The 288,358-nt window shown below is 31.1% G+C and overlaps 15 protein-coding genes and 9 long non-coding RNA genes across 40 annotated transcripts; 8 read left to right on the forward strand and 16 right to left on the reverse strand.

The window, feature by feature from the left end:
- Nucleotides 1-24,888: 24,888 nt before the first annotated feature.
- nAChRbeta1 (nicotinic acetylcholine receptor beta1) lies at nucleotides 24,889-84,753 on the forward strand. The gene is made up of 6 exons (XM_040710162.2): nucleotides 24,889-26,141; nucleotides 41,385-41,521; nucleotides 44,620-44,774; nucleotides 63,050-63,140; nucleotides 80,118-81,428; nucleotides 84,143-84,753. The coding sequence occupies exons 1-6, from the start codon at nucleotides 26,081-26,083 to the stop codon at nucleotides 84,305-84,307; spliced, it is 1,920 nt and encodes a 639-aa protein (XP_040566096.1). The 5' UTR covers nucleotides 24,889-26,080; the 3' UTR covers nucleotides 84,308-84,753.
- Nucleotides 84,754-103,769: 19,016 nt separating this feature from the next.
- On the reverse strand, nucleotides 103,770-105,970 carry LOC121116469 (uncharacterized). Its single transcript, XR_005863870.2, has 3 exons — nucleotides 105,775-105,970; nucleotides 105,146-105,210; nucleotides 103,770-105,078 (listed from the first exon to the last, which is right to left on the reverse strand). It is a non-coding gene; the product is annotated as an uncharacterized lncRNA (long non-coding RNA).
- Nucleotides 105,971-107,423: 1,453 nt separating this feature from the next.
- LOC121115979 (uncharacterized) lies at nucleotides 107,424-135,826 on the forward strand. 4 transcript variants are annotated; one of them, XM_040710166.2, is made up of 10 exons: nucleotides 107,424-107,812; nucleotides 122,491-122,646; nucleotides 122,709-123,090; nucleotides 123,153-123,225; nucleotides 123,409-123,604; nucleotides 124,098-124,202; nucleotides 124,282-124,506; nucleotides 129,324-129,398; nucleotides 134,063-134,183; nucleotides 134,252-135,826. In XM_040710166.2, exons 1-10 carry the CDS (start codon nucleotides 107,669-107,671, stop codon nucleotides 134,440-134,442), a joined length of 1,668 nt encoding a protein of 555 aa, XP_040566100.1. In that variant the 5' UTR covers nucleotides 107,424-107,668; the 3' UTR covers nucleotides 134,443-135,826. The 4 variants fall into 4 exon arrangements, with proteins under 4 accessions (XP_040566100.1, XP_040566101.1, XP_040566102.1 ...); XM_040710168.2 differs by lacking the exon at nucleotides 107,424-107,812 and adding an exon at nucleotides 120,184-122,417; XM_040710167.2 differs by lacking the exon at nucleotides 129,324-129,398 and having other exon boundaries at nucleotides 107,511-107,812.
- Nucleotides 135,827-136,758: 932 nt separating this feature from the next.
- LOC121115985 (uncharacterized) lies at nucleotides 136,759-140,264 on the forward strand. Its single transcript, XR_005863740.2, has 2 exons — nucleotides 136,759-137,241; nucleotides 137,452-140,264. It is a non-coding gene; the product is annotated as an uncharacterized lncRNA (long non-coding RNA).
- Nucleotides 140,164-141,783, reverse strand: LOC121115983 (uncharacterized). The gene is made up of 3 exons (XR_011779850.1): nucleotides 141,594-141,783; nucleotides 140,480-141,400; nucleotides 140,164-140,427 (listed from the first exon to the last, which is right to left on the reverse strand). It is a non-coding gene; the product is annotated as an uncharacterized lncRNA (long non-coding RNA).
- Nucleotides 141,784-142,552: 769 nt separating this feature from the next.
- LOC121115984 (uncharacterized) lies at nucleotides 142,553-144,541 on the reverse strand. The gene is made up of 2 exons (XR_005863739.2): nucleotides 143,170-144,541; nucleotides 142,553-143,113 (listed from the first exon to the last, which is right to left on the reverse strand). It is a non-coding gene; the product is annotated as an uncharacterized lncRNA (long non-coding RNA).
- Nucleotides 144,542-144,740: 199 nt separating this feature from the next.
- Nucleotides 144,741-146,349, forward strand: TfIIS (RNA polymerase II elongation factor). Its single transcript, XM_040710169.2, has 2 exons — nucleotides 144,741-144,910; nucleotides 145,167-146,349. The coding sequence occupies exons 1-2, from the start codon at nucleotides 144,741-144,743 to the stop codon at nucleotides 145,870-145,872; spliced, it is 876 nt and encodes a 291-aa protein (XP_040566103.1). The 3' UTR covers nucleotides 145,873-146,349.
- LOC121115978 (unconventional myosin-Ie) lies at nucleotides 146,049-165,150 on the reverse strand. 2 transcript variants are annotated; one of them, XM_040710163.2, is made up of 15 exons: nucleotides 164,656-165,150; nucleotides 153,912-154,127; nucleotides 153,569-153,841; nucleotides 152,354-152,762; nucleotides 152,070-152,266; nucleotides 151,805-151,981; nucleotides 148,508-148,757; nucleotides 148,271-148,443; nucleotides 147,861-148,205; nucleotides 147,666-147,786; nucleotides 147,442-147,605; nucleotides 146,920-147,382; nucleotides 146,553-146,855; nucleotides 146,308-146,481; nucleotides 146,049-146,253 (listed from the first exon to the last, which is right to left on the reverse strand). In XM_040710163.2, the coding sequence occupies exons 1-15, from the start codon at nucleotides 164,656-164,658 to the stop codon at nucleotides 146,171-146,173; spliced, it is 3,351 nt and encodes a 1,116-aa protein (XP_040566097.1). In that variant the 5' UTR covers nucleotides 164,659-165,150; the 3' UTR covers nucleotides 146,049-146,170. The 2 variants fall into 2 exon arrangements, with proteins under 2 accessions (XP_040566097.1, XP_040566099.1); XM_040710165.2 differs by lacking the exon at nucleotides 164,656-165,150 and adding an exon at nucleotides 154,184-154,373.
- Nucleotides 165,151-204,118: 38,968 nt separating this feature from the next.
- Nucleotides 204,119-206,793, forward strand: LOC121115988 (uncharacterized). Its single transcript, XM_040710174.2, has 3 exons — nucleotides 204,119-204,420; nucleotides 204,484-204,970; nucleotides 205,051-206,793. The coding sequence occupies exons 2-3, from the start codon at nucleotides 204,666-204,668 to the stop codon at nucleotides 206,546-206,548; spliced, it is 1,803 nt and encodes a 600-aa protein (XP_040566108.1). The 5' UTR covers nucleotides 204,119-204,420; nucleotides 204,484-204,665; the 3' UTR covers nucleotides 206,549-206,793.
- A 37-nt stretch (nucleotides 206,794-206,830) lies between these two features.
- Nucleotides 206,831-208,185, forward strand: LOC121116611 (uncharacterized). The gene is made up of 2 exons (XM_040710875.2): nucleotides 206,831-207,071; nucleotides 207,131-208,185. The coding sequence occupies exons 1-2, from the start codon at nucleotides 206,831-206,833 to the stop codon at nucleotides 208,069-208,071; spliced, it is 1,182 nt and encodes a 393-aa protein (XP_040566809.1). The 3' UTR covers nucleotides 208,072-208,185.
- On the reverse strand, nucleotides 208,156-211,125 carry LOC121115987 (uncharacterized). 3 transcript variants are annotated; one of them, XM_071887938.1, is made up of 6 exons: nucleotides 211,074-211,125; nucleotides 210,283-210,749; nucleotides 209,968-210,219; nucleotides 208,889-209,900; nucleotides 208,561-208,836; nucleotides 208,156-208,509 (listed from the first exon to the last, which is right to left on the reverse strand). In XM_071887938.1, exons 2-6 carry the CDS (start codon nucleotides 210,545-210,547, stop codon nucleotides 208,200-208,202), a joined length of 2,115 nt encoding a protein of 704 aa, XP_071744039.1. In that variant the 5' UTR covers nucleotides 210,548-210,749; nucleotides 211,074-211,125; the 3' UTR covers nucleotides 208,156-208,199. The 3 variants fall into 3 exon arrangements, with proteins under 3 accessions (XP_071744039.1, XP_040566107.1, XP_040566106.1); XM_040710173.2 differs by lacking the exon at nucleotides 211,074-211,125 and having other exon boundaries at nucleotides 210,307-210,985; XM_040710172.2 differs by lacking the exon at nucleotides 211,074-211,125 and having other exon boundaries at nucleotides 210,283-210,875.
- A 525-nt stretch (nucleotides 211,126-211,650) lies between these two features.
- On the forward strand, nucleotides 211,651-212,652 carry LOC121115989 (calcium load-activated calcium channel). The gene is made up of 2 exons (XM_040710175.2): nucleotides 211,651-212,150; nucleotides 212,333-212,652. The coding sequence occupies exons 1-2, from the start codon at nucleotides 211,762-211,764 to the stop codon at nucleotides 212,505-212,507; spliced, it is 564 nt and encodes a 187-aa protein (XP_040566109.1). The 5' UTR covers nucleotides 211,651-211,761; the 3' UTR covers nucleotides 212,508-212,652.
- Nucleotides 212,653-220,703: 8,051 nt separating this feature from the next.
- LOC121115990 (uncharacterized) lies at nucleotides 220,704-221,966 on the reverse strand. Its single transcript, XM_040710176.2, has 3 exons — nucleotides 221,789-221,966; nucleotides 221,339-221,696; nucleotides 220,704-221,048 (listed from the first exon to the last, which is right to left on the reverse strand). The coding sequence occupies exons 1-3, from the start codon at nucleotides 221,922-221,924 to the stop codon at nucleotides 220,766-220,768; spliced, it is 777 nt and encodes a 258-aa protein (XP_040566110.1). The 5' UTR covers nucleotides 221,925-221,966; the 3' UTR covers nucleotides 220,704-220,765.
- Nucleotides 221,967-225,448: 3,482 nt separating this feature from the next.
- On the reverse strand, nucleotides 225,449-228,360 carry LOC139905227 (uncharacterized). The gene is made up of 2 exons (XR_011779853.1): nucleotides 228,190-228,360; nucleotides 225,449-228,000 (listed from the first exon to the last, which is right to left on the reverse strand). It is a non-coding gene; the product is annotated as an uncharacterized lncRNA (long non-coding RNA).
- Nucleotides 228,361-229,721: 1,361 nt separating this feature from the next.
- On the reverse strand, nucleotides 229,722-240,661 carry LOC121115991 (insulin receptor). Of its 6 annotated transcripts, none has more exons than XM_071887936.1 (11): nucleotides 240,150-240,661; nucleotides 240,035-240,082; nucleotides 236,419-237,266; nucleotides 235,113-235,372; nucleotides 234,877-235,050; nucleotides 234,700-234,808; nucleotides 232,101-234,634; nucleotides 231,817-232,025; nucleotides 231,539-231,701; nucleotides 231,305-231,479; nucleotides 229,722-231,227 (listed from the first exon to the last, which is right to left on the reverse strand). In XM_071887936.1, the coding sequence occupies exons 3-11, from the start codon at nucleotides 237,122-237,124 to the stop codon at nucleotides 230,461-230,463; spliced, it is 5,097 nt and encodes a 1,698-aa protein (XP_071744037.1). In that variant the 5' UTR covers nucleotides 237,125-237,266; nucleotides 240,035-240,082; nucleotides 240,150-240,661; the 3' UTR covers nucleotides 229,722-230,460. The 6 variants fall into 6 exon arrangements, with proteins under 6 accessions (XP_071744037.1, XP_040566112.1, XP_040566115.1 ...); XM_040710178.2 differs by having other exon boundaries at nucleotides 229,722-231,230; XM_040710181.2 differs by lacking the exons at nucleotides 240,035-240,082; nucleotides 240,150-240,661 and adding an exon at nucleotides 237,342-239,320 and having other exon boundaries at nucleotides 229,722-231,230.
- Nucleotides 240,662-246,620: 5,959 nt separating this feature from the next.
- LOC121115992 (chitin-binding domain protein cbd-1) lies at nucleotides 246,621-248,112 on the reverse strand. Of its 4 annotated transcripts, XM_071887941.1 has the most exons (4): nucleotides 247,419-248,084; nucleotides 247,099-247,362; nucleotides 246,720-247,025; nucleotides 246,621-246,665 (listed from the first exon to the last, which is right to left on the reverse strand). In XM_071887941.1, exons 1-3 carry the CDS (start codon nucleotides 247,449-247,451, stop codon nucleotides 246,744-246,746), a joined length of 579 nt encoding a protein of 192 aa, XP_071744042.1. In that variant the 5' UTR covers nucleotides 247,452-248,084; the 3' UTR covers nucleotides 246,621-246,665; nucleotides 246,720-246,743. The 4 variants fall into 4 exon arrangements, with proteins under 4 accessions (XP_071744042.1, XP_040566118.1, XP_040566119.1 ...); XM_040710184.2 differs by having other exon boundaries at nucleotides 247,099-248,112; XM_040710185.2 differs by having other exon boundaries at nucleotides 246,621-247,025.
- A 759-nt stretch (nucleotides 248,113-248,871) lies between these two features.
- On the reverse strand, nucleotides 248,872-250,268 carry LOC139905228 (uncharacterized). The gene is made up of 2 exons (XR_011779854.1): nucleotides 250,171-250,268; nucleotides 248,872-249,047 (listed from the first exon to the last, which is right to left on the reverse strand). It is a non-coding gene; the product is annotated as an uncharacterized lncRNA (long non-coding RNA).
- Nucleotides 250,269-257,916: 7,648 nt separating this feature from the next.
- Nucleotides 257,917-260,119, forward strand: LOC121115996 (maternal protein exuperantia). 2 transcript variants are annotated; one of them, XM_040710188.2, is made up of 3 exons: nucleotides 257,917-258,090; nucleotides 258,159-258,774; nucleotides 258,896-260,119. In XM_040710188.2, exons 2-3 carry the CDS (start codon nucleotides 258,363-258,365, stop codon nucleotides 259,606-259,608), a joined length of 1,125 nt encoding a protein of 374 aa, XP_040566122.1. In that variant the 5' UTR covers nucleotides 257,917-258,090; nucleotides 258,159-258,362; the 3' UTR covers nucleotides 259,609-260,119. The 2 variants fall into 2 exon arrangements, with proteins under 2 accessions (XP_040566122.1, XP_071744040.1); XM_071887939.1 differs by having other exon boundaries at nucleotides 257,982-258,774.
- ECSIT (evolutionarily conserved signaling intermediate in Toll pathway, mitochondrial) lies at nucleotides 260,004-261,258 on the reverse strand. Its single transcript, XM_040710187.2, has one exon. It carries the CDS (start codon nucleotides 261,256-261,258, stop codon nucleotides 260,122-260,124), a length of 1,137 nt encoding a protein of 378 aa, XP_040566121.1. The 3' UTR covers nucleotides 260,004-260,121.
- LOC121115998 (uncharacterized protein C15orf61) lies at nucleotides 260,004-261,845 on the reverse strand. Of its 2 annotated transcripts, none has more exons than XM_040710191.2 (3): nucleotides 261,712-261,845; nucleotides 261,456-261,649; nucleotides 260,004-261,396 (listed from the first exon to the last, which is right to left on the reverse strand). In XM_040710191.2, exons 1-3 carry the CDS (start codon nucleotides 261,843-261,845, stop codon nucleotides 261,266-261,268), a joined length of 459 nt encoding a protein of 152 aa, XP_040566125.1. In that variant the 3' UTR covers nucleotides 260,004-261,265. The 2 variants fall into 2 exon arrangements, with proteins under 2 accessions (XP_040566125.1, XP_071744043.1); XM_071887942.1 differs by having other exon boundaries at nucleotides 261,703-261,845.
- A 20-nt stretch (nucleotides 261,846-261,865) lies between these two features.
- Nucleotides 261,866-263,601, reverse strand: Samtor (S-adenosylmethionine sensor upstream of TORC1). Its single transcript, XM_040710189.2, has 2 exons — nucleotides 262,859-263,601; nucleotides 261,866-262,585 (listed from the first exon to the last, which is right to left on the reverse strand). Exons 1-2 carry the CDS (start codon nucleotides 263,228-263,230, stop codon nucleotides 261,980-261,982), a joined length of 978 nt encoding a protein of 325 aa, XP_040566123.1. The 5' UTR covers nucleotides 263,231-263,601; the 3' UTR covers nucleotides 261,866-261,979.
- An 8,585-nt stretch (nucleotides 263,602-272,186) lies between these two features.
- Nucleotides 272,187-275,861, reverse strand: LOC139905226 (uncharacterized). Its single transcript, XR_011779852.1, has 3 exons — nucleotides 275,734-275,861; nucleotides 272,672-275,663; nucleotides 272,187-272,612 (listed from the first exon to the last, which is right to left on the reverse strand). It is a non-coding gene; the product is annotated as an uncharacterized lncRNA (long non-coding RNA).
- Nucleotides 275,862-277,192: 1,331 nt separating this feature from the next.
- On the reverse strand, nucleotides 277,193-279,545 carry LOC139905225 (uncharacterized). The gene is made up of 3 exons (XR_011779851.1): nucleotides 278,776-279,545; nucleotides 278,358-278,710; nucleotides 277,193-278,223 (listed from the first exon to the last, which is right to left on the reverse strand). It is a non-coding gene; the product is annotated as an uncharacterized lncRNA (long non-coding RNA).
- A 2,036-nt stretch (nucleotides 279,546-281,581) lies between these two features.
- Nucleotides 281,582-283,725, reverse strand: LOC121116001 (uncharacterized). Its single transcript, XR_005863746.2, has 2 exons — nucleotides 283,244-283,725; nucleotides 281,582-283,069 (listed from the first exon to the last, which is right to left on the reverse strand). It is a non-coding gene; the product is annotated as an uncharacterized lncRNA (long non-coding RNA).
- Nucleotides 283,726-288,358: the final 4,633 nt, after the last annotated feature.

The following is a 288,358-nucleotide window of genomic DNA, read 5'->3' on the forward strand; positions in this document are numbered from 1 at the left end:
TATTAATATGGCTAGGACATTGAATGGAAAGACGAACGGCGTTCACGCTTTCCGTTCATTTTTTGAACAAATGGACGACAAACGTTAAAAAAAATATGAACGGCGTTCATTTTCTTATTTTCTATAAGGGGTCGCTTTTTTTTCGCTATATCTTTTTTCTTGATTATGCGTATAATTATTTTCTTTGATGGTGGCTAAAATATATTTTTTATAGTACATTGAAAAATTATTGATCTGATTTTGTGTGTACAACTTTCAATTGCTTTGTACACTGATTACTTTCTATGTAATGTCTAACTACGCAACTTGTAGTTTATTAACCAGTCGTTATAGTGGCATCATCATTATTGTCCAAATTGGACTGAGAGGCTTGCATTTGGCTGAAGAGATCTTTTGCAGTTATCGCAAGATGAATAAGGAAAATAATTGAAGTAATAAAAATTGGCTGAAGTTATTGGTAGTTCAATGGAAAGGGACATGCTTGCATCACGATTGGAAGATGTTTATATTTAGGTATTCACTAAAATGGCTACAAAAATAAGGGATTAGCAGATCTTATGGTATCTAGTTAAGGATTACCCGTCGTTATTCGGGCTAAGGACGGAGAGGGAAATTACATTGTAAATGGTCAAATTAATTGAGGAAATAAAAAAATATTCAGAAAATACTTCTATATACTAATAATTGTAATATGGATGTTTCGTTGTTGTCGAAAAAAATCCTGATAATTCTAATTCTCTAGGATTCTTCCCTGGACGTCTCGAGCACCTATACAATAGACTAGAAAATTGCACTCTAAGGGATGGCTTAAAAGAAGTTCACGAATATGTTATTTTTTTAATATAAATATATTAATACGGTTTTTCAATACAGATTGTATGAGTTAAAATCAGTAACTTTTTATTCATAATAGGACAATTAATAAAAATTAAACACTAAATGATTAATATATCCCCAATATAATTTACTTTAATTTAAAAAAAAAAAAAAAGATGTACACCAGATAAATCAATGCTCATAACTGAAACATTATCAGATTGAAGTTTGGCAACCTTTCTAGATTCGAGCTTGTTTTCAGATGATCTTTTTCTGCCTTCCTGTGGGATGTTGTCATTGAATTGAGAAACCAAATTTTTGAGCATTATTTGAGGATAATATGTGAAATTTTGCCAAGAATGCTTGCCCATTTGTGACTGATCACAGACAGTATCAAGTATTACTTCGATTGTAGTTTCTGAGCTCTTTCTTGACTATCTATGGTGGATTTCTTTGATATGAGTAAAGTTAGGGTGTAATTATGATTTAACTCCAGACGGTTCAGGGGAATGCCGAAGTATTCTTACTTTTGGAAGCAGTTATAGATCATTTTAAGATTTTTTAAAACAACGATAAATCACATTTGATAAAAGGTTTTCATAATTAGAGTATATTTGCTGTAGAGGAATTCACCGTTTAATTTGGCACTCGGTATAAGTACTACCACATCCATTTAGTTTCATCCAACAGATTTGATCATATATATAAGGACCGTTTTAGTTGTTTGGTTCTTCTCGCAGAAAGAGTAAAGTCATTTGTTCCATGTCTGCGGATACAAGTAGTTTTTTCAATAAACCCAAGATGATTTCATACGTCTCTTCATTTTCTAATAACTTTTTTTTATCCTAAATACGCAGCAATGTTCATTACTTCAGTTACTGATTCGATGGCATTAGCCTTTCTTGTGAGACAGTGGGAGACTGAACTATTGCTCAGTTTATGATGCATTTGTGTATAAAGAATCGTCTTGTGGCATTTTTTCTTAAAAAACTGAAAATTGACGTTTGCGGTTTGATAAAAAATGGAAAGAAAAGAGAGAAAAAATGAAAAAAATTGAAAAATTATTCAGAAAATGACAGATATTTCAGTTAAACATCAGTTTTTATTAAGTAAATTTATATGCAAACAAATGTCCAGACAAATGTCTACAAACTTTATTCCATTTACTAATCCCATATTCTATTGGAAGTTAATTTTTTTTTGCACCTGAAATAAACGAAATTGCAATTTTCACCGATTTCTTTTTTAGCCCATAACTTTTTTGATTTTGAATAAATTTAGAAAACGTAGTTATTTATATAGTTCTTTTTTGAAATACCAATCACTTATTGATAAATAACTCAGCACCCTATCTAGTCTCCTTGAGCTGCAAAAAACGGTTCTTTGGTTTTGGGTATAGCATTAGCCCCCTTATTTGACCTCCCTAAAATCAAACAGTCTTAGCCTTTCTAAGCTCAAAAGAGGGACCCACGCAAAATTTCAGTCTCCTAGGTTCAATGGTGTGGGAACGTATAAAGAATATCTACAGACACACACAATCTCTCTTTTATTTATAATTAGTTACAGATAATCCCTCTAAACTTAGTTGTATTTCAAAAAATCTTGCTATTTAAACTAAGCTTGGCGCCATCATACCCTCTTGCAACCTCCCATTCACTTTGCAAGAATAGAATAATGTTAAATGTATCACGATATACCTAGGTACTGTCTCGACTTTATGTCTCTTTTCATTTCTGACCACACAATTTGTAGTTTTGTAGGAATGTACAATGGTGCCCTGTATTAGTAAATAATTATTTAATAAACTCAGAGATATACATATATTTTTAAGGCCTGGCAGCATACACAGCTTGACGAATGTGCCTAGCAAGCTGTGGAGGATTTATTATTACAATATCAAATTCAAATCATTAGGTATAAACTATAATTTGCATTTGCGAGTCTTTGAAAACATAATTAAAGTCAATTTTTATTTTCGAGTTAGTTAGATTCTTTCAGGCAAATAATTTCCATAAACAAGAAACACTTGCTATAACAATACATGATACGTTTACATAACTCCTCACTGTGTGCATAATTGAGTCAGTTGTTGTATAAGGATTGAATTCAATTCCTTTAAAAATAGATCTATTCTTTTTCACTTAATGTGCAGAAAGAGTCAAATATATTTTAAACATTCAACACTAGTTATCAGCATTTTTGTCCCTGTCCAGTGCCCAATACTTTTGCCTTAACCTATTTTTCATCAGGACATTTTGCCTCAATGATATTTTACCTTAAGATATAAATAAATGAGGTTTATACGTCGCTATTGTTTATTTTTGGTAAATTTATATTCTCTTTGGTTTAAAAAAAATCAAAATATGTAATGAATATTACTAAAAAACGCCTGAAATGGTTGCTTTCTTTTGGACTAATGAAGGAATTATGTTCTTTCCTCGTTTTAGGCTTGTTCGTCAATCCATGATGAATTTCTCCTTTGTGGGCCTTAGGCAAAGTCAGTTAAAAAGTAAAAAAAAAAGAAAAAGAAAAAGAAGGGAGTGGATGACATTTGACGTTTCTACTTACACTGTTTCTTCTATTTAAATTTCATTTGTGCGTTATTGTGATTATTTATGTAATCCGAATTAATTTGGCGCCCTATGTAAGATATTTGCCAATAATATGTATATTCAGTATTATACTATCACACAAAGCTAAATATATTATTTATTTTAGACATTTATTATATTCTGTGAAACAATAAAAACCTATAAAAATAACCAATGCAAAATATAAATTTTAACTATGACAAAACAAAAACTGTAGACAAGTGTTACAAAATAAATTATAAATATTACAACTGTATGAATATATGAATATTAATTTGCCAGTAGCGTCTACAGGGTAGTGGGTGCTGGAGGGGCTGGCATCCCTCCCCCCCAATAATTTTTTTGAAAAATGAATGATGTGGAGGAAAATATTGGTATAATTTTTTTAGGGATTCTTTTCTCAAAAAAGCTTTATTTTTGGAAATTAACCAATAATATAAATGCATAATCCTGCGGACACCCCTGTATGCACTTATTATTTCCAAACTAAGAAATGCAGCTTTTAACTAGTCGGGGCAGTGCATTCAGATCGGGTTGTAGCAGAAAATACAGACATGTGAATAAGGACTAATTTTATCTGTCTGGAGAGGTTTACATTGTAGATAAACTAAAACCACTCTGGGTATATGGGAGATGACCTCATAGGAGGAATTTACAGCTTTAAAAAAATTAGCAAGCCATTAAAAACTAATCAGAGGCCTCTCCAAAAAAACAAAAAAATACACCAGAAAAAAAAAAATGAAACGTGATTGGTTCTGATACTTAAAAATTGAATTTCGACTAGGCCGGAGTGTTATTGGCCCAAATTGGCGTAACTATCGTGTTGGAAAAATTGAGCTTGACCCAAAAGTTGGGTTAAGTCACCTTTTTTTTCTTTGCACCCAGTATGGTACCCCTGAATGAACGGCACCCTTAGAATTTGCCTATATTGTCTATGAAACGGGTCGGCCTTGCTAGTAAATAAGTCTACTTAGAAAAAATAGTTTTGTTCAGGTGTTTTTTGAAGGAGGAAAGACTGTTGAAAATAAATTGGAGGTTGCTTTGAATAAAAGTACTGCCTCTAGACACTTTTCCCCTAAAAAAACTACCTGGAGGCTATTTTGAGGCTGTTCAAAATATTTTTTTGAATAAATTGGACACCATTTTATAAAAATTGAGAGCATAATTTTTACTAGTATATCGGAGCCCTGTACATATCAGGACCCTGGAGATTCCCTGTTTTGCTTTTGGTAAATTACGCCTTTGATGTTAATTTTTATGGATTGAGAAACACAAAAAGGGCTTTATATATTAATGAGTGTTGTGTAGGTGTAACTTTTTAGACTAGATAAATATTAAATTAATGAATAAATTATTCAAAAATGAACGATTGACCGGTGAAGAAAATGAACTGCGAACGGAAAGTTTCTACAAAATGAACGATTGAAAGGGAAAAAAGTGAACGGGTACAAGCTTGGTATTAATGCGAACTAAAGAACTGGAGGGAAAAAGTGGACACTCGGTAGAAGAAGAGCATGTTTTTTCCTTCTCTTTGCTGATTAACTTAAAATTGTCAGCTGTCATAAGGTATATTTTAAATGTATTGAAGTCAATTTATCCACTACTTTGTGGCCTTAATTTAATTATTAATCATACTTATACTTATTAATTGTAATATATTTTTCATAATGGTAACGTGTGGTGCAGTGTATTGTAATAATAGATCAACTTCGAGTAATAAGTCTCCAGGCTTATTGCCCATCAAAAAGTTTAATTTTCCAAAAGACATCAGTTGAAGGAAGTTGTGGATCAATGCCATCAAAAGTGCGAATTGGACTCCTGCCAAAGACTCAAGAGTTTGCCAAGTAATATAATCAACTATTTTTACTATGTGAGGGATCTGAAAATTAAATTATTGGGTTGTTTTATAAGGATATCACTGCCCTCTATCTTTTAATTATTCATACTTAAGATTAAATTATTCGCTATAGGCAGTGCCGTATATCAGGAAGATTTTCCGGCCCGCTTTACAGGGGTGAACGGTTGACTTTCAGTGGTGAACGTGGGATATTTAAACAGGACAAATGCCACAGCACAAATTAGATCTCGCAAGAATATCGTCCAATGGACTGTCTGACCATAATTTTCTGCAGGCAAACATTGGGAAAAATCAAATCAAAAGGAAAAACTCTAGATGGAAAGTCAATGCCAATCTATTCAGAAAGGAAGGAAAATAGAATGCACGGGGCCAGAATGAGAGCAAAAGTTTTGAAATATAAAATTAAGTCAAACAATTTAAACCGCCTTAAGTATTTAGAAAAGAATGACGGATGAAGTTAATGAATGAGATTATAATGGACTATATAACAATTACATCGACAGAAAAGATAGCAGATTATATTCACAAGTCTTAATGTTCTTAACTCACATTTAAAATAAATAAATGAAGAAAAATTGCATGTGTTCATTATCATGACTTAGAAGAAGAAGTTTCTCCTCTTTTTGCTTGACGCAAAGGTGTCAATCAAACTGTCCATGTCTTCACGGAGAACCTTGTCCACCATCATCCTGTCCATGTTCAAGAGGGTGAGAGGGGAAAGCCTCTCCTGGCCGATGGTGGTCCTTATGTGGTTCTTGAGCCTTCTATGAAAAGAGAATGACCGCTCCACCTCACCGAGGTATTCTTTCTCTTTGATGTGAGGAAATTGATTCACTTTCCCATCGACAGTTTGTGTTTTTGTTGTTTATATGAATTTTCAACAAGGAACTCTATTACCATGTTTTGAACTCAAATTTCCCATGGTTGGAAATGGAAAATTTGGAACAGGCGAAACACTTGGCTGACTTTTCTACCTCGTCAAATTCTAGCCACGAGAACTTAAGGAACCAGTCATATTGAAAGTCTAAGGAGTATTTTTCATCTATCTGAGGACTGTATGTTTGTAACTTGAGATGCAGAGGATGATCTCTCTCAACTTAAGGCACAGTTTCCCACTCATTCTCCACTCTTATTCTGGTCTGGATGTCCTTCCGCTGTGGCTCCTGTCCGGTAAGTATCGGGTCATCTAGCTGGCTCATGAAGACGTCAGGGTACTCCTGGCCGCCGTCCACAAACTCCGTCTCCTCAGTCTTGCTCCTTTCGACTCCCTGGTCATTGTCGGTAGTCTCAGAAACCTCTACAGAGGTAATATTGTTGTTGTTGTCTACAGAGAGCTGCTCAGGAGAGAAAATGTACCCAATATCGTGATTAGGAAGTCTTATTCCAGGAGAAATCCGCCCGCTCGGGTAATTTGATGAGTCGCTATTGTTTTCTGTGTCCGGAGCAACTTTGGACAGGCAGTGACTGGGGATAAGGATGTAGCAGAGGAAGTTTTCTTTACAGCAAAGCTCAATGTTTTCTGCTTCTCATGATTAATTTTCACTTGATACTTGCAACTGGGGTCATTCTTGTGGAGCTTAACTTTGTGATCATTAAAGTTGTCCTTCTAAATTTCCTTCTGGCTGATAGAACAAATCACCAACTCTCTGTTAAAATGCGTTTTCCGCCTCTGTGATACATTTTTGATAATAAATAACTTTTTAAACTCATATTTGCTGCAACAGTTCAATCTAAAAAGTACATAACTATTATCATGTCCCTTTAAAGCAGTAATAACTAATAATTTAATTTATCTTGTATTCAATTAAAAACATTCTCACTCTCTTAGTTATTTCAAAAGTACTTAACAGCCAAAAATATTTTTATAAAAAGACACACTAGATTTTTCATATAGATTTAAAGTACTTCATATTGATTGGATATTTGAGTTCGATATTATGTTTAATATTACTGGCTGCAATCAGTGATAAGAGTATTTCTATTAATCTTGGCTGCAATATATTTTTTCAATGTCGGGGTTTAGCTAAAAAACTATTTATTTTTATGAAAAATACACGAATCATATATCAAAAGGTTCAATCCATTATATTTATAAAATGACAGGCAATATTTCAAAGCGATATTACGGTCAATTATAGGGTTTGAATTCAAATTTCTGGGATGAATTGAGATACCCGAGAGTGTTAACTTTAGTTTAAAATCTCCGTTTTATCTATTTTACTTAATTTGCCCCAATATTGTCTTAGACATATAATTTATTAATTTCCTAATTCTATAAATGTGGCAATGAATTTTAGCTACTTTAAGTACAATTTGCCGTGCCTCCAAAGGGGTTAAGCAAAATCATTTGTTGATTGAAATGAACTATAATTTATTGGAAAATGTATTCCATGTTCAATTTTGAGAAAAAATATTCTAGCTTCCTTTTGGGTTGAAGCGGACAAAGCGCAATACTGACATAACGCTATGGTTATAGGCTCACCTTGAAGAATCAATGCTTCTGCAAAAGTTTCCTGAAGAACAGTGGCGTTTTTTACATAATGTAATTCCTACTTTATTTAAATATTCTATGATAAAAAACAAACCAAAGTTCCCGTTTAACCGAAACAAAAAAAAAAAAAAATCAAGTATGCATGAAATTGTGCAACATATGTCTTGATTATTGGCCTCATTTAATGTATTTAATTATTTATATCTATTATTTAAGTTTATAGTGTAAATATTTAATATTTAAAAAGTAAATTTGGTTCTTTTTGAACTTAATATATATTCTAAAAATATATTTTTAATTGAATTATTTAATAAAGATAATGAAATAAAATATTACCAACTATTTTGTAAAAAATAACCATTTTAAACCATGACTCATGAGAGAATAACAACTAAATATCAGTCGGTTCAATTAAAGGACTCTAGGGAAAGAGCGGTCAACAAAAAATAAACAATTCAATCTAACTAAAACAAGGAATACTACATATGTTCCCAAGACCGTCCTTTAATATCATGTTATTCTTCTCTTTTCACTAGGGGGCGACGGCCTGTTCAAACTTGCTGCGTGTCTGAAGGAACATGTAGCAGCTTCTCATGATAAGCCAATCAGAATTGAGAACTACTAAATCCTACCTTCCTTGCCTTGAGTGTCCATTCTTTGCCTCGAGTGCTTTAGGTGCAATAGCTCTAAAGACTATTGACTTTCTATAGTCCCAGAATGCTGTAGATGAATATCTTATTTATTTACCTTATATTACTTCAACTAGAAAAATAGTAAGAATTCAAAAATAAAAATCATATAAAACTGCATAGTAAATATAATTATTCACTTTATGTTGAAGAGAAGATAACCCTTACTAGTGCTGTTGTGTGGGTGAGGTCTGGAGCTCACAACAACAAAGGACCTTAGTGTGGAAATTCGTGTTAGCTGGGTGGGGTTTCAACCGATACGGCAACATCAATTAACTTGATTTGATCAAGAGACTTCATGATGGGAGTGTATTGATTATATATAAATTTGGCATTCATTTTGCAACTGGGACGAGTGCATCACCATCCATAAACTTTCCTCCTCTTACATTACCAGTTGCAAATAAACGGGCCAGCTAAAAAACACACCAGACTTACATCTGTATAGTCACAACACTCAGAAAACTGTCAAGGGGATGCAAATGACGGTTGCATTTGATGAATAGGTTTTAAATTATATTTAATGAAATTAACTAGAGTTTCAATTTGCCTCTCTCCTCCCTCATAAACTAATGCTAATTGAGTATTTACTCTATTATTATACCTTAATTATTGAGTAGTTAACAACTAACATCTAAGTATAAAGTAACTACTACATGTCATTTTTTGAGGATTTGAACCGGGCTCGAAAAAATTGAAAAAAATTCTTAATTTTTTTCAACAATCCTCAGTTGTTCACAAAAAATAAACATTTTTGAAAAAAATTTCAAGAAATTTCAAATTTCCAAGAAATCAATAAAAACTACGTTTATATTGAAAGTTTATTGGAAGTCAAAATTTAAGCGTAAAAACTAAATCTATTAAAATTTTGTAAAAGTATGCCATTTGAAAAAAATAAAGAGATAAAAAATATGTATATTTAGTAGTGTAGTATATGAACTGTACGTATTTATTATATACTCGCTAATATATATATATATAGATAATATACACTATAAATGTCGGAATATTTATCATAGGAGATTCTATTTAACCTCTTCATCTCAATAATACACTAAATGCTAAATACATAACAAGTAAGAAGGGGGCATTCATTCCAATTTCGTTTGAGGAGACATTCCCAGTCAAAATACCAGTAACCCCACCAGTACATACCCGTTGAAGTTGGGCATTTTCCTATTTACTTAAGATATACTAATCATGACATAATTCTTTTCTCTAATATTATCATATGAAAGTTTGCTTGTCTACAAATATATAATTATATAATAGTCACCAGTGGTGTCACTAGACCCTTTGTTACAAAAAAAAAAAAAAAAAAAAAGAAGAAGATTATCATCTGTATCTATGATATGGTAGGAGATTTGACCCCGGTTTCACTGTCAAAAGTGTAAAAAAATATTTAGGGTAGAATATAAGGATTGAGAATTGTTTAAGGGTAAAAAGGTCTGTAGATTATGATTTTTAAGTATCAATCCTGTATTTTATGTCGTTTAGCCGAGAAATTTGAATTTGTGACCAATTTTGCCCAAAAATTGCCTGACAAAAATTTTGAAATCCCATTTTTGTAGGATTATATGTAGAATCTAGAATGTACATTTAAAAGACAAAAGTTATGTTAAAATCATAGATAGTAGTCAGGACTTTAAAATAAAACTGTCTGTTTAATTGTTTCTTTCATAAAGTTTGTGCAATGGCCGTTTATTAAATATGTCTCAAGTGAGAAACAGGAATAAAAAATTCAAACTTTTCGATAAATGACTGGCTTTAGTAGATGTATATAGTAATGGGAAAGACCTACAGGCTTGATTTACCCATCGTTTTATAGGTAATTTGATAAGCTTTGAATTGATATCTAATTTATACTTATTCTTCTACATGAAATTTAAAAATAAATAAATATATTCCCCCCTACTCCATAATTTTATTGACTTGTGAAAAAATACCGTCCGTCATTAAAATGGATGGTACATAAAAACGTAAGGAGCTATATACCGGCTGTAGAAAAAGTACTGAGACCTCCTTTAAATGCTGTAGATTCATGAACCGCTCATTCAATTTGGACTAAAGCCTACTTTGATTCCTTTACGAACGTACAACTCTTGTAAAAGGGGCACAGGAGTCTTGCCGGGTACATTCACCTTGCGGGCTTCTTGTCCTGAATCTTCGGCACTCTCAATCATTTTTAATCACTCTATTCTCATACCATTCTTTTATATATTCGCACACGGATAATTTCTTCCTTAGAATTGTGTAGAAAAAATAAATTGAATATCAGGAAATTCACTGCAGATGAACTCTCGTAAATTTACAGCATTTCAATTTTATTTATGATATTTTTTTTTTCTGTAGCAATGCACATCAATTACTAATTTGGTCACCATCAGCCTCAATGACAGTCTCCCAACACCACCTCCGAAACCCCTTGCAAACATTGGCAACGTAGTTCTTTGTCATGAACCTCCACTGCTGGTTAACAGAGGTATTCAGTGCATCAAAATTTGTGTGGCGTACTATGCAGGCCTTCTTCTCAATTTGCCACCAAATGGAGTAATTTAGTGGATTCAGATCTGGGCTCTGAGGGGGCCAAAGGTTCTTTCACCAGAAGTTCATGTTGCTACCCCACCACTCTTATACAATATTAGTAGTATAGCTCGGATCCCGTCCTGCTGAAATACGTGCACGGCCTAGTTGGACTTTTTCATGGTCTTGGTGATTTATGGGAACACATTTTCCTTCACTACCCTCAAGTAGTCGGCTGCAGATAACCAGTATCTAAGAGCAAGCCAAATTGGAGGCATTTTTTCTCCAGTTGATATTACAACCCCCAAGTAATCACAGAGGGCGAATGTTTGGTCTTGGTCACTGTCTTGATGCAGCTTTCAGCCTTGCCAAGGCATACCACCTGATCATTTTGCTTGTTGTAGACGGGTGTCAACGGTAAAGGTCTTTTCATAAGAGAAAAAAATTACCAAGTTGCTGTTGTGCTTCAGATAATTCAAGAGTTGTTGACATCGCTGAAGACGGAGTGGACAGGAGTGGCCTCTCAATTCTTCTAAGCAACCTTCCTCCGGCATTTTGGATGGCCATGCCCGCTGTAGACCGATGCATCATCATCGTTAGGTTGACCTGAAATGCATCCATGATGTCTGAGGTGGTCCTCCTGGCGCGGATTAAATTGTCTCTTCTTCTTTCCATCGCTACATATAGATAATTTATGTTTACAACATGTACATCAACCAAAAGCTTAGAATCTAAGATATTCAAAAATAATCGGAATTTTAAGATTTAATCAACAACATCTATTCAAAACTGTATTTTTAGAAATTTTCATTACTTTTTCTACAACTGATACTTGAAATTTTAATTGTTTTTACCTGAAATAGCCTCCTTTAGGCTGATCTTTTTTCTCTGAGCAGGTGTAACATTTCCAAAAATTATTATACGATTTGTGCATTTAAAATTTTATGCAAAACTTTGCATTATGCGAGGTTTGCGACAAAATACGGAATGAGCAATATTCCTGAAAAGTTAATCGATTATGCCCAGGATATACTTCTTTATGAAAATGATAGCCAATTTCAGTCAAAATACTTATTATTTTTTTTTTTTTACGATGCAATAGAAACTCGATTTTTGAGCAAAATATCCATGCTTAGGGACGGGTGATATTGCGCAATCACATGACCAGCAGCTACTTGATATTGAGTTAATCAAAGTCCAAATTTATTAGAGGAACAACTGCAGGTTCTCAAAACCACAGATTTGATTCATTTAGAACTTGAAAATGCTAAAGAGATATTTTTATTTCTGTCAGATTATATATACCTTTAAAAAAATGAGTATCTAAAAAAAACGTTTTATATTTCTGACTTCAGATTGGAATTCTACATAAAATTTTGGTTTAGAAGACATAAGAGTTCGAAACTTGATATTTTTCCAATTTGGGCAGTGAAATCGGGGTCGAATCTAAAACCATGTCATATATACATAAAATAGAGTTTGTGTCTGTGTGTGTGTCCTTCATAGGTGCCCACACACTTAGACCTAGGGAGCTGAAATTTTTGCATGAGTGCCTCTTTTGAACCTAGTCAGGCTAAGAAGGGATGCCGATTTTAATATAAGGAGGGTTTATTCTATACCCAAAGGACGAAAGTTGTTTTTTGGGAGCTCAAGGAAACTAGATAGGGGATTGACTTATAAATCAAAAAGTGACTAGCGTTTTAAAAAGTAACTGTACAAAAACGACGTTTTCTAAATGTATTCAAAGTCAAGAAAGTTGTAGGAAGAAAAAGAAATCGTTGAAAATTGCTGTTTTTTTTATCAGGTGTAAAAAAATTGACTACCAACGGACTTTTGGATTCGTAGATTAAATAAAGTTTGTAAAAATTTGTCTGCAGATTCGTTTGCATATAAATAAGACACATAAAAAATTGATGATTAACTGAAATATATATCATTTTCTGAATACATTTTTCTCCTTTTTTTCATCAAACAACAAATTTCATTTTTTAAGAAGAAACCTCTCAAAACAGTGTGTTTTGTACGAAAAAATTAGACTCCAACATTAAATAGATATTTTGAGATATTATTCATCAAAATCAAGACAGAAAAAATGTTTTTACTAAAATCAAGACAGATTTCCTTTGCAAATTTCGATTTGGTAATTTTTTGACAAAAATAAAAATTGTACTTCTCCACATGACAAATTTTTTCATGCATATAAGTTTGGTTTGTTATTTGAAGTTTATAACACAATTATTTAAAAAAAAATCATAACAATAAATTGTATATATATATATAAAATACACAATTGCTCTATTTTAATGCCTGCCCGCACTTAAGGGATCTAAATATGAAAAAGAAATGGAATAAAATAATTTGTGATCAAATTTAATCAATGTAGCCACCATTTGACTCAATGACACTGGTCAGGCGACGTCTGAAGTTGCCACAGACTTGCTGGATGTAATCGGCGTCCATGGAGGCCCAGCCCTTGTTGACAGCAGCCTTTAAGGCATTTATGTTCTTGTGTCGTTTTTTGCAGGCCTTGGTGCACGTGTTCCTAGATAGGAAAGTCTAGTGGGTTCAGATCTGGGCTCTGAGGGGGCCAGTAGTCCTTGGCCAAAAGTTCATGTTGTCCTTGAGCCACTCCTGAGCTTTCTTGGAAGCGTGGGCGGGTGCTCCATCTTGTTGAAAAACCCAAGGAGAGTTGCCGACTATGGATTTGATCCACGGAAGGACCTTGGACGCCAGAATCTTCACATAATCCTCTGCTGATAATCTGAGCCAGTGGGGAACCATACCGGCTTCATGGCCTTCCCGTTGGATCTCCAAACATCTCCAAATCTCACAACACGGTCATTTTGCCTGTTGAAAACAGGATCGACCGTAAAAGTTTTCTCATCTGAAAAAATGATGATGCGTCCAGATGAGCTCTTGATATCATTCAAGATTTTCTTGTCACGCTCAAGTCTGACTTCTCGCTGACGTTCAATTAGTAGAGGGCGTTCAGTACGCCTCAGGGACTTTCCTCCAGCCCTTTTCAATGCCCTTGAAACAGTTGATGTTGACGTTCCCATCCATCTTTTCTGGTCATGTCGCCAATGGACCTGTTGGGAGTCCTCTTGAACACTACCTTAACTTGCTTTGTTGAGACAGTGGGCTTCCTGCCATCCCCAGGGGAATGCTTGAGATCACCCCCAGCCTCCAAGCGCTTGGAAACGTTGTAAATTGTCTTCAACGAGGCCCCAACCTGTTCCTTAATGTTGTTATGAGGCAGTCCCGCCCGGAGGAGGGCTGCAATTTCGATCTTCTTTGTTTCCTAATTGGACATGGTCTCACGTGTGGAAGTTGTTACGCTCTCACAGGAAGGATTTTTGTTTATTTTAACAGTAAAAATACGAAACAATCAGATTGGTTGCCACAAAACCTCTTAAAAAGTATATTTACATCATCGGTAAATAATTTTGCACGCCCCGGTATTGTATAATTATAGTTTAAAGTAGATTGTTTTAATTTAGAATTTTGATAAAAAACTAAATATAAATAATCTTTTAGATACTGTGTTTGTGATTGATTAAAATATTTAATATATCAAGAAGCAAGAAATGAATATATTATATATATTTTAAATTTTAAAAAAAAAACCATTGATTTTTCAAAAAGGAAATATTCAATTCATCAAGAACTCCTATGTTTTTTCAATGAAAAGAGATTACAATGATGCTGGTGTTTTTGCAGGTGGAGGGCTGGATGGGCTGTAACTCCTCCTCAAATGAAGGAATTTTTGTTTCTACTCCTTTTTGTTGGTCAGAATTAAAAAAACTTATTTGAAAATAGGGGTAATTTTGTGTTGTTTTTTTCGAAAAATTTAATATTTGAAATTTTTGTGAACAAGTGTGGATTTTTGAATTTTTCTGTGACTTTTTATGGATTTTTGAAAATACCATTTTCAAAAAATTTAATATTGAATTTAATTTTTGAAATTATCCTTTCCAAAAAAAATAATTTTATTTTTTTTGTAAATAGCTATAGATTTTTGAATTTTCTTTTCAAAAAATTTAAATATAAAAAAAAATATATTCCAAAAGTTTTAATTTTTGTATTTAAAAAAAATCACCCCTCCCCCTAAAAATATATATATATATCTAATTCTGCGGACGCTCCTGTGATGATAATTATAGTTATGAAATGACATTGTCTAAAATAAGTACAATCAAATATGATCTAACGGACAAATTTTTTAAGCGTGTCACAGTGTCCCTGTCCAGTTGTCAAATTTATAATACTTAAAAAATAGGAAACGTGGTTTAGGAAGTAACCTGTACTAGTGTTGCTTTTTCAGTTTTCTTGCCTGACCAGTTAATACAGGTTTGATTGCATTATTAGTTAACTAAATAAGTAACGTGCATAGAACAATATCACCAAACCCCTGTTAGTAAACTGGGATATTTTACAGGGGAGTTCAATTGGTGGCTTTTGTGAAAACTGTTGATTTTTGATATTTTTTTTAACAATTTTAGCATTCATTATTAGTAAATAAACAGAATGTCCCTTGATTATATTTCAATCAAAAAATACAAGAATAAATGGGATTCAAGGACACTTTGCCGAATGGACACTTTTCTGAATGACAACTTTCCCGAAAAAAAAAAAAAATTCATGATGATTAATGCTGTAATACGATGTTATTATAGTCTCAGGAACAATCTCATTCAGCAAGAGTCTATTTGGCAAAGTGGTTTTCGGAAATAAGATTTTCGGCAAAGTGCTTGCGCACGAATAAATAGGTAGTCTGTTCTATAAAAAAAATATGTTACAGGGATCCAGAGGTGAGAAAAAGACCTTATACTGCAAGTTCAATGTCTTTTAACATTTTCATTGATTCATGTTAGAATCCTCAGAAAGTAAAAGATCATTTAAATAGTACTTCATACCCAGTAAAAAATTAATACATGTCGTGTTCCAAGTCATTTGATTGTGTTATTAAGTTCAATTCGCAAGTCTTTAAAATATAGACGCGATTCCAAATCGGGTTACAAGTCTGAGTCCCAGTTAACACCTCTGCAGGTAATCAAGAGATAAGCTTTTGGAGAAATCGACACTTAACAAGAGTGCCTCTTTTTCGACAACTCTACATAGTTATGATGCCAAAGAAGGAGTTAAAATGTGGGTAGCGTAATAATATATATATATATATTTTGAAAAGTTTGGCCATAAGATTTTTTAGAGTGTAAATGTGTACAAAAAACCTATTTATAAATAAAATTTGTAGAAAGTTTTTCTTGTTCTGATTGATCCTCTTGTTTGTTAATGTAATAATCATTGCAGATGTATGAATAAATCTTATTTTCATTTTGGTTTACTATGCCAAAAATATAAATGAAAAAAAACAAACGCAGTGATTACAATAAAAAACATGTTGATGTATAAAAACAAAAATTGAGTAATAATTCATCATTTGACAGATTATTTACATATATTTATAATATAAATTAATACAATTCTGTACATACATATATTTAGATGGATTGCCGAACTAGGAGTATATTTCTAGGATCAACAGATCTCAATTTAATATTTGTAGAACTCAGGTACCTCTTTGCTAATTTGAAATTTTTTTTTATTTTTTATGCTTGGGTGATATGATCAGACTCATCTCAATTGTGAAGGACTCTAAAAGTATTTTCAATGAGATATTTAACAATTAACTTTGAGTCCCTGTGACATGCACAAGTAGTACGTTTTTTGTTATTTTGAGGCTAGCCAGAAGTGTTTGATGTCAGTTATAAAAAAGGGATGGATCAACGAAACTTGGAAAAGGTATTATATTTATTCTACCCCCCCCCAGACGAGGCAATGTTGAGATTGCTAAATTCTTAAACCTCGACATTTCCTTTGTTTGGAGAGTCTAAAGGATTGCTTAATTAAGCTCATGATCTACGAAGGATCTATGAAGCATAATTTCTGATATGAAGATCTGGAATACTTTTGGTTACAATTAAAACCCATTTGGCATGGAAAGATACTCTTATTATATTAATTAATTATAATAGTTGAAGAATATTTAGTAACAAATACTCAAAACTTTTTTTCGACGGAAAACAGAAAAATTAAAAGAAAAGAAAAAGTTTATAAAAGAGAGGAGCAAGATAATACACCATTTTTTATACAATAAATATAATTTCTTCTAATTCGGAAGACAGCGACAAGTGTAAGGAGGGAGAAGAGCTAGATTCTGCTCAATCAAATTTTAAAATAGGAAGAAAAAATTTAACTACTCCGGAAGTTGCATCAGCTCTTGATCGTACAAAAGTGTGTAATCGAAAAGCTGTTTTTATTTTGACAGAATCATTCAAAAGTATGGGCGAAAAAATTAATGAGTTTGGTATAAACCAAAGTACTATTCGTAGTAAGAGCATTGAATATAGTTAAAAAAATCAAAAAATATTTAAAAAATTCTGATGTAACATGCACCTGGTAGTCCATTGGGATGGTAAAAGGATGTCCGATCTAATTGGAAAAGATATGGTGGATCGTCTCCCCATAATATTTTCTAGAAGAGGAATTTCCAAATTATTTTGCGTTCCCAAGCTTACATCTGTTACAGGTGAAGCACAAGCCACTGCAATTTTTTGATAACATTCAAGATTGGCGAATAGGAGACAATATTAAAGCTTTTTGTTTAGATAAAACTAGCTCAAACCAGCTAGAAAAGCTGAAACTTGTATTAAAATTGTAGAACATGATTCATGAAAATATATAATAGTTTGCATGAAGAATTTTTATGCATGCATGGAAGATACCAGTTCTCCCGAGGTCATACTCTTCAAAATATTCCAAAAAAATTGGCAAATTATAGACAAAACAAATTACTCTGGCTAGAACTGTAAATAATGAAAAAACATATCACACAATTTTGCAAACGATCATCTTCAATAGAGTCCTCCAAGAGATAATTATAAATAATTTTTATTATTTCTTTGGTGATACTCCAAAACGTGGAATAAAATTTATGTCTTCCGTTCCAATACACCGCACTTGTTGGTTCTCTAAAGTATCGTGTAGTTTAAAAATTTGGTTATTTAAATAACAATTTAAATTTACTTCTAAATGGGAACAAGGATTGTGGAATATTTGTATCTTTATTGTATGAAGATATTTGAAAGCATGAAACTCTGCTCCTAGATGCCTCAGATGCTCCATTTAATGATTTGAATTTGATGAAAAACCTATATAATTATTCCGGAAATAATGTTTTAGTTTCAAAATTTTTAATGAATTTATGGCATTTATCTGAAAAGCTTGTTAGTTTGGCTCTATTTGATCATCGAGTGAATTTGGCAAAAAAAAAAAAGAATAAAATATTATTTGAAACTAAAAACCAGAGCAAACCTCAACAGAAAAAATGATCAATAAAAATTTAGTAGATTTTGTTACATAAAAGATTAAAAAATCAATGAGATGCTGAAACTCCCAGAAGAGTTTTTAAAAGTAGATGCAAAATTATGGCCAAGTAATGATGATTATACCTTGAAACAATTGATGATGTTCAAGTTGTCAATGACCAATCAGAACGTGGAATTGCACTTATTAAAGAATACACTGGTTCGTTAACAACTGAAGAATTGCAGCTTCAATTCTTATTGCAAGTTGTTGAAGAGCATCGAAAGATGTATCCGAACTAATCTTTACATAGGATACCTTTTTATTTGAGACATAATAATCAGAAAAGTAGGATAACCATTTATTAATATACATAAGATATAATATTGTTTTATCTGTAAAACCTATTATTTTTATCATATAAATTATCTTAATGTTAATAAAGTTATAAGTTAATAAAATATATAGCACACAAAGCAAAATAAATAATTGGTTATCATTTTTTAAAAATTATCAATAAAAAAACCGCTCTAAACATACACTTTACCAATGGTATTCTTTTTCATCTAAAAAACTAATTGTCAATATAAAGCACTAACAATTCAATCAAATGAAAATATGTCATGAAATTCGGATGTTTTCTAGAAAAAAAATATAAAAAAATGGCGCAGAATACGTTCTATATGTATTATTTTTCTCTTCAACTATGTTTCATTATAGTTCAAATTAAAAGTATTTTCCGTAATTAAAACATAAATATATCTTAAGGTAAACTTAGTAATCTTTAAAAAATTATAAAATATAAAAAGCTGTATCTCAAAGTTTTTTTACGATAATCGAGGAAGAAGTCACTTCTTTTGAAAAAATTGACACTTTTCAAAACTTTGAAGCCGTTGAGCTACCTCTAAATATCTTTCAATTTGGCTGAAACTTTGCCAATTATATTTTTTTAACGATAAGAGCGGGGTTTGACCCAACGACTTAGACATTTCAAAAAAAATAAAAAATGAGAAACACCTTATTACGGACTTGTTCTACAGAGATAAAAGACGGTAATTGTTTTAAAAGGTCCTTGACAATAGAAGGAACTACATTCACTTTGCATTTAACAGAATACACTCCCCTACATTCAATGAGTTCTCCCTTAACTTTTATCCTGGTTACAGGATCTAGAATATCTCCAAATTCGTAATCGATAACAAAACCATAAAAACTCAGGAAATCCATACCTAGTAGAGGTGAAGATACTGAAGCAACTATAAAAGTCCAAAGAAATCGCCATCTCAATTTTCGAATTAATAAAGAAGGTAACTGGTATTAGGAGTTTAAGGAGAGTGACGAGGGACGAGGAACAGGTTTATAATATTTCGTATTACTTCAAAAAAAAAAAAAAAACATGAGACCTGCATATTTTTTGTCTCTGATCACTTTGAAAGGGTACAGTTGCCATTATTAAGAAAAAATCCACTGATATCGATGAAATCCAGAGATATAATTGGAAAATAACGCTGCCAATAATACAGGATTGCTTAATTATGCTAATAATATTCGAAGGTGTATTCAGGTTCTATAATTGATGGATCAATTGATGTTCCAATTATTGTAAGAAGGAAGGCAACGTTTTAGTAAACGTCTAACTTATTATATGGTTTCTCTTTCGCTATTCTTGAAAGACTGAACAGGTAAATATTAAATAACAATTAATATATACCATACATATATGGAATTAAGTCCTCCAGAAGTCAGAAAGGAAGTGGAAGAGTCTGGAGGTGGGGATGATCTGTTCTATGCCACATTGCAAAGAAAACACTCAACTGGTTGTCATTTTTTTTTTTTACTTTCTTGGACACAATGTTTGACATCCAAGCTCACAAGACCTAAACCCCATGGACTTCTTTGTGTGAAGTGCAGTTTAGTGACACACCAACATATCTTCCTTCAACACAAAATCTGAGCTGATATACAACATCTGGGAAGAATCCCGATATCTGCCAAAGGAGACTCTCATCTTGACCTGCTCTCTCGTTTAGAATAGTATTTTTTTAATACTATTTTGCTTTCATTTAGCATTGTTATTTTTTTAAATCGGATGACTAGTTTCGGAGAAAATCCATTTAAAAAAAATAGTGTTGGTTGTTAAATAGAGATCTTATTCTGTAGTTCTACAGCTCAGAAATGTCAAAAATAGGATTTCTGCGCAGTGGCGTGTGTCAAAATCTGAGATTGTTCGAAAGATTAACGAGAAAAATGAATCCGTAATTATTTAAAAGTTCGAGGACTCTTAATTGCACTTCCTGTTGGTTCTATCCCTTACACCAGTAGAGGGGAACAGGGGGAAATTAGCCCAAAGTGGGTAACTTAATTTTTTTGGGAGTAATGTTTCCTAGAGTTAAATGAAAAAAAAATATGTATTTTTTGATTTTTGCTAGAATTTTTTGTTAAGAATGATTTTTTTAAATTTTTTAGTGAATAGCTATAGATTTTTGAAATTAAAAAAATTAATAATTGAAATTTAATTTTTAAACATTTTTTCCAAACATTTTAATTTTAATTTTTTGTGTATAGCTTTGGATTTTTGAATTTTTATTCCAAAAAATTTCATATTTCAATTTTTTTTTCAAAAAATATAACATATGAACTTTTAATTTTTGAAACTTTTCACAAAAAATGTAATGAACAGCTGTGGATATTTGGAATTTTTTGTGAGTAGCTATGGATTTTTGAAATTAAAAAAGTTACCCAACCTCTGCCTTATACCATTAGCTGCAAGTCTGATCTAGGATTTCAATCGGAGGGAGAAACGGGGAAGATAAATTCAATATTTAAAAAAATACTATATATTAAATTAATATTTATGAATAAGGTTGAAATCTTAAGAAAATAAAAAAAAAAACACATAATTTTCTTTAATAGTCAAATACTTAAAATCTATCTATGTACAATTCACATACTGCACTTTCACTCATAATTAATCTGGATGCCATCTAGGAAATGAATTTTATACACAGTTATCAACATTAAGAATTCAATTAATTCCTTTACGTTTGAAAAAATAAGTTATTCTAGAATTCGAACACTGGGACAATCCACGTTAATGTTTCCCCCTCAGTCCTTACTTGGAGCATTATAAGAAATAAGGCCAGCCGAGATTTGAAAATGAGCAGTACATTTTTTGTTGGCATAAATATAAAGTAGGGATTTCTCTATTTTTTTTATCGCAGATTGAAAGATGTAATAATTTTCTAAAATTTTCACACATCTCAGTAACATTATTCCTAAAGTCCCTGGAATATAAAATTTTCAAATGCCATGATGTCGGAGGAACATGGTTCTTAGCATTCATTTTCAGCGGAAAACAAAATTTACCCTTTACAAATACCGACAGTCAAAATATAATTACGCATAGCCAGACTTTGTACGCAGTTCGTACTCTCAGCATAGCTGAAGAAATGTTTCTTTGCTACGTTTTGATGAATTACATCTATGGAAGTGATCGACTAATACCTTGGTGTTCCATAACATAAAACACGACGAGCAGAACCCCATGAAAATGAAATTATCTCGGCTGATTAGTTTGTTACAATAGTACCCATAACCAGAAGCATGTAAAGGGAAGTACCCCACACAGGACGCAGTAACTGAAGGATATTTTTCGTTATGTTAATCAAAATCTTTTGGTATAACTAGGGGATAGCCTCCTATATATTTCCCCCCTTTTTTAAGGAAAGGGAGTACTTTGAATGAAAAAGGGTATTTAGTCACGAATTAATAATCAGCAAAAAGAGGGTGATAGTGTGCCTTATGTCAAAACAGCGGGAACTATTTCAGTAGAATACAGTTCGACTCTTGATAGGAAATTGAACTTCCTCAATGATTGTACTTTTTTATAAACCAGATTACACAGTCTCGTCCAATTTGTGTAAGTTTCACCGTGTCCTTGCAATTCAATACCTAAAATGTATACTTTATTTATGACATTACAATATATAAGTTTAGTTGAAGAATTTGGCTTCCAAATCCCTGCTGTTAGAACAGCAGTTTTAGTTTTATTAATTATAAAGCTGGACCAGTGGGAATATTTTTCATAAGACTTAACGTCATTTGACTTAAATTCTTCTAACTGACTTTCAGTGTTGGCATCGACAAAAATTGTGACATCATCCGCATACATATAAAGGAAAGAGAAGAATTTTTGTGTTGACATACGTCCTTCTCTTGGCACTGACAGTTATTTCTATTAAGGGGGTGGGGGGATATCTGGGGAGGACAGTCGTGCTTGTGATTTTAGATTTGTAAAATTGTGTACTGTATTTGAATTATTTTGGTATTTCAATAACGTTCATTTTTTGTGGAAGGAATCTTGGAGAAGTTGTTCCTGTGCATTATTTAAGAGATCTCTTCCAGTATTCTTCTTCCTTTTTTCTTTTTTAATTTTTCATCGTGTTTCGTTCTTCACGAGAAGTATGTTTTACTTTTAAGCTTTTAATTTATTCCGAATTTTTGAGAAATAATAATGAACGAATCTTCAAGTGGGTCTTATACTGAATGAAATTATTTGAATGACTTTTAAAAAATCTTGCTTCAAAAGCCTTGAAGAGTAGATCTAAACTTGATCGTGTCTCAACGGCACACTTATTTAGGAGTAGAAGATATGTTCTTTGGAACACTGAAACTGAACTATTCATTTCTTCAAAGCATTCGTTTGTTCAACTCCAAAAATATTATTGTTAAAGTCCTTCATAAGGAGCAAGATATTGGTGTTTTTTTCTCTTACGTAGAGGATGAATTTTTATTAGAGAAAATAATAGGAGGATTGTTTTGATATCACCAGAATTGTAAGGAGCCTCAAAGCTCAACGTAGATACGTTTCTAGAAATCCGGTTTTTTATTAGAAAAATGTAACCATTCATTTACCTCATGAAGATTGAATATATGAGAAATTAATTCTATTTTTAAGAAATATGGAATAATTGAGAACCGAGCAAAAACAAATGTTTTCTCTAATGGAGGGTTAAAGTGTCTAAGGAATGGGAACTTTGTTGTTTTTAGTTTAGCCCCTAAGTGGGAAATGTTGGGTTTTTTTCTTCCATAAAGGGTCTCATAACCGGAATCAGTTAGACGGGTCAGCCTAACACATGGGCAAAAGATTACCTTTTTGGAAAAATTTGTCCAAATAGCCATGTAAAATGTTCAGAATTTGTCAAAGTATCAAGATTACAACTGTGAACTTTAAAACCTAAACGAATCGAAACAGGATATGTACCAATTGATGGGTAAAGTAAATAAGGAAGTCACTTAGCAGGAAAATATAACAAAGTAATTATAGACACAATATGTTTATCTTAATATTTAGTGTCCAAAGTAGTTTGCAGGCCTACATTTTGGGGGCTTGTTTTTTGGAAAAAAATTGGAAAAATTAAATTTCAAATACTAATTTTTTTCCAAACAAACAATACAAAAGTATTTTCAGCTAAAGACAAAAAATTTTATTTTTTATAAAAAAATTTCAAAAATCGACAGCTATTTACAAAAAATTATTTTTTTAGAAAAGCATTTCAAATATGTAATGTTTTGGAAAAAAATTTCAAAAATGTAAATTTCAAATATTAAATTTTTTTTGGAAGCAAATTCCCCAAATCCACACCTCTTCACTGAAAATTAATTTTTTTGGAAGCAAATTCAAAAAAATTAAAATATTTCACATATAAATTTTTTTGAAAATAAATGAAATATTAAATTTTCTAGTAAAAAGCAAACATTCCTTAATTTGGGGGCTAGAGCCCCTCTAACCCCATCATCCCCTTGCGGACGCCCTTGAATACGATGTACTTTTATACACATCTCTATTTTAATAAATAAATATATATAATATGTCAAATTATTTATTATTAAAAAGTAATTACATTGTGATGTAATCTGATACAGCGAATAAAACAATTTAATTTATAAATAAGAATAATATAAGTTGCTTTTGTCAGAAATTAAACTGCGGAATTCATTAGCAATTCTATGGAAATAATCAGTTTTCTTTCGTTTAAATTGTTAGCCTTCATTTGATTGATTTGTATGTTATAGATTGGATTAACAATAAATTGTTCAATCTCTTAAATTTATATCCGCTTTTCTCATTTTTCATTTTTTCTTTATTTATTTTAAACTTTTAGTCTATTTACTGCATAAATATTCTTGCTTTCTACTAAAAAAAGCAAAGGCAAAAAAACAAACAAAAAAAACATAACCGTTCTAAAGCCCAATTACATATATATACATAGTGTGTGTGAGCAACAAGCCTTATGAGTAAATCAAAATCCTCTTCCCAATCTTGACTTTTTTATGTTGCTGTTTTAAAAAAAAGTCTTTCAAAAATTCGGGGACTCAACAACCTTATTTACCAACGTGCATTTAACCAAAAACTAAAAAAAGAGGAAGGGAGAAAAGAAAGAAAGAAAACAGGCGAGCCTTTCTTCTTCTCTTATCTGGGCACTGCCTAGAGAATAATTTGCTCTTCTTTTTGTAGAATAAAAAGTATTTTGTTGAAGAATGAACATAATAATTGAGTATTTGAGGGAAGGAGAATTCCATGGTTGGTTTAGCTATAAAAAAAAAATAAGAGGAGAAAGGGCAAATAATGGATGAGTAGCTTCTGCCTTCCCATTTCTCTTTTTTTTCCTTGATGAAGAGAAAGAAAGATGAAGGAAAGGACCGTCTTGAAGATTTTCTCCAGAGCCTCCTATATATCGCGCTCATCATAGACAGCCTTGTATTAGGCCGATAAAGCCAAGTTTCTTTGGCTTTAAAACACGGCCTTTTTTGGTTTCGCCTATTTTTTTTATGACAACATATTACTTAGTCTTCGTCGTTTACTCAAGAAAATAAATATCAAAATAATATTAAAAAAAAGACTAACTATGATGTGGATCTCTTCAGAACTCAATTAAATCCTAATTCTCTTTGTGTGTGCTAATGCAAAGACTCTGGAGAGAGGAGTAAGAATGATTCTTCAAGATGGGATGGGACTAGTAAGGAGAAGATCAAATTAATTGCCTTGATCAACCCTGTCTTGTTCAACTCTTACCAACTCTTATATGTGATGGATGATGACTATATAGTATTTCAAGGGAGTGACTGAGGGATTTTGTGAACAACATATGTATAAGGATGCCACCTTGCTTCCATAAGCAGGCACGCATTTAAAAAACATCCTTTTAAAAGTCTTATATATACTATACAGACTGATATATAATTAGTGAGAGGCTTTGTTTGTTACATGCAAGGAATACGAGTACGTGTACGAGAGGAGAGAAAGAGTTTCATCCACTTACGTTTTTGAAAGGAGGACATGGAAGATGAGAGTGAAGGATCTTCCTCCACCTCTACTAATACTACTATTCACTCCAATACAGTTCCAAAGACAGTTTTACTAATACTACGACTAAGGAATAGCTCAGTTCGTTTTTCAGAAGAGAGAAATTAGTTGTTTTTATATTTTATTTTGTTTGTTTGTTTTTTAAAGTTTAGTTTAGTTCTATTCATTGATGATTGTAACATAACAATCATACTTTTACTCAAAGTTGAATTCTTTTCATACTGAGGTGCTTTATTAAACTACAACAGATCAATAAAAGATACAAAACACACACAGATATACAACAACATCCATCTATTTCAATGTGTTTCCTTAGATTTTCAAAATTAATAGACTTTTTAAAACGAAATATTTAAATTCAGTTTGTCAACATCATCAAGAATGGATTGGAATATTATGTTGATCATACTACTAACATTCCTCCTCAGATTATTTTCACCAGGTAAGAAAGAGTTGCTATTTATTTTTCTTTCTGTTTAATATAATTTAAGTTTTTGTTGTACTAACATTTATAATAGGATTTTCTTCAAACGCACTAATGCTATCAAAATACTCGATACATCTCGAGCATTGTAAGGCTTTATTTGATTTGTTTGTGTTCTACGTATTATGATGCCTTTGTTCACGCTATTCACTTCGTTTTCAAACGAATAATTATTCTCCTAGTATCAATAAATTATGTACTAATTTTTTTTTTTGATGGTGCTTTTAGTTCAAATGTTCATGTTCCAAACAAACTACAGAGATATCTCCACATAGGCTCTGGTCTTTTCTCCCTCCTTCCCTCTCTCTCTCTCTCTCTTTCTACATATCTCTCTCCCTATTCCAAACTTTTCATTTTATCTTTCTACAAGTGTGTAGAGAAAAGAAACGGAGAAAGAGAGAAAAGAGACCAATAATTGGGGAATAGGAATATTATAAGACAAGACAAAAAGTTATATTATTATTTTCCAAATGATAAATTAGCTCTTTTTTTTACTACTATTTCTTTTTTGTCGTTATTGAGTATGTCTGTGTCTTAATTAGAAAAAGTTCATTTTTGTGTTATGAGTATACAAATCCATGTCAAACACTTTTCAAAAGAACCATATATATATATTTGAAAATAACTTTTTCTTTAAACAAAATAAATAAAATCTTCCCTCGCTTCTATTTTTCACATACAATTTAATGTAGGTATATATAAGGGCACTTAAAACAAAAGCAAGCTAGTATATTTTTTTCTCAAAATTGAGTGCGAAATTCTTTCACAAATTATCCTCAATATCCATCACTAAATATTCTTATTGACCCTTTGGGTGCGCCGCCAATAGCATTTAAATTACAAAAAAATGCTTCGTCACAATAAAGGAAAGATACATTTGTAGATTTTATTTGAAAGGCCATATCGGGACTAATATAAGACATTGAAATCAAATGAAGGTTATACACTATAGCTAAACTTTTTGGGTATCTTAAATAATAACATATTCTGAATACAATGCATATGGTTGGCTCTAATAGGTTTATGGAATATTGGGCTGTATATATACATATATGAAGATAATTTTTTTTTTCGTATTTTATAATTTTCTTGATTTTTGCTCAATATTTTTATATGTTGACGCATCACATATATTATTTTTTCTTGATGATGTAATCAATTCTTATTAATTATAAAAAGGGGTTTTTTTACCACCGTACCAATAATATGTGAAGGACTATAGATATATATAATAATAATAAATGCTCTCTTTTAATTAACCCATCAAAAAAGTTCATGTTTTCTTTCCTTTTTGTTATTAACTTTCTAATGTAAGAACTATTTAAAAATAGGTCTTAACTACTCGATAAATAAAATAATATTATATCCTTCATACAATGCTAAACAGATAAATAGAAGTTATTTCAAAACCTTTGAATTCAGTTTTAGAATAGCCAATGGTCTATAAATTGGAGAGTCTGAGATTTTAAGTAATGTCCAATGTTTCGTGTATTTGTGCTAAATCTTCCATTTAGGTTGTTGTAGGTATATATGTAACAAAACTTCAGTGAACAACAACTCAAATTATAAATATTAAATTGCAGTTCTATATATTTGCAAAATTACATATAAAATTTCATTGATATTTTTTATTATATCTACCTATATTTTAATAAGGTGTATCTTCTCTTGGCTTTTTCCCCTATAAAATGCAATGAAGCCGAATGGTGTTTTTTTTTTCATTGCACAACATTTTTTTCAAATATAGATTTTGTTATCCCTCACAAATGGCTTAACTTATTATTCAACTAATATACGTTAACTGTTTTCAGCTCGCACGGATTTAAAGGTTATTTTCATGTAACACTACAATTTTTGAATTAGAGTAAACTAAAATATAAAAAGATATTACTGATCCAATATCAATATATTGGTACCCCTGGTGAGATTTTGAAGCCTATTTTTTTTATAAGTACTTATAAAAATCTTGATGGGGTTTTTCTTATTTCTTAATTTTATAGTTTAATTTGTTTTGAAGAGAGCTCATAAGTCTGAGTAATTAATTCTATAAGAAATATCTAAAAAAATCAATCTGTTTGAGTCTTTCACTGGAGTTTGTATATAAAATAACCTTGTACATTGGTGTACTCGTACCTAAATGTAACAAGTTGTATTATGAAGATTTGTATGTAGAAATATGGTGCGTCAACATAAAAACAATTTTGAACATAAAGCATACAAAGTAGAAAATCCCAATGAATTTTTTTACTTGATATATATCGTACAGGCTAATATATTTTATAGAAATACTTGAATCAATTATAGGCTTTCTATTCAAATTTGTAGGATGAGCTAAGGTACCCAAGGATTTTACCTATATTTCAAAAACTTTACTTAATTCAAGTGACGTATATTAGCCCCAATATGGCCTGTCAAATAAAGAATGTCCATGGCTCATTCTTTTATTGTGAGGATGCATTTAAGTGGAGTTTGTAGTTTTGCCTCCAAAGGGCTAATAAGAGTAATTTGTCGATAAAAATTTGATTATAATTACTCAAAGAATACAGATGTTATCCATACTCAATAGTAAGAAAAATTATTATAGCTTGCTTTTTGTGGACGGGCCACACCTGTTCGTGTTTTTCGTACATATGAACATACATAGTAATGTGCAATTCTTCAATACAATTTGATGGGATTATTTCATAAATGAATTTGTCTCAGCTTCAAATGATTATACATAAGTCTCTTTTTCTTCTTCTTTTTCAAGGTAACAAGGCTTTCTCATTTCTCTTACTCTGCCATAGAATACGTATATATGTATATATATATTAGGAAAAAAAATTCTGTATAATTTTTGAAAGCATTTTACTTTAATAAATTTTTATTATTGTTATTTTAAAAAGAAAGTTTGTTTTTTTTTGCTTTTTTTAATCATCATTGAAGGATTGATTCCATTGATATATATATATATATATACATATAATACCAAATGAACCTGCCGGCTTCGCTCGTCAAATGATTGATGAATAAATTCAATCTTCAAAGCCATCAAATAAAATAAAAAAAAAGTCTATGTATAGTCAGTCTAATAAAGTTCTTTTTCTTCCACTTTGGTGCTACGGGATAACTCTCAATTAAGTTTTTGTAAAACTTTTTCCTATACCAATTGGCCTTTCTATAAAAAATGTGTGTATGAACAAAGTCTTTATCATATGTACTTTCTAGCACTCATATCAGTATGAGACTGTATATAACATGGCCAAGCTCTATATCTTATTATAGGATTCTTTATGTAGTTCCTGACTAAAAAACTTACATAGCTACACATTATTTACATGAATTTAATAATTAATCATTATGGTTTCACTTTTTAAGCTAGGTACCTCAAAGTTCAGGCAAGAGTATAATGCTACATTTATGACTTATACTGTTGTATAGAATATGTAATTACAGAAACGCTTAGAGTATAGTTCAAAGTGAAAAAAAGGTAGAATTACAGCTGTTAGAGGAGAAAAAAGTTGTTTATTTGATGTGTACATAGTATTTGAAGGGATTCTCAACCTTTTTTCACTCTAGAGCCCCTAGATATACTTCTTTTGGGGGGAGGGCGGTTAAAGAACAAACTCTGCTGGAATATTTAGGTGTACACTTTTCATAATAACATTCCTTTATGCCCTTTTGCTTAAAAAAATACATTTTTTAATGACCTAGCCGAGATTTTGAAATTGGAAATCTTTTGTCCTTCTTTTCAGCTTTTATGTAACCTCAATTCATCCCCTTCTGGAAAGATTATATATATAATGTGGAACTATACATATATTTTTGGAATATTCTCTCTAGAGTCCATTTTAAAGATACAAAAATGTCTATAAGTGATTTCATGGAAAATTTACACTTTTTTATCCTTTTTTTTCATCTGATTTGCAAAAAATTTGGAATATCAAATAACCTCTTACTGAGAAACCAGGTGATTAAAAGAAACAAGTTTTTAATCATCCTGTATATGTGTTAAAATTAGAAAAATAACAATTCAGTTAGATATGTATCCGTTGTATTGTCGATAAAATACCGAAGCCATTTTAAGACCAACGCCAACATGTCACATGAGGTCTCTGTCGTCCCTTCCGGTAAGTCTATGATCTGATGGATGTATATAATACATCATTTAATAGCTATTGAGTCATGCAACAAAATATTTAATTTTTTTATTTATCTATGATAAAAAAGACTTTGACCAAATGTTATAGTCTAAATTCCTCAAACTATTTATGAGAATGAGATCAAATCAATATCTGTCTAAAACAGAAATATCAATTGTATTTATCCTTTTTAGACCCATGGTAATGCTAGTTGGAAAAATGGGATATAATTAAGAAAATTTTATATAATGCAAGCAAATGTTGTAATAGACAGCGAAATTTATCAAACATGATGAATATTTAATAATAGAAAAAAAAACTATGAAATGTCATTTATAAAAAAGGTCATTCAAAAATGCCTTGTTATTAATTTTTTTTTTTTTTAAATCATCCCAAAAATATAAGTATACATTTTATAAGTATTTTACCCTTCATGGCTTTTGCACTGAGACAAAGCAGACTTATGTCTCATAAAACATCGTCTTATGACTCAACTAGATGTTTAAAAATTTATTTTTTCATTAAAGAGATTCCTTCAAATAGTTTATGAGACTTATGTCTAGGTCTTGATCACCTGCAATGAATTGACACTGAACATTTAGAAAAGTTTATTATATTTATTCAACGTCAATACATATTTATATTATTAAATAATACTTATTCACATCTTATGAAATACATTTTATTTACATTATTATAATTAATCTGACTTGCTCCATTCATATTGGATATCACATCACAAATTTGACTCAGGCTTGTGTAAAAAAGTACTCACATGTATATAGACCCAGAGAAAAAAGTTTAACTAGTCAGTTAATTTAAAAATTAAATATGTACTTGTATTTCTTCATATATCTTTTGACTAACACTTTCAAAATGGTATAAATATAGTTAGTTTTTGTAAAAACTCATGTTTCAAAAAGTAACTTATATATTGATTGTAAAAACTTTAATATCGCCGATATTGTCTGAGAACAGTAATAAATATTATTGCATTTTTGCAATACATATACCTTAAACGGATGTCATTTTAATATATAAATTATAATCTATCCATCTAACTCGTATATATATATATATATTTATGTTGGAGATTTAAATGGGATAATAAAATTGATTTGCTCTTTCAAGCGAGTAATATTACCTACTGCTGCATATTTTTTTTTATGTCAATACGATTTATAATATAATGATGAGGATGATAATACTTATGCGAATAATCTGCATCATTCAAATGTCAATTTCAATCATTGGAGAGCATAGGTACATATTATCTTGGGTGACAACAAAACACATTTTTTTTTAGAAAAGTAAATGGGTTAGGTTAAAAATTGGTTTCTAATGGTAAAAAAAAACATTTAAGAAAAGTTTGAACAGTTTGAAAAATATTTAGAGGTAGGTCAACTTCCCTAAAGTTTAAAAATTTTACATTTCGAAAGAAAATTCTGAGTATTTAAAAAAATATATATATAAATATGTTCAAAATTATGTCAATTGAAGTAGAAGGAAATTTAGCTCAATACCCTTTTTTTTTATTTCTTTAGCATATTGCAACCCGACTATTGGACTGATAAATATGAAAATTGCAATTACGTTTAATTCACATAAAATTCAAGAAAAAAATTAAAATTTTAATAACCATGCCTTAGTTACCTTTTCACAAAAATTGACCATTTTAATTCATTACACCAGCCATACAAATCTAAGTCATCCTGGTCCAAGATGACCTTCAGAAAAAAAAAAATCATTTGGATACATTTTTGGGCTTTTTTCTTGATGATATATCAAATAAATAAATAGATACTTTCTTTATTTATATGTACATATTTAGATACAAGCATTGTACAACATATGTAAGGTATTTGTTTCATGTGGTTAAGTATATTTTAAAATTGGCCAACAAGTTAGCTAGATATGCCCTTTTTTAAATCTTAACCACTAGGTGGCGCTCACATATTGAAAAAACTTTAATAAATGATTTTAGGGGTCATACTTTTGATACAAAAATGATTTTGGTATAAAGTTATATGTTGTTGGGGTGAGGAGCTTGAATTTGATGGTATAATCAAGGCAAAATTAAGGAAAAGAAATAATTTTCAATGTTTTTATATTGACTTAACATTAAATTTGCATTGTTGAAGTAAGTAAGTAACACAAATGCATTTTTTTTTATTGGAATATGGAACTCTTGAAGAAATCAAATTTTGTATTTTTGTTTTTTTATTATAAATTTCATGCAATCCTTCATCCTCAAATTGAACCTCAAAAATATGCCTCTCGAAATATAAAAAAATTGAAAATCATTGTTTTTCCATAGTTTTACACTGATTATACCGCCAAATTCAAGCTCCTCACCCCTCAAAAAAAATAATTTCATTCCAAATTCATACTTCTTTCAAAAGTATGACCTCTAAAATCATTTATTAAAGTTTTTCAATTTTTAAAAAGGGCCATCCATATCTCGCTAAGCGTTTGGTCACTTTTAAAATTATTTTTTTAGGTGATCATATTTAATAATACTCTATGCAATAGTGTAGTTAAAGTACTGGGTTTAAAATTGTTAGAAAATTTATTGAAATATCATGGAACTACCCATAGATGACAATTCATACAAGTAGGTTTGGATATTGATCAGAAAATGTGCAATTGTTCATACTTTCTGACTATTTTAGAGTGGCTAAACCATGGGAAAAAATAAAGCATTAACCGTTTATTTATTTGCTCAGCCTTTATTGTTATCCAAGGGGATCTTTTACCCCAGGAAAGATGTTAAAACCAAGTGGCGAAACGACAGCTGCACGATTCATTTGGTTACAAAAATACTTTCTTTTCGCTTGCAGCGTCATCATGAATTACTTTATAACTAATTATAGTGGGGAAAAATTGCATACGTAAAGGAAAAATTGTTATTTGTTACTACATATGTATTTGTAGGTACATAAAGATGCATACAGCAAACAGGCTTGGGTATTGATTTTTGAACATTTGAACGAAAAAAAACTGTTAAGGGAGTCAAGGCTTCATACAAGTAAAAATTGTATATATATGATTTTGGTTCATAAATTATATCTCAACTATTAATTTACCCTTCGTTAGTGAACTGGGATTTCCTTTACCCCATATTATATAAACCTAGATCTATAATTCTTTTTGAATAACATTTTATAAGCGAGCAACACTTTTTAATATATTCCTAGAACGTACAGTCAGTAATAAAACAAACTCAATTTTTATTTGTTGTTTTAATGTCGTTTCTTATAATGATTACAAAACGGCTGCAAATGTAATAAAACTTGTTTCATGTATTCCACACAGCCTCATTCAAATTGATACGTACTTATTTTGTAAAAAAATTCCTTAAAAATTATAAATATTTCATAATTTCTTTTAATATTTTAACTATGATAATGACAAATTATATCTTGTTGAGACCGAAAAACTAAATTGTTACGATTAACTTTTTCACGAAAAAAGAATTCTTTTTATCTAGCCTTGATTTAATACAAGTATTTTTAACATTTTCATTGATTTTACGAAATATTCAAAAATGTTAGAAACTTAAATAGTTTAATTTTATGTCGACTGTGTGTAGTGAAATAAAATCTGTTTGAAAACAGTTAACTTACTTTGTTGAAAAAAGATGTTCACTATCAGAGGGTTAAGGTGGTTTATTTTCTTTTCTCTTTTTAAGAGCCATAAATCAAACTTGAATCCTTGAAGAAGAAGAAATGGTTAATTAACTTAGGTACCTAGTAGCTTTGGAAGAGGGAGGGAGGAAATATATGTGAATATGTACCTAAATTAGGATGTATGGATTAAATGGGAAATGAGATTATAAACTTTAAAAAAAAAATATAATAATAAAAATAAGATTTAATTCTAAATGATGGTTTTTCTCATTCAAGGGGATTTTGAATTCCATTTTGGAAAGATCGTAATATAAGCTATGGTGTCTTAAAATAAGGGCTCGTCTCCGGCTGGTCCAAAAATCCCAAGGTTGATTGTCTTTTCTTATAGTTTAAGTTCCTTGTAGAATGGATTAGGACTCTATTTAATTTTGTTGTTATTACTTTTTAAAGGATGACTACGTCATGAAAAATTCGTTTCTTCTCTAATAAATTGTACAAGTTGTAAACTAAAAATGAAATTAATAATTTGATATGAAGAATTTAAAGTACTTTTTTTATCGATCAGTATTAATTCGTGTGTATTCTATGACACATTCCAAGGTTCAAATGTCAAGCGTAATATTACTCGTAAATTCGTAATGAATACGTAATTTTAATAGACCAACATGAAATATATTAGCATCAATTAATATTTGCTCATTGAAACGACTGATCTAATAAAGCATTATAGGACTTGTAACTTGTAGAGTACTTATTTATATAGTTAACTGGCCTGAAAAGTCCCAAGCTTAACAAAGAAAACATAACTCACGAACTAAAAATCAGATTGTCATGAAATTTTGACAGCTATCTATTGAAATTTGGTTGTGACAGAAAATGCGGTGAATTTAAAAAACGCCATCTATGTGTGAAACCTGCGACTTTCCAACCCATTTGTTATTTAGTAGGGTTTCCCATTTTTTTGTTGAGTGGGATCCCGAAAAATAAATACTATGAAATTCAAGTATTTGTTTTTATACTTTGAGAAAAAAAAAAAAATTTAAGCTAGTCTTACTCATATATTTTCTATCCTCACTTTCTTTATTATTAGTTATAATGCGTGGTTAGTTTTTTTTAGAGCCCGAGTCTCTTACTTTTTGTAATTATGTAACCCCATTCAACCCGGAATAAAAAAACCTAAAAGAATAATTCATGAACGAGCTAAATTTTTGAGCAGCTGGTAGTAGTATACACAAATTGACCCGCGATCTAACAGTCTACTTGCGCATCACTGGAATATATATATATATACCATATATAAAACTATTTTTATAAAAAAAATAGACATCTTAAATGTCACACTCATACTGCTTCAAAAGCATATATTATATTTACAATACAGAACTTTTGTGCAGATATGGAAGAGTTTACAAATAATTTACATAATACATTAATAATGTGTGAGGTGTTTTGGATGATTCCTACACCATGTTTCATTTTTTTAAGCCTCAAGCTTGCGTTATATAATGCGCTTGTATATGTGTTTTACTGTAAGTATTAGGGTTTTTTTTTCTTTAATATCGAACAAATTCGGTCTGATTTCGTTCTAGAATTAATTCGTAATAAAAAGACTTCTTTTTAATTTAGGAAAGTGAATGCTGGTTTTAGAAAAAAGAAAGTTCGGCTCTTTGTTTCTGACTGCAGTCTGAAAATAAAATCACTTAAAATCAAAAATAAATGTATTTCGAACCTAAGGTCATAATTTAAAATACCAGTTATTGAGGCTATTAAATTTTTTTGACTTATTGATATGCCTCATGTATTGATTATATTAATTAATTATCAAGATATGGGAAACTGTCGAACTGTGGTTGACTCTTTTTATTATTATATAATATGCCTCAATATTCAATAGTGAAGATGACAGCAGACTTTGGTTATGCCCAAAGTTACTATATATAATTAATTATATTAGTATTTACTTATAATGAAAGATATTATCACTATTCATTTACTAATATGAACTCTCAATTTAAAGTTCTACTCAGAAAGGAATTATTGGGCCTATATCTCAATTCAAATCTGAGGTCTTAAAGATTTGAATGAATTTTTAAGGAAATCATAATTTTATCATATTGTTTTTTCTACATTTATTCTATTTGACTGTAAAAAGTTATGTTTGATGAAACATTACTTTCTTTTCGGCTACATAAATGACCTTATAATCTTTATAAAAAACAATTACTCTTAATTCCGTGACTTTCCCGCAATACATATGCATTTTTAAAAAAGATTTATAAATATTCCATCATTAGATTGTTAAAATTAAAAAAAATCAAAGATCAGAAACCTTTAAATATTTAAGGTAAAAAAATAAGGTTGATTATTTTTTTAATAAAAAAAAATTGACATTAGTTTTGTTAAACCAAATTTTAGTCAAATCCGTTTCTTCGTAGAATGACCCTTTGGTGTATATTAAACGTTACTCTTTAAGTTACTAAATTTTTATTTTTGGGTAAATATATGGAGAAATATGATATTATTAACAATGTAAATGAACTAAATATCTGTTTTTGGCAATAAGGAATTTACATTAGTTGATCGACATTATGTACGGAGATGAATAAGTCTTTTCAACAATTCCTTAGATGGTATTTGCATCTGGCTAGAAAGCTAAAGAATGGTTAGAGTAGTAAATCTTATACATTTACTCGCATGTGAATGCTTTATTAATTAGCAATTCGAAGAGGATTTTGGAATAAGTAGACTACTGTTTGAATTCCTAAAGGGATTTTTTTTCCCATATAGATATGTGAGCATCCATTTTTTACAATAATGCGCTCAGCCACATACTTAAAATGCATGAATTCATTTAATAGAAATATAATTTAAATTTTTTATTAACTGTGCTTAAATAAATCTATACACTAATTTTGAACGTAATTGGATAAAAAAGGGCGGAGTTATTGACGTTGAAGTGGGATTAGTCAAGTTTAGGAGAAAATATATTTTATTTTGCTAAATTTAGATGCCCATATCTTTTAAATTAATGAGCCGAATGATAAAGTTTGCAGAATTTTCATACATGCTTTGACGTGGAATGACACGAACCGAAAGAAAAAACTGATTTTGAATCGAGTTTCTACATTAATGGATACAAATTTATTATAACTACCTATTTACTTCAAGATTCATATTTGAACATTCTTTGCTTTCCATAATAAACCTATGATTTATTGGATACTTATTTGTATTGTTTCAAATAAAAACTTGGACTACATTTAGTGTTAAATATATTTCACATAATACGTTCTTGTAAATAGTGTGCTAATTATTTGGGGCTTCATTTTTCATAATGGATGTAAGTAGTACATACTTGGGTTTCTCTCCCAGGATACTATATTCCTAGGATTTATCAAAGTTTTACACCTAGTGGAAATTCCTAGGAAATATTTTTTTCCAGAGAAATCCCTCATTTAACTGTTTCATAATACGAGCTTCGTTGAAGTATTTGTGATTAATTAAATTAAGCGTTTAATACTCGTGCATACTGAAGAACTAGCGGTTGTATTAGAAGTGGGCTGAAGGAATAATTTTGTTGTAACAGTATAGGAGATATGTAACTCCTTACGAAATCCTCAGTGTTACTCTCCGTTTTATACGTGCACACTCACATGAAACTATTCAATTCTCCCCACGAGAATGAAAGAATAAAAGAATAATAATAACAGTTTGAGAAAAACAACGACGATATGCTGGGATGACAGATGAGTACTTCAGTCGTAAGAACTCTTACTAATAAAAACAAACAAAATTAATTTTAGTTTACCAGTCTTTATATTTAAATCAAATCTTAAAGCGTACTAAAACCCTCATAAATTATGATATACATAAAAGACCAATAACTAAAACAAACAGAAACAATGCTTTTGTTTTAAATACACAAGCCTGCAATATTTCATTACCACGACCTCATTATTATTTCTTATATTAAAAATATTTATACGTTCCTCCCAGGGAGCACATTCAATACTACATGAATATATAGCAATATTTCAATAATATGAACACATTATTATTAATTAGATCAAAATTTATTTATATTGTACATCATGGAGCCCAATATACAGTGCACCCAGTGAATTGTTGTCATATTTCCAAACAGACAAACTTTGCTTTATTAATATAGATAACTGTTTAAACTTTATACGATTTATCCTTTGAAAATAAGAGCGAGTTTATACCTCTATAATAACGAACACCAACGAAGTACCCAAAAGTTTTGAACAGAACTTTTATTCAACAAATTCATAGTCTCTTTAATGCATATCAGCTAAGACTATAGTGCATCTAACAATTATCCTTTCAAAATTATCCAACTGCCAAATTATTTTAAAATATGTATTATTTTTTAAGTAAACATTTACTATGTATTTTGAAAATTACATAATATTTTTGTAGATTATTACAAGAGAAGGGGAATGGGCGTGTGAAAATTAACTTATCTCCTTAACTTATAAAAGTTATAACTTAGGATGTTACTTGTATTATGAATAACGAAGTTTAAAAGAAAAGAAAAGGAAAAACGGTTGTTGCGTGGGATTTTTCTCCTTTTTTCTTCACTATTTAGTATGTCATACTGGTGTTAACTTTTCCATCTGAAGTAAGCATTCTCGCCTATCTTTGGTGGAAATGGTTTAAAAATGTATGTTTAAATAAATATCATTGAATATTTTAAATGAAGAAAGGTCTTCTCTTTAAAGTAGTAATTCATTTCATTCCCCCCCCCCCTCAAATCATATTAAGGCAGCTGATAATAACAAGAGTCTTAACTCAGTGATAACATTTGTCCTCAAGCGCCCTTTTTTTCTTTACGAAAATTTCATCCTTATAAGTTATAGTAAGCAAATTGTATCCTACGTAATCTCCCACGCTTAAAAACGCATTCATTTTGACTTATTGTAATTATTACCCATATGCGACAATACTCATTTAAAGTTATTACTAGTGATGTGCTAAAAGCTGAATTTTGTTGCTCTAGTATTTTCGAGTTAAAAAAAACACTCGAGGAATTACGAGCTATACTCGTTACTCGCTGTAATACTCATTACTCGCTTGAATAATCGTTACCCTTTTGAATACTCATTACTCTAATGTGTATGAAGCTTGCAATTATTGCTTAAATAATATTATTTAGTGTGATAAAGACAACAATTAGATTGATTTGGGGGCACTCCAGGCCCTCCAGTCCATCCCTTATATACACTCAAGACACTACCTAACACTTTTTACACGCTAACAAATATTTAAGTGAAATAATCATGTTTTATTTAGAATTATTGAAATTGTCAGATTTAAAAATTGTTTTTCCTTTCTCTAATTAGTAATAACAAGATATCGCCCTGAGTTATGTACTACTTTTAAAATATTCTTTAAAATCTCACGTACCCCTAGAGTGCCTCCAAGTACACCCATTCGAGAACCACTGGTCTATATAGTATGCATAAAATAATGGATACGGCAAAATCTTTTTTGATACTTACTAATGAGGTACGTAAAAGATTTACAAGATATCCCATATTTTTTTCCGGTTAGATAAAGTATATATATATATATATAGTCAAAGTCTTAAAAAATGGAACAACAAGCTTCATTCTTTTAAGGAGAAAATGATTCGTGAAATTATTAAAATACATTAAATAAAAAATAATTATAGTTATATGCCATTCAAGTTTTTGCTCTTGCATAATTTATATAGAGTTTAATAGTCAAAATTTCTTGAATTTTTCAAATGTAAAAAAATTATATGCACCCAGTTGGGAACCCAAAACTTGCATTTAATTACGATTTTATCCGCCATATTTTTAATTACAAAGTTTCCTTACGCAATCAAACAACAGCTGAAACAAAAACAAAGAAGTTTTGTTTGTTGGAAAAAGCAAGGAATACTCAATTCTGGGGTGTTCGAAGGGGGTTGGCTGGAGGGGATGTAGCTCTGGCCCAAATTAAGGAATTTTGGATTTATACTGGAAAATTGATACTATGTGAATTTTTTGGCAAGAAATTTAATTTTTGATATTAAAAAAAAAAAAATTAATTATAGTATTTTTATGTTAAAAATATAATATTTGAATTTTTTTTCTAAAAAATTAAATTTTTCATATTTATCAAAAAAAAAAAATCTTTATATATATTCCTGCGGATTCCCCTAAAGAAGGAATGAAAATATTGTATGTTAGGAATGTTTGCTTATATTCAATATATTATGTAAAACTGGACAATATAAAATATTTTAGAGTCTTTTTTAAGGCCTACTTAAATACATAAGTAAGCCAATAAAATTCATCAATCATCGTCTTTAAGAGGGGGATATGCGTATAAATAGCAGAAAAAACAATTTAATCTTATTTATCGTTTATTATCTGGTTCAATATATAAATCTTCTAAAAAATGAGTCGTATCTTAGTATTTTTTGTTTTTTAACTTTTAATGAATACGTTTAGATAAGGAAAAGGACGCACTGCAGTAGATTTAAGGATCAAATTATGAGGGGTAAGAATAGAATAGAATACATGGAATAATTAGTTTTTCTGTTCCATTGAATGAATTATAATGTCACTCTTTAATAATATTGGATTCGAGTTATAACTATGGTGTTTGAATAATTTAATATTGAATTGGGTTCGAGTGTTAGTCAAGTTGAGTTAACGTAAAGGCATCAAGCAAAGAAAAATATAATTTTAATAATACAAAGAATCTAAATTCAACAATTAATTCAGTTTTACAACTTGAATAATGTAGTCAAATAATGAAGGTAATATGATAAAATATACCTACTTTTCAAACAGTTGTATCTATATCTAAGTAATCACAACAAAGCATCAATTAAATTAATTTAGGCTGCTCCCACGTATAGTTTTGAAACATTTCAACTTTATCAATACCAATTGTATTTCTTCATTTCAATATAATTTCCCTAGCAGAAGAATTAACACTCTCCATTAATCTACATACACTCGAGGTCTAGAAAAATTACAAAATCCATAGTGGTCATTCGAAAGGAACGGTATCATTTTCCTCTGGCAGATGAGGTAGGCAGACTTTGTAATGAGCCCGTGAGATAGGGTATAAGAAATTTCAGTAGCTGGACTGAAAAAGTGCATAGCCCTTAGTGATTTAGCTAGCCCTGTTAACTCCAATATTTCGATTGTAGTCCGCATTTTCAAATAATATTTTCTGCGAATTTGAGTTATCTTGAGAAAAAAACTTGATTTTAGTAAAGTCAAGTTTTTATTCGAGTTCGAATAAAACTCGAACAAAACACCATTTTCTATAACAAAGTATCATTTTTTGAAATGGTTTTCGGTTCCCCCTTATGTTAATATTGCTATACAAAATTATCAGGAAATGAAAACCATCATCCATCTATTGTTACTTTCATAATAACTTTTCTTTGTTTTTCTCTATTTCAGGGCATGGTTCACAAGAGGAGGAAAGACTCGTTCGGGATCTCTTTCGAGGATATAATAAACTTATTCGCCCTGTTCAAAATATGACTCAAAAAGTCGAAGTAGCATTTGGCCTGGCTTTCATACAACTCATCAATGTGGTAAGGGGATCTTCATTTTATATGTAGCTCGTCAAACATGAGCCTATTCTTTAACAAAACATTAATTCTAATCCTGCATTTCTATTAATAAATTATTCTATTTAATCCTGACAAATGAATGAATGTAACGAACGTTCACAGTCACAATTTAAAAAAAATGGAGTATGACTTATTTGAAATATAATATCGGAGTTTAATACATGCACTCATGAACACTCAAGAATAAGTTAACATCCCTAAGTATCATAGCGGGGTGGGTGGATGTGTGACTTTATATTAGTGAAAATTACAAATGTCCTACAATCAATATAAAAGTTAAAAGTTGTAAAAGCGATTAAGATTGGTGAATGATCCTTAATTAATTCATTTTTTTTCTATAAACATAAAGTAACGTATATTAAATACAATTAAAGATTTTTTAATCTTAAGAAAAGTGTCCCATCCCCCTTAAAACCGATACTGATCTTAATCCATACCAGGAATATGAATATGTATAACGCCATAATTGACCTTAAACATGTTTATCAAATATGTGACGAGTCAATTTTAAATGAAGCGTGGATAACAGGGGCGTTCGCAGGATTTTATTTGGCAGGGGGAGTCTTGATTTTGGGATTTTTTTTATCAATAATATCCAAAAAATATTTTTTTTTGGAAAAAAATGGAAAATATTAAATTAAATTTCAAATATTAATTTTTTGAAAAAAAAAAATCAAATATTTATCTTTCTAGTAAAAAGCAACTCCTTAATTTTGGAAGGGGCTACAGCCCCTCCAATCCAGCTCCAGTGGACGCCCCTGGGTAAACCAAAGTAAATTGTGAAAAAAAAGAGTTCCATTTTTCTAGCTATTATACTTAATAAGAAATGATCATATGATTTTTTAATGCACCCTTAAATTGGGGAAATATTATTTGTCTATATGGAGCTATTATAGATAAGGCTCCAGCTTTTTTATTATGTTTCCCGTTTAAAAGTTAAGGGCATTGAAGTTGCAGATTTTCCTCAAAGCCAATCTATTTCTATGTTTAACATTGTATGTTATTTTTGATCACACAGAATAAAACAGTTTAAATCCCCGGCTTCAAAATCCAACGAATCAAAAACATTTGTTATTATAATTTAAAGAGCAGAACATGATAAATTATTATATCTTACTGATTGATTATTACGAAAACAATTCCAGCATGATTTTACATTGTCACCTTACATACATATATATACTTGCTAAAAATAAAAAAAATGATTTTTGTCAAAGATTGCTTTATGGTACCACCAGTGTTAGTTTTATGTGTGTGTTTGGGGAGGGGGCACTTGCCTTATGCACCTAGGACATCTTTTTATTATAATTATCGTGACGTAAATAAAAAAAACAAATTTTCTTTTGGAAATATGTTATTTGAAAAAAGTCATACAAAATACACGAAAGCGTTTTATTAAAAAAAAGTATTTAAGCCCATAATTTCGTTAAAAAGATATATAAAAAAATCATTAAAAAGCTTCCATGCAAATCTCAACAATATATGTATCACTTCGACAATACAAAAAAAAACCCTACATTTCCTCTTTGTCTTCACCTATTGTGATTTTATGGAAACAATATTCTTATCTAATTATACAATTCTTTATACACTTAAATGAATGACAGCTTAAACTATTTCTCTTAATTTGAAAGTATGAAATACAAGCATATTTTATACTTTTCACAGAGTATCTGTGATGAATTTCAACAGTTTACAACAATATCTTCCGTAGTTAATATTGATTTCTCCATACTCAATCTTTTATTCAAAAATAGAGGATACCTTATTCTAGACTTTAGGTTTAGTTATTCACAAATATTGACCAAAAACTTGGAATAGTTTTCTAATGGGGTATAGTATAGGCATTGTATTCAATTTTGTGGGATGGTTCTATATACCTTTAGAGTTTTAGCTATGGTTTGTCATCTTCATTTGATTTGAGAGACTTATATTGACCTAGATGAGGTCCCTTTCAAATAAAAAGGGTTAATTTCTCATCTTTTTAAATTACGAAAATCAATTTTGTCTACTTTAAGTGCAATTTGCAGTGCTTTCAAAGGGTTAATAAGATTAATTTGCTTATAAAAATTGAGTCGAAGAATTAAAAAATCATTCTAACTTGCTTTTGGATTGATGGGCTATTGATGGGCTACATTTATATTTTTTTCCCCGAAAGAATATTCAAGGTTATGTGAGAGAAAGGAAAGTAGTGTTATGTATGTGTGTGGATTCTGACGTCATTGGACATCCCATCATATATATAAAACACAATAATGGTGTATGTATTTAAATATGTATGAAGGGTATAATAGCTTAGTTATATATATTAGATAAATCAATTATTATTAATGAAAATTATATATTTTAGGATTGTTTGAGGCCCAAATATGTATTTTATATAAGTACATAAATTTGTAGACTTTTGTATGTTTCCCAATAGACTCCAAAATTGATCAATAGAGTTGAGTTGGTTTTTGTCATAAAACATTGAGCTGAACATAGTTTATTTTTCAACTTTGACACGTTTGTAAAAACGTATTTGACACTATATAAAAAAATGTTGTTCTTATAGCACATGTCCCTAGTCTGAAATTTGAATTTCATAGCTAGAAATATATTAAATTGCTCTATATAATATGGTTTTTTATGCCTTTTTATTCAGGGATTCATGGCAAAACAGAGCAAGCTAGAGGGTTCCATCATTGAATAAAAGCTGTGATGTCTATTCATAGGCTCGCACAGTAAATGTGTCATACTGATTTTTTCGTCTTTAAGAAAAATATTTTGCACAACACAAATTTTATGGTAAACCCCGAGGTTATTTATATGAAGTAGTAGAATAATGGAATTAACAAATCCAAATACGCTCTTGCGCTTGAAGCATAAAAAAGTAGTCTATTGTCAATGATAAAAGAATCAAACATTTTTATTTTAATAAATGTAATAAAAATAATAAAAAGTTGTATATAAATCAATCTAATTTAAAAAATATATTACTTAATATATCACAACATTTCCAAATGAACTATGTAAACAATCCACTGCTTATTACTGCATATGTATGCTTAATTTTTCAGAATGAGAAAAATCAAATCATGAAGTCAAATGTTTGGCTACGCTTTGTGTGGAACGATTATCAATTACAATGGGATGAGGCAGACTATGGAGGAATCAGTGTGCTGCGATTACCTCCAGATAAAGTCTGGAAACCAGATATAGTGTTGTTTAACAAGTAAGTAAATTTATTTTATCTCTCCAATATCTCTGTCTCCTCTTTTTATTTATTTATTTATCGACTCACAATAAGAGGGATGTATTGTCTCATTTCTTTAACGAGAAGAAAAAGTTAAATTTAAGAAAATAAGGTAGCAAGCGCTAATAATAAGCAAAAAAAAAGTTGCCACAAATCAACAGATGAAAAATACATAACTTACATTTTATATATTTATGTTCTATTGGTCCTTATCTAGATTGGTCCTGAGTAAAATTCGGTTTGGACCCGTCCAAAAAAGACCGATTTTATATATAAATTGTTCATAACGTCATATGTGTTTTCAAATTTTGAACACGATACAATGACGTCATACAAAGTTTCAGCCGAGATAGATCAGTTTAAGTTTCATCCCGTCGTCCCTCCTGGAATACGGAACTCCGAATTCGAGCATCTCTAGAGATGGTTGATCAAATTAAAAGTACATTTCTTTGATTAACATTATATCTATTTTGGCTCTAACTCTTGGAAAACACAGAAGTCCATCGATTTTATGAACTAAAAATGATCATAGGCATTAGCAACTGTCAAATTAAAACCATTTCTAAATTTCAAATTGATATATATATATTAGTTTTATTGTTATAACTTCATAATGTAATATATGGAGGGATATATACTGAATGTATAAAGTATTTGTTCTAGAACATATCGTGTACTTTTTAGCTTTTGAAGATTATCAAGATACTTATAATCTATGTAAGATCTTTGTTTAATAGAATGTAAACATCAATGACGTTTGATCTAGGAAAAAAAAATCGGTTCTCATAAGATATGCGATCGTAAAAAAATTTAATTCAAAAAGTGAGACAAAAAAATATCGTTACGTCGTCTGAGGCCGAGTTCTGAGCCAAAAAGTTGGTCTATAAAAAAATCGATTAAGAACAAACAGAAAAATAAATGCGATGCTGGATCGAGTCTCAATAATATTATCTAAATTTGCGGTCCAATCAACTACCACTTTTTAGTTCTTAATAAATTGAAAACTTGATCTCACATAACGCCATTGAGGTCTTTTTTCCGTAGAATTAAAATCAGTCAGTTTTATTTAAGAACCAAGTTATTTTTAAGTTTTGTAAATCATAGCCTTAGCTTAAAAAAGAAACTGGGAAGGGGATAGACCTTATGTTTTATTCTAAACATAAATTTTCTTTTATTCATTTTACAAATGTGTACATATTTTAATTTTTTTTTAGTGTGTGAATAAATAAAGACCTAGTTGGGGGGGGGGGGAATTGGAATAATCGTATACGAAAACACCAAGACTGGAATTTAAAAAAACAGTACATATAGCGAGAGGCTGCAACAATGAGAATTCCTCTCCATTCCCCACACGTTTATAGGTGTCCATTCCTCAGAGATAAGAGTTTTGCAATTTAAAATGGCATATTATAGTGCTTTGATCTTTTCTAGAGATTATACTCAATAGAAACCGCTTTTTCTGTAACTCTCTTTCAATTGAGCAAAACAAACTCACTCAGTATTTAAAGGACCTGTCCATTGCTAAAACCCTTAACCTCAGATTTAAATAGTTTGCCACAGTCTTTACGCGAAGAATTGACATAAATACATTCCGATGATATTTGTATTAGTTGTTGATATTTGGGGATTGACTCTACATATCATGAAGTGTGAATGCTACTAGGATAGTGTATGTACAATGTCAGGGACGTCCACAGGATCATATATATATATATTTTTTTTTTATGTGGAGGGCTTGGTTTTTAGATTTTTTTACCCCTAGATATTTATAGAAAATTATATTTAAAAAAAAAGATTGACAAATTCCATTTTTTTAATCAAATTTCTAAAAAAAAAATTTTAAATATTTATTTTTTCTAAAAAAGAATCAAATATTAAATTGTTTGCTCTGGTGCATAATTTGCCCAAATGTCCTTTTTTTAAAGAAATAATTCTTTCATAAATAATTTTTACCCCAATTTTAGCGATTTTTTTAAAAATCCGGACAAAATAAATTTAGAAAAACGAACACATTCCCTAATTTGAGAGGGGATATATCCCCTCCAGTTCACCCCCTGTGGAGGCCCCTGAATGTACCTATTTATTTCATGCAATGAACTAAATTGTGAACAACACAAAGCTTTTTCTTATTATAATATTTAACTAAAATAACAACATCAATAAAAAGAAAGTGGGGGGAGATGAACTGAAAAAGCAAATATCCTTTTTTTCTTCTTCTCCTTCTTTTCCTCTCTCTTTCTTTCTTTTCTCCCACATGATTGGAATTTGTAATTTTTCAGGATATTTTCTTCTTTTTTTGTGTGTCCGTTCTCTGCTAATGGAGGAAAAAAAAGAATGAAATAATATCTAAAATATATTATATATTTGTTCATATTAAACCGTTTCTTCCTATATACTATATAATATGTGTTGTATAGTCTACATATTATAAACAGCACCATGCAACAACCTACAAAAATGAATTGCATTACAATGTAAAAAAAGAACCCTTTACGGCGAGCACTAATATTTATTTTCATTTTTAAGGGGTGGGTTAAAGAGGCTATGTTGCCTCCTGGTCCAAATATTCAAATTTATATAAAAATTAATCTTCAATTTCTTTTCTAAAAAATATAATTTTCTGTGAATTTTTTTACTAAAAAATTAATATTTGAAATTTTTTGTGAATACCTTTAGATTTTTGAAATTTTTGTATAAACAAATTTAATTTTTGAAAAGGTTTTCCAAAAAATTAAAATTCTGTATACAGCTGTCGATTTTTGAAACTCCTTTAGAAAAATAACTTTGTTTTGTCAATAAATATGGAATTTTGAATTTTTTTCAAAAAAATTTCTTGATTTGATTTTTTTTTGTTAAAAACTATTGGTTTTGCAAGAAAATTTAAAAAATAAGAAATTTGATTTTTTCCCCCAAAACTTCATTATTTAAAATTTAATTTTTGAAATTTTTGTCAAAAATATTTTTTTTTTTTTTGAATAGCTATGGATTTTTACGAGGAGCGCTAATATTTATTTTCCTTTATAAAAGGGTGGGCTAATGTAGGGGATAGGCCCAAATATTGAAATTACAAAATAAATAATTCTTCAATTTTTTTCCAATATTTTGACATTACAAATAAGTTTTTAAAAATTCTTCAATCATTATCCTTAGCAATAAAAATATGCAGATTATTTCAATCATAGGGACGTAGATAATTTTCTGTGCATAACAAAAAAAAAATTATTGATTTTTATTTTGTAAATGACTATGGATTTTTCAAAAAAAAATTAAAAAATTGTATTTTTATTCCAAAATTTTAGTATCTAAAGTTTAATTTTTGTCAAAAAAATATTTTTCTTATGAATAACTATGGATTTTTTTTAAAATCTAAAAACCGAGCCCCCCCCTTTAATATAATCCTACAGACGCCATCCGTTATATTAATATAATATATTTTGACATTACAAATAAGTTTTTAAAAATTCTTCAATCATTATCCTTAGGAATACAAACATGCACGTTATTTCAATATTAGGGATGTAGGTATAGAGTGAAGAAGTTATTGCATGATTTCATAATAGCTGTTTCTGGCGAAATGTATCCTATTTGTTACTATTTTTTTTTTTTTTTTTTTTGCCATTTGTAATTCTGTAAGATTTTCTACTGTATAAATGTACTAGTAGGAGTACCCGGCATTGCTCAAAGTTGACAAACAGACAATTAAAGAAATCCATCTATTTACACTTCTACTCTTTTCACACTCACCACCAGCTTTTTATCTACTCCTCTCTTCCTCAACTGACAAAAGGGAAAGGAAACATTTGAAAAAAAAAAACATCTAGCCTAGATAGCCTTCTGTATTTTTCTTGTTGCCAACTGTTAATTATTATTTAGATAATAGTTATTAATCATTCTATATATTGAACTGATAACCTTATCAATAACTGACTATAAGATGACACAAATTCTAAAACGAAGGCCCTTGATGGGTAAAATTAATATAAAAATCCTAATCTTATTTAATTTATTTTTTTTAAGTTAATAAATAATGTATAACCTATGCAAAGTCAGCTCCTTAAAATTTTTACAGGTGTCAACATGTAAAAATGAAGCAAAACAGCTGAAAGGAATATACTCTACATCTGTTTTTGTCCATAAAAGTGAGCCGTAACTAAATATCAATAATATTATAAACACAACAAGAGATAAAGAAGACAAAGTCAATAGTCAGATGAGAGTGACATTTCCTCAAACAAGTATACATAGAAAGAGAGAGGGAGAAGAGAAATTAGAATCGCTTATTCATTATGGACTTGTGAATTGTACATATTTATTATGAATATATTTTACTCCTGTAGCATTTTATGTTAAAGGTATTCTAACAGCCAACAGTGTGGAATTTGTTCAAAATCCCCTAACTCAAAAGATACTCTATGTACACAAGAATATATGAGAATCAATAACTGATCACCAGGCTGAGTAAACGGTTCTCTGCTCTAATTTTGTTATACTTTTTTCAAATTCATGCTTACTATAGTCAATACATGTGTATTGTGTTGTGTTAAATTCGGTGTTGGCTAATAACGCTTTAGTTAGGGATATATTACTTTTCTTGTAACTAATATCATAACGACATTACCTTGCCAGATAAGTAATATAACGAAATTACTTTGTAATTGAGTAATACAATTGGGGTAACTTATTATTTATTACTTTATTGAATTTGTTATGACTTAAGCTATTAAGAAAATGTTACAATCCGAGAAGATAAGTCAAAGCACCTCATCCTGTAATTGCAATCATCATAGATAACATATATTTTCATAAAAGAAGCACTTTATTGTACTAAAGAGTGAACGATACATACTTTTCTGAAAACAATAAGTTTTTATTCAACAAGGAATGGCGTATAAAAACTATATTTTCTAGTTTTATTCCGAGGATCCAGGACCCAAAATAATTAATTAATTATTGAAAAGACTACAGATAGTATGGTAGGAAGTAGTTTTTCTACATACATTTAACAATATTGAAAGAATTATAATTTTATTTAGGAAACTCTCCGAATGGCCACAAAGTAATATATGTCACTTATAACTCAACTGAGAATTATTACGCAAGATCCAAGGTTAAATCATACTCAAATGTTTGATTGGGTGGGGTTGAGTAGAGCTTGAATTTATAAAAGAATATGCACTTGATCGGATTTGATATGTTGGATCAAATACTACTAACTTATGTATATCAATTTGGGTTTAATAAATAATACCTTTAAGACCCAATTACATATCACTTTCCTTTGACATGTATAATATTTTTTACGTGGCTCATTTCTACAAAGTATTTCTTAAACTAAAGGATAAAGGGGAGAGTTGAAACAAGTTATGTAGATTTATAGTTATTTATTCATATAGAAAACTTCATCCCATCCCTGCTCTTCCCACCCTCTTAATTTGGAAAAAATATTTTAGAATTGTCTTCTTCTCTGCACCATCATAAAATTGAAAGACACCGGGAAAATGTTAAAGTTTAAAAAATAAATAAGAAAAGGAAGGTAGGATTAGGAATAAATGACGAATAAATACTGACTAATAGCCGACACCGATATTTGGTGGAGTATAAATAAATATGAAATGTGTCTATATTGTATATTTGATAGTAAATGAATGCATTGTACGAGGCGTGTTTAATAAGTAAGGTGACTTTGTATTTTTAGAAAAAAATGTTTTTTTACTCATCAATATTTAGAATGTCCCCTTCAAAGTAATCCCTCTAAGATACAGTTCACTTGTGCCAACCCTTTTTCCAATCTTCAAAGTACTTATCATATGCACTTTTCGGTATAGAATGCAGTCTTTATCCCCTCAATCATTGCAAATCTCCATCCTTTCATAGATCTCTTCAGTTTTGAAAAAAGAAAAAGTCACATGGGGCAAATCCGGTGAATATGGTAGCTGAACCATGATTGTGAATTTGTTTTTGGCCAAAAAATCTCACACAAGCAAAGATGAGTGCGCATGGCATTATTTTTATCCTAATCCCATGATTTTTTCCCCCAACTCCGGATGTTTTCGTCGTATTGCTTCTCACAAGCGGTGCATAACTTCAAAATAATACTCTTTATTGACCTTACGACCATATGGTAAGAACTCCTGATGCACTACGTCACTCTTGTTGAAAAACACCTATCAAAACTTTGACATTTCTATTAACCTTGATAAAGACGTAGAGTAACCTTGAGGACTTGTTAGACTAAGAGTAGAATTGGGGTTCGACATCAGGGTCATTCTTGTCAATGCTGTAGTTTATATTCTTCTCCCTCTCCTCCCTTGCCGCGGCTGATTGTACCTGCTCTCCTCCAAAACATTATTGCTAATTTCTACAATAAAATAAATTTAAAAAATTAGTAAAAGATGAAGATCTACAAAATTAACACTGTAGCAAAGAGTGTGTGTAGCTTAGCTTGACACGTTATATATAGAAAGAAAAGACAAGGGAAGTTATGCATCTATATTGATAAAACAATTTTTTCTGTTTGTCGATGCCTCATTTGTACGTGTGCTCTTAAAACCTTTGAACCATGTGACTACTAGATCTAAGAAATAAAAAGGAGGAAAGGAGTATATGTAGCTAAATATCAGCACGTCATATAAAAGAAGAAAAAAGTATAGTACATATGTACGAGGATGGTCTGATAAGTTTCTGACCTCAACGTCAAGATGGATGCACGTAAATCTATCTAGTATATGTTATTCACCAAAGTTTCATCCATTTTGGACGTGTTTTGGCTATTTAACAATCGTTTGAGTGAATTGATGTGAGTATTTTTATGAAAATAGGAAAAATCGAGTACCAAGCTATCATTAAATATTTGTTTTTTGAAAGTTTAACCTTGAAACAGATTCAAACAATAATAGACGTATAAAGGTTTCTTCTGTTCAAATTTGACGAGTCTAAGTCAATCCAACTTTTGAGTAATTAAGTCAAAAACAAAAAGTGTATCAACGAAAATCCCAAGTACTATTTGGACGGTTTACAAAGATGGGAGCATCGCTGGAAAAGTGTGCAAAGTTACACGGAGACTATTTTGAAAAATAAAAATTCATAATAAATGTCTTGTGTATTTGTTAGGTCGGAAACTTTTCAGATGACCCTCGTATACCAATTATTAAAGCAAAGTTTTTTTGAACACGTCTAATAATTCCAAGCAATGCTGGGCTAGTATATTCTACAATAAAACTTATACTATGAAATAGTTAAATGCGGGATTTCCTGGGATCCTGAGAGAGAAAACTTATAAATGTAATATATAGAATGGGTACATATATTTAAGTATGTATTCCTAAAATGGAAAGAGTTGGTTTAAAATAAAGGGAATAGAAAATAAAAGTCTCCTTTCAGATCTAATCAATGGAAAATGATGTTCATAATATCCATGTAGTACTAAAGCACTCTATAAAAATATATGTATGGAAATAAAATGTACTATATATTTACTAGTACTACGTAAATAAATTTACGTAGTACATCATATAGAAAGTATGTTATTAGTGAACATTCAAGTGTGATTTGATGTAGAGCTGGAATTAAAGACTCTTATTATTATTCATGCAAATCACTCTAGAGTGAGCTGTCCCAAGGGATATAGAGCAACTATTTCCCTCCCAAAATCTCCAGGACCCATATTCATATAATCGACCTACAGGGGCTGCCGAGTCGGAATCGGAGTTGGTTTCCATTTTTGGTGGAGTCGGAAAATTTCTACCGACTCGAACTACACCTACATAAATTATTATAATTTATTTAACCAAAACTTATTTATAATCTAAGGCTTATTTGAGTATTCGTATAGTTATTTTCTAAATGATTATAAATAATATGTTTTAAGTACTATTAATTCATGAAACTTATTCAGTTAAATCATTTATAAGTTTACTTCACAAATATCCAACGTGCTTTATAGTCCATACAATCGCAATTCCCAAACATTTCTAAATTCTAAATTATTATGTTGGGTAAATCAAGGCCATGTTAGTTCGTTAATTATACTTGTGAATAGTCAATCTCAACAGAGAAAAGTGTAACATTGCAGTGAGAGGTTGTGTATATTGTCGTTCCTCGGTTACGAGTACATAAATGATTTTCCTAAACTTATGAATGTATAAGCAATAGATTGATCCATTTCATTTCTTGTTCATCTAGTTAAATATCTTATATTCCAAATATTTTCTTTATACATAATACAGTTATTTACTACATATTATAACTAATTACTACCTATGTTTAATGTATATATGTGACTCAAATCACTCAATAGTACTTATATTGGCTTCAAACCAAATTATTAAAAAATAATAATTGAAATGATAACCTGAATCGGAGTTGGACAATTTATGTGCGGACTCCGCAGCCCGACAAGCTACATACCTATATCTGTGACATGTTTTTCACTGAAAAGATTGAAAAGTACAACCAACTTTATGACTTAATAAGTATAAATCTTACAAATATAAGATTATGACTTCATACATATACATATATCAGTATCGCCTATCAAGTGCCTTGAGTATTCGATGGCAATATGTTATCAATAGAGATGTGAACATGGGCGTGTGAGTATACAATTGTACAAGTCATTATATACTAGTACATGGGCGTCTGCAAGATTATTTATATATATATTTTTTATGTTTGTGGCTTGGTTTTTGTACAAAATTTGAAAATGATTATTATTTTCTTTTAAATTGAAAAATTAAATTTTTTGAAAAAAAAATTGAAAAAAAAAATTTCAAATTATAGAAAAAAATTACAAAAATTCATAACTTTTTCAAAAAATAAATTTTTTGGAAAAAAAATAAAAATTTAACATATTGGAAAATAATTCAAAAAACCACACCTGTTTAAAAAAATTACAAACAAATATTTCAAATATTAAATTTCTTTTATTAAATTTCTTCGATATATATTAAAAATCCATAGCTATTCTCAAAAAATCAATTTTTTAAAAAAAAAATTGAAAAATTAAATTAAATTTCAAATATAAAATTATCTAGTAAAATGCATAAGTTCTTTAATTTGGGGAGGGGAGGGTAGCTACTGCCACACCAGCCCCCTTGAAGACATCCTTGTAGGTGCAACTTGTACATACAAGTTGTTGATTATTTATTTCTTCCCATGCTTATTAATGCGTACATTTTAACATGTATACCTAGAGACCTATTTATTTTCTTTTTGTCATATCTGTTGAAAAATAATTTCAAATATAACTTGTCTCTCAGTATTCTATCACAATACAAGGATAAAAGGTCCCAACTTGTGCATAAACTGCATTTATGATCTGGGGGCCCTCCAAGCAACAAGAAAAAAAAATGAAGAATTTTTGCTTTTTAATTAAAAATTAAAAATTTCTAAAGACCAAGCCCCCCAAAAAAAAAAAAAAAAAATATATATATATGTAATTCTGCGGACGCCCCTGTTAATTTTGGCTGCTGCAAAGAATTTCATTCTTATATACAAATTACACAAAAAGACATTATTACAAGACATTTTTAATTAATTATCCTTTTAGTAAATATATGTAATTTTTTAATATACATTTGGTACGTCTAATTAATATCATATCCGAGTAATGAAATTAAACGTTCGTGATTCTACCACCGAAGAATATTATGAAGAAATGATATTGGCTTTATTTAGTTTTAGTCATTCATTCATTATGAGGGTATTCCAAAAAATCTTAAATTTGAGAAACTCCTTTGAAAATTGTGGATAAAATATGGGAATGAGTTCATTTTAAACTTTAAAATACAACTTTAAATTAAAGAAATTGATGTTGTATGAATGGATTAATTGTTATTTATTAATCTTTGAGTTGGAACTTATTGTTACTTGATCGATTTTAACTTCAAAAACACTTTTTAAAATCAATTCAACAAAGATTCACCTAATAAAATTAAATAATGACAATCAATAACTTATTTCTGTTTTAAAGTTAAACAATTTTACAGAAAAATAACATTCTAGGTATGAAAGCCCTAAAATAATGTACAAATACCTTAACTTAAAACATTGATTGAATTAATGCAAACTCCTACGTAGCCTATGGGAAAAGTTCATCACTTTTTGAAAGACAATAATAATGACGAGTTATGTGATTATGTTGACATCAATATATATTATTATATCACTTTTATGTTTCCCCACTTTTGATTTGGTTCAGGCTCCTATCATGTAATCGGTTATCCATTCATATTACCGATATATCAATATCTTAAGGTTTATAATTTAAAAAAAATTTCTAATGTTACTTTTCACTAAATAACAAAAATTATTTTTTTTTTTTTTTTTTTTTTTTTTTTTTTTTTTTTTTTTTTTTTTTTTTGTAAATAATTTACTAAAAAATTCAAAGTTGATTTTATCCGGATAATTTATATTAATATTACTCTTATGCAATGTGTGTATACTGTGTAAAAAAAAAATATATAAATATTTTATCATATCCAAATTTTGCTTTTATCTGAATCTGACTATGATACATTTATTTTACTCTAACGCAGTACATCTATATATTTCAATTTAGTTATTTGAAATTTATATATTTAATTTTTTGCCTTTTTGTACTTTTATTGCATATTATATTTTTTTGACTTTAATTTGAATTTGCAACATATTATTTTGGATGATAATATGTGTACCTTTCTAAAACCTTAATATAATTGTTTTAATAAAAATAAATTAATACTGCTGACATTACAAAAAGAAGCAATGAATACCATCGTTCACAAATTATTATATAATATTTTTGAACCAATATTACAATACGATTTATAAGTACTAAGAAGCATTTGAGAAACCCCAATAATCAAGCTATGAAAATCATATACAGGGGTGACCATAAGTTTTAAACCTTTTAAATTATTAAATTATTCAATATAACTGCCTCCTTTATCGATTAACTCCCTTAGACGTGATTGAAATGTTTCTCATGCTGCACGCACATAGATTTTGGAAGTTTGGCACATTCCATCTGAATTGAGGCACGGAGATCTTTCAAATTTAAATATTGACGAGTTTTTACCTTCCACTCGAGATAAACCTACACAAAGTAGTCGAGGGGTTAGGATCCGGACTCGAAGGGGGCCCCATAGATTTGTCCCAAAAAGGAATATTTGATTTAAGCCACTCTTGGCATTGAACGCTGGTATATATTGGAGCTCCATTTTGCTGAAAGGTCACCTTAATCATTTTAGATGAATTGGCTTTAAACCACATAACGATCACAGGTTCCAAAATATATGAAATTTAGTTTCCCGTCTTCATCCGGAGGCCTTCCGGAATAAAAACAAAAGGAAGCTTATCCCCTCTACTTTAAATCCCTACTGAACCAAAAGGGATCAACTATTCAACCGTTACGGAATTGTTCTTTCGTCTAAGGATACAATTTTTGATCCAAGCCCCATTTATTCTCATCCGAAAAGACTATATTTCCCCTCCGTGTGGAAAGTTCTATCAACGTTTTACTTCTTTTAATCCGTTACATCCGTGAGATTCTGACTGTAATGAAACTTCAGAGAAACCCCCTTAGGTCGTTATGGATGATTCGGTTAATCGAAGCCCTTAACACGTTGATCTCCTTAACCATTTTTGCCATTGATCTGTTGGGGTTTCTGTATATTTTTAATCTAACTTTCCGGACGTTATTCCGGTTCCAAGGGGTCCACTTCTTGGTGTATCATCAACGTTTCTTGTCTTTGGAATCTTTTTAACGTTATATTTGACAGAACTGAGACTGATAGAAGGTCTCAAAATCTGATAAATTTGAAGGGATGATTTGCCAACAACATGAAGACTCTCTACTGCTTTTCTTAGATGATACATCTTGACTAATAAAAATATCTATAATGGTACTATTTTAATATCAGAAGAGAGGAATTGAACTCAGATTGCCTAATAGCTTATCAGATTGCAGGTAGTATACTTTAAGGCCAAAATTTGCCCGCCAAATCTAAGAGGTTTAAGACTTTTGGACTCCCCTGTATATATCTGCATTCTTTGCTCATGTTTATTAAAAAAAATAAAAATAGATTAGCATACCTACATAATATGGATAAGTAATTATTTTACACCGATTAATGGGTAATTAGTTTTTCTGCCAAAAAAAGTAATGGTATCGACCCCAAAAAATATAATGATATTAATGATGTGTCGAATATCCTTAAATACGGGTACCAAAACAGATAATTCTTGGATAGACCAACTATCCCCCCTCACATTATGTTTTGTTAAACAGATTGTTGGATTTTTCACTCTGCATCCAAACATGTGTTAGTTAGTATGGATCTACAAAATCAGCTTGCTCTAGTTGGAGTCGGATTGGAAACGGCAGTGATTTTAAGAATTAAATATCTTGTTAAGAACTAAAATTTGGGTCGATCCAGGATATTTATAATTTATTCTAACAAAGCTGATGGTGTACGCTTGCCCAATTCCCTAATATTCAGAACACCTCGAACTTTTTGTTATCTGAAGTATTTTTTTTCTGTCAAGAAGACGACTTTTAATGGTAGTATATCAGTCTTTGGGAGGATTTTCTATCAGAAGTGACACTTGAGAACCTGTAATATTGTCCAGTGATAAGCAGATGTTATCATACTTTTTTTCCTCTTGGGCTATATCTTTGATTTGAAACTGGGGTTCAGCTTGGGCAAACCATAACGAAGGTCGTTTGTTTTAAAATGTGGACAGTTTAACAGAGAGTCCACTGATTAATTATTGGTGTATTGGTATCCATCTTCGATATTATAACGTTCAGGATAACCAATTTATGGGTATATTTTTCTAGTAGAAAAGGATATTCAAATAATTCATCTTAATTATAATTATTATTAATTATTCTTTATCTGTATAAAGGGTGCTACCGGGTACATAGAGAGGTTACCACACTTGTTACATTTTTTAATACATAGATTTAAATAAATTCTAACAATATAGTTTGGTACTTTTTTCGATTTAGTATTAAGGGGGTTTCAAAGTTTTTATTTATTTTTAATATTTGTATAAATGATTAATTTCTAATTGCAGTAATATCTTTAGTTACTCTCCCACCCTCGAACAAATAATTGCTTAAATATAAAGTTGTTAGTACATGACTATATAGATGAAGCATAGATAAATGAATAAGCTGACATATTGGAGCGATTAGGTAAGCAAAAAAAAATTGATTTACTTCAGAATTGTCTGTTTGTGCAAATAACTATAACATATATTAGATTTCCGTCTGGATCATTCTTTTGATTTTAGAAGTTAGATTTATAATTGAGTCGGTTTTTGTTACACCTTGTGTGTAGCTCCTACCGGATTCAGTTCCGTTGTGGTGGGTTGTATGTAGGAGCTAGACCTTAGGTGTAGTGCCCAGCCTCGCAGCAACACAATAATTTGAAAGTAGGATGCGTAGATTTCCAGCTCAATAACTAGTATTTCAATTTTTTTGGTCTGGTCTTGACTAATTTTTTTTCTAGACCAATTTGCACGTATATGTCGGTCCCAATCAGCCATCTTGAATTAAAATGACTTAATCCACTGCAGCGCCGATTATGTTTGAAATTTGTATGGACGTTTAGTAGCTCCAAATTTAGACTTAGTCTTCTCCTGGTTCTGACCTTTATAAGAGAATCAGTTACTGCAATACTCCATTAGACTCCGTGACTAGAGATATTGTGTCAATGGTTAATATCCATTGATAATTATTATTCGCATTTTAGGAATATTAGCTTCCATAAGCATTTAAAAGTTGATATCCATAATTTAATTTTTAAATATTATATATGTCCTTATTCATAAACCTAAATATTTTTGATGGATTCAAGAGATAATTAATTCTTAGCGAAGAAATTAAATTTTATGTATGTAGGATAATCATATTTTTGAATACTATGAATGTTAAAGGCTGTTTTTTTTTCATTTTTTCTTTAAAGAAATTCGATACTAGAGGTATCTATAAGGACAAATGATACCATATATTATTTTTGTCTTATACTTCTTGGACAAGAACACTCAATTTAATCCTAGATATTATAGAGGGTGCAGTAGCATCATTTCCTGTGTTTTAATGCCTTATAATCAGGCTGTAAAAGTAGTGGCGGTGTAGGCGTGGTTTCATTCTAGAGGCAAGATTCTAAAGTTTTCTTGAAAATATAGTCAGTCTCTATCACGTGCACGGGTAGTGAGGAACGAGCGTTTTGGGTTGAATATAAATACTTCATTAACATGGTTTGATAGAATATTTTATAATATTAAAACTGATTGCAATTTAGCTCTTGATTGTTGCAATTTATGAAAATCAGTTAATTGCTGCAATTCCTTATATACAAAAAACGCGATTTCTTCAAATCATTTTATGAAATTCTTTGAACTCGAATAAGTCCACGGATAATAATGCTAGAAAGTTAGTTGGTGCCAGATCGAGATTCTAAATTGGTAGTGTGTTTGTCCAAGTAAAGAAATTGGAACTGGATTTATTCACGAAAAGCCCACATTTTTAAGATTTTGAATCGCCAATAACTCATTGTCTAATCTACGGATTATCAACCCATGCTTATTGATGTACTACATACTTGTCAAATATTTATTTAACCCAAGTACTCCCTTACCAGCACCATGTATTTTTATTTTCTGTGACAGGGGCGTTCAAAGGATTAAATTTTTGAGGGGGCTTGGTTTTTGAATTTTTTTCAAAAAATAAATTTTTTTGATTTCAAATATTAAATTTTTTGACGAAAAGATTAAGCGATTAATTAACGGAAAATTACACTAAATTAAAAAAAAAAAAAATCAAACATTAAATTTTCTAGTATTTTCTTCATTTTTTTTTAGGGAAGGGGGGATTCAGCCCCTATAGCCCACCTCATACTACTTTTACTACTTGTAAGAAATTCTTTCAAAATCTCAAGTACCTCTAATGTGTAAAACGAAAACTTCAAATGTGAACTTTAATTTTTTGTGAATAGTTGTGGATTTTAGAAATTTTTTCGAGAAATGTAATTTTCTTTGAATAGCTATTAATTTTTGAAGTTTTTTCCAAAAAATTAATAATTTGAAATTTTGTGTAAATGCTGTGAAAATTTAAAAAAAAACAAATATTTCAGTTTTTTTTCAAAAAATTTAAAATTGAATTTTTGACATCTTTATCAATTTTTTTTTGTGAATAGCTTTGGATTATTGAAATTTGTTTATGAAAGTATTAATTTTTTTGATATTTTTTCAAAAAAAAAATCCAAGAACCAAGATACATAATCGTGCGGACGCCCATGTAAATAGTGTTGAGACTCAGTCCAAGACCCCGTGTCCCCTGACTATCCACCACTGCTTATGATTTGTAAAGTAGTCTTGTCACTTTGGTTACATTTTTTAAGTAGCTTTTAATTCCTATACACCTCCTTTCTGATGAAAAAGAAGATTTTTTTCTAAATTACACTCTACATCCATAACATAATGAAGAAATTGAATATATTTTATCGCATGTATTTTTAGCGTCACAATGTTTTAAATGTTATTACATAATACATTGAAAAGGAATATGTCCCATGGTTTGTAACATAATAGATATGTACCAGCAAGGGCTATGTTAAGGGGCTGGATAAAAAAAGCTTGAAATTCACATTTTTAGTGAACAAACATAATATTTATTTATAATTATCATTCTGAAACAAATGTAGTTCTAATATTGACTTTGTCCAAAAAAAGGGGAGTTTTAAAAATACATAACTGTTTTGCCTGGAGTGATGAAGCCCTTCATCTATTATCATGATAAATAATGATGAAAATCAAGTGTAAAATGAGCATGTTAAAAAAGAAACCGAAAATGAACATGGTATCCCTGACAATTTGAAGAACGTTTTTGAGGAAATGTCAAGAATAATGCTCATGTAGTATCGTTAGATCAGCTAAAATCAGCTGTGACAAGGGAAGAGAGAGTAAAAGGAACTAAACAAGGACATTTGCTAGAATTACTCCGATGTCAATCCCCAATTCTACTCTGAGTCCAACCAGGACTTGAAATTACAACTCCACAACAAATCCTCAGAGTTATACTCCGTCATTTATGAGTACACACAAATATTCAATCAGATTTTGAATATAGTTGAATCTATTTAGGAAAGGAATTAAATAATAATGACTCTGGGTCCAAAAGAGAAATATAATTCTGCAATAAATTAAGAACCATCTGAGATCATTTTAGTTTTAACTAATTCGGTCCAACTTCAGTCTAGATCGGTCTTTTTGTAAATATCATTAACATCGAACCTGAAAAAGATTTGATGTCGGATCGCGTGCGTATAGGCACTAGTATAATCTATCGATAAGAACAAACGATTAGAAAATGTACGGGACATTCCTCGAACTTCTACTTTTAATTCATTTTTTAGTTAAACACATTTAAAAGTCTAAAATACTGAAGTTTTTGTCCTTCAAAACACTTAATACGGACATTTTGAACAATTGTAGTTCAGCTTTACATTTCGATTAAAGATAACACACATTGATAACTCTTTAGCAAACTATATTAGGGACCTTAGCACTCATTTTCATACTTTAAAACTTATTTTCCTTATAACACCAAAGGACGAAAATATTTTAGTTATTAGCTCTGTTTACATTTTATTGGATATTGATTCATTTTACTTATTTCATAGGAAATTTAAGATGGAGAGAAACTTACTTTCAAGCCTTTGATCTTTTATATCCATTAGTATTAAGTAATTGTTTTTACACAAATTAACAGAAAGTTTGTATCCCTTTGATTTCCTGCGTTAATTGATCAAAAATACAATTATTAATCCCCCTTCTTCGTCTTCTTTTTGCAATAGCAAAAGTGTATTAATTACTTATTTCTGTTGAAAGTTAAATTTTTAGCCTTCTACTATTGAATAAATGTAAATCTCCATGCTTGATAAGTACTGTTAGAAATACAATGAATTATTTTTTTGTAAAATCTGTATTATAAGTGATTAGTGTTGAGAATCGGTCCGATATGGATTTTTTTCCAGTTCGGTCTTAAAGGATTTTTCTACACCGATTTTGACCTTTATTTCGGTCCATAACATCGATAAATATAGAATAGTTTAGTGTACTGTTATCACATAATTTCAGCACAGGTGTTGCAGGGTGAACTTTATGTTATACATTCATGTATATGCTCCAGGACACTTCGTCATAAGCCACTTTGCCGAAAAAAATTATATATATATTTGATGATGATTCATACAGCAATATTATGTGATTATGATTCCCAGTCAGTTTGCTCCAATTTTAACAATGAAAAGTTCCTTTGAGCGTCCATTAATTAAAATGGATTTATTTTATACTCCTTATAACAATTTTTCACTTTCTATTAATTTTTTTTTTTTTTTTTACTGGGCGGTTGTCATGATTTTTGATGTAACGGTTTTGATCACGGTTTGAGCCAACCATCGAAGTATCCTTATAATGAAATGAATCAATTATTAATTAATGAAAAATTAACTACTACAATTCGTAGCAAAGTATCCATTCGGCAAAGTGGTCATTAAGTAAATTGTTCGTTCTGAAAAGTGGAGATTCGGCAAAATATCCGTGCACGACATGTATAAGCTTAAAAATCTTACAGTATTTCAAATGTAGAAAAACAACAACATACATATAGCATCAATTTCGCTTACAACAGCTGACATAAAATCATACTATAACACCACCATTAAGTAAAACTTCATTACTCTATATATTCTTTATTGTTAAGAACGTGATTTGGAACTGTTGATAGAAATGTTATCGGTCTCAAATTGTGGACTATTTTTTTCAATCTGATTCTATGGACCGATTATGCTCGTTGTTCATATATTACTCACTTTAACTTCATATATCAGACTAATCAATATTTGAAAACACACATTCCGTTTACAATTTGTGGAACTCATCTAGACCGAATTTTTCAATGGGACCAGTTCAGGCCAAACTTATTTAGAGAACCGAATTATTTATGTCCAACAATAACTATAACTATCTTAGTTCAGTCTAGGATTTCCAGACTAAACCCAAAGACTAATAGTTATATCGTGATAACAAAAACTTTAATATCACAAAAATTATATCAAATCAATAATAGAATTGCTCCAGACAAAATATATGAACATTTTTTCATGTTTGTTTTTTTAAATTAGGAATTCATTTCTGAAAACATTATTTTAAATATTTTTAATTGTTATTAAGTTATTAATTTAATGCCTGTATTTGTATTCCAGTGCTGACGGAAATTACGAGGTTAGATACAAATCCAATGTGCTCATATATCCAGACGGAGAGGTTCTATGGGTTCCTCCAGCCATTTATCAGGTAATAATACAGAAAAATACATTAATTATTTTACTTCCTTTTCAATAAGCAAAGGAGGGAAAATATAAATTTTAATGAAAAAAAGTCCATTTATCTAAAAAAAAACAAAAAAAAACACCCTTAAAGAGCTTTGTTATATTTATTAGTTTTTAGAGGTTAATTCATAAGGAGTTTTTTTTCTGGTCCCTTTAATGGGTTCAAAGACAATGGATTAATTTGATCTGGGATTACTTTTCTTCTTTATTTAACTCTGGAACAACGATAGTAGAGCACCTCCCTTTTTTAAGGAATACCTTTTCCCAACAAAATTATTTCAAAATGAACATTCCAAATTTCTTTTTATCAAATAATAGTAAATATAGAGATGGAATTCGTATAAGAGCACAAGGAGAAGGTCTGAGAGAGACATATGATATTACTAAATTATGACCAATGATTAAAATCCAGTGTAGAATGGTCATGTTAAAAAAGAAACAGAATATCAACATGGTAACCCTGACAATTTGAAGAATGTTTGGGAAAAGAGAAAGAATCATGCTCATGATGCTTTATTAGATCAGCTACAATCAACTGTGACTAGGGAGAAAGGCGAAAATGCTATAAACAAGGATATATGCTAGAACCACTCCGACGTCAATCCCCAATTCTACTTTGAGTCCAACAAGGACTTACAATTATATTTCTGCAACAAATCCTCAGCATCAAGCTCCGTCTTTTATGAGCACATGAGGAATTAAATAATAATGACAACTGCTAAGGAAAAGAAAATTTCTTCCGTATACTACAAATTACAAATTAACGGGCCAGCTAAAAAACACTGGATATACACTATTGATTAAAACCCTTATAAATATCAAATAATATATAAATACATGATATGATTTTTGGGGGAAAAAATAAATTACTGATATGCAGAGGAACACCTTCTTCCTTTAAAATAGCATCTGTACAGGGAAATTTTAAAATTAAATTTTATATTCATACAAAATATACTTATTTTATTATGAATTATGAAAACAATTTACATCAAAGATAGGCGATAACTCTACTTTTATAGGAAGATGTTAACATTACCACGCCCATCTAATAAATAATGAACAAAAAAGAAGAAAGAACACACTCATCAACCGTTTTTCCTTTTCTAATCACTAAACTTAGCTTTTGCTTAATACACATCCTATGTTTAGTAATAGGTGCAATACATGTATTAACTTAATACAAAACATCCAAATAATGCATTCGGATGTGACTGAGTACAAGTATGAACAAGTAAAAATCGGTGGGTACAAAAATGCAAGGAATTCTATACACATGCAATACTTACACATCCTGCATGATAAAATATAAAAGGAGTGATTGGTTGAAAAGAAGGAAAGATTAGGCACCTTCATTTTTTACTAAATTCTTCATGAGGGGAAAAAAAAGAAACTATGTATGTTTCATATGTCTAGAATTCCATGAAAATGTATAAACCTGTATGCTAATGTAGCATCATTACCTGTTTAAAAAAAAGGAAATCATGACTCTGAAACTACGTCTAGATCAGAGGTCGGCAACCTTTTACAATCAAAGAGCTATTTATACCCATTGACCACAGAAAAAAAAAAGACTGAGGGTCGCAAATATTTTTCGACATTTAAAGTTAAGCTAACAATGGCTATATTCTTTTAATTATTCCTTTTTTTTAACATTACGGTTTACTCTTAAAAAGCTAGTATATAACTCCAAGTTAAAGATGTTTTTCCAGTAAATGAAAAAGATGCACATAAACAATAATTATACATGTAACATACAAAAAATGATGTTAGCAATCATCCTTTGGGCTTTTTAGACGTGCATTGGAGCTTTGACCTGAATTTAAAAAAATAATTCACTGAACTGAAATGTTACTGTTTACTGAACTCCATCCCAGAGCCGCAGCATCAGGATAAAAGAGTAGCGTGTTGCTGATCCCTGGCCTACACCAAGGTTATACCATAATGCATTTCCGACTGATGTTAGACTTGTAACAAGCTTTTTAATAGTGACGCCGAAGAGTATAACTGTTAGCCAGATTCGCAATATATCTTACTCATTGACTGTTACTGTTACTGAGTACCGCTGTTATACTCTATGAGCTCAAAATATGTCTGTCCTGACCAGCAGTCGGTACGGTTCATCAAATTGAAAATTCTGGCAAGGCCAATTAGATGATGGCATAACCTTGGTCTAGACGTAGTGTTCAAATACTTATTTAAACTTTGCTAGAGTTTGAACATTTGATAATATTTTATGGCAAACTCAAAAGGGTTGAAAATGATACGATCGTCGTTCTAACAAACTGTTAACTCTTATTTCTCTACTTTTACTTAAAGAAAGGATACACATCCTTTTTTTGTGTGTGTCCTTGTATTAGATACAAACGACGACTACATATACAATATGTATAGGAGTAATCTCCCTCAGCAAAAGAGAGAAAGATTTGCGAAGTAGGTCAAGTTATTTTGCTATAATGACCTAGTTCTTAGATTATTTATACATATTTTATTCTTTTATTGGGCTAAAAGTGGAAAAAACAAGTCAATAAGGACAAAATATTAATAAATGAATTACTTTCATTATCTAAAAATAACAAAATAATACTAATTTAAACACTCAAAAATCAATTCAAATCTGTGTAACACTAAATAATGAATTGTATATTTTCATGTCTATGTTACAATTGTAATGCTATTTTATCTTTCTCTTCAAGTACTAACCTGAGTACTTAGCTAAGGATTTTCAATACCCGAAAAGTCAAATCACAATCCCTTTTAAAGGGATTTCTCCGTACATAATGTTCCATATTTACATACCCAAAACAACAAATACTCAAAAATAAACCACAAGGATATTTGAAAAAAAGTCACAAAAATTAGTAAAGTAAAAAACACGACTAAATAAGGGTTAGGAACGATGATATAACAACATTAAACTGCCCCATGAAAGAAAAAAAAATAATAATATTTTACTTAGAATTAAACTAAAATATAAAATTAGCATAACGTATTTTGACCTAAATTATTTAAACATTTATTATTAGTATTACAGTTAGCTTTCCCATAACAATTGAATTCATTTTTATTGTAATTAGTTATCACAATGTTTTCACAGTTCCTTCATATTTGCAATTTTCCCCTCAAAAGAAAGTCATAGCTCCCTTTTTTCATAATATATCTGATTTTGCTATTAAAATCAAATGGTCAAACTTACTTTCTTTTGCCGCTTGTTCTAATAATTTGAAACTACAAATGATTAAAATGTTAAATTTCTTTGATTTTTCTTTTTGGATGAATATGTCAGTTGTACATATATAGTACATAGAGATGTGAAAATTGTCAAAATCCTTGCTAGTGTAAATAAAAAGAAAGTATGTATAATGTTTATGTTCCTAACTCTGCAAGTTACTTGTGCTTTGATTGATTATGTCTCTCTATTTTGAAAATTTTAACATTAAGGAGCATCTAAGCTATAAACCAAGTTCATCCACAGAAGTCACTCTGTTAACTAAATTAAGAGGGTGGTTTCATTGAGGTTTATAGTTAATTAAACCTAAAGAAGGGATCTCTGTAAAGAAAAAACTAAGTATAGCCAATAACAAAAGAAAAAACGGTTGATGCGAGTCCTCTCTTCTTCTTTGTTAATTTTTTAATAAGTCGTGGGGGTATTAAGATTGCCCTCTAAAAGAAGAATTCTCACCTAGCTGTTGTATAAATTGATTTAAAGAAGTATAATAAAATAAATATATATAAATTGAATTATTTCCCCTGCACTAAAGCTATTTTTAATCTAGAAGGCTCTCCTCTTTAAAGCATTAGTTCATTTTCTCCTACCAAAATAATATAAAAGGCATCTAATATTAACAAGAGTCTTAATTCAGTAATACCCAATGATGAAAATCCAGTGCAGAATGGACATGTTAAAAAAAGAAACAGAAAATCAACATGGTAACCCTGACAATTTGAAGAATGTTTAGTAGGAGAGAGAATAGTGCTCATGACGTTTCATTAGATTACCTACATTCTGCTGTGACAAGAGAGGAGGGGGAAAAAGAATATAAAAAAGGACATTTGCTGGAACCACTCACATGTCGATCCCCGATTCTTCTGTGAGCCCAAACAGGATTTACAATTATATTTTTGCAACAAATCCTCAGGGTTACACTTTTATGGGCACATACGAACACTCTACCAGGTTTTGAATATAATTGAATCTATTTAAGAAAGGATGTTCACTACTCAGGAATTAAATAATAATAACAACTGCTTAGGAAAAGAAAGTTCATTCTTCAATTACCAATTCAAAATAAACGGGCCAGCTATAAACACACCGGATTTACATTATCGATAATAATTCTCGCTCCCGCGCCTTTCGTCGCATTCTTCAACTAATCCCATCTCTAGTTGTAACAGGCAAATACAAATCACGTGGTCTACGTTAATGCTTTGAGGAACACTATAGTGGTTTATATGAGCAGATATGTCGTGTCTCAAAAATACCAGTTATTTTATTACCTTTAAGATGGGTTGGTTTGATGCTTGCAGCGATTTCTACATCTTTCATATCTCTCGTAGTATTATTATCAAACATAATTATAGTATGTAGGTATATTGTTGAAATAGATAATAGGTATCCTACTGACAAAAGAATTGCTATCAAGTATCGATTTACAAAATCCCTTGTATGTTGAGATTTAAACCTTTATGGGAAATTATTATTATCGACTAAGTAACAATACTTATATTACGATCGAATATGTGGATTTTGTCAATAAATTTAGATCCTCAAAACAAAACAACAGGAAAAAAAATCCTATTCTTTCTCATTTTGGGTGTAGATCGATAGCATAATAAACATATGAAAAAAGAGAAAGTCTATAAAACACTTGTTTTACATCGTACATTGTTTTATGGCCATTTTTAAGAAAGCTGAAACAGTCTTAAATCCATTTCTCAACTCTTTTAGATGTTTGCACAAGGCCTTCTAGAAAATTATTCAATGTTGCCACACACACACATTAATATTATACTGATTAGTTTTGTCTTGAATATGCCATGCATATCAATTAAGTATTTATAGGCATTCACACTATACCTAAATTACTCTCTCATATCTCTTCAAGGTTCAAGGTAGAAAAACCTTGATGTTATTCACAAAAACCAAATGCCCTACCCTCTTAAATATTTTCTTAACTTAACGATCTGATTAAGATACAATTCCATTGTAAGCAATTTGATAATCTAGTGCAAGTATGTCCAACCATTGGATCGCAGGCCCGCATTGCAGCTCCTAATGGATAAGTGCGCCCCACTTTTCTTTCTCACTTCAAGTATTATTTTTTAGCAAAATTTTAAAATTTCATTAAAACGTGTAGAATGCTCATAATACGTACAAACATTGAAAAATATTTATTCCGTGGGTGGAGTATATTATGGGACCTTGATGCTCAGAAAAGCGTCGGCGGTGGGTAATGATCCACCTTTTGGAACAGTGGTTCATTTGCACAACTCGAAAGTAGGGTAGTATCATAGGATATTAGAAGGGGCCTTTGATCCTCCTTATGGACAAGCGGTTCACTTGCAACTCCTGTGGGCTGGGGTGTATTATAATATAGTAGAAGGGGTCTGTATTATTCAGGATAGTGGTGGTGATAGGTGTTGACCCCCCTTATGGAACGACTGTCTACCTGCACAACTTGTTGGCTGAGGTATATTTTCAAAATAAAATGGAGTCTCTCGTGACAATTTCTTATCATTCAATAGTATGATTCTCTGAATACAATATAATTTGAAAATACACTAAATTATCAAATTGCTCAGAATGAAATTGTATCATAATCAAAATGCATGCAATGAATTGTTTAATAATCAAATTACCCGCAATCGGTTTACTCGACAATATAAATGAACGTAAAATGACCACTCCATGGGAAGTTTTATAGAATTACCCTGGCATTTTCCACATTGCCCGTAACATATCCTAGATTAGAATATGAAGATAAAAACTGCCAGAAACGGAGCTATGTATCAATTGCGTTCTAATAGACTCGTACGTAGATTGTATATTCATTATTCTTATCTATAAAAGTTAATTAATGTACCTAAGTACACACAAAGCCCTCTTACTTCATTTTAAGCCCTTAATGTTATGCATAAAATATGCAGCCTATCCATGTAATTTGTTAGAATTGCTGTCTTACATAAAATTTAAATTCCTTTTTATACGACTGTGCTCAAATATATAGAATATCATATCTATGCAAATTGATTTTGATATCATTTATAACTATTTTTTTTATGACTACCACTAAAGTTTATTTATTTATATTTCAATTACAGAGAAGAAACATATAAAAATAAATGTAAAACTATAAATGGAATGGGTGGATAGGTACTGGATGTAGTATGCTTAGTACATTCTATGTAGGTGTTCTATAGTAAGGAAATGAATATTATATCGTATTTAACAAGTTATGTACTTTTGATTATAAGACTCAATACTAAAGATTTAATTACTTTCTAGTGGGACATTACCTAAGTACATTGACTGCTTTCACCCATTATTAAATCTTATTATAACAACATTTATAAAATTTATAGAAACATACTATATATATTGTATTTCATAGTAAGGAAGTATATTTGAGTTCGAGTCATTTTTAAAAAATTGTCAGCTGTAGTATATCGAGTTTTTTCCCGGCTTTTAATAATAATCGAATCGAACCCTAGGTAAAAGCAACAGTTACTTAGACTCAGGGGGAGAGGCTTGTTTTTCCCGAAAAAAGATAGCTGTTCACATAAAATTAAATTTTGAGGAAATTTTTTTTTAAAATCTATAGCTATTTACAGAAAATTAAATTTTTAGTAAAAAATTTCAAAAATTAAATTTTAAATATAATTGTTTTTTGAAAAAAAAATTCAAATATGAAATTTGTAGGAATTTTTTTTACAAATCCATAGCTATTTACAGAAAATTAAAGTTTTTGCTCTGCTAAATAATTTTTCCAAATGGCGAAAAAAGTTCTAGTTAAAAATAAAAATTCCTGATTTGGGGGGGAGAAGGTGTACAACCCCTCCAACCCACCACCAGCAGACGCTTTTGACACCCCCACATGGAATCAAATGTGTCCTTGTTTACCAATCTATGTATATGTGTAGGATTGTTTTTTTGTAATTTTTTTCACAATAGTAGTAGATTTTTGAAATTTTTATTAGAAAAAAATTAACATTTGAAATTTAATTTTGGAAAATTTTGGATTTTTCTAAAAAAAAATCCAAAAACCAAGACACCACCCCCCTTCCCAAATATAATCCTGTGGATGCCTTGAGAGTATATATGGAGTGGGGTGTGTTTATTCCCTTCCTTTCACGGCTAATTTTAGCAAACTTAATCAAATGGCATGCCACCTATCTTCTGCTCATCTTACAAACATTCTTCCAATTGTCAAGATGACCACCTTCGTGTGTGGGGTTTTTTTTTTTTTAGTATTATACCTACCAAAAATACTTACAGCCCGTCATTCTACAATATAGGTACATATACATATATGTCAATATTTATTCAAATGGTGAAATGAAGGCTGAGAGATGAATTATATACATATTCTTCTTTATCACCCTTGTTACAGAAAAACTGAAGAGGAAAAACATAAGCAATGAAAATAAACTTATTTTGATATTAATGTTGAATTTATTCTCCTTCTATTGTATGGAGTTATTATGCTTTAACGAACAGACGAACTTTGCATTAATAATATAAATTTGCTTTACTAATGTAGAAAAAAACTCCCCAAAAATCCACATAACGAATCCACGTTTTCATGAGACCACTCACACGTAATTACTGAATTCTTAGATACTCAAGAATGAAATAATAATGAAAACTGATTGAGAAAATAATAAAAAATTGTTTTGGTTAGCTCTAAAAAATAACACTGCCACCCTTTTCCTTTCTTTTTTCATATGAAGTGATGAGCGTAAACACTTTCGTTGCTAAGCCTCATCTAATGTCATATTAGTTATTTTAATGTGAGCTTGTTGTTAAAAATGAGTACTCACTCATATATAAATTATGAATTGACCTAAACACCTGAAAGATACTTGATACATATAACATGTATATGTTACCTTGTATTTTTACTATAATGTACAGTCACACTCAATTGCATTGTTATTTCTTAGGTCAAGTATCTCCGCAGTCCTAAGAATAAGATACACTCAAAAATCCACAGCTGTTCACCCAAAAAACAATTGAATAGTGAATATTTTTTACATAAAAAATTGATATTCAAAAATCAACAGCTATTCACAAAAAATTGTATTTTTGGAAAAAAAATTCAAAAATCAACCGATGTTTCTCAAAAAAATGAATTTTTTGGATAAAAATTTCCAAAATGAAATTTCAAGTATTACATTTTTTTTAAATAAAGTTGCAAGTAAATTGGAGAATCTTCAAAAATCGACCAGAAATTTGACATGGTATTTTAAATTTCCAAATGCCCTCTCGTCATCACTTTCTAAAATGAATTGTTCTTAAAAATAATTGTTTTATTTTGTTTTTAAACTAAACTTTTTTTAAGAACCTTCTTGAAATAATTTTATCTTGTGATTTTTTGTTTTTGTAAGAGACAAATATTTTTTTCTATTTTTAAAATAACATTTTGGCATATTTTAACACTTGGCAACTCCGATATTTCCCACCAGTTGGGAATTCCCCACAGGTTTAGAACCCTTCAGTGCGGGGAAGCGTCATATAGTTGTTTTTTGAGAAGCCAGTCACCTTTTGATTTATAACTATTTTTTTTAGTTATTTACTTGATTTATATACAGTCTTCTTGAGCTCCAAAAAACAATTTTTGTGTTTTGTGTATCGAATATGCCCCTTATAGGACCCCGCAATAAGAAAAATGAATTAAAAACTTAGCAAGATCAGGTTTAAAAGAAGTAACCCCTCTAAGCCTTATCAGGTTCTGAAGAGGCACCCATGCAAAGTTTCATCCCCACAGACTTCTGCAAGATTATATATTTTTTCGAAAAAAAATCCAAAAACAAAATTTTTTGGAAAAAAAATTCAAAGAATCATAGATAGGTATTCACAAAAAATTAACTTTTTTTGAAAAAATTTCATAACTCCATAGCTATTCACAAAAAATGATTTTTTTTTGGTAAGACATTTTAAATATAAAATTTTTTTCGAAAACAATGTCCAAAATCCATAGTTATTTACAGAAAATTAATTTTTTGGATAAATATTAAAAAAATTAATATTTGAAATATTAAATTTTTTGATGAAATTTTTTGTTTTACTACATAGTTTGCCCGAATCACGAAAAAAATATGTATTAAAGACAAAAAAAAAAAATTGGGGGGGCAACAGCTCCTTCAGCCCACCCTTGTGGCCTCGTCTGTCGTCTGTGATGTTCCCCTAATATGCAATATGAATACTTGTGTCATCTCATTATGTTGAGTTTTCTGATACATGATGGCTAACTCAAGAAGTTGATAAATTAACTTTGATATATATTTAGGTAGATTTATTTACTTACGTAGTTTAATAACATAGTTTAGAAGAATATTAAAACTTTCTTTCTCTCCTTCTTTTTATTAATGACCATTTATTTTGCAAAATAATTATTTTCTTTTCTCCATTATATTTAAGTTTGTTCAAAGCATAAAATGTATGTACACGCATTATATATGTATGCATATTGCATATGTATGGAAAGGGGAATCTAAGAACGAAAGAGTCGTTCCTACGTTCCCCATACTCCTTCAGCTGACTTAATATTTGAATAAAACATACTATTAATTACTTATTATCTTCTGCTTATACATGGAAAGTAATAGTTATGTCTACAAGCTTTCGTCTTTTGGGGGAGCTTAGGCCCAAAAAATTATCAACTCCGTTATATACCTAATTACTTCTATAAATAGGTTTATTTTATATACGAAGTATATTAAAAAAGTAGGAAGATTTTTCAAATTTTGCAGGAAACATACATTTGGAATCCTCGATTTTTTTTATGCTACGTAGTACACTGTTTCAGCTATATAATATGGTTCTAGGTAATTTTGTACTAAACATTTACACCCTGACATTTTTTCCGCGAACATTTTTTCCGTTCGTAATTTTTCCTCGAGGACATTTTGTCGCATGACAACTTCGTTGCCTTTTTCTATTTTTTTTATAATCGGTCCGAACTTTAGAATTGTACTTCAATCAGATTAATCAGAAGAATAAGAAAAGGAAAATAGTGATGAAACAATTAATAAATAATAAAAAAGTAATCGGTAATCTTGTACTGTTTATACTTTATTATTTATAACAAGAAGGAGTAAGTATTTCTAGAAAAGTTAAGTAGAATAAAACCCACTTTTCCCATTAGATTATGGAACGTTTATGAACAAACGAGAAATGTAAAGAACAGGAGAAACAATAGCATTGAAGCATCACAATCTATCACAAGCATGCACTCCATTTTATGGAAAGTAATAAATTGTTTAAAAAAAGAAGAGGTAATTGCCAAAAAGAAAAAAGTGGATATTGAAAGTGGGGATGGCACCTTTAGAAATCCCCTCTTTTACAAAGACATAATTGAAAGACTCCAACGACAAGTATTAAATTACAATCTAAACGAAAAATTTAAATATGTGAGAAGTATTGCCTGGAATCTCCATTCATTTTAGAATTTTTTATTTATTGAGGTTTTTCATTTTATATGCACAATTTACATAAGAAATAAATGAAGGAAGAAGGACCACGTAAAAAGATCACATAAATAAACCTTTTAGTTTATAATTATCCCTTTCCAAAAAAAAAAACTACCTAAACACTATACACATATTACTCATCAAAAACAACCAAATAAAATCCTTCATCATACATAATTTAGAACACACATACAAGGATTTAACTAAAAACAAAATAGGAGCAAATAAGAATAATATAAGAAGCAATCCACCATTAAAAGTACAAACAGTCTCCATAATAAGACTATTTCTTTTTAAAAGCTTTGTAAGATCTTACAATCCACTTTAAAGAGTTTAAATATTTTGCTGATATCCAGGGGTAATACCTATAACATCGCCTCCATATTTCCATCCAGATCCAGAGGTGTCAGGAACCATCAAAAAGAAGGCAGCATACCTTGCAATAGCTAAGATGATAACAGCTATTATCTCTTCAGCAGCTAAGGGCTCATAATTTGTAATTTTGCTAGCAATAAGAGCTTTGGAATTTAATAACGCCAATTCCAACGCCTTCCTCTTTCCCGCAGATCTAAACAAAACCAGTGTTTTGGGGAATTTTGATTCTTGTTCATCTAGCTCCTTTACATTTAAAGAAATAGATACTTTTAGAATTCGAACACTGGGACAATCTACGAAAGCAGGAATGGAGGAATAAAAGTTTTTCCACAGTCTTTACATGGAGCATTATAAAAAATCAAGCCAGCCGAGATTTGAAACTATGCATTAAATTTTTTGTCGTCATAAACATATAGTAAGGATTTCTCTATTTTTGTATCCCAAGATTTCCGGAGGTCTAAATCTTTTATGAAATTTTCATATATCACAGTAACAATACTCTTAAAATCTCTCGAATATAACATTTTCAAATGCCATGGTGTTGGAGGAATGTGGTTCTTAGCAGTTCTAAAAAGCAGAAAAAAAGTTAACCTGCACACATACTGAATCAGGGTATTTTGGAAGGTTTGACAGTCAAAATAAATTTATTTGTAGCCATACTTTCTACGCAGGTCGGATCCTCTGTATTGTTGAAAAATTGTTCATTTGCTACGTTTTGATGAGTTATATCTATATAGTAATGTTCGACACATATGTTGGGGGTCCATACTATAAAACACGATGAGCAGCACCCATCATCAGAAGCATGTATAGAGGAGTACCTGATATAGTAACTCTCCATCCCAAGAGGGGATTTTTCGTTATATCAATAAAAAACTTCTGGTATATCTTGGGGATAATAGAAGATAGTGGAGTTAGCCCACCTCCTATAGAGAAAATTTTACCATCAGTTACGTATTATATTTTTGTATGTGTCTTCTTATTTTAATAATTAAAACAATGTATATAATCGTCATTATAGAAAATGAAGGATATAAAATCATCTTATTTCCTTACTATATAGTAAAGTTCGAAATAGTTTTATAGAAAAACATAAAAGGCGACAAAATCTCCTCGAGGAAAATTTACCAGCGGAAAAAATGTAGGGGCGAACATGTTAGCCGAAAAAATACCAGTCGCCATATAATATGTTTTGTTTGTTTCTGAGAGACATAGTGATTAGAATTATTTTACGTATTTGGAGAATTTTTTTGCTATCGGAAAACATAGATCAAAGAATTTGCAAGAAATTTTGAGTAAAAAATGAAAAGAAGTGCTCCCAAACACTTGAAATGTTGACAGTGGTATGGATTGAAACTGTTAGCAATAAAAATATTAGTATGTGGTATAAACTCTTCCAAGATGACCGGGAAGATGCCAATAGAGAGCTTTGCTCTGTACGCCAAAAAAACACGTCAACAACAGATGAAAACGTTGAAGTCCTTTGAAAAAAAAAATATCTCAGATTTATATATATATATATATATCACCAAAAACAGACTTATAAATAAATATAAAATCTGAGATATTATTTTTTTCTGGGGGCTTCAGGAAGTTTAAAAAGCGCAACCCCCCTCCCAAAAAAAAGGAACTAGTGACGCTACTGTATACTAAAAATACAAATTTGTACTTCATAATTACCGATATAAGAAGAGTTGACATATTATGTGGCCTATCAACAAAAAAAGAAAGCTAAAATTATTTTTCTCTAAATTAACTATGAACTGAATTTGTATTCTTGGATGACCTGTCCTCAATTTTTATCAAAAAATTATTCTTATTAGCCCTTTAGATGTGCCTGAAATGATACTTTATATTTTCAAAGTTGATCAATTCACAATAAAATAATGTTGAATTGATAGATTTAATTTGAAGGGTTCATATCAGGGCCAATATATGCCTTTTAAATCAAACAAAGGCTATAAACCGTAACTAAAACTATTGGATACTTTAAATTATCCCACAAATTTGAATAAAATTCTTATGATTCACTCTAGTTTATCTATGAAATAGATGAAGTTAAAAATAAATTGCGATTTTCACCTTTTCTTAACTTTTGTTCAATATTTTTTTATGTTTACGCCCCACATACATATATAATCTCGATAAGCTTAAGAAAATTTGTAGAAGTTAATGGAAATACAAGGTTATACCATAACGCTTTTCTGACTGATATTTGACTTCCATCACACTTTTTAATAGTAACGTCAAAGAGTAAATACTTTTACTATTAATCATTTAATTTCTATTATTATATGCTGTTAAATCACCGTTTATATACGCTATGTGTTAAAAATATGTCTGTTTTGCCCTACAGTTGATACAGTACATCAAATTGAAAAATCCAGTAAGCCCGTTTTCAAGATGGTCTAACCTCGTATGTCTATTAAACTTGAGTAAAAGGTATATTTATGAAGGACTTGATATGATATTATGGGTATTAGATAGGTAAAGCATCATTTGTTAATCAGAATATTTTGAAGCCAATGTAACTCTATTTAAATTTTTGTCTGTGTATAATCAATCAGAGTTGGCTCATAGAGCATTTTCATGTTACGTCAGCATTGCCTGAGTCCTAAGCAATCCACTTTTATAAGAACTAACCTCTAATTTGAATAATATAACGGAAAATGGTAAACGTTTGCCGAGTTTTTGGATGTCAAATAAATGGACATTAAATCTTAGTGTTTATATCAAAAATATATCCCTTTAACGTGGAGTGTTCTTATACCTTTAACAGACCCTAACATGTATTATATCGTTATGCATTCTTATTGACATAGTGAAGAGTGTAGACACTAAATTTAGTATTTTAATGTGCAAGGATCAAATATTTTTATGTAATGATAATATTTTTCTCGTCCATAATGGATCAAAAACAAAATTTTATTGTCTTTTTGAAGGTATTTTCTGTATCCATTAATTAGATTAACTACATATATTTGAATTGAGTTCAAGTAGTATATGATATGTAGCATTTTTTTAAATATATAAAGCCATTTGATGGAGTTTCATCAAGGTTTATTGAAAATTCGAACATTTTATGTATTAAAAATATAACTATGAGCTCACAAAATAACGTCATACTCACTCATGAAGCAATTTGTGACATCAGTGAACATTGCATAACCCCTAAATCCGTGTTCTCAAACTATGGTGCACTTTGAATGTCAAAAATAGGTTCAACCTTTATTATTTTATATTCATCCAATTCATTATAACCCATAACTTGGAGATTGTGATCATATATATACACTGTCAAAAAATTTGATAACCACTGCTCTGATTGACTCAATAAATAACTATACATATTTGTATGTGGGACAGGTATGTTATGTTTAATTTTGGAGTTTCTTCATGAAATTAGCTCCCAGTTATAGAGGCTCAAACAAAAAATGTTTCAACAATTCTTAGTCTCCCCTAATACATACATATATGTATGTATGTATATACTTATATTGAGTTTTTGCTAGTCTGATGATATTAAGGACAACGACGTACAGAAAACTAACTAACTTTTATGAGCAATAGATTGATATAGTTGATTTTTGATGTGAGCAAATTTTTCCTTGCTTACAGAGACACTAAATAAATAATCTTGGAATATAAATAAGTTTTTCATCTTATTAAAACTTCGTACCTCAGAGCTGGTTTATACCAGTATGTTGGGATTAAGACTAAAAATCCTAGGTTTTAATGAAGTCCTGTCTGATCCGGCCCCAAAGAAAAATTCAGTCTGAAATAGTCTCATTTAAAATTCCCTCTAGACCTATTGTATAGATGAATTGTTGATGAATTCTATTGTGTTTCATAATGATGAACATTCGGACATTAAATGATGCCATATTAAATATAAAGTGTTTTATAAATCATATTTGTACAACTCATACATCAGGATAGGCGCGAAAATATTGAGACTTAAAAATTGGTTCCCAATTTGAGAACATTTAAATTTTGGTCTACGCCCTGAGTTCGCAGTCTAGACAGACATATCCGTCTAGAAATAATCCCATAAGACTGAAAGAAAAAAAAATTATGTCTTGGATGGAGTTTCAATTCTGAAACCTACCTATACAATTATATTCATATATTGTAATGATGCGGGTGTTCACATTTAGTCCACAAGTTGGTTCAAATTGTGTATCTTCAACTCGCAAAATATACAAATTAAAAAAATTAACCCTATAAGTGTAATATTTTTGAGCTAACAAGTGTCTTCATTGGAGAGTTATGCACTCTAACACAATAGGCAAGAAACTTAACTAAATCTACTCAATGTTACGATTCTATGTCTCACGTTATGAAAACATACAAAATAATGGTTGACAGTGTCAGATTATGTTCTATAAATTGTCAGGGCTTAGCCGCTTATATATAAATACATCACGTCAAACTAGAAAAAGGGTAATAAAAGAGAATTAACCAATTTGCAATATTGTAAAATTAACCTCCTAAATGTCAACTGCAATACAAGAAATTATGAATAATTGGTTTCTGTTAATTTTCTATAGTAGTCACATTAGGTAAAATGCTGCGGGTTGGGTTACACAATTCAAAAGATACAGGACCCGTGGGCAAAAAAAGTAAATAAACCAACTCGTGGATCATTAATATATGTATGTTATATTTATATATATCCTATCCTACAGGGTATTTATATAATTTATGCTTATTAAAAAAATGATTACAATACATTTATTTCAAAAACAGAGACAGATATAGACTTTAGACAAAAAATAAACGTTGTTCAAAAATTTTTGTTACGTAAGTAAGTTATGTTATATTATGATCATACCTATATTTCTGGGATCTAGAGGGCAAGTTTGTTTTTTCACTAATAAGTGAATTTTTTCATAAAACAAAATCAATTCCCCGTGTCTCAAAGTCTTTTTAAGTTATTGATTGTGGATTCAAAAATGCACCAAAATAATTAAAAATCCAAAAGAAAATACTTATTTGACTAACGGAAAAAGGGCGAACATATATTGAATACGAATATAAAAAGGGAATTAAGTAAAAGAAGAAAAAAGAGAATTAAACAAGTTAGTCTTAGTATGTATCTTCATTTTGTAGAAGAGAGAACACGACAAGTTAGCAAAAGTAATGGCAATGGAAATAAATAAATCACATGCCCAACATTCGAAAAAAAGGCTATATATTTACCAAAATCAAAAAATTTCACATTTATATATATTGTATTTTCTAGAGTGTCAAAAGGTGGGGCAACTTTGATTATATTTACATCAAATGAACAGAAACAACCCAAAATGTTATACAAGGTGGTACCTATTATATAATTATAGTTTATAGTTCAGAATTTTAACATAAGCAAGCTAAATTTAAATAAAATCTTTTTAATTTTTCATTGGTTGTATTTGAGGTAGTAGCGGGTTCGTGCTAGTCTATACTAAAAATTCTGATTAATTCAAAATATTCTTATTTGAATACAAAAAAGAAAAAAAAAATACTTATCCTAATATTTTTATACAATGTATACTTAAATTAAAAATTTAATTTACATAAAATTATAGTTGTAAGTCGGGTACAACAAAAAAATTGGTTACCTACCGTTCATGAATTCCAAATAGAAGTCCTCCCTTTATGATCTTATCTGAATAAAAATAATGTTTTTTTTTTTTTTTTTTTTGGTTCAAATAAAAAATATATTGTTCTATCCCATTTAAGGAACTAATGTCAAAGTTTCAGACATTTCCTGCGTCTATAATAACTAAGTGCTTGATTTATGAATAATGGTGTTTAGCTTTCAAAATAGAAAAGCATTGATATCCACTTTAAATAGAACTTATATTGAAATAATCTTCTTCTTATTTTTCAGAGCTCGTGTACGATAGATGTAACATACTTTCCATTTGATCAGCAGACCTGCATAATGAAATTCGGTTCCTGGACTTTTACTGGGGATCAAGTTTCCCTGACGCTCTATAATAACAAGGACTATGTGGATTTGAGCGATTATTGGAAATCCGGTACATGGGACATAATAGAAGTGCCCGCCTATCTGAACATTCACAACGATACCCTTCCTACGGAGACGGACATTTCCTTCTACATCACGATACGGAGAAAAACTCTTTTTTACACTGTGAATTTAATCCTTCCGACGGTTTTGATTTCATTCCTGTGTGTACTTGTATTTTACCTTCCGGCAGAAGCTGGAGAAAAAGTGACATTAGGAATCAGTATTCTCCTGTCTTTGGTGGTGTTTCTCCTTTTGGTATCCAAGATACTGCCTCCGACATCTTTGGTGCTTCCTCTCATAGCCAAATATCTCCTTTTTACCTTTATTATGAACACAGTGAGTATCCTTGTCACTGTGGTCATTATTAATTGGAACTTTCGAGGTCCTCGAACACACTCCATGCCCAACTGGATACGTGTTCTCTTTCTCAAATATCTACCAATCGTACTCTTCATGAGGAGACCCAAGAAAACCAGGCTTCGTTGGATGATGGAGATGCCCGGTCAGTCCAGGAGAATTCCACCCCCACATCCAAGCTATTGCCCCCCTCCCACTAACAATGGGACTTCCAGCAGCAGCAACAACAACAACAACACTAGTAATAATAATCACCAACATCATCCTCATCCAGACTCCTCCAGTTCTCCCCTCTCTGGTGGGATCAAGCTCACAGCTCCAAATGCACCTCTCCCACCTCCACCCCCAGTGAGTCCGCCTTCCTCGGATCTCATAAAAAACAAAATTGAGATCATGGAGTTAAATGACATGCAAAACACGAATAGCTCACAACCCCAACCTCCCAACTCCTCCTCACACATTCATCATCCCACATGTAAACTCAATCAGAGCCATCAAGGCTCTTTTGACGACGAAGAGGTTGAGGATGAAGATGACGATTTGACGACGTCTCCCACAGGACGAGGCAATCATCACCATCCACCCCCGCCTCATCACCACCAGCATCTTCACCATCATCACCATCACCATTTGGACGAAGAAGAGGATCAAGCGCAGCAACATCCACCGCCACCACATCACCGTGGGGGAAGGAGAAATTCCGACGAAGACGACGGATCGGAAGCTTTCCTCTCTCCTGAGGCATATAGGGCTACTCAAGCAGTAGAATTCATCGCTGAACATTTACGAAACGAAGACGAATACCTTCAGGTACATACATTCTCAAGTCTAGATTCACTCACTAGATATTACTTATTAGTGCTGATATTTTATGCGCCTTTTCTATTTTTTGATCCCTCTATCATGGCTAGCTTTTTTAACAAATTCCCAACTTCCATTCACAAAAGGGGAAGGAAAAAATTAGAAAAAAAACCAAAAAAAAACAACCTTGTAGATTGTCTTCTGTATTTTACTTATTGCCAACTCTTAATTATTTAGACATAATCTATGGATATTATATATGTACATAACAAATTCACTGAATTGAAGTCCATGATATATATTAATTAATATAAAAATCGAAATCCTTTTTGATACCCTTATTGAGTATTTGATTCTTAGAAGTCTACTGCTTTAATTCAGACAAGAATCAACAAAAGAATATATATAAAGAACTAGAAAAACAACGATTCACCTTAATGATAAGACTGAGCAACAGAAAATCTGAATAAATATATAAAAATAGATATTTTTGACCAGAATTTCAGCTGTTCAACGGTATACAAAAGAAGACTGACAATTCATATAAACTTCTTGCATTGCTCTTCAGCTCTCTCTCTCTCTCTATATATATATATATATATGTTCCTTAGACTCTATTCATGAGCATTAATGAAAATAATTGAGAGGTAAATACATTGGAGTTATGTAATATTTCAAAAACTAGTCGTATATGTAGAGCAATATTCGATCTCAAAGTCTATGACGCTTGTTGTAAGTGATCTTTGCTCATTACCCGTCATTAACAATTCATTCAAATATATTAGAATATAACCATACACTCTTCTCATGACTAAACCAGAGACCGAATTAAATTGCTGAAGAATATCATAAATACATAAAAATAATATTTATATGAATGTAATGGCTTGAGCTATCCACAGCTTCCTCTGTGTTTGACTTTCTCATTTTTTAACATATACATACTACGTAAATATACATATATATTTATTTAGTTTTTATTATTTAATTTTTGTGTGTTTTGAGAAAGAAAGCTGCCAAAGAAAGAGTGGGGAGAGTCAGAAAGAAGGAAGAAGCAGAGATGGAAAGGGACTGATTCTATGTATTTATATATCTAGTACTTAGTGTAGATCCTCACGTTCTAAAAATAAATATATGATATTATTAACATGATATATATAACATATGTATGTATTTCAAATTGAGCCCCTTAATATGTACATTGTAATACAGACACTATAAACATACGAGTATATAATAGACTGCTACAAATCATTGAGTACATCTTAGACCTCTTATATTATCAAAAATTAGTTGCAGAATATATTTTTATTTTTACGCTATTAGCCAAATTCTAAAAAAATATTTAAGTGCAATTTTTGACTCATTTTCCTCAAATAAAATAAACTCTTCTATTACTGGAGATAAAGCATCTTAAACCTAAACTGCGATCCAATAGGTATTTTTTGTAAGCTAAATGCACTTCCCACGCAAAAAAATGAGTATTTAATATAGTTAACCCGTTTCAAGTTCAATCCTTTTTTAGTAGAATTCACCTACTAAAATGTTTGGTGACTTTTTTTTGTAGAATTTTTAAGGTTTTTTATCCTACAACCTCCTTTTTAGTTCTGTCTTGCTTTTGCAACCCGTTTTTTTCGTGTTTTCGACCATTTATATTTTGTGTGGATAGTTTTCTTCTTTTTTGTTTGCTGTCAATTTTCAATACATTTGAGAGTGAGACCTAAAAAGGACAATGTAAATTATAATGGCCTCAAATATTGCTAAAGTCAGCTGTTTGATTGCTTACAGCCGGATTTTTGTGAATGAGGGGGGGGGAATAATACTAATCACTAAACCGACGGTACATTGTACAATACATATCAATTAGGGGTGTACCAATGCTCAATGCATCGGAATCGGCCTTTTTGAAATATTGGAATCGGTTTAATACTGCCATTCCACCGATACTCGTCCATAATTATTTTTATACAGTATTAAGCAAAAAAAAAAATAGTTTACTCATTTTTTCAATTTTATTATTTGAAATGGTCCACCAACAAAAAGAGATGAGGATTGTAGGACAGAATAACACACATCACAAATTCTAGCATACAATTCAATATTAATACAGATTAGTATTCATTATTCAATAGATCTTGAGTTAATAATTTTGACTTAAATAACACGTATTTCTTAAAAACAGAGGTGCTAGAAAATTCCTTGTAAATACTTATCATGCCCACCTTCCTCCATTGAAATTGGAAAAGCTATTCAGTAATGCTAGTAATAGATATTTGCCAACCAGGAATAAATATATATCCTTGCCTAACACTAATCAGTTGAAATTAAAACATTAAAAAAAAATCATTTAATTATTTGTTAATATAATTCTTTGATATATAATAAAGAATCAGAATCGTCCATAAAAATAGTATCTGAATCTGCATGGGGTTAAATTTTGATGTAGATATATTCCTACTATAATCACTAGTGTTGATATCCGGTACGGTCTTATGTGATGAAATTTTGAAAGGGTGCACTTAAAAAAACTCTCTTAAATGTCTTTTTCTTTTAAAAAAAGAGGAGAAACCGAATTTTACTACAAGACTGGTCTTAGTGAAGTTAAAGTGAATTAGTTAATTATTATAGTGGTCTTAGACTATGTAGTCTCCCAACACTAATAAATATCAAGTAGTTACTAACATGACAAGTTACTATTAATAAATTATCCTATTATATTTCAGATACGAGAAGATTGGAAATTTGTAGCAATGGTAGTGGATAGAATGCAATTATATGTATTTTTTATTGTTACAACGGTTGGTACCGTTGGCATCCTCATGGACGCTCCACATATTTTCGAATACGTGGATCAAGACAAGATCATAGACATTTATAAAGGAAAGTAATTGAAGAAGAAGGAAATACAGCTGCATTTTATATTGTTATGATGTGGTAAAACAGATTTTTTTTTTTTTTTTTTGTCTTTTAATCTCAGAAAATTAATTACATTTAAAACTAAGCAAAAAACAAAAAAGATATGAGTGAGAGGAACAAAACAGAACAGTGTGAGCTAAAAACTGCAACCGAATAATTATTATCACACAAAACGAGATCGATCATTATGAATATAACAACTCAGAACTCTTATCAAGAAGAAATGATTATATTATTACCTGCCAAAAGGAATAAACGTAATTAACCAATTAATTAAAAAAATAATAAGAAACCTGCATGCTTTAATGGTGTTAACTTTCTTTTTCTAATTTTTACATATTAATATATAGAATAATAAAAATACGATTGATTTTACTTTGTAAAAACACTACAAAAGAATAAACACATAAAATACAAAGTAAATTACATTTTTTTTTAGTTTTTTATATTATATTATATTATTATATAAATATATTTAACTGCCACAAAAAAAAAAAATACAAAATCTTAGATAAAGATTCCTAATTTAAAAAAAAAATTATATAGAAAAAAAAAATATTATGAAAAACGCAATGTTATTTATTGTACTATTATATTAATATTAATATTGAATTGCTCACTTTATTAATTTTTACTGATGTTTAACCGATAATTATTATTAATATTATCAAAGAAAGAATGAAAAAAACCAAAAAGTTTGGCCCCCATATAAAAATCACATGCCCAAAACTAAACTAAATATTACTTTGCTAAAAGTATTCGCAAATTATTCTTTGACTTTTTGGGTTTGTTTAATTTTTTTAAACATTTTTCCCCCCTTTACATTTGATTTCTTCAAAATATTCTAAAACACATTTTATACTTATTTTATGTTATTTTCATATAATTATTTTGAAAACTTTTTTTTATAAATATATATATTCTAGTAGAACAAAGGTGCGCTTTGAAGTAGAGTGACAATCAATGAGATTATGTATACCTACGAAACATCACCTTAATTAATTAATTCTGTAATAATATGTACTGCTACTTCATTACATCATCATTTTAATTGTATGTAATTACAACACCTTTACTTTTCGGATATATATATATAAATTCTTACAAGTATTGTGTTAAGATTTGGAAGTTTTTATATAAATATGATAATTAATTATTATTATTAAATTTACAGATCAATTTTCTATCAAAGCCAAAAATCAGTTTACAAAAATCATAAATAAATAAAAAAACCAATAATTACTACTACTACTAAAATCGCATGCTCGATATAATTACAAATAAATACAAAAATGTATAATGTCATCAAACGTGGTTTTATTTTCATAAATTATTATAATTACATACATCCTATATTTTTTATTGAGTTCCATGAACTTATTCCATCTTATGTAGAAATATGAAAATGATTCAAGTGGTCTGTCTAATCTAAATTCCTAGCTCAAAAATCCACATCGAAAAAAGTATTTATAATTAATTAATCATATTATTCCTTCCTGTTTTGCAGATATATATAATGTCATAAGGTGTCTCACAGAGCTACCATATTTTATATTTGACATTGATATAAATTCCGTAATGGGTGTTCTACACATCACTACCTATAAATTAGAATATTCGAAAAAGCTGAGAAATTCCCAGGAGGCACTCCAAAATCTAGTCATTTGATAACATGGAATAAAATATTTATTGCCTTTAAATATTTTTTAAGGTTCAAATGCCATCTGTGTACTTAATGTTCCACATGATCATCAAATCGTTATGTATATCACTTTTTTAATACACCATGAACATTATTTTTCAACAGCTCTTGCTTTAACTGACGCATGTCAACACAACAGTAATATTGATCCAAAATCAACAATATTTAATATTTTAAACCGATTTTTGAATATAAAGGCCATAATATTTCGGTAAAATATAGAGTTTATTTTCAAATTTATAGGTGGATGGGTGTGCTCTTTTTTCTTGTTTTGCCCATTATATAATAAGTCGTGGGGGTGTTGACATATCCCTCTAAAAGATGAACTCTATCCTATCTTTGCTGTAAATTTATTTAAAAATGCATAATAAATTTAAATATAATTACAATATTTTCCCTGTACTAATGCTATTTTAAAATGTTAAAGGGTCTCCTATATATATCAGTAAATCATTTCATCCCCATCCCCCCCCCAAAAAAAAAAATCATATAAAGGACAGCTGATATTAACAAGGTTCTTAATTCAGTAATTCCATTGTCTCGCTCCCGCCTTCTCCTCGCACTAGTCCCATCTTTAGCTTTAGTCCATATAGGAAGAACTAAAGCTTTAAACCAAGTAGGGGAAAGCGAACGTTAGCCTGAGAAAATAGTAAGGTCAGTATTTTTCATAATGTTTCGCAAGATGTCGCTTATCCTAATAACATCATTCATTTATTTAGTTATACTGAAGACGATAACAAGTGTTTATTTATGTTCTTGTCTTAATAAATATTTACATATGAAAGTTGAGTTAATTATTTTACATTTTAGTTAGAAATTAATTATGTCAGATGTTAAAATTAATTTATCGTAGTCTTCTAATAATGGTTTAATCTGTTCGCTCTGCAACCTGTCTTTAAGGGAACAGATGAGCTTTTTGATCACGCTAAAACTCATTTTGAATGTAACGGAAATTCTTCAAAAGCCTCGTCAATCTCCTCCTATCATTTCCCCCTGAAAGAATTCTAAGGCTTTACTACCGACTGTCGGAGACCTATTTGAACATTATGGTCTTCATGTTTTGGATGTGTTTGATTCCGATGTGAAAGTCCCGGAGGAAGATGAATACTATGAATTTGAGGAAGTCTGTCTGTCTGTAGCATCTTTTACTTCAAAGTCGTCCTTCGTACGACCAAAAATAAGGGTGGGAAGCCTTCTACCATGTAAGAAGAAAATATCTTCACATTAGGTTTGTTTTACGAGAAAATAAATTTTCTCGTATGAAAATAAACTTTTTCGGGGTTTGGTATCTTTTTCGGATGGGAGGTTCGAACAAGGAAAGTGGTCTCCAGAAGATATAAAATAACGCATTAATATGCCCAAAGGCATAACTTTTACTCAAATTATTAGCATATTTGTGTGTACCATCCTTGGGGAATACAACCAATGGAGATGAAATCGGGAGTGCTGAAGACATCTTTTCCGCATCGCTATTGCAGGGTGAGTAGGTTCAATGTAGTTCAAAATATCATTTATTTTATTAAGACCCAAATTCCTTTGTATCTCCTTAGATAAGTGAAGTTTGAACTGTGTGTTTCCTTAAAGTTATCCACTCGCTCCCATTGTCTGCCAATATATCCTCTGGATCTCCGTTTTCGGTACCAAGTTTTCCAATGGAATTTCATAGGTGGTGTACACGAAGATCCTTTTACAACTACCTATATATAAAGAATGGTTCCAAGTTCTTAAATGTGCTCTTATTCCAGGATCTTGTGATGCATGATGTGACACAATAATGTTTTAATATAAATTCAAATTACTAATATTTAGATACAATGAATAGTCATGAAAAAGATATCCAAATTAAAAAGAACTAAATGAATACACAATCAATAGCAAACCACTTAAGAAATATATTAAAATTGTCGATATATTGTTACAATTATTCTAGATTATCATATGAGACTAATTAGTTTTACATCTTGTACATAGTAGGTGGACACTTCATGAGAAGGTCTTCTCCAATGGAGATACATGTGCAATGTGAGTCTCTTCCCGTAAATGAATTGAAAACTAAAAAGTTAATATAAGCTTTACCTACAAGTTGAAAAGAAGGAACACAAATTCAAGCATAATTTATATACTTTATTTCTTTCAATTTATTATGGAAGATATATCTTTCATCTTAATAATACTTAATAAATTCCGATTTCAATAAGGTCCTCTTCTGAAGCCTTCTCATGAAGGTTCCATGAATATCTGTCACCTGTAGTCCGGTGTTCATTTGCCCTCCTTTCCTTCTAAAGAACCAAGCGTTCCCTTTGCTCATCAGTATTGAGCTGTCCCAACTTCCGATTGAACCTCATGAGTTTCCATCAATTTATCCACCCCCGGATAGAGCCCAACAAATTATTGCATGAATGTTTTAAAGATGGAGCCTTGTCAGAGAAAAAAAACTCAATAGATCCTACTCACGGACCTCCTGATTAATTTTAGAATAGAACTCCTATAAAACATGAAGTCAGGAATGTTCCAGTAGGTATCATTCAACAGTGGGAGCAAAACCATATTGTCCATGTAGGGATCAGTTTACCTGCAGAGCTCCTCTCTAAAGTTAGTAATTGCTCTTGATTTGGTCAAAAAGCTCATTTGCTCCCTTGAAGAACAAGTTGCAGAGCTATCCAAGCAGACCATTATCGGAAGACTTCCATACATTCATCTTATGATCTCACATAATTATCACTAATATAACTAAACTATAGTTAATAGTTATTTATTAATACTACCTAGAATTAGAAGAATATAATATAATATATGTTCATATTCTGCTTTCTACACTTCTAACTCAACTCCAGCTATTTTTTTTATTTTTTATATTAATTCACGAATTTATTCTAGTTTATAGTTTGTAACTAGAGTTATTGTTTACTTGAAAGTAGAAATAATAACAAAAGACTGCCTCCAGCGGACAAAAAAAAGTAAATTTTGACCAAACATTTTTTGCCTGTGTATTATTATTGCCCTCGTTCCGCTATTAAAGCTTTATAAAGAACTATAGGGCTCTAGGGAGGAAAGGACATCTCTATCAATACGAGGCGTCATCAAATTTTATCCTACCGATTGGCTTAAAAATTGTCAATTGTAGATTGTCCCCAAATTTACTTATGTTAATTAAATAAAATTCACTTTCTGTGAATAATTGAGTATATATATTTATTTTTTTTCAAAATATTTTATTTTAGAAATTGAAATTTGGAATTTTTTTCCCAAAAAAGAAATTTTTGGGAGAACAGCTGAGGAATTTTGAAAACTTTCCTCCAAAAAATTAATTTTTCGAGAATATTTGTAGAATTAAAAAATAATAATATCAAATTTTATACTTAAAATTTAATTTTGGAAATTTTTTTCCAAAAATTTGAGTTTTTGGTTATTTTTGATTTAGATGGCAAATTGTATTTTTCAATTATTATTTAAAATACATCTGCATAGGTATTTTTTTTTTTTTTTTAATCGTTCCATCACTAATGGAAAGTAACACTCATGATTGGCTAGGTAATTATAAGGGAAAGTCCTGGTTGAACTAACTAAGAGTAGAATTAAGGATTAATATTAGAGTAATTCTTGTCTATGGCTATAAGGAAGTGAGATTTGTGTGTTTTTGTTTTTAATATTCCTTTAATTGGAAAGATAGAGTTGCGCAAATTAAGTATAAGTAAACATTATAGTATTAGAATTACTCCAACTAACCTAGGAATCTTATGTGAAGTCTATAAACATAAAGTATAGTTCTTTTTCTAGGAATCCCCTAGACATTGAGTTCAAGAGAATAATTTATCCCGAGTGCGTTGTCCATGAGCTACGATTGTGTTTATGTTCTTCTTCTTATAGCAGCTAAATTAATAAACCTAATTATGACTACGCTTCTTTACTACCAAACATTATTTATATTGTCAAGGTGAACAGGTTCATTTTTTTAACATACCTGCTGGTTATATTTTTCACGAATATAGTGCTTAAAATATTTTATTTAACAATTTCCTGAACTCTGATTGGATACATGCGAATTAAATATTGTCGAGTTATGAATATTCCTTACTAATAGTTAGAGCCTGGGCATTGAGTGAGTGCGAGGAAAATGCGGGAGCGAGACATATGGTACTGTTGATTGATTAAAATATGGTTTTGGAGGATAGAATATCACGTGATTCTGCTATATAGATGAAAATCTTATATATTTCATGTAACACTACAACAGTTAACATAAAAATTAATATACATTTTCCAATTCAAGAATATTTGCTTTACTTCTTGAAACTTCTTGAAAAATCTTTCATATTTCTATATTACAGATCTATTAACATTGATATCTCTTAAATTTTTTTCCTGAAAGTCTCTAATACGTCCTGTTATATAATGAGTAATCAAAATTTAATGACTAACACTTTAGCCGCAGCAGTAGATTACTAGTAAATTGCTATGTCAAAGTATTATAACATATATTTGTGATTAAATATTACATAAAAAATATTATTAGAAATATAAATTTTATGTACATAGAAAATCCAACAACTTAATGATGACAAATGATACGACATAGAAGTTATTAATATTAAATATTACAAATGGATTCTACAAATTATTAGCAAAAAATATGAATTATATATATGTACAAAATATAATGAGACATTTTGTACTTATATTAATAGAAATAAAATCTGTCTTTATCCTATTATACTTCAACTACAATAAAACAAATTATAATTATCTTAAATAAATTGCATAGCTACATGTTCAAATCCATGGTAATAGTTAAATTTAGTTGAACAATTTTTCTCCATTTCTCATCATATAATATATAAAAAAAGATATTGTCTTTTTTTTCCATCCTGTCTATGACATTTTTTCTATACATTCATGAAATGTTAGGTCTTGTGTATCAAAAAGCACAAACTGAAAAATAATAAAAATAAAGAAAGAGAAAATTAATTTTTTAATAAAAAAACAACCACACAGAATCAAAATTTATTCTTTTATTCTCAAAATATTGAAGTCAAGTCTCATTAGTAATCTTAGAAATCCAAATTTAGTCACTATAGTTAATCCATGGAAATAATAACGTAATTAGCATCATTATATGGGCATGATTTTTTTTAATCAATGCAAACTTTACAAAAAAAAAAATCAATAGACATTTTGATTTTCTTTATCTTTTTAAATAAAAATTTGATATGTTATTTGTATTTTCTACAAATTAATTACGAGCTTGATATGAAGGAGTATCTCTTAAACAAAAAATAAAACTGTAGATTTTTGACTACAATCTAAATTATTGTGCTTATCGACCGTAAATGTGCTTAAATGTGCCTCCAAACATTTGCAATAAATGTTAAATAAGTTGTCTTTAAAAAATAAAATCAAAGTTTTGAGCTTATAAAAATAAAGGGATGTTACAATTAAGAAAAAATAATTAAAAATGTCAACCTGCCATTGGATAATAGTTTGGTTCCTGACAGGTTAGCATGTAACAATCCTCAATTGCTGATTGGATCTTTTCTTTTCCTTTATGTTTTTGAGGATTGATTGATAAATGAAAATAAAATTTATATTTATTCTGCACAACATGCAACGGCGTCTCAGATATTTAAATATAAGTAGAAGTTTTCTTTTTTTTAATGTTCATGTAATTGATCAGATGAAGTGCACTGATTAATTATAACTAGTAAACATTATAGTAATACAATTGCTCAATTAGATCTTTAAAGTCCATATACGTATATGAAGGAAAATCATTCTTTCCGGCTTTTGTGTAGACAAGGCCGTCACAATTGTCACACTTCCATTTATAAACAATATTTTGCATTATGTATTCAATCTACATTTTGTATGCACGTAAATTTTACACATATATATATATGTGTGTGTGTGTGTGCGTGTGTTTTAATAAATATACTCATTTTAAAGGAATATATTATTATCTATATGTATGTATGTATATCTCTTGATGAGGCTTTGAAACTTTGCCAAAAAAAATAATATAATCTTTTTAAATAATATTTTAATTTTTTTTTTTTTTTTTTTAATAATAATAATTTTGTGACTCAATAACACTTTTAATAGTGATATAAAAGAAACATTACTTTTGATAAGAGGGGTGTATACTATTGTATAGATTACAATAGGTTTCCTTGGGAAAAAAACTTAAATCGCTCATGCGTTTATATCCATCAATTATTTTGAATGAGAATTATTATTGATCATATATATTATAAATCAAAAACTCATAAAACATTCAAAAAAATTCCCCAAAATATTATGGTAATCTTTATTCAACGCAACCTAACCAGATTATTTTATGAAAACTCTTTAATAAATATTCAAAACTAAATTGACCAAAAATCAATCAAAATTGACCTGTTTTAAAAACATTTTTTATTGAAATGTCAGGTATATTCTATATCTTCAGGTAGGATATAAGCCTCATGAATTTTTAATAAAAAAGACATTAGCTTCTAAGTTTTACTCGATTTTTTGGTGGTTATATACATTAGGGTGCATCCCGACTTCCCGAGTAAAAAATATGGCATTGATGGTATGGTAAAAAAGTTCTAGCTATAATAAAAAGACACAAAAAATTAAAATATTTTTAAATTCTAATCAATTTTACGGGGTCCACAATAAAGATATTTGAAGTGAAAATATTATAGTAGCAATTACTATGGCAAGCTACGCTAAATATTCATTTTTGCATTTTTTAAGAATTATGTATTTAATATTATTATGGTTAACTTGCAAATCCTCGAAAATATGTTGTATTTATTTTGGTTAAGAAGATATACATGGTTACTAATTTAGAAATATTGCTTTAATTGCTTAAGGAATCCAAATAAAAGAAATTGCATCACTTCAGTGGGATTCAGAACTTATGGGTACTAGGTTGCATCAAACCACCATGATTTCAAAAATGTTTTTATTTCGTTATGGTGATATAGAAAAAGTGTTTTACCTCATAAAAAATGATTGTGTCAAAATTTTGGTTAACATTTACCGGGCCCATATCAATGGTAAAAAATGGTAATATTGCAAGATTTATGTCCAGTAACTAAATAAATGAGACAAATGTAAACTAAATGAAAAGAAATATATTTCTTGTTTATGTTTTTTGCACGATACATAAGACATCAAATAGTTTTATTTGTTTTCAAAGTTAATCAAAAAAAAACAAGAATTTCGTTTTTTGATGGCTAAAGTCCGTAATAAACAAATCAAAGGTAAATACATAATCTTCAAAGTGATAATCTTCACAGCTACTCAGATTTACTCACTATTACATTAGCTTTGTCTCTCATAATCATATCTGTTTCTACTATTTGTAAAACATAATGAAAAGCTCTTCTAATTTAACAACACCTGTAAAGTCCTAGCTTAGTTCTTCCTGCTAGTCATTAATGACGTTATTGGAGTCTAACTTTACTTGAAAGACATATTAGATGACAAAGTTATCCACTCCGTGACTTTTTTGTTCAGGAAATTAGTCTCTAAGCTCAGTAGTGTATAACCAGGAGTAGCATGAAATTAAATATCTAAGTTTCGTAGACCGTGTTATGTCAATTGGAAAACGGGGTTTCCCAAAACATGTAACAAAGGGATATGTATGTAGGCCCTGTCTTTTACCGAGCTCATATTTCATTACTATTAGCCTCCATAGAGTATCATTCACTTAATTGAGTTAAATCACTGATGAGCGCAAGTTCTGCGGTTAAATACCACAGATGACGAGATAGAGACGATAGATCAATCTTAGACACAATTGTATTGATTACTTTATATTGCTTGGATTTCTGTTACAGACACAAATCATTCCAAGTACGATTCCACAATAAACTGTATATAAAACATACAAAAAAGACAAAAATAATTTGTCGCTCTCATATTTGATATATATGGTTCCAGGTGACAAAGGTAAGATATTGAGTTGTAAAATAACTGTTTTGGTTGAAAACAGCAAACATCCAGCAGGCCTTGTGCACAGCAATAGGACACTTGATTTATAGGCTTCTATTATCAGGTCTTTGAATATCTGTGTCATACCTTACCAATGTGATGACGACATGATGATCAGAGTAACAGCCGTCCTAAGACCCATTCAAGACAAATACAAGCAGCAGTATGCAGTTTCTTTCACTCGGATTTCTTAAGCCACTAAAGCAATATTTCTAGATTAGTAACCATGTAGGTCTTACTAACTAAAATTAAAACAACATTTTTTAGAGGAAGTGTATGTCAACACCAATAATATTAAACATATACACATTGAAAAAAGCAAAAATGAATCTTTAGCGTTGCTTGCAATAGTAATATAGCCATATACTAAACAGGGAAAAGATTTTTATCATGTTGCCAGGGGAATATTTTTTAGTTTGGGGGGGAGGAAGTAGATTTGATGTACACTACTTTACATTTATTATTAACTGAACCAAGATAACGTAATAAATATTTCATTTTTTATTATGTATCAATTTGTTATTCACTTTTATTTTCATCTTCAAAGTTCTTTCAAGTCAAAATATGGCAATGAATCGTAGTTATACCTTAAAAACTTGATTTAAAAAAACTTTAAAGGCCAAACCTGCAAAGGTTGAAAGTTTTAATGGTCATTTCTACGGCTTAAATAATAATAATAAATGTAAGTTTCTGCTTCTGGGCGCTCCAAGACCTTCATTTGGTTGCATAGTGTTATAGTTCTTTGTTTGCTTTAAGTGTTATCGTCTATCTTCGGTGTAAAATGTTTTAAAAATGCATAATAAAATAAATATTCATATATTTAAATATAATTATAATATTTTCCTTGCATTAATGCTATTTTAAATGTAGAAGATGTATAGCAATCATTCATTTCTTCCTATCAAATTATGTAACAGGCAGCTGATATTAATGAGGGTCTTCAATTCAGTAATATCATAAGTCTGCCTCCCGCCTTTTCATCACACTCTTTCAAAAATATCATAACTATATATAATATTAAGCATGGAAATCGTGTGTATTTTAGCCATGTTAAAAAAAAGAGTAACCGAGAACCAACATTGAAGAATTTTTTGGAGAAGAGCAGCTTAGCTATCATGAAGGCTGATTCGATCAGCTTTAGGAAAGGAGAAGGAAGTAAACAAGGACATTGTCAAAGAATTACTCCAATGTCCATCCTCAATCCTACTCCGAGTCCAACAAGGACTTACAATTATAACTCCACAACAAATCCTCAGGGTTACGCTCCGTCTTTTATGAGCACACACGAATGTTCAATCAGATTTTGAATACATAATATATAATGAAATAGGAAAATAAGTTCACTGCTCAGGAGTGAAATAATAATGACGACAGCTAAGGAAAAAAAAAATCATTCTTCAGATTACCAATTCCACAAAGCGGCCCAGCTACAAAATACGGATGATTTACATAACTTTATCAGGTATGCTTAGTGTGTAAATGAATACCAATCCCCCAAGAATAAATTTCAAACTCTGCCTCTACTGGTTTGAATACTAGCACTACGTAAAGGACTCTAGCGAAAGAGAGGTTAAGGGACAAATAAACAATAGAATCGGAAAGCAAGGAAGACTATGTTCCTACCATACACACCTGTAATATTGTGTTATTGTTGTGACGTAGGGGGGAGACTGACTCTTCAAACTGGCTGGGTGTCTGGAGGAACATGTTGCAGTTTCTAATTTTAAGCTAATCAGAATTGATAACTATTAAATCCTACCTTCCTAGCCTTGAGTGTCTACTCTTTGCTTAGAGTCCTTTAGTACTACGTAGACTATAGAGCACTAAATTTTGAGAGAGACAAAAATAACTCCTTTTATGTATTTTTTTTTCATATATTAATACTGTGTGCGTACAGTAAATATTCGTTGCTTTCCATAGATGTCTCTTTAACTTTATTTTCTTTCAGTATCATTTGCGCCATCTATAAATTTAGTACTGAACTATCGACAATCTTGTTATCTTTTTATAAATTTTTGAACTTATATTCTTATTTTTCCTTAATTCAAGAACTTGAATTAATTATAAATGACATACATATTTGCTGTTATTACATAAATTAGGAATCACTTTTTAAATCAAATGCGTGTACTTAAGATTTTTACGTGATTAAATATAGAATTTAAAAGGTTTTTCAAAAAGTAAAAAAAATTTGGACTTGTGTACTCAATTGAGAATACTTTATTTCCAATACCCTGGTAAAAAATGAATTAACCATTTAATATGTTGAAAAAATAGTACATCAAAGGAAGGTTAAAAGAACAAAAGCTGAAGTGTAAATGACAATAAAATTCAAATCTTAAATAAATTTGATTTTGTAAAGCAGAAATTTTTCGAAACTTAGTACGGAAATTTTTACTATTCCGTGATAATGAATTGAATTGAATGAAAAATGAGATAAATTTATCCAAATACAAATAGATAATCAATAGAGTTTTTATATATTTATTATCACATTAAACTCTTATTGATTCTATTCTTAATAAAATTAAACTTAAATCTATATTGCAGCTTAACGTGACATTCTAGAGCCAAATACACTTTTTTATGAAATTGTAATTATTAATGCCTCAAATTTTACCTTAAAAACATATAAAACCCGAGGTTTATTTTTCATATTGAAACAAAACCATTTAATATGGTAGTTTTTAACAATTAAACTGCATTTTCTCATAATTGGATGATTGCATATAAAATATAGCACATATTTGAAATAAGAAGACAATTTAGCAAATAACTAACTTTTATTTTTTCTCTCTTTTTAGAAAATTGACTTGAATCTATAAAAAGGATTAACAAAATCAAATCACATATTCTCCCAATCCAGATTTTGATACGAAAAGCTTAAGTTAGATCCGTGATCATCACGTCAAGTACTGATGGTAATTGAATATAGAATTCAAAAGATTTTTTTTTAATTGTGTAATTAATTGATAAATGATTTATTATAATTCATCATCCTCCTCCTCTCATCCAGTTAGATCTGTCACATATAGACATTACTGCTGCTACTAATATGTTACAACAGTTCCCTCTAACCTTTTTCTTTGTTAATAAAAATTTTCATTATGCTCTTTTCGCAGGATAAAGTTATAAAAATTCATTCTTATCTAAGTTGATTATCATAGTACTTGAAATGAATTAAATCATAATAATGGAGCATTCACTTGGCGGATTAGATTGTTTGTTGACAGTAAGTACTTAGGAATATCAATTCAAATTATTTTTTTATTAATATGTTTACGGGGACGTCCTGAATTAGAGTCTTATAAAATAATAATATCACTCAAAGGTTATGGTTTGTATTGGAATATTTTAACCTTTATACATGTTTTATATTGATCTAGAATTGATCAATATAGCCAGACCAGTTAGTACGCTAAACGATTTCCGGATTTATTTTCTCACAAGACCTCCGTCAATGCCAACAAGGAGTCTTTGCTGAATAGAAAATTGTATTATCCTCCAATTACAAGGTCAATGCCCAGGTTTAGAGGCCCGTTACTAAGATTTTTCTTTGGAGAGTGTTGAGAAAAAACTGTAACAATTTTGGCAGAATGTGTTTTTATGCCATATTTTTTTAAAAGACAAATTCAAAAACAAATTGACAACATAGAATATTATTAATTTGAATGGTGACAAAAAAATCTAAATTTTCACAGGAGACTCTCATTTTTAAGAATAAAACTTTGTATTTTCGACTAATTTGACTACAAGAGGGACGCCAAAATGTTTTGTTTTAAAAGTACTCAAAATTATTTTTACAAAATTTTTGTACTAAGTATGTGGGTAGAAGATAGAGGGACGCGCCCATACCTTTCAAAGGTGGTAAGTAGTCGTGGGACAATTCCTATAAAACCCTCGGATGCAATTGTAGTAAAAATTCCCGTGTTTAATATTTTAAATAATAGTTAGAAAATACCAGTTTGCTATAAGGGACGTCCATAAAAATATATTTTAGGGGGGCTTGGTTTTTGGGATTTTTTTGGAAAAAAATCCAAATATTAAAATTTTTGGGGAAAAAATTAAAATATTAAATTTGTTGAAAAAAAAGTTGATATATACAATTAGATATTTAAAAAACTATTCATAAAAATAAAATTTTTTGGAGAAAAAAATAAAATATTGAATTTTTTGCAAAAAAAAGTTTCAAAAATCTTTTTCCTCTTCTCAAAAATTTGAAATTTTTATTGGAAAAAAATTTCAAAAAATCAATTTTTAATATAAATTAAAAAAATACAAGTATTTAAATTTCTAGTAAAAAGCAAAAATTTCTTAATTTGGGGTGGGGTTATTTCATAAATTAGAAAGTAATAAATAGTTTAGTACCAATAATAAATAATAATCCCATATTAAACATTATTTTTCCGATCCAGATTCTCCGATTTCGATTAATCGTCCCATCACAAGTTGTAAGTGCTAAGGGAGCATTTTCGCTCTATGAGATAAATATTTTTATTTTGAAAGGCATTTTCAAGTTGGGCGTATCAATGAAATCTTGCATGCATAATAAAAGATTAAACTTGGCTGCGTATTTTGCAAGGTTGGGAACAAATCTAGAATCGTTTTTCATCATATTGAGAAATACTTGGAACTCCTTTCCAGACTTAGGAGGAGAAAGATCACGTATAGCTTCTGCTCGAACATTCAGTTCAGCTATGTCCTATGAAATTCAAACTGGGGATTTTCCCCCTCACACTTATTCCCTGAAAAACAAAGTTCAGTCTCCTTATGTTTTGACGTTACCTTGAACAGAACTGGTTGAAGTTTCACTAAATTAACTGCAACTGCAAGCAGTTATAAGATGAAATAAATGAAAAATAAACCCCACTCCATATGGAATAGCCGTTGGATGAAGTTAAGAACGAAATTTACTTAAATCGAAGATTTGAAAATGAACACTCCCATAACCAAAATTACTCAGACTAGGTACATTAATATATTAATTTACGATATTATGTTAGTCATCAGATTATCCTTTTTTTAAAGCAGTTTGTAAACTGAGGGTAAATCATAACTCAAAAAATAAGAATATTTATGGTCGACTTAGCTACTATTATGATTTCTGCATTTTTTAGCTATTGAAAACATTTTTTACTCGTAAATATGAATTGAAATACTTGCACCTCTAGAAAAATACTTTTTTTTTTTAATTTATTTAAATACCATTAGTTTGGGATAGTAAAACATATAATTATTTTAAACACAAACGTTGGGAGTCCGTTTGGGGGACGTATTTGGACACAAAATACTGCTGGTGGTCAATCATTTAAAAAATCAAAGAATTAATGTTATTTATAACTTATGTTTGTCTATTTGAATCAAATGTAAAAGTACCTAATTTATTCTAGAACAATAATTAAAAAACCCCAAGAACGCAAAAAAAAAAAAAAATATTTGTAGCCTACTGGGTTGATAAAAAAAAAAGTTATGTTCGTCAAACTTTCTTTTAAACATATATTGTTATTCATAGAGTTACGCATGCTTTGAAGACAACCCAACAAATTACATAGCTACCAATTAATCAGTAGCAGTAAGCAATCAACAGATAGCTTCGTAACAATTCTCTCAATATGTAGCTAAACCAAATTTATGATTAATATTTATTTATTTCTTTGTTGATGTTTTCATTATATCACAAATAAAAAGGTACGTATAATAAACTTGTAAATTAAACCCTAAATTGCCTAAAGTAAAGATCGCTTAATACATACACTAACTCAATAACTACTTTAAATTACTTTACCTCCAAATATTTTGGTATCCTCTGTAATATCCAATACTTATAGGGCATAGGTACTACAAAATATTACCAAAGTAATATGTCAAATTAATTATACAATCCCACTATTTGTCTATATTCAACTGATTAAATTTTAATAATTGTTCATTTGAATTTCAGCAATAAGTGTTTATTTGAATTGCAACAATTCAAGACGAATTAACTGGGTAATGAAATCTCCGAAAAATAAACCGAGGAGGAGAAAGATTCAAAACTTTATTTTTGTATATATAAGATATTTTTCAAACTTCAACTAATGATCTTTTTCAAAATCAAGAGGTTTTTTGATTTAAAACCATTCTTGTTTAGGGAGAGAGAGTTCACCAATTCATGGATTTGTAAACAAAATAAGAAATATCTTGCATCCAAAATGAAATTAATCCGATCATTTCTACTTCTACAAAGAAGAAAACATTTTAAATCATAAAGAATAATTATTGAGGTTTGAACTCAGCTCAAACTTCAATCCTAGCAATGATATAGGGAGGAATAACTCTTAATATTGATCCTCAATTCTAGTTTGAGAACAACAATGACTTATATTTATAACTTCTTAACAAATCCTTGGTGTTACTTTTCGTCTTTGAATTAGTTTATACAGATATAAATCTGTAGTTAGAAGTATTTAAAATATGTCCTAAAAAGTGAGAACGACTTTTGTATGTATATAGTTGCAACCTAAACAATATTGACAAACTGATGGACACAAACAAGTTTGCGCCTCACTCTTTTTTATTGTGTACAGTTTTTCCCAGACCGATGTGTGTGTGTATTTAACACAACCTTTTAATTTTTATGATGTAAAATAAACTTGGAACATGATAAAAAATGTAAAATACTTCATCTGCGAGTTGTGTCTTCATTTTTTTTTTTTTACTCTACATTAATTGTTTGAGTGATTATTGAAGATTAGATTAGAATCTATTCTAATAAAATCTAGTCATTAAATGTATACATTAAAATAACAACTTGGAATGACTAATTCAAATAATATAAACATTCTGTCATTCTAAACTATTTGTAAGAATGGAAAATGATCACATTTTTCTCAACAAGGATGTTACCAATGAGGAATATTCCCTCATTGGTGTATTTTTAATTTATCCGTCTATAATATCCAGGATATGTGTTTTCTTTAGAAATACTTTTGTTTTTTTGTCTTTCCTATTTTTAGATCGTTTAAGCCTTTAGGAAATGAATAAACGGGGCATTGCATCGAGTTCCCCTCAAAACAATCCAATGATTGAAAACAGGTCAAAACTTCTTTGCACCCATCAGTGAACTGACCCATAGACAATTATATAACGATCAAAGGAGCTGTTGGTTTGTATTTCTACCGCGTGAAACCATTATGAGTTCAATTCCATCGAATCCAAAGGAGATAAATATATTTCCTTCCATCAATTTCCTAAGAATAAGGAAGTGTGGAGTTGTAGTCCAAAGATAAAATTGGAAAACCTCAGAGTCTTCAAGAATTTGTTCCGCCCATTTCAAAATTTCAAACTACATCCAAAGTTTGATTTTTAAGTTCATTTTTACCCATAGAGGTCAAAAACCGACTATTATAATTATTATGTATTTATTTAGGACTTCAGAGAAGAATCATAATTCCAGTTTTGCTTGGTTTTCCATTTTATTATCCCTTTAAAGCAAAGAAGCGACGTATCTTAGTTTGAAAAAATATTCAAGGTAAATGTAATATTTAAGATTTATATCAATTGTCTTTCTCTTTTATGGAATACCCCAAGGCTGGGATTTAATAAAGAGGGATTCCACACTCTCAAAAAAGGGAGAAAAAAATTATACAACTGGTGTTTTAATAAAAAGGAAGAATTTCAATATAATACTGACAATGTTAACTAAGCGTTAAAGGAATGTTAACTACTTCTTCTTATGTGGTGTGATATAAAATTATGTAAGATTGGTGCAAATGATATTTATCCATTTCAGTAGATCAAAAATGTTTTAACTTAAAAAAAAACTAATTGTTTATTAGTAATTATTAAAAAATATACTGATTTATTTGTAAATATTTTGAAAGGAAGCCAATAGAGAATTCAATATTCTTTTGAATAAATAGTATAACAATGCTACATGAAACAATGAATGCATTGGTAAGAATTCATTACTGTGAAATACTAAAAAAAGGAAAGAGTAAAGATCCAATAATTTGAGTCCATCTTTTCAGTGTTTGGGTCAAGTCCTGGTTCATGCCAGGAGCGATATTTGATAATTATGAAAAATGATCTTCTTTCAAATTGAAGAAGAAGAACTACAAAGTTTTAATCGAAGAAATTAATTAAAATCATCAAACCATTATTAAAAATTGTAAAATTTACGGATGATTACTTAAAAAAAGACATTGTCACAACAAAATAAATGTTCATGTAATGAGGAGCATCCTAAAACAAATCCAACGATAAAATGTAGTTTAAATGAAATTAAAAGCAACGTTATAGTATTCGGGGTACATGAAATCCCAATTAACTAATGTGGGTTTAAATAATTTATATTAATAAAACACATTTTTTCTGTCTCAGTCATTTTTGAGTGTGTGTGTGTGTGTGTTTAATAAATTGAAGGTACGTCATCAAAGAAATAACAAGATATACTTTTTAGCCGGATGAGTTTCATTCTACTAGCTATCCAAATGTGTTATTACGAAGTGGCTCAACTCACCAATGAATGGAGCCACTATTATCTACACTAATATCACTATTCCATTCTTCAGAAAACATCAACAACCCTTCCATGATCCTATTGGGGACAAAGCCAATCAACAAATGAATAAAATTTGCTGAAGCTGGTCTCGAAGCAGGCAAAAATATTTTTACTGAGCATCAGTTGAAGGGAAACTAAAATTGACCACTCATTACATCCCTCTTTATCTTTTTAGATACCCAATAATACACACTAATTTTTCTTTTTTTCGATAATTTTCTCTGAAAGAAAATAATATTTTTTTTTACTTAAATTACAAAATGAATCAAATGGACCCCCTCTTTCTACCTCGTCGTCACGTTTGAGGCTATATGTAGATAAATGATGAACGTTTGTGTAATAATTATGCCTTTTTGGTAAGGCTTTAACATAGATGACTCGGATAGGATGATTTCGTTATAGTGATTCCTCTTAATTTGTTTCATATTTCCTACCACATGTTTTTCAATGAAAGAAGAATTCCCCTTCACTCCTCCAAATTAACTCCAGAAGCACATCCAAAACTTTTTTTGGTTATAGGTTACAAACTGTTCATGATATCAATCCAATTATCTTAAGTTCGATCAAGTCAGCAAATTTCAATTTAGATGGATCCTCCTGATTTAAAAGTTGAATGGCAGTAGCTGTTGTATGACTAAATAATTCAGCGGCTGGCCGAATCCGTTATCTGGCATTTCCAAGTACATTTAAATGATCAAAACTTAATTGATGACATATTCGAAGCTCCTCATTATCCTTATCTAATAGTTTTCTAATTGTCACGATTAAAATGAGAGTTCCATCCTCTAATTGAAAGCCCTGATAAATGAAAAGGATGCCTCAGTAACTTCAGTAGGTGAGGGACATCTGGTACCGCGTACATACGTCTAGCTTTGTAGAATGGATTAGAAAAGTATGTTTAATCAGTAGATAGTACTAATTTTGTTCAAAGTTGGATATTTTTGGGTCACATATCAGAAACCATTTCAATAATACGAATCCCATTATTTTCCTATTCTAAAATAAAATTAAAAAGTTGTTCCTTTCTTACCGGACAATCATAGTCGAAGAAAATGGGCTGCTTCCTAAGAATTATCAATCCACAAATGAATATAATTTGAATTCGAGATATAAAATAAGAGTAGTATTCTGATATCTGGAAAATTCATCGGATTTTGTACAATAAATAGACGATTGAATTTATTACTAACTATTGTAAAAATAATAAAAATATATTGTACTACTTGGCTATAACTTTTATTGATTAATTGTTACTGAACATCATTGAAGCAACTGTTTAAAAAACAAAAACTAATACATATTAATAGTAGAGGTCATGGAGGAAGGTGGAATTAAAGTCGTGGCAGATCATGGACGAGGACTGAAGAGAATCTCTGGGGAAAAGTGTGATTTCAAGGCTCAACATCAATTTGGAAGACTGTGCCCTGCAAAGGAGGCCGAATGCCGGGGCTACAAGAAAAAAGACATTATGTTAAAGTATGTAGAGCTAAAAATGTAAGTTAATAATCAATTCTGTTTTTGAATTTGAACTGGACAAACTCCACATTGGCAAATTGGTCGACAGAGGGGAGTTCGTCTTCTAAAACAAAATTGTAGTATGTGATAGTGATGCGATAGCTTCTTCTATTGCGGGTTTATAAAAACTTAGACTTGCCATTGAGCAAACCAGGTAAATCATTATCCACTCCCAAAATTGTCGCTGTGAACGGCTCGATATTGCAATTCTTAAAGGGTGTTGAGTTGATATTTAGACTTGGAAATCGTCAGCATAAGGAGATTGTGTATTATCTCTGAGTATGGATTGGGAATTTTGCACCCAGCTTTTTAATGATGATTTTTGTTATTTTTATAATGATCTGGATCGTAACCCCGATACCATCCGCCGATGTGGCTCATATTTAACATGTAAAAATATTCCCAAAAGTGCTGGGTTTTTTTCTAAAGTTTGAACATTCATTAGAATATAATCACTCAATTATAATTTAAGAGTCCAAGAAGCTGCTGCTGAAGCCAGAAGACAAACCCAAATTGCGCAATTTAGTATTTAAAGCTACATTACTCTAAATAAACCTTAATAACTCTCTGAAATAAGGCTATATTTTTTTTTATTACAAATTAAAAGGATCAAAATGATGCGCACAAATACCTGCTTCATAAGTATTATATTCTTCTTTTCCTTGACAAGCCAAAATCCAGGCCTTCCAATATCAAGCAAAAACTTCTCCGGTAATCATAACTTTTATTTTAATTTTTACTTTTTACTATTAATAACAAAGACATGTCCCAATGACGTCACCAGATATAGAAAGAAACAGATTTATTTAATAAATATGCTATACTTACCTAGCCACTTTCCTGTTGCCAAAACCTGTTCTAGTAACTTTGGAAAATGAATCCTTTTAGAGAGTTAAAAAAATCTTAAAAAATTAATACAACTTGCCTTTAAAAGTGCTCAGCGCTGGCCGAGAAGTGTTCTTTTTTTCACAATTTTAGCACTGTATTCGGTACGGCAAATCTTTCTAAGTTGTAATATAAAGTTATTCTTATATTTTAGCTATTGTATAATGCAGTTGAAAAAAATATTACCTAGCCTCCAAATAAGGCCCTTCATTTTACTTGAATTCTGTATGGTTAGATCCATTTTGTTGGAACTGTATAAAGAAAATTTAATAAATATTTCAATCTTCGAATGTTGCAATGTTTTTTATCATTTTCTATACTTAAAATAGCAATACTAATTCCAGGGCGTCTGCAAGATTAAATATAAATATAAATGAATATATTTTATTTTTTGGAATATTATTTATTAGGAATTTATAGAAAAAGAAATTTCAAAATTAAAATTTTTTGAAAAAAAATTTCAAAATCCAATGCTGTTCAAAAAAATTTCTAACATTAAATTTCAAATATAAATTTTTTTGGAAATTAGTTATTACATAAAATTTAATTTCGTGAAAATAAATTTCAAAAATCCGGATCTGTTAAGAAAAAACTAGAAGTTTTTGGAAAACAATTTCTAAAATCAAATTTCAACTATAAAATAAATACTTATTTTTCTGAGAAAAATTTCAAAAATCCAAAACTATTCGTAGACAATTAAATTTTGGGGAAAAAATTTGAATTAAATTTCAAATATTAAATTTTCAACTAAGAATCATTAATTCCCTGCGGACGTCCCAGTAATTGAGGGTTTTAGCCAACAAGCGTTACCAGACCTGAATTTTGTTGCACAGTATAATTGTTCACAGCTTAACATGAGTTAATTCTTATTCAACCAATCAACGTTACTTCAGAACAAAAATAATAGGAAGAAGAGAAATAGCAAAATCAACAGCTGAAAAAAATAATATTATAAAGTCGTCTGTAAATCGAGTACTACTACACTGGGATAAAATGAAGAGAAGATAATTAATTAGTACTGCCGTGAAGACAATCAATCACGTGATTCCCTTGTTGTAAATGAATTCTTATCTAGGCTCTTTTTTTATTTAATTAATAATTATTGGTCAAATGAATACCTAGAAGGATGTGCCTTGCCACAAATATCCTTTAATAATTTATTAAATCCTATTACTCTCCTGCCGAGATGTACTATTTAATCATATAATATAATATCTTGATAATACAATGTGAAGTTCCTGATGAATTTTTTACAATTACATATCTTGAACAAATACATACTAATCATAAATGTATGCTAACTTCATTAGCTATGCAAGTTGCAAGTTCTTTGTCTTAAAATGCCTTATTTAATACCAACATTGATCATTCTAATTTCCAACTCTACAATTATTTCTTTTTTATCTATTTAAATTACATGTCTGGTCATGAAGTTTTTGAGGTTAATATAACTTATATATATTTGAGTATTTCTTTTTTTTTTAAATAATCAAAAATGACAAAATTGATATAAAGTGATCATTCATGGAATATTCAATTATTGCAATATCCTAATCCCAAGTTCAGTACAACCTTCATTTAAAATTATTCATTTAGAGAAGTTACATCTTGTATACATCATACTCTTCAGACATTGCTAGGTCATGCTTTTATTTCATGTTCTTTATGTAATATCAACATTAAAAAAAAGTACAAACACAGAAAAACGGCAAAAGACAACAAATGCTACATTATGTACAAAATGGCGTCGTACAATGTTTGTAAAAAAGGAGGGGGGGGGGGGAAGGGAATTACACCTGAAAGATCATGAAGACACAGGGTTTTTATGTTCTTTTTCTCTCCTATTTTACTATTCTATTTATTACTTCGAAGTATTTGCTCTGCGTCATTGCGTCATTTCCTTTTTCATGGAATCAGAATTGACAATTTTGTTTTTGTATCTTTTTGCATTGGCTATGAATTAGGCCAGCGTTAAAGGATAGCGCTGAAAACTGTCACATATCATCATTCATCATACAGGGGAATAGGAAGAAGAGAGGGAGGGGGATCTTGCCTTCCTTGCTTCCATTTGTTGCTTTCTTCTTAGTTCAAGCTTACCATATAGAAATATAAGAATGATTGTCTATGGCCGCCCATAATTTCTTGATATTTTTCTAAGCAGATAAATTTAGCGCTCATTTTTTATAATAACGAAATTTTAATACATATTAAGATATTGATTATCCTTTTTTTCTCTTCTTTTCTTTTTTTCAATTGAAGAGAAAACTGAATACTTACTCCTTTCATGTGAGGGCCGGAGAGAGGGAGCGAAAAAGAAGATCGTAAGAGAGTGGGTGAAAGAAGCAAGGAAGGAAGGGAAAAAAGGCAAGGAGAGCAAAACGCGCGAGATTATCTATTCTCAAATATACATACGTTTCTTTTTAAAATTAAAAAGAGAAGGCCTAAAAAAAATCTTTTTTTTTTCGTCGTCAAAATATCCAAGGAGAAAAAAAAGGCAGATCCGGCCTTTTAGGCCGTCAAATTGATAATAATATTAATATTATTTTTCTGTTAGTCAGTCATTTTGTGTTGTGTGGCTATGTGCAAGGAAATAATAATTAATATTGTTTCGTGTAAATTAATTCAATTTTTCCTTTTATAAATAAAACGGGAAGGAAGTTCAAGTTGAAGTGTGTCCTTTATTCTTTTTGTGTTTTTTTTCTCTTCAAGATGGCATCCTGCAGCCATAACAATCCTCGAAAGTTTAGTGAAAAAATTGCTTTACATAAACAAAAAGAAGCTGAGGACAAGTTAGAATATGACAAAATCATGTCAGAGTGTGCTATGGTGAAAGGAACTGCGGGGAGAATTCCAGTAAGACTATGTCATCTCTCTTCTTCTTACTAAACTATCAACTCTAACTTAAAAGAATTTGCCACTTCCGCAGTGGCAAAAGCGAAAAATGAATGGGGCATTTATAGAAAAATAACATAAAAAGTGAAGAAAAATTGATACCAAGCACTGTATTAATATTACCTATATATAACTGGATAATGTTGATGATTACATAATAATAAAACTCGTCAAACAACGACGACAATCTGCGACTTTGTGTTAATGTATATTATACATAGCATAGTTATCGTACATATTCTAATATCCTTTGCTTAATGTGTAGAAAAGTCAAACTACGCGCATTTTCAAACAATGCGACTTCTTGATGTAGGACTTGACTGGGTTCTCTCTAAAGTCAATAAGAGGAGGTCCTCCTCAAATGTACATGTGTACTATTCTATTTACATAGTACCTACATTAAAAATAGGAATATTATTGTTTTTGCATAATACATACTACTGTATTGAAGAAATGTGATATCTCATTGCCTTTAATGAATGTAGTTAAAAATATACTCCATATGACTATGAGTGTATAATTTGATCCCTTGGAGGATTTTATTTATAATAAGGAATTAAATTTTTCCGATCATTAATTCATCATGAATATGGACACATTTTTGTACGCCTCTCAGTAGATTTTTCTATTAGTTATTAAAAGAAAATTACTTAATAATGTTGAACTCGCAAATACTTTAAGTTTCCCATTTATGAAGTACCCACCTCATAATGTGACTCATTATTTTGAGTATCTATTGAGTCCCATAAAGAAGCCTGCTATTACGCGTATTTACTGGGAAGGAGGACTTTATAATTAATCATTCTCAATATATTTGACCTGCTTACATCAATTGAAATTATGATTCCTGTTCAAAAAATGAAATTTGAAAAGTTCAGTAATATTGTTAGTAGTATCCATATTCTATACTTTCTTGAAACTAGGTTCATCAAATTGATTTTCTGTGTAAATCTAGGAAATATTGAAAATTGGAAAAACTTTATCCCTATTTGTAGCATTTTTTTTGTTTTTTTAAATAAACGAATAAATCTAATCAAATCACTAGGGAAATAGATAGTAAATCCGTTATATAAAACTTTCAATTCTTTGTGTGTTTCAAAAACCCAACTTTTTTGCTGAATGTTAAATTCTTGTAAGAAATTTATCAAATTGAAAATGTATTCTCTTATGACGCTCTCTAGGGGCAAAAGTGTACATTGAGAAAAGACGAGATAATATGTCTTACAATACATCTTTTATTAATTATTTATGTAGATAAGTTTCGTTTTTTTAGTTGTTTCTATTTCTAAATATTCTACTAAATTTGTTGGTGGACAAACCCTTGGTATTACATAACCTATATGTGATACATGATTAATTGAAACTTTTAAAATGTTTCTCTGCCTGGGTTTTCCTTCCAAAAAATTTAATATTCTTATTGAACAACTTTTATTAACATACTAATATATTTATATTAGTATGTTTGTCTAAAGATTGAAGTCAAAGCATTTCCTGAGTAACGATCTAATTATAGAAATTTATATATTTGTGGACATAATATGTGGTTCTCCGAGTTCTAAACTATGTGCTGAATCTATTACTTGTGGCTGTAACCTTTTGCAGGGGTATCCGCAGGATTATACATATATATATTTATTTATTTTTGGTGGGGGGCTTTGGTTTTTGGCATTTTTTGATAAAAATTTGAAAATTAAATTTTCTGTAAAAAATTTGAAAAATTAAATTTTCTGTAAAAAATTTGAAAAATTAAATTTTTTGTAAAAAATTTCAAATATTAATTGTGTCTAAAAGTAATTCAAAAACACAAAGCCATTTACAAAATATAAAACTTTCGGAAAAAAAATTCGAATATTACATTTTATGAAAAAAATTTCAAATATTAAATTTTTTGAAAAAAAATTTCAAAAATCATTGGTATTCTCAAAAAATAAATTTTTTAGAAAAAAAAGTTCAAAAATCTACAGATATTCACAAAAAAATTAATTTTTTGAAAAAAAAATTTCGAAAATTAAATATAAAATTTTAAATTATTCAAAAAAAAAATTCAAAAATTAAATATAAAATACAGGCCCACCACCTGCAGACACCCCTGTTTTGAGACACAGTGCTGAATATATGCTACTTTTTTCTGCCCTAAGCTCCAGGCTATATGTAAATTCAGACGTTCTTGCACTTTATGTTATTCTCTTGGTGTTTTTGTAAAAGCTTGAACTTTTAAAAAAATGAGGTCCTAAGGTCTTAATGAATAATTTATGAAATCATCGAAGGTACTATTATCTTTTGACAATCATTCATCCTAAAACAGAGACAGATAGAGGGTTCCATAATATAATAAAATTGATTAAGTCTCATATAACATCTTTTTTCACCCCAAACGCCTGGCCATAAATTTGGCAAAGGCGAAATACCAAGAATATATCATAAAGTCGTACAAAAATTGTATTCATTCCCCCCCCCCTAAAAAAAAAATGCCCTAGCCTGCCGTGAAAAATTATAATTCACCTATTAAACTACATTTCATTTTGTGGGCATTTAAAATTAATAATATACCAATGAATATCAATTAGTCAAAAACTACATTATAAATTTTTCGACCATTGATAAAATATTCAATATTTCGTTGCATTATCCTTATCACACATAATACTTAAAATTATTCTTTTGAAAACTTTACATCTCATTTTTTACTTGCAACTTGTACAATTGGCTCACACAAGTTATAATTTGTACACAGTAATTATGCAAAATATATACGAGTATATATTATAAGTATGTATACATTAGTGTTGAGTTTCGGTCTGAAAATCTTTTACCGATCTGGGACCTTTATAATTTTGACAAATTTGGGCCAGCTTTGGTCTGAACCGGTCTCCTAGTAAAATTTGCTCTAAAAAAAATCTCTTACGATCCAATCCCCCCACATTTTGTCTTTGAAATAAAGGTTTTATAGAAAAGGAACTTTCGGTCTACATGGGTATAAAAAAATCCCTTAGATAAGACTAAACCCGTTAATAGAAATAATTGACTAACCTCGACCGAACTGGGGAAAAATTATCCCTTGGACAGAGTCTCAGTACTAGTAGTTGGGATTGTATCAGTCCTGAAATAGACTGGAAGTTCAAATTAGATATAAAGTAGATATCCATGATGACGTCATTTATCAAAGGCTGTTTCATGGGGCGGCTTTTGCGTCCGATTCGAACGTGTCCTTTTTTTGTGTGTGTGATTCATAAATCCCTACTAGGGGTAAGTATAGTTATTTACATACCTAATATATTCTAAAGATATTTTGTTTGTTGAATATAAATTCCTTAACTTTTATGTCATAGTGAGAATACTCTGGCGTAGTAAAGTCAATTGAACAATAGAAAAATGATCTGGATGTGTGTTTGATAGTGAGAGTAGCTTGTCTTATATCTATTTTATTTACTTTATTTTATGTATAAGTTCTACATACATATAGTTTATCACAGATATTGATTTTCCAACATTTTAGAATATATAAATATCTATATGAATCGTATTGCTGGAAGATCTTAATTGCTTTTATTTTACAAATGTATGTTTTGTAGCTACTACTACCTACTTACTATTCAGTTAATTATACACATTGACTCTGTCTCCAAAAATGTTATCTCATAGTATTAATATTTTTATTTATTCATCAGTCTATTACAGCTGGAAGCTTTATTATTCTGCATTCGACGTACCTAAACAGTATGTACTACACATAGCGATAAAATATATAAATCCACTTTTCCTAATTAAAATGTGTAATGAAGCTTATACTTGATGGAAAAAAATATCAATATTTATTTATGAGTAGATCCTTGTCAACTCTCCTTCTTTCCCATACAAATTAGTAGGTTTGGATCGGCCCTAGGACTGCATTCCTAATCATGTCTCCTCCTCCAAGGTATTACGTTGCTAAGACAAAAATAGCCTCCTTTTGTTGCCAACTGTCGATTCCCTCGTCTCACTTTATAGATCATGGATAGTTCATACTCTATTCTTTTTCATAAATAAACGAAGAAATAACTCATTAGTTATAAATCTAATACTTATGCTGAACTGGAATATAATTTCTTGTTGATCCCTCGCTGTCTTTTTATATTTATTTATATATGTATTGTATATAGTATTTAAAATTATTTTATTAATGCTGTAAATAACTCAAGAATTTAGTAAAACTTGTCAATAGACATTTTTTGAAGTTATTCCATCCGTTCGGCTATTATAATTAGAATAAATAGCAATATCATCCTCTTTCCACCATCATGAGATACTACCTCGTTATTTCTCTTTCTAATTCCCTTCCCTTTGTCCGTTAGTACAATAATTTGTTTTTGGGATTTTTAATCTCTTTGGTGCATCTTCGAATCGAATATCCATATCTTAAAACAATCTTTGCGACAAGGGCAATCGATCTTGTTTTATTGAAAAAATCAACTTATTTGCAAAAAACAAACTTGTCCCCAGAGCCCAAGAATCTGATCTGATCTGATAATTAAACATAGCCCGAGGTACGTAACTCAGAAGTTTGAACAACTTTTAATCTCGAAAATAAATAATTCATTTAATACTAATTTGTTATTAGAAACCTTGAATAAAGTCAGTATTTATTTCTTTTACTAAAAAATACCTATGTCTAAAATAAGTATCTGTCTCTGTTTTTGAAAGAAATACCATATGCGTTTTTATAGGTGTGGACATATAACTATAATATTATAAATATATTAAATCATCTAAAAATAGAATAATATAGCTAGGCTTATAATAAAACATTAAAAAGCAATATTATAATACAGTATCGAATAAAACACGATGCAAGATTTTAATGTTATGAATCTATACAATTAATTTTAAAAATTGTGGAGAAATGATTGTATGACAATGATAGTCTAGTTGTACTTAAGAGATAAAAATCAACCCTACATAGTCTGCAGTGCTGAGGGTAGTCTGGAAAGGTCAACAACCAATTATGACTCAAGTACGAGAGTTAATATAATTGGTAAAAATTGATGGAAAAAACATTATTTTAAAAATCTGATGAATCTGGTAAGTCTGGAGATTGAAGAAGCTCTCTCAAAAAAGATTTTAACAGTTCATGACATAATTAATGTACTAATTGTGTATCGACGAATCACGAAGGATATTTAATGTCTAAATTTTATGTATAGATGTATTAAAGACAGATCACTTATTTTGAGTGATTATGATTACTCATTAGTAGGGTTGGATCTGTAAAAAACAATTGCTAAAAAGACTGCAGACCTATCAATCCGGTTAGGATTAATTTTGTCAATCCTAGGGCCGGTCTTAATCGTTTTTAGAGTAATTATAACAGCTGAAATGAAGTAGATACTAACTTGGTCATTTTAGCTGTTGGTATTTTACCATAACCTCTTGAACTAGTGCTGTGTCGGAGCTTATTTAGGACCGCGGGAGATATCTCTCATTAAGGGTTTTTTTTTTCTTTTTTTCCTTATTCTGTTACATTATAAAATAAACTACATAGCAATATTCTTAATAAATTGCACATATATCTTATTTGACTTAGTGAGCCATCAATGTAGGAAAAACTTCAAGGACTGACAGTCCTAAAAATCGAAATCCTAAGACTGATTTCTTATTCTAATTAGACCAAGAATATAAGACTTACGAATAGCCAGACAGTTATTTCCTTTCTCCATTTATAGCTTTATCGGCTAATGCAGGCAGGGATGTTCGTTTATATAAACCAAGGGGGAACAATACGGGTATTATAAAGAGTTTGAGCTTCTCCATTTATTAATATTAGTGATCATCTTAACGTTTAAATAAGTCCAGTAAGCCTCTGTTTCGGCATTTCTTTCATACTCAATCCCAAGCACGATAACTTTGTTGGTTACAGGATAACTGGGAATGATCCTACCATCATCGCCAGGAACCATAGCCCAATAGGGAGGACACTAGTCTTCTTAACATTTAAGCTGAGCCCAGATTTCATTTCAAACTTCTTGAAATGAGACAGCACTACTTTCAATCTTTGGAAAACTGCAATTCATAATTAGCCTCTTTATACAGTATGACATAGGCGTTCAGATAAATGTTCTGAATCTGTAAAATTCATCCCAAATCCACAATATTTACGGATTGAGGTTAAAGCCAATTTTTCACTTTACATGACAAACAGTAAAGGACCTGAGGGATATCCTTGCCATCAGCTACAATCTAAAAATATAAAACCAATAACTTCTACCTCGCTCGTAATAGTAGATGTTTCGTTGAGAAGGAGGGCTCTAACTATATCGGAGAAATGCCCTGTGCGGAAAATGCTTAACTGCCATGCGAATATAATCCTGAAGAATGGAATCGAACGCTTTCTTACAATCAGTAGCCACTATAGCGCCAAATATTTTATTTATTTATTGTTTATCGGTTAAGAGGAAAAAATTACCAAGTTACTGATTATTGTACGTATGGTAATACAAATAACTATCGAGAAATAAAATATTAAAAATGTCGATTAATTTTTTTTTAAATATATATAAATGTTTTTCCTTTCAAATTAAGTATTTGGATCGAGATATATGTTTTTTATTTGATCAAGTACTGTACAATGTAGTACCAATAAAGATCCTAGATATTTAGATAGTCTGCGTCCTTTGAAAATGCAATATATAAAATTTTCTCACACGTTCTTGCTAATAGGTAGAGTATAGTTTTAAAAAAAAAAGAGTGGATACTACCCAATATAGTTTTGTTAAAGGCAAAATAATGGACAATGTAGCTTTTACCATACAAACTCTATTAGAATCTGATAATAATGTATCGCTAATAACAATTGATTTCGCTAAAGCTTTCGATACCCTATCTCACAAATATATAATCCAGAGGCCTTACAGGAAGACTTTTGTAGACTATATTATTCAAATGGTAGGTGTTATCCTATATGGAACTAGAATGTGGTTCCAATAAGGAGGTCAAAAATACTTATTTTATAACAAAAGAGGCGTGCGACAAGGAGACACTTCTTCTGCAATACTTTTTATTTTATGCATCGACCTATGTCATTAGGGTGTCCTGTTAATGTATTTTTCTGAGCTATGCAATCAAAAGAGGCATTCAAATTTGCGTAATTTTACACACATATGAAAATAGTAATAAAAAAAATTGTGCATCATTTGGAGGGCTCTACCGCTCTTCAAAGTTTTGTAAAAATTTACGTCTTCACAGATTTAAACTGAAATAATACAAAAATGAATTTTAAGAGTTATTTTATGATTAAAACAAGAATAGGCATTCAGGTAGAGTGAATAACCTCCACCTATGTTAATTTTTTGGTGTGACCTTGGACTTTGACTTCTCAAAATGTAATAGCCTTTTACTTGGACCCTATATAATCTTAGTACCAAGTTTTATCAAAATCGATTCCTAACTTTTATTATTAAAATCAATTATACTAAAATTTTGCATCATTTGGAGGGTCTACAGGTCTTCGAATTTTTGTAAATAATTACATTTTTCCATAACTAAAGTGATTGCCTAAAATAATCTAAAATTAAATATTGAAAGGTATTTTATTATTCAAATCAATAATCCAAAATATAGAAAAATAATATAAGTAATTGAGAGATAAAATCCACGACAAAATTGAGAATTTAAATTTACTTTTGTGTCCAAAATTTGGGATCGCTACTCGAAATTGCAATATAATCTTTATATAGCCATCTTTAGAAATTGTGTTAGTTAGACTTTGTCAAGCAGAATGTTGCCAGTTTAACACATCTTTCCACTGATCGCGTGTGACAAGGAAAATAAACAATTTCTTATTTTTGGCTATGATTTGAAGGTCCTCATTAGCAATATTTTGAAGAACCGGTAGTGCTGTAACTTGACATTGTGCCACACCATAACCTCAGTGTCTTGCATAAAAGTTTACTTTTGGTGGTTGAAATATACTGCTTTTAGTGCTAATTTCAGTTCCTTTAGCTTTAATTATTTTTGCTAATTTCAACTCCCGAATGTGGTCCCGCTCATCAAACAATATACTGACAAGTTGATTTTTTGGGTGATCATTTCTTTCATTAACAGGGTCCATGACAGACTTAATATTTTCTGACAAATATAATGGCTGAGCGCTGAACGGGAAAAAAATTAAGGGAACGCTTACAAACCTGCTCATTCTCAAGGTGATATTTTAACGATAATTTGGGATATTGAAAGTAATTTTTTTCAATTAAATAAAAAGGGAAATTTATCTATAAAAAGACTATACAACTCCTTGAATTTTGGTGCCCTATTAGTTATTAATGTTTCAGCTCTATGAAGGTTAGGGTGATCGCTCTGCCCGACCTCTTTCGATCTTGCTGGCTATTTGCATAGTCTTGAGGTTGGATATATTGAGCCTAAATCCAGAATTTCATAAAAATTGGGAAATATCTAGCATTGGTACATTCTTATTTTCGATTTGTGTTATTGCGTATGTACTCTATGTATAACAGAAAGCTAATTTCAACGAGGCTTTTAATTATTATTTATTAATTCAAAAGCCCAAGAGTACAAATTAGATAGGATCATCATTTTCTGTGAATAATTTTAATCAATTGATTTATCTTACTCACTGATAGTACAAATTAACTGCATTTAAGACTTTTATAAATGATATTCGTTAAATATTTTATGTTTTAGAAAATTACATAATATTTTCGTGCATTATTATTCAATATTTTTTTATTTAGTCGGCTCTAAGATGCCTAACTATAACTGCCTAGACGGCTACTTCATGCCAATTATTAGTACTAATAATTACACTGTTATATTAAACTTTACCATTACAAAAAAAAGACAAATAACTGATTTTAAATATCCTTAAAATGTAATTATGAACTATTTTGTAGTTGATTCCAGATTCGATGTAATATAAATCGGCAATAAGTCCAAACAAATTTGATGTTTTTTTGTGTGTGTATGTGTTTTTTACATGACAATTATGAAGACGAGAATGAAAAATACACAGAGACCATTTTCCTGTATACATAAGTATTATTTATTTTATTTTCCCTCCTCCCGATCCAAGCATCGATCATCTGCGAAATATCCAAGAACACGGATCGACTGCTCCAAGTATTTCTCAAAAACCGCCTTAGATCCCCTTTCCCCTACATCGGATTGCATAGATGATTGAAAGAACACTCACAGCTAGACTATTTTCAATTTTTCTACAGTTGGAGTGCCGGCTCGACGTCTTTGTGGGCAAGTCTAGGACATCTAGCTTCACATGGTACTCTGCGAGATTGTTCCTCTCCGCGGCTTCCTCAATACCATGAATCCTTGAGCACTTGTAGAACATGTGTCTGCTTGTATCGGTTTCTTATCCACAGAAAGAGCAAGTTCTCTTCGTTGGATCGCACAGTGACTTATTTTGAAATAATGAGGAGGTGGACATTCGATACCAGAACCATTTTTTGCAGAAGTCTATGAATGGATTCATTATATATATTTTTTATTTTTTTGAGCGCGTGTATTCAAAAATTTTACAAGTTATTTGATCTGCTTTGCAACTATCGTGTGAGAACTCGAAGATTTTGCCCTTGACAGAATTGTATTTCAAAAATCACCATTCGTAGGGGACTGTTTGTCTTTGATTAAACTTTCCTGAGAGTGAAAAATTCCCTTGCATTGATGAAACGTGTATTACAATTTTTGGGTTCGTTTGGACCAAGAAGAGGGAGGACTGAATAAATCATAGATAACCAGGATATACCCATGTTCGACCATGTGGGGTCTATTTTCTTGAGAACTTGAATAATTTCAGTTGGCTCATGAATACCCTTTCACTAAATCTGACACCTTTTTATTGCGTGAGTTTGGTTTTCTTCGTGCAGCTCAAAAATATTTAATGAGTAGTAGAGGTCTGTACCAGGATAAGTTTGGTGCAACTCCATCTGAAAAATTAAAAGAACAATAATCATATATATATATATCTATATATACTGGATAGGGGAAAAGAATCAAAAACATCAAAACTGACAAAACAATACACTGTATATTTTTGCTCTAGCGAGGTAACACAGTACTTAATATTTGTACAATTCCAGAGCAAAAGTCCATATTTAACAGTTACAAAAGGGGAATCGCTCAAATCCTTCCTCCTCGACTTTAAGATTTAATCAACGAGATTTCAACAAAAACTTGTATCTCAAAAGATATTTTAATCTTGACTCTTCAAACTGTTATGATAAACCCTTAAAGTCTGCAATCAATTGGTCAAAAAATCTATTAGAATTCATAAATTAAATCGTGTGAGGAAGTTTACTGAAATGGAGTATACTCTCCTAAGAGATGGAAGGATTTTTTTTTTTTTTAATGTTCCTTTAATTGGTTGGATGGAATTCCACTGATTAAGTATAAGTAAACATTATAGTATTACAATTACTCCATCTAACAATCTTTTGTTGAAATCCATATACATAAAGTTTTATTTTTTCTCTCTAGGAATCACCGTGGCGCGAACGTACACATATCAATTTTACTGCATTAAATTGTACTCTCCTTCGAAAACTGGACCACTGCAGTCTGGAAATCTTTACTTGTCTGAGACCGTCATAATTTTATTTTATTGGATCTGAACCAGTCTCGTAGTAAAATTCAGTCCAAAAATTTTGGCCTTGATCTTGTCCTACAACAACGTGTTTTTTATAGAAAAGTTTTTTGAGAAAAAAGGGATAGTTCAGTTTATTTTTTATCATTTAAAATTTTGGTCGTCAGTTTCATGTTTTTTTAGATACGGAGAAAATAATTATTGGCCAAACTTTTTTTTTTTTAAAGTATGGTTTTGGTCTAGTTAAATTTTAATCCACGGTTTGGTCTAGAAAAAATCCCTTAAGACCAAACTGGAAAAAATTTGGTCACGGACCGAGTCTCAAAAATAATGTGCACTAGGGATGGGACAATTAAAAAAATCACTATGCCGATACGATTATAGTAAAAATTCCTGATGCCGATTTCGATTATTTAGTATTTTAAATAATAGTTAAAAAATACCATTTTGCTATCGGTGGCGTCCACAGGATTATATATATATATTTGATTTGGTTCTTGAAATTTTGTTAAACAAACTATCGAAAAAATAATTTTTTTTGGAAAAAAAATTCAAAAATTAAATATTTTGGGAAATAAAATTCAAAAATGAAAAAAGTTTGCAAATGATATTAGATTTAAAAATATTTTATTTTCTAGTAAAACGGAAAAATGACTTAATTGTTATTTTATATATATATATATATATATAAGTAATAAATAGATAAATACCAGTAATCCATGGCAAATTAAAAAAAAAACCGATTACCGGTTAATCGTCCATCACTAATATGCACCATTCCCTTAAAAAGGCCCCAAGAAATATTCTAAATAAATTATTTGGACAGAAAGAAAATCCACATCAGTTTTGATTAACAAACTAGTTCTGTACCTATCATTAACATAGTTATAAGTGATTTTGAATCAAGCATTGTGTCTTCAGAGTTTGTCTTTGTCAGGAATAATTAATTATGTGAATACATAAATAATATTCTTTGATTCTTTCCACTATTAAATTTGATTATTGTACTTCATTTCATATACATTGTACCTACTAGATAAGGTCTGCTTGAGACAATGTCTACAACTTTTGATTAATTATCATGTATATTATATATTTATTTATTATAGTATTCGTATGTCTATTATTGTAGCAATATCCTGCTGATTGAATTTTCTAGCAGCATTTACTCCTAGATCCACACTTGTACACTTATATGAACATTTGATTTCGATACATAATTATCATGTACATGCATGCTACATAATCGGACATGGAGTTAGAAAATAGTATTTCAAAACGAGACGGATCAACTGTAACTGATCCATCTGAGTATTTGATGTAGTTGACATATATATATATTACCAACTTCTGTACAAAGTTTAGTTAATGTAGCTTCCCTAGTTTCCAAAATTAAACTTGTTAAACCTCCAGATTAAGAAATGTCTAGTTTTCAATTACGCACCGTGTATGTACAAGTTATAATTAATTTCTATGTCTTTATTTAATTACTACATCCGTCATTTTAATTACAAGCTATGGACTAATTGATACTATAATTTCATATTGATCTATTAAATTTTCTGTTTATTATGTATTTACAAATATAAATTCAAGGGGGCTTTACAGGACCATCTCTGACTGTGGTTTTTGCGTTCGATAGATTTTACGAGGATAATCAGATCCTTTTATAGCGAAACCCAGATCATTTTGAGAGTTCCAACTTTCTCATCACTAAACAATCACTAATAGTGGTTGGAGCCATGCCCCACTTCAACAGAATGAGGAATTTCCTGCTTTGGTTTACTTCATTTTCTTTGATTTTAACTGAAAGGAGCTGTCTCTTAAGGAACAACCTAAATAAAATAAAATTTCCAACCATTCAACTATATATCAATTATTTATTAAATAGTATTCCCTCTTTCTTGATAAATATACTACATTTAGTTTATGTGAATTTAGTATTTATATTTCATATAGGCTTCTAACATAAAGTACCATCTTATGGAATTATTTGGTTCACATTGTTTACATCTGACGTCTCATTATTGCAATGTGTACAATTTACTTATACAAGTTTTAACTTGTATGAGTATATTTATCAAATTATCAATCTTTTAATTTTTACAAATTTCGTTTGGGCAGTTATTAGATATTTTTTAGTAGAGACTCTGAGGAGATAAATAACTTTTCTTAATATATGAACAAAAATTCGAGTATTTAGTTGGTCTATATTGACAAGCAGTAATCAATGAAATTGTTGTGGATAGATATAGGATTATTAAATTCACAAATATGTACGGATATCTATTTTTTAATACTTTGTTATATTAAAATTTAAATGGGATTGATGTTATTGAGAATGAAAAGATTGTTTGACAACAAATGATAGAAAAATGCCAGAAGAAATAAATAAAGATAATTTTCTCGCCTACCAACAAGAAACTTTAATGGACGCAGAGCATCTTCTTTTTTTTAAGTTTAATTTTTGGGGTTTGAAGATGATACATCAGTATATATGTAAATATAAATTGTCAATTCATCCTTTCCAAAATCGATTCATTTTGTAGTGTGACCTTAGAATTCAGCTTTATATGTATAGGAACCAGGACCGTAACCAGGTAAGACGTTATTGACTTGACATAGAGATGCTGCTGCCATCGGCAAAAAATTATATTACCTGCTGGGTGCAAGGTTCATACCTTTTTATGACTCATTTCAACTGGTTTGCTCAAGTAAATTGTTTACAAGAGATGTTTCAATGTCGTGCGGTTATAAAATTCTTCGTTTTGGATAGATTAACCTCTAAGAAAAGTTGACAAAAGCTTCCATGTCAACTGTTAAAAAGTTGATAGCTGAATTTAAGCCTCGCCTCAAAGATTACCCACGTAAAGTAAGGCCAAAAACGCCAACCACATCGTAAATTATCTTGAAAACTACAAACAACCTTATTAGCCAGATGGATGCAAAAAAAAACGTTAGATGAGGTCTTGCTTAATAGAGCAAAAAATCATATTTCACCAGAACAAAGTATCTGCCACAAGAGTACATTGACAATGGGGAAAATTGTAGGCTTTTTGATATTACTTGCTCTGCCATTCCCTTATTTTCGTGATTTAGTACCCTCAATCTTGTATCTGTTCGAAGCTTAAAGAAATTTGTTTCTATGAAGTTAAGAGGGCTGTAGATCCATATTTCAAAAAAAATCTAGACTATCACTTCCAGTAAGGAATACTGACAATGGGGAGGCTCATTATCAAGTTTGCGGAAGTAAAGGGAGATTATGTAGACAAATAAAGTCATTTTTTAAATAAAAGTCACAGTTTTTGATATTGTCAGGGAGAGAACTTTTCAACTTACCCTCTGGTATATGGTAAACATAAGTTCCAGACCCTGTGTCATCAATATTTTTTTGAGTCTTTCATGTTTGCAATCTTAAATCAGAGATATCTGTTCATTCTTTCTTATTCAGAGGAAACTCCTTATAATAAAATAATTATTTTGTATTCTGATAGAGTAATACTAATTAGAAGTATTATTATATATAGACGCAAAATAAATAGAGTTGTAACTCATAAGCATTTTTGAATGTAAAACATAGAAATCAAAAATGGACATTGTAACCCTGACCATTTTGAACATAGACTTACTGGAGTTCTGACTAAGGGCCTATTTTAAGGCCGATAATACATATACTGGGTGATTTAAAAATCACCCGGTATATGTGTATGTGTTCAAATTACAAAAAGAACAACTCAGTTAAATATGAATCAGTTTTATTGTTGATAAAGGGTTCAAAAATTACCTAAAATCATGTTTATGGTTATTAAATTTTCGAGATTTTTTACGACAACTTTACTTACATATTTCAAATTTTGACACTGACGTCCTATTTTTGCCGACTGACATACCCCCACATTCTGTAGCAATGCCCCTGGATGCTCCTTAATATAGAGTTGAAGATTTATTGAATGTATATATTCGAATAATTACTTTTAAAACGTAGTGTATTATTAGCAATGATTTGCCTTCGATTCTTGATATTGATGATTAATTAGAAGTTTCGTTTTTGCAGTCTTCGCCAATGAGTAGTCACAACAACGTACATCATCCACCTCCAGCTTATAGCAATACCATGTGTTCTGACGTTAATTCTCGACTCTTACCACCAAATATATCATGTTCTTCAAATCGACATGGCTCTTTACCGAACGTCAATGCTGCAATACAGGTAATCATTCATTCATCCAATTATTTATAATTAGTTATGTATATACATATACTATTTATCAGAGTATGGAGCATCCCGGCCTTCATACGGAAGGTATACCTCTAATATTGGATCAAAGACTCCAAAGTTATCAGCACCAACATCACCACCCCCCTCATCATTCAGTTCATCATGCAAATAGTCCTCACGGACATCATATCTCTTTAAGAGAGCAACAACCGGGTCCTATTCGCTCTGTTAAAAATCGTATTGATACATCCCCTTATGGGTCCTCCTATCATTTACTACCCCCTGCAAATCCTGTGGATTGGAGACGAACTGTGTCAGACTCTTCTTTGCATCACTCTGTACATGGTGCTGGAGGAAGTCACGAAAACTTGAGTAAAACCCAGGGGCCTTCACATCTACTATCCTCATCTCCTCATAAAAGAAGTAATTCTGAAGGTAGGGACTTTTTATTTATTATTGACTTTAATAGTATCATTTGTGCAATAATGATCTTTCAGTTTCCATGGATGAAGAAACACGACGCCTTCATCAAATGTCTTCACCAAAACAAAGCACAACAAACTTTTCTGAGTGAGTCAATTGTTGGCATTAGCCGGTCAAGGGAAGGGACTTCAATCCTCCATTCACCAATATTTATTTAATATATTAGTGATATGTAGCATGTATTTTTCTTGTTTGCAAGTTGATACATAAGAAATTCATTGTAATTGTATAAATGAGTTGTTTGAAAATGGATTTACATTTCAATTTTAGATATCTATTACCAAATGATCCAAGTGATAAGAAGCCAGGCTCTCTTCCTGATCTCTCTACATTTACTGGGGTGAATATTTCTAATGATAGGTCCAACGGGGGTGGTTGTTCCTCGAATGAAAACTCACCTCCTGGACTCTCAAATGGTTCATCAGGTCAGCAGCATCCAACGCCACACCTAAGATACAATCCTTCAGTGAGTACACCAATGAACATTATACCTACGTATTTACCCACGCTTAGTGTTGGATCAGTCCGATCTTTTTTTACCATTCAACTGTACTAAGGAATGATACATCGGTCTTTCAGTCCTACGGTCCTAGCTATCTTTTTATTTTCCTCCTCACTCATAGCTAGGATTGAAGAATATAAGAACTAAGAAAATGGCAAATGATAGTTAGAACGTATAATAATATGTTTTAGTAATAATATCCTACAGGTCTCCTTGAAAGAGGTAATGAATTATGATGTAACTTCAGCGACTCAAATGATGTAGTTAGTAGTAAAACCGTAATTTTAGCTGTTGTAATTTATAACAAAGACCGTTAAAGACCAGTCCTAGGACTGACAAATTTTATTTGGACTGCAGTCTTTTTAGTTTTTTTAGACGGATCCAACACTACCTACGCTCAAAAATGTGCATTTCTTATTTTCTTTACTTGTATTACCCTCTTTTGTTCTTAATTCAGAGTCCTGATGTTAGCACAAGTCCCTGGAGTCCAAATCATCATTCAGAAGGAGGTGATTACAATACAAATCCACACAGTAGTCATTTATACACGCAAACCCAAGTAGTGAGTCATTACATACACATTCCATTGTAATCTGTGCCACGGATCACGTTACATGGATATATATTTTTATGTTTTACAGAGTAGTCCCATGAACTATGGAGGAAGATGTACAAGTCCTGTCGATGCTGTTGGAGGAGGAAGTCCTCATTCCCCACTTGGCCATTCCATGTCACCAACTTCTCCAGTGCCCCAACCAGTCAGTCACCATACCAATCTACCTAATAACAACGCATCTTATGAAGATTTAGAATTTTATTCACAAGAACAATTAGAGCTTAGTCGAGAATTTCAACGTGTCAATATGGTAAGGCCACGGATTTATATAATTTTAAGAAGAAAAAAAATATTTTTCTTCTTTTACAATCAAATGTTTTTAGATCATTGTAGTAGCAATTACATATCTTTTCAATCCCTTTCTACATATCCCTGATTAATTAATTATGCATTTTTATTTTATTTTATTCATTTTAATAAGCCTCTGGTATTCGGATTGATCTATTTATATGAAAATACACATCTGATACTCATGCGTATTTTTGTATTTTTGATTTATATTTACATAAGTACCATAAACAAATCGATATGCATGATGATCTCATTTTCCTTTTATTAAGAAGTTATTTGCATGACAAAAAATAACAGATCAACAGTCTAGAGTTATAATGCATTCTTACAAATCAAATACGAAAACCCTAGATTTATTCTAATGTAGATTTTAATTATTCCAAGAATATTTCAAGGAATAGAAGGTTTCATAGATATGTAGAGTAAATTGATGAATATTATATTGAGAGTATTTCTCCTTACTTTCTAACTTACTTAGTGATTCTTTGATGAACATTAGTCAGGTTGTAATTTTTTTATAGCTACTAAAGACTGTTTTAGTATTAGCAGAAGGAAATAGGCCAATTATTTAGTCTGCACAGTAGATCATGATTTTTATTTATATATAAATTTTAGGAGCATTTGGTTGGAAAATACACGTGTAGAATATTATAATTGCATACATATATCACAACAGTTACGATTAGTTTTGTTTATTCGGTACAGTCCAGTCTTCGGATTTGTCCTTGAGACCGCCTCTTAACTGTTTATGCTTGAAACTTTTCCCAAAAATGTTGATGGTTTATTAAGAGCATTGCACAATGCACATATCTTGCAAAAATATTCCTGTTTTCATTATAATACAATATTACGAAAATATTATATTTTTCCTTGGTTTCATGTTTTATTAAAATAAAATAAACGTATGACGTAACTAGTGATCGATTTAACGTTCTTTCAGGGACCGACAAGTGGGCAAGACTTGACCACCATGAGTGTTTGTAAGAGGTGGGCTAAAAGGGCTATAGCCTCCCCCCCCCTCCCCCAAAAAAGCAATTTTTGCTTTTTAGTAGAAAATTTAATATTTGTTTTGTTTTTTTCAAAAAATTTAATTTTTGAAATTTCTTTTTAAAACTTGAAATATTTGGAATTTAATTTTATAGATTGTTTTCCAAAAAATTTCAGTTTTTTTTAACAGTACTGGACTTTTGAAATATAGCTATAGACTTTTGAAAAAAATTTTGTGAATAGCTATGGATTTTTGAAATTAAACTCGTTAATAAAACATTCAGTTAAATTTATTAAGTTATAGAAAAGAGGAAGTGAATCAGATTGTGAATAGAGATATTTTTTTTTGTTAAAGCGCAAGGAGCAGGCGGGAGCGAGTCACATGGTATCAATGAATTGTTAAAATCAGCTGCCTGTTATATGATTTTAGGGAGATAAAATAAATTACTGCTATAAGGAGAAGAACCTTCTATATTTAAATTTGTATTAGACAAGGGAAAATTTTATTCTTATATTTCAAATTCATATGTACTTATTTTATTATGCATTTTCTAAATTAATTATCAGCAAAAATAGGGGAGTTTTTTTTATTTAGAGACCTGCACGACCTATTAAATAATGAACAAAAAATAAGAAAGATAGCACATATTAACCGTTTTTCCTTTTATGATCGGTATACACAGTTTTTTCTTTACATATATTTACATACTATAGCATGCAGAAATATATTTTCATTGTTCCCATCTTTCTCCTCTGTAATCCATGGTTTAGCATAACAACAACAAGCATCACGAGCTTTTTCTTCACTCGGAACCTCCACTTTAAAAAGAAAACGAAAATAATAGTGTTATGTGCGCTTGAGTCAACTCGATCCTTAACGATTTCACTCGATAAATTAGGAAAGAAAAAAATAATAATGTAGCCAAGCATTGCCACTCTCCATTTATTAATTTCTAATCTTTTTCAACTGTGTCATTCTTTCGAGTTGCTTTAACTTTTATTGATGAAAAATGACTTCATTAATAGGTTAAATTTATTTACAAGAAAAAATAGATTTATATTTTATTTTTGTCGTAGGTGTTAATCATTCTAGAGTAGTTCATAAAGGTTAGAGAGTGGAAAATGATTGTTTTGGTTGTGAGAAAAGTCACAGAATCCTTGAGAAAAATCTATCAAATCACTCAAAACATTTGACAAAATTTAGTTAATAAAATCAAGTGCACTTCTTAAAAATATAAAGTCAATTCGATTTTTTCAAATTTTTACATCGATTTACCATTAATCGATGACTCAAGTCGAGACTGCATCAATACTAGAAACAAATCGCTAAAATATATGTGAAGTTTCGGGATGCTACGTTATATTTAGGCAAATGGTCCCTTTAAATACACAAATAAGTAAATTATGAAACCAATTAAATCAGAAAAAGTTAACTGACAAAAACAGCTGAAAAGAGAATACATAGTATTCAGAGGGTAGTAAATAGAACATTAAATGAAAAATATTGTCCAATAGTCAGACAAAATGACGTCATTGGTTGACTACCAATTCATTTTCTGCTCTTTTTTACTTATCAACTTGAAAAGAAAAGTTGAGAGATGCAAAGAAGCGTGACTGGTAATTTTGCTGTGTATATTTTCGCACCTGGTATGTTGGAGATTTTTTCATAGTGCCTTTTTATCTTTTTATTTTATACGTTCCAACCTTTATTATTGACTTTTTTATCTCAGACATAGATCGAAAGAAGAAAAAAGGAAAATATTGAGAAAATAAAGAAGGAATGGTGTTGATAAGGATGAAAGAGTAAAGTATCACGGATCAGGGGTCATGAGTATATTTTGAAAGACTAGTGGCACTTACATGAACTTAGCTGAGTCTTAAAGAAATCTAAGGAAATTATACAAATAGAACGTATTGTGCACCATGATTTGATTTTTTTTCCCCCTACAAAACATCCAAATTTCACGACATATTTTCATTTGGTTGAATTGTTAGAGTTTTAGAATGACAATTAGTTTTTTTATTAAAAATAATACAGTTGGTAATATGTATGTTTAGAGTTGTTTTTTTATAAACCATTTTGATAATATTTGAATAAGAAGTCACTTCTTTTTTTTTTTGAAAAATTTCGACAGTTTTCAAAACTTTGAGGCCGTTGAGCTACCTCTTAATATTTTTCAATTTCCCTGAAACTTTGCCGCTTGTATTTTTTTATCAATAGAAACGGATTTTGATCCGGCGAACCGGACATTTCAACGAAATGAAAAATAAGAAACACCTTAATATATGTGTAGTTGTATAAAACTGTTGCTAAAAAGGAAGAGCGGTTTTTTCTAGTTGGAAATCTGAGCAGTTATTATTATTTAATTTTTGAGGGCAAAGCATCTAAGTATAAAATAATAATTTGTGTGTGTCCTCATGAAAGACGAAGAGGTGGTATAAGTGTAAACTTTTATTTGACTCGTTGTAGAATTGAAGATCGACATCGGAGTAATTCCTACCTATATATCATTGTTGTATATGGATTGGGAGTTGTGTTTATTTAATTCCTTTCACGACTACTTGTAGTAATCTAATAAAAAGTCATGAAAACTAAATAGCTCTCCTCTCAAATATCTTTCAAATTGTGAGGATATATCACTGGCTCCTTGCAGCTGAGTTGATTACTGTTAATTTTCATTTGGGTTCGTTTCCCTCTCTTTTCTTTTTCCTCTTTCATTTTCTATGAATCAGTATTTTGTTTCATCCTTGGCTTCTTAATAATTTAATAAGAGCAGTAATAATTACGTTTACTGGATCAAAAAAAGTAATAATATTATACTCGTTTGTATAACTGCCCAACACTTCTACGGGATCATTAATTAAATATAATTATAATATATAAAAAAGAAAACATATATATATATATAAGTACTTCCTAATACTAAATAGACACATCAATGAATCCCTATTTTTTTTAGTAACTATTAATTAATTCAATTTACACAGATGTTGAATACAAGTTGTAAGCTCTTTGACTTAAACTTCTTATTTATTTACTATATGAGCGATTTTAATTATCAATTAATTAATAATGCAATATTGTTTCATTAAAAAACGGTCATAACATTTTTACTTCGTAAAGAAAGATTTTGACCTTCCGTAAACGGTTTCAAAGTTGGTTCCAATTACCGGATCTAGATCAACTGCACTAATTTTGAAGGACTAGGGATGAGATGGCACCAATTATAGCACTCTAGCATTATTCAATCTGGAGTTATTTGAGTTGAAATAATTTTGAAAATATCAAATTAGCAAAACACTACTTGATGAGTGGTTCTCCATCTCGACAAGTGAATAAAAATAAAACCAAATAAAAATTTGACGCACATTGTCACAATCTTAGCCTGATAAAATTGGAACTGGTTTTTAGTTTTAAGTGAATATTAGGTAGAAAATCTGGGCTGAATATTAGATGTTCATAACTCTTGCTGTAGATCAAATAAAGCCCTGAAATTTTAAACATCATGAGCTAAATATATTCATATCAAATATTAGTTCTAATTGCATTCAAGTCCGTGACAGTGGGTCTGTAGGAAAGTCTACTTAAAATGTTTCTGGAATAGCATTTAAACTAATTACAACCTGTACAACTTTGCAACTTGTACACAACAAATACCTACAATTCATAATCCTCAATTTTCTAATTTAAAATCTTTTGTTTCTTTTTTTAATTTAATGATCTATTTACACTTTCTTTATAAATACATATTATTTAATAAATAAAATTGCGTATGTAAAATTATTAAGATGGACTCATGGGATAGCTCCACTCCATACTCTCACAATTATTACTCTCGAGGGCATCATTCGTCTCGCTATGAGGTAAGTGTTCTATAAATATATGTCTTCATCTACGTTATATGTTTGTTTGTTTATGCGTTTTTTGCAATAATTGTTATTGTTTTTCATGCTTATTTAATGTTTATTGTACGTAGTTAGTTTGGTTGATATTTTTTAGCATTTTGAAATTGAATAACGAATTAATTAATTAATTAAATTATATGTACCCACATTTCAATTAGCCCTTCATTTCTAAATAGTACCATCAGGGGGGTTCTCAGGAATATATTTATATATACTTTTTTTTTTTTTTGGGGGGCGAGTTTTTGGATTTTTTTCAAATCCATAGCTGTTCACAAAAAATTTCAAAAATCCATAGCTATTCACAAAAAATTGATTTTTTTCGAAACAATTTTCAAAAAACGATAGTTGTTCAAAAAAAAACTTTCAAATATTACATTTGGGGGGGGGATTTGGGCTTTGAATCAAAAAACTACTGCTGTTCACAAAAAAAAAAAAAAAGAATTGAATAAAATTTCAAATATTAAATTTTCGTCTACAAATCGTGTAAAATCTAGTAAAAGCAAAAATTTCGTAATTTGGGGGGCTACATCCCCTTTAGTCCACCACATGCAGACACCCCTTATCCTCATCACTACTCTATGATTACAGGATTTTTCACCGGTCTTTTTTTACCGGCAGAATGTTCACCTGCCTAGTTCACCGTGAGGAATGTTTTGAGGTGGACGAATTAATATTTGAATAATTTTTTTTTTTTTTTAATAGAGCCATTGACCATTTTAGAACCTTAAAAAGAAAAGAAAAGTTCTCTAGTAAATTTTGTAATTAATAATTTCATAATATTTAAAAGCTTCCTCTAATATGCAATTTATTTAATGAAACATTGAGTACATATTGAAGATTCATTTGAAGTAAAGCTTTTAAAACTGTTGCAGAACAAGATTCACAAGATATAATTTCTAACAAATCATCTGTAGTTAGAATGGACACTATGTAGAACACAAACCTCCACCTATAATATTTCCCCTTAAAATTAACATTCATTTGAGTGATGTATCTCAATTTGTTCAAAGGTTATTATGCGTTTTTAACATTTTGACCTCTCAAAATTTAATAGCCTCAGGTTGTTAACATGTGTATATAATCTTCTTACAAATGTTCACCAAAATCGATTTGTAACTTTTTCCGTTATCTTGCTTCTTTTTTTTTTTAAATAACGTTTTAAATAGGTTTTTAAAGGTTTAAATAACCTTGACCTTTAAAAACTTAATGGGCTCCTACTGTTAACATTTATAATCTTCGTTGGCAGAGGTAAAAAACTTATAAATGTGTGTTCAAATACCCGAATACACATTTGTAGGTTTGTAATGAGGGGGTCTCATTGTTTGAGAGCTTCCAAAGGAATCCCGAGGGGGTGGGCTGATGTAGCCGCTCCCCCCCCCCCACATTTAAGGAATTTTTGCTTTTTACTAAAAAATTAAATATTTGAAGAAAAAAAATTACAAAATTTAAAAATTAATTTAATTTTTCGATTTTTTTCAAAAAACCAAAAAAAAAATCCAGAACAACCACAGAATAATCCCAACGAGGAAGTGTGAACTCCTTTTTTATTGTTTAAAGCTATTTTATGTTCTATTAAACTGTTAATCATTTATTTTTTTTCTTTTGTTATATTTAGATATTTTTTATATATATGGGTGAAAGATTGGGGTGAATAATAATCATAGTAAACTTAATTTTCTGTTAATGGCTATGGATTTTTGAAATTTTTTACAAAAAATTTAATTTTTGTAAAGAACAATAGATTTGGATTTTTTTTTTTTTTTTGAGAATAGATACAAATTTTTTAAATTATTTTCCAAAAAAGATTCTCTCCCCCATTAGCAGTAATTCACCCCCCCCCCCTCCTAAAAAACAAAACATATAAATGGGATATGGATAATAATTAATTCTCATTCTACTGAGTGAAATTGTATCTGATGTTTGTGATGTATTAATGGACTAATTATAATATTATCATAATAGAAAAATAGAAGACTCGATACATGACAAATAGAAACATTGATTTTATTCTAAAAAGTAGAATATAACGATTTTTTGTAGTTGCTACTTTTACAAACAAGTAAGCAAATATGTATTATGGAATATAAACTTCTCTTTGGCGCAGAGCCTATAGAATAGAGTAACTGCATCCATCGGGTAGGACAATTTATAATTTCTAAGAACTTAGCAAATTGTAATCTTCAAATCTCAAGAATTATCCTTCTTAAAAGGAAGAAGTTTTGTGATTTAAAACCTTTTGTATTTGTAGGAGTTAAGTAATTACCTTCATAAATTAAATTTTGGAAGGATGACATTTATAAGCATGTTTACAAATTTATCTTTTTGCGGATATTTTATCTCCTTCAAACAAAAAATATTTTTGATTACAGATCGTCTTCATTTTGAAAGGAGGAACTATTTTGGTTTGAAGAATGTTGTTCCTTTTATAAATAAATTGCCCATTCTAAAGAAGTTAAGTCATTTACATGTGTAATAGATGTGGAAACCCATAATTGTGATAACAGAACAGTCATTTGATGTTTGCTGATTTGCTGTTATTGCTTGAATTTTGGCCCAAAAGACAGAAATCTTATTAACTGTAATGATGTAACTAATTGAAGGATATCCAAAATTTGCAAAATTTGATGTTTTATTGCTTCTTAAGTTTTTAGTTGAGATAGATCTTTGTTGCAAGGTGGTACTCAAACCTGTAGTCTTCGCAAATCTTCTTTAATAACTCTGCTTTAAGGAATAATACTTTAATTGGTAATTTCTGAGTGAATAAAATGAAAAAGTCATCCAACAGCAGTAGGGACAAGTGTACAAGCTTTTTGCAAATTTTTGACATGGTCACAACCGATTTTGATAAATTTTGTTCAGGATGTCGATCCCATGAAAGAAAGAACATGTGCAAAATTTTAGACTTGTGAAGGTGTGGGGTCCCGTTTGGGAGTCCCTCAAATTTTGACACCCCTCCAAAAGACCTTTGAGCTTTAGTAAGTCATTACTCCATTTAGAATCAGCCAATTTCATTTCTTTTTGATTAAAATACTTTTAAGAGTAAGAGCGGCAATTAATATTTTATTAAAAAAATTGCATATATGTAAAAAATGTTATAAAAACACGGTACTCAAGCAATTTTCGTCATTATATTTTGTGCCGATTTGTATAATTTGTATAAATGAAAATTTACAATGTAAATAATGTTACTGATCAAATTTTAAATAGAAGTGGAGGAAAAGAAAAAATAAATCCTAAAAAAGGAAAGAATAATTCCTAGCCAGTCTACTTTACAGAGAAAAAACATCTTCTCTTTTGATAATACTAATACATTCAGCCAAGTAGCGCATCGAAAGCTAATGTCATAATTAGCAAAAAAAAATATCTTGGTCAAAGTTTACTTGTTTTGTCAGCTAGGGGTATTATTATTTCAAGCATTTTGAGGAATCATTTCCTGTTCTCTCGTGAATGAGTCAAGCACTGTACTGTTTCTAATTTTATTTACTTCATTATTCATATACTTTTTGCTTGAACAATTATGGAGAAGGAATTAGGATTGAAAATTGATATGATTTTCACATACAGAATGGTCAGCAGGTTTCCAATTAGGAAGATATTTAAGATTTGATAACCATTTTTTTTCTTCTTGTGACTTCTTTAGGATTTTTGGGAATGGGAAATTTAAAAGAGCGAACGTTTCTTTGAAACTTGTAGAAATTTGAATAAGTTCTATTTTTGCATCCTCAAACACTATAATGACCCATTATTTTGGAGTAATTTGTTTCAAATTTGCTTTATAATAATATGGTATATAACGAGTAGTTAGGAAGAGTATGAGCGAGTTAATCTTAGTGTGTATATTCATTTGAAAAATTGATTTATATTTACCGAAATAAGTATTTTCAAATGGTCAATTATATGTTGCATTTTCAAGAGTGTCAAAAGGGGGTGCAGGTTTGATTATATTTACATTCAATGGACAGAAACAACCAAAAATGGTGTATACAATAGAAATTTACCTATTATACTTTATAGTAAATCGTTTTAGTTTAGAATTTTAACATAAATTAAGTATTTTTCATTGGCTATCTTTGAGATAGCGTGTTCGTACTAGTGTAAATATAAAATATTTAAGACACAAATAAATTATATGCATATTATTACTTATTCAAACTTGTTAATACTACGGAGTATGTAATATATAAATGAGTGGCATCATAGAAAATCAACATCTTGCGAAAATATTATGACAAATATTGACCATACTATTTTCTTAGGCTAACGGTGCTGGATGCACTACTTGGCTTAATGCTTTAGATAATACTAATTTTATTATGAAGGGGATAATTTCAATTTGACAACCCATGCTAATAAGTAAAATCCAAATGAATTTATAGTTGACAAAATTATTAAAATGGATGATATTATCATAGGTATACTGATTAATAAGACATTTAAGATTCGGCACAAGTTTAGTACAATTTTTTAACAATCAGTCCTTTTGTGTTGCTAATATAATATTTTAATTAACAACTAAACTTATTTCTATTAAGTATGAATACCATGAACATACTCTTAACATCAAGTGCCCATCTATGTAGGTAAAATAAATGAAATGATCTCTTTTTGTTTTCTTTTTGCAGCCAATTAATAATGAAATTGTCAATTTACTAACCAACATGGACTCGAAGGTTACTCAACAAATCCATCAGTCATCTGGCCTCATTCAAATGTCCTCAAAGTTACCAAATATAATATTAACAGGTAAGGTGTTTTTTAGATCATTCATGATCCTCAATTGATCTTCTTTATTTACTCTTTTTCCTTGATAGATGTTGCAGGAACGGATCAAGATCTTCACGGCCTTGCAATGACAACAGCATTAGAATGCGTGAATGAAGATTCTCTTAAGGCGGATTTGGGAAAATTGGATGATTCTATGCTTAGACTTTTAACAGAATCCGCAGGATCGGATCAAGCCATTGCAGACCCTGTTACGGAAGAGCATCTTAAACTCCTTTAGCAATTATAATCTGGGGTTGCTACCTACTACATAAATAATTACATGATCACATACCTATGTATGTAATATTCCCGTATACAATGTTGTGTGTTTGAGTGTGTGTGTGCCATTGGTCATTGGCACAATCTCCGTACCTTTTGTTACAAAGGAATGTTATTGATCATGATAATTGATGAAATATGTAGCGAATATATGTAATTATCATTCAAGTATGATGAAAAAACTGGTTGTTTTTCTTGTCTAGAGAGAAAGATTAGAGACTGACTGATATGGAGTGATCCTTCTGGATTTAAAAACTTTCTCTCTGTACGGCACAAAGTGGACATTTTGGGTCGTTGTTGTTTTAATACTATAATAAATATTGTTTATACGTATAATTTTTTGACTTTTACTTATTCTTCTTTATTGTACGTCCACCCTAAGCATTATTATTACGCTGAATTCACTCACACCAAACGGCCTTGTGTAGCTCAATACATGAACAATTTATTTCCCAAAACCTTTAATAATATTATTCTGACGATATATCTTCAAACTAGGGATCCACCAATATAATATTTCGTCGTGCCGATTAAAATGATCTTATATGTATTAATCAATATTTAGACAAAATTGACAATTATTACGGATATTTTTATATCTTACTTTATTTTAAGGAAAAAAGTCGTCCGAGTAATCTGTTATCAGTTTTTTAACCCTCAAATAATTGATCCCAAAAAATCCATATTGGTCGATCCCTACTTCAAGCCTGAAGTAATAATTATCATTTTCTGTTCAAATTTCAAAAAATACCACAAAAATTAATGACGTGCTCCTTAAATATTCTTTTAGAAAAAAACAAAACCAAATCGCGAGAATTACGAATTTTTCCAATGACAAATCTTCATCATTTTGAAAAGTATAATTGTTGTTTTACTTAAGTTTTTAAGTTGGAGGATTTATCGTCATTTTACAATGTCCAAAACATTTTAAAATAGATTTTTCTTATATTAGCCGAGTGACGGCCATCTGATGTGGGAATTCACATTAATTAATTATTATTAGCTCTCTATTCCTCAATGTTATTACAAAAGTATAATCAGAGGAAGGTCCAATTTTCTTATCATCCAAGGATATTAATACATAATTTTGGTCAATAATATAAATTTTTTTTCGCTGTTTCTCTGCTTCATCAACTCAAAAAAAAGGAAGAAATTTGGATGTAATTACTACTACTACTCGTCAGAGAATTAAATTTTTTTATTTTTTGGGGCTAGATACTTATTATGAATTATGTACTTATTCATCTTCCTGTACCCTTCATCTTCTCCTTTCAACTTATTCAAATATTATTCTGTATACCAAAATACATATTTTTGTTTAATATATAATTTATTTCATTTTATTTGATTGTTATCATTGTATTTCCATGACGAAACTAAAGTATAGGCAGTGTTCAATTTTGAAGGTACATATGCGTGCTTTTTATTAATGTCTGTTAGACCATAGGGTTTTAATTGGTAATTATTCATAGTAGAGCTGTATTTGTGTCTTCAAATTCCGAGTCTAAAGTCAAGTCGATTTCTGAGCAGATATAATATAATGCATAGGGCACAGAGGACAGTTATAACAGGCCCTTTTTCTTTAACATAAAAAATACTATTCTGCACCAGGCAATACTTGAGTTGTAGGGGTGATGAGGGGGGGGTCTAAAATCAGCCACTAGGTACTTTCACCTTAAACCATTTTTCCTAAGGACGTTTCGCCTAAAAGCTATTTTGCCTTCTTAAAATATAAATAAATAATAATAAAAGTATGCCTTAAAATTTCAATAGATACATATTATAGAAATCACACTATATAATAAGTTTTTAATTAATTTAAATAAATACGCAAAATGAAGTTGTTGTTTTTAAAATGAATGATAAAATCCTTGGTGGAGGATCTAAAATAAGTTTTTGAAAGATGGGAGAATGTCCTGAACACCAAAAGTAGGCTTCAAACGGTCGACCCATACAATGTCGCACCGGTGACCCAGGTCTATTTTGAAAGTCCTGTCGGATTTAGACAATACCTTGAATGGACCAAGGTACGTAGGAGATAAAGCTGGTTTGATCGGCCTGTTTTTAATAAATACATGACTCGCCTTTTTGAGCGTATCTAGAGAAGTCTGGAATCGGCTTAAAGGTTGAAAAATAATTATCGGCGGAATATACTTCATATTTTTCACTTTGATGAAAAGATCCCTGTCCTTCGGAGCATCAGAGAAATCGGCCAACGACATCTGTAAGTGAGGAGCTGATCCCAACAAATGGTGCATTGGCGAAAATGAGGCTCCGGTAAAGATGGAAGGAATGGATGCCCTAATCTCCATGAGCACAAACAGTAGCGCCTTAAACAACGACTAGCCCTCCTGGTCCATCCTTGCAGCCAAGGCTATCTTAAGAGACCTATGGAATCTTTCCAGTATTCCATTCGACTCGGGATGATAATAACATACTATTCATCATGGAGTTTGAACAAAATACGGGCAATTTTTTAACTGGCAATTTTCTCCAGGGCTATTTCCTAACGTACTTCTATCCTATCAACCGGATAATATTCAACATATTCAATGTTGCAGTCACATTTATTTGTTATATGTAAATATATGTAATCATCGCCTTTTTGCTCAGAAACATTCAGTTATTATGCCAACATAAGCCTTTCTATTACGAATAATATTCTTAAATCTTAATAAATTAATAATTAGTAATAAAATAACCATCTAGTTTTTACAAAAGGAGTTTGGTATTATGCAAGGTCAATAGAAATTATTAGGTAAGTTGGTCATAGTGGATATAATTGGAACTTGATAAATTCTTATTGCTAGTAAATCGTTGCAAAATGTGAACTCAACCCCAATAATGTGAAAATAAGCTTTTTTCCTTAAGTATTTTTATAACTTTATAAAAAAATCATATGTTCTGACATCCTTGTTAGTTAATTTAAAATTCCATTTATATATTATAAGTAATCATCTACTTTCAGATATCCTAAAAATCCAGCTCTTCTAAAGCAATGGATTGTAAACTGCCGTCGCCAAGATTGGAAACTAACCAAATAGTCAAGAATCTGTTCTAATCACTTCAAAGACTCTGACATCATCAAGCACAAAGTTAAGTGCACGCTTGTTGATGGAGCAGTGCCCTCAATTTTCAACTTTCCAATGCACTTAAAAAAAGTAGAGTCCCATCGACGAATCTTAAAGTGAAGAACCTATGAAAGAAGGAAGCACTATAAAAAGGAATTTTGATGGCATGATTGAAAAAAGGCCAATTGTAAATATAGTCATTGATCATACATATGCTCTACCTTGTACTATGGAATCCTTGTGGGAGGAGACAAAAAGAGCAAAAAGAGACATTATGATTCTTTCCGAAAAAAATGAACTTCTTTCAAAACATTTAAAGGCTTCAAAAATTAAATTATTTGTCAAAGCAAACGAAGGCTTCAAAAGCGGATAACCAATACAAAAAAAAAAATCCAATTTTCCAAAAACTCTCTTTCATCGTATGATCCATAATAAAAGGATGGGAATTACAACAAGAAAAAAAATAATCAGAGGAATTAAAGCAATTTGCATTGACTTTATAGTTTTTCTCTCAGATGGGTTATGATTATGTCCGAAGGACTTTCAACATGGCATTACCACATTTTTCTGTCATTAGAACCTGGTATGGATCGATGGATGGTTCTCCTAGCTTCACTCTAGAATTATTTAAAGCATTAAGAATACGAGTTCAGTAACAAGAAAGCGCCAATGGCGAAAAAATCTATTGCAACCTCACTCTAGATGAAATGAAAATTAAAAAAAAATGATTGAGTTTGATGGCAGTAAGTACTATGGATACGTAGATATTGGCACAGGAGTGCCAAACGATTCAATGCCTCCTGCCACAGAGGTTCTTGTACTGATGGTGGTTGCCATCCATGGGAATTGGAAAATACATATGGGAAACTTTATGATCCATGAATTATGTGGGAGAGGAAAGGCAAATTTGGTTTGTACGGCTTTGAGTAAAGTGTATGATATGGGTATAATCATTCCTAGTATAACATGTGATGGGCCCTCTTTCAACTTTGCTATGTTTAACTCTCTAGGAGTTGTTCTCTGTCCAAATAATTTGGAAACTACGTTTCCTCATCCTTCCAATCATGAAATCAAGATAGCAGTTATATTTGATATTTGTCATAGGATGAAGTTCGTGAGGAATACATTTGCATCGTTTGGTTTTATGAAAAATAAAAAGGAGAGGAGATTCGTTGGAGATTTATCAATGAACTGTACTTATTACATAAACATGAAGGTCTGAGAGCTGGAACCAAGTTGTGAAAAGCTCACATTGAATGGAGAAGATTGAAAATGAAAGTAAATTTGGCATGTCAAACACTTTGGAGAAGTGTAGCAGATGCTTTGAACATGCTCTCGAAGGATCTTTAACACAAAAAAATTCCGAACTGTACGGCTACAGTGAAGTTGATTAGAATATTTGACGCCTTATTTGACATTTTTAACTCTCAGAATATATCAGGAAGCTCAACTAAAGCCCCATTAAGAAGATCCAACTATGATTATTGGGGCCCTCTCTTGGAGTCAAGCTACGACTATATCAAAGAATTAAAAACTTGCAGTCGTAAAAAAGTTGTCAATACAAAGCAAAAACCGGATATGTTGGATTATTGATTGCAATTCAGACTTTTAAACACTTATATAATTATCTTATAGAAACAAATGATCTAAAATATATTCTAACATACAAATTCAGTCAAGATCAAATGGAACTTTTCTTCTGTGCAATTCACTCTGCCAACGGGCATAATATTAATCCTTCAGTCAGAATGTTTTCCTCTGCTTATAAAAGATTGATTATTCAATATGAGATTAAAGTAGGAACGAGAGGAAATTGCTAAAGTCAAGGTAACACCATCTTTCAATCTTCACAGGGAAAAAAAGGAAGATGCCAGATAAATATGGATAGCAACCATATGGAATTTATTCGTAAAGATAGCTTAATTGATAAAGGTCCCTTGGAGATCGACCAGGACTACAGCAAAGTGCCTAATCCTAATTATTGCATAGGAATTTCGGACTATAAAAGAGTGGTCATCAGTTACATTGCCAGATTTGTAGAGATAAAATTCGAAAAAATAGTCTTTAGTGAAAAATGAATTGAATCTTTGTGGTGTCTTGACAACGAATTCAGGGTCGATTATGTTTTATTAAAAAAAAAAAATAAGATTGGGGAGAATCCCATCAAACAGCACCATCCTATCCTAAGGATGTAATTGAAGTTTGTCTAGAGACTGAAAAGATGTTTGTAAGACTTTTAAACTCTACAAAACGGACTTTGCCGAGAGATTCCAGCCTGACTCTTAAAATTAGCATTCCAGTTTTGAAAAATATGGGCTTTCGTAAAAAATTAGGTCTTTCAATACCTTATTGATCATATATTTGATTCATCTCCATAATCTAATCATGTATTTTCCCTTATAAAAGCAATTTCTCGATGTTATGCAAGTATAAAACTGTATCACTTTGGAAGGCTAGAAACTGAGACTGTAGAAGCAACCAAGATTCGTAGTGTCCTCACGAATCTTATACAGTTTAAGAATCAATAATTTGAAAAATATCAATAATATGTTGAAAGACTTAATAAAATTAGTATATAATATTTTTTAGAATAAATTATACTTCATTGATTAGATGTTCATTTATCTTAAATGTTCTAAAACATTTTTTTATTAAAATTAGTATGTACTAGAACAAACGAGAATATTAGAAATATATTAAAAAAAATCAATTATGAAAATTTTCTTCATTGTGTTGTTATAACTTATAGGCTCCATGCAATTCCAGGCAATTTTCAAGTAAACACTATATTTTTTATCTTTATGGTGGCAACAAGGAATCATTCAAGTTGATGGATGTCATATTTCACGTCTAAGATGAAGAATAATCACTATCTACGCAGAAAATAAAAGTATATTTAATTATATTGAAATACTGACTTAGTACTTATTAAATGGAGAGAGAAGAACGGCGTAGAAATAAATTTAATTCATAGTGATTTCGTACAAAGTATTCGGAAATATGGATCTGCATACAGCCATCTTTTCTGTTCCTAAGAATTCATATTTTCAATTTGGTTATGCAATACTTCTTCTGACCATCTCTTCAGCTTCATGTATATAGGAGATCATCTCTTTGTGCCTCAATCAGTGGATCTCATCTCCTTTAATTGAATCCTTTAATCCTTCATTGTGCAAATACCCCTTCACGTCAAGGGTTGTGATAGTGACTTCTAACCTCATGAATTATTGCCTCTATGGTTAAAATACATATATTCCTCCAGATTTTCTACGGATTCATCGTATACTTCTACATGATTCCCGGAAAATTTCCACATATATTAATAAACCAATTTCATCTATCAAGAATCTTGCCTATTCAATGGGTTCGGAGGTAGGTCATTTCTTTCCCTAACTTTTCGAATATTTCTTCTAATTGTTTCAATTGTAGGAAGATTAGCAGGAACATCATCATTTACGTTTCTTAATTCTTTGGATAGAATTTGCTGTGGAGTAACCATTGTTTCTTGAGCCATTCTTTTAATATTGGATGTCATAATGGTCACTTGTGCGTCAGTTTACGATGGAGCGTGTGTATGATCGTTGATTTGTTCAATAAATTCATCTTTTTCATTGATCTTGATTGTTGCCTTGGTAGCCTTTTCGTCACAATATACATTCAAACAAGTAGTCAAATCCTTCTTGTAGAAATAGGGGTATAGTGGTAGTCCTAGGTTTTCCATCAAATTGTGGAATATGTTCAATCAAACGGACAAGAATTACCACGGATAAACAATAATGTTGAAGAATGGCACCGTCGGTTTTCTTCACAAGTTGTTTCATGCCATCCAGTTCTCTTTAATTGTAACTATTTTAAATGATTGTGATAATCGTGGAAATTTGATTAGTTACAAGCTACTTTTTATTATCTCATGTTTATATTTGCTGTTAATTTAGAAAATATATAGAAAATACAATGTTAATAGAAAATAGATATGCAAAAAAATTGACTTAATTTATTTTTTTGTCTTTTTATTTGAAATTGGTTTATTAATTTAGACCTGGTAATTTTCCGAATACCCTTCAACATTTAAGAACTATGGAATTCCATAAAACGACAGAATAATGGAATGAAAGATCCAGTGAGGAACAGAGAGAGTTCTCATCATTCATCCACTGCTCCTTCATTGAAGTTCTTGAGTCTTTTTCTCCTTAAGTCAAATTTGCTTCGTCTCCTACTCTATGAAAACTATTTCATAGATAAGTGTTCCTGATGTATGTATATAATGCAGAAATTACTTATCAGTAATTTCAATCATATTGATATCAATTATATTTGTAAGGTGGAACTTGTCATAAATGTTTTATATGGTTACTGATTTATATATTAGTAGTGAGTCTTTTTTGTGATTAAAAAAAGAAGTTGAAGATAATTCTAGATTTGTAAAGATAATGCACCTCTCTTTTCTCGATAGTTTAGTCTACAAAGCTTATTGTATTCTCCAATTATATATATATATAGTTAGTGTATCTAGTATCAAATCATCCTATACTTATATTATTGAACTGAACAAGAACACAAAGAAAAATATAATGGAAAATACAGTGAAGAACAAATAAATCTCTCATCTTCAATTCCTTCATTGAAATTCTTGTGTTTAATCCTCCTAAAGTCAACTCCGCTTCAATTACTACTTTAAGTAAACTCTTTCCTTGATAAGAGTCCTTTATTGTCCTTAATGACTATAACCATGAATTACTAGATATATGGATGAGCGGAAATTTTAAAATTCAACAAAACCTCAGATGCTCACCTTTTATTTGTGGTCCTTCATAAATACATTGAATAATGAAGTAAATAAATAGTTGTGTTTGAATTTTTAAACAGGGAATTTGCAACTAGTCTTACTTTGGAATATTTTGGATTTATGGAAATCTATCATACCTCGAAATTAGATGCTTATTAATTATATTTTGATACTTCTCTTAATTTTGTAATAAATATAATTACACTCAAGTATAGAATCGACTTGTACTTAAAAAACTAAATTTATTTAAAATAACTACATTCAAAATTTAGGAGACATAATAACGTTAATGAATTTGTATTTGACTTTGAACTTGGAAACAACATATTTGCTTTTGGAAAATGATTTATAAACTGTATTTTACAAATATTTTTTTAAAAGTAAATTTTAAAAACCTCTACCATCAACTTTTTGTAATATTTTTAGATGGAAAATTAGTTGATAGTAAAAAGAAACTTATTTGTTCCCTTCATTTCAAAGACGAAGAATTTTGCACCGAATATATATGTTCGGACAACATATCAAACACGGTTCGCTGAATGAAGATGTAGTTTCGTAATTAAATCTTCATAATACTTCCATGAAAGCAGAATACTTATATTATAGGTATCCAGATTCAAAGTAGTTGGATTCTGAATCGACTTCCAACTTTCTTAAAATATTGATGAAGCTATGTCATTGTAAATTTCTAACTATATGAAGTTCGAGCAAGCAATTAAATTGACCAGTCACAGTGTCCATTATTTTAGTCGAAGATTTCAGACACACTGAATCTGGAATGTAATAATGATATTAGTAAAATACTTCAAATTAAGGAGCTCACAAATACCATAATCTGATAACCTTCAGCATTAGATTTTACATTTTTCCTTAAGCTTTAATTCTATACTATTAGAAAAAGTTGAAATATCGAATTTATATCATTAAGCTCATAAAATATATTGATATGAGGCTTATACCGAGTCAATAATGGGATCAACATTAAAGAAATGGCGAAAGGATTAAAGTAAGATTTGGACTGAATTGGGTAAGGAAAATAACCCAGGGGGAGTTATTGACAGGCCTTTTTCATTTGAGGTGAGGGAAGCCATCCCATTGGCCCACCGGGAAATCCCTACAACTTTATAAGGCTATATATATATATATATATGAATAGAATATGATATATCTCCATACGCTTATGCTGATAACTCTTCCTCAAAAACGTCAACGTGTTCAATCATTTATTAAGATATCGTAGATATAATCATATATCTACGTTGTAGTATGTATGTAAATTAGGAAAACTCTTGTACAAATAATCCTGAAATATATCCAGCAACATAGATTATTATAACCCTCCTCGATGAATTTTAAGGTCAGCAAGGCCCATCCGAATGAATGAGGGATCAGATTTGTGTTTTTATATTCCTCTCATTAATGTCCTTCCCTAAGCAGGTGGATATCCTCCACCACTATATGCAAATACACTTGCTGTTTGAATCCCATATGACGACAATGAAGTAGATAATTATCCGCCTCGTGATTTGAGGAAGAAATAAGGACTCCCGAAGACTTGCTCATGTTAAGGAACTGATTCCTTTACTTTTTACGAGTCATACACATCTAATTAATGGTATTATTAAAAGTCCTAGGTATTACAACGGTAATAAACAATATCCTTTTATTAACTAATTGAAAAGGTGATCCTATAACGTACAAATCACTACTGAATAGTTTCTATCCCAAATATATATTCCATTTATAAGATTGAATTCGTGCTCTACGACAAATATGGACAATTGTACATCTTGAGCACTTCAAGTCTCGCTTCCAATTTCCTTAGTAATTTTTTCTTAAGAGTTTATTTTTCTATATTGATTCAATACAGGTTTTTTAAATATCAGTTTGAATTATTCCCAAAAATGGTAGAAATTATTTTTATTGGAGAGGGGATATCTTAGAAACTGACTCAATGAACGAATCTTAATAGTGAACTGACTTAACTCATGTTGAAGTGATTGAGTAGTTCACTTAAAAGACTCAAGAGTCACAATTCCCAGCAATAGTAGTAGTATTTATTAAATACACAATTGTAGTATTCCAACAACAAAGTGTTGTAGATAGGAGCGTGCGTGTTGAATTCATTTTTGGAGGGTGTGTGAACTTAATGGTTTTTTTCCCTCTTTTTCTCCATTTGTGCATCTGTTTGTGTAAGTGGATTCTCGTAAAAATGAAGCTTTTATTTCTCTTCTTAGCTTACTATTCTTCTTCCCTTTTCCTTGGATTCCATCGCTTGTTCTTCAACAGCACGCAGCACGCAGCAGCTAACAGCCAGTGTCTTCTCATTCTACTTCAACTCCAAGTTAAAAGTATATAGCAGGAGCCAAAAGGAAGCTTCTTCTGGGTATTTGATCCAGGATGGGAGTGGAAGAGGAAGTTACAGATATACGAAATCAATTGGAGAAAATCGTGAGTGGATCCGGAGATGGAAGTCAAGCATTGGATCTCCTTAAAGTATTGGGACGCCTCAAAATCAATTTAACGATCCTCACAAGTACCCGTGTTGGCATGACTGTGAATAACCTGAGGTAATTATGGGGCATGCCCCTGCTTTTGTGAGACTAGTAATCCCATGTGATGAGCTCTAAAAATAGCGGGTCTGTTGAGATGTGACGTCGAATTGACAAGTTGTGTTTCCACTCTGACGTCACTGAGGCCACTGGACTCGCATTGATGTCGGGGCATCACTCCACTCCACTCGCTTCTTACTGGCCTACTAACCATTCCTTCCATTATATATATTGCTTTATCAAGCGATTTCAATGTTTTATTTCTCATTAACAGGAAAACGAGTAAAGAGGAGGAAGTCGTGACAGTGGCCAAGTCCTTGATCAAGACCTGGAAGAAATTTGTTCCAGAGAACTCAGATAAAAAGAAGAAGGATTCTGAAGAGGAGAGTAAAAAGAGCCCTCACTCCAAAGAGGAGAGCAATGCCAAGTCCAATGGCCTTTCCAAATCCTTTCCCCAAAAGACGAATATCGCAACAACGGATGATGTACGACTTCGATGTCGTGAGATGTTGACTAATGCCCTTAAAGGGATAGGAAGTGATTTACCAGACGGTATTTGTAAGTCTCCTGAAGAACTCGCAGATCTCATTGAAGAGGCTATTTTTTCCAACTTCAAATCCACCTCTGCCAAGTACAAGAATCAGATTCGATCACGTGTTTTTAATTTGAAGGATAAGAAGAACCCTGCTCTTCGAGAGAATGTTCTTACGGGTATTATAGAGCCATCCAAATTTGCTGTCATGACAGCAGATGAAATGGCATCCAATGAGGTGAAGAAACAGAGAGCAGATTTTGTAAAACAAGGGATCGATGCGTCTCAGCTTGCTCAAATACAAGGAACTAAAACTGATCTTCTCAAGTGTGGTAAATGTTTGAAGAGGAATTGTACCTACAATCAAATCCAAACTCGAAGTGCTGATGAACCTATGACCACCTTTGTGTTGTGTAACGAATGCGGAAACAGATGGAAGTTCTGTTAAACTATAATTAAAAAAACTCTGCCCCCCTCGCCCTACCCCCTTTAATAAGTGTTTTATTTATCCATCGTTCATATTATTTAGTATGTCTACTACTATCATAAATTTTAAACCAATATATTTATATTATTTCTTCTTGCTCGTAATTGGTTACAATGCGCTAAGTACAATTAATCCAATTTAGTAATTCGACTTTATTAAATAAAAGTAAAATAAATTATTTTTCTGGAAAATAATTATTAATGACTAGTTAAAAGATTGAATTGAAAAGTAATAGTATGAATATGTATATCCTTTCGTGTTAGAGTTTCTCAACGTAATTTCCAGGAAAGAATCCCTCGTCTTTTCCATTTAGTGTCTTTCCACTCCACCAACCAGAGTCATCTAAAGAAACAATTATTTCATACGTTCATTCTTCGAATAATACTTAAATAATACCTTCTTGTGTTAATAAATAAGTCATTCCTTGCACTAAGCTCATTTCATCATTTTCATTTCCAGTATAATTGTATAGGGCTTTAATTTTGGGAAGAGATGGCTTTTGTGGTATGTGCGGCTTAGGTCTTCCTCCTCCTGGAACCGGCCGATTTGTAGAAGTGGGAGTTGATGTGGCTGTCGAATGAGAATGGTATATTATTAGCTTACAAGAGTAAATTTTTCATTGAAATTGATATGAATATCACCTAAGACGCTCTCTCTATATGCTTTCGCTACCCCTCCAGCAGGCATGGCCATTACGTCAAAGCCATCAGGTTCTTTGGATATGCGCCTCGGAGGAGCTAGTTTTTTTATTTTTTGAATTTCAGGAGTGTTAATAACTGAAGGGCCTCTAAGAGTCACTGCAGGACGTTTTTTAGGTTGAGAAATAGGTACGGAGCTCATAGGTGGAGGTACGATCCTTTGGGATGAAACGTTCTTAAATCTATTATGCAAATTATTTGAATTCTTCTTGTTTTGAAGTTTTTGTACAAAATCAAATGAAGGTCCTAGGATTAAAGAAATGCAAAATCAGAAATGTAATAACTAATTATCTATATTGAAGACACATACGACTTGTGTTTGGTAGTCCTTGGCCGATTTCAACCCTAATTTCATTGTTAATAAAGGATCCCGGAGATGAAATAATAGAGCTGTTAATATTCCCTTCTTTAAATGATAATATCCTCTTCTTTCCACCACCAAATTTACGCGATTTTTCAGCAGTGAATTCGATTTTGTCCTGAAACACTAGTTTCAACTCAGTGGTTCTCTTATCTTTGCACGTTTTGTTGACAATAGAAATAAATTCGGTTTTGAAAGGGATTTGAAGAAGGGAGTCATAAGAGTTTTTAACGTGAAGCACGACAAAGTCATCTTGTTTAGTAGATAGAGAGCACGAATATAAATCTGTCCATTCAATTTTTCGGCGTACAATAAATTCAAACTCTTCCTTATTTTTCTTTTTTGGCTCTCTAGCTACTATGAATATGCCTTGAGATACAACGATCAAGTCACGCATGAGACATTTGAGACTCTGGAAACTTAGAAATAAGAGCTAATTGTTCCATTAAAAAAAGATGGTTGAGACCTTACTCTAAATGATTTGTCATAAGATTTAACTGTTTGAGCAAATAAAATGCGTTCTCTCTTTCCCACAAGCGTTTTAAGATCCGGAAAATTTTCAAGGCCCAAATAATCACCATAAAAGTTTCTTTCTAACGAATTCCTTCTTCTCTCCTTCCGTTGATAGACCAAATCTGAAATGAACAAATTCAGTATTGAAATGAATTTATGAATATGAGGATTTTGTTTAAAACCTGAGGCATCCTCTTTTTGTTTAAGCAATTGTTTCTGCATGAAATGTTTTTTAAATGCTTTTTGCAGAATACGCGCGTATACATCAAACTTTTTCTCTCGTCTTTCTTCAAGAAGCATAAGCTAGAAAATTGGGGTGAAAGAAGAAGATATAATCCAAGGTTATGAAATATGATAATTATTAAAAGAATACGCACAGATTCAGGAGCTTTGATAAAAAGTTTTGTTTTCCCCATTTGATACTCTGTTGATTTCATATTCACAGCATTCAAAATATGAACGACCCCTTTTCTTGAGTCCCCGTGATAGTGAGGCCAAGTTTCTTTGGTCAGAATAGCATATCGGTAAAGGAATTTATCAAAAGGACGACGATACACAAATCCAGCCCTTGTTACACGAACATTTTCTTTGAGACCAAGGTATTCAATCTGATGCATGACTCTAGCGTTTTCCCAATCCCGGGGTTTCTTTGTTTCGTTAGGTTTTATACATCGAATATAACTTGGATTACAGGACATTAGGGATGATACGAGTTTATTGGCCTGTAAGGTTGATGAAAAAGGGAGCATTTAAAACTTTTAAATATGTGGATTTATTATGTAGGCACTTGTGATATTATCTTGGTTCCAGCAGTAATTGGTCGTTTCTTGGACTGTGTTGTTTCAGGAAAGAGGGAACGAATAAATTGATTGTTTGAGCCCTGCATCATTTCAATCAAGTCATTATGAAACAAATCCTTGTTTCGTTCACAGAAGCCATCAACATTGTAAGTAACCACACCTAATGGAAAAAAGATGGGAAATGTAAGAATAACTTTTTTTTTTTATATTGTCAATATTCTTACCGGCATAATGATGAATAATAAATCCTTGTGCGCAATCTTGAAAATGTTTGTGCATGGAGCAATGATCCCGTAGTTTGGACTTAAAATTCATATCTGAGCCTTCTTTAACGCCATGTTGCGTACTACAAATATCGTTTAAAATGGGAAGAACTCCAGGAGATGGTTTCTTGGACTCAATTAGCTCACAAACAATTGCATTATTAAAATAACTAATCTCCTTCCATTCGATACCCTCTTGAACATATTCTTCCTGAACAATAAATTTGTATATATATAGAATATGAACAATACAAATCATCATGATATTGTATTACAGATACTTTTTCTAAAATCCAAACTTAATATCACATTGATTCGAAATAAAGAGTACAAATGATGGATCCAGTAATTTTAATTAATTAAAAATAATTTGAGTGAAATTAAAATTACTATACATTGTATCTATGTTTGTTGAAAGTAAAGATATGTTTTCTTTGTTCAAAAGTGTTTATTATACTTTGTTCGAAGCATGATCCTTTTTTTTTTTTACTTTTTTCTTATAGAGAGAAAATAATTCACAAAATTTCACTTTTAAATTCGTAATCAAATGTAAAAAATTGTTTCATTAGGAAGAAAAGATATTTAATATTTTACCAGAAAATAATATTTTTAAGGATGTGACCAGATAGCATGAGGAAACAACACTTTTGAGTATAAAAAAAATAAATTGTTGATTTGAGAGTACACAATCAGGGATTTTTAATCATTAATCGTCTAATATTAACTTATGAAATTGATTTTTTAGAACAACGATTTTCAGTGAAATATGATACCAACATATAATTAATGTTAAAATCATGACGTACATTTGTATTTGATATTTAGTGACGGAAAGTTTTTTTTATTAAAGTAATAATACAAATGATAATGCAAGACATTCATATGACTTTATATCTAATTAACCATAAACAATGACCTACAAAATAATATATATATATATATTACATTGTACATACGTATATGACAATGATGAAATGAAAATAAATATTTGTCTTCCGTGAAACACGTTCATGACATAAGTTGTTACAAAAAATTTGAAATGGATTACCAAATATTTTATAGTTTTATTACTATAAAAAATATTAACAAAAGTCCTTTCACTTTATAGTTTAAATCACCATGTTGGTATAAATTTTGACACACAAATGAATTAAGATAATTATTGATGGATAGGTCTTGTATTTTTTTACATAATATGAAAAAGAATCAAAGTACTGATATACATAAATTTGTATGATATGGAAGTTTTTAATTTAGTTGCTAGTATTGCGTTCAAGACCACTTTATCTGAGATCACGGCTTTGAGGGGCTGAAATCCAGACTACCCCAAAAGCCAAAATATTATTTTGAAAAGGAAAATTTTGATCGAGCTACTTTGATTTTGGTCATGGCAACAAGATCAAGGCAGTGAAGGGTCAAGACCGGCGCGAGATCTTCAATTATAATTGGTTTCGCGACCAAAACCGATCTCTAGAATCACATAATTACTTAAGTATTGATTATAACAAGTAAATCAAGACTTTGAAGAGTCGAGACTGAAATGATACCAATCTTAAGAATTCACTCCTGATTGATAAGAAGTTTCAAAGTTCATTTCAATCTTTCAAATATGGTTAAATCTCAAAGGAAATTTGTCTGAGTCATGAATAATTAAGATTCTTGTATTAAGAGACACATTGATTCATGCCATGTAAATTAATGTTGAAAAATCAAACTAGTGGTAAGTTTTGGATTGCGAGTACTTTTCTGAAAGGGACGTTGGACGTAACCCAAGAGTTTACTGTACAATTATTCAAAATTTCTTAACAAACTACTAATTGAATGAGAATCTATTGCATGTAAACAGTACTATGAAGTTGAAAAAACGTAAGTAGATATTACAACAAGATATTACAAAAAACAAAAGTTGTTAAGATGTTATTGACTGTACATATACATCAGAACTTTGCTAATTCCTTCATCATTAAACTTTCTTCCTTTTAATTTATGACGAGTTAATTTGCAAAAGGGGAGCTTCTCCTAAAGGCAGTGTATGTGAGAGTGCATGAGTTTAATTACCGTCTGTTGTAGAAATCACACAAGGATATAACGGTTGATATGACGAACTGATCTATGGCCGGCCTCCTTCTCTTCTTCTCTCCGTTTTCACTTTTCCAAAAAAAAAAAAAACTTAGATGACACGTAGAACTCCGATTTATACTTTTTAAATCATCATCATCTTGGTATGGATAATAAAAAGTCATGATTTCACGCCTGGTACTCTTTTTTTTTTTTTTTCGTTTCGACTAACCCTATAAAAAGGATTATTTCGCTCCAGTATCACATCAGTTCTCAAATTGAATAAGAAAGAGCAACATGAGCCTCCAATCCATTTTACTTCGTTCATCTCTCTTTTTTTTGCTCATTTCAATCAGTGATATATCGTGTCAAGATCGAGATACATCTAGCAGAGCACTCTCCGCTCCATACCCTTACGCAGGTCGATCCCCTGTGCAGAGTGTTGTAAGTGATAAGTGAAGCAAATCAAATAAACCCCAATTTATAGGTATGTGTTTAATTTTGCAGTCGGAATCGAATGAGGATGACTTTGATAATGAGGATGAAAAGGCGTTCTTCGATCTTTTAAACAAACTACTTTGGAACTCGGACGATGAAGAAGGAACGGGGCGAAGCTTGTTGAGAAGCAGAGGCCTTTTTAACCGAAGAATGCCAAGAATTTTAAAGTCTGGAAAATCATTACCAGGACAAATGTATCGTAGCATTTCAAAACAATGCTATGGATTGGCCTGCAGGCTTGGATTTTCAAGATTAGCCAGGAGCTTGAATGATATTCTAGGATAATTAGCTTTTTTAGGAACACTTAAAAAACTGTGTGTTTTTTTTTGTTTTGTTTTTTTAAATCTAGGAATTCCTCATTCTAAAAATTATATTTAAAAATACTCAAAACTTTTATCACATTTAATTTTTTTAGAAAATTCGTTATTTCAAAAATAGCAACATATTCAAAATATATTGATAACTTCAAAACTAATTTATTATATTATTCATAGAATTTATAATAATTAATATTTTTCTAAATGTTATATTAAAAATGAAAAAAAGTATTAACTCTTATTTATTAAAAGAAAATTCTTTGGGGAAAAATAATTAATTTACACCAATCAATCAATCAATCAAAAATCTATATATTATTTAATAAAATCAATGGAAAAAAATGGTACAACTCAGTAAGTACTTTAGTTACTCAGTACCACTCACCTGCTCTGCTTTGAGTGTCAATTCAATGAAAATTTGCTGGAGTTTTTCATTGACATAATTGATGCAAAATTGTTCAAAACCATTTTTACCGAAAATTTCAAAGCCGTAGATATCCAAAATACCCAAATTCAGTAAATCCTTATTTTTGGACTGAACCTTCATAGCTCCATTGGCTCTCTATAAGATATAATAAACTCAGTTGTATTTTGCATACAGATACTCGGCAACTTCCAATTGATAATAATGAATGAATAGTTGGACATACTTGGACAAGATAATCAAAAAGTCTAGAATAGAGTCCTTTAGCCAAGGCATCCCGAGTATACTCCGATTGCATGACGTTACAAGTCACATTCACAATTTCTGTCTTGCTTCCCCATTTCGTTTCCATAACACGGGACGTTAATTTTGTGGCTAATGTGGACGAATCTATTTGAAGCAAATACGCAGGGTAGTCCAAAACTAAGGAAAATTGCAATTTAGAATATTAAAATAAAAAGGCTACTACATATATGTACTAATGAGCAACAAGTAAATAAAAAAACTCACGATTCATATCTGCAGGAATAGCAGTGTCATTTACACCTTCAGAGAAAATCACATTACCAACATGAAGAATACCAGAAACAAGAGTAAGAACATCATTTTTTTCTGATTCCGACATGCCCATTGTTGTCATGGCTTCCATGGTTTCCTCAAAACCCTTCTGATCATTCGTGTCATCAACATGATAGCAAGCATGTTCATTAAGATAATTATAGAACTCAAGCTCTGCTACCCCAAAACGACTCTTCATATCATCTGATTCCCCTTCTAAACCGTTTACAAATTGATAAAATATATGAAAATTCCTCTCTTTTGGATTTTGCCGAACAACGCGAGATTTTTCAAGTAGAAAATTTGATATTTGACCACCAACAGGTCGACTATGCTCAAAAAGTATTTCCACGTATTTTCCCTTTAAAATAATAATTAATTATTTAACTAATTTCCATGGCTTCGAGTTTTAAATTAAAAACTTATGTAATCCCTCATCAATCCCAAAAACTGAAACACATTACCAAATGGTTGGAGTACAAAAAGTAAAAAAATAAAACATAAAACGTACGTCTAATTTCAAAATATGAAAGAAGGTTATGAAAAGAATAGATGAAACTCCGAAAAAATTTATTTATTTTGTTAGTGCTATATAATTTCTTTATTATTTAATAAAAATGAATTCAACTTGGAACAACCTTGGAATATGGAGGTATTTTGCAATATTAGACTATATCTTTAAAATAGACACGGAATTGTTTGAAACTTTACTTCGGGATCCGTTAATAATTTGATATACAGTATACACATTGGAGTTATCAGGGATCCGTTTTTTATTGCTCCATGAGGAATCTCTAACTAAAAAAGTTTTAAGAGGCCCGATTCTATAGGTTAGTTATGACATTTGTCCAAATCTATGTGGCAAATTAGTAATATATATTTTAAAATATCAACGAGTCCCTAGACGTAGTGTCAGAAATTCCAGTTTCTATTGTAAAGATACCATATAATATCGCAAAATACATCTCAATTTGAAGGATGCTTAAGTTACATCAGTTTTTATTAAATAAAGAGGCAAATATAACACCATTTAACACAATCATTAAATATTTTTGGAGCTTCTTATATCCATTTCAGAAGTTATTTCCATATTTTTTAATTCTACGTTTTTTTCATTCGCCTCATTAAATAGACAGATAAATTGTTGGATCAACAATCTATACTTACAAATCTAGACGAGTTATTATTTCTAATAGTTTTGGCATTTCCAAAGGCTTCGAGCAGTGGATTAGATTGTAATATGACGCTTTTAATGTGCGAAGCCGACTCTCCACCTCCAGATACTTGAGATAGATAGTTCATGATGTATTTTGCAGCCACGGTTTTCCCAGCTCCAGACTCACCACTAATAATTACACATTGATGCTCATTATCTATGGTCATGTTTCGGTACATATTATCAGCCAATGCATAGACATGCGGAGGATTTTCATAGAGAGCCTATAGATAATTATAATTACGCCCATGAAAAGAATACTCAAAATAATTTGAGTAAATAAGTTAAACATACAGCGCCTTGGTACATATCGACTTCTTTTTGTGTAAAGTACGACATGTGTTTGAAAGGATTCACTGAAATGAGTACTTGTCCAATATAAGTAAAAATCCAATCATCAAGGTAGCGTTTTTTCATATTCTCCATGATGGCGGACTCCGTAACACTGGATAAGAGCGTCATGTCGTCAAGTCCTGACCTTTTGTGATTAGGCATTTGCCAATGGTACACCTAAAATATGACAATATTCAAATACAAATGTATAACTATATTGGTCATAGACGAACCAACAATGAACTAATTAATTAAAAATTAGAATATAATAAACTACTTTCTTTGATAACTTTTCAAAAATTCAAGAAATTAGGAATCATTTTTTTTAAAATAAATAATAACTGAATGAAACAACTTGGATTTTATTATAATATATTATAAGTAATTTAGTCAACAAAGCATCAAGATCATGTTATCAATTTCAAAGAAAAGATAAGAGCTACGAGTTTGATGGAGCTGTATCTATCTATAACGGAGTCATTGATTAATTATTTGTCTAAGTAAGTCATTATGATTCATAGAAATATGTAGAATACTTAGCTACATAATATGTCATTTAGGAGGAAGGTAGAATTATTTTACGAGAGTGGTATGAAAAGTTTCCGACCTCAGCGTGAAGATGGGAATACTTGTAAATACAAGCTAGTCACATCCAAGGTTAATAGAAATCCAAGGTTAGACCATCATGTAATCGGGCTTGCTAGAATTTTCAATCTGATATATTGTACCGACTGCTGAGCAAGATAGGCAGATTTTGACAAAACACGCAACCACTCATCTACTATGACGTCAATATTAAAAGTGTGGTGGAAGTCAAACATCAGTTGTGCACGCGTTATGGTATAACTTTGTATTTCTATTAACCTTGATCACATCTATTTAGCTTCTGTTGACAGTTACTCACCAAAGTTTTTAGCCATTTAGTAGGCGCGGGTGTTATAGAACAGTCGTTAGAGTGAGTTGATGTGAGTGTTTTTGATAAAATTCGACAAAATCGAGTATCAAGCTGTCATTAAATATTTGTTTGTGAAAATGATACTTTTAAATAGATTCAAACAATAGCAGACATATAAAGACTTGTTCTGTAAAAATTTGACCGTCTAAGTCAATCTAAATCGGAGTAATTGAGCCCAAAACAAAAATATTTGCAGAGTAAAACGCCAAGTACTATTAGGACAGGTTACAGAGATGGGAACATCGCTGGGAGAAGTTACAATGAGACATTGTTAAAAAAAAAAAATGTTTTGTTAGGTAGGAAACTTTTCAGAGCCCCCTATTATGTGTGACTACGAAGTAGGAGTTAAATTGCATGAATGAATACAAACAATTCATTAATCAATGTTCATCCCAAAACAACATCTGTGTTACCTTTAATCATCATTCATTTAATTTAATTAGCGATACTCATATCCAAAACTTGAAAATTAACTAATGCACCCATTAATTAATGTATCACTATAAGGAATGTAAATTTATTTGAAAATATTGCCATTAAATCCTTCTTCAAAAAATGGTGCAATTTGAGGGATTGAAGACAGTGTCAGGTTAGATGGTGTCAAAAAAAGATCTGTGCGGGTGTTCGTATACAATTTTTAATTTTATAAATCTTCAAAACATTTAAATTTAAGAGTGAATCCCTTATATATTTTGTCTCTTATGCTCCTCCCTAAAACTTTCATTCAAAAATTGAGACAAAAATGAGCAAGATACTACAATTTCATATTTTAAAAAAATACTCTTTTCCATGTTTTCCATGATGTATTTTAGGATGGCTCTTGTTCTGTACTTAAAAAATCAATGTTATTCTCATTATCTCACCCTCTCAATCGCTTTTCATAGTGAAATTATATTCCTGTGCTAAAAATTGTAACATTTGAGCGACACTCAGAGTTGGGCCATGTTTCTTAAACTTATGACTAAAATTGTAAATTTCTCAACAATTGCTTACTCTTTTATTTTTAAAGACAAAAGAAACGTAGAAACGTAAAATACAATTTATCTACTAAAAAAAGAGAATAGTGCACCAAATAAGTGTTACCTTTGTAGATAAAGTACTTTGTAATACAATAAATATTTAATAATCTAATTAATGTCAAAAAAGATTCATATTAAAACTACACAAAATATTTAACAAGTAAAGTATTGGCATAAAATGTATTTATACTTACAGACAAAGTTGTAATTGTAACTTAATGTTAATAAAAAAATTGGAGATATCGATTTTTTTGTCCTCTAATTTTTCAATAAAGGGCAGGAAATTAAGAAAAGTGAAGTAAGTAAAAGTAAAATAGGGATTTTTAAGGGCCACCCTAAGGCATGATACATTTATGACGTCCAGTTGACGGGTTACTGATTTAAAGATTTTTTAGGGTGAGGGAATATTTCATGAGTTCACTACATTGAGAATGAGAACTGATCACAGTTTTACTGATCAACAAAACCTTTTCAGAATGAAGTAATATATTTGTAAAAAAAATTTTATGCAGATTTCCTTGGACAAACACAACACAAGAGGAGGGGTATTCAAAATTGTACTTTTCCCGTAGACAATGAACATATGACCTTTACTATATATATGTCTACTTAATACTCGCATTTAGTCCAAATTTTCTACTTCTACGCTTCGCTATAGTACGGGTTTTCATTCTAAGACAATGAGTAATAATAATACTAGTTCATAGCACAAAGAAGAAAATGCTTGCTAACCTCGGAACTGGAAATTTGAACTCATAACTCGAATTTAAGCCTAACTAAACTGCAACTTCAGAGTTGTGTCGGGTTAAAATCAAGCATTGGAAGCCCACCGATTGATTGAAAAAAAAAATTAAAAACGCACAATTTTATTTCGTTTTCTAAATTAAAGAAAAATGCATTTAAAAAAAGGGAAATGGGTGATTCAAAAAGTCAATTTTTTGGTTGAGCAACAGACTATGTCTTATTGCCCTATGAAACCTTCCCAATTATCAGTACTGTTTGTCGTTGAGTCTTTATGTCGAGTTTTGGTAGAGTATCGGGGAAAGAGGAAAAGGATGTAGAACTTTCAAAGTTATGAGGGCTTTTTAATTCTTAGTTTTATAGCTTTCAATGTTTTTATTAATGGATTTTTTAAGAGAACATATATTTTGAACCAATTTAGTTTGAAATTTAACCCATTTTGTTAAAATGAAAATGGCCCTTGGTACCAAAAGAGAATCAATTAGATTTTTCCCCTACAAGTATTCTATAATGTACTATAAATGATCCACATAAATTTTAAATTCTTTCATACTTGGATGAGACTGGAAATTTTGGGTAATTTGTTTTTCATGGTTTGACATTAAAACTTGAAAACAAGTATTTTTTCACAAAGAATATCATCTGAAATTAATGCAACTTTCAATTCAACAATTAAAAATGTGCCATTCTTTGCATTTTAACTATATTGCTAATTATATTTTCTTAAAAAATCCATTACGGGATGGGGTAATAACAACATTGTAAACCAGAACAATAGTCAAACTTTTGCAGAGCCTGAAATTTCACAATTCTGCATATCTTGTATAAACAAAATATTTTATCAAAATTTGGTCAATATCTGAGAGGTTGGGTGTCAAAATTTAATGTTAGCCCTCTTTTACATTGGAATGACCCAAAACGTCATATTTCGAGTTTTTTGAGAAAATAAATATAAACCAATTTAAACAAAAACGGGCCTGCATTTAGTATTCGCTTCCCGTAAAATCCGCCTTACTAAATTTTATTTTCTAAATTAAAAACAAGAATTTCAAATTTAATTAAAGAAAGAAAAAGGCCCCCACATTTTTCTCTTCTTTGTCCCGCTCTCGGTAAAATTGACCCCCTTTCAGAATCTAAGTTAAAAGCTTTAGAATCGGCTTGAACTCGAGTTCAAAAAATCTTGACATGCAGGGGCATGGAACTCTAGATATATGGAATAAAGATGATATTGCTCCTTTTGTTATATATGTTGAGTACAAGTTGTGATTTACAACAAGTTACAAGTTATTTTTAAAATGTCAAATATGATTATTTCAACAGAATTACCAACGAAAAATGTATTTAAATACAAATTATGCTCTAAAAACTCTAAGTATATGTATATAAGAAGGATCTATGACTCAAGTGGAAAAAACAAAATAAAGTCGATAGACTTCATTTTGTGCATCTAGAATTCCATGGCAGGGAATTGTAGTTTGTAGCATAGAGAAGCTTAAGAAATCTGGTATCTCCGCTAAATCAACTACTTGGACTCTTCTTTGACTTTGCTTTTTTGAGGGGGAATTTGAAATTTCATTTGACTACACATCTTTTTTAATTTACAAAAACTAAAAAATTAAGGATTTTTTTGAAATAATATCTATGGAGTATACATAAAAATAAATCTATCATAAGAAAACACAATACAATGGAATTGGTCATTACATAACTACACTAAGTATATCATAAAATAAAACAATCAGGCAAGCCTTTTTAGAACTTAATTAAGTAAACTATTGCCACATATTTTGTAGGTATACATCAAAATAAATCTATGTAAGTATTACGTGAGAATAGGGCATAGCTAGGAAGTATTTTTACTTGGGACCTTGAGTCTTGGAGTTAGTAAAATAACTTCTTCTTTTGATAATAATAATAATATTAAAACATGAAATAGGTAGAAAGAAGAATTACAATTCCTCTTTCTACATACATGCCTCTTGATTAATTATATTGATTAAAAAAATATCCTTACGATCAATGTGAATCAGGAGGAATTAAATATTTTAGGAGGTCTAAGATAGAAAAAGAGATAAAGGAGATAAGAGAAGGAAAAGAAATTACTATTAAAGAAATAAAGTAAAATATTTTTAAAAGGGCGATGTCATTTTTAATTCATACAATGTGCCTTAGTAAATCGTATAGCGCCAAGTAGAGCTCCATGAAGCCATTATTACTTGCAGTCAATGTTGGATTATTAAAAAGAAATTTTTTCAAAATGTATCAGCTTTCATACACTGTATTATTGGTTGCGAGCCGTCAACAAACAACGACGATGGAGGCAAAAAAGCGCCCATCACTCTGTTAAGGAGGTAGTGGACATTGTGAATTGCACTGTTGAGCTTTTCCGTAAAGTCAGGAGCTTTATTAACAGCGGCAGAAATTGAAGACTATTAGAAGATTGTCACTGACGACTTCTTGACTTCAAGGGACTCAAGGTGGGGGCCAAGGAAAATCTCATCGATTTCTGGGTTCAAAACTGGTAGCTACCTCATCACTCGACTACTCGCCGCCAGTGGACTATGGAATATAGGACTTCATGGAGAACAAGGTCAGCAATGTCCCCCACTGTAATGTTGATTCCCTGAAGGCCTCCATTGAGAAGGAGAGAGATGATATGTACAATGGCTCCGAAAAGGTATGAAAGGCATTCAACCACAGACTGGAGGCCATAGTGAGCACAAAAGGAGGACATTTTGAGAAATAATGTTTGATATTATGAGATATAATTACAATAAAAAATAATCTTGATACTATGAACATGTTGTTCTTGATGAAGTTAATTTACCGAGCGGTTCTTTCAAATCTGAACACATTGAATTTTAAAGTACAACAAGATACAATTGATTAATTAACAATAGAATTTCAAAAAATGTAATACTATAAATAGATGTGTGCCTCAGCTCTCTTAATCATTCATGTAGCCGCCCTCAGCAGGAATGATGGTACCTACTGTGGATGAAGTCCTCAGTCATGGCGTCCAAGTACTGGCTGATAGTGGTTTTGAGGGTATTGGTGTTTGGATAAAGGATACTATAGGCCTTCCTCTCGACATACAACCAAAAGGTGTAGTCAAGGGAGTTGGCATCAGGGCTATAGGGGGTCCAAAAGTGACAAACAAGAGTTCAAAAGAGTATTGCAACGGAGGAGATGAGTTTCTTTCATTGCTGGTGTCAAAAGGGGCCTCTCCACCCTCACAAGGCTCTTTTCACCCACTTTTTAAATAGCTCTCTGGACAGTCTGCTGTGAAACCCCGAGATCTCTTGCATGGGCTCTTATGTACTTGAGGAGATTGGCCTTGGCTATTTTCTTTAACTCCTACGGATCCAGTTTGGGCTTTTTGAAACCCTTCTTCTTCTCGAACGTTTCGAACGTTTTGTTTTCTAATTAATTGTTTACGCTTCAATATATTGGAATATGAATTAATTTCAACTACTCAACCTTAATTGAATATTGAATTAGTAAGTGTTTAGATTTTAATGGACCACACCCAGTAAATCTTACTATCAAAAACGGTAGGATTTGCTTATGCACACGTTATACTAAATAACTTGAAATAAGTTTTTGGCAATAATCATACATTATGTACATAATACATACATAATATAGGATTGTAATTAAATTTGCAGACAACGAAATTAAAAAAACACGTAATCAAATTCAAAAATTTGATCATCAATCATAGAAATATTATTATTTTCTATTAAGGGAAGAGATTAATGAATACAGATTTGGATGATCCGACGCCCTATATCAATGGATATAAGAGAATTTATTTTTCAACTTTTTTCGAATTTCGGGTGGAAAAGTTGTGGTCATGTGGTAAGAAAACCTATGCAAAATTCATTGTTCCACATACAGTGTCATCTATAGGTCTCACACCCAGCTCGGTGAAAGTTTGAAAAAGGCAAAAACTCTTTATTTAGTCTACAGAGATTAAAATAAAACAATATCCACTATTTTCCATACAACCATTATCAGGGGCGTCCGCAAGATTATATATATTTGGGGGGGGTAATTTTTTTTCAAAAAATTCCAATATTAAATTTTTTCAAAAATCCGTAGCTATTCACAAAAATTAATTATAATTTACCCAAATGATGTAAAAAACTTATACTAAAAAGCAAAAATTCCTTAATTTGGGAGGGCTACAGCCCCTCCAGTCCACCCCTTGCGTACGCGCCTGATTATGATAGAAATGTTTTTTTCTAACCAATAAAAAATATTAAAAAGTTATTATATAAAGTAACTTACGTCCCGGAGCAAAAACTGAGACTACTGTGTATATGGAAATTTTGATCTTATCTGAATTTATCCTTTATTGAATAAATATTTGGAGTGTTTGCCTGCCTTTTTCATACTTTGACGAAGCTAGATGTGATACTTTAAGATAACATCGTAGAACAATGACATTTTGCATAGGTGATTTCCTTACCACATGTCATCATGACATCAGCTTTTCCACACTAGCCGACATCAAAGTTATTAAAAAATCCCCCAAATGTACAAATAAAATATATGAATATTTTTTGAGGTTAATTACTTTGATCATTGAAGATTTGTACTATTAAAGGAATGAAAGAGTAAATATTATCAACTGTCTCAAATAATATGTTTAAAATATATGAATCAATGTCCTTGTTTTGATAAAATAGTAATGACTATAAATCTATTCCATAGAACTTACTTTACGAGGTCGCTATTAAAATATTATTATATATAATCTCTTGTCAAAAAGTATAAATGTACATTTATGAAAATATAATGCATCAAATAATCAAAGAAAATATCAAAGAAACTGATGTCCCTGATATTAAGTATGATTAGAAATAGGAATTTTAATTTTTATGGTATGCCTACATATATTACGTAATTTAAAACTTGGTGCTCAATGGAGCACAAATGAGTAGATAGTGTTTTCTTTCAAAAAATCATGACTTCCACTAACTTAAAAAGATTGCGAAATGTTGATGAATATATATATGTATATTTGGATTTGTTTAGTCCACATTAATATAATATATATTTAAAAGTCGTGAAATGTACATATTAATACATAAATAAATACTAGTAAAAAATATTATTTTAATAACAAGCTAGTAATGATTAAGCACTTTTGATGTGGAGTAATAGTTATATGATTATATTATGTAGATTAAAGGTCAACTGATTCGCAAAATGAAGCAACTAACAAAATTTATATTTATTTATGTACAATTAAGCAAACAATTTTCATGTCGTCACTTCTTCATTTCTGAACAAGTATATAAATTTTATTGTAGATTGTAATAGTTTAGGAGTATTAGACAGACAACAAAAAGTTACAAAAATGTTTCAAAATATTTTGATTTAATGACATACATAAATGATTTATATTAAGTCGAGTATGAACAATAACTTGTACTCTAAGGAGATTGGACAAGTTGCGGTCGAAAAAATGGGAAGAAGATTTTTAAGTGTAATGCAATTATTTAAATTCAAAATACTAAGGAATCATTTATAACTTTTCTTATGAAAATCAATAATGAATGAGATATACTCGGTGGCACATCAAAGATTAAACAGTCAGGGGTGTCCGCAGGAGGTAGACCCCCCCCCCCCTCACCAATGAATTAATTCTTGTTTTGGACTAGAACAAATTCAAATGTTTTTTTAAGGATTTATATTCTAAAAAAGGTCATTTGACCAAATTATGTTGGAGAGTAAAAAATAAAATTCAAAGACGTGCTATAATCACGTAAAATTTGTATTCCCAGATGAGGGGAATATGAAAGAAGTGATTGGTTGAAAAAAAGGAGAAAAGGAATCAACGTAATTTTTTACTCCATTCCTTCAAGAGATAGAAGAACGAGCTAAGCTGTCCAGAAATCCATGATTACTATATACCTTTTCCATCTGTTAACTGCATATACTCGTAATATCTAAACTCCCAAACTACTGGATGGATTGTGCTTATTATTATCTCTTTTTTTTGTATGTGACACCCTTGGGACACGACACTCAACATGGTTCTTTTTCTTCTTCTTTTTTATCCCAAGATATATACTTTATGCTTGATATTTTTGGTAAAAACTTATTTTTCACCAAAAATATTATCAATTTAATTATGTTACCATTAGGCCCTGGTCTGAGGTTTGAGGTACCGAGCTTGAAAAAATTAGATCTAATTTTATCTAAATTAGATAAATTATTATTAAAATCTAGTAATGAGATGTTTATATTGGAATCGGAGAATCGAGTGTTTTTTTCTGGAATCGGCATCGTGAAAATAATGTTTAATTTGCGATTCCGATTCTTAGGTATTATTACTGGTATTTAATTATTTATTAATTTTCTATGTTATGAAAAAAAAAATTATTAAATATATTCAAGATAAAAAACAACGACCATGTGAATTTGTTACTTGAATTTTATAAATCTTGTAATAAAATAATTTATGATAAAAATGCTCGAAAAATGAGAATAAACAAATTGAACACAAACTAAAGGTGAACAAATGTGTTCTAAACACATGCAGTTGGTGCATATATTGTTACTTTTCGGGAATAAGTTTTGTAAAGGGGTATAAGAAAGGCTCGCCTTTGCAAAAATTTCCTTTAAACAGTTAGTTGTGGGGTTATTCGCCCTGGGAAAATTCGCCTTCGAGAAAGCTCGCCAGGCAGAGAAATTGCCTTCCTTTATTGAATGTAAATAATATTTACATTCAATAAAGGAACGTAATTTATATTATCAATTGTAATTCTTACAAAAATTATAGCAAAATTATATCTTTTAACTATTATTTAAAAAATTAAAGAATCGGCATTGGGAATTTTTACTACAATCGCATCGGTATCGGGATTTTTTTGGAATCGTCCCATCCTTACTAAAATCATCTATATATCTATTTGCATATAGATTCACAACAAAACAAGGTTAGTAGTATTAAATGTAAGCTGTCCAATCAATAGTGTAATTCTGAAAAAAAAGTATATAGGTTGAATATTTTTGTTTAAAACAACTTTTTACAGCAATATCAAAAGGTATACATAATTTGAATTTACAAGATTTCCCTTAACAAGATGGCTTGGGGTGGGAATATACAATAGTATATGTAAATTGGATATAATATAGTTATAAAGAAATAAATATATATATACGCATAACATTTAACGAGAGAAGCTATATACCTATATAATAAGAACGTAATTTTTATAGATCAAAAATATATTGATTGGTTTAATTAATCGTTGCCAATTAAATTCAGGGTCGTTACAATGATTTTTATTACATTATTACTTTTTGACAAAATCTTGACAATTTTTGACGAAATGTTTTTTAAAACCATATTTTTGAATCACTTATATATGTTTTAAGACTGAAATGGACCGAACCAAACTGGATGGGACTGCAGTCTTCAGTCCTAAATAAGGACCGGCTCAACACTAGTTGTAATGTTCTGCTTGTACGATTTACAGCAATTATATACAAATGTACTAATGTATAAGTTATATGTACATAATATATATAATTGAATTCTAAATGTTCGTTCTCCAGAGGGTAGGTATATAAATGTAAAATAAAATACAGAACTAATGTAAACAGTTTAAATGTCGAGTGCAAATCTATGTATTCATTTTATAGTCAAGTAACTCCATATTATTTGATATTACTATTAGAAGATTTCCAAAAGGACAAGTCATTCTATATAATGATATTACTTAATAATGACGACTTCAGATCCGTTGAAAGGCCTCAAACCTACATACATATTATACCGTCATCATTTCATATCTATTATTCCCTCTCTTAGATACTTCCAAAACAGTTGTTGTTGTTTTAAATGACTCATAAGAATTCGTTGAGTGGGATTTTAATAGAAACACAGGAGTTAAATACAAAATATTATACACAAGGTAAATATATTTTTTGCAAATAGACCACAAATAAACAAATCATCATTACTGCTTACCATTTTGATAAATAGTTTGTTTTCGTCTTAGAGGATGAGTCCAATAAATTACACGTATAAGAGAAATAAAAAGGCCTGTCTGGGTATGGCTAAGTGACAAATCAATGTTTCACATTCCCGTGTTCTAAAAACAGCATTATCACACTTAATTCTTCCTACAATTATTTATAATTAGTAATAAACGTCCTTATCGTAGTACTAAAGGGGATGTGACTAGATAAATTAAGTTGGATTATTCTTCTTTTAATGTATATTTAATATGTTAGATGGTGTTGTTGTTGGGGGGAGGGAGTATTGGCCAAATGGCAATATCTACAAGCAGTAAAGTTGACACAATTCATTAACGATTATAGTCTTATGAGTTTTATAACAGTCACGTCCGTAACAGCTTATTTTATTTGTACTACTAATACTCCTAGAAATACTGTGTCTTCCGACAAACCTCCTACACATAACGTGGGGGATTCGCGCTCCCTCGGTTGGAGGTAAACGCTCGACTCTCCGTAGAAATACATTGTATTTTTTTCCTATTTCATTGAATCCTTTCGTTTTCATGTACTATTATTATTATTATTTATTAGTATTACTCTTCATCACTACGCGAATAGCTTAAGCAGTTGTAGGAAAATAAAATATGGAAGAGATTGGAAGGGTTTGTACAAGTCCGTATAACTTGTACATAGTATGTACTTATAAGTTATTGCTTGACTTGACAGTCAGCTCCTCTATCGTATGCATTACATAATTCCTTGTTGTCTTTTACTACTTACTATAGACAGTATAACTAAGCTACTATAATAAACTATGTATTTTTTTTTACTTCCAAGATCATGAGCATTGTATTAGGAAAATAAAATGAAACCTTAAGAATGAAATAAGGTCAAATTATATTATTATTATTTATTATAAAACCTTCTTTTATAGAATAATGTAAGTAGGTAAATATTTATGTATAAAATATCGACATTGAAAACGACCTCTAAATGCAAGAATTATGCCTCTTGTTACTTTTTTTTTTTTAAACTCTATTTTTTTGTTAACAAAATATTGACTATAATGATTATGTCCTCCACAGCAAATAATCAAATATTGGCGTGGTGTAATTGATTACAATTTACAAATTTATTTGAAATAAAAATAATATCATGTTACTTTTGTTTTTATTTAGTTTATCAAAGTTAATTCTACTAAAAGGTTTTGGGTCAATATTTTTCCAAGGGATTCGAATACACCCACTATGACAATGTTTATTAATTTTATTTCATGGAGAGCTTAAAACATAAACATATGAGGTTTTTTTTAAAAATTCTTCTTCAAGAGGGGCATTGAACAAGTGTTATTGATTAAAGTACAACAAAAACTTTTTGAACACCTTTCTCACCCACATTCATCGTGTAGTCAATTAAAAAAAAACCTCTTATATATCTTGAAATATATTTTATTCTTTAATATAACAAGCTGAGCTAAAGCACATATACGCTCGATGCTACATTCATTTTCCTTAGATCAAGTGGTTCTATGATATCTATGACATACAGACTGACAAATAAAATTTCCTTTATTAACATAGATTGTAGATTTAATCTTTGATATAAAAATATGACTGTAATATTTATCTATGTTAAGAGGTGGTTTTTTATGATTCAATAATAATTCAGAAATTATTTGTACAATTTTTAATATTAAAACAAACCTCCTCAATTCCCGGATGCAAAGTCTTATTTTGAATTAATTCCAAAACTAAGTCAGTAATACATTGGCATTCGAGATTAATTCTTTAACAGACTGAGCTTTTAACAGCTCTTTTGATCAGCCCATATCTATAAAAAAAGGTATGGAATGTCAATACAATTTCTTGCACAAAATCAAGCTTTTGTCTTAAAAAAATGGTATGTTCTTGCACTTTCAAGATATATTTTCGGTATATAAAATATGCCTAAAATATATTATTATACCTGTAATATAATATTATATAATTTTATGATGATAAGATTAATTTTCATTCAGTCCCATGGAGCTGAAATACGTTAAAGGATATTTTTTTTGAATGACAGCTTGCAAAATATCAAGAAGGGTGCAAACATGTGGTTAAAATAATTAGGGATGTTTTTTTTGTAAGAATGCGAGGAGAAGGCGGGACTGAGACATGGGGTACACCTGAATTAAGGTCATTATTACTATCGGCTGCCTATTGTATTCTTTTGTAGAGAGAAAATGAATGTCATCTATAAAGAGGAGAACCTTCGACATTTAAAATAGCATTAGTGAAGGTAAAATATTATAACTATATTTAAATTCGTTCATTATATATTTGTTTTATTATGCATTTGAAAAATAATTTGAACCAAAATAAGGGAAAATTCTCCTTTTAGAGGGACATGTTAACACCCTAAAGACTTATTAAATGATGAACAAAAAAGAAGAAGGAGGCTCACGTGTCAACTGTTTTTCATATTCTAATCGCTATACTTAGTTTTCTTTTTTTTTTGTATATATCCCCTCTTTAATCATAAAATCAATATGCCCTTTATTAACACTCTAGTACATCGAGTTTTTTTATTCATCACAACCTCGACTGACTAGAAAAAAAGGAAAAAAAAACCCACATATGATAACTAGCCTTCTGTATTTTTCTTATTGTCAACTGTAAACTATTTTGGTGGATTTAATATTTAGATATATTATCATAGAGATAAAAATATTACTTTATCTATAGATATTATATACACGAAATTGAACTATGAATACCCCTTCTGAGTTCATGATACGTAGAGTTAGTGGCGTCAAAGCTCTAGGTGTAACAATTATTCAAAAATATTCAATCTCGTTTTAATTTTGTTGATTTAAGAGAAATTATTATTAGCATTTTCCCGTATAGTTATTATAAAACTGCCTAATATATCCTCACTGATATATAGAGAGCCAAAACAATCGTGTCCACCTAGCACAACGTTATTTTCGATATGAGATATAATTTTGATGGACTACATGTCCAATTCTTTTTAGCCAGGTTAATTTCGGCGACCTTTTTTTAATATAATATAGAGTAATGAATTCGTCTGTATTTTGGACATTTTTAAAAAAAGACACAGAAAATTTACATGATAATCCTAAGAAGTTTGAAGAATGTTTTGGAGGAGAGAAAGAATAATGCTCATGACGTTTTATTAGATCAGCTACAATCAGCTGTGACGAGGGAGAAGGCGGAGAAGGAAAGGTGGACAAACAATAGAATTGAATGGAGTAGAAAAGGTATTTCACAACTCAGGAGAGAAATAATAATGACAACAGCTGAATAATAGAAAATTTATTCTTCAGATAACCAATTTCAAAAAAACAGCAAGCTAAAAAATACATCCTCATTCTGGAATCCTTCTTTTGAATCATCATATTTTCATATAGATATAAATAGTCGTATGAGTAGTGCCCGTTGGTGATTGAAAATTAAGGACCCTTAAATAGTTTTTATTGATCCGGAAATCCAAGTCCTTCTTCGCAAGGATGGACTCGAATCTGCTCTCTTGAGATAAATAATCAAGTCAAAAGTATCTTTCTTCGATTTCCTGTTACAAATAGAGGATTTTTATCACTAATAATATAAATAGAATGTGAAAATTGTCTAAGTCTTCTTGAGTGTAAATCAGTTGCCAAAAGTATATGTTGGGAACTTTGATAGATGGCAAGATGCTGACAAAAATGACTATAAAAACTAAAATTCTTATTACTCACTATTACTTTTGAATTTCCAAAAATAGGAATAAATAATTAAAAAGATCACTAATATCTTGCAGGTGACGAGCACATGCTTCTTTTTTTTTTTTAATTTATCCTTACGAAGATTTTGACAATTTTCACATCCGTAAATATATACTAAAAAATGAATAACATCAGTATCAAATAAAAATAAGACACACACAATGGCGCATTACGTTCATAACATTGACAACGAGAAGGATCTGAGAATGTGCATCCCTTTTTCAATATTCTACTCCACGAAGAACCATCTGTCAAAGTATTTGAACGTCATCACGCTCAATGAGTTTTTTAAATTCTTCCATTGAGAGACAATTACAGAGTTGAGACGAAATCTGACAAGATCCTGCTAGACTTCTATCATTTCATTTCAAACACCACTCTGGTGTGATTATCTCTGCTAACAAAGTTGAATGGAGGTTATGTTTTTGCTTCTGGTTGTTTGTTAGTCACAAGGATAATGGCAAAAATAACAAATCGATTTTGATCAAACTTGGTACGAAGATCATATATAGTCAGAGTAAGAGACCATTAAATTTTGGGATTTTCAAGTTAAATATTCAAATGCCAAGCTCAAGGTAACAGAAAACGTAAAAAAGGCATAATTGACCATAACTTTGAAACAAATTAAGATACATAACTCAATTTGATTTTAAGTGGAGGTTTTGTACTCCATCGAGTACTCAATCTAGTTCATATATTATATACAAATGTTGCAAAATCAACAGTGCTGAAAAGACGTTCTCCTAAATTTATCCTCCCTCAAATTAATGTCTTTCAGATAACACTTGCTGAAAATAACTTCGCTCATATGAGCGGATACGATAAATATTTCAAATACAATTTATTTATAGTAAATCTTAATTTCTAAATGTTAATTATTCATTATTGAAAGTAATTAAATTTTTAAAACTTTGTTAAAAAATGTCGTTATAATTATTGTGTTTTCCAATATTTCTTTAAAAAAAAAAAAAAATACAGAAAAAAGACTAAAAATCTGTTTGTCTTAAGCCAATGCTCATCAACTAAGGAAACATTATTTAATAATTGTTGGTGATTGCTCAGTGTTCACAGCTTAACATGAGCTAATTTGAATTGAATTTATCACCATACAAAATACTAATGATGGGATAAAAAGCAGAAAAATAGACATCTAACTATAAAATACAGAGTAATTTTTGAGTGAACGATGTAAGGCCGTGTTAGAAATGAATATTTTAATCAAAGATGGAGGAAAGGTGGGGTCACTGTAAAATAATTGTGGTAAAAGGGTTGCAGACAAAATTGTTGGAGTAATTTCAGTGCATGATAAAATTGTGTGGTACATTATCATTGTGATACAAAATTGTTGTGGGTAGTATTATCGTGAAGCAACATCATTATAAGCAATACGATTCTGAGAAATTTCATTCCAAGACAGGATTATCGTGTGCAATTTATATTATATTCGAACGATAAAACTATTAAATGATGAAGAAACATACCACAAATAATATCTCATAATACAACCTGCCCACAGTTTTTGGATGTGAACTCCTAGGTCCCAAGGTAGATCAAATTATACCGTAGCAGATTCTCTAAGCATCAAAGACTCCCTTATAATGTTCTATAATACTTCCCTACTATATAATACTATAACCCTGCTATTATCCTAAAATACAGTTCGGCCAACATATTGCACAGTTGAGCTGCTGTCTCCTAAATTATTAAACCAAGTAGCGCATCGAAGGCTAACGTCATTATTAGTGGGGAAAAAATATCTTGGTCAAAATTTACTTTTTTGTCTGCTAGGGGTATTATTATTTCAAGCTTTAGTTTTACTTTTGAGTTGTACTTCATTATTCATATACTTTTTGCTTGAACAATTATGGAGAAGGAATTAGGATTGAAAATGATTTTCACGTACAGAATGGTCAGCAGGTTTCCAATTTTAAAGATATTTATATTCGTTATCCATTTTTTTCTTCCTTCTTGCGACTTCTTATGGATTTTTGGGAATGGGAAGTTTAAAAGAGCGAACGTTTCCTTGAAACTTTAAGAAATTTGAATAAGTTCTATTTTTGCATACTCAAACACTACAAAGACCCATTATTTTGGAGTAATTTGCTTCAAATTTGCTTTATAATAAAATATTTTAGACTAGAATAAATTATATACTTAATATTAATTATTAATACTACGTAGTACGTACAATAACTATATGATTGACGTCATAGAAAAGAACATCTTGCCAAAATATTATGACAAATATTGATCATACTATTTCCTCAGGCTAACGGTGCTCGATGCGCTACTTGGAATAATGCTTTACTGTGTCCTAAGCTGGTGAAATTCTTCCGTCGCCACTTCCTTAAGCATAAAGGGCCCCTTTTAATATCCCAAAATACACCAGTGCCCACTAGTGCACACTGTGCTGCAAGACCAAATCTAATAGATCTATATATGTAAAACAGAGATTGTCTGTAGATGTCCTTTATACGTTCCCACACTGATGAACCTAGGGAGGGCTGAAATGTTGCATGGTCCCTCATGTGAACTCGGACGTGCTAAGACGGGGGTGTCGATTTTTTTTTTTTTTTTTTTTTTGGGGGGGGTCATATAAGGGGGCTTATGCTATGCCTAAAACACAAGAAACGTTTTCTGCAGCTCATGAAGACTAGATAGGGGTTTGAGTTATTTATCAAAAAGAGATTGTCGTTTCAAACAACAACTATACGAATAACTACTTTTTCTAAATCTATTCAAAATCAAAAAAGTTATGGGCAAAAAAAGAAATCGGTGAAAATTGCAATTTCCTTTATTTCAAGTGCAAAAATGAATCGAATATGGGATTAGTTAATAAAATAAAGTTTGTAGAAATTTGTCTGGAGACTGGTTTGCATATAAATTTGCCTAATAAAAATTGATATTTAACTGAAATATCAGTCATTTTCTGAATAATTTTTCAATTTTTTCCATTTCTTCTCTTTTTTCCCCTCATTTTTTTATCAAACGTCCATTTTAATATTTTTAAAAGAAATGCCACAAAACAATACATTTTGGACATAGATTTATTTCAAAACATTGAAAATTTTTCAATTTCCGGAACATTTTGTTGCATAATTTTTGCAATATTTGCAAAAATGAATCAGTTATCGAGGGTTATTTTTTCGACCACATTATTCTTCCTAACTTTTTTGTTTTTGCACGTACGAAAAAAATATTGGTAGGTTTGTCTTTCTTTTACAATTCCAATAAATGCTATTAACTTTTTTTTGTGCAAAATTAATGGAAAAAAAGATTTTTGCAATATACTTTGCGAATTTTGATTTGAAATTTTTTTGAAGTAAATAGAAAATATATCTCTCATCTAGACATTTTTTTAGATTTTTTTTTTTTTTGGGGAGTTGGTATGATGAGACGTTGTAAATTACCCTACTTAACCGGATTGATATAGTCTGAAAAATCCAGACAAGTATAATTTGAGTTATCAGGATCTTTTTCGAAAACAACGAAACATTCATATTCTAATTTTTAGTATTTAAAAGTATATTCTGAATATTTTTTTTTATTTTCTTAATTAATTTGACCCTTTTCAATATGATTTCCATCTCTCTCCTTAGCCCCAGCAACGCCAGTTAATCCTTAGCTAGTATCTTCATATTTATCGTCATACCATCTACACCTATAATCAATTATCATAAAACAAATTTACGACAATAGTACATTCATTTAGTGGGTCGGTGTGTATTATCATTTATTAAAAAGGGTCTCAGGGGCGTTTAAGGATTTTTTTAGGGGGGCTTGGTTAATTTTTTTTAACTTAATGACCTTTATTTTAGAAAACAAATCATGAAATTTATTTTGAGGGGGGGGAGCTAATTCCCCCCCCCCTCCCCATAGAAGTGATATTTTTAAATTTTCTCCATTTTGCCCCTCCAGCCCCCACCCTGCGGACACCCCTGGATCCTTGATATTCAGATAAGCGTAGTAGAAGAATTTAACTAGCCTTAGGACTCAGCAGTTCACTTGCCCTATTCGCGGGCCAAGCTGTATTTTTGGATATTATCTGAGTTCCTTGATGGTCATGAAAGTGACAGTGGATAAATTTAGCCTAATTTGGGACACAAAAGTTCACCTGTACAACAAGTGGACGGGTTGTATTATATCATATTAGAAGGCGTCTTTGATCCTTAAAAATGCAGCAGTGGTGGGATTTAAAATCCCTTAAGCCTAGCGCTTTACTTGTATAACCTGAGGACAGGGGTGCATTTTTGGATATCAAGCACCTGAATAAACATTTAATTGCAATAAAATTGCACGTGATAATATTGTTTAGCAATGAAATTACTCGTAATCATATTGCTTAGAATGATTTTGCTTCGCAATGGTATTACCCAACACAATTTTACCACGCAAGGATATTACCCGAAAGATTTTTTGTCGCAACTACTACAATCATTTTACCAGACACTGGAAAGGTGATCTCACTTCAATTCAATGATGTATAGATTGATTCTATTCAAATAAAAAACTTATTCTTTTTAATTCAATCTGACTTCAATCATTCGATTTTATTGATAGATAATAAGTATTAATTTACATTATGTACGTACGAGTATATAAACATTTTTTATTGTTTTATTGAAGTGTTTTAATACTTAGGACTTACAAGTATACAATTTGCATTTTCTTCTATGAAAATTTGTTTATAGTCATGTTTAAACAATGCAAACTGTATAACTATATAAACACAGCACTTATGATTTGTAATCTATCTAGAAAAGGGTAACCAATAATTCTTTTTTGTCCGGACATAGCTTTTTTACATCCTACCCAGGGAGGTACGTTGACTTTTTTTATATAAATTGATGAACACTTTGTTTTATAGGCATAGAAAAAAAAATGTTAAAAAATATTACCCCCCTCTCCTAAAACCAGACGCGGATCGGGCCCCATTGTAATGAAAATATAGATATCCTAATTGTAACTATTTAAAAATTGTAATAAAATCAATACTATTCGTATCGGGACCGGAATAGAGAGACGGAAGGGCCAACTCCCCTTACTTTTTGAAAAACATTCGATGAAAAGTAGTTTGTTTCTATGATATTGAGGGGCGTTTGCCGGGGTGACTGGAGTTCCCAATTTTGAATGTATTAAATTTATAAAATTATATTGTTTCATATTATTATTTGGTCCAATCCTTTTTACATCTTCATGCTTAAAGAAAAAATTAAACCAGCCTTGGGCCCAGTGTTTCACCGGTACAACCCATGGGTCAGGGTGTACATTAGGATTATAAAAGGGGTTCTTGATACTCAGACAAGCTGAAAAGGAGGAATTTGACATACCTTGGAACCCTCCAGTTCACCTGCATAACCGGAGGGCTGGGGTCCATTCAGCTCAGAGAAACCACTGATTGCCCAAATATACATATAATTGCACACTATAATATTGTTTTGCAATCACATTACTCACAATAATTTTACTGCACGATAATATATCCCTCTACAATTTTGTCTCACAATGATAATGTACACCACGATTTTACCACCCAAGGATATTACCCCATCGATTTTGTCCACAATCATTTTACCAGACACCCATTTTCTATAGATAAAAAAAACATTTCTTCACTAGATTGATAACCTTGCAGAGCCTTGGTTGGAAATAGGGCCATTTTTGTGTAAACACGGCCTGAGGCAAAGATAGAGGTGCCCTTTTCAAATTTAGCTAGTATTTATTGAATGACTTTGCTAAGAAAATAATATTTAATTTAAATTTTTAGAAAAATCTTGCTTTAGAAAAGTCCAAGACTTCCAATGGATTTTTAATAACTAGGGCCTATACTTATTTTTTATTAATGAGTAATTTATTTTTATAAAATCATTTTTCTATTTTTATAGTTTTTTAAAAGTCAATAATTCTTCCAAAAGATGGGTTTTGTAATGTCTATCTAGCGTTTTATAAATGCCATATGTGTACGCTATATAACGTTAAAAGATACTAAAAAACTTTTCAGGCAGTTTTGTGATTTTTTGAGCGAGCGACAAGGCTACATCTTGTAGTTAAATTGCTGTAAAATTATATACAGCGTCAAGAGAGGGGCCTGGGGGACTTGATGTTTGTTTTGTTTGTTTAAAATTGACCCGGTTGGAAGCCACTGCTCTAGAAGATGGTTAAAACTAGTGTTGGCTTTCGGTCTTGAAATCCTAGAAGGGTCTAAGACCGTCATGATTTTTGTTGGACCGAACAAATTCGGTCATTTAAAAAAGTTTGGCCTAATCCGTTCTTATAGAAAAAATCGGTCTAAATTGGCCAAATTAGCCATTTGGTCTAGACCCATTTCACATATAAATTGTTTATGACGCAAATATGTTTTTTTTTCAAATTGTGAACACGGTATGATGACGCCATACGAAGTTTCAACATAGATAGCTCCGATCAATTTTCGTCTCGTCATCCCTTGTGGAATACAGAACTCCGAATTCGAGCATTTCTTGACATGGATGAACAAGTTAAAACTAACTCTTGACGAGCACATAATTCAACTTAATCCGGTCTTAATCAATTAAGAACGATCATAGAGCTTAGCAATTGTCAAATTAAAAGGAATCTATGTATATATGAAACTGTGACATATCTTAGTTTTATGGTTATAATTTCATATTTTAATATATGGATGGATAGATCTTAATTTTTATATGTATACAGTATTCGTTCTAGGATATATTATGTACTTTTTAGATTTTCAAAGTTATCTGGATATTTATAATCTAATTAAAATTTTAGTTTAATATAATGAAAACATCAATGACAGTTGATTTAGAAAAAAAAAATCAGTCTCTTATAACATATGAGACTATAGTTTGGATTGCAAAATTGGTCTTGAAAAGAACCAAGTCTCACTAGTTGAAATCCGCCTTAATCGTTCAAACTTTGTAATCAACTACACTTTTCACGAGCCTCTATTAATAATGTATAAATTGAATATATTCCTGTAGTTATATACTATGGATATAATTGATGGCGTAATATAATTAGGAGCATCAAATCCAATTCATAAATAGAGAGAGCTTCATAAAAATGATGTAAAACATTGATAAAACTATAGCTATTCATAGAAAATTATTTTTTTTGCAAAAAAATTTGAAAAATTAAATTTCTTGGGAAAAAAATTTACCAATTCAATTAAATTTTCTATTAAAAAGTAAAATTCCTAAATTCCCACTTTTAAACTTATAAGAGGAGAGGCACTTCCTATGATATTCATGTCTACTCTTCTTCCTCCTATAGGGCTTTAATATTAATCACGTGAAGAAACACCCTTGTTACCTTTAGGGACGTTACTAGGATTTTTTTAAGGAGTGGGCGACTTTTTGTCAAATTAGATCGAATGTTTTTAATGACTTTTTTTTTCTAGAAAACCTAAATTTGACAATTTATTTTTAGAACAAAAATTTAATGAGGGAAGGGAGATACCAACCACACCTATAGTCATGGACCTGGCTAGTTGGAGTAGATTCCTTGTCTACCTGAAATATTTTCTCACCTGAAAGATGCAACTTTTTTTTATTAGACCATAGATGGCGTTACTTTATCTGAATCCCTCATGGCGTAAGCAATTTTTTCTTCTCTTTGCAGAATTAACCATGCTTAGTGAAATTATTCATGGAGACTGTGTAGTTAGTTATAACTGTGCTTTGAACCAAGTAGCAAAACGCTACCATTAGCTTGAACAGATACAATGGTTCATATTTTCTCTGAAGATGTTGCATTTCTATTAGATCACCAACTTATTTATTTTAAGTTTTCAACATTTTGAGCACGAAATGTTTTTTTCCAAGACCAATACATCTTCCAGATGAACATGGGATGTTTTGAATCAAAGAAAAGAAAAAATCCCATAATTTGGAGCAACAGGAGAGGAGACCTGGTAGCAAATCTAGACAAGGATGGTATTGTTTCTTAGGATGAAGAGAGCTCTGAACAACCCATACTTCTTTTTGGCCGTACAAAAGACGATTCCCGAAGGAGGGGAGACAAACTTTCTTCCTCAACTAGATAATTTAAACTCAATTCATCCTGGTTAATTTTAGATTAAAACTCCTCTAAAACATGGAAACATCATCTCCCTTGAAGGACAAGTGCAGACCATTCTCGGAAGACTCCAATATATTAATCTTATAATTGAACATAATTAATCACTCAAGCTATATACTTATTAATACACAAATATATGCTTGTTGTTATTTTCTTGAAGGTTGAAATAATAACAAAATACTGCCTCGAATGGACAAAAAATTTGAATTTTGACCAATACATTTTTTAGTTGTTGATCACGTGGGTCCTCGTCTCGCTACTTGGTTGAAACCTTTATTTATAACTAGAAAATGGGTTTGTTTAAGAGAGCGAGGATAGGGCGGGAGCGAGACATATGTTAATATCCTGTTATATGATTTGTGGGGGAAAGAATAAACTACTGCTATAAAGAGGCCACCTTCTATTTTTAAAATAGCATTAGTACAGTGAAAAAATTAAAATTATATTTAAATTTATATCTAATTACTTTATTATGCATTTTTAAATAAATTTACACCAAAGATAGGGAAACGTTCTTCTTTTAGAGGGAATGGATATGTAAACGGCCCAGAGCGTATTAAATAATGAATAAAACATAAAAAAAAAGAGAACACACTTCAATTGTTTTCCTTTTTTTTTTGATAAAATAACTTAGCTTTTCTTTTCTCAGATCCCCTCTTTAGTTAAATCTTATAGAGTTATATTCATGTCACCCCAACGACTTTAGTGGACAAAAAAAAAGGGCTGCCTAAATAATTGCATTCGACAAAAGTTGAATTGATAGAGTTTGTGTTGTTAATTTAGTGAGTAGCTCCCCTGTAGGACAAAAAAGTTTTCTTATAGCCATCAAAGATGTGACAAAAATGGAAAACGTGGTCATTCATCATTTCTTTGGTATTATTATCTACCTAAGGGAGTATAAATTCAAATTGGAATCTTATGTACCTATTAGTTTTATTTCAGTAACAAATGTTTAATTACTTTAATATTTCAAGTGTCAGACATCACCACCCAAAAATTAAGGAGAATATTTAATGTTCTTATGTAGCTACATCTGTCTACATTTTTAAATCATCATAAAGCGTACCAGAGACAAAGAAGGAAGTATCTACCACCCATAATCTATATACCTTAAAAACTAACCTTACTTTTTTTGAATATCGACCCACCGCATTTTTTTCTTGGTGTTTATTATTTACTTACATATTGTATTGAGTTGTACAATATATGACCTATCAGAATATAAAAATACAAAAAACCCGCAAATTAACGTGGTAATCCTGACAATTTAAATAGTTTTTGGGAAGAAAACAGCTTAGCTAACATGACGTTTTACTAGACCAGCTGCAAGCAGTCTTGTGAGGAAGAAAATATACACAAATCCAATACCTTATTTATCAAGGACATATGTATTGCTAGAATGACTCCGATTTCAATGAAAGACTTATACTTTTGGACTTTACTTATAATCCCCGACCAAACCCTCATTGTTACTCTGCATGAGGACACACACAAGTGATTACCTTAAACTTGGAAGTTTTCTCTTCAATAATTAAATAGAAATGATAACAGCTTTGGGTTTTTGTTTTGTTTTTTTGTTCAAGTTAAACAAACAAAAAGTACAGCACGATTTTCTAGGTTACATTTTATGAAATTTGATGCAAATTATATGTTTGAAAGGAATTTAATAAATGTTATGAGCTGTCATAATAGTATATACAAATGATACATTTTCGCCTCATGACATATTAACCGTCTTTCAATGTTTTTATATTATAGGTTCGAATTTTGCCTTAGGTATGTAAGTCTTTAATGGGGATACATACCTTCTTTCTATCGATAGAGTGTCTTACATTTATTCAAGGCCCAACTAAGATCATGACTATGTGTAATTTGCCACTAGTCTATGAGTCCTTTCAAAATAGACTCATGATCACAGATCCGTGACTCCTTCATCCTTATAAACACTATTCAGGGCCGTCTTCAGGATTAAATATATATATATATTTGTTTTTAAGGGGGGGAGGGGCTTGGTTTTTGGAATTTAAAAAAAAATCAATCTAAAGATTTAAAGAAAATATCACAAATCCTTAGTTATTCACAAAAAAATAAATCTTTTGCAAAAAATTTAAAAATTAAATTTCAAATATTAAATTTAAAAAAAAAAAATTACAAAATCCATATCTACTTATAAAAAATTAAATTTTGATCTTATAATATAAAAAGATGACGAATCATACTGTTACCAAGATAATTAGATAAAATTATATTTTTATTGTACTCAAGGGACAAATTAAGATTTGATTGTTAGTCGATGTTTTTCAAATGATCATTTAATATTTAATACATAATATTCACTTATTCTTAATATTATACTGATTTCTCCGCTATCCGGATGATTTTTTATTAGAAAAATATACCTTATATTAAAACAACTATAACAAAAGTACCTCTTCAAAGAAAGTATGTTGAAACATACCGTATTAATAAACGTAGTTCTACATTTATAGATCGTTATTTGAGCTGATTTTTCTAGAAAATGAAAGTTGAAAATACACGGGTTGTGTATTTTAGGTAGGGTTGACCTATGGGTTAAATAACCCAAGATCCAACAAATCATACCTATTGTCAACTTTTAGAATTTATATATATATATATATATTTATTTTTTTTGAGGGTGGAGGGCTGGTTTTTTTTAATATTTTTATGAAAAACTTTATATGTCAGTATAACTAATTACGAATCTACGAGGTTACTTTATATAGGCCATGATGATCTTATTTTGATTCCCAAAAAGAGGATATTTAGCATATCAACTCACTGTAAAGAAGGGATCCGTATAAAAAAAAATGGATGATGCGTGGATTTTTTTTCTTCTTTTGTGACCATTATTTAATAAGTCGTTGGGGTGTTAACATCTCCTACTATAATGAGAAATTTCCCCTATTTTGGTTAAAATTGTCATTCAAATCTATAATAAAATATTGATACTTGAATTTAAATATAATTATAATATTTTTCTTGCACTAAATAATGTTATTTTAAAAATAGAAGGATCTCCTCTTTATAGTAGTAATTCCTTTTCTCCTCATAAACTCATTTAAAAAATAGCTGATATTAACAACGTTCTAAAATCAGTAGTACCAATGTATTGCCACCTCCTCTTTTGTATTGCGCTTCACAGTTATCCCATACCTAAAATACGTAACTCATAACTAGAAACAAACAACAAATTATAATGTCACCTTGAAAAATAATAGAAAAAGGAAGGAAAATACAAAAGACAAATCAAAAATGAGTTCTGTAAATCCTACCTGAAAAAAAATAGTAGTGTAATACTTTTAATATTTAATTGTATTGGGTTTTTAAATGCCTTCAAATCTAAAGTCCATCCTTCATGCAATTATATGGCATTATACTTCATAATTTGGCCTACTAGGCAAAAAGCAAGCAAAACCACACACATACCCTACTACACATATATCATCTTTAATTATTGTTATAATGATAGGCCTCTCAACTCCAAAAGAATCTGTTCTATAAGTCGATAAAAGAGTTATTTTCAGGTATAAATATTTTAATTGAATATTTGAACACATTTTCAATATTTTGAACTATTTTTGTTTTGTTTTGTTTCATATTAATTATTGATTAATATTATGTAAATCCGGTGGTTTTTTTAGCTGGCCCGTTAATTTATTATTGATAATACAATGAAGGAATTTTCTTTTTCTCGGCAGATGTCATTATCATTTAATTCCTTAATAGTAAACATCATTTCCTAAGTAAATTATATTATATTCAAAACCTGTTTGAACGGTCGTGTGTGTTCATAAAAGACAGAGCGTAACCCTGAGGATTTGTAACAGAGTTATAATCTTGTCCTTCTTGAACTAAGAGTACAATTGGGGATCGACATCGGAGTGGTTCTAGTAAACGTCATTTTTTATATCTTTTTCGTCTTCCTCTTTTGTGACAGCTGATTGTAGCTGATCTAATGAAACGTCATGAACATTATTCTTTCTCTCCTACAAAACATTTTTCAAATGGTGAGGGTTACCATGTTGATTTTCGGTTTCTTTTTTTTAACATGCCCATTCTTCACTGGATATCCACCATTGAGTATATACATAAACTTGTATAGTGTACATAGTTCACTGTTTATGGGTTAAATCTATTACAATTTTGATAATATTTTAGGTAATTTTGTGTAATTCACAAGTAAACAAAATTAGACTTTGTTAAAATTCTTTTAAGTTCCATATCGTTCTCACCTTTATTGTGTCACGCAACCTTTCATTAAATAAAAAAGAAACCAAAAAAAAACCTAAAGCAGTTTATTCTCCCCAACTATATAATTGTTCACAGCTTAACAAAAACTAATTTTTGATAAATCAATCAACACTTGGAACGCTGATTAGGGTAAAAGAAGCAGAAACTTCAACAACTGACAAGAAAATATCGAATTCAACCAATCAACATTGGGAAGACTGATAAAGGGGGGAAAAATTTAATTTTTGATTTTTTTTTCTCCAAAAAAATTTAATATTTGAAATTTTTCTACGAATAATATAATATTTGAAATTTTTATTTTTTTATATAGCTGAGGATTTTTGAATTTTTTTTTGAAAAAATTTATTTTTTGAAATTTATTTCTTACAAAATATAATATTTAGACTTCTATTTCCCACCTTCAAAAATATAATCCTGTCGCCGCCCTGGTCACTGAAGCTAAAAATGCTTTCTGCTGGTAAGTAGGTACTTTGCTTAAATAGATATTTTACAAGTGGTACATCATTAAAATAAGATTGAGAATCCCTGGTCTAGAGCACTAATTCCCAATCTTTCAAATATAGCAACCCACTTTTGGAACAAGAAATCAGGAAAGGATGCCAATTATTAAAATATCTTATATGTATATTGGACTCTACCGAAATGACAAAAGTTATTAATTTGGTATCACCAGATATTTCTTATTTAGCATTTTATTCGTCTAAACAAGAAAATAACCATAAAACGTCTAAAAAAAATGGTCCGTCATGGACGCATTTTGATTTGAAAATCGGTAAAATGTCGAAAAAAAAGGAAATTTTGGTGTTGTTTGTTTAAAATTATCGATTTGAATCGAGTTGCAGAATTTTTATTTTATTAAGTATTATACATAGATGAAACATATATTTTGCAACAATATATTTAGAATCTTTCTCTAACTTGCCTCATGGCCTGAGTATTTTAATTCAAAACAAACTGCCAATAAATATATATTCTCTTTTCGTACCAGGTATAACGTACAATTACTTTGATGTTTCTCTTCATCTCTATTACTAAAATCTCACTTTTTGATACAAAGTGTGTAATTTATTATTTTCATATATACTTTTGCCAAATAAGACACCCTATTTTACCATTTTTTTTTATTACAAAAACTGTTAATTAAACTCTTAAAAATATAACCTTTTATTTATTATTCCTTAAGTTTCTAAGGTTGATTTGTTTTTATTTGGACATATTTTTATTTTTATATTCTATAAGTTTGATATTTTTCATTTATTATGAATATTTAATTTTTTTTTCAATAACTTTTCAAAAAGAAAACTATGAATCAATAATCGCTTCTCATTATTTTTTGTTTCATTAATAAGGAAAATTAAACGTAATTTTAATATTCCTCTAATATAGTCTCTCTTGTCCAAAATTTTTAGCTAAAGTGTTGATTAATTCTTTACTGCACGTTCAGAACTTCATGTGTCATGGTATTTTGAGAATGTACTTTATTCCCCGACCCACCTTCTACGTATGCATTAGATAGATTGTACACTGCACACATAATAGGTAAGTACTTTGTCTCTTCCCAAATAATAAATAACCTTCTTTTCAATCCCATGTCCTTAATTTCATCTTCAAACATAGGTATATTGGTGCAAAATACTATGATATGTTCAAAAACATTCGTCATACTAATATGAGTGCTGTATTGGCTTGAGTCGATTGAACCGATAAAGATAAGCTCAAAACAATAAATTACGTAGAAATAGAAAAAATTAACGAACAATGTATGTCCACTACCAATTTCATCTTATGAAAACATTATAAACTAAAAAGGGCACTTGGTGGATCGCAAAACCTCCACCTAAAAGTACAAATGAGTATTGTATCTCAATTTACATCAAAGTTATGGTCGATTATACATTTTTGTACGTTTTCTGTTGCCCTGACCTTGACCTCTCTAGATTTAATAGGCTCTTACTATGACCATATATAATCTTCCTACCAAGTATGATCAAAATTGATTCCTAACTTTAGCCATAATTATGGTTACTAACAAACAAACAGACAAGGGCAAAAGCATAACCTCCGTTGATCTGCGTAAGCGGAAGTAATTAGTGTGTACTTTGATTCCAAAACGAAATCATGTTTGTATTGTATATTGAGAGGATCAACTGTCCCCTTTTCCACGGACACACCCTCTTTCCGGGGACTGACTTTCGTCAATATTAATTCATAAAATGTATGGTGTAACCTCAAACGCCAGGTTGAAGATTGATTTAAAATTAAGATCGAACAAAATCAAAAAAATGATTTAAAAAGAAGACCCAAAATTACATTATCTAGCAATGATAAAGGCAGGAATGTCAGCAATGTCGATCTTCAATCCTACTCTGAGTCCAACGAGGACTTGCACTTATATCTCTACAACAAATCCTCAGAGTCTTTCACCTACTAGTAATTATTTTATTCTTATTGGTATCTCTTTTTTTTCTGAAAAATCACGTTGCCGTCGTGGACATTTGCTCGGACCTAGGGAATTAGGTTGGCCTTGAAAAAGTCGAAGTAGATAGCTGCCGTGAGCTTGTAACTCTCCTTGAGGACATCCGCATTAATGATAAACTTTTTTTCATAGCTCTCCTTCCTTTCTATGGTCTCGTTGTGGGCTTCTTAACATTGTGAATACTCTTAAGAGCCATTCCCATGAGACTGACCACTTCTGATGGAGTGATATCCGTACGAAGAAGACTTGATGCCCTAACCCTTATATCTAACTATGATTTTATTTCTTGTCCGATTTAAAAAGCAGCAGGTGCTTGAGATACTCGGCTACCTATACAATTACAAACAGTTCTAATTTCCTCCCAAGGAAATTCTCAAATCAATGTAATACAAGTGTGCAAGTTTCAAGTTTTCACCCGGTAACTAACCCATTTTCTTTGCCCTTTTAATTATTTATAATTTTCTCATATTAATAAGATAAATGCAATAAATTGAAATGATAGTTATTAATAGCATACCCATTTCACAAAATAAATATGTGTTGTTGTTTTTTTGATAGAATGTGTAAGCATTAAACAATTATCATTTACATGACATAAGAAAAATATGTTTTGGAGAAGCAGCTTAGCTTCTATGACGTTTCATTATATCAACTAAAAGCTTGACACCAAGTCTTTATCACTCCAGTAAGACACTATTAGGCTATATAACAAGTGTAGCTACTAGCTAAACACTAAAATATTTTGTATATTAATAAATATATTGCTAGACTTGTGTTGCTAGAGTGATTAATGATTAAAGATTAATGTATATATTGTATAGGAGTCTTCCTAGAATGTTTGCTTTGACAATTCTGAATCTTGTACTTCAAAGGAGCTTTTTGACCATGGCAAGGGGTCATTTTAGAATTTAGAAAGAAGGAAAGTACTTGCAACACTGCTACTAAACTCACCCCCACAAGGATTGTATGGCTTTGCTACCCCCTGTCGCATGAGACCTACTGGAACATTTCCGTCTCATATTTTTGAGGAGTTTCATTCTAAAATTCACCAGAGGTTCTTGAAGAGAATTAGTTTAACCTTGGCATCAAGTTGAAGAATTAGTTTTGTCTCGTTTCCTTGGGGAGTTGTCCTTTGTACAACCAAGAAGAAGTATGGGTCGTTTGGTGCTCCCCTCCTCTTAAGAAACAAAGAGGTTCACAAGGAGGTTATTTCCATTCTATTGGGGCCGAAGAACCGACGGTTTCCTTTTCGTAAGAGACTCTGGGGTTTATTAAGCAGACAACCCCCTCTCATTAGGATTCAAACTTCAAGGCTCCTTCTTTAAATCCTTCATCCAAGAATTTCTTGGGGGCTCTACGGAAGTGGAGAAATTGAGGATAACTCAGAAGCTGGGACAAGTCAATACTGGTCTGCAAAGGAAATACTCTTTTTTTCAGACGAAAAAGAGGAGAAATGGTGGCCCAGACTACAGGCGATAGAGGTTGGGACCTCTAAGAGGAGGCCATAGAAGATTTATTAATTTTTTAGAGTTTATCTCAGATGAAGGATATATAAATATATATTCCATGAGTAATTAAAAGAAATAAAGCTAATGAATTATCCCTGAATTTGTGTTCCTTCTTTTCAACTTCTTAGGAGTAAAGCTTTTATTTGCTTTTAAGTTTTAGATTCATTCATGGGAAGATACTCACTCACATCACAAATGTATTGCCATCGGAGAAGATCGTCTCATGAAGAATCAGCCTACTATATACAAGATAGAAAACTCATCAGTCTCCAATAGTTATAAAAAAAGTAATTCAAACAATTTATCGAAAATTGCAAATTTTAATTTATTTCTAAAGTACTTCAGTTTTCATTATATTGGGTATCTTGTTCATCACTATTTACCGTATCCATTTGTAAATTATATTAAACCATTACTTGTACGAACAGGCTATTTTATAGATAGCCCATGAAAAATTTATATTTATGTTAACATTCTAAACTTACACGATATACTATTAAGTATAATAGGTAAATTTCTTTTGTAAAACCTCCATGTATACAATTTCTTTTATTGTTTCTGTCCATTTGATGTAAATATAATTAAACCTGCACCCCCTTTTGACACTCTTGAACATGCAACATATAACTGACCGTATGAAAATACTGATTTTGGTAAATATAAAGCGATTTTTTCAAATGTCTGACCATGTGATTTATTTATTATCATTGCCATTCCTATCTTGCCTTGTTCCTTCTTCAACCATAATGAAGATTGAAGATACATACTAAAATTAATTGACTCATCCTCTTCCAAATTCCCTTTTTTTATTCGTATTTAATATACGTTCAGTTAGTACAATAATTCGGGTTTTTTGGTGTATTTTTGAATTGAGTACGAATGCCCCCAAAAAACTTTGAGACTCGGGGAATGGATCTTGTTTTATGAAAAAAAATCAACTCATTAGCGAAAAATCAAACTTGCCCTCCAGAGCCCAGGAATATATTCTGCTGAGAATTAAAACTAGCCTACGTAACTCAAAATTCTAAACAACTTGTATTATTATGTCTAAAGTCTGTATCTGTCTCTGAAATAAATGTGTTTGTATCATTGTTTTTCTAAGCGGGACGTACACAAAACACTCTGAGATGACTTATGAAGAGCATGAATGTGGCTTCCTTGCCCTTGGAAGGGTTTGGTTCAATCTTTCTTCTCTGTTTCTTTGGTTTGGCTTATTATTTAGGAAGTCATTTATGCTCTTAGATGTTTGTAAAGTATCAAGTAGCCTCCCACTCGCATCCAATGAATATCTTTAGGAGGTGGCAGTGGACTTGCAGTCCTTATCTAGCTTTGGTGTCAGTGTCAGGGAACCTCTCCTGATGTCTGTTCCTAACCATCGGCTGCACTCTTCTCTTTGATTCAACAACATTCCATGCTCCTCTCAACCATATATTGGCCTCTGTTTCCATGTCATAGGTATGATCAGGTTCCGGTTTAAACCCAGAGGTGTTGGTTGGAACAGCAATGGGCTTTAGATACATGGGAAAAACTTATTTTTCAATGTATTATTATGTATTGTTCAAAATGTAAAAACGTAAGATAAATAATTGAGTGAAGTCATAGAAAAAGCGACATCCTGCGAAGAAATATTCAAAAGAATAACCAACGTACCTCCTCAAGCCAACGGTCCCCTTTCCTACTTGGTTTAGATCAACTACAATCAGCTGTGACAAATCGTGAAAGTGAAGAGGGGAGAAGGAAATAAGCAAGCAAGGACATTGTTAAGAATTACTCTGAATTTGTTCCTCAATTGTATCTGAGTCCAAGAAGGAGTTATAAATATAACTCCACCATATATCCTTCTTTTATGAGCACACACGAATGTTCAATCAGGTTTTGAATATTATTTATTGTAGTAGGAAAGGAAGTTTTCTACTCAGGAGTTAAATAATAATGATTAATGACAACAACTAGGGAAAAGAAAAAAATTCATTACTCAGATAAAATATACACAAAATTTATATCAGTGCATATGATATTCATTTCAGTGTTCTCTGGACAAGCCCCAAATTTGCTGTACTTGTTGACTTGTAGTCCTGGGAACATTCATTTACAGTGGTTGAAACAATATAAAATTTAAAGATGGAGCTTTTTTTGTAATTCCATTGTTTATAATCGAAAATTTCCATTAATTCCTAGAAACTCCCGCTCTATACACGAGGTGTGTTCAAAAAGTACGGTGAATTTGTACTTCTAAGGAAATAATATTGATTTATTGATCAATAAATATGTTTTCCCCTTCAATGTAATCCCTCTAAGATACACTTCACTTGTGCAAACGCTTTTTTCAATCCTCGAAGCACTTCTCATAAGCACTTTTCATTATAGTATTGAGCTCTTCCAGCGATGCAGTCTTTATCTCCTCAATCGTCACAAATCTCCGTCCTATCATTGGTCTTTTCAGATTTTAGAACAAGAAATAGTATCATGTAGCCATATTCGTAGAATATGGTATCTGAGGCATGATTGTGGTCTTGTTTTTGGCCAAAAAATCTCTGACAAGCGCAGAAAAGGGAGTAGGAACATTATCGTGATATAAAAGCCATGAATTGTTTTTCCACAATTCCGGACATTTTCTTCGTATTGTTTCAAAAATCGGTACAAACTTCAAGATAACACTCGTTATTGACCGCACGACCATATAGTAAGAACTGCTACAACTTTTTCATCTGTTGTTGAACTGCTTGGGCGTCCTGAGTGAGGCTTTTTCCCATCCATCTTGGAAGAGTATGTACCACTTGTAAACATTTTTTTACTCAGAAATGTTTCACCATATGCCACTTTCAACATTTCAAGTGCTTTGGAGCACTTAATTCCATTTCTTACACAAAACTTGATGCATATTCTTTTATCCATGATTTTCATTAGAAAAAAATCGCTGAACACGCAAAATATTTCTAACCGTTATGACTCTCACAAACAAAATAAACATATTATATAGCTGAAATAATAGATATATGTACAAACATAAAAAAATCGAGCATACCAAATGATGTTGCCCGTGAAATTTGAAAAGTCACCTTACTCATATACATCGTATAGTATTAAATTTTTTCGATAATAAAACCCTTTTTAATTTCTAAAAAAAATATATTTCAAGCCTGAACTAAAGGCCACCTGTTTTTTAGTGTTTCACCAAACTAAGTGTCATATTCAGTTGTCAAATTTAGAATTGCTACAAAATAAGGAACTTAGTTTAAAAGGTCACCTGATCTAAGCAGTCGTTTTTTCAGTTATCTTTGCCTGTTGCATAATACAAGATTGATTAACTTTATTTGTGTTCTGGGCATTTAATGTCCTGGTCATAATGAGTAAGACTTGAGAGTTTAAATTTATTTGATATTTTTTTTTTAAATTCATGTAAATACTAATGCTTATAATCTATATTAATAAAGCAAAGTTTGTATAAATGGTTGTGAATATGAGATTTAAAAACTAAAATATAATGAATGTGACTTTTGATTAGGTTTAGCAACGAGCGTATACAGGTAAAGCAGAGCACACTAAGGCTGAGTAAAAAGTTACGATAATTATCTACTTTAAGATTACAAAAGGAAAAAAGTTTGTTTGCGTGTCCTTCTTTTCTTTGTTATCAACTATATGACAAATCCAGGCCCGGTTCTACGGTGGTGCATAAGCATGAATTGCACCCCAAAAAAAAAAAAATTCACACCCTCAATTGAAAAATAATATATCATGGCTTTCGAAGGGATTATCCAGCCCAGCTTCCTGTTCATTGCCTGCATAACGCATCAAATATTGAGTTTGCTTGATCTACCCAACATTGCACCCCAAGCCAAATCTACAGAATTCTACACTAGTGTCAGACTAGTCCAAAGTCCCTTGGCATTTGTTGAGAAGATGATATGTAATACACAGTTTGACACATTTAGAGAGAAATTCTCTCAAGACAGACTTACCACACATCCTCCTGCAGCAGCTCTCCCACAGAAATCACCAAGAAATTTGAGCCACTTGAGTGACTATGTTGTGGATATCACAGATGGTCACAGTCAAAAGGAAGCAGAAAAGAGGTTTGGGTGTTAAAGAATGTATTTAAGTACTTTGGATTCTGCAGTGGGAGAGATTAAAGCAAGATTCAGAGTAAGAAACAGTCAACTGGTGCAGGCCCTGTGCACATTAAACCCAAAGAGTGAAGATTTCCTGAACACAAACACAGCGAGACAACTGCTTGACCTAAAAGGCACAGAGATTAAGGAAGCTGAGTTGGAAACCAAATGAAAACTGGATTATACAGGACATTTTGATACGATGCTGGGAGCCTCTAGCAGCCATGCCTACTATGCAAAAACACTCAAACTAGGCCTTACCTTCGGTACATCAACTGCAATATGTGAAAATTATTTTTCAATTCTCAAAAATGTGTTCAGTGAACATAGAAGGAGCATGCTCCACAAAAGAAAAGGCTGTACCATCCAAATTGCTATGAAGAAGGGCATCACCAAGAAGTTAAAAGGAGTGTGGACAGAGACGCTGCTAAGAAGATTCAGCACAGCTTCAAGGAGGCTGCAGCTCTGCTGAGGGTAAGAAGCATTTTTTGTAAAAACATTTCAGATTTTATTGTATCGGGTATTATGTTAATTTTACCATGATTATGTATCCTTCACTGGATGGTATTGTTAGTCATTTTATTCTACTGAGGGAGGGGGGGGGGACATCTTGTTAGTATTAGTTGTTACAATTTGAAGAACATTGTAAATTTATTTGTTACTATACATCAACAACAGCTTATTTTATTAATAATTTAAATTTATTATAGTCATAAGAACCCATATTTCTTTTTGTTGTATTTATTTACTGTTACGTAAACTTTAAGAATTATTCTGATTACTTTTTGGACAAAGCTCAAAGCCTGAAAGTGTTCTTTCCTTGTTCAGCTAAAATCTGTTCCATTTTTAAGTGGCAATTGTTTCTTTGTTTGCCAAATTATAAAAAAATAAACGCTATTTTTGAATTGAAGTCACATGTTTTTTTAAGTGTAGAATAATGTTCTTTTTTACGCCTCACAAATATCAAAAATCTATCTCATATTCAAAGCTATCTAAGATATCAATAAGCTAGTCTTGCAACTGAAATGTTCTCCACATCACAAGACATGATATGATACAATTTTTTAAGAACAGTAATTGTTTGTTGTCCCAACATGTCATTAGAACACCGCAGAAGTGCTTGTGTGTAAAAAAGCAAAATCTGAGCTGAAGCTGGGTAGCTGGTTTTAGTATAGTACTGGTGTACCCCCTGTAATCTCAGATGCACCCCCAGGCATTCTGTTCTAGAACGGGGCCTGGCCAAACCATTGTTGTGATAACGTCTCCCTCTAATAAAAAAATCTATGGTTTGCCTCAGTGCAATATTGAATCAAATTAATATTTGATTCGAAATGGTGAAATGCCTTTAAAAAAATCCTCCTACATCTGGATTGCAATTAATGGGATCTACACTTACCCATCGTTCTTAGGAGTTCATATTTTTTCATTTGGATATCCTAGCCAGACGCCTTCTGATCCTCTCTTTAACTTCATGTTCTTTTAGATCTGTCTAAAAAGAATGCAGCCCTAATAAAAAAAACTGGTCCTTTTCGGTCTTTTATGGAAACTACAACAACCGAAATTACGTAGTTACTACTAACTACATTATTTGAGACGTTGAATTTTCATCATAATTAATCACATCTTTCCAAGACACGAGATACCTGAAGTTAAAAGTAGAAGATGTGTGACTAGAACGTATTATGATAAGTTCTGGCTATCCTTTATTATTTTCTTCGTTCATAAATTATTCAATACTAGCTAGGAGTCAAGAAAATGAGAATATAAGTAGGACCGTAGATTGGTCCTTAGTACCGTTAAATGATAAAAAATATCAGACCGATAAAAAAAAACTGAAAGGCGTTGGGAAAAAGAGTGATTAGGAAATCAGTCCTAGGACCGATCCAACCAGGGCATTAGTCCGCTCAATAAATATTGACTCACTCTTGCCCAGTTACTGATTTTTGTGTGAACGCTCCAGGTCATTTTTTAAAGCAATGAGTGTTCTCCGTCTCCCGCTCAAATTTTCGCTCGTATACTCTCTATGATTTTAATTAAATTCCTTAAATTTATATGTATTATTTATTCAAAATAAATTAAGAGAAATAAGGTACAGGAATAAATAAAACTGAAAGATCCAAAATTATATATTGTTTTAAAAAAATCCATGATATGATTTATCAAATGTTTTTTCACATATTTGATTCCTTGTCAAAGTTTTTTTTATTATTAATAATTTTCATCTTTTAAACTCTGTCATATTTTCTTAAATTATTAATTACCTTTAGAAAATATCAATTATAAGATAAGCTATTATTTTTTTTCTCATTGCTGTATCTATGGCTCTCTGCTGTCTTCGTTTGGGAAGTTTGTCTTCTATATAGATGACCACTCTAAGAAGACTAGGACATCAGTTCCCTCAGAGAAAATGCCAGCTCCTTCCTATCTGGAGATTACGTTGTAAGATAAATTTTTCTTTATTGTAAACGAATTTACCCAAATAAAATACGACTTTCTTATATTTTTATGTAGTAAATTGTGATAAGATCTCAAAATCTCACGCAAGCATAATTTCAAAAACTTGATAACCCTGTGTTCAAGCTCAAGCTAATTATCAGGCTTAAATGGATAGTAGTGCATGATACCTTGTAAATATATGTCCCCTAACACCAAATGCCCAATGCACACCAAAAGACAAATAAAAATTTATAAACACCCCTTATATTTTATATCCAATTATTTGATTATTATAAGCTAATGCAAATAATGAATGTCTTCACTTCGGATTTATATATATACATTCGTCTTAATATTATATAATAATTCAAGTTATTTATTACCGTTTTTAGGTAAGGAAATATTTAACAAAACTGATGTTGGCATAAAGACTCATTCAAATCAGCGTTTTCCCTCATAGTTTTTAGACGTTTTTTCTTTGAACATCTTAACACATCCTTGGTTATTGGGGAAAGAAGATAAGGAACTACACAGCTTATATATTGAGATGAGTATGTACTGCATGTATTCTTCATTACTTTCTACAAAATTAAAAATATGGCAATATTAGTTTGTAAATAAATGAGACAAATGATTAAAATAGCTGTACATCAATTGATCAGAAGAAACAAAACCAAATTTTCTGGGTGGAGATAAACAGACAATAATGTTGATATACGAGTACATGATATAAAATTGTACAACATTTAATAACATAATGTAGACTTCCTTTTCTTCTGAATCGACCACCATCTTCCAACATTTTTTTGATTTGTGAAATCGCTATAGAATCATTTAGATTTCATTTCGATGATTATAAACTAAGGAAGGGAAATACTTCATACAAGAATATGCACTACACAAGGATACCAATTTTATTATCCCAATGAAGTATTTTGAAAAAGGTAACCATAATTACCAATAAATATGCTCAAATTCAACTGAGGCGATAAAAGAAAAAAAATATTATTATTCATCCCAATGTTTCAGCCATTTTTATATATTTTATGCATTTAAATATTTAAATATAACAAAAGAAAAAAAACCAAATGATTAATAATTAATAGGACATAAGATAGCTTTAAACAATAAAAGAAGAGTTCACACTTCCTCGTTGCTTCTTCTGTAGTTCTGTGAACCAAATTATTGGTTTTTTAAAGAAGCTTTGTAAAATGGGGTTGTCAAATAGGAACCATATTCCTTCATTAAGATATCCAATTGATATGAGGTAAAAAGCCAGCTGACATTTCAGCTGCTCCAAAGGCCTCGTGCATCCATCCATTTTATTAATAATTATTGACTTTTTAATTAAAACTAATAAATTTCTTTCTATGGTCGTGTCCCTGCCTCCTTCTCTTGGTCCAAAAAGGAAAGTCGATGCCCTTTCCCTTAATTTTAATTTCGCAAGGATCTTAGATGCAAGATGCCTTAAGTCTTTCGTCATTTCACACGACGTATAAATATAAAGTTGCATGTCGATTTCATCACATTTAAAAGAGCAAAGCCTTTTTCTCGTTGGTTTTTCCAATCAAATTATTACATAAAAGTGTCTTAGAGTTTATATGAGCATGTAGGCTTCTACCTACTATGTCTTAAACACTTTTTAAAGATTAAACACATTTCAGATTTTCCTTTCCTTCTTCCTCCTCCAGTCCGTTGCAGTGCCATCTAAATAATGGACATGAGAGAGTCTTATTATAGTAAAAACTTTTGAATTTTAAAAATCTCTCAGCCTTTGCTACAGCTCTTGGTAAGAATATATTAAAAGATGTTGTCGATTTTTTTAAATGTAGATATTAAGCTTGTTTAGCATTTTCGCAATTTGATAGGCTAGGAGTTTATTAGGACCGTCTTCCTTTAATTCGGCCACAAGATCCTCATATTTGATGATTCATTCCAGTATTGCCTTCCTTTCAATTGCTGCCCTCTCCTCTGCTCCCACGCTCTTTCTTCCTCTCCTCTTAGCCAAAATCTCCTCCACCCTCACAAACAAAGGGGGATCGTCTTCCTGAACATTCTCAAGTCTAGGAAGTGACTCGAAATATTTAATGGAAAAGATGAGAAAGATTGAATGCAACGCAAAAATAATCAAAGCTACTAATATGAACTTCTCCAAGAATTTTATTTGGTTCTGAGAAGATTTTTTTATCGTCGGGATTGGAAGACGAGGACATTCTGTACTTTGGAAGAAACCTTTATTTCTCGACACTATTAAAATTTGATAATAAAAAAAATTTATTTTTAAATCTGAGTAATCTCAGTCGTCTCAGTTGTCAGTCTTCAGTGAGGTACAAACAATTCAAAAAACTTATTCATGAAATCTTTCCAGGCTTAAAAGTCATTTTTTATGAAGCATTCATGAAAAATATTGATTAAAAGGTTATTAACATGAAGGAAAAAATTAAACATGCCTTCTCAAAGATTGACTGTTTCTGTTTGATAGCAGATTGTAGGTCAGTTGCAAAGCTTGACTATATAGGTGTAACTTCACATTGGATAGAAGCGGATATTTCTTTTGGTCAAACAGTATTAGCATGCTCTATAATAAAAGGCAGTCACACTCACGATAAAATTGTCAAAGCCTTAAAAACCATTATTTTCTACTATGGCTTGCAAAATACGTATGATGGAGGAATCATTACTGACAATGCAAGAAATTTCATCAAGTTTTTTGAAAATTATGGAATCCAAATCATTTCAGATGGGCTGCTCCCTTATAAATAGGATTCCACAGAAAAACATTGAAAGCACCTGTATTTAAATTATTATTTTACAAAACTTTTGGAAAATGTCAATAACTTTAGAACAAACTAATATGCAGTATTATTGCAGTTGAAACTATTTAAGGTCAAGTTCATGAGTTATTTGTCAATCTTCGATTGATGTATTTCACCAAAGCAGAGATAGACACAATTTATTTTATTATTTTGTGTTTTAAGGATTTTGCAGCTTCCCTAGATATCTTACAACGTGATCATATTATTTGTCTTGACTACCTTTTGCCTTCAAATTCAGTAGTAAAGAAAAAATACAAATTCTGATACCCAGTCTTAAAGTTTGCAAAACTTTAGTTGAGGTTACATTAGCTGTAATCAAAAAAAGATTAGGGCCCCTTTTTAACAATAAGATCCACTTTTTGGCCACAGCTAGTCCTCCATTATTCAAAAATTTAGAATGTTTTACTGATTCTCTAGAACTACAAGAATATATGAAAAATTAATTGTAGATTATTTTTAGCATTCTTGTCCAAACTGAGATTGTTTGTGACAATACTGAAGAATTGGTGGCAACTGAATCAACATCATGCTTTTTTCCAATGAATAAAAAATTCAAAAGAAGTAAAACCGCAGAAAATTTTATGGATTTAGAAGACACCTCTTTATACCTTTTCAAGGCTTTCACAAAAAATTTAAAATATATAACTAGAAAATAATACGACACTTGCATCTTCAGTTGCTGTTGAGAGATTATTTTCTAATGGTTGTCAAATATTTAAGGATAATGCCAGAGTTTAAAAAAAAAAAAAAAAAAAATTAATTCCTTTTGTAAATGAATCAAATATTTAATAGTTAAAACGTAGGATAAATCATTTTTTATTTTAAATAATATATAATTCCAGATCTTTAAGTTTTATTTATTCTTGTACCTCCTTTCTTGGAATAAATAATATACTGTATGCATCATAATGTCTTGTGAGTGATAAATAGAGCTCAAATTCAAAGCTCAAAGATTTGACAAATTAAGAAAATAATGTTTAACGTTTTTTTTTTATTTATTTGTTTAATATCTAAAGTTATGAATCAAAATTTCCTCCTTTGAGAGCAATCCAAGACTCCAATCTAGCCCAAAAAGCCTTGCATACATTTTGGATATACTATTATGCCATAATAATGTCCGAGTATGAAATGACACAAATTCTAAACAAAGGTCCTTAATTTATATCAAGGTTATACCTATAGTTGATAATATTGTAGAGAAAAACGCGTGCAAGGAAAAGGGGGGGGGGGAATACATATGGTATCATTGTTTAAAATACTGATGTGATTATCATCTGCCTGCTTTATTATGATTTTTGAGGGTATAACGAAAGTATTTATTAGTAAAATGTTTCATGAAGATATACTACGTATAATTGACTTAGACCTTTTTTTCCCGTTACAGTAGATTTGAAAACGTCACACTCCATGAAATTGTAATTCATTATGAACCTTATTCTCAGAATAATAGCTAATGAAGCGACAAGGTAGAGTATTTCGAAATATATTTGAAAATCCAGGTTTAAAAAAGAAGGCTTTAATTAAATATAATCTACATAATAAAAAATATACCATCATACATTTATGTTAAATATACAAAATTAAACAATTGGAATCATATAACTAATAACAATAAATTATAAATACAGAATATTGAAATTATAGATTGATCCAAATAATATTTTCTTGTTCTGACACCGGAATCCAGTTAAATATGTCATAACTTTAGGTTGCAATACAAAACGATAATCACCCCTCTTCTTCATGTGGAAGTTGTTATATACAATTTTGCACAGGATAGATATATCTCTACCGATGAGATCTAACTAATTATTAATAATAAAGTAAATGTCAAAATCATGAAAGTAGACAATAAATATACTAATAAAAAAATGTTAGAAATAAATCCATCTTAAAGATTTAGAGCAAAAGCTAATTATGTAGTAATGTCCGGCGATATTACTCCTTATTAAGAGCATCAAAAAAGATATTTTCTCCGTTATTTATGCTTATATAACAACATAATATTATCATGAAGGATATACACAATTGCTAATTATAAGGATACACCCAATGTAACTACCCCTGTTGTTGTTACCATTTAAGTAGTTGTTTTTGCCTTTTATGAGTTTTCTGAACACCATTTCTTGGAGCCTTAAGTGATAAAAAGAGTAATATTTATTGGTTATGTAATATTGGCAAACCTAATTATCATACCCAAGTCTTTAAGTGAAGAAACTAGTCTCAGAAAAACTAGTTGCGAACCATCCAAAGCTACTACTCCCATTGTTGTGACCATTTAAGCACTTTTTTTGCCATTGAATGAGTTGTGTATCATAATTCTTGATAAGTTTGGCTAAAATAGAATCATATTTTAGGGTTAGATTTTAAAAAAAAATGAATACTTACTATTAGATAGTACAAAATTCAGAGTTCTATTTCGAAATTAGTAAATATAACTAATATATAGTAACTTTTTACTGATAAATTGATCGTCATTTGGTGTGGATGACTCAAAACATTTTTATATGTATTTCTATATATGACATCAGTACCAACATCCTCCATTAATTTAATGATGGTTCCTCGGGAAGGGATATGTTTACCCTTGTATTTCTCCATAAATTTTTTGAACGTAGATGATTAGCAATGGATAAGGTTATATTACATGCAATAAGCATCGTTGTGAGATCAAAGTTAAATTCTGACTTGATGTATTCATCGTCAAATTGATTTTATAGATGAATATCAATACTCTTGTTATGAGATGAGGATAATGAGTGGCGTGTAATTCTAGACAGGGGACTAAAGGCACATTTATATCGACAAATCCGACAAACCATCTGTTTCTCATCCGGTAAGTATTTTCCAAAATTCCTGGGCCTCCATTTTCATAAATCCAGACAGAAGGCGACGTCATTTTGGGGATTTTATTCAGTTCTCTATTGACTATCACCATCTCATATTATATTAATATTGAATAATAAAGGCGGGAATGATAACGTTCATGATTGATAGAAGAAGATGTATATTATTTAATCAATGATGCCATGCGTATTTATTCTTTTCTCCTCGCACGCTTTTCCATTCTTACCAAAATTATCACCCTTAGTTATACCATAACGCGTGTACGACTGATGTTTGATTTCCACCACGCTTTTAATATTGACGTCATAGTAGATGAGTAATTGCGTGTTTTGTCAAAATCTGTCTTTCTTAGCCAGCAGTAGGTACGATACATTCAATTGAAAATTCTAGCAATAGTGACATTATAGACTATGAGGAGTTGCGTGTTTTTTCAAAATCTGCCTGTCTTGCCCAGCAGTCGGTACTATACATCGAATTGAAAATTATAGCAAGCCCGATGGTCTAACCTTGTATTTCTACTAACATTGATTTATATAAAAAATTTACAAATCCCATTATAGCATTCAACGTTTAAAAAAAAATCGTGTTAAAGGAAACCTTAAAATTGAAATAAGGGAACAAAACGACTAATCCCTGTCCTTTTATCCACGAACGAGCCGTCCAAATTATAATAAATGTTAAAATTGTAAGGAGCTGTTGTTGGGCAATGCTACTTTTGAGTTTGAATCGGAAGGTAATTTCAAATTAGGAGACGCAAAAATGATAAATAAACTTTTTGATGTAAAGCTAAATAATTTGTAGGGGCCTCTTCACGAGTGGGTTGGAGGGGCTGTAGTAATATAATTGCATGGAATGCCTATGGATTTATGTCCGAAATTGCTTTTTATTTTTTTTGCAAAAAAATTGAAACCAAAGCCTCCTCCCCCCTCTTTGGTTAAAGAGTCTAAGGCAAAATATATTAAGGTTTTTGAAGACTTGGGGGATCACTTTTCTATTAAAGTATATACAAAGATACGTAGTGGGCATTTCTACTTGATTAAGTCATCAGCAGGTATTACCAATCAAATCTTCAATCCTCTTTACCCCTTATTTATAAAAACTTAGATAATTTGTGAGTTTATCTCAATCTTTGGGTATGTGTCATATTATTTTGAATCCATTCACATCTTGATTTTCCTGCTCCTCCTGAATCGTTGAGAATTCCTCTCAATCCACCACGTCCATTAGAATGTTGTTTAGTCTGGAAAGGAAATCTGCTGGAAAATTATCTTTACCACTTATGTGCTGCAATTTAGCTCCATAGGTTATATGATGAAACATATTTGGTTTCTAGGGCTCCTATCCCCCCCGTGATATTACTCTCTAGCATTTAACTCCCCGACTTATCAACCCCTTGAACCGTCTATCCCCGAGCATTTTAACCCTTATTACAATAAATAGCAACTATACAACCTAAAATCCAATATTTATCAACCGTACAAACGTAATTATTAATTTAACTTAATAACACAAGTATTAGTGATGTATTGGACATTTTCTTGACGTCCTCACTTGTCACTGCAATTTATTCAAACTTTATTATTAATAATAATTTTAATAATTATTAAATTTAAGATGTGGTAAACCTTCTATCCAATTCATGCTACTAAGAGTCAGATAAGTTTTCTTAGTCCTCAACACTCTTTAAATATAAAGCTAGTTGTCTATCCTCATCATTGGGTTTAATAGCATTCAAACTTATAGGCTCCATCTTTAAATCCTTGATGCAATAATTTGTAGAGGTATCTCCGGAGGTGGAAAAATTGATGGAAATTCCTGAGGTTAACTCGGAAGTTGGAACAGCTCCAATACTTGTCTGCAAGGGGAATGCTTGATTTTAGACGGAAAAGAGTGAAAATGGTGGCCTCGGATTACTGGCGTCAGATATTGATGGAACCTTGAAGAGGAGGCTACAGAAGAGGCCGTTATTGAACTCGGAATTTATTAAGTTTTTAGAGTTTACCCCAAATGAAGGATTACATAATAAATTAAAAGAAATAAATTTTGTAAATTATGTTTGAATTTGTATTCCTTCTTTTCAACTTGTTTGCTGTAAAGCTTTTATTTACTCTTTTTTTATATTCTTCATTTATAGGATGATTTTTCTGATGAAGAATCCACCTACTATAGGCAAGATGCAATGCTAATAAGTCTCCAATAATAGTATAAAATAATTGTAATAATATATCGACAATTGGCATTTGAATTTTTTTCGTAAGTGGTCTGCTATTAACAGTGTATTATTTTAGTTTGTATTAACTTGGAATGTCGTTCATGTCTATTTACTGTAACAATTAGTAATTTGAATTTATATATGAAAACATTATATGTCAAATCACTTAAAATTGCTCAAAGTAAAATTTATTTTACTTTGAGCAATTATATAAATTGTTGTTAGAATTGATTCGGTTTCAGTTGTTTTCCAGGACTGATACAATAATCATTCCTGGAAGTAATTTGTAATTGTTTAATTATATTTATAAATCTCATAAGAAATCCAATAGTTTCTTTATACTGAGATTCATCCTTGTGAATAATAGCAAATTTTAATTTCCTTTAATAAATTGAATCATACAGCTTGTCTGATCTCTTATAGGACAGGTTGCAGAGCTTACAGCCTAAAGAAATATCAGAAAACTCCAATAGATTAATCTTTACATCTGACTTGATTAATTTCTAGCAAAAAGTAAAAACATTAACTAAACTATATTGTATAAATATTTATAGACTATAACATAAATAAAACACGTGTTATCGTCTTCAGTATGAATAAATGAATGGCGTCATAAGAAAAGCGACATCTTGCTAAAAAATATGAAAAATACTGACCATTCTATTTTGTCAGGCTAATTGTCGCATTTTGATACTTGGTTTAAAGCAAAAACATATTTTACTTCGGGGCTTGAATGAAATGTAAGATTTTCTACTTTCAAACTGGGCCTCGCACTATATAAAGGGGAATTACATTTTATTTTCATGCTATACCCTTGTAAGTATAAACAATAAAAAGATAAGTGAACATCTATCTACGTGTATGAATATAATTCGGCAAGACAACTATTATTAATAGTTGCCTTGTAATTGTAAGTTTGAATAGTTGCATCTAATTATTTGTGAGTATTTTTCAATTTACTTTTGATAGGGGATATACACTATTATCTTAATATTATGTTGTTTAGTTTTATAATAAAAAACAGTCATTATATCAAAGGAATCAATTATATATATTAAAAATTACTGGATATTATTTTTTCTTAACATGTGAAAAAAATAAACTTACAACTAGATCTTAATTTGTTATTTATGTAGATATAGAGTTTATTTTGCAAACAGAAATGAAGATGATGCATTGAATAAGCCTTTGTTGCCTCCTCGTGATTTTTACTTATATCTCCAGAATCTTATATCTGTAAGTTAAGAACCTACGACATTTCTACAACATAATTGTTTTGTAATGATTATTGATATAAAAATGCTGAGCTTATAATTCTTCTATTTAACATGGTGGCCCAACACTTACCACCCTGTCGGAGAGTTGGATCATTGTTACCAACTTGTAAGATGTTGATGTAACTTTGCTACAAATTTAATTGATTAACATCATGTGCAGAACATATCAATCTATCTTGAGTATAAATATGAATACTCTAAGATAATTTGCATACATATTATTCCCAAAAGACTGTAAAGTGGCCCAACCCTCACCGGTCTCGCCTATTGCTTCTAACCATCTTGTACGTCGATCAATTATTTTAAGTAAATATTTCATACCATCGACTGGTGTGAATGGTCCAACTAAATCAATGTGAAAGAGATTGAACTTTTTTTCGGCTACATCCACTACAGTTAGATTATTTTTATGTAGGTTGTTATTTTAGTATTAGCACATTTATTACAACCACCCATACATTCCTTTACATCACCCTTGAGTCCATCCCAGAAATAACAACTAGCAACTTTCTAATAGTAGCCTGTACTCCCCGATGACTATCAGAGAGTACACACTTGATTATTCCTTTGACTAAAGATGGGGGCACAACCAGACGTTCCAGATCATTTCATATACATTTATCACAAGGACTAAGCAGTTTTCATATAGAACAATAGTCGTACGCTCTTGCAGAGAAGCAAACTCCTCCCATTTCACCACATCAACCATAATATTATTAATCCTTAACAAAAAATCTGAAGGGATATTATCCTTCCCGCTTATATGGCGCAGACTGTCTCCGTAATCAGAAACTTCTGCAAAATAACGATGAAATTTATAAGACCATGTAGGTTTTTGGACTTGGCAACATTGATCAGAGGCTTGTGATCCGTGTATACAACAATAGGAAGTCCTTCCATGAAATATTTAAAGTGATGTTAGCCCCCCTTAGACCAAAATGCTCTCTCTTGAAGGTGGACAAGCGCATTCGGGTTAAATTTAGAGCTCGACAGAAGAACTAAGTGAACGAAATTGCCATTGTCACCTCGCTGCTCCAACACCCCCCCAATGGCCTTGTTTGAGACGTCTAACGTGAGGAAAATATATCCACCAGGGGAATAATACCCAAGACTAGCCACACTTGAGAGATTTTCTCGTACTTACACAAAAGTAAATGTTACCCTCCTCAGTCCAGTCTTAGTCTTCGGCAGTATCATGTAAAATGGGGCTAATATTTTTCCCAAATTGGGAACAAACCTTCTGTAGTAATTCACCATTCCGATGAGCTTATGAAGGTCTTTTTCAGGTCGGTTGAATACTCACAATTGCTTTAAATTTGATTCGACTAGGCGGATTCCCTTATTGCTGATAACATACCCCAAAAATTGATACTTCATTAACAAAATGTACTCTTTTCGGAACTATAAGCCAGGTCATCTTTCAGTACTTGAAGGACTTGCTTTACATGATTATGGTGTTCTTCTGTATCGTCCAAACTATTATAATATCGTCGATATAGACGAAAACAAAATTCATTTAGCTGAAAAGTCTTTGAAACGTATTTGATACATTACGTAGCCCAAAGGACATACAGACAAATTCATAAGGTCCAGTGCACATAGTAATTGCTGTTTCTTGGAATCATCATTGGTAATAAACCTGTCTGAGATCTAATTTTGAGAAAAACTTGCTTCCTCCAATACCACTTAAGAAATCAAGGGTGTGATGCATTGGATAACGATCCAGGAGTGTCAGAATATTCAATTATCTGTAATCCCCCACCATACACCAGGACCAGGAGCCATCCTTCTTCTCAACGAGATGGATAGGTGACTACCAGTTGGACTTTCATCTCCGGATGATTCCTGCGGAAGGTAACTTCGATACTTCCTTTTTAACAATTCATTCCTTCTCAGGGTTAAGACGACGCGTATGGGTGAAGCAATGAACTCCTGTAGTACATATATCATGGTTGACAGGGTTGTTGGCAAAATTCATCCTGTGACAGAGGAGCAGGGAATCGAAAAACTATTTCCTTAACAATATCACAACTCGCTCCCATTGAAGATGAAAGTGATGCACTACTCTCTAACAAGTCGAGGTTCATATTCTCACAGAGTTTAAAGTAACTCAGAAAATCCACTCCGATGATACCATAACCGATATCGGTGATTATAGTATCTCCCATTGTAACTCTCTTGCAGAGCTTTACGTTTCTACTGGATCGCTTTGGCCCAAATGAGATTAGGAAACACTACTTTATCAGGATCTGGAGCAAATGATGTTGGAAGTATAGACTGCTGTCATCCTGTATCAATGAGAAATTTGATTCTGTTACTAGTCACAAAGAGGAGTTTGCTGGGAAAATTATAGAGATTTAACCTTGGGACGATTCTCTTTGCCATATTAGTTTATTTTTAAACCAGGAGTTTGGTACACTTATGTGGAGTCTCAATGCCCTCTTTCCCGCTTTTTATGATAGAAACATTGTTTTTCTTTGTAGGTTCCACGATGTATGGACTCCAGGTTATCCTTGATCGTATTTAACATGTTGGAGATCTCCCTCACGGTTCGAATAAACTTAATAGTTCTTTGCTCACATCCGCGAGCTGCACTGAGAGTCCACTCCTTTGGGTATCTGGAGTTGATTCCTCACGAGAATCTGTTTGATTATAGTTTCCGCACATTGGTTATATTCGAGAGATAATTTTTCTTAAGGGACTTCTACAACTCGGCCGTTTCTAGCCATCACGTCGGAATCACCAGTTTAGCAGTTTCAATAAGAAATCATACACCCATAGATTAATCAAACTGAACTTTGAATTTATTAGAGTTATTTAAAACTATTTTTTTCTTAGAAAGGCTTGTAGATGACAAAATAATTTATTCGTAGCCATTGACAAATGTATTCCTTATGTCTCGTAGTCAACAAACTGAACATGTTTTTAAAATTAAAAAATTTGTAAGTACTATAATGCCGATGTCAGCTGAAAGATATTCTATAAAACCTAGACAGTTTATAGACAAAACCCTAAAGTTGTCCCGATCATATCTGTAATTTACCGGATATGTTTGAAAGTTGACGAAAATTAACCTTTTTTAAAATACGAATTTTAAAAAGGTAACTTGGAATGCATTATAACTATTTAAACTAAATTTATTTACACAAAGTTTAAGATAACATAAAAATGTGTGAAAAGCCTAAATTATTCCGGATCATATCCGTAGTTAACCGGAAATATCAGGAAATTGACGAAAATTAACTTTTAAAAAAAACACACATTTGAAACAAAAAACAAAATCCAGAGAGTTGTTGCTCAGTTCATGAAGAATAGTTTGCTGATAAAAAAATCAAAAAAAAAAGCGGAGAGTAATTAGCGACAAAAGAAATACACAAATTGATTTTTTTTAGAAAAAACAAGAAAAGCCTCTAAAAGTAAATATGACAATTTTATTGCACCCACGAGTCCTTTAGCTATTAAAGGGCTACTAGAAGTCTTCTAGTAGCTCTTGAGATATTATATCAGTCTAAAAGAATCTTGCCATTTTTTTCCAAATAATCAATTTACCTTTTTCCCTTTACCCTTTTTCCCTGACACCTGTGGTGACTCCACCGACCTAGTTAATAACTGGATGCACAAGCTACTGAATAAAAAAAGGACAAAAAAACACCTGTCTTTCAGCTGTTGATTACTGCATAAATAATAATACTCGTGGTTTTTTTTTAATTACATAGATATAAGATAAAATATCTGCTGACGGTTGACTCTCCTTTTCTTTGCCCATTGAGTACCCAGTTATTAGTTATTATATAGGTCGGTGCGTGACTCCGACAAACAAACCAATGAAGGAAAAATAATAAATGAATTAAACTTGAGGACTGGAGTCAACAGCTGTCCCGATTATGTCTCCGATCCTTTTCTCTAATACTCCTAGGCTTCTCATTCTATATAAAAGTACGAACGTATAATTATTCAATGAGTTCTACTCCTTGGTATAAGATCATGTAAAGTTTGATACTAAAAATTGCTAACCTATCCCTGCCTCCCCTATTTAGATAGTAAAAAAGGAGTATTAAAATGCGCGCGAGAGATCTTTCGTTGATGAGCTAGCATTAAATGAAGCGTCTGCTGTATCCTGATAAAATATTATAAATGTAGGTGAGTCTTTGACTGTAATACTACGACTTCCATATTTTGGCTATAGTGTGACCGCCAGGGAAAGGCTAGGAATATCAATATGGATTTTTATTTGGATCCGTTTGAATTCCCAGCAATTAAAAAGGACATTCGATCTTCATTTGAGAGTTATGTTTCGAGATTTGAGGCTGCTTTTAAGAAGGAATGTCCCATGGATTTGGATCGAGATCCTGATGACATCAAACGAGACTTGTTTCTCACAGTGGCTGGAGAGGATTTCCTTCAAGACTTGGAGGAAATTCTCTCCTATCCAGAATGTTCCTCATTTGAGGTTATTTTAGTTTCATTTCTCGCCAAGTACAAGTCTCATGAGTTTCTACTCGCTGATGCACTTGAATTTCGGAGGTAATGTCTCATTTCCCTGCTTCTTCCTTCTTCCAAATGACTCTGGGATTAATGTGTTTCCTTGTTTCTATTCCTTCTAGTCTGGAGCAGAAAGAGTGTGAGAGTGTCCCGGACTTCGTTTCCCGAGTTCGCATCAAAGCCTCTCTTCTCAATTACCATTGCAGCGAGGATCTGGAACAAATGATTTTAATTCAAACGCTCTTGGGAATCCAGGACAAGCAACTTTGTCAGGATGCTCTGGAGAATGCTTGGAATCTGGATGAATTGATTTCCCAGTCTGAGTCTCTGGACCGAGAGGTGGTCGTGAGTCTAAAAGAGACGGATACCCTCGTGTCCAAATCCGAAAATGGAGCCTACTATGACCAAAGGGCTTTAGAAAAAAGAAATGGAGAAGACAAGTTGTATTCTTCCCCTTCAAGGCAGGGAGAGGTGATGAGTCTGGGTGATGCCTTCAGTCAAAGTGCTGTGGTTCCCACTAAAAAGATCTGCATGGATGTGGCATTCAACGTGAGGGGTCTCACCATTGCCCTTCAAGAAAGTGAAAAAGAGGAGGACGATGCAAGTAAAGAGACGAAGAGAAAAATATTGGAGGAGATTTTGAGTGAATTCAAAGATGAGGATGAGGATGATGATGAGTCCATGGACAAAGGGAGGAGGATTCTCTCTGCACAGAAACGTGTTCAAAGAGGCAAATCACTCAAAGGTCCCCTTCGTTGCAATATTTGCGCAGATTTTTTTGATGATAAGAAAAAGCTTATTCGCCATAGAGAAAAGTCTTGTAAATGGTGCTCACTCTGTTTCCAGACAAGGAGTGAATTTTCTCTTCATAATGTGGAAGCCCACAATAATACAACCTCTCAATGCACACTTTGCCAAAAGGTTTTTACTTCAAAGTCAGGCTTAGATCTTCATATGCAAACAATGCATGAAAGAAATGAGAAATTTCGCTGCGGGTATTGTGGTAATGGATTTCCTATCGAAAGAATGCTATCTGCTCATATTAAGAGAGTGCATTTAAAAGAAAGGAAATTCAATTGTGATCGCTGTGGTAAAAGATTCGAAACCAGCAGTTTACTCACTAAGCATATCAATGGAGTTCATGAAAAGAAGATCAGCGCCATTTGTCATATATGCTCCAAAGCATTTACCCAAGATTCTTGCTATAAAGCTCATGTTCTTAGGGTTCATGAAAATGTAAGAAACTTCAAATGTGATGTGTGTGATGCTCGTTTCCATGCGAGTGCTGATCTTCAAAAGCATAAAAAGGGCGTGCATGATAAAATATTGGATTATGTCTGTGAATATTGTAAAAAAGGATTTTCTAGAAATTCCATTCTTCAAAAACATATTAAAGCCATCCATTCCAATGAACGGGACTTTCAGTGTAGTTTATGTTCCAATGCTTATGTCTCCAAATACAACCTTAATCGTCACGTTCAAGAAGCCCATGAAAGAGTGAAACAAAAGTGCGATATTTGTCTGAAAGATATTGCGGGTTTTGGAACGGGGAATTTAGCTAAACATAAAAGAACTGCTCATGGAATTGCCTCCTCCAATACACTCATACACACTCAATAAAGATTAGAAATTGTCCATCGAGCAAATTCCTCTACCTCGATTTTTCTAATGACTTGTTCCTCATTCCTTTACAAAATTCATTTGTGTACAATAATTAACTATTATATTAATTTATGTGTATGTATTGTATATGGGTTCGTCCTTTTATTCATTTTTGTAATCTCTTTTTTGTCATTATATGAAATCCCTCCTTAAAAGAAAGCAGTAAAAATAATTTATTTTAAACTTTTCCCTTCTTTTCTAGATGAAAATATTTTATCACTTATAAATAAGAATGACATCATGGAGTCTGCTCGTATTAAATCCGAAATACTGACGCGAATAAAGAATAATGCATCGAAATGCGGGTTAGAATTAGGCTTGGATATTTTGTCTCTCCTGGCCGAGTATTCTGTTTTCCATGTAATTTATCAAATATTAAACTACTTGGATTATCTCGATGTTTTTTCTTGTTCAGCTGTTTCAAAAAGTTGGAATTTCATAATTCAAGATAGTTTGGATCATTCTAAAAAACTTAAGAGAGGTAAGCCAATACCTTTATTTTGGTGAAGATAATGACTTATGATTTATTCTATCCTTAAGGGTGGTCTTCAAAAAACCCTCGTATCAAAATTATTCAATGTGATAAAGCTAGATCTGTTTGTACAATCAATGAGCTATCATCTGATGGAGAATCTATATTCTTTGGGATTGGTACTCCTGGAAATCTTGAATTATGGAATCGTCGGCCATATCCAACGAGAAAATGGATAAAAAAGTCAGTGCATCCTGATGGAGTTTATTCCTTAGAGATGAATACCAAGTACTGCTTCTCTGGAGGAGGAGAAGATGGTATTGTTTACATCTGGAATAGAGAGTCCGGGGATTTATTACATTCTCTTATTTCCCATGAATACATTGTTTGGAAGATACAGCTTCTACGAGATGGGAACTTATTCACTGCCTCTTATGATTGTTCAATCTGTGTTTATACTTCAACTAAAAAGGATGATTGGGTGCTCAAAAAAACACTAAAAGGTCCACTTGGGTGGGCAGACGCCCTCGAGTGCAATGGAGAAATTATGATTACGCAAGATGAAAAAACATTTGTGCTTTCTGTATGGAATTTATGTTGGAACGAAAACGAGGTTAGTGATAATTGTTGTGAATTACTCTTTTCCTTGGTTGGGCATGAAGAAGAAGTTAATTGCGCGATAATACATGGTAATCAGTATATTTTAAGTGGAAGCTCAGATAAAACACTGCGCTTATGGTCTTATGAAAGTGGTGAGTGTCTTCATGTTCTAACTGGATTTAAGGGAAAGGTTTGGTGTGCTGACATGAACAATACACAAATTATAGCGGGTGGAAGATTCGGTCAAATCGGGTTTTGGAGTCTAGAAGAGCTAAATGAAGGAAAGGGACGCATACTAGATCCTCATTCACACATAACTGCTGTAGGATCAATTAAGCTTGAAAAACTTGGTCTTTTGTCAGGAGACGGGGAAGGACATATTTTTGAACTGGATTTTTGGGATACTTAATTTGTTATGTCTTTGATTGAGATTAAATGTTGTTGGCAATTATGATTATTACTTTGAATCGATTCAATTTAAATAATTGTGATATTTATTTATTTTAATAAATTTATTCATGTACTAATGTCTATGTTTCATTCGTGTTTAAGCTTTTTTTTGAATAAGCTAAATAGTCCCTGCCTTGAAAATATGTTTTTAAACTTGTCAACCATCATTTCTTCTGATAAAACAGCATCTTTATACTCGTTTAAATCATACTTTTGGCAAATTTCTACAAGTTTTGACATAAGCTCCAGATCTTCGAGTCTTTTAATTTTATTAATTAAGACTGTTATGTTAAGATGATGAGGTATCCATGGGTTCTCATATATAATTTCTTCACTTATTCTAGAGAATTGCGAAATGCCACTGAAAAATAGTCCTTCCCAACAACATATTAATAATCTAAAACGAAAAAATCTTTAAAACTGATCATTTACACATATCAATTATCACCTAGAATCGTCGTTTGTGTTCTTAATTTGGGATCCGTATGACTTAATATTCAAGAAAATTTTCAAAGCATCTTCCCTTTCTTCAACACTTAAGGAACTTGGACTTGTTAATAAGGAATCACAAAAAAAACGAACGTGTCTAATTATGTTGTCCGTAATTGAAGTATAGATCCGTTCGTCGTGCATTGAGTTTTGGTTATATTCAATAAACGATATGTAATATTTTAAAATAAATATCATATCTTCCTTTTTGCTCTCAGAATCTATCCACTTCAATCTGGTAAAGGTAGTAAATTGTACTGTGATAATCGAATTAAGTATATGTATACCTCATTTGGCCTAAAATGTAGTTATTTTCAACTTCTAAGACCTTATCCTTCAAAAAGTGCTTCGATGGGAGGAAGTCTCTCATTTGCTTGAGTAATTTGGGTTCATTTTTAATTGCAATTATTAATAGCAAAGTGACCTCTTTTGAAGGAAGAGCATCTGGAGTGAATGTTTGTGTAACAATCGATTCAACAGCAGGCTGTAGATCATTATTTTTTAATAACTCAAGAACTTGTATATCTGTAAGCTCTTGCAAGGCGTTACCCATAAGTTGAACGGTTTCAGCGCTATCTTCAAATTCTGGAAAACTTTTTACAGAGGAAGACATCGCTTTGGATCGTTCTGTGGTTCTCTTTGCATCCACAGTTTTCAAAAAATAAAATAAGAATTCAGGCGCAATTGCTTCAATATCTCTCAACGTCTGAAGCGAATATACATTTTTTTCATTGAACAAAGCATTAAATGAGGGTTGATTTAAATAGTTCAAAGACTCAGGTAATGAATTTGATTCCATTAAGTACTGAAGTAATGGAATACCATATTTTTGGTGGAGATCTTCTGAAATTAAACGATAGTACTCTGAAGCAGATTCCATCTCACCGCCATTTAAATCTTTAATCATAACTTGAAGATTCAAAATTAGAGGAAGACCCAGTCTTAAAATGTATTCCTTAGCTAAAGAAGGCTCTGAATCAAGAGATCGTAAAAAAATATCAGTATTATAACTCATCATGGTTAATGCTTCAGAGAAATGACCAATATTCCAATGACAGATGGGTTCATATTGACTTACAAGATTCTCTAATACAACTGGATTCTCAAATGTAACTTTAAGCTTGTCCTTAAATTCTGAAATGTTTCCAAGAGACATCCATTTCGGAAATATTTTCAAATCAAATTGTGAATCTGTAGAATGATCATGATATTCTGTATCATAGAATCGACAAAAAGATGAAATTTCCTTTTCTAAATTGGAATAAAGTTCACCACTAGGTATTTCGTTCATCCTTATTCCTAACAAAAAAAAAATGAAAATTAATATACCCATCAAATATTACTGATATTAAAAATTGTTACACACCACTTCTAAGGACTTTGAAGAAATAACAGAATTTGAGATTGATATCTCTCGGTAACTCATGATCCAATGATCTTGAATCATTGAGCACATTAAGTATTGAATAGAAATATTCAATTCGTTTATTGATGTGAAATGCATTCGTGTCGTTTTCATTCAAGGATCGATACAGCAATGAAAAAGATTTGACGCGTATGACATCATCAGTTAAGAGAGTGCTTCTCATCCAAGTCGGATCTTTTGAACATTTTCCTCCTGCATAAAAGGTTATAATTGAAAAGACAATTAATAAATAATTAATTTATAACAGATAAGTGCCTTTGAAGGATTGAAAATAGTTACAAAGTTGTGAGAAGGGATCTGGGTTATTTCTCAAGTGTTGACGTGAAGCAAGAAAGAGTGCTCTTGGCTCAATGAAGCGGTGAATGCTTCTTTCGCTTGGTGCTGAGAGGATTTCCAATGTGTCTTGAGATACTCCCCATTTCTGGGATAAAGTTTGAAGCGCCAAAGCGGAGATGCATCGAACATTAAGGAAATATCTGTGTGGAGGAGTGTCCAAGCGTAAAACAGTGGAGAGGAACATTTTCAACTAATCCTGGAGTTACGATTCTGACTGACGATTGTACCACTCACTGTTGCATTCTCAATATTTGAATATTCAGTCCATTGGCCATTGGAAATGTATGCATTCCATCAACTTTCAAGGAATCTAATCAGCTGATACTATGAGGTTCTTGACCATCACGCACATATCATATGAATTTTGGGTGTCAGAATCATTATCCCTCATTAATATTAATTAAATTATAATAAGTCTAATTAATGCTATTACAAAACTTATTAAATATCGCAAGTTTTTACTGAGCAGAAAATAAGTATTACTTAATGATGGATTGAATATCCATTCAGTTACAAAGGCAACAATACGCATAATTAATGACAAATGCATCAATTTGAGCATAATTTTAATTTGTAATTTTTAAAAAGAAGATATTCTCAAATTTAGTATTAAAATACGTATAATATATTAATTATTATTATTAATAGCAATTAAACCACCGGCGCATTTAATTCTATTTTTATATATATAAATTATTATCCAATAATACATTATCGCTGTACATAACCTTTTTATCTTTCAATTGAAACGCAAACGTCATTGGTTGGATCCTATAGCGTGCTGAAATGTTTTATCATTTATCAGAAAAAACAGCCTTTGACTACTATTAAAATTACTCAACCTCGTAACGAATGAAAATATTACATATTGACATAATATATACCTACAATTAATATTAATATTTATTATATAAAATAGTTACATATAATGAAGAAATACTATGTCATTTTATGGAACGTGTTTTTGAATTTAGCAGAATGCATAATATTAATAAGAGTAGATCCTAAAAATACGAATAAATATTATATAATATTTAAAAATCCATTTGAGTAGTAAAATGATATCTACTGTGTATGAGCTAGGGTTTATACATATAAATTAAAACAATGTTATATTATATATAAATCAATATTTAAACTACTGTAAGGATTGGGAATTGAAATGGTATGATGAAATATGGTAATGTTCAAAAAATAGTAAGGTTGCAAAGAAAAAAAATGAATTGACTGCTGTTGATGTACATATTTTTTTTTTTTTTTTTGTTCCAATATTATCACGTGACAACGATCTAGAATAACGTCATCAGTGTACAATTATAACACCAAAGTATAATCTTAAGTCTTTATTTAATTAACTGTAAATCCTGAAATCAATGACTGCGGCGTGAATCTGAAAGAATGTGGTCAGATACTTTGCTCATCGTCTTTATCTCTGTTTGTACAGTTCTTCTGGGTGAGGGCTTGACCTGGTTGTTAGTCTATCGAACGGAGAAATATCAGAAACTGAAAGGAGAGATCGAGAAGACGTCGAAACGGCTAGAAAAGAAGAAGAAGGGTGAAGTTGGACTCACTCTAGATCGAAACTCTTCCTCCAAAAAGCGTAAATTGGAGAGGGATGAAGAGAAGCTCAAAAATACGAACCGGGATCTTATGCTCGTTAAGATGAAGTCCATGCTGGGCATCGGCTTTGCCTTTACTTCTTTGCTCTCCATGTTCAATTCACTCTTCGAAGGAAAAGTCGTAGCCAAGTTACCTTTTTCTCCCATTTCGTGGGTTCAAGGCATAAGGTAATTCTATTAATATGAGAGTCATCTTCATTATTAATTATTATTGTTAAACTGCACCTCTTTATAGAGCCTAAACATTTCCTTGTTAGTTGTTATTACATTATAACTTTGACTTCCGTGATGATAAATAATTAGTAATGGATGATGAACCTTTATGCTATTTAAACATTTATTATTTGCAGTCATAGAAACTTGAATGGAGATGACGTAACGGATTGCTCTTTCATTTTTCTCTATATCCTTTGCACCATGTCCATTCGACAAAACATTCAAAAGGCTCTAGGGTTTGCTCCTTCACGCTCCGCATCCAAACAAACCTCAGTCTGGAGTACAGATCCCAATAAATATAAATGGTAAATGGAAGTTATGATAATGATGACACTAAAGTTATCTTCAAAATCAGGGAAAACAAATTAAGTGATTTGCTGGATAATATCTGGTATTCTTTTCTGATGTCATGTCTTCTTTTTTTAATAATATAAATATATTTTAAAGCACATGATTCGTGTCAAATTCATCATAGTATTATTAAAGGATATAAAAACTATTTTTTTTTTTTTTTGTTAAAATAATGAACACTTTATTCTGGTGTTTATATAGATATACATTCGTACTTGATAGTATTGGCATACCTCTCCTTTTCGTCATAAATTCGAGTTCAAGTCTATATTACAAGTGTTATAAATAAACTTTTGTACATTGAGATGAATATAAAAGTCACAGAAAATTAAAGTGAGGTTGTGTTAAACGCCTTCGTTCAACTCAGATACCTTAACTTTATAATGCCTGACTTGAGTAAAAATCTTAAGAATATCAATCGTTATACAGGGACGTCCGCAGGATTATATTGGGATGGGGGCTACAGTCCAGCCCCTGTGGACGCCCTTGTTATATTTCAGAAGAATTTAAGTATTTTTATCCATGATCTAAAACAAGGGTTATCAAACTGGCCGATATAGATCCCAAAGGTCAGTGAACGTCCCTGAAATAAAAAAGGTTCTGTAAAAAGATTCCTATTAGATACAGCAACATTCTGCTTGGATTATGCAGATTTCTTCCTCGTATAGACGCGAAACTTTTTAAAAACGTTGCCGTGTGGACGGAGCCCTAAAGTACACATTCATTGCACAATAATGAACATACTTCTACTTTGTATTGCCTTTGAAAAAAGCAAGAACTCTAAATTTTAGAGAAAGAAAGTCAGTCTAGGAATATGCTATAATAATAATGTGTTCGAATAAGAAGAAAAAGGGAATCCCAAGTGATATTACTAGAATAAGGTTAGGCCTGTCTGTTATATGGTTTTGTGGAGTTTTATATTGATTTGATAAACAAAGGAAAACATTCAATTTTATAAGAACAGGGTAGTTAAATATCTTTAGATTTTAAAGTTAATGGCCGTGTAACAAGTATCCTCACTCTTACCTACTGATGTAAAGAAGAGAACCTTTACTTTTAAAATAGCATTAGTAAGGGAAAAATATCAGAGTAATATTGAAATTCATATATATTTATTATATTACACGTTTTAAAAACAATGTATACGAAAAATAGGTGAGAATGCTTACTTCAGAGGGAGAAGTTAACACCGGCGCTGAACTATTAAATAATGAATAAAAAAGAAGAAAGAGCTTACGCAACAACCGCTTTCTTTTTCAAATTTCTAAACATAGTTTTTTCCTTAGAAAAATGTCAACTTGATCTATAGTGATGAAAATCCTGTGGAAAATGGGCAAATAAATAAAAAAAGAAAACAAAAATCAACATGGTCACTAACAATTTAAAAATGTTTTGAAGGAGAGAAAGAATAATGCTCATGGACATTACATTTGATCATCTACAATGAGCTGTGAAGAGAGAGGAAGGAGACAAGTATATAATCTAAGACATTTGCCAGAATTACTCCGATGCCGATCCCCAATTCTACTCCGAGTCCAACAAGGACTAACAATTATTACTCTGCAACACATCATCAGGGTTACGCTCCGTCTTTTATGAGTACACACGACCGTTCAAACAGGTTTTGAATATAATAGAATTTAGGAAATGATGTTCACTACTCAGGAATTAAATAATAATGACAACTGCTAAGGAAAAGAAAATGTATTCTTCGTATTACCAATTCCAAAAAAACGGGCCAGCTAACAAATTCACCGGATTTTCATCACTGTTGATCTATTTGTAAGCCTTGGCATATGATTGAGTTCAAGAAGAGTGTAGGACTAAGACATATGGTGCTATTGATTAAATGGTTTTTTATTATTATTAATAAATCAGCTTCCTATTATATTATGATTATTGGATGATGGAATATAACTATAGTTGATAATATTGTAGAGAAAAACGCGTGCGAGGAGGAGGGGGAAAAAAAAGACATATGGTATCATTGTTTAAAATACTGATGTGATTATCATCTGCCTGCTTTATTATGATTTTTGAGGGTATAACTAATGTATTTATTAGCAAAATGTTTAATGAAGATATACTACGTATAATTGACTTCGACGTTTTTTATCCGTTACAGTAGATTTGAAAACGTCACACTCCATGAAATTGTAATTCATTATGAACCATATTCTCATAATAATAACTAATGAAACGACAAAGTAGAGTATTTCAAAATATATTTGAAGTTGCAAGTTTAAAAAAGAAGGCTTTAATTAAATATAATCTACATTATAAAAAATATACCATCATACATTTATGTTAAATATACAAAATTAAACAATTGGAATCATATAACTAATAACAATAAATTATATATACAGAATGTTGAAATAATAGATTGATCCAAATAATATTTTCTTGTTCTGACATCGGAATCCAGTTCAATATGTCATAACTTTAGGTTGCAATACACAAGCGAGACGTGGAGTTTAATCAAAAAGATAATCACCCCTCTTCTTCGTGGAAGTTGCTATATACATTTGTGCACAGGATAGATATATCTCTACCGATGAGATCTAACTAATTATTAATAATAAAGTAAATGTCAAAATCATAAAATTAGACAATAAATATACTAATAAAAAGATTTTATAAATAAATTCATCGTAAAGATTTAGAGCAAAAGCTAATTATGTAGTAATGTCCGGCGATATTACTCCTTATTAAGAGAATCAAAAAAGATATTTTCCCCGTTATTTATGCTTATATAACAGCATACTATTATCATGATGGATATACACAATTGTTAATTATAATGCAACACCCAATGTAACTACCCTCGTTGTTGTGACCATTTAAAAAGTTGTTTTTGCCTCTTATGAGTTTTCTGAACACCATTTCTTGGAGCCCATCAACCATAGCTAAGCCTTTAGTGATAAAAAAGTAATATTTATTGACTATGTAATATTGGAAAACCTAATTATCATACCCAAGTCTTAAAGCGAAGTAAGTAGTCTCAGACAAACTAGTTGCAAACCATCCAAAGCTACTACCCCCGTTGTTGTGACCATTTAAGCAGTTGTTTTTGCCCTTTACTGAGTTGTGTATCATAATTCTTGATATGTTTAGCTAAAATAGAATCATATTTTATGGTTAGATTTAAAAAAAAAATTGAATACTTACTGTGAGATAGTACAAAATTCAGAGTTCCATTTCGATATTCGTAAATACTTTTTACTGATAACTTGATCGTCATTTGGTGTGGATGACTCAAAACATTTTTATATGTATTTCTACATATGACATCAGTACCAACGTCCTCCATTAATTTAATGATGGTTCCTCGGGAAGGGATATGTTTACCCTTGTATTTCTCCATAAATTTTTTGAACGTAGATGATTAGCAATGGATAAGGTAAATTACATGCAATAAGCATCGTTGTTAGATCAAAGTTAAAGTCTGACTTGATGTATTCATCGTCAAATTGATTTTATAGATGAATATCCATACTCTTGTTATGAGATGAGGATAATGAGTGGCGTGTAATTCTAGACAGGGGACTAAAGGCACATTTATATCAACAAATCCGACAAACCATCTGTTTCTCATCCGGTAAGCATTTTCCAAATTCCTGGGCCTCCATTTTCATAAATCCAGACAGAAGGCGACGTCATTTTGGGGATTTTATTCAGTTCTCTATCGACTATCACCATCTAATATTATATTAATATTGAATAATAAAGGCGGGAATGATAACGTTCATGATTGATAGAAGAGGATGTATATTATTTAATCAATGATGCCATAAGTAATTTTTCTTTTCTCCTCGCACGCTTTTCTGTTCTTACCAAATTTATCTCCCTTAAATATAACTAATTTCTGCTCTAAAAGGATAATCTTCTATATTTCAAACAACACTAGAAGATAGTTAATATAAAAAATAGTTTTTGTTTTTTTAGTGAAGAAGTAATACTTTCGAACACGGTCGTATATCCGAGTGATATCAACTTTTGCCTCATCATTTTCTCACTCTAGATACGAATTTTTACATGAGCGACATTAATATAAAATCTCCAGATAAGAGTAACTTTTAATGATTAGGTCTAAAAATATATTCATAGAAAATTAATTCTTAAGCACGTATTCGAAAATAGTTATTAGAGCATTTCCTCCTTGTTTTCCCCTAATCAACGATCCGGCTTATCCACAAACCTGAATTGCATAATAAATATAATAACTTAATTATGAACTAAGAAATTAAATTATTTATGTACAAATTAAAAAAAAAAAATCGAGTTTTAGATGGACCTCGAATAAGTACAGCATTTACGTTGGTGTTACTCTCATCCGTATTTGGCAGTGTACAGTAAGATTCTTAATAAGATATTAAGAACTGAGAGTAGTAAGAAACAGGGGATGGGGTACTGGGGATGAGTTCTCTAGGCCTTGCTCTTGACCAGGGACCGTTCGTTTGATATAATTTTCTAAAAGTTTCAATATTTACAACAATTTCGATGCCCTGTTTATTTGTTAGTCATCAGGATTACAGCAAAAGTTACGGATCGATTTTGATCAAACTTGGTACAAAGATTATATAAAGTCACAGTAAGAGATCATAAAATTTTAAAGGTCAAGGTAAAACATAAGGTAAAAAATGCTTAATCGAGCATAACTTTGAAAAAAATTGAGATACATATCTCAATTTGATTTTAGTTGGAGATTTTGTGCTCTACCGAGTGGACAGTCAAGTTGATTATTGTTTTTATAAATTAAATTTAGAAGGGGAAAAAATACAGAAAAATGTTCCATTGGAAATCCATTTTTTGTAACCTAAAAAAACTGGAATATTCACCAATTTTTTTTTTTTTTTTCACATAATTTTTTGATTTTGAATAAATTTAGAAAAAGTAGTTATTCGTATAGTTAGTTTTAGAAACGCCAGTCACTTTTTGATTTATAACTTAACCCTTTATCTAGTCTCAGTGAGCTACAAAAATCAACTTTTGTGTTTCGCTTATAGAATAAGCGCCCTTAATATGATCCCCCTCCCCCCTGACCATATTCAAAAGAGGCACCAGGGTACCCATAAAGTAACTCACACAAACTCTATTAAATATATACAGATCATACGTTAGGATGTCATTTTCGTGGAGAAAAAAAAAAGAACGCGTTGAGAAAGCGAGAGTAACAGTTATGGTATTACTGAATTAAGACCTTTGTTAATATCAGCTGATTGTTATATAATTTTAGGGGGAGTAAATCAATTACTGCTACTTTTACATTTAAAATAGCATTAGTTCTTGGAAAATCTACTAATTATACTTAAATCCATATGTATTTATTTTATGGAGCATTTTTAAAAAAGAATTTGCACTAAAGGTAAGCAATAATGCTTACTTCAGAGGCAGAAGTTAGTAGCATGACGACCTATAAAATAATGAACAAAAATAGAAGAGCACACACAACAGTCCTTTTTCCTTTTTTAATTTATAAACTTAGTTTTTCCGTCACAAAAATGGCATCCTTAATTATAACTAAAAAGAAATATTTGTTAAGAAAAACTAAAAAAATTTAACTAGTCATTCTGCAATTTAAAATTGATGTAGGTTTATTATAAATTTTTTATCTATTATGGATTGCTAATTTTTTTTTTTACATCGATAGAAAAGTTCACGAAATTTTAACACACTTAATGAAGGTTGTTTTTTTTTAGTCTTTTTTTTACATTCTGCATGGGACTAGAGTACTTGTTTACTAGGCCCTCTTTTTAAAACTGGTTCGGTTCTAAAATAGTTATTGTTTTCTCGTAAATAATTAGAAATACGATAAATATTTTTCGTATCTAACGGGGAACGAGTTTTTTACAGAGACTTTTAACCTTTAAAATAATTTCTTTATTATAGGTATATAAATTGGACTCTCTTCAAGGATACTACGACGAGCTTTTATAACTTTCATCAAACAGCATGATGAAAGTAGGTATCTATTATTGTGACATGAGCCTTGGGTTCAAGGCTGTTCACCCAAGATGATGACTGTTTTTAATCGTATATTATATGAAACATATAATATTTGACAATATCGAAAATGTCTATGAATATCCTTTAAATGTGTATACGGTTATAACTTATACTTAATACGTCATATGCCTACCCGGAAGAAGGCAAATTAAGTACTTAACTTATAAGTTAAATTAAAGATTTTATTGCGTCTGTACTTCTTTTTGTCCTGTCATTGTAATTTATTGCCTTTTTGATCTTGTATGTAAAAATAAATTGCATTTTAATTATTTTGTTAAATTTAAGATACAACCCCAGTAGACTTTATAAATCAAGTGTTGAAAACTTGTTCAAACAAATAATTTCCTATTGAATTTGTACATAATATGTAGATTGTAGGTATATACCTAACATGCATGTAGTAGCACTCAGCCTTGAAAGTGTGATAAAGTTTTAAACACATTACATATTTCAAGGAAATGAATTGAGGAAGAATTTCCATACAATATTGTTAAGTAGAATTGTCGCAAAAAAAATAAATCCAATCTTCCTTTTCTACACTTATAAAAAGATTATATAGAATACAAATTTATGAGTTATTAAGAGAATAAGGCTCAGAAAGGATTTAAAAAATATTATTTACTTGCTTTTATTTTGAATGATATGGCAAGTGTCACCAAACTTAGTTCACAGAGCTTTGGATGATTGAAAGTATATCATGTATTAATTTATGTGTTGTATGTATAATGTAATTTAATTAAGAAAATGAGTTGTAAAACAGTATTATAAATTAAGGATTTAAAATTTCTATGATGAGAAATGAGAATTATGTCAGTATTTAATTGATATAAACGTTTTCTTTTAAATTTATGAAGTAATTTTATAACTTTAATTAAAGTGTAAGCTGACCCGGATCAATAGATATTCTAGGCGTTGTTTAAAAAATGGTATTAATATAATTTGAAAATAAGTGGAAAACTAATAAGTTATATATTTTATTAATCAAAAGTTGGATATACAACCTATAGTGTTGGATCGGTCCTATGACAGATTTGCTAATCAGTCCCACGGTCCTAGCTATGCTTGTAGCTATTCTTTACTCATAACATGATTGAATAATCAGAGATGATTTTTTTCTAAGAGCACGAAGAGAAGGTAGGATTGACAAATATGGTACTACTGAATTAAAGTCAGCTGTCTGGTATGATGAATTTTATTACGGCCGGACTGATAGGACCGATCCAACACTAATAACACTTAATATTATGGAAAGGTGATATAATAATTTAAAAAAAAATCAATTAAGTAAATCAATTACCCGTAAATCCATGATGATTAAAAAATTTTAAAAAAATGAGTCATTAATTACAAGTTTCAGAATGACTAGTGAATAAGTATTTCACGCCAGTTGAAATACACTTCCTATTAAAACTTTATTCAGACTCAGAAATCACTGTACGGGTCTAGTATGAAAAGGAGTATATATATTATTGTAAAAAATGATATTTTATTAAAAGAAGATCTAATTAGCTCAAAATTGCTTTCATTTTTATTGAAATTCATACATAATGTGATCAGTTTTCGTTTTGGAATACTCCTGAAAAAAAACTTTTAGACTTTTGAACTTCATTGTATATAAAAAGAATTCAGAGATTGTTAGGATTTTCTGTTCTAAAAGAACATGTTTGGAACTATTAATTTGAAGAATTAATTTTCTATTCCTCAGCTGTTGTTATCAATCTTTAACTCCTGAGTAGTGAACTTATTTTTCTACTAAATTCAATCATATTCCAAACTTAATTGAACATTCGTCTGTGAAGAGTAAATTTGATGACTTGTTGTGGAGATTTAATTGTAAGTCCTTATTGGACTCAGAGTATAATTGAAGATCGACATCCGAGTCATTCTTGCAAATGCATTTCTCCCCCTCCTCCCTTGTCATGGCTGGTTGTAGCTGCTCTAATGAAACGTCATGCAGCTAAGCTGCTATCCTTCATAACATTCTTCAAATTGTTAGGGTTATCATATTGATTTTCGTTTTTTTAACTTTGCCAAAACCCTTGGGACCCGAGGGGAGCTGACCACTGTGTTGCTAAACTTACTATTAGTCATGATTGTTGTTAACATTTTGGTTAAATGAGATAATGATGGATGTAATAATAACAATTTCACTTTTTAGAAATTTTTATTCATGTATAAAATTTAAATAAATAAATATAATAATTAAATTACTGCTCCTTAGGAACAGGATCTTTAATCTTTACTCCAGGATTTTCTCGGCGAGCTCTGGCCAAAAGCTCCTCAGAATCTTCACAAACGATTGGCGAACGAATATGACAGGCACTGTCATGCCAACTAATACCATCCTTAAATGCATTATTCAAAACTATCAGACATGCCTCGTCATGCCATTCTTGAAGACCCTCAATGGTGAGACCAACTGGATCAGTAACATTAGTAAGCTTTCCTGCTTTGAGTCCCTCAAAATTATCTGGCTGTGGTTTCTTTGCTCTAAAAAATAAAAGGAAAAAATAATTTCTAATCCTTAATTGAAGAAGAAATATAATAGGACCTTGATAGTAATAATAAGTGTGACAGATTACCCTTATTCAGAGGGGGGGGGCGAAGGGGAAGTTAAACATTATTATTCAGGTCAAGGCAATCCTGTTTGGTTTTTGCTTTTTTTCAGAAGGATTACGACGACTAATTTACTTTTCACTTACATTTATTATTTACTTACAGTCCTATCAATACAGGAATTTTCTTGGGTACTTATTTAAAAATAGAGTAATCCTACTTACTTGCCGGTTTTGCTCCAATAAGTATTCTTATTTCGCTTATTAGTAGCAGGAAGTCTTGAATTTCCAGCTCCAGACCAAAACCATCCTCTTACGTTTATTGGTTGAAATTTGGGTTTATCACATCCTTTACCCTGAAAGTTACATTTACGACCAGATGTCCATATCGATTTAATTTTATCCTGTTCCATAACTTCTTGAAACATTTTAAACTCAGTGGAAGATTCAAGAGAAATCAAGTCCATACATCTTTCACGACAAAAGCTACGAGCATTGAACCAGTCCCAGTCTTCAAATTTGTGCCATGGTTCTCTCCATGAGAGAAAATAGTGGTGGCCGCCCAATTTCCCATGAGATATTCCTAAATAAATATAAAATGAATTCATCTATCTATATTTAAGAAATTGACTATATAATATGTATTATATTATTATTATCATAAGTAGGTCTTACTGTTTTGGCAGAGTGTGATGTTGGGAGCGTTTAAAAGGGGTCGTCCATCAGGACCGATCTTTGGTTTTGACTGAGCTAGTACCACTCCAAGAAGAAGAGTAATGCATAAAATAGATTTGAGAGGGAACATATTCATCGGATTTTAGATAACCGACTGAGTTGTAGAATGGTTTCCATTACTAAATTTATTAAATAATCCTGGCGTACCCTTCAAGGCCAAAATCACTCTCGTTGTGAGCGTTCAGGTTTCCCTCGTACATTTAAGTATTCCTTCAAGGGCTTTTTTGTGTGTAAAAATTCCTATATGTACAATAATTGTCCTGATTCCTCAACTTTGTTCTAGTTTAATATATAGTAAGTACATAGGCGTATAATTATAATTATGAAATACGAATACTTACTATCAAGTTACTTGGCATTTTTTGTCAAAAATGCATATAGATTTTATCATGTCCTTTACTTAAGAATATAATATATATTGTATATTCAAGAAAAATAAACTAATCTCCTTGAGTTATAATAAATTATAAGTATGGGAAATTCAATTGCTCTTTCATAATTAACTACATTGTAACTCCAGTAATAGATCGTAATTAATTATTATTTTTTAGTTGAATAGCATCATTTAATTATAAATCTGATGTAAACGAAACACAATCACAATTTTCTGAACTTTTCAAGGACTGCGAAAAGTTTTATGAGCGTGTATATTTTTTATTCGTGTCCACATGCATCAGGCATCTACAAATGAAACAAGGACAAACTCTTAATTACACGATTATCTTTGTATACAATTTATCGAATATCTACGTCCGGTCCATAGTACGTATGGTGTTGTAAAATTTATGTTATCTTACTGTGAGTCAATTGCTCAATGGACTAAGTTTTCTACTGAGACGCACTGAGTAGAAAAGTTTAAGATAGACCAGTGTAACTTGCATTATATGCGGAGCTCAGTCATAAAAAAAATTATTTGTGGATATAATAATTAAAGTAATCTTATAAACATATATTCTACATACCTTTGGGTCTGGTTTAAGGTAGTGAGAAGTTACGTGTTGAATTTGTCCATTAATTATTAGAATTCATCAAGACCATCAATAGGATTTTTCTTTGAATATGAAAAAACTATGACATTTTTTTCCGAATATAATATGAAGTGATTTTTTTCAGGAAATAAAAGGATGCCAAAAACGGTTCTAGGAGGATTGGCCTTCAACATTTTTGCTTCTTACGTGTTTGCTTTGTGACGTTTTCGTCTGGAGACGTTTTCGCCTTGTACTGTTTTGTCTTGCGACATTTTCGCTTTGAGACTATAATAATAAAGGGATTTTTTCTTCTTAGTTATATAGGTTTGTTAGTTGAATTTATTACCGTTGTATTCACAATAGTGGTACATGTGTAGGTATGCCCCCTCACTTCTTAAAAATTTATATAGTAACGACAATCTTTTCTGTAATAGCTAATGGTAATAAATACATTTAATTAGGCTCAGACATAGACTCAAAAAATAATAAGAAGAAAATCAGGTTCCTAACGATTTCTAAGTTCCAGACTATAGTATTAGAAAATATTCAAGAATGTTCGATACAATAAGTTAATATGTTAACTTATATTTAAAATTAAGAAAACAATCAATCTTAGAGATATCATAGATTCAACTTATTCAACTTTTCAATTAATTCAGAGAAAATTTTAAAAGTCCTTGTTCTAGACATTCTTTAACTAACAGGAGGATTTCATCGACACAGAGTATATATATTTCTTTGGAGATTTGATGTGATCATACCTAAACAAATGAATTTCATACATGTATCAAATGATTCCTTTGACAAATCATCTTGAAATACAATTTCAAAGGCCTTTGATGGTTCTCTCATAAAATTGACAACTGTTTTTATACTATTTTTCTCCTATACATTGAAAGTTGAATATAAATAAACTGGCCCCAACAAAATATTCTGAATCATGCCCCAAGTTATATATTTTATGAAATGATTAATATGGATAGATTTACAAATAATAGTTCAATACGGTTTCTTGTATTTAGAGTTTCTCAACCACTAAAAAGAATGCTTTATATAGGAAGGGTCTTGAAACTATGTATGATTTTCTTCCATTAGTTAGGATCCAATATCCTCATAGTAATAGGAAGATGGTTAATTACCCATGGGATCACAAATATGCATAAGATATAAACACACAAGACTGCAAGATAATTTACACCAGAGGCACAGGGAGGGAAGCACAAGTGAAGGGTCGAAGCGAGCACAGCAAAATCTATTATCGTGATAACTGATAAGTTAATGAAGTATGTTGATATATAATAAAAATATTTTCAATTTCTGGAACATTTTATTACATAATTTTAGTAATATCTGCAAAAATGAACCAGCTATCGAGTTTTATTTTTTCGACAACATTATTCTTCATAACTTTTTTGTTTTAGCAAGTATGAAAAAAAATATTGGTAGGATTGTGTTTCTTTTACAATTCTAATAAATACTATTTTTTTGCTAAATTAGTGCAAAAAAGTTATTTTTGCAATTTGAAGTAAATGAAAAATGTACTTCTCATCTAGACAATTTTTTTAGATGCATATTGACTATGATATTTACTATCTGCGATTATGAGACTTTGTAATTACCCTACTTAACCGGATTGATATAGTGTGAAGAATCCAAGATAATAAGAATTAGAATTATCAGGGTCTTTTTTGACAACAACGAAACATTCATAGTATAATTATTACTATATATAAGTATTTTCTGAATATTTTTTTTTAGTTTCTCAATTAATTTGAGCATTTTCAATGTGATTTCCCTCTCCTTCCTTTTCGCGAACAACGCCGGATAATCGTTTGCTGCCAGTATTATATAAATATGTCGTATTCACAAATATATATAGACTTTCATGTAAGAAATCCTCTCTCTATCTATAACTCTAGTAGCTCTTGATGAATGTAGAGATTTAAATATATCTTCATAGCATTCCGTGATTCATTCCCGATGCTTAGAAACCTACGTATTATAATTAAGATTTGAAGAATTGTGAATACAACGGTAAAAATTCCACCAACAAATCTATATAACTAAAAAGAAATTGTATTCCTCTATTATTATCCAAGGCAAAAACTTTACAAGGCGAGAACGTCACAAGGCAAAAGCATGGCAAGGCAAAAATGTCCAAGGTATTTCTTAATACATATTTTTAAATTTTTAAATTCTTAGAATGAACTTAAAGCAAAGCCTTCTTATGGCCTTTTCAATTAATTGTGTTCATATTTCATTTAGTCACTTTTTATATAAAATATATTTCTTTCCATTTTTAATATTACTACTATTAATCAAGTTATCATCATTCAACCTGGGACTAATAAAAGAGGAGACTAATCACTTATTTTCAATCACTCAAACCTCTCTACAGTTGGAGTCGAGAAGATGGAATAGTAGTAGCAGTAGTAAGTATATTACATTATTTAAGTTCATATTGCAGGAGCCTTACTTGCATGGCTTCTGTTCTGTTCAAAGTTTCGCATTCTTTAATATATATTCGACCATAAGAATAACACAATAAATTATTAAGTAGCATGAAATTCTCAGGCACAATGAATCAATATTCAATATTATATTATGCGTTGCAGTAGAATAAATCAAACCATTTACTCTACAAACAATGTTACTATGTTATTTTTTTTTTAAATATAGCTAGTAATGAAATGAAAGACTAGTTAACATTTAACAAATACCTTCTTAATTAAAAGGGAAGCAAAACAAAAATTCAAGATTTTGAAGTCAACTCAGTAATTTTTCCACCTGCAGGAAAATTTGGCAGAGAACGTTTTTCAGATTGGTGTATACAGCTATTTTTTTCATTTACTAAATTTTTACTAAAAAAACAACTTGTACGGCATAATCCATAGAATGATTTCCTTTATCGCACTTTAATTCAGTAGAAATTATACATTCTCCACATTTTAAAATGTTGAAAAATGTATCCACGAATAGCCTTCTAGGATTTGAAGAATTCATTTAGACATCTTTTGCTTCTTTTGATAAAAATATACTATCATGTAATTGATTTGCGTGAAGTGCAGTTAAATACAGCAAATCCGATGTTATTTTTAGGCCACCTCTATCAATTTGATCTTGAAAACTTTCGATGAGCTCATGATCCTCTCCATCGTAATCTGCACATTCATTGATTGGTCTATTATAAACCAGGAACTTCAAGCAATCACAATCTTTTAATTTAAATGTTTTAATTGTGGAAGATGCCAAAAGTTAAAGTAAAATTTGACGATGGAAAGTTGAAGAAATTAGTAATAGTTTTGATATCTAATATTTCGTTTTCAAATGACTGATCCTCTTCTTTTACGACGCGGAATATCCAAACAAGATTTAGATTACTTGACTGAACTAATTTTTTAAGCCTTATTTTCTTTTCAGCCTCCAAAAATCGCCGAGAGCTTATAAAATAGTCGGCATCAGAGAGCTGTCTATATTGTTCAAAATGTTGCTCTATGGTATCGTACATGTCGTTATATTTCCAAGACAAATGTACTTCATTTCTTTAATATTTAATAAGTATTCAGTAATTTCAATGAGAGCAGAAGTAGTTTGAATTCCATTTGAAAAAGTTTCAGAAGTGAAGCCCTTCTTGAAAATATAGGTGACGCTTTCCAAGATAACAACAAACTTAAAAAAAATTAAGCAAGAAGTCCAAATTAATTTGCAGTTTTGAGAAATTGGTTTTCGTTCTTCTCACCGTTCTAAAAATCCCAATTTTGGATGTTTAATCGATGTCACGCACCAAAACTTATTTATTATTTCAAGAAATATCGCAGTTTGGTTCCAATCGGAATGTTCATAACTATATTGACGAAGGCCAGATATAGTAGATGGACTGAAGAAGCGTTCTGCTAAATTTACTTTTACTTTTTCTATAGATTTCGGAGCCAAAACTTTATTGTTCAATTGATGTGCAAACTTTAAAGGTAAACCTTGTTCCTTCTCAAAAAGTTCAAATAAGTGCTTGAGATTTGCCGTAAAAAAATTATTCTTTTTGAGGCATATTTTTTCTAAATGACGGGAATATAAATAACATTTTGTTTTTGAAATTATCGTAGAAATTTTTAAAAAGATGCAGGGTGTCATATAACAAAAATATTCGATTTCCAATTGAATACGGGGTTTCTATTGATGTCTTAAATTGCCCTTCACATAATTCTTGATGATAGAATTTTCGATTAGAGGCATGCCCATCACAAACTAATGTGACTATATCGAATCCAATTTCCGTTACTAATTTAATTGCAGACTCTTTGATAACTTACGTATTTATTTTAACAATTGGAACCATGGCAACAATATCATTATATTTAGTTACTACACTTTTAATTATAAAACATAGCACTGTTCTTTGGGGTGTGTCATCAGCGTTAGATCCATAAAATTTTCCTCCAACAAATTCAATCCTTTGTGAGGAATACACTTCGTCGAATATTAAAGAAACTTTTCTACTTCCAGGAGAAATTGAATTAAAGCGCGTCTTGAGATATGAATTGGTAGAAGAAGATATACCAGTATTTAAATTCAGTGCCTCAGATAATTGTCGTAAATACGAAACACTAGGTAAACAAAGGCAATCCTCTTTTACAATGGTTCTATAAAAAGAAGGACTACATGTTTCCCAAAGCATGCAAATAGCAAGCAACTTCATTGAATAACGTCACCATTTCATTGGACTTGTTAATAATTTTAGTTGCTCAGAAATAAAATTCACTTCCTTCTGATCCTCCTCTTCTTCATATCCAAGTCTGTTAAGAATCGTGATGCAGTATTCTATTCTTGCCTGTAGAACATCTTTAGATGGAAGTGCTTTCACAGAAGCAAGCAAATTTCCGACTAGAGAAGGAGTTTGAATTTTATTATAAGAACAAATATGCTAAAATTCATTTTGAGCGACTATGGAATCACGATACCATAACTTAAGGGTGAGATCATCGAAAATTTGGAGTGAATATTGAATTCGAGAGGATAGTCCATGAATAGCGCAAAAAAGTAAGTCGTCTATGCCTTCTATAAGATGGAGGTTAGATGCCAAAGAAGACAAATGTAACTTATTTTTTAGCTGATGTAATAACGAAACTAAGTTTTCTTCAAAATAACTCATTTCCAACTTTTTTTTAACGCTCCAAACTTCTTTTATATCTGGAAAATATAATTTTTTTACCTCTTCAAAGTAGTTAAGTAATATTTCATAAGTAAACGTAGGTATAAAATTGTATTCGGAGATAAAATGAAATAATAATTGAATATTATATAGGAGTCCTAATATCCATTTGAAAGAATACACAGAAACAATAGAAATGAACTAGTAAAAGGGAGACATCAACTCACTGAGTTCTTGAGTTGCAAATAATTTGACCTCGAATCTGCAGTTGAGGTTGTACTTCTCGGAGCTGGACGGGATTTTATTAATAGGGAAGGAATGTTCTCAAACACAGATGGAATAGCATGAAGCTTAAGGTAACGACGACCGATATTCCTTTCATCCTTCCCATGAGGATTAGAATAGAGGCTAAATGTAGAGAAAGTAGATGAAGCTGTTTCTCTCTTATCGGCTCCAGTTGTAGATCATCAAAATAAATGATCAGTCCCCCCCCCCTTTTTTTTTATTTATTAACATGTTTAATGTCTTAATTAGTCCCAGATTCAACCCTTCGATCCTCTCTTTCTTTCTTAATTATCTACTAAAGATTTACGTTATATATATTGGACATCCTTCGCCAAAAAAATGACCCCTAACTTAAAAAAAAAATGCTTGATTTAAACTCTACTTTTGGTAATTTTTTTGTAATTGACTTGTAGAAATTTTTTAAGGTAACATCTATCATCTATATCACTCCCCGATTGAAACACTTACTCTACGCAAGTTTTTTTAATCAAAAACTTTTTTATTTCTGTTCAAAAATGTGTGTTTTTGTGGAAGATACACTAATTGTAGCACGTGACTTCAGATAGATTTTCTGATGCTGATGAAATAAAAATGGAGTAATATTGTACAAAATCAATTAGGTTTTTCCATTTGATTGTTAACCATAAAAAATACACATCCCCCTTCATGAGGGTAAGTTATTGACCCTTGATTCACTCCAGATATTAGTAGAACTCATTGGCTGTTACCACGGGTCGACCCCCCCCCCCACGTGTATGTTGGAAAAATCGGGATACGACTTAGAAAATTACAAGACTAAAATAGTTGATATTCATACACAATGTTTGAAATTTATAATCAATTTGCTTTAATTTACATGTTTGCCATTACAAGAATCGTAATTTTACAACATTTGTGATTTCAACAACTCCCATTGGGCTTAGAGGATGACCCCCATGGACTATAGGAGTCATTTAAAAATGGAATGGTAGTCGGAAATCTTACAGAATAACTTAAAACAAATTTGGAAGGTATTTCAAAAAAATAAAATATCCTCTCGTATTAAGAATTTTTGAGAAATAGACTAAGCTATATATTTTGAAAAAAGTCATTAATTTAAATATGTAAGTGATTTATTTAAAGGGCTACAAAAAAGGTTTGTCATTCAATAAATAACTAATTTACTAAGAAAGTCCTTCTATTCTTTTTAACACTATTTTTTATTCCACAAAAAAGTGATTTCATATTAGAGTCGGAAAATTGGGAGAAAAATGTTGATAAGGATAACCAAAGAATCCTAGCACCGGCCCTCCTGGGTTCATTTAACTTATTGTAGTGATTTATCGGATACTCTCATTTGCGGGATACCCATGAAAATACTATAACTAACAGATGCAGTTTTTTCACGTTTCTAAGACGAAATTCGAAAAAAAAGTTGGAATAAATTAATTGCCTGGCTATAACATAGAAGTATGTAAATAAGACTAAAGATATATTTAAAATTGTAGTGTAAACTTAGTAGTAGTGTATTTTTTATTAATAATAGTTATCACAGCTAACGAGTAGTTTTTTATGCAAAATATAATTATATGCGAGAATATAGTATATAAATATATATAGGAGAGGAATCTTGTAGTTATTTTGTTGTTCTTTGTAGTACGGTGGTTATGAATAATATATGGAATATGATGATAATGATGTACTGAGTTCGGTAGGGTATCGGTCCTGTCATGAATGATGGTGTTTCGTCATCTCCTTTTCAGGCAATTAACAAACTATAAGAAGTATATATGAAATTGTTTTTGCTTTACTTTATTTAGTATTATTTTGGTGGTGTTGTTTTTTTCTTGATTTTTTGGGAGGGTAGGAGGAGTTGGGTCGTCAATTTTTTGAATATTTATTTATTAAAGTTTCTTTGTATGAACATGAAAATAATAATCATAAAAAGAAAATGTATTCTTTGGTTGTCCGCGATAAAAAAAGGAAGCAATAAATTGACTTTATCCAGATGTGGAGCCAGGACTTAATATTTTCAAGAGGTAATAACTATTCCACCCTATGAAGTGTCTTCCTCTTCTTCCAATCTAATTATGAAGAAACATATGACAATGTACCCCCCCCCCAAGTATATAGTGGCAAAAGTTTGAATAATCAATAATTATTATCAAAAGAACCAAAATCTTTGTCGTAGCTAGCTGCTGCGTGTCATCTATGGAAAAAAAGATGTATGGGTTTCACGCTTCTCCAGATGCAGAACCGGACTTATTTCGCATTCGCATGAAAGTTGTAACTTTATTCCATTTAGAAGTAAGTCGGGCCGTACTTCCACTGCCAGAGCTCCCTCCAAAGATGGAAGAAGCCCTATTAAGCTCTTGAAACTCGCTAGAAGGAATGGATGATGAGAGTAAATGTCCATTACTTATAGCTGAAGAGGATGATAGATTAGTTCCAGTTGTAACGATTCCACCATTAGAGTCTGAGTTATTGGAAGGAGGATAACCTCCAGCAAATGTTACATTAACTGACCCTCCAGATGAACTTCCATTAGGATACGTAAGAGGAGTTTCTGCGTTTTCTTCTTCTTCCTTTTGACGATTAGCTCTTTCAGATCTATGGACGGCACGATCTTGTTCTTGAGCTTCCAGGGCAGATTGTCCTTCCGGTGAACAAAAGAATGATTCTTGAGAAAAGCGTTGATTGGCATATGTAATGAGACGCTGACAGAGATCAAGAAAAGTAGGACGATGTGAAGCACAATAACTCCAACAGTCTTTCATAAGCGCATACAAGCTCGGAGGGCAGTTCTTAGGCTCTGCCATAATATTTTTGTTGACAATAAATCTGTAGACTTGATCATTGGATAAACCTTGATAGGGGTTCTCCCCAAGAGTTACCATTTCCCAGATAACAATTCCAAAAGACCATACATCTGTCATAGGACTATACACACCGTCACGAATACCTTCAGGAGACATCCATCTAACGGGCATCATTCCCTTATCTCCTTATTGGCAATAATATGAAACAAGTCAAGACTAATAATCGATTCATTAAACTTTATTTGATGTTATCTTTTACCTTTTCGAAAATAACCCTTTGTGTATATATCATGAGAAAGACCAAAATCTCCAATTTTAACTACAAGATCATGAGAGATCATACAATTCCTTGCTGCTAAATCCCCGTGAACTACACGTTGCTTTGATATATACGCCATCCCATCTGCTATTTCGATGGCCATTTGATAAATTTCCTATGAATAAAAAATAAAGTAATTATAATTCATTACCAAATTCAGGAGTGAGCTCTTACCCTGACTGTCGGTGGAGGCATTCCATCTGCAGCATTCTCAGGTCTACGTGAAATAAGATATTTTCTAAGATCGCCCTTCTCCATCATCTCAAGGATAACCATATGAGGTTGACCGTCGGAAACGACACCCAGCAATTTAACAACATGAGTTGTATCAAATTTTCTGAAAATAAATTAGCATTAAGTATATGTAGAATAATAGAATACTATGAAGGGAAGGACGAAAGGACATATTGTGTATTTACATATGTAATTAATAATTCAAAGTGACTACTTACTTCATAACAGTGGCTTCAATCAAAAAAGTAATAGTTTCATGATGAGTCGCCCCTTTTTTTACTGTTTTAACAGCACAGGGTCGAGAAATTTTGTCAGGTCCAATAAAAATACCTTTGTGAACCATACCAAAACATCCATTCCCTAATTCTTCCAATAACTCGACAGAATTACGAGGTACTTCCCACTCATCTGCCTTGTACACGGAATTCTGAAGTAGAAAATTATTATTTATAAAATGAATCAATCAAAAGAAGATTGAAGACTATATTTGTAATGTATGTACCTGGGATATATATCTTGGATTTGAAGAAATGTTGATTTCACTATCATCATGTTTTTTATAATAAAAATAAGTAAGGGCTACTGCAGCAGCTAAGATGAATATAAACACGAGAGGCACCATAACATAAAGCACTACGGAGGAACTTTGACCTTTCACAGTAACCCAGGTTCTTTCACTCCACTCTCCAAAGCCATAAACAGAAACTGCTTGAACACTAACATAGTATGCTCCAGGGACGGGTAAATGATAGCGGTAATCATTCTTAATAAATTCGTAGGCTGTAATACAATAAATACCCGTAGATTCTTTAGACTTGGATTCAATTTTTATGTTGTAATTAACAATAAGTTCATTGGGATCCTGAGGAGGATTCCAACTTAGCCAAACTATGTCAGAAGATGAATTATGAGAAACTAGGATTGGCCTTCCTTTAATATCATCTGCTCCTGGCTTATTAGATACTTTGAGAAAGACCGTAAGATCGTCAGAACATCGGTCATTCGGATCAATGTTCTTTTTGTCCTCGTGACAGGCTCTAAGAGTAACTCGGTATGAGCCAAAATGTTTTAATCCCTCTGCAATGTATTCTCTTGCTGAACCAGCGACAATCGCATTTTGTACGAAGGATTCACGTTTTTTCACATCAATGTTCAAATCATTTAGCTTCTGCCCTCCTCCAAATAAAGAACGCTTTTTACGAAGTAATTCACTCTTCTTCTGGCCTGAGTCATTTGATGAGGAGGGCGTACTAATTGAATTAGATGTAAATATAGTATTAAGAACTATGTCATGAAAATCGTCCGTTTCAGATTTTTCATATTCATTCTGAATTTCTGGGGCTTTACACATGTCACAATCACACTTGGTTAAATTAGAAAGAACTGAGACAGTTTTTTTGCTATCAAGATTATCTGGATCTTTATCCTTGTTGCTTTGTTCATCCTTATAGTCTTCTTTAATTTTATAGTTTTCCTGACAGTATGGTCTTTCCATTATACGATTATGATCCATGATTTCACGAGTAATATTCATTTCATAATGTGTAATAATACCATTTGGTTTCAAAGGAGGTTCCCAAATAATCTTCACAGAAGAATAACTGAGCTTTTCAATTTCGTACTTTCCTAGTTTTGAGGGTTTACTCTCAAGTGTTTGTATATACAGAATGTCCGACTGAGCTCCTTGTATATTATGTCTATTAGCTATGTCTCGAATCATTAGTGTAGCTACATAAAGAGCATAATAGGTGTATGGTTGTAACTGGGAAACTAAGACACTCTCATCGAGAAACACAAGATTCCCACTCTCATACTGAGGTTCTGATGGGACTTTATCTATGATTTTCCAATAGTCTCCACCGCAAGCATCACGCCCATCAAATTGAGTTAAGTTTTTTTTTAAATACGTGGCCTCGTCCACGATCCTGTAATGAATTTCGTAACGTAATAAAGCACGAATATCGTTCGTAGAGTTTTGTTCGAATATAATTTTTTGGTAATTGTCATAAGATACATTTAGTCCATTAACAGTAAGGCTAGTAGAAATATTGAGCTTAAAATGCGAGCATATAGCTTTATCTCCATTAGTAAATTCTGATATATCAGCTTTATCATAATCTGTAGAAAGTTGAGATTCTTTAATCATTTCTACAATTTTTTGAGGGCAGAGCTTAGGATTATAATGTATGAAAGTTTTTCCAGAAAGTTGCTTCCCAGTGACAAGGTCTCCATTTTCATCTTTGTATTGTTCTTGTTCAGTGATCAAAACTCGAATATCCGGCTTTTCACCAAAGGAGAAGAGAGTCTGAATGTTTTCATTTTCAAGAATGGTAAGAGAGTAATATTTTTCTTGGCTAGGATAATGTATTCCCGCTATATGACGAAGGCTTCTGAAAAAGTCGAGAGACACTATAGAAAAAGTTCTTGTAATTTCAAGGCGTCCAGATATATTAACTATTTTTCCCAAATTAGTTTCAAGACCATCGATTTTTCCTAAGTTACTTTCAAGTCCATCAACAATACTTTTCCCTATGAGATTAATACTCAGATCTCCATCGATATGGGTACATTCTTTGTATTGATGAAGATCGTCCAAAGAACGAATTTTACCTCCAGGACAGACTTTAGGGCAAAATTCACACTTTTCACATGTTAAATCACGAGTTTCCTTATTGGTGATTTGTTGAGTTCCCAATGGACAACCCTTGATGCATGAGTCATTGTAAATGCGATATTTCATTTCCCTAGTAATTGACTTTTCAGTTATGGACTTTTCATTCACGATATAACTATTTTCTCGGCACTCTTTTATGTCGATACAGATCCAATCATTGAACATAAGGAACGGAGAAGGACAAGTCGTACGACAATAGTTTTTACTGTTGTCTTGCCACAGAAAATGTTTACATGAGTAACACTCCTCCTGAGAAGGACCGTAACATCCCCCTAGACATTCCTTTGAACATTTTTCAATGGAACCTCGAGTCCCATCGTTTCCTTGATAGCAAGTTAACCCCTCTTCACAAGGAATGGCAACTGAAATATATATATATATATATATGTAGAAAGATTATTATTTGCATAACAAATATACAAGTTACCTCTTTGACAGTAGTCTTTTGTCCAACAAGCTCTTCGAGTCAGATGGTTTTTAAGTAAGGGGCAGTCATCACGACAATAGTCCGAACAAACGTTACGATTCTCATTTCGCTGTTTTAAAAAATATATTTAATCAATGGTTAATAACTTATTTTATTTACTTATTTTTATATACAAACCTGAATATGAATGAAACCCTCAGATCCAACCACAATCATGTCCCAATTAATAGTATGAACATAGCAGAGTCGTGTGTTAAATTCAATACGGACACCTCCACGAAGAATATGTGTTAGACTTCGTAGTCCTATTTCATACAGGTTGTTACAATAAATCACAACAAAAGCATAATTCTGAAGGAAAAAAATAGTGAAAGTAAATATTTCCTTAGAATGTTGTATTCAAATTTGTTTACCATAACTAAGTCATCTCCTCGAATAACAGTAAGATTTGGAAAGAGTGTAGCAAGACTTTCAAAAGCGTTGGCATTATACATAATAAAGAAATCCGTGATTTCTCTAAGTTTAGGAAATGATAACTTCCGAGAAAGGGCACTCGGTTCAACTTCTGCAATATCATAAATTGCTAAATGTCCTTCAATAATTGTACAGTTTTCTAAGGCCTTAAAATCTCGTTGGAGATCACCCATTATTTTAATTTTAGTATTTCCACAAACTGTAAGTATAATTGAAATAGTTATCATTAGAGATGAAATGATTTTTAGCTGTCCAAGTAAACTACATCTATCTATGATCAAAATGGAGTTCAATTTTAAATAATAATTAAAGTTATTTAAATATTACCGATCGTTTGATTAATGGTAATTTATCAAATGATCGGTAGTATTCATAGGAAATCCATACGTAATCAGTTAATATATTTGGAATTAAATGCAGCGTAAGTACATATAATTATGAATTAAAGATAGTATTATTGTCTATATACTTTTTAAAGACAGACTAACAGAGGAAGAGAAAATTAATAAATTAATTCAAGTTTTAATATTCAAATTTAAGAAACCTTACAAATGTATGAATAATATAATTTAGTTGTATAAATATTAACACAAAGAATGACAAAAAAAATTGCAACTTCAACTTGTTTTTTTCATTCATTTCTTTAAAAATCTTTTTTGGTTTTTTGGCTTCCGCCTCTAGTCTATCATTCATAAGTAATATCTTAAGTATGTTTAATATAAATAAGTTATATTCATATGAACTAAATAAGTTATATTCATATGAACTAAATAAGTTATATTCATATGAACTAAATAAGTTATATTCATATGAACTAAATAAGTACAGATTGTACGTCATACCCTTGAGTTACACTATTATTAATTAATTAGTATAATTAATAATGTCATCATTGGTAATGTTTATTCATTTCGTTATATATATTTTTTGAATTGAATTGCGTTCTAAGATAAATTCTCGCATTATTGAATGTAATTGTATTTATGAGTACTGTACGTAGAATGTTCATCAATAAAGGATATTACATATTTAACACAGTACATAATACATATATATTCTAGAGATTATACATGTAATAGAAAAGGAATGCGTTCGTTCATTGGCAAGAAGACAAATAGAGTAAAACAATAATAATAATAATGATTTGTACGCTATAATTAAATCATTTTGAAAATTTGTTAACTCCTTCTAAGCTGAAGGAAATAAGATGCATAGGAATTGTATTTATGAAAGAAGATAGCTTACTTTCAGACTGTATAGGTATTATCATGAGTAGAAGGAGTAGGAAATTCGCAATACCCGATAGAGACCATTGAAATTTAAACTTTCGCCTGTTATAGAATCTAAAAAAAAAATGAGATGTTTTCCGAAAGCCTCTTTTTCTGGAGTAATCTCTAGGTGTGTGTTGTTGTTCTTGTTGGTTAAGGTGAGGAACTCTTTGGGGGTGACCATCATCCTTGAGGGTAGGTGTGTCATTATAAGAGGAGGATGCTCCTCGTAGTGGATCAGCCTCTTCTTTTGGAGTGAAATGTGAGAATGAACTAAAGGTCGTGTTATTGTTGTCCAATGTTGTTGAATCCGCCACCATCATCGACGACGGATTGGGAGTAAGAAAGATGGAGGAATAACTAAAAGAGGAGGAGGCGGCTGTGACGAAGGAGAAGGACTCTTCCTCCTCGTCACTTAAATTATATTTTCTCCGCTCCCTACTTCTTACTTTTTGTTCACGCCGAATAGAATAGCTCACAAAGTTCTTGTTGTTCATCATGGATTCTGACATCCGTAGATCCAAAAAGGAATACGATTTCTGGGGTAAAAGCAGGAAAGTCTCAACTCCTTCAAGCTGTTCACTCCCGTTTTTATTCTTGCTAATGCTGGAATTACTGTCTTTTAAACGTCTTTCAGGGGCAGACCAGTGTCGTATACGAGTCCAATTTGCATTTATGCACATGGTCCCCCTGGATGATGTGGATATGATCCAAAGAAAATATTTAGATGATAACAGAAAGGTCTGAATAACCTGTAATTAGGGCGTTTAGGGGATTCAGCTCTTTTTCTTCTTCTTCTAGTACTCCAATCTGCGTAATGAAACCCTGAAAAAATAAATGAACAATTATTAATATTTATAGAGTGTAGACTACAGTATAATCATGATTACTCTAATATACTTATAGTAAACAATGAAATAATATTAATACATTGATTCTGGCTAAATTAATAATTGAGTACACACATTGAATCCGATCACCAAAAAAAAAAAAAATACACATTGCTAAATGACGTCATTACATGATAAAGAGTAAAATAAAAGACATAAAAAAATGCGCCTCCACCTCCGGCAAGCAAGCATCTCCTGCTCATCCCTTATTATGAAAATGAAAAAAACATATTATTGTTGTACATTCATTCTATTGTTTATTTGTTCATTTAATTCACCCTCTTTTATTTGAAGAAACTACGCGTTTATTGAATAGTGATGCTTAGGGATGTGAAAATAGACGAAATCATAGTGAGTGCAAATCAAAAAGAAATGATAGGAACTTCGAAGACAAGACATTATATACAGTTAAATATCACTGTAAGAGCTATAGTGCTCCATGCTCGACAATACGCTTGAATTTTCAAGCTTATGGAGACATTACTAATAGGAACACTAATATCTCGCAGGTTTCCGACAGATGCTTTTTTCAAAGGTATGGTCACGAGGATTTTGACAGTCTTCACATCCCTAGTGATGATCAGTGATAACACAAAGAAAAATATATCATTGGAGACAATATGGGATCTTTTTTCTAACTAATAGTATCAATTATCAAATACGTTTGTCTAGGGCCACTTATTTGGACATAATATATTTAATATATTCATCTACTTCTCCCAAATTTTTTATTAAGGAGGAGGCTGAGAGGAGGAAATTAATGTTAAGTCGGTCCTTAAGACTGTTAGTACTAGGACTGAAAAGAAGTAATAAAGTTCTCATGACGTTATCAAGGAAATAACTTTATACGTTTTTAGGACTGATATACAGGGCTGAACTGGACTGCAGTCTCCAGTCCTAAGGACCGACGCAATACTAGAGGAAACACATGATGTTCTCAATTGACATCAATCATAGACTGTCTATACATTATTTTGTCTCCTTTATAACTTTGTTTATGCGAAAAAAGAAAGATTCCGGGCATGTAAATAATTTTTTTTTAATATGAGAAGCAGTAAAACTAGCAGTAGAACCAAGTGTTACCAAACTTAATTCATTACTTCACTAGCACAAAAATGTACAATATAGTTTTATGTCGTTAACTGTCTATTTTTCTGCTTATTTCCCCGTAATTAGTTTATTCAACGTTGATTGGTTGAATTCAAATGAATTCTTGTAAAGCTGTGAATAATTCCGAAAATTATTGAATTATAACTACCTAAATGCGAAAAACTGTCTTATTAATATCTGATTTGGGGCCTTTTTCCTCTTTATTTCAAAGGATAAGTTACGATACCCAAAAAATGTCAGAATATATTGACCCTCCGGCCAAAAAAAGGATCCGGAATATACTAATTGAGAATACTTTATGGGCGATCGGCGCTTGCCGGAAATTCCTCTTTTTCTGACTTCTCATTCAAGAATAAATGCGTCGCTTTTAAAACATTGTGTGTGCTATCACGAATCCCACACCACTGCTATACAATTAATGAAACTACCAGTAGTGGTAAATAAAATCAGAGCCCTCCTCCTCTTTTATTTCTTTTTCTTTCCTCAATGGAATGTAGATCCGTAAAGGAAAGTAATCCAGAAGAACATCCTGGTTTTGCAATAGGGAATAGAGGGTAAAATATTTTGTCATTTTTTTATTTTTTTTTTAAGAAAGAGAGAGAAGGGGAAGGAGCCACTCCTTCATGGAGGAGCCGGTTTGACCTTTAAGAAGGAGGAATTTTTCACATTTTTTAATATCTAATTATTAGGTATTTATTAATGATTTTGTAGAAGAGTAAGCTAGGGGTTTAGTAGATGACACAACCCCTTAGATCTGCTAAGAAGCAACAATTCATGCATACTACTATAATGATCTATATATACGAGGAACTCTCCGTAAAATAATGACGATTTAAAAAACATAGCTGCCACCCCCGACTCCCTCACCCAGAGGCAACTAATCATGGGAATTCTTGAGAAATGAGGCTATTACGCAGTTGTAAAGAAAATAATATTAAATTCGATGAAAAGTGGGGAAGTAGAAAAAAAAATAGAAAAGAAAAATAGAGAAGCGGTAAGAACAAGAGTAAGAGTCCGCCTCCATTTCCTTAGAGTAAGATGTGGCCAATTCCGCCACGTCTAACAACATTGGAATGAGCAAAGAGAAGGGAGGAAGAAAAAAGAAAGAAAAAACCGGCAGCAACCCTTAGCAAGAAATATTTTTACTAAATAATAATTATTATTTAGTACAAAAATTAGGGATGTAATGATGATTTTTGCCCTGTTCAATAAGATAAAAGATGAGTGCCTTAATGAGCGGAGTGGATCTCCATTAAAATAACTGCCAATACATAATGGGAGTGTTATAAGGGGGATGAGAATGGATGAATGAGTGAAGTAAGGGGGTAGTTGAGGGGGAGGGAGGGAATTAGGGTTTTGGTCTGCCTTTGGAATCCAGGAAAGAAAAAGAAAAGGTTGTTGTTGTTGTTGTTGGAGTCAAGGTAATCGGCCCAAGCAGCCCAAGATATTTAATACTTAATAGCAGGGAAAGAAGAATAATAAAAATAGAAAGAAGATTCCCCGAAAATGAAAAATGAATTAATTTCTTCTAAAGGATATTGACTATTGTCGGACAGATATGAGTAATGGGGCCTAGAATAGTTAGTCTATTACCTTTTTAAGTCTTGGACGCAGGAGGATTGCTTCCATGATATGATGATACTAAATGAAGTAATTAGAAGGATGATGTAATGATTGACGCTGATATCTGATTAGTGATTTAACTCACACAGAAAGGCGAACAAGGATCCTTGAAGCAGGAGCTAAACTAAGAATCATTCAAATGCTGAGATTTCAGTATTCACGTTAAGAGTTGAATAGAAGCACAGCACAAACCCTTCCATTCAAACCGTAGCAGCTTGATTTCAAATCTCCTTCATTACATAACTCGGCACACCACAAAAATGAAAAAACAGCCTGATTCGATCGAACAATGTAGTCAATGCAAGTTGCAACTCGCCACTTTTAGATCCATTTAAGAGTTAAGACGCACACAAACACACGATCCTCAATTTTCTCACTAAGTAATAACTATCAACAATACAATGATGATTTTAAGGAACTCCTTAAAGGAATTGATAGCAATAATAATAATATCTTTACGTTTTCATCTAATTGTTTCACTTCTTCTTGGGGTTCAACTTCAAGAAAGAAAAGGAAAGGAAGAAATAGAAAAACGACACAAAAATAGAAAAAAAGGTGACGCAGTTCGTTTACTCTAAGAAAAGAAGAGAAGAAAACAGAAAAGGAAAAAAGAGAGAGAAAGAAAGAAGCTAGAAAAGGAGGGAGCAAAAATTTACAGATAGGCATTCTGTGTCTGGATTCATAGAAGACTAGATTGATCACCAAACGAATGTAAGAATAGAGCGCTCTCTTTTTCAGCAAACGATGGCTTAGTTTATTAGAGAAACGTGGTTGGGAATGTTCTTCTGAAGGGACTTGGATTAAATTATATTTAATATGGACTTCAAGCGCTGTTCCCCTCGCTGCAACAACAGTGAAAAGGATCCTGATATGAGTTTTCATCCATTTCCAGTGTAGGATCCTAAAATTGTGGCTAAATGGAAAGGAATATCAAATATCTATGTGGACAAAAGCTCCATAACTAAATGATTGCTCTTCCACAAAACACAAAAGGAGTTTTCCTCCTGATCGATCCTTTGAACAACTTTAAAAATATAAATCATTGTTTCTTTAGAAAGGATACCATAGTTATTTGTCCTTCTATGTAAAGCTGGCTTAAAAGCTTTCAATTAAGGGGTTAAATCCAACCACGATTGAGAAGACTAATGTCAAATTTCTCTCAAGAAAAAAGTCCAGTGTTATATCTAGGAGAAGGTTCTCCTCCAGATATATTATCATCAGTTTTGAGGTGGAATCAGATCAAGAGAAAATTGAATTGGGAAGAATAATCGAAATTATGAGCCGGGGTGGGTTATCAACGCCCTTAAGACATCCTCTTTCACACATCTATGTATGCTTCCCCGTTATTTGATTTTATATCGGATCGTAAGGAAGAAAAAGCCCATCTGATGAACTCTCTCAATCCAAGAGCATCGTTTGTTGCAAATTTTATCGAAAGAGTGTCCGAGAACTCAACGATGTTTGTTGAAATAATTATCAAGATGTGTGATGGAAGTAAATCCTCAGCAAAATCACTAAATTGATTTTCAATATTATGACTTATGAACAAGAATATCATAGTTAAATTGAATGAGTTCTGTTCAGAGTAGAAAGAGGCTATTAGACAAGCATGCCATGAATAATAGAGAAAAAAAAAACTCCCATCAGTGTCAAATTAATGTTTGAATTATATATATATATAATCTTGAATTATTTAATGTTCTTCTCTGATGTAAAAAAATATCTCTTATATGGGAAATATATCAATGTTAAAAAAAATAGTTTATATACATAATTATATTAATAATCCATGTTATAATCATATACTGACACAGTATTACAGGTAATGCTTTTTTAGGCCATCTTTTGTGAAGGCGTGCTTTTTCATTCCTTTCTATTATTCTTTGTTAGAATACAACATTTATCAATATCATACAAACATAAGTACCACGATCTACATCTTTATTCTTCTCCCTTAGGTTTATAAGTCTTTCCTCCCATTTTATAGATATGTGTTGTACAAGTTAAAATTTATCCTAGATCTAATAACACCTTATTTAATTACTTGTGTCAATGGTCAATTTATTTAATAACCCTAAGCGAATAATTGATGCTAATATCCTTTCATTCTTATCTGTGAGAGCTACGCATGTATTTACGAGTCATATATGATATACTACTTAACTCAAAATTTAATATTTATCAATTAGTCCTTTTTAATCATTAATATTATTAAAAAATCCAAGGACGATTAATTTTTTGCACTATCCTAATCACAAGTATTTTACTTTAAATTATTCATCTCATTTTTTTAGTTACAACTTGTACACAACCTAAATATAATAAATCCAACAAGAACCGGCTCGAACTCCCTTAACATGGCGCAAAAAAAAAAAAAAAGATCAATTTCATATAGTTAAAGATTTCCCCTTTTTTTAAACATTATTCAATATTAAATTAAAAAGTACTTAACGAACGACAACATGTCCATTTTTCGTAAATGAATAGTCTCAAATAGTAAAGTACGATAATTACATTGTAATATCTGGACATTATCTAACAAAAACCAGCTGAAGAAGACTCATGACTTATAGGGGGTTGTAGGGCTCTTAACCCCCGCCAACTACCCCCAGTACAACAAATAGGAACCATACGACCAAACATTTAATCTTTTAACAACCATACAAACGAAACTATTAATTTAACTTCGTGAGGTGAGCATTAGTGATGTATCAGACTTCTCGTGACCTGATCACTTGTCACCTCTTGAAAGTTAAAGATGAGCTTTAATTAACTATACTTTTATTTATGATTTATTAATCGTAATTATAATAATTAATAGTATAATAATAAATGTATATTAATTAAGATACAATGGTTAATTATTGCCAGAGATGGGAACTTGGACTCAATGCTTGCGACGGGACTTGGAGTAGAGTCCATATTTTGAAGACCATATCACAATCAAAGACTCGAGAGTTGACTTACACTCCATAGCTAGGTCTTGCAACTAAACTGGACTCCAAAGCTATTATATTGTGCTCTCGAGAAAAGCCTTAACCGTATGGACCCCGTATTATAGTTATGGACTTGAAATGAGCTTGAATGAAATCTGAGGATTCGATGAAGGACTTGGACATGACTTGATATTTTATGTGGACTTACAGTATAAGGACTTTGTCCCAACTCTGATTAATGCTGTGTTGTAAGCTGCAGAAGTGGAAATTACATTCAGAAATCTTTGGAAGCTATGGGTTAAAGATATATGTAGAAATGATTAGACACCTACTAGAATTCAAGTTTGGGCTCATAACATTCTGAATAAGGACTTGGAACCATATTCAAAAACAACTCATATCATTTTACATGTCATGGACTAATAAAAAGAAGCAAACTAAAAAAGGTATATGTAGATCCATCAATATTTGTACCCGAAACACACTCCTTAATCTAGCTGAAGGTGAAATACGAATTGAATATCTTAAGAAGCAAGACACAGGAAATAATTGGAATTATTAAATGAACAAATAGACTCGTTTCACTCCTTCGATCAACTCAATAATTTGTCAGATATCCAATTAAAATTGTTTTTAGAGAAAGAGCTGACTTTTTATCCTGATCTAAATCATTCGAAGCTTCCAGTTTCAATGCTTGTGAATATAGTGAGTTCAAATAAAGTTAAGCTTGTTGATGCAATTCATAACGTCATAGCTTATTTGAAAGTTAGAAAGACTATTAAGTGGGACCAAAAGAGATGATTATGAAAATTGAGCAATTGATTTCTTCTAATGTCTCGTATACCAATAAGTTAAAATTTGCGAGTTTTGTTCTTCACGATCAATAAGAGTGGAGGAAGACTACTACATATATACAATTGACCTTGTTTTCAAGTGTTATTTGTGTAGTGAAATTATATAATTGATTGAACTAATAGCTTAGAAAAAGTATAATTTTATAGTGAAGAAGTTCCTCTTTTAATGTGCAAGAAAATAGAAAACGCAAGAGACATAGTGATTCTGGAGAAAATAGAATAGTGAATAATCTGTCAAATGTATCTTGAATTAGCTATATGTGTCTATATCCAAAAATTATAGTATTTAATATTGTAATTGTATCTATAATATTACAACAAGTAAATGTGTATTTTATTTCAGTATTCATCGTGAAATATTATTTTTCACAATTCAACAGCATTTTTGCCTGCAGACTGAAACCCACATTTATTATTGTTATTTAAGCCGTAGAACACGAATATGACAATTAAAACTTTCAATTTATAAAGGTTTGGCTTTTAAAGCCTTTTTTTTAAATCAAGTTTTTAGGGTATAACTGAGATTCAGTCCCATCTTTCGACATAAAAAAACCATATATATTATGATCAAAGTATATAATAAATTGATAAAAACGTTTCAGTATTTAAAAAATGAATTATTTATTACATTATCTGGATTATATTTAATAAAAAATGTATACAAAATCGAGTAAAATGAAGGACCTCACTTAGATGCTAATATATATATATTTTTTCTCCTTCAAATGCTTTATATCATAGCTGAACTTAAAGAATAGACCTTATATTTCAATTGAAAAAATTGCCTTTAAAAAAGTCGATTTGGATTGATTTATGGTCAATTAGGTCTATAATATTTATTTAAAAAAAATAAATAGAATAAGCTGGTTAGGTTGCGTTAATTATATCACAATAATATTCCGACAAAAAAATGAATTACTTATGAGTCTATATAATTTATATGTATGGGAATTAAAACAAGTTAATAGATGCTTAAATATAAATTAAGTAATCATATAGACTCTTATGTAATTTTTTTATGGCACTAAATCTTAGTCGTACCCTAAAAATTTGATTTAAAAAAAGGTTAAAGGCCAAACCTTGATGGATTGAAAGTTTAAATGGTCATATTTATATACGGCTTAAATAACATTAATAAATGTGGGTTTCAGTCTGAGGGCGTTCCAAGACCTTCATTTTGTTGCATAGTGTTATTCTTCGATTGATCTTTCAATACTGATGTGATTATTTCATAAAGTCAGTATATTTGTACAATTAGTCAAATGTTTTAATTCAGAGCCAAGATCCCAAAATATTATTACTAACTATAAATTAAGAATAATTGATAATTAGATGTACATATTTTTAATAAAATTGTCTATTTTAATTTATTATTTTAAGGACTGAAAATTTGAATTTAATTTCTAGAGTATGATTCAAATAGTTTTTTCAGGTTGGATTTATAGTATTTAGAGAAATCGGCTCTAAATCTGCAGGTATTTTAAACTTTGCACCTCTAAATCATAGAAAAATATGCATATATTCCAAACCAACTCCGTGAGTAAATAACTCATCAGTCCTAATAATAATTTCATGGGAATTAGATGTAAAAAAATGAAATAGTTGCTTAAAACACCAAGTGGTTTTGAGAAAAAATTACAACTACGACAAATATTATAATCTTATAATTGTACAAAATTCATATGAGTATTTTGAAACTTTCTATTACAATTATGACGTTGATATTACTTGAGAATATTTGGGATGATTCTATTTGACTTTTATATGTAGAAACACATATATTAAAAATTAGATATAATTAACCTATTTATTTTGGATATGCAAGACTTTATTTCACCATATTTAAGGAGTTATCCGTAAATCCATTCTCAGACATTTATTATAACATCACTTACATACTCGTTCAATATAATCAATCCCTAAATTCATCGTATAAATAACCTACTAAAACTCAATGTTTTGCCAATTTTTTGTCATGGCTTTAAGGAAATTAGAATAAGAATATTCGAAAATTTATTGTATCTTATATGTAACATATTACATATTCCCAGATTGGCATTAGTAGTTAAAAGTTACTAAGTCATAGATAATAATGGCTTCACCACGTGTATCTGCTCTGATGACGTTTAAATAGTTATTGTTACTATTATCAATTATCATATATTCATAACTAAGTCATACGCGTCAGCTAGAAAATAGTGGAACAATTTATCTAATAGATTATTATGTCGATAATATTTATTCATGAAAGTATTTTGTAGGAAAAAATTAATTATAATTAATCAATGGATCCTTTTTTTTTCTGAATACGTATCATTTAGACCCATAGTCATTGTATTTAAAAGCTTAAGCTTTGAAAAACACTATTTTTTTTTTGGAGTGGAAACACTGATCGTGCAAGGGATTTTAATTTTAAGAATAAATGCAGCGAGAATTAATGGGTAACTAAAATTCCATTTTTAGTGTTAAAATTTTTTTTGCATTCCGTCGCAAACCTGAAAAAATTTCATTTATATTGACAATCTCAGATTTCTAGACATGTAGTTGTGGGAGCATTCATTTTTACCGTACTCATAAAAATTTCAAGTTTTTTGTTTTTTTCCACAGTTCAAAATGAAGGAGAAAAAAGTCAACGATTTAACAACAAATGGAAACTTTTTCAGAAAGGGAACAAACGAATAAGTGGGAAAGGATGAACGGGTCAAAGCCGTAAATATCCACGTAGATACAAGTAACATAGTTAGATATTTTGAGAAAATAATAGAATAATATGTTAAATTTTATTCCCAATTTCTCCAGTTTTTGATCTTTCTAAAAATTAAAAAAATACATATATTTATAATATTTAAATATGCAATCAATTACAGTCAATTTATAATAATAATCCATTTAAAAGACGAATCTATTGGTTGAGCAGGAATGCTGTTCTTTCCTCCAAGGTAGAATTATTGGCCTAACGCAACTCTTTTTTTCTTCATCATAGACGTATCCATTATTACAAGTGAATTTACAAGTCCATTCTCCAAAACAAACGAAGAAATGCCATGGGCATGTAGTTGAGGGTGAATTCTCAAAGGTACATGTCGTGTTTCCATTATTCTCACATAGAGGTTCATTAAAAAACTGAACGTTCCTCACAACTTTGGAATTGATAGGAATTGCGCTGCATGCCTAAATAACATAATGTACAAAATGAAGTGTTTCTTATATATAATGACAGATTGATATATTAATGAAGACATACTGGACTCTCTGGTTGGGTTGAGCAATCAGGTTCTTTACAATAGGCTGCATTACTATCATAAACCAATCCAAGTGGACAGTTTATTAAGCAAGCGCAATTAAATGAACATTCATAGTAGGTAGCTATGTTTTCAGGATTACCCCAAGTCTCAAATTCTTCTGAGCATTTGTGATCGGTACAAGAATCTTCGCAAGTACTCTGTGGGAGCAATGGTGTTGTGGTAACAGGATCGTCACATTCAGACTCCGAAGGATAAACACATCTCTGATGTTTGAAACTAAAATGCAATGTATTTGGACATTTTCTTATGATATCCTTACCGTTGGAACATTGCATATAGGTCTTGCAATCATTAGGATTTGGTAACAAAGTTGTATAATAGCATTTCATAGGATGTAGTTCCTTAAAAGTTGGACTGGAAATTGTAGAGAAAGAATGAACTATCATTATCGATAGAAAGCATGTCGAAATAATGGAAAATTGTACAACTTTCATTTTGGGCTTTTATATATATAAAATGTGTTTTATATATTATTCATTCTGTTTCACTAACACAGCTATGAGTTCAAATCAACTAAATTAAATTTTGTAATTTAAAAAAAAAGTAAAATAAGTTATCTGTACTCTTTATTTATCTAAAAGTGAAGCTATGCAAATATATATATTGTTGTGTCTTGACGAGGGAGAGACACAATCTTGTTTATAAGGTCCTCCACGAAGCCCAAACTAAGGCACAGTCCATATTGCTCCGCCTTCCGCAGACGAACGAGCGTTCTCCCTATCGACGAAAAAGGGCTACCCAACTCCAACAGGGCTAGCTTCAGCGATGATCCCACAGCAAGGAGGTCACGTGATCCTGATCCCATCCTCGTCGCCAATGTTGCGTCTTGACGAACGAGAGAGTCAAACTTATTTATAATAGGAGAGATCCAGGATGACCAAGAGACATGAGGAGAAGAATTCACGTTGAGGAATAATGTAACACTGTTTATAAGATCATGTGTATTCTAACTATACTCTAATTTATTTACACAATACAGGACTATTTATAATACGTAAAACATAGTACTTTAATACATAGACGAATATACAAGAAGTTAAGAACATGTAAGGAAATATTAAATACATAACATCTATATATGTAGTTGTAGGTATACATATAATAAGTTTTTATATATTTTGTAAGGATTTTTCGATTAGCAGCTTAAGTAAGCTTCATGATTTAATGTTTCAAAGAAATTTATCACTCAGCTCTCTTCATTATTATATTTATATCTATAAATAATTAGATACATGCGCTCACAAATCAATCATGTTTGCATATAGTTGATATATTTGAAATAACGATGATAATTACGTTTAATTCATTGTTGTATCAAAATTGAAATATATACACAATAGATTTTGATTAATAATAATAAAATTTAAAAAAAAGAAACAAATTGTTTATTCCAAAAGATTTTAGAACTAAGTAGTTACCTTGTATTAATTAAAGCGTTATTAATTCAATACTGGAAAAATTTATCAACAAAAGTTAGGTTCTAGATCTTCTCAAACTCTGTTTATCCTAGGCACATAAATGAGGATTGATGAAACAACTAACCCATTGTTTATGTTGTAAAATATCAACTTTGAGCCCCAAAGATGGTGTCTCCTTCAATTATGATGGCATTCAAGACGCTCTATTGATTTAATTGTTGATTCAATGAGTCCAACTTTTGTCAGTACCTAGTTCTTCTACATGAATTGTGTTTAATTTTTTTCCTTCACAAGTTTGTTAGATTTCTTTTAAGTTCTTTCCACATCAATAATGCAAAATGCTACTTCGAATACATATTATTTTAACATGTTAATATTGTATTTTCATTAATAATATTATCTCCTTCATGCATAGGTTAAAAATCAATAAGAGCTGAAATCATTGAATGGAATGAGTAGTGACCGTTGACCTGAAAAAAATTCATATGTATTAATAAAAAATATAACACTCGTTTTTGATATGTAGCCAAAATTATAGGAAGCAATTTGAGAGCAAATAAGATAATTTTTTTTTACATATACTATTACTACAATAGTATCAATTGTACTAATAAGTTAAAGCCACCCTGGTCTTCCCTCTCTCTTCTTATTACTACGCTCAAAATAATTTTGAGCTTAATGTTTTTACAAAATGTGTAAGCCCCAACAGGAAAAGGTTCTTCATCACCATGCTTGTATGAACAATAAGTTAATAAATTATATTGCTATCTCTAGCTATGAAAAAAAAGAAGAAAAGAAGGCCAAGGATGTTATGTGATGACGTCAAAAGATCGAATACATAGAGATTAAAAATATAGCTAGTGTTTACTTAAGGAAAAAATTGAAGGGAGAGACAGCTGATGAATACAAACAACAAAAGGATCAAAACATTCAAATATTATATACTAAGTATACTTATAGTAAATAGCCGTTTCGTCTTACTTAATAATGTGATTTTGGGGCCTAATGGATAATGAGGGTACTCAACTTAGTTCAAATTTTCCTCTTATCAAAATGGCATGTATAAATATAAAATCTGTAAAATGCGAAATATTTCATTGCTATTGTTAAAATAATTCATCTATGTCAATTTTCACTCTTAGGAAGGAGTGTGATCTCTTAAAGGAATCTCCACGATTGGTGTTTAAATTTGCTTTGAAACGCATGAAGCTTATAACAATATTATGAAGAACATTTTCTTTATTGATTTTTTCTTATAAATTACTAATATTTGTTCTCGTAAATACTAATTTTTATAAAAAATGTTATAGAATATCTAAGGCAAATAAACATGCCATCAATGAAGTATCATTTATTCTACAAAATATTAAATACTAATAAAATTAAGTCTTTCAACATATTATTGATATTTTTCAAATTATTGATTCTTGAACTGAAAAAGATATGGCAACTATCAAATATAACTGCTATCTTGATTTCAGGATGTCTCTTTTTGCTCTATTTTTTCACTATCCCCAAGGATTCTATAGTACTAGGTAGGGCATATGTATGAGTAATGACTATACTTACAGTTGGCCTTTTTTCAATACATACTTATAGTACTTTTTTTTAATTCATAAGTTCTTCGTTTTAAGGTTCGTCGATGGGACTCCCCTTTTTTAAAGTGCATTGGAAAGTCGAAAATGGGGGGGACTGCTCTATCAACAACTAACGAGAGTGTACTTAATGATGCCAGAGTCCTTAAAATATATCCTTGACATTTGGTTTGTTTCCAATCTTGGCGACGGCGGTTAACTATCCATTACTTTAGAAGCGCTGGATTTTAGGACATCTGAAAATAGATGGTTATAATATATGTAGCATCTCCAAAATAATACACGCTTCTTATAATTACTAAAATATAAGTTGTATTCTCGAATAAACGTAAATGAATGAGACAGTTTATATAAAATAATAGATTGGGAGATACTGTCGGGAAGAATGTGGAATCAACTTGTATAGTTGAACGCTACATATATATATGGAATATTAAATTAAGTAACAACTAAAGAGGATGCCAAAACATATGATTATTTCATAAGTTTGAAAATACTTATGGAAAAAAGCTTATTTTCACATAATTGTGGTTAAGTTCACATTTCTTCCATAATTTACTAGCAAAATCGTGCTCTAGGAATCTAGAAAAAGCCGATGTTCTTGAAGTACAATTGAATGCAATGCAAATAGGCACTGAACTCTACGAATAAAAAAATAAGAATGCATCAAGTTCCAATGATATCCACTAAGATAAAATTACATAATACCAAACTGCTCTTGTAAGAATTAGAAGGTTATTTTATCACTAATTATTAATTTATTAAGATTTTAAGAAATATTATTCATAACTGAAAGGCTAATGCTGACTGTTGTGTCTTGACGAGGGAGAGGAGACACAAACTTATTTATAGTTGGAGAGATCCAGGATGACCGAGTCATGAGGACAAGGAATGGCGTGGAGGAAATAATACAATAATAATAAGATCATCTGTATTCTTTATAATACAAAAACCTACTCTAATTTATTTACAAAATAAATGACTATTTATACTACGTAAAATACAGTACTTTTAATACATATATATATAAAAGAAAATACAAGAAGATAAGAACAAGGGGGAAGGAAATATGAAATACATTACATCACCCCCCCAAGCACCAAATCTATGAAGGTGCTTACACAGGTTCTGCTCCATGAATAGCAGCTTATAGATCCACTCCATCCATGTCCAGGCGCGGACAAACCATTTTTTTTGTACATAAAATTTTTATCTCCATAGACGTGCCGTGCTCTCAGCACGCGCACCGGAGAAAGGAGAACAATACTCCTCATAGGGGTTTTAGGGAAACGAGCACCCTGCTCGTCCCTGGGAGACATATCGATCTTGCTCGATGTACCCTCATCCAACTCGGGATGATCCAGAGAAGAGACCGTTGCACATCCATTATCCAATGATGTGAACGGGAGATTAGGAACAACAGAGAACCAAAACTTCGTAGGATTAAATCCACCGTTAATGATGTGGTCCCTGACACGGACACACACTACAATTCTTGTAAGTGACCAAGGTTCTCTTCCTTCCTCCACGAGGCCCAAACTGAGGCACAGTCCATATTGCTCTGCCTTCCGCAGACGAACGAGCGTTCTCCCTGTCGACGAAAAAGGACTACCCAACTCCAGCAGGGCTAGCTTCGCCGACGATCCCACAGCAGGAAGGTCACGTGATCCTGATCCCATCCTCGTCGCCAATGTTGCATCTTGACGAAAGTGACGAGGTTCCAATTGTATAAACCAATGAATCCAGGATGACCGTTACTTTCGGCTGTTGGTGGTGTTCGTAGAACATTACAAGTGGCGACGAGGAAGGGATAGGGCCTCTGCCTTCCTGAGGATAAATGGGAGAAGAGTTAAACTGTTACTCGACCTTGGATCGAACGTTAATATTTTTATGAAATACATTACACTGACATAGTAATTGAATGATTTGATCCGTATGTTTCTTTATTGTTCATCAGCTGAACGCTTCAATAATTTACCCTCGTCATTCTATACTTTATATCTCTATGATCCAATATCGAAAGTATCTTTTATTACGTTGATTGTTTATATTTGTATTATTTGATGCGAATCTAATCATTAGTCAATTGTTATTTGTCCAAGAAATATGAAGGAAATGAATATAATGTTAATAAATAATAGGACAGAATTTATAACCACGATTAGTTATAACTTATAACTAAGGGTGATAATTTTGGTAAGAATAGAAAAGCGTGCGAGCAGAAGAGAAAAAAATACTTATGGCATCAATGATTAAATAATATACATCTTCTTCTATCAATCAAGAACGTCATCATTCCCGCCTTTATTATTCAATATTAATATAATATTAGATGGTGATAGTCGATAAAGAACTGAATAAAATGCCTAAAATAACGTCGCCTTCTGTCTGGATTTCTGAAAATGGAGGCCCAGGAATTTGGGAATTACTTACCAGATGAGAAACAGATGGTTTGTCGGATTTGTCGAAATAAATGTGCCTTTGGTCTCCTATCTAGAATTACACGCCACTCATTATCCTCATCTCATATCAAGAGCATGGATATTCATCTAAAAAATCAAGTTAATGATGAATACATCAAGTCAGACTTTAACTCTGATCTCACAAAGATGCTTATTGCATGTAATATAACCTTATCAATTGCTAATCATCTATGTTCAAAAAATTTATGGAGAAATACACGAGTAAACCTATCCCTTCCTGAGGAGCCATCATTAAATTAATGGAGGATGTTGGTACTGATGTCATTTATAGAAATACATATAAAAATGTTTTGAGTCGTCCACACCAAATGACGATCAAGTTATCAGTTAAAAGTATAAAATATTTACTAATTTCGAAATGAAACTCTGAATTTTGTACTATCTAACAGTAAGTATTCAATCTTTTTTTTAAATCTAACCCTAAAATATGATTCTATTTTAGCTAAACATATCAAGAATTATGATACACAACTCATTAAATAGTCAAAACAACTGCTTAAATGGTCACAACAACGGGGGTAGTAGCTTTGGATGGTTCACAACTAGTTTGTCTGAGACTAGTTTCTTCACTTAAAGACTTTGGTATGATCATTAGGTTTTCCAATATTACATAGTCAATAAATATTACTTCTTTATCACTTAAGGCTTAGCTATGGTTGATAGGCTCCAAGAAATGGTGTTCAGAAAACTCATAAAAGGCAAAAACAACTGCTTAAATGGTCACAACAACGGGGGTAGTTGCATTGGGTGTAGCATTATAATTACCAATTGTGTATATATGTTGTTATATAAGCATAAATAGCGGAGAAAAAAATCTTTTTTGATGCTCTTAATAAGGAGTAATATCGCCGGACATTACTACATAATTAGCTTTTGCTCTAAATCTTTACGATGTCATGTTAGAAAACTACAATAAGTCAAGAATGGTTGCCTGAATTGTCTTATCAGTTAAATTTGACTGCATGGATTAACTTTTCTTTTTTAGATAAATATGAAATAAATGAAAGTGGGATTCTAAAAGCTGTTCTTACTAAGATTGGAAGAAGATATGGATTGAAATCTAACATTATTTTATGATTTACTTTATTATTAATAATTATTAAAATCTCATCGGTAGAAATATATCTATCCTGTGCACAATTGTATATGCAACTTGCACATAAGGAAAAAAGGTGAGGATCTTTTTGATTAAACTCCACGTCTGGCTTGTATTTTGCAACCTCAAGTTATGACATATTGAACTGAATTCCGATGTTAGAACAAGAAGATATTATTTGGATCAATCTATTATTTCAATATTCTGTATTTATAATTTATTGTTATTATTAGTTATATGATTCTAATTGTTTAATTTTGTATATTTAACTTAAATGTATGATGGTTTATTTTTTAGTATGTAGATTATATTTAATTTAAGCCTTCTATTTTAAATTGGGAACTTCAAATATATTTCGAAATACTCTTATTTTTTCGTTTTATTAGTTATTTTTCTGAGAATATGGTTCAGAATAAATTACTATTTCATGGAGTGTGACGTTTCCAAATCTACTGTAACGGATAAAAATCGTCAAAGTCAATTATATGTATTATATCTTTATTAAACATTTTGCTAATAAATACTTTCGTTACACCCTCAAAAATCATAATAAAGCAGGCAACTGATAAATACTGATGTGATTATCAGTGATAATCGCATCAGTATTTTAAACAATGATACCATGTGTATTTCTCCCCCTTGTCTCCTCGCACGCGTTTTTCTCTACAATATTATCAACTATACTTATAACTTGACTAGCTAAGGATTACCCGGCGTTGCTCGGGCTAAGGAGGGAGAGGGAAATCCTAATGAAAATTGTCAAATTAATTGATAAAATTAAAAAAATATTTAATGTTTCGTTGTTATCGAAAAAGATCCAGATAATTATAATTATCTTGGATTCTTCACAATATATCAATCCGGTTAAGTAAAGTAATACAAATAAAAAAATACTCTTATTATTGCCTCTTGTAACCTTAGTAGTATTATTATGAATATAAAAAAAGTAATGTGTTATAAACTTGAAATAACATACCAATATATATGTATCTAAGAAATTGTCTAGATGAGAAGTCAATTTTTTATTTACTTTTGAATTATGAAGATAATGTTGTCGAAAAAATAAAACTCGATAACTGAAATATTGCAAAAATTATGTAAAAAAATGTTCTAGAAATTAAAAATTATCTGATTCAGTTACTGCGTCGGTATTATTTTACCCAAAAATCATCGTCTTGTCGTATTTTTTCTTAAAAAGCAAATAAATTGACGTTTGATGAAAAAATGTAAAAAAAAGAGAGAAAAAAATTATTCAGAAAGTGACAGATATTTCAGTGACACATCAATTTTTATTTGGCAAATTTATATGCAATCGAATCCCCAGAAAACTTTCTACAAACTTTATTCCATTTACTAATCCCATATTCCACTGGAAGTTAATTTTTTTCCACCTGAAATAAATGCAATTGCAATTTTCACCGATTTCTTTTTTAGTCCATAACTTCTTTGATTTTGAATAAATTTAGAAAACGTAGCAATCGTATAGTTGTTATCGAAACGCCAATCACTTATTGATAAATAACTCAACCCGCTATTTAGTCACCTTGAGCTGTAAAAAACGGGTTTTGAGTATAGTATAGCGTCGTAGCCTGTCCCAGCATAAAATAGGGATTTCACCTTCCTAGGTTCAGTGGTGTGGGAACGTATAAAGGACATCTATGCACACGCACTATCTCTCTTTTATATATTTACAGATAAAATACAACTAAGCTGAAGTATAGTCGGAATGTTATAAGTCTACTAGTAGCTAGGTAACTATCTCGGTATGAAGGTTTGGCCAATGAGCTCTAATACTATCTAGAGAAGCACAAGCTCAAATCACGCAACCTGTTATGCTGAAAAATATCATTTTTGATGATAAATTCCACTTGAACTCATACAAACTTTTTACAATTATAAAGCTACATTTTGGGATAATATTTGAAATCCTAAAATCATTGTTTTTGAGCAAAAAATGATGGATTGACTTAATGAATACAACTTAAATCAAAGGATTTTCTAAACTAAACTTTTAAAAAACCAATAAACTAATCATTTAAACTATTAAATTTACCCTTTAAAAGTAAAGTGTCAGGTTCAAATCGGGTTTGTACAAGCTTATTTAGTAAGCTTCATTCAAATAATATGAAGTATTATAAACCTCCATTGATAATTGAATAATGATGTAATTAATTGATAAGATGATTATTTGTATTTTAGGGATAGAAAACTTAATACAGATTGTATCTATTACTCATATCCCCGATTCAAGAGTTTAGAAGGATCAAACTAATATAGTTTTAAGTAATTACAATTAATTGAGGCGGGAGTTAGCATAAAGTCCGATGTTTTTACGCACGGAATTGAATGGATTTGGAATGTGAATAAGTTTTATTCAAATAATATGAAACATTTCCCCATTAACGTTGAATTCATAATGTAATTAATTCATAGCCATAGGGGTGCACAAGATTATTGTATTTGGTGCTGAAATAGAACAAATTCGAAACATCAGTCAGATTGTATTGATTTTATATATTTCATTCATGAGCTTATAAGGATCAAAATAATATAATTTTTACTAACTAGGTACATTAAATTGCCATAATATAATAATTTGGGCTGATGAGTGAGCCAGAAGTCAGAAGGGTTACGGGAGAGTTAGTATACATGTTACAAAAAATCTTTTTTTTTTCAAACTGACGTAAGTTTCACAATTTAAAAGATAATTCAACGGCCGGGCAACATGACATAGGTAGTTACCTAAGACAAATAATTCCAAAGTATTTTTGATGTAGTGCAATAATTAATAGCCATTTATTGGTGTTTTTGAAACTAACCAAAAGTAGGATACTTGATACACCAGGAGGAGACATGGTACAGGGTAGGATTATACATGTTACAACAGGAGGAAAAATGTAAAAACTGCCATTTTTTATATTAAATCATTTATTTTACTTTTTATTACAGTTTGTCAGTAAAAGTACATACTTATAATAACATATACAAGATAAACAAATAAAACTTTTACAGAAATAGAGCATAGTTAATAATAAAATTAAAACAGAATAAATGATTTGAACTGAATATTGAAACTAATAATATATTAAAAGCATGTTAATTAATTGAACAACATGCTAGAATATGACATTTAATAAAATAAAATTTCATGTTTTATAATAGAAATATATATCAACAAAGACTTACCTAAAATGCTTACTTTTTGTGTCAAAATTTTCTATAACTGTAAGCATTAGGCAGCCCAAGTTTTATGTTGATTTGATAAACAAAGTAACTAAAAAAAGGGTGTCAAGATAATTTTACATTTTAAAGTTATTTGCAGTGTAACGTGTCTCCCCCATAACAAGTATCCTCGCTCTCCCCTACATGTATTTTCTCTCAGAGTCGGTTTAAAACACAGGGAATGTGTATATTGATTTATAATTTGGAGTCACTAATTTTAAAATAGCTGCAGATTCGTAGCCAGGATTTCTAAATATTATAGATCCAACCTTCATAAACTATTCGAATCATACTCTCGAAATTAAATTTAAATTCTTAGTCCTTAAAATAATGAATAAACATAAACAATTTCATTAAAACTACACACATATAATAATTCTTAATTTATAGATTGGAATAATATTTTGTGATTTTGGCTCTAAATCTAACGATTTGAATTATGCAACTCCAAATTCATTGGACTCATTGTGCAAATACACTCTACTTTACTCTACTCTACCGACTTACAGAATTAATCACATTTATATCCAAAGAACAATCGAAGAATAAAAATTCATATTAATTTATTATTTGGATGAAACTTACTAGCTAAGGATCTTGTACAAATCCGATTTGAACCCGACACTTTACTTTTAAGGGGAAAATATAATAGTTTAAATGATTAGTTTATTGATTTTAAGTTTACTTTAGAAAATCCTTTAACATATCATATTTACTTTGATTTTAAGTTGTATTCATTAAGTCAATCCATCATTTTTTGCTCAAAGACAATTTTTTAGGATTTCAAATATTATCCTAAAATGAAGGTGTTGCTTAAAATACCACGTGATGATGAAATAAAACTACGACAAAAAATAGTAATTAATTTATAATTGTACAAAGTTTATATGAGTTTACAAGTGGAATTTATGATCAAAATTGATGTTTTTCCCCATAACAGGTTGTGTGATTGGAGCTTGTACTCCTCCAGATAGTATTAGAACTGATTGATGTGGCATGAGAGTAGCTATTAGCTGCTAGATTGGTTGCTCTAATCCCAGGTAGAGGTCGCTGTTAGTAGTAAATGCTCAAAATAACGTCACGCGTTTTGTAACTCTTAATAAATATTTTTGGGGCCGTACGTTCATGATCGGGAATCCACATTTATCTTGGACATCCTTGATTGTAATTCTACTATATTTTTAGTGTTTGAGTGGAAAGAAATCCGTGAGAGAAGCGGCGTATGGTGAACTCCCGCAAGATATAAATTGTAGATTACCTAGATAGTAGTTTTGCGTCGGTGTATTTGCCATTTGGTGTGAGTCTGAATCAGTGGAAGAATTGACAATTGTTGAAGGACTTCTGTGAGAAACCTTGTTCTGTTTATAGTCCGATATAAAAATATCAAAGATGGAGGTCGATGGGAATTATATTGTTATAACTTGGGACCTCAATACAACGGGTCGGCGTCTGGCTGACGAGATTTGTCACATTGGGGCTTATATTAAGTCTGGTGAAGAAGAGAGCTGCTTCAGCCAATATATAATGCCACATAAGAATCCTGATCCTGGTGCAGTGAAGCGCCACCATGTCAGGGTTGCTAATTCAGGTCGTTTTCGTGTGTTGATGGACACTGAGACTGGAACGTATCTTAAAACCAAGTCTGAATATACTGCTCTTCATGAATTCATGGACTGGCTGAAATCTAGCTGTGAGGATACTGATGGTGTCATCCTTGTCTATCATGAAACTGCGCGTTACATTCTCGTTCCTCTCCTTCTTGATGCCCTTAACAAATACGGATTCATTCCTAGATTTAAAGGTACAAATCTTCTATACAGAACCATAAGGCCTTTCCTTTCTATTACTTCAATAGACAATATACCTTTGTCTTTGATTAATTAATTATTGTTATCTTGTATTTGCTGCATTATTTCTTTCAGAAATTGTGAAAGGTTTCTCTAATGGAGTTTCAATTGTTGATGCCTATGGGGATAAAGAAAAAATTACTTCCAATTCCTTAAGGTCTCTCAGCAAAACTGTACTCAATGACACTAATCCTGAAACGACTTCTACATTGGATCGAAGCTCTGTTCTGTACAAAATCCTCACACATGTTTCAGAACATAAAGAAATGTCTCTTGAGAAGGCTGTTTCTTCCGTTGCTTCAACTATAGAAAATGAGGAAGAGAAGCTTAACTCACTCAGGAACATGCTGAACATACAAAATACACTCCGTCCTATTTTCCAGTCCTTTCTTATGCAAAACAGGTTCGTTCGTCAGCAAGCGGTTCAGTTGAGAAAAATCGTGGTTGATGCAGGTATGGATTACGCCTCATTAGAATCGATCTATAAAGAAGAAGACAATGACGCTGAGAAAGTCTCGACGTCTTTGAAGAAGCGAATTGAGGAAAAAGCGGATGAGAAGTCCGTCAGTAAACTTATTGAGATTCTCAACGGCCACTTCATCACTCCAAAAGAAGTGCCAAACAAAAAATACGATACGAAGAATAACGTTGCTAAAATCCCTGATGAAACTGCATCTTCTCCGGAATCGGCCAATACCACCACTAACACAAACGAAGGCGACAGCGTTAATGACAACTCTACTAATAATGATACGGATGTCTCTGCTGTCCCCCAGACGAATGCATGAAAGATATTTATTAAGTTAAAATGTCTCTAACTAAAGTTCTGCCCTGAGCGGTTTTTTTTAAATGCATATTTACATAATTCGCCATATTTTTTCTTTGAGTTTCAACGAATTTCTTGACAGTCTTAATGCCTTTTTTAAATTTTAACAAGAAATTGACGAATTGTATCTTAATTTTATAATTCAATGCCTGATTTTAGTAACTACCCCCTCAAAATTTTTAAGTATTTATATTTGTCCTGACCGTTATGAATCTTTGTACTAAAGCCAACTAAACTAACAAAAGAATGTAAATGCTGAATTAATTAAGATATTGATATATACAAAGAAGATCTTTTCTTTCTTTCTTTTTTTTTTTGCTTTTTCTGTTATTAAATATTTTTTACCATTTTAACAAGTGTTATATAATATTTAAATATTATTTCTCGCTTTTTAATAATGTAGACTTGAATACTTAAAAAAAAAAGAAAATAATATATCTTGACCTCGTGGTATATTTGACGAACGAACTCCATTTCAAGGTGTAATATCTTTTGAATCTTGGTCTATAGGAATGACTGGCCCTAGGGGAGAAGTAAGAGTAAAGAGAATGGGTATATTTTCCATAGCTGGCGTCTCTCTCTGGAGAAATCGAATCCATGACAAGAGTGAATCCCTCGAGGACGCACCAGTCGCACATGTAGCCAAAATAGTACCGTCTTCCTGTTCATGGACGCTTAGTGGTTTCGTCAGAGCTGTCGAATCTTTTTCTCCATGCATCCACAATTTAAAATCAGACTTAACATCATCAGAATCCCCTTGAGGCTCCGTCCTTGGAGCAGGCTCACCTCTTAATATGAAATAAGTGATTTGAACCTTGTGCATCCAGACTCTAAATCCTCCTTCTACAAAGAGAGCCTTGTTCTTAGGTAATTCTGATAAAATGCGTTTTTGAGCATCAGAGATTCCTGAAACAATCCATGTTTTATCAATGGACTCCGGGATTTCTTCTGCATCATACACGGAAATATCTGTAAAACGATCCACCGATGTAATTCTTTTTATTGCAAGCTTTGCCAATTCGACGTTATCATTAGGTAGATCAAATGGTAAAGGCCAAGGAGAAGCATTTTTAAACTTGGGCATCCAATATATCATTCGTGCGTATTTTTTCATTGGACTAGAATTGATACTAAAGATATTTTTTATCATTTCACCTATTTCTTCATCGGGGACGACGTTATTTCTTTCCATTTGATCAAGAACTCTTGTGATGCAATCTTGATGTTTAGCGTAATGACTGAACATTGCTTGGATAATATTTTCCGGAACATATCTTCCCTTTGGCATAACGTCAATTAGGGCCTTATAAACTTCTATATCTCGATGAACTCCGTAGCTCTCCATGTGCTTCAAGGCCGCTTCAATGAACTCAATCACACCTCGTTTCTTTGAGTCTCTTCGATTAAATAGGTCTAGAGTATTTGAAAATGTTTTTTTATTCATTTCTTCTTTTTCATCAATCTTTTTGGCAAAATACTCTGATGAAGCGATGGAAGAATACACTTTAGGAGGCTTTTGTTCCTCTATGATTTCTTTTATAGAACAAAAGAATGTAGATCCTGTTGAAAATTTCATTGTTCGACTCTGAAGTCTACCCATTGATAAGAGCATGATGATATCAGTACTTAGATGAGGGACTCTCCTTATACCAAAAATAAATAAAGATCTCCTTTCCAGGGCTCAATTTCACACTCTCAGTATGTTGTGTCAACAATAAACCTGCAAGTCCATATAGAAAAGTCGGTATTCCTAAAAATAATTTAGAATATATGTGAATATGTTTAAAAATAAAGAGTAGAAATACTTACCCAGATTAATAACCTTAAGCGTTCGATATATAATATCTTGAATAATTAGATTTTCGTTCGGACAACGAGAACAATGAAATTTGATAAATGGAAAAGCTCCCGTTCTGAGAACTTGATAATTTATCCCGTCTACACTTAAATTAAAGCAAGAACATCCCCACAGATCGTTCTGTACTTCACTATAGGGAACATACCTATAAATGTTAGGATTTATAGAATATTATTTTTATATATCATTTGTACCCACTTAACATACCATGCTGTCCAATGCGGATGGTTTCGTTGTCGTAATTGAGTGTAAAGGACGTGAGATGAAGTAGGCAATGCGTCGTTTTTATTAAGGCTTCCAATGCTCTTTATCCCGGAAATGAAGATACGATAGCGGTTCATACATAAAATAATGACAAGCCCTACAAGCACAAAGGTGATGATGTTACTAATAAATAATAATTATAGACAAACAAACAAAGGAACATATAAAAACTAAACTAAATAACATCGTAATTAAAGATATTAATTCAATTCTAAACTTCTAAGTAAGGCAAGTCTTCAAAAGAGTAAATTTGGTCATTAAGTTCAGTATCACACGTATAATTTTCCAGTTCTTTGATTTCTTTTGCTGTGGATTTATCCGGAGAAATATACAAGAGCTCTTCCTCCTTCATATTTTCCATATCTATTTCCTTAAGCAATTTACTAGACTGCTTTTTGAGCATTTCATCCTCCTTATTCACTTTTGCATAGGCAATGCAATGAATATGGGTCTTTTTCTCGTAGTAAACTCGAACAAATCCCTTGTGAGCAAGACAAGCTCTCCATGCCTTCATCTGTTTGACATTTTTGCCGACATGACTAGAGTCTGGAGTTAATATAATAAGAAGACCCAAGGGTTTGAGGACTTCATGTGCCTTTAATATGGCTTTAAGTCGAAGGGACGGAAGAGGAAGGTATTCCAAAAATAGTGAAAAAATGAGAAAATCAAAGTAGTTTTGTGGAAGATATTCGATAACTTTTTCATTGAGTCCCAGGAATGGTGAGAGAGATACGGACAGGAAATCACATTCGTAGACGTTATCTGTCTCAGAGGACTTTAAATCTATAGCTAAAACATCCCACTTTGGATCAATATCCTGAAAAATTGCAAAAAGTAGAGATTTAGCCTCAATGGAATTTCTTATTGACTTTTTTTTTTTTTTTTTTGGGAGGGTAATTAGGCTTTTTATATACTTTTTTTTTAGATAAATTGGACATGTAAAATTGAGGATAACTTTTTTTAAAAATTTGCCAAAAAAAAATAATGACAATACGCATTATTTTCGGGAAATTATCGTATTTTTGATTGGGCTGTGTATGATGTAGCACCCTGCACCCTCAACCCACCCCTAGGGATAATGATGAATTACTTTGAAGGGGTTGTAGCATGATCCAACATCTAGTACTTGAATTCGATCTTCGAGTGGCTCCACATGAACACTAATGTCCGGATTGTTTCGGCTTAGCTTCTCTATTAGTTTTTCTCTTCCTCCCTCATGAAAATACTCTTGAGTTTTCTTTTGGATCCAATTTCTTCGCTCCTTTTGATCCCAATGATGAGAACCCAACTCTTTCATCCATGCAGAATAAGAATCGTCAGAGACTTTCCTGGATTGCACATGATGGGACCAAACTTGATCCGCTTCTTCTGCGACTCGACTCTTCTTGCGAAGTTCTCCATGAAAGGATTTTATTTTCGTGGCGAGTTCATTTCGGCGGTGAATTTGAGATCCAGATGCCATTCTACACACAGTTCAGAATTCCAAGTACTCAAGACTCCGCGGGCAACACAGGTGATACTCAAAGGCTCGCGACACACTTTCTGTAAAACTAACATCAACTCACGTAACTGGAGTTAAACTTTAAGTTGGAGTGGAATTCATAGGAAAAGAGGAGATTCCAGAGTCTCGACTCTATCTAATAGTATTCATACCAAAATGACTTTTATTTGTTGGATATGCACTGAGTTATTGCTATTTACATAAGTTATTTAGTTATTGATAATTAAATTATTCGTTATTATTATTTATTAGTTATTTATTTATGGCACTTTTGTCTTTTTCTAAGCCAAAACTTGTTTCACTTCTCAAAAAATGACGTCACTAACTCTTATGAATTTTATGTTTATATATAGCTACATGCTAAAACCTATACCCCATCCATCTGTTTACGCATGCGGCATGAATTACTATACTAGTGATGTGTCGTTCGCGAACGTAACGACTCTATGAACCGGTTCTTTCAAGTGAAAGACGGGAGGCGGCTCGGAACCTCTGTAGCGTAGCCCCCCTCTATGAAGGAATTGTTAATTGCTCTGCAGGATTATATATATATTTTTTTTTTTTGGGGGGGGGGCTTGGTTTTTAGAATTTTTAAGAATAAAAATCCAAAAATTATTCCGTTTTGGAAAATAAATAATTCAAAATTAAATTTCAAATATTAATTTTTTTCGAAAAAAATGTCAAAAATCCGTAGATATTCACAGAAAACTTTAAAAAAAAATCAAAACCCATAGCTATTTTACAAAATAGCTATAGCCAATCCCTGTGGACGCTCCTGTAATTGTAATACATCTATTAAAGCAACAAAAACTCTGAAGAACTGTTAAAGAGCCGAAAAAGCCGACCCTTTTTGTGAGCCGAGCCGAAAAAACCAGTTCTCTAAAAAAGAGCAGTAATTCCCATGGCCATCACTATACCAGGGAACACAGAAATGAACTAAGGAATACCTAAAGTTGATAATATTGTAGAGAAAAACGCGTGCAAGGAGAAGGGAGAAAAAAAGACACATGGTATCATTGTTTAAAATACTGATGTGATTATCATTTGCCTGCTTTATTATGATTTTTGAGGGTTAACGAAAGTATTATTTAGCAAAATGTTTAATGAATATAATTGACTTCGACGTTTTTTATCCGTTACAGTAGATTTGAAAACGTCACACTCCATGAAATTGTAATTCATTATGAACCTTATTCTCAGAATAATAGCTAATGAAACGACAAAGTAGAGTATTTCGAAATATATTTGAAGTTCCAAGTTTAAAAAAGAAGGCTTTAATTAAATATAATCTACATAATAAAAAATATACCATCATACATTTATGCTAAATATACAAAATTAAACAAATGGAATCATATAAGTAACAACAAATAATTATTAATAATAAAGTAAATGTCAAAATCATAAAATTAGACAATAAATATACTAATAAAAAACATGTTACAAATAAATCCATCTTAAAGATTTAGAGCAAAAGCTAATTATGTAGTAATGACCGGCGATATTACTCCTTATTAAGAGCATCAAAAAAAGATATTTCCCCGGTTATTTATGCTTATATAACAACATCCTTAAAATTCGCAGTTTCTTATTCATATTTCTATGTTTAACAGTGTATATTGAATTTTGGTCTCACATAATAAAACAGTTATTTCTTAATAAAATCTTCTACTTTATTTTTAATAAGTCACCCACTTGTTTTTCGTTGTCTAGATTATTTCTAATATTTATACATTCACGTCCATCGTTTCTGAAAGTGTTCTAAATTCCTTGACATAGATAACGAAAAGCAACAAAAAGTTATTCATTTTTGCAACAATGACTGTAACTGATCATTTCATCAAGTATTTCCAAGGAATACTAAAACTACTGGAAAGGAAACAAAAATATCGTGCTCACACAAGAAGTCTGACTCTCTCTTTTCCTGTAACTAAAAAAGGAGAAATGACTAGTATGATTTATGAAAATTGATAAATTTATCCGACTCGTAACAATTTATCACAATTTTAAATTAATCAATTTCTTAACTTATATTTATCCATTAACTTAATAATTTCATTCTATACTAAGACAAATTAAAACTTTATTTATATTACTTTCGACATTCATTTAGCATATATTTTTTTTTCCCTTAAGTATAAAAATTGTTTTTACTTCGTATGCAATAATACAAATATAATATTGGAAGTACAATAATCTGTCAATTCGAATGCAGTTTGGCAACATTTTTGTTGTTGTATTGATTATGGTAAATATTTTATCTTCAGTAAGTAACGCAGAATTCCTCACCACAACGTTAAAAAGTTAATCGATTTTTTTGGAATATAGGTAGAAAAAAAGTGACCAGATTTGCATGTTGTTGATGGTTTTTATAGGATATTGGATAAAATACAGGGTAAATACTCAATTACTAATACTTATTAAAAACTATAATAATGCCCTCAACTAAAAGTAAAGTGATTTTAGAATATGACTACACATAGTGTATACAAAATGTAGACATAATAGGAATCTCTGGTCATTGCTAAAATACTTGAATGTATCTCAATTCTACATAAGTTTCTAATAAGTTCATTTCTAGTTGAAGGTATTATGATAACTAACGGTATTTACTTTTATTATTTTCCTGATTTAAGGTCATATCATATTTATATATTTTTAGAGATGTGCAGACATAGCAAGTTTTTGGATAATTATTGTGATATATATCCGACAATATCAAGACTATTCCTTGCTGATGTTTAAGATCCTCTAGGGAAATTTATATAGCAGGGAGATTTCCCCATAATGTTCTCAATTTGCAAATCATTTTGATCTACTTTCAGGGATAAGATTTTAGAAATTATTATTTCTTCGGCTTTGTATGGATCGACTTGAACAAGTTGAACTGTGTCAAATAAGGAAACTATTTACGTTTCAGTAGTATCCTTTAGATATTTTTTAAATAAACAATTTTTCACTGAAGTACAACTAAGTATATTTACTAATTCATTTTTGTTGATATAGGCATCACAGATTGATAAGAGGAGAATAATTCACTTTTTTGCACTAGCTAGAATCATTTTTATTTTATTTTAGAGGCAGATATCTTAAATTGATTTATGTGTAAGTTCCATGGTAAGTATTTCTTCAACAGGCCATTCCTGTTGTATATCGTAAAACCGTTTAATAGATTTGATTTTCCTTTCCGTAGAATTTTTCATTAGGGTATTAAAAATAATTGTGATATATATAAATACTATTAAATAAATCTCGTCGATAATTATTGTTACATTTTTTTCTCTGCTCTTCAAGCCTCTGATTCGTAATTTTAAGTACTTTGTCGTGGATAATGGTAATCCTGTTTCTAGCATAATCACACTAGATACGGTCCTAAGATATCTGGGAAACAGAAAGGACAGAGCATTGGACGTTTATATCTGCTCGTAGAGGTCAGAACTGACATTGTGCCATATCAAAGTAACGGAAAGGAGTCAAGAATAATATCTTCTACCTTTAGGCTGTTTGAAGAGATGAGACATTTGCTCCATTATGAAAGCAAGTTTGGAAGATTGAATTTAGTCCATTTCTGCCGAGTTATAAAAATTAAGGAGCTGTTAACAAATGTTGTCTCTTTCTCTGTCTGACCGTCCATGGAACCCAGAAAAGCGGCAATGTTGATGGCTTCAGCCACAAAGTTAATTTTATTTTCTGAATTTATGCAATGTGATACTAAGATCTTATTTATCTCGATGTTGTTACAGAAAATTCTGAAGGAAAGGTCTTCTTCCACCTCCAGGCAAGCAGCAATGTCTAGCCCTTTCAAATCTGAATGTATGATTTTGACAAGTGCAACTTTTGGGGGTTTAAGCTACAACAACCCTGACGGGAAATGATTCTGAAGAGAGTTTGTCATAAAGATCTTGTGCCGAAAGAACGGTCTCTTCCATACACATTGCATACTCCAAAGCTTCTTGTCTTTCATTCTCCTACTGCAATGCACTCTTTTGATGATATTTGATGCCTGTGTTGGTCTTGGAGGTGGTGATGGTAATGGGAAGCCACATTCGGCCACTTTGATGGGATGGTTTCCTCTTTCAACCGGCTGTGAATATAAGTATTATTGATTACTAAAATTACAAGGGAAGAAATAGCAATATTATATCAAAGTGCATAATTTAGAATTTGAAGGGATCTTGTTCTGACATCGGAATTCAGTGAAATATGTCATAACTTTAGGTTGTAAAACACAAGCTTGACTTGGATTTTAATCAAAAATATCATCACCCATTTTTCTTCATGTGATAGTTGCTATATACAATTGTGCACAGGATAGAAATATCTCTATCGATGAGATCTAAATAATTATTAATAATAAAGTAAATGTCAAAATCATAAAATTAGACAATAAATATACTAATAAAATTTTTTTAGAATTAAATCCATCCTAGAGATTTAGAGCAAAAGCTTAATATGCGTAATGTTCGGCGATATTACTCCTTATTAAGAGCATCAAAAAAGATCCCCCCCGTTATTTATGCTTGTATAACAACATACTATTATCATTAAGGATAGGAAACACACAATTGCTAATTATAATGCTACACCCAATACAACTACCCCCGTTGTTGTGACCATTTAAGCAATTGTTTTTGCCTTTCATGAATTTTCTGAATATCATTTCTTGGAGCTTATGAACCATAGCTAATCCTTAAGAAGTGATAAAAAAGTAATATTTATTTACTATGTAATATTGGAAAATCTAATGATCATACCCAAGTCTTTAAGTGAAGAAACTAGTGTCAGACAAACTAGTTGCGAACCATCCAAAGCTACTACCCCCGTTATTGTGACTATTTAAGCAGTTATTTTTGCCATTTAATGAGTTGTGTATCATAATTCTTGATATTTTTAGCCAAACTAGAATCATATTTTATAGTTAGATTTAAAAAAATCATGAATACTTACTGTTAGATGATGCAAAATTCAGAGTTCCATTTCGAAATTAGTAAATATTTTATACTTCTTACTGATAACTTTGATCGTAATTTGGTGTGGATGTTCAAAACATGCTGGGTATAAGGGTATTTTACCTGCAATAAGCATCTTTGTGAGGTCAGAGTTAAAGTCTGACTTGATGTATTAATCATTAACTTGACTTTTTAGTTGAATATCCATGCTCTTGATATGAAATGAGAATAATGAGTGGCGTTTAATTCTAGACAGGGGACGAAAGGCACATTTATACCGACAAATCCGACAAGCCATCTGTTTCTCGGTCGGTAAGTATTTTCAAATTCCTGGGCCTCCATTTTCATAAATCCAGACAGAAGGAGACGTTATTTTAATAATAAATGCAGGAATTGATAACGTTCTTGATAGAGGAAGATTATTATTTTAGTGAATAGACAATGATACCATAAGTATTTCTTCCCTTCTCCTCGCACGCTTTTGTATCCTTACCAAAATTATCAACCTTAGATATAAGTCTAAGGGTGATAATTTTGGTAAGAATAGAAAAGCGTGCGAGGAGAAGGGAAGAAATACTTATGGCATCATTGATTAAATAATATACATCTTCTTCTATCAATCATGAACGTTATCATTCCCGCCTTTATTATTCAATATTAATGTAATAATATTAAATGGGATAGTTGATAGAGAACTGAATAAAATGCCTAAAATAACGTCGCCTTCTCTCTGGGTTTCTGAAAATGGAGGCCCAGGAATTTGGAAAATACTTACCGGATAAGAAACAGATGGTTTGTCGGATTTGTCGATACAAATGTGCCTTTAGTCCCCTGTCTAGAATTACACGTCACTCATTATCCTCATATCAGGAGCATGGATATTCATCTATAAAATCAAATTAATGATGAAAACATCAAGTCAAACTTTAACTCTGATCTCCCAAAGATGCTTATTGTATGTAATATAACCTTATCCATTGCTAATCATCTACGTTCAAAAAAATTATGGAGAAATACACGGGTAAACCTATCCCTTCCCGAGGAACCATCATTAAATTAATGGAGGATGTTGGTACTGATGTCATTTATAGAAATACATATCCATTAATACAAACATTTAAGCATTTAAAAAATCAATTAATTATTAGATTATCTTGATTACAATTAATACAAAATGTATATAACCACCAAAAACAAGTCAAATGAAGGACCTTACTTAGAAGCTATTTTCTATTCAAGTGTTTTATATCCTACATGAAGTTATAGAATAAACTTTATATTTCAATTTAAAAAAAAATCGATTTTGATTGATTTTTGGTCAACTTAATTCTTAATATTTAAAAATAATAATCTGGTTAGGTTGCGTGAATATATATTAAAATAATACTCCGAGGAATAAAATTGAATCGTTCATTATAATTGACACTAAGATTATTATTAATAATTTAGATGTAAGGGGTTTATAGATGCTTCATATTCAAAATAACACTGTCCAACAGCAAAAATGGTACAAAAACAGTTTATCCTCAACTTAGTATAGTTTGATCCCTTGATTCCAAATATTGCCTTATTCTTTCTCTCATACCCTCGTGCCCTTCAAAAAAGGCCATACATTTTTTTGTTATTTTTGTCTATTTTTAAGATTGAAAGCTGTTTTCAGCCCTCGGTGTTGCATCAATGATGGTTCCTTTTCTAATTTTTTAATGTAGTTTTTTTCATTACAAACTACTCAACCGTAAATATATCTTCGGGAGAAAAATCAAAAAGAGTCAAGAAATGAACGCCGTTCAAAGATTTCTTCCGTTAATGGTTCATTTTTTTTGATAAGGCGTTCAAATATGACGGAAAGCTAAACCGCACTTATTTTCTACTCAATATCCAAGCCTGAATTATATTTAAGGGTGATAATTTTGGTAAGAATAGAAAAGCGTGCGAGGAGAAGAGAAGAAATACTTATGGCATCATTTATTAAATAATTTACATCTTCTTCTATCAATCAAGAACGTTATCATTCCCCGCCTTTAATATTCAATATTAATATAATATTAGAAGGTGATATTCGATAGAGAACGGAATAAAATGCCGAAAATAACGTCGCCTTCTGTCTGGAATTATGAAAATGGAGGCCCAGGAATTTGGAAAATACTTACCGGATGAGAAACAGATGGTTTGTCGGATTTGTCGGTATAAATGTGCCTTTCGTCCCCTGTCTAGAATTACACGGCACTCATTATCTTCATCTCGTATTCATCTAAATATCAAGTTAATGATGAATCCATCAAGTCAGACTTTAACTCTGATCTCACAACGATGCTTATTTCATGTAATATAACCTTATCCATTGCTAATCATCCGACGTTCAAAAAATTTATGGAGAAATACAAGGGTAAACATATCCCTTCCCGAGGAACCATCATTAAATTAATGGAGGATGCTGTACTCATGTCATTTATGGAAATACATATAAAAATGTTTTGAGTCGTCCACACCAAATGACGATCAAGTTATCAGTAAAAAGTATAAAATATTTACTAATTTCGAAATGGAACTCTGAATTTTGCATCATCTAACAGTAAGTATTCATGATTTTTTTAAATCTAACTATAAAATATGATTCTATTTTAGCTAAACATTCAAGAATTATGATACTCAACTCATTAAATGGCAAAAACAACTGCTTAAATAGTCACAACAACGGGGGTAGTAGCTTTGGATGGTTCACAACTAGTTTGTCTGACACTAGATTCTTCACTTAAAGACTTGGGTATGATCATTAGATTTTCCAATATTACATAGTAAATAAATATTACTTTTTTAATCACTTAAGGCTTAGCTATGGTTGATAGGCTCCAAGAAATGGTATTCAGAAAACTCTTAAAAGGCAAAAACAACTGCTTAAATGTTCACAACAACGGGGGTAGTTACATTGGGTGTAGCATTATAATAAGCAATTGTGTATATTCTTCATGATAATAGTATATTGTTATATAAGCATAAATAACGGGGGGGGGAAATCTTTTGATGCTCTTAATAAAGAGTAATATCGCCGGACATTACTACATAATTAGCTTTTACTCTAAATCTTTAAGATGGATTTATTTCTAACATTTTTTTTATTAGTATGTTTATTGTCAAACTTTATGATTTTGACATTTACTTTATTATTAATAATTATTTAGATCTCATCAATATCTATCCTGTGCACAATTGTGTATAGCAACTTCCACATGAAAAAGAGAGGCGATTATCCATTTGAATAAACTCCACGTCTCGTTTGGGGTTTGCAACCTAAAGTTATGACATATTTAACTGGATTCCGATGTCAGAACAAGAAAATATTTGTCAGGGATGACTGATATGTGTCTTTATAGCTGAGGATCTTCGTTCTCCAGGACCACTGGCTTCTATGCTGTCCTAGAGGACATTACGTAATAGAAAATGATTGATATTCGATACCAAAGGCGCTCTGTAGCCGTTTCCTTGGTTGACAGTCGAACTCTCACAGTTCATATGAGCCACTTCGTTTAATGGACGGAGTCGTCGGACTCTCAGAGCAAGGAACGAACTAACGTCATTCCTCCGGAGGAGAATAGGATTTTATCCCATGGCCTTTCTGTAAACGCTTCGTTGGACTGATGGAGTCTAACTATCACAAAACGTCAATCCAATGGACATGAGTCCCCAAAAGGAGGCTGAGAGTCGATCTTTGAAAAAAATTGGGGTCACGACCATTAGTTGCTACCTCGTTTGAAGGACATGTTCAGACTTCCATAATTGAAGTATCAAGTCTACTTGAGACCCAGAGAATGCTGAGATCCCATACCCACGACTATCTGTTGCCACTTCAGGGAAGGATGGGATACACTCTTTTCTTGGAATATATATCAATTAACCACGTAAGGTTCGTAAATAATGTATAAGCATTTTTTGTTCATCTGAGAGAAATATATTAAATATAAGAAGATTAATTATTATTCTTGAATTTTATTATTGATTGGAAGATAGCTAACAATTTTTCGAATTTTATTACAATTTTTTGTGTGAGTGTAGCTGATCTTTTCACTATTAAGATTTCTACTATAATTTTTTGTCGTAATATTAAGTAATTGGATCGAACAATTAGGAAATAAACTTTGTAATTAATGATTAGTTGAACAATTATAGCATAAATAGTTCTCAAAGTCATAAACAAGTTCACAACATAGAGTAGAAAATAGTTTTCCTAAATTTTGGCATTGAAAAAATTGAGACCTTGATTTTTTGTTTCTTATTATAATTTGATACACCACGAACACTTTGGTTGATCATATTAAAACAAAATTCAGTTGGAGAATAGGGACCTCTATTTTTTTTGCTCCAAGAGTTGATGTTTAGAGTCTTTGAGACCAGATTCACTGAAAGTGAACAAGGGGGAAATCTTTTGAAAATACAAGAAAGTCGAAAAAATCATTACATTTCAGTCTTGAAGTTTGTGACCGTGCAATATAGCCAAAAATTACATAAAGATGAGCTTCGTCACTTCTTTCAAGTTCATAAGTCATCTCGTTTACCTCGATTGAAGCCAAAATTATTGTTTTGAACTTGCTTATGTCCACATCTTGAATTTCAGATCCACTTGAATGAATGTTCCTTATTTCTTGCACATTAAGTCCATCAAATTTAGTAAGTGACAGTATTCTAATTTTTTTCTCAGCATCAAGTATTTGTCTTGCTGAAAAATAATAGTTTGCTCCAGAGAGCTGACGGTACCAGCTGAATCTGGATTCTATAAAATCACTTTGTACTTGACCGAGAAGAACGTTCATAAGTAGATGTTGAGCAAGCATTATGGCTGCACTTGTAGTTTGCTTCAAGGCTGTAAAGGTTTCCATTGTAAGTCCCATTTGGGGATTTTTTGTTTCTTCCTGCCATAGAATCAACCAAGCATTGAACTTCGAAAGATATTCAAAATTATCGTGTCTTTAGCTGAGTGGTTCTTTTGAAGTATCCCTTTTCCGAACTCCTGCAGTAGGCATCTTACGATTTACGATATTCCAATACTTTCTTACAACGGAGACAAAGTTTCCAGTAACTTTCTATGCAGGGTACATTGAAGAGTAATACTGAAGAGCTGCAACTGTGCTTTCATGAAAAATGCTGTCAGCCAATAAAACGTAGGTTTTTTCAATAGGGGTTGGATACACCGCTTTTGAAATTAACTTGTGTGCAATTTTGACATTTTTATGCTTTTTCATTTCGTATAAGTCAATGATGTGTTGAAAATTTGTAGATGAGAGGTCAATATCACCGAAATTAGGGCATTTCAATATTTTTCTCCTTTGGAAACAGTTATACAAGTTTTTGAGTACTATCGAAGAGAAGAAAGAGAGGTGAATCTGGAGTTGCTAGATTTGGTATTTGTGGTTTCCAGGATCTATTAAAAAAATGTTTGAGGTCACATTTCCTGTTATGAGTAGCATTGTCTATAGAAACAACTATTACACTAAACCCAACATTCAAAAGCTCTGCGTTTATCTGTATGAGCAAGTCATTAAGTGCTTCGGAATAGAGGTTAACCAAAAGATAAAGTGCAACGGTATCCCGGTAACACGTTGATTTAATCATAAAAACAAGTAAAGTTTTTTTTAATTTGACCTCCATCCTGCTCTATTAATCTTCATCCAAAAAACTCCACTCTTTGTGCAGTAAAAATTTCATGCACCAAAAGCACAACTATTTTCTCATTATCAGACAATGACTTGGATCTTGTAGATAAGTAGTGTTCAGGTGAAGAAGATAGTTCAACATTTATTTTTGAAGAAATCTCTTTTGTAGATTTGAAATATAAAACGGTTTTACGATCATTATAATTTAGACTCTCTTTTTGTACAAGCATAACTGATAAAAATCTTCCCTGCTCATTGTGAGTCATCAATAGGATTAATAACCACCTGAATATGCTAACAAATTGAATTCAATATCCTTGTCAAATAAGTAATAACATCGTCATAAAAGTTAGTTCTAAAAATGTAGTTAAGGAGGATCAACTCAACTAATTTTGTTTCCTTGGGGTCACCGGAACTTGATAAATGTTATCAAGGGGGCACGTCACCGAAAACGTTGATAACTACTGATATAAACCATACATCACAAAATCCATCTTATAAATTGAAGTGATATCAATGAGATTGAGATTAGTTATTTCTCCGTTATATAAGCCAAGGAAACTTATCAATCAAATAATTTTCTTGGGGTAGGAGACGAAGCAAAGTTGACTTAATAACTTCAATGAAGGAGCAATGGGTGGAGGATGATAACTATCTTTGTTCGTCATTGGATCTTTCAGTCGATTATTCTGTCGTTTTATGGAACTCCATGGTTTTGGAAGGGCAATTCCATACAAATGACCATTTCCGTAACATCCGTAATGCTGTGAATTTTGTCACTTCTCTCAAAATCCAAAGGGTGGCCAAAACATTTCATATTGCAGCTTATCTTTATTTTAATAAGTGAAACTAAAATATATATATTCAATTTTCTAGTTCAAATCAATATCTTGTCAATGTTAAGCTTAGTTTCCAAATTTCTCTCTGAATGTAACATCCATAACGCTGGAATTGCCCAGAAGTATTAAGTATAATTATAAGATCTGGAGGAATTGATGTATTCTTGTGCATAGAGGCAATGATTCACGAAGACACAAGTCACTATGCATGAATATAGTATAGTGAATAAGTCATAGTAATTCATGCACTATCACATACATTGATGTGGAGGGGTATCTATACAATGAAGGATTCTTCCGTTAAAGGAGATGACATCTCGCGAGTGAGGCAAAAATAGGGAGATCCTATAAACATGAAGTTGAAGAAAAGATCAGAAGACGTTATACAATACGGTATTGTATATTGGAAATCCAAATGGAAAAATAAGAGCTCCTAGGAACAGGAAGGATGGGTGGATGCGGATCCATATACCTGAATGCTTTGTATGAAAGATCCATCCAAATTACCAATATCACTATGAATTAAATGTTATTCCACGTACTAATTCCAACACTTTTTCTTAACTATTTCTAAAGTTAATATTTTCTAAATAACATTTGAAATTAATTCCTACACGCGTCAAAAGGTTTTGTGAATTAAAAAAAGTTGCAAGTTCCTGCCATAGAGAAATAAATAAATAGAGGCGACAAGGAATTTATATTGGCAGTTTTGCATAATAAGGCAGTGGTAGATTAAAATCGTCGGTTTGCAGGAATGGACCATGGACGTAGAGACGAAATAAATTGATTGGTCAACTTTTTTATATCGTCAGATTTGAATATAATGGTTTTGTGGATTATCAAAAGATGAGGTTCTTAACCTGTTAGTCAAAGAATTATTTTATTCAAATGTAATTCATTTTTAATGCCATAGATTATAATTATTTATAGATTCATGTGTGTGTAATTTCAAAGACGTATTCTGTAATTTTTAATTATAGATAGTTGTAGACGAAAATTTTACAAAAATGGTTAAATATTATCCTGCTTACGGTTGCTCCAATTTGGATAAGGGTTCTTCATCTAGAAGTAGTTTCCATAGGTTTTCTAGAGATCCATGTAAAGCTTAGATTGAAAATCTTATCGACCGATTGGATTTTACGTTCGTTTACTCGTATAGGGTGATTCAAAACGAGCGGTTTTTCCCAGTAGGGATTTTTTGACAGGCGCGTGCGAGTTCTGTCAAATTCATACGTCATTTTTACTCTGTATTGTTTTACAATTCTTCATGGAAAGACGTACGCCTCAACAACGTGTACAAATTGTTCAATTGTACTATGAAAATCAGCGATCTGTGAAAGAAGCTTTTCGCAAATTACGCCCAACTTATGGTCCACATAAGCGACCTTCAGAATCTACAATTCGCAGAATAATCGAAAAATTTGAAGGGGCAGCAACTTGCTGGGATGTCCCGTCGTCTAGTAGGCCACGTACAGCTCGCAGCGTAGAAAATATTGCGGCAGTAGCCGAGAGTGTAGCCGAAGATCGTGAAGAATCGATTCGCCACCGCTTCGCGCAATGATAACAGACTTTTTGGTACCTCAAATTGAAGTACATGGCCTCCACGATATTTGGTTCCAACAAGACGGTGCCACTGGCCACAAAGCGTGCGTAACAATGGACTTATTGGACATCATTTTGGTGAACAATTAATTTCACGTTTTGGCCCGGTGAATTGGCCACCAAGATCGTGTGATATCACACCTTTAGACTTTTTTCTTTGGGGCTACGTAAAAGCAAAAGTCTATGTGGATAAACCAGCGACGATTGAAGCATTGGAAGCAAATATTGAGCGAGTTATTGGTGAGATTCCGGTCACAATGCTCGACCTCGTCATCGAAAATTGTCGCGAAAGAATGGACCTTTTAAAGGCCAGTTGCGGCCAACATATGAAGGAGATTATTTTCTAGAAATAATTGTAAAGGATTGTTTTTTTGGTCCATAATCAAGTTTTGACCATAATATAATATTTTATGTGTTTTCTTTCTGCAATCCAAAAACCGCTCGTTTTGAATCACCCTTTATATTAATAAAGATTCGGTATAAATGGGTTAAGGCTTCCCGTCGAAATGACTTCACATCATCCTCTCATTCTATATTATGCTGTGATCACTTTTTGCCGGAGGACTATTTAAGCAACCAAGAATCTGTTAGAAGCATAAGGAAATTAAAATACAACAGCGTTCCTACCAAATTCAATGACTGTTCAAATACTACTAATCAACACCAGGAGATAAAGCTTCGACTTTCAACTTGCCTAACAGAAAATGAGGATCATTCGGTGGATATTAATATTCTCATTATTCCAATGGAAATCGAAAATGAGATCGATTACAATCGAATAATAAGCATAGACCATACATATGCATAATTTCCATTTAATATTAATTTGGCGGAAATCAAATTTGATAATTTGCAGTCACTATTAGACAAGTCATGACCGTGAAAAAAAAAAAAAAAAAAAAGATTGGGAACTTCGTCAGGCAATGTTGAACGTAGCTGCAGCTACATTTAAGTTGAACTAGATTCTAGATGCAGTCCGTGAGAAAGAGCTGCTAACTCCACAAAGTACTTCTGTTCTTGAATACCTTTTTACGGATGTTCAATGACGGAAAATTAATAGATTGGTGCGGAGTAAGAGCAAATATTTAATTTCACAGAAACATCTGATCTTTCGTTCCAATAAAGATGTAAAAGACTTGGTAGTTAGGCGTAAAATGGAAGATGGAGGTGCACTTCCTAGGTCCAGAATTTTTCAAAATATATTATAATTTATATAATTTCAAGGTATTTTTTATTAATCATATGTTCAATCAGTTAGTAAATACAGTTAAAAAAAATTTTATTTAAAAAGCGATCTTAATCATTTAACACTAAGATTCTAGTAAGATGACCAAGAATGGAAATTCTATTAAACCTATAATTATTGCTCAAGATAAAAGAATGAAAGTAATCATTTCATTGTCTTCAATTTAAATAAATTACATGCATATCTTCATTCAACGGGCATTCTGCTCTACTAGAAATATATTATATAAAATTCCTATAATGTATGAATAAGGTTTCATGTCTGGACTAGGTATAAAACAGGGCTTCGGAGTCTGTAAATAAATTGCCTGATTCCGACTCCAACACACAATTTAAACTTTAGATAAGCCGAAATGTTGCAAACGTCGGATAAATAACTCAAGATATTTGAGGGACAAATATTGCTCACTTCGATGTTAGATAAAGGGAAACTATTGGCGAAAATCGAGTAAGAAAAATCGTTATCCACTTTCCAACCATATAAAATGGTAGAAGAAAGATCTTCTTTAGATAGAGCAAAATAAATTGTGTATTCTTCATTCGATATTTCATGAATGCCTTCCGGAAAGCATGAGCAATCCCGCTTCTCCTTAATATTCTTCATTTTTGTGATAACATCTTCTTTTAAAGATTGGCGAATTCGATTATTAAGTCGACTATTATCTCGTTCAAATCTGTACAAAAAAATATAAACGGTAATCATATTTGTGAAGTTTCTGAAATTTCAACGAATCCTAGTAAGTAGTATATTACGATTTTTCTTTCTAATGTACACAAAATAAATTGAAAAATTGTTTAAAGACATTACCTATTAGTTGAAGAAGCTAAATTAGTCGGTATTTCAGGAACCCTGGGAAATCGTGCAATATTGTTGGAATAGTATCTGCTTTGAGGCTTCTTCTTTGGATAAGTCCACGTCTTTGGTTTCGAAAAGAATTTGTATCTGTTCTTTAACTTATAAAATCTTTCTCAGAAAAATGCATACTACAAATTCTTGAATTATGGTTTGGCTCATAATTGCTATAATCCATTGCTTTAGAAGCTGATGATCTTTACGAAATATATGGAGAGAATGACTTTCTCTCTTTGAATCCTCAAGTTTCTTTTTCTTTGACTTGGGAAAACCAGTTTTGCAGCCGGGACAACAGCAAATCATTCTATCTGAAATACGAAAATATGAGTTATAAATATATAATATATTTGAATACATTCATTATGTTTCTTACATTTCCTTTTAGACTCACTTCGAGTTTGATTCGATCGGTTGCACCTTTCACAAGTGCACACACACCAAAACAATATACATAAGTAAAAAAAAATTTATAATTTTTCTCTCTGATTATATTATTCAAAAACAAATGTGACGTCATTCCTTTGAACGTACCCCTTTTGTCAGCTGGAGTATATTACTCACTCTTTTGCGCACCTTGTCGCCTCTATGTATTTTTTTCTCTATCGCCTCTGCTCTAGGCAGTGATATGAGATATCTTCTCATAATAAACATATCAGCTGTTTCAAGCCCATCCAGTGACGTTGTATATAATGGCGACAGCCGACATACACAGCAGAGACCAATTATTAGTAACATTGGCATAGACTTAAGTGTCTGTATTAAAGCTCCATCTAACGTTTCAGTTTCCAGGATGTCTACGGAACACAAAGCTCGGTTTGGAGGCGGTCATTCGACCCATGAGGCCTACTTGGAATCCAAAAGAGATGCCATTCGTCGTGCTATGAAGAATGTCTATTTGAAAAAGACCTTTGATCCCAGCCGTACTCCCGGAATGCCCTTCTATGATGCAGCAATTCTCCGATTTGCTTCGGCTCATTACACCAGAGCGGATTTCTTTTACCCAACCATTAAGAATGTGAGCGTATTTACAGGCATGGTCGTCGCTCCCGTCGCTCTCATGACATACTTCTACTTCAAAGAACATAATGCTAAGTTCGAAGCCATCCAGAGAGGAGAGAATCACTATCACTCACTCGACAGATTCTATAAAAGATACTATTATTAATATATAATGTGTGTGTTGCCTCACTCACTCATTCATTCATTTCGTTACTCCTTTTTAGTCCCCGTCATGTTTAGAAATATAATTTAAATGACAATTTGTATAATACAGTTGTGTTTTGTTATTTTACTTTGTAAAACAACTCATAAGAGAATTGAGGCTGTAGGTACCATGATTATTCATACCGTTTTTAAAATATGGTATTGATAATTTAGAATAATAAACATGATGACATTTGTCGTAAGTAAGCCAAAAATATAATATTGATATATATCAACTATAGTTTAAAATCTTCATTTGATTGACTCAAATATTGTCTTTCAAATAACTTATACCAATGTATAATTATTTCATTGTGACAATGAATTATGCCTTCCTTAAGTACAATTTACGGCGCTTGCAAATAATGTATCAGACTAGTTAGTTAAATGAAATTGACCATAATTCGTCGAAGTAATCAATTTTGAGAACTATCATTCCAGCTTACTTTTTTGTTCACAGACCACATTTAATATATCCCTAAACTATTAAGAATATTCTATACGTGGCTCGTTAATACAAACGCACGCAAAAATGAGTGGATTACATATCCATTTTGTATTCAACTAATTATTATCCTCTGTTTCTATTTATAAATTATTCAGATTAATACTTTGCCCTTGAAGGTCGCCCGATCGATATTAAAGAAAAATTATATGAAGGATTCTAACGTTGAAAAACCATGTTCTAAATCAAATAAATATTTAATCGTCATGGTTTCTCAATCAATCAATCTCGTATACCAGATTTGAATATAAAGCCAATAACTTAAGGAAGTTTCCAGTCAAGGATTTTTTGGTTTTTAATAGAAAATTTAATTTTCTTTGAATAACTATGGATTTTTGAAAATCTTCTTCAATAAATTTAATTTGTTGTAAATAGCTGTGGATTTTGACTTTTTTTTTCATAAAATTTAATATTTAATTTTTTTGGAATAGCTAAGGATTTTTGAAATTTTTCTTCAAAAATTTTAATTTGTCAATTTTTTTGTGAATAGCTGTGGGTTTTTTTTTTAATCAAAAAATTTAATTTTTCAATTTCTTTCAAAAAAATTCTAAGAACTAAGCCCCCAAAAATATAATTCTGCAGACTCCCAGGATCCACTTTATTCTCAGAAGCAATTTTGTGGGTATATAAGAGTAACTTTGCCATACATTAATTAAGTTGCTAAATAATCGATATTAAAAATTTACACGTAAATAGCATTTATTGGAATTGTATAAGAAACATTTCGGAACTATCAAATTGTTTTTTTGTTTGAAAAAGCCCAGATATGAAATTAATTAGGTATGTACTGATACCTAAATTTCAGCTCATTCCGATTCCGATACCATCTTTATTAACAATACCGAATCCTTATTAATATTATGTATAAAGTAATTACATAAACAAATAAAAAATGATTTACTTTTTTTAAAGTTTAACTTTTTAGTAATTAGGGCTTGACAAGAAAATACATAACTATATCAATCTTAATTATTATTATAGTTAGTTTTAATTATTTTAAATTTAAAATTATTTAACAAGTTAGTTCCTTTCGTGCTCAAGAGTCAATTCATTCCTTGTTGTCTCATATATATTGCCTGCATTACTGAATAGACCTCCATGTACTCAATACATGAACCTGAATTTAGTTATGCAGGTCTTTTTATTATTGCACTTATTATATGTTAAAATTTAATAAAAATACAATACAAATAATAATTTAATACATAATAAAATATTTTAATTTTTTTTTCCAAAAATTTAATATTTGAAATATAATATAATTTTTTTTCAAAAAATTTAATTTTTTCTCAACAGCCCTGGATTTTTTTAACAATTTTAATTTTTGGATTTATTCGAAAAAATTTCAAAAATTCGATATCTTTGCTTGATACTTTATAGAATAATAAAATAAATTTCAGAACTAATTATTTAAAAAGATTAACATTAATTTGCAAAGGGTATATATTAATAATAATGAACTATCGGTATGTAAGCTTATAGTAATATGTTTTATGTATATTATCTAATTTGGCATTTTATTACATAATATAAGAGTGATAAATAAAAGAATAGCAAGACCAGGTTTGCGCCTATGAAATGAGACTTTAAAAGAATTGAACGTTTATTGTGAAAAAATAGTTACAAATTTAATTTTCAAAGTATGCACCTTCACTAGCCACACATTTTCCCAATCTTTCAGGCAATTTATGGATGCCTTTCAAAAAAATTGTTCGTATTTGGCTGCAAACCAGCCTAGATCCATTTTTTGGCTTCAGCGTGAGAATGGAGGCGTAAATCATTGAGTGTGTGGCCCCTCGATTCAAAAAAGGGATAATCGAAAGGCACCAGGTCTGGTAAATAAGCCGCTTGAGTAAGAGTTTCCCAGTTGTACGATTCAACAAGCAGGTAGGTGGCTATAGAGCGATGCAGTGGTGCGTTGTCATCAAGGAAAATTACCTTCTGTTGCCTGGCTTCATATTTTGGGTGCTTTTGGTTTTAAACGTTTTTTAACGGTCTGCCGGTCAACACCCAATTGTTTTGTGAGCTGTTTTTGCATTTGGCTATCATTGTCATTGAGCAATGCTTGCAATTTGGCGTCTTGAAACTTTTTCGGTGGCTGGCGGCGCTCTTCATTTCTCACGTCCAAATCACCACTTTGGAATTTTTCATAACACCTGAAACACTGTGTTCTGCTTAGAACATGTCCACCGTAAGCTTCCACAAACATTTGATGGGCTTGAGAAGCGTTTTTCTTCAATTGGTAAGAGAAAATCAATGATGTCCGCACATCGTAGTTTGTATGAACAAAATTATACATTCTTACGACCCAAAAAGTATGTCTTAAGTTTTCTCAGATTAGAACTTGTGTTCTTCAGTTACAGCTTTTTTCTAAGGTTATTTTCTCTAATCCTTGTTTTCACTAAGGATATGATGTCTTATTTTGGCCAGTAAGGATATAAGTCAATTAGATCATTATGCAGCCTTTCAAATACGTTTGGGTTTTCGTCATTTGCGTCTTCATGGTTATAATGAAAAGCTTTAATATGTTTTTACATCCTATTTTGAGTATCCTCGATTGAAATTATTTAAGGGATCTATAATTCTTCTTAATTAGATTTTGGAGTGGCTCTTTTCTAGAGTGATCGTTATTAAATTTTGTTTAAACTTCTTTTTGTTTTGTAACTTGCACTTGGTTTTGTACCGACACAATTCCCTTTTCGAACAAGAAAGTTATTTTTGCAATTTTTTGCATTTACGCTCCCAATACAAAGGCCCATTTGCTTCCTCACACAAGACTCCTTTTTCGAATTTGTAAGCGCTTTGCGTCTTGGGTCAATGGCTTTTGTTGGGACTCAGTGATGCCGCAACAAATTTCCATGAGCCCTTCATTATCAGTCTCTATTTCCGAGTCCATACTGGTTTCCTAGACCTTACTTAATCCCAAAAGTTGTTACAGAAGCTTTTTTCCTTTGGTTCACTGTAAAATGATTCTGGTATTAAGGTTACAGACAAAAACGTTGGGGTAATATCGTTGTGAGAAAAAAAAGTTGTGAGTAATATCATCGTGAAGCAATATGAGTAATTTTATTGCAAGACAATAATATCGGAAGATAGAACTATTGAATGATGAAGAAACATGCAAAGAACTCACCTAATTTATAATACACACTGGCCCATAGGTTGTGTAGGTGAACTGCTGCGCCCCGAGGCAAGTTGAATTTATCCACCATCAAATGCACCCCCCGGCCCAAAGGTGAAGTGGTGAAAGTTATCTGAACTGCCGCAACATTGACGTCAGCTGAGTCAGCTTACGCCAATCACACTGCCTTAGGAGATCATTGTTACCTCACCTTTATATATAGTCTCCTTGGGTTTAGTTTGTTCATACCCAATAAAATTTCCCATTTAAGGGTTTTAGAAGTGTAATAACTTGGTTAGTTATCGAGTGGTGGCAAAATTGCAATGTATATTTTTTTGTGGTATTAGTTATAGTAGTAATTAGTGTTGGGTTTCGGTCTGGAAATCCTAGACCAGTCTGAGACCATTATATTTTTTTTGGACCGAACTAATTCAATCCAACAAAAAAGCTTGGTTTGGACCGGTCTCATATATACATTGCGTCTAAATCGGTCCAAAGAAAAAATTTGGTCCAGTTCGGTAGCTAAAAAGTCCTATTTCACAGATAAATAGTTTATAACATGACGTCATTATGTTTTAATTTTAATCCTGCCGTCTCTTATATGTATAAAGTATTTGTTCTAGAACTTATCGTATAATTTTGAGATGTTTTTGAAAAAAATGAATGACAGTTGATCTAGAAAAACAATGGTGTCACGTAATATATGAGACCAAAAAAATCAGTCCTTAAATTGAGACCGACCAAAGTCTGTCTAAGATGTGAGAGCAAAAAAAATCGAGCCACGGACTTAGAACGCTGTCTTGACAGAAAAATTGTTCTACAAAAAATCCCTTAAGACCGAACCAAAAAAAAAAATTGGTGCTGGATCGAGTCTGAAAACTAGTAGTAATACAATCAATGGTTTTAAGCAAGAAATAAATTTTTACAAAAATCATTTATGTAAATTGGTTTAAAAATTACAAGATTTGCTTAATATGATATCCATTATACTTCTAGAAACGATCAAATATGTCATTTCATTTATATTAACAGATTAAATCACTTATATCACCCACATAACACCAATATCCCTTTTATTTATGAGGTAAATATGTAAATTTTTCAAACTTGTTTTTGCAACTTAAATTTGTCACTATAAAAAATAAATCTAACTTGTACATAAATTATAAAATAGTTATTTAAAAAAAATATAAGACACTAAATAATAATAAAATGAAATAAAAACTGTACACGGATAAATATGTAGGTTCACTGACAAAAGTCTAAAGAGAATTAATATATGAATTTAAATTTCAAAATGGTTTCTACTTCTTCTAAGCTTTGACAGATGACTTTTTAGACTTTGCACTTGTTTTTGTGTCATCCTTCTTGGCCTTGTTGTCCTCAGTTATGAGCTGTTTGGGAGACCTGACACTAGAGAGATATCCTAGGTCGACACGGATGGCTCTCTTGATGGATCTCTTTGCAAGCTTGGCAATGGGAGTGGTCAGATTTTCATCGATCTTTTTTGAGCTCTGCTACGAACCTGGGCGATCGTTTTTTGTCGGCTCTCAATTTGTGATGTTTCCTATGTGTCTTCCCCTCGGCGTCAAATTCATCACAAATCCGATAAACCGTACTTTTTGACTACTTGAGACGCTTGATAATCTCATTCGGAGTTAATCCCGCTCGACGCAACTCGCATATTACGGATCTTGTCCATCTCTAAATGTCGACAGACTTTTTCCAAAAAAATTATTGTTTAGTATTTACTAACAACACAACCAACTATTCGGAACTTAAGGAATTTTATCACACAGCCTATCCATGAATGAATATTAGGATCTATTATTATCTTTATCGAGTAATTCATGACCTATAGAAGCCGAGATATAAGCGATTGCAATTATTCCCCATTTATCTGGACCACCTATTATTTGTATTGTTTTCATTTACAAATAATAGCATTTGAGAATGCAGAACCTGCATTTAGGCTAAGACCATATAAAGGGAGACTTAAAACTTCTTTTTGATTATTAAAACCTTTAGACGCGTGTACTTTGAATTCATTACTCAACAGAAGGAAAGAGGTGAGAGAAGAAGGGAGTAGGAACTGCATCGAAAACATGTCTCATTCATAGTCATTTAGACGGATCTCTCCTAAGGAGCTATATGGATATGAATCCATCCATCCTCCCATTGCTAGAAATATCTCATGATTATGAGTCATGACACGCCTGCTGAAACTATCTTGTCTCTTCAATGTCATTATTTGTTCAAGGCAAAGCCCCATAAGAGTAACGTTACGAGATTTTAGCGCCCCCTTGTGACATAAAATAGCCCCAAAAAGAACTTAATACAATACTAAAAAAATAATTTTATTGAGCTTAATTATTATGAAAAAATGGAATAATTACTTTGATAATAATTTCTTTAACTTACTTATGTTGCATACACATTCTTCGTCTTCCGAAACTAGGAGAAGCTAATCTATTTTCTTTGATAATCGAAGTTTGCATTCGTAAATGTATGTGCATTTTTATACTTACATACTTAGACATCGTAAAAAATAAAATTTATGACATTTGGCGACATTTATAGACGACTTAATTAATGGAACCGCTACTTCGGTTATTGAGTTTACATTTTTTTTTTTGATTTTTTTGAATTGATTCAAATAAAGCCACTATTTTTGCAAATTGATCCGAATAGTTCTTACGCAATAGAATAATTGTGCAACATATAGCTCCTCAACGAATCTTAACTGAAGTAAATTCTCAATGGTTTTATTAGACCAAAGGCGGATTTTTGAATGTGAATGCTTGCAACTTAAATTTTTTTATTTGTTTTGAATTAAATACCGAAGAAAGGCTCATTTTTAAAGACTTAAACTTTGATTCTGCGTCCCAAATTTTGACATCTTTCTCCTTCAACTTCTTCTTTAATTCCTTTATTTCTGCTTCTTACACTCCAAGTTGGATTTATATTTTGTTATTTATTTCCTTTAGATGTTTTACCTCAGGATAAACTATAAATTATAATATAAGTAACATACAATTATTAACGATAAAGTAACTAATGCAACGGTCTATATGAATAGTTATATAACTTGTACACTCATGCATGATTTATATATTACTTGCGAATCTCTTTTGTCATTGGAAAACAAATGGAAGATGATTCTAGACTCGTAAAGATAATTTGCTTCTCAGTTTTCGATAGTTTGGTCTGCAACATATATTATATTACATGTAAATAGTTATTTAGAACTGTTAAGTGATTACTTCCGTAGACTTCTATTGAAATATCTGAATATAATTGAAATTCCCAAACGTATTGAGTCGGAAATCATCTTCTAGACAACAAAATTGCGTGTCACCTTATTGGAATATTACTTTAGCTAAAAACTAGGATCTCAACGCATTAATTACAGATAATACAGTTATTTAAACTTATAAGTGATTATGTGTTTTACAAAATATATAACAGACCTCTTGTCTTCTGTTGTTATATCTTTATGAAATTGCAATTCCTAAACTTATTGAGTCGAGATTCCTTTTGTAAACAGCCAAATTGTTTGTCACCATATTGGAATATTACTCTCGCAAAGATCTAGGACACAAATTAATAAATAATTAAATGGAAGGTTGTGCCATTATCGGTCTAGTGGTTCTAATTCTTGAACCACTGGAACTGACAAAGTCGAACTGAGACCGTAATATATTGTTTATCGGTATTGGTTCTTGTACTATTGTTCCTATGTAGTATATATAAATAAAATACAATATATATTATAAAAAATAAATTAGCTTTAATAAATAAGTCAACTTTCTGAGTTTTTTTATTGTGCCATTACAGCGTTTTCTAATGATTTTTTTATGTTGCCAGGGTGATACAGTTGTACCTGAGTTTTAAATAGCTAAGGACTTCTTATGGATCTGGAAAAGTAGTTTTGGGAACCATACGATGTAAATAAAAGAGGGAAGGTGTGGGGTAAATTATGGATCCAGGTCCGCTACTAAGCTGGTTGGGGGCAAGTAACATGATAACTATAGTATTCCTTAGGCCAGGGGTTCCCAAACTTTGATATGCCGAGGCCCCCTTTATACAAAACATGTGTAGAATGGAATAAATTATCCATCTTTCATCCCCCCTCCTCCCGAGCCTCCTGTCACGGCCCCACTTTGAAAAAAAAAAGGTTGCTTAACTAAGTTTTCGGGGCCCCTGCTGGAACTTGGAGTACTACATATAAGGTAGCTGAGGCCCTGTTTGTATCTATTATCATTTCCTGTCCCGAATTTTCAAGCGACACCCATTGTTTTAAGTGCCTGTTACCAAACCCAGTATGAATAAAAAAGAACAGAGAACGATAAAGCAGAACTGAGACCGAAACCATTGAAATGAAAGAACCGGGACCAATAGAAACGCTGAACTTGAACCGGACACAACCTTAAATAAATTTTTGTCATACAACGTAATTATGAGTTGTTTTACTGAAAACAATAGTTAAAATGTAATAAAATAATAATAAGATTGAAAAATTAATAAAACATTAATGATATTCTTCAAACTTTACATTCCTTATTTATGTGTTTTCTTTCATTTTTTTATCTTATTGATTCATTCGGTTTTATTTTAGGACAAATAATACTATTTCGTTATTGTGACTGTTGTCAGGCAAGTAGAATTTTCAATATTATTGGTTGTAAAGTATTATTGGTCTGTTTCACGTACTATTCCATGCAATATGAAAGTGGAGATCTTATAGAAAATTTGATTTTCCGAGTATTATTCAAATATTTACTAAGAAGGTTGCTGCCTTACATTCAGTTCATGTGGCACCAATCGACCGATCTTTAAAAAATTCCATTGCTTTTAAACGTTTTCCATCGGTTCGAAGGGAAAGGTTGAATGACAATATACAAATAAAGAATTCAATATTGTTGACACATGTCGAATAAGCATTTAGATTTTTTGGACTGGTTTATAATGTCCAACTGGTGACATCTAGTGAACAATAGCCGAAAGTGTCATTTCATAGGTGCACACCTAGTCACATCGTTATCTTTATTGTATCACGCAACTTTTCCTCCAAAAAGAAACAGAAAAAAGGCCCAAAATCATTTGGTAGTTCGTTAATCATACCAA

Source organism: Lepeophtheirus salmonis, chromosome 4 (assembly GCF_016086655.4).
Source record: "Lepeophtheirus salmonis chromosome 4, UVic_Lsal_1.4, whole genome shotgun sequence".
Taxonomy (NCBI): domain Eukaryota; kingdom Metazoa; phylum Arthropoda; class Copepoda; order Siphonostomatoida; family Caligidae; genus Lepeophtheirus; species Lepeophtheirus salmonis.

Bases quoted from the DNA above. Each gene is read 5' to 3' on its own strand.
- LOC121115989 (XM_040710175.2), top strand. From the start codon at position 211,762: ATGTGGTCAGATACTTTGCTCATCGTCTTTATCTCTGTTTGTACAGTT. The intron at 212,151-212,332 runs GTAATTCTATTA...TATTATTTGCAG, and splicing joins TCGTGGGTTCAAGGCATAAG to TCATAGAAACTTGAATGGAG.
- ECSIT (XM_040710187.2), bottom strand. From the start codon at position 261,258: ATGCTCTTATCAATGGGTAGACTTCAGAGTCGAACAATGAAATTTTCA.
- LOC121115978 (XM_040710163.2), bottom strand. The intron at 148,758-151,804 runs GTGAGTGGTACT...TTTATTGTTCAG, and splicing joins TGACACTCAAAGCAGAGCAG to GAAGAATATGTTCAAGAGGG. The intron at 146,254-146,307 runs GTATTATTTAAG...TTGTTTCTTTAG, and splicing joins TTATTTATTAACACAAGAAG to ATGACTCTGGTTGGTGGAGT.
- TfIIS (XM_040710169.2), top strand. From the start codon at position 144,741: ATGGGAGTGGAAGAGGAAGTTACAGATATACGAAATCAATTGGAGAAA. The intron at 144,911-145,166 runs GTAATTATGGGG...TCTCATTAACAG, and splicing joins ATGACTGTGAATAACCTGAG to GAAAACGAGTAAAGAGGAGG.
- LOC121115979 (XM_040710166.2), top strand. From the start codon at position 107,669: ATGGCATCCTGCAGCCATAACAATCCTCGAAAGTTTAGTGAAAAAATT. The intron at 107,813-122,490 runs GTAAGACTATGT...TCGTTTTTGCAG, and splicing joins GAACTGCGGGGAGAATTCCA to TCTTCGCCAATGAGTAGTCA. The intron at 123,091-123,152 runs GTAGGGACTTTT...ATGATCTTTCAG, and splicing joins TAAAAGAAGTAATTCTGAAG to TTTCCATGGATGAAGAAACA.
- LOC121115987 (XM_071887938.1), bottom strand. From the start codon at position 210,547: ATGTTCCTCTCCACTGTTTTACGCTTGGACACTCCTCCACACAGATAT. The intron at 209,901-209,967 runs GTGTGTAACAAT...TTTTTTTGTTAG, and splicing joins CTTCAAAGTCCTTAGAAGTG to GAATAAGGATGAACGAAATA. The intron at 208,837-208,888 runs GTATACATATAC...TACCTTTACCAG, and splicing joins TACATTTTAGGCCAAATGAG to ATTGAAGTGGATAGATTCTG.
- LOC121116611 (XM_040710875.2), top strand. From the start codon at position 206,831: ATGGAGTCTGCTCGTATTAAATCCGAAATACTGACGCGAATAAAGAAT. The intron at 207,072-207,130 runs GTAAGCCAATAC...TCTATCCTTAAG, and splicing joins TTCTAAAAAACTTAAGAGAG to GGTGGTCTTCAAAAAACCCT.
- LOC121115991 (XM_040710178.2), bottom strand. From the start codon at position 237,124: ATGTGCATAAATGCAAATTGGACTCGTATACGACACTGGTCTGCCCCT. The intron at 232,026-232,100 runs GTACATACATTA...TTTCTACTTCAG, and splicing joins ATCCAAGATATATATCCCAG to AATTCCGTGTACAAGGCAGA. The intron at 231,702-231,816 runs GTAAGTAGTCAC...ATTTATTTTCAG, and splicing joins ATTGAAGCCACTGTTATGAA to AAAATTTGATACAACTCATG.
- LOC121115998 (XM_071887942.1), bottom strand. From the start codon at position 261,845: ATGAACCGCTATCGTATCTTCATTTCCGGGATAAAGAGCATTGGAAGC. The intron at 261,650-261,702 runs GTGGGTACAAAT...TAACATTTATAG, and splicing joins TGGACAGCATGGTATGTTAA to GTATGTTCCCTATAGTGAAG. The intron at 261,397-261,455 runs GTAAGTATTTCT...AATTATTTTTAG, and splicing joins GCTTAAGGTTATTAATCTGG to GAATACCGACTTTTCTATAT.
- nAChRbeta1 (XM_040710162.2), top strand. From the start codon at position 26,081: ATGGATTGGAATATTATGTTGATCATACTACTAACATTCCTCCTCAGA. The intron at 26,142-41,384 runs GTAAGAAAGAGT...TCTCTATTTCAG, and splicing joins CCTCAGATTATTTTCACCAG to GGCATGGTTCACAAGAGGAG. The intron at 44,775-63,049 runs GTAAGTAAATTT...TTTGTATTCCAG, and splicing joins GATATAGTGTTGTTTAACAA to TGCTGACGGAAATTACGAGG.
- LOC121115988 (XM_040710174.2), top strand. From the start codon at position 204,666: ATGGATTTTTATTTGGATCCGTTTGAATTCCCAGCAATTAAAAAGGAC. The intron at 204,971-205,050 runs GTAATGTCTCAT...TATTCCTTCTAG, and splicing joins GATGCACTTGAATTTCGGAG to TCTGGAGCAGAAAGAGTGTG.
- LOC121115990 (XM_040710176.2), bottom strand. From the start codon at position 221,924: ATGAATATGTTCCCTCTCAAATCTATTTTATGCATTACTCTTCTTCTT. The intron at 221,697-221,788 runs GTAAGACCTACT...ATATTTATTTAG, and splicing joins CATCACACTCTGCCAAAACA to GAATATCTCATGGGAAATTG. The intron at 221,049-221,338 runs GTAAGTAGGATT...TTTATTTTTTAG, and splicing joins TATTGGAGCAAAACCGGCAA to AGCAAAGAAACCACAGCCAG.
- Samtor (XM_040710189.2), bottom strand. From the start codon at position 263,230: ATGGCATCTGGATCTCAAATTCACCGCCGAAATGAACTCGCCACGAAA. The intron at 262,586-262,858 runs GTAATTCATCAT...GCAATTTTTCAG, and splicing joins CATGCTACAACCCCTTCAAA to GATATTGATCCAAAGTGGGA.
- LOC121115996 (XM_040710188.2), top strand. From the start codon at position 258,363: ATGGAGGTCGATGGGAATTATATTGTTATAACTTGGGACCTCAATACA. The intron at 258,775-258,895 runs GTACAAATCTTC...TATTTCTTTCAG, and splicing joins ATTCATTCCTAGATTTAAAG to AAATTGTGAAAGGTTTCTCT.
- LOC121115992 (XM_040710184.2), bottom strand. From the start codon at position 247,593: ATGAAAGTTGTACAATTTTCCATTATTTCGACATGCTTTCTATCGATA. The intron at 247,026-247,098 runs GTATGTCTTCAT...TATGTTATTTAG, and splicing joins CAACCCAACCAGAGAGTCCA to GCATGCAGCGCAATTCCTAT.